Raw genomic sequence first — 216,127 nt, forward strand, 5'->3', positions numbered from 1 at the left:
AAGATGCATTTAAACTAAACTGTAGGTAAGGTGAAGTCAAAACCCCTTTCAGGACCTAATATCATTTCAAGAGGCTTATATTGTATATTTGTACTCCTACTACATAGTAATTATAACTATCTGGGAATATGGCCCTTTGTTTTAGGATTAAGGTTGACGCACTGATCCAATTGGAAGGAAAGGTGCGTGTTCATCAAATTGCCTATCATATTAAAATGAATTTTACAAAACACTTGTACGAGTATAACTATCCTATCCATTCTGTATTCACTATAATCTTTAGAGCATAAACTAGTTTCAACAATAGAACCGTATGGAAATGCGAGCTTTTAAAAGGTCCTGAGCTAGATTGCATTTCAACATCGATAGATTGATTAACACAACAAAAAATAAAAGCAAAATGACCAATCTTTTCAGTTTTACCTCATGTTATTATAACAGTTTATCTTAAATGGAATGTGCAGAATATGTTGGGACCGTGCTGGCTGTGCTAACATTTTGGAGAGTTTTGCCGCAGCCACATAACAGACCTAAAACTTAACAGACTGCAAAGATAAGCCGCTAAAAATGTTAAATAGGTAAAAAAGTTTAAACAAGTTAAGAAAATATTTCTGAAAATGCCATCTAAAATAACATGATTGTTTTGATAATTTCTACATATTTTTAAATAAAAAATATTTTAAAATATAGGTAATCCTAGCACTTGGCTGCCTTGTAACCTGTCTCGCCTAACTGACCCAGAAACGAGAAAACCATCGAAGAGAATGCCGGCTACAAAGCTACAAAAGAGCGGAAAAGCGGAGAAGCGCTCTTCCTGCCACACGAAGTTGGCTGAGACTCTTGATTCTGTCACGAAGTGCTTAACTTCGTCCTTGATTTCGTCAGCATCAGCAGCATCAGAATGCTGCCCTGCGACAATATGTTGGTCTTACTATACGGCCGCTTGACTGACTGGGCCCACAGATTCTTCTTCGGCGGCGGCGAAAGCCAAGGGAATCTGGCTGAAAGGACCTGCTCATGACATCAGCGATGGTCCGCTCTCCTTCGTCCTTCTGCCGCAGCGCTGCTCCGGCTGCTCTGCTCTGCTCGCTGCCAGTGGAATCGCAATCGGAATCCTGAGCCGCAGGTTCGCAGCATCGGTGCTTCAGTCTCGAAAAGCCTGCTGTGCGTGCAGGGGTTTTCAACGCGCGAAACACACGCGGCGTATACGCAACGCGGCCATCAAAGCTGTAGCCCAAAAAGACGAAATATTACGCGAACTACATAAAAAGGAGGCAAAAAAGAAACGAGGGTAGCTATATAGAGACGTGAGTGCCCGGTCTGTGTGAGTGTTTCGGCCCTTCCCCATTTTATCGTTTGCCGGCTACCGGTTTACCGTCTGCAATGAACCATGCCAAAGCCATTGAGCTGTGCCGGCCACTCCGTTGTTGTTGTGTACACTGAAAAAAAACGTCTTTAGTTCCTTCCACTTTAAGATGCTTTTATTCATAACGAAAAACATAAGCTATGTCCTTACGAAGGACTTCTTAAACACATCGGTATTCCTATGATATCCTACCTACAAATGGGTTGTATGGGTTTTTTTGTTTTTAAGATACACTTTTGTGCAGCTCTAAGAAAATTCATAGTTTTCTGTGTTTTAAATGGCTGAATTCCGCATTTTATGTGTAAAACGTTGGGTTCATTAAAAACAAAGTTTAAAGGTATTGTTTGTGGATCGGATTTTATTTAAAATCAATAAAGTAAAATTTATTTTAATTCCTTGGGTAAATTAAATTTTCTTTAAGGATCTCAGGTTTGGTTTCTTTCTTATAGCATTTTAATTTTCCTTCAACAATATTTATTCCCTGTGTTATTGCAATATAAAAGGGAAATCGAAATCGATGCCCATCAGAAAGTCCAAACAAGTGTAAAAGGTGGGGTAACTTAACCCTTGCCACTCGAGTTTGGTTTTTCCGAATGCTTCTGACACTTTTGGTCGACCCATTATATTTAATTTTTTTACTTTTTTTGGCAACCGTGTTCACTTGTCTTCTTGAGTGTCGGCAAATTAATTAACATGACAATAACGAAGGTGAATTGCGTGTTTTCAAAATGCTCCAATCAGCTCTCAACAGAACATTACCACCTTTTAAATGCGACAGCCTCTTTTTTCCAAAGTGTCGATGCCTGACAAGTCTCTCGGATTTTTCGAGGCGTTTACAAGTTTTTAATTAGACCCTTTGACAAATTACCGTTCGGAACACGGCACAATGGACGGTAATTAAATGTTTATTGTAGGCGATTTTTTGGGACGGAAGGGCGTGATTGAAGTGACTCGACGGGCGGTGTGTAATTGTCGGTTTTTATACAAGAGGACAAGTAAACCACTCAAAGGCGACTTAATCAGCAGCACGATGGGTATTGAACGACATGATTGGGGGAGATTTCAAAGGATAATGGGATGAGCCACTCAACTGCCTAAGTTATTTTTGCAAATATTTCATCTTTTATTAGTTAATCAAAACAAAAAGTAGTAAAATAGATAAAAACATTTATATTGAAATATTTCTTAAATAAGAATAAAATAAATTCTTGATCTATAATTTCAACAAAGAAGTTAGCTATAAAAATAAATAATCTGAAGGGTTTTAAAAACTATATTGGGTTCCTCATCTATTTTTTCCGTTTTATACAATTTAAAGAATTACATTCCCACGTTCCCAAAATTTAAGCTGTATGCCACCATTGTATTCACTTTTTTACTCGAACTTAAACACTGAGCTTCGTTCACAACAAAGCACAATTTTCTATATTATTTATGGAATAACGAAATCAATATCGCATTAAATTTTCATTTTATGGTTCGTTCCGCTTTGCACCGCCGTAGGACTTGCTTTAAACTGGAGTCCTGGCAACGTGTGGAAGTTCCTTGTCATGCTCTGCCCACTCTTCCCCAACCATTCAGAATTCAGAGTCCCCCATTTGCCCCACTCCCATTGATGCTTTCATATTTGTCTAGTATTAGGGGTGAGGACTTTCAACTGCTGCTTTTGCCGTTACTGCTGCTGATTCTCCTGGTTCAAGTATAGCCACTTAAACCCTTTTGACAATGTCAGCCATCAGGCTCAGATGATGATGATGGCGATGGTGATGATGGCGATGACGATGACAAAGTGGATGATGATGATGTGGCTCAATTCAAAACAGCCGTCGCACAAGTTCGCCAAAAAAGCAGCAAAAATACAAGCAGTTCCCATGCATGGCAGGAACATTAAAATAAAAAACAAGAAAGAAAAAACGACAGGTCCAATTTTATCCTGAAAATGAAAAGACACAAGCAAATGGATGAAATGTGGATGGATGGTTTCCACTCACTTTAGCTTCACTTGAGCCCCGTTGCCTTGGCTTTGAACAGATTTCCAAGCATTGGGCTAATTTATTTCGCCAGCCCTAAAACTCATTAACTCATACATTTTTAGGGCAAACAATGTCCGCGTTTTCAAGTGAAATGCACACACACAATGCCTCAAAATTCAAGTGGTGAAATGCTTAGGAAGTCTAAGCCGAGGTGGGGCAGAGTGTTTTGCAATAATAATTTATAAATGAACGAATAAAGGGCGCACAGCAGCGGCAGCGGCAGCCAAAGGCAAATAAAAATAAATAAATAAAAATGGCAATGCGGCATAAAATGTGCCGAGAAGCCGAGTTGAGCCACCATTCCATACCATTTTATTTTTCTCCGTTGGTTTTGGGTTTGAGCAGGCCGGAAATGTAACTGCGACGCGTTTATTTTATTGCGTATACGCGGCGCAGCAAAGTAGGCAACAATTTTTGCGGAGTGGGTTTTCGCATGCTTTGTATTTGCTCATGTGTGCGTTTGAGTATTACTGGCGCGCAAGTGTGCGTGTGTATCTGTATGTGTGTGTTATATGGCCGCCACAGCAGCGGCTTAACTTATTTTCCACAAAATTAAACCATCAAAAATTTGCCAACAACAATGTTGGGGTAATTTATTTGACTCATGTGCTGCTGTTAGCTCGCCTGTTGTTTGGGCATAGAAAGCCACAGCAACAGCAACAGCAGAATGTAAAAAAGCACACACACTTAGAAGCACTTGAAAAAACTAGGTGACTAAGTTTATTTAATTTAGTATTTATTTGTGAAGGATTAACGACGGATTACCTTACTTCGAATGCTTTGATAGAAAATAAATACATTTATATATATAACAATAGATTTAAAAATTGGTTATTACATTTTTTTTTTGGCCGACAAATTACAGTTTTAAATGTGAAGGTGTCACAAATATCCCTCTTTTACTTCAAATTGCTTCTAAAAGTGTATAAAACTATGCAGCATTATATTTCAAGCGCGGAAGTCCCAAATATTTTTACCGAAATACCACATTGCTTTTTTGTTGCTTACTATTAGACGCCTTTATAAATGATTTCTAATCTCTAGTGATATTAAAGTTTAATTTATTTATATAAAATGTTTAATTTTATTTATGAATCTTAAACACTTATTTTCTGAGAGTGTAATACTCACACCCAGTCCCATCCAAGCCCTTGGCGTTAGTTGTGGCTATGGTTATGTTGGTGACGCTGCCACAGCCGCAATGGCTAACACGTACACACACCAGCACATTTGGCAGGAGCATACATACACATATGCAGGAGACTCGGACCAACTCATTCACTTCGTCTTGTTCTTTGTTGGCTGGCGCACTTTTTTGTTGTCGAAATTAAATAAACAGAGCAGGCATCGCAGGCAGCTAAACTGCCACATTTCCCAGCCCCTTACCGCGCCCCCTGTGATGATGAATTGATGATAATGCCGCCGGGGATTTAGGCAAAATAATGCACAAAACTCGTCGCTGTTTTTGGGCCAACAACGTTTCCCGTATACTAACACACATACACTTTTTCTGGCTCTACGAACTTGGCTTTGAAAAGAGTTAAGCGTTTATTTATTTACATATACTCGTATTTTTGCGTTTTTTTTGGGGGACAGTGGTGCCCGGCGGGCTCAGTTTATTAAGTCTCAAGTGGAGAGACCCATTCTCCGAATGCTAGGCAAACTCCACTCACTCCAAGAAAATGATTCATGGCACTGAAGAAAAATACTTCAATATTTTCCGTATATTTCCCAAAGATATTTGTAAAAAATGAATAGTCATCCTTTAAATTTTTATTTAGTTGCCAACTGAAAATTATAAAATAACGCTAGGACTTCATTTAAGAATCAAACTTATCTTTTTAGTTTATTTCTGTTCAATTTAAAGTATTTTTAAAATTTATTTGCTATTATTGTAGCATTGCCAGATATATCTTTCTGTGCACTAGACTCGTTCCAAGTTCGCTTTGTTGCCATTGCCGTTGGCCTAAACACAGCCAATTTCATGCAAAGTTGGATGCGCCCCTTTCGCATCCTCCGGTGACCTGTTCCATGTCCTTGATGGATGACTTTTGACGCCAGGCATCGTTTGGCGGCCAATTTGATTTGGGCCGCATGGGGAACAGAAGATCCGGGTCCAAAGGCCCCTTGGCAGGACCTGCAGCTCACAACTGTCGATTTGTCAGACATTTGGCGTGGGACTCAAGGCGGCCAAAATGGCAGGGCGAGAAGCGAATGTGCCCAAGTAGCCGGCAGTGTATTACAGATTGAGTTTTGAATTGTTGGCATTCCAGTGTGCTGGAGGCACAAGATGGATGTGCTGGAAAACTTGCGGAGAACCAAGGGATAATATACCATCTGGGTTTACTTAAGGTCTTACGAAAGTCTGATAACCCAGCAGTATTTACTGTCAAGAGGGTAATAGCCATTTAAAAAGGAAAGTGTTATTTATAAAACAAATAAAATTCCTTTTGATTTCAAAATCTATTTAAAATATCAAGTTGACGGTATTTTTTGATCCCATATGTGTCGCCTATTTTCAAAGACTTTCTCTGGTCCCTTTAAGGCATATAAAATCATAGCCCAAAACAGAATAAAACAACACCCAGATTCACCCTTTCACATGCATTCGCTCACTTTTGTGGCCGCTCGCATGTCGCAAAGACAATCCGCATGACGTATACGCCACATGGGTCACGGGTATCTCGGCAACTGGGATCTGGGAACTGGTAAATGTAAGCTGGTAGGTGGGAGCCGGGATGGCAGTTTTCGCCTCCGCCACATACCAGGCCAACCTGCTCTGCATGTCTCGTCTCGCCTGTAAGCCAATGCTAAAACAGGCCAAAGCCAACGTCTGAAAGTCGTGCGACGAGACAGACGCCAAATTCCTAGAACGCAACAGTGTACAGAGATCAAAATAATTGTAGATTATAATTTGGAAATTGATATGGCAGGAACAGATTTTTTTAGGGTAGAGAACAAATAAGAATTCTGTATAAATTTTATACAGTAGTTGAATAAAAGATATTATTTTTTTTCTACACCATTTAAGGGACATTATCAAAATCTTAACCATATTACAATACCATTTCTTTCTATATTCCTTCTTGAAATCGAATTTATATCAATATTTTTTTCCGTGTAGCCACAAAGCCATAAAGACAACAACAAGAGCACTCACAGCAGAAACGTGGAGCCCAGGAACGATAAATCTTTAACGTGGATTTCATGCATGTAAGCCAGCCAAAGACTCTCAGTCACGATATGATGCATGAGCCAAAAGCGGGTTTAATATGTAAACTCCTTGAAAGCGCTGCATTTTCAGCAACCGAAGTGCAGCGGCGTTAATTTGCCCAATAAAAAGCAGCCAGCTACGAAGAGCAACTAGCGCAGCCATAAATATCATCAGCCACTGAGCGTTGCTCAGAAATGAAACGAGTTTTCCCCGCGAAGACAAAGGAAAAACCAAGTGGGGGGCGAAAATCAACAGGGAAAGCTCTGCGGGTGACGCGCCGCATTTAGAGGCAGTCAAACTGGCAGCCATCGGGCACAGTCCTTCCTGAGATCCTGGGATCCTAAGACTCCTTCTGGTGCTCCTGCCACCCGACTTCCTGCCAGCGCCTCCTTGAGCCGAGCACTTCCGCTTCTTATCGCGGCAATGTAAACGCGTTTCCGTTTAGGACTCAATCCCAGGCTCATTTCGCAGCATCGGGAGCGGCATTAAACTAGCAGCTCGGCGCTGGATTACAAGTAAATTGGAAAGGATTTGAAGATGAGCCTGCTGCGCCTGCTTGGTGCCCTGCTGCTGGCCACATTGAATGGTAAGTCCACTTGGAGAAAATGTTGTATTTACCAGACTCTTATGAGAAGATTTAAATGAAACAAATTCAGAAGGACTAAGGTATTTTATATAACATAAATTATTTGATTAACTGCCAAAGAAAGATTACAGAAATAGGTTGCATTTCATAACTATTTCAAATAACTAAAACCAAAATTATGAAATACATTAATTACAATATATTCAAATAATAATATGAAAATAAAATAAGACTTATTGGTAAAATTTAATATTACTGACATAAAGAGCTTATACTTTAACTTTTATGAATCAAAAAAACGTATAAAATATATTTATTATAATATATTCGAGTTCTACAAACATATTATTTCATGTTTAGGTAGTCTAAAGTTTAGACTTAATCTTAAGGATATATACCTTTTCTTTCCAACCTATGTCAAAAACCATTTTCCGAGTGCAGAATAAAGAGCTGTTCGAAATTTATGAACGTGATTAACGGTAAGCCCCGCCCCAGCCCAAAAGTGTCATAAACGCTCGGCTTTTGCCCGCTCGCCTCGATTTATTTGCGCTCACAATTTATTTGCACAACTATTTACGAGCGCTGGCATTGGCAATCATAATAATAGCAACACAGCACGAAAGCCATGGCAGCAACAATTCAATAAATGTTGCAATTTGCATCGACAACTACAATAAATTTATCTTAAATGAACAAACATTTTTCTTGCAGCTTTGCCGCCTGGCTGGCAAATAAAATGCGATATGCCAAAGGCTTATCGATGCCACAAAAGGCTGTGCCGGCAAAAAAAACCAAACACAACAATAAGTAATAACCAAAGCTGCACACAAATTACACTATGGGAAAACCCTCGACAGCACTCACAATGCATTTCAATTTGTTAAAACACTCACTCACATGCCCACTCCACAAGGCCGAGTGCATAAAGATCCCATGAAATCGGTTTGGACATTAAAAAAGGAAAGTCGAGCATATTTGTCAAAATAACAAACATATGTGTGCGCATTGAGGATTTCCCATTTCGACTGTGAAATGAGAAAATAGAAAAGGCTTAGATATCGAACTATTTTTTTGAAAAATTCAGATTAAATTGCAAGATAATCTGTAAGCTTGGCAATCTTGAATCAGATATCACAATGAATTTTCTTTTAGTTAGTTTTCCATTTTGAAAACGACAACTAATTGACAATTATTTTTGGGCTGTGATGACAAAAGGCTGTTAGTCATGATGAACACAAAAAAATGTGACACTATTAGATAGCGTAATAAATAATAATAAAAAGTAAAAATGTCATTGGAATATGAACTTAAAAGTCTTTTGACTAACAATTTAATATAACATTAAATAACAAAAAAGTGTAAATTAAAGAAAACAATTATTTTCTGAATTTAATTTTTCGTAATTTTATTCATTTTTTCAATGCATGAAGCATAAACGAACTTTAAATGGCTCAAAATAAACCAGATGCGAAGAGATTTTCTGGTTATTATAAAGCCAGCCAATATTAAAACATTTCCATGCCGAATAAAGTATTTTGATTTCTCTTGGCCATCCAAAAAGGCTCCGTAAAAATATGTCAAATGCAAATTATGCATATAAATAAGAATAAATATATGAATCAACAAATAAATATGTCGCATAAAGAGATATGTGTGCACCCGCATCTTTGTGTAAAAGTCAATTTGCTGTCGCCGCCCGAAAGTCGCGAGTGCCATAAACATGGCGAAATGTGCGTGAGACCGCAACGCCGCAGCAAACGCCATCTGTAAATAAATAAAAATGAAAATAAAAATCGAGCGCAAGAGCGGAAAATGCAAAATAATTGCATATTTATGTGCGCCCGGCCACTGAGCCAAAGGATCTGGAATCTGGAATCTGGTATCTGAAAAGGACGAAAGAGAGCTGCGAGCTGCAGCCATAAATCCCGAGAGGCTTGCCTGCTTTTAATACTACGAATCCCAATCCAATTCCCAGCCCGAAATGCGCAAATGTCTGACTGCTCGTAATATTCGCCATACGCCATCGAAATGTCCGTCCGGGGGCGTAAATTTATTTCAATTAAATAAATGTGCATATCCTGATTTTTTTTGCTGAAAAGAAAATCCTCCTCAAGGACGTATTAAATAGATCTTAGCTATTATGATTCTGGAAAAATTCTAATTTGAATTTTGCTGATTTTTAATGGGCTATAATAAATCAGATTTATTAAAATTCCTTTTATAAATACGTTTTAATTTGTCGTTCCTTAAAGCAATAATTTATTTTCTGTATTCAATTTATTAAACCTTTATTATGCTAAATTCCACTTGACAATTCTCCACAAATTTGTATAATTCATTAAATTTTTCCATGAAATTCAAATCATAAAGATGTATAAGAATGCGTTTAGAGCACTAAATTTTATACCCAATTGAAGACGCAGCAGGGGGAGTCTTAAGTCCCTTGAAAGGATTGCCATAATTAGTGGAAAATGACCAGGGGTTGATTGCGCAATAATCCCCCCTCATCAACCCCACTTTGCGAACACAAAGCCAATGAAATTAACTAAAAATCAGTCAAGAGCATGAATGGCAGCGTTTTATCTCGTCGCTTGTCTTTCGGCCATTATCTTTGCGTTTTGTGCGGCGGAAGAGGAAGCGCGTTTGATAATAATAATAATAATAGCGCCAACACTTGGCCATTGTTTTAGTGGAAGCCAAGCGAGAAAGCAGCAGCAGCAGCAGCAACAACAAGATGACACTTTAATAGCACAAATGCGGAACTAAACAAAAACCAAAATCAACGAAAAATGGGTGTGGAAAGCGACTCCCGCCAGCTGTCATAATGAAACTGTCAAGGACAATAGGGGGCCAACGGATATACAAAGTGTACGTGTGCCCCTGGAAAAGCCCCCCCCCCCCCCGCCTCTCTCTGCGCTCCTGAATTTTCCACCCATACCCCACGCCTTTCCCATCCGCCACTTTCCGGTTTCTGCGATAAAAGCGACAAACGAAAATTCTGTCTGACGGGCAGAGGCCATTTATAAGAGCATCAGTTACAATAACACTGCAGGGCGGCTGGGCGGTCTAAGGGGGCGTGGCCCTCACAAAAGCCGGGGCCATTGTCATAAATTAAAAATGAGGAAGTGTATGAAAATAAACAAAAAGCCAAACGGCCCAGCCAGCTAGCCGCAGCGGAAATACAAAAAGCGTTGATAAATAAATTTCTAACAAAACAAACAGCTACCAGAGAAAAGGCAGCCCAAAACCCAAAGCCGAACCCAAGAGCCCTAAGAAAAGATATGGTGGCAAACGTGTTGGCCAGGTCAAGATCTAATAACCTCAACTTATAGAAATTACGAATATAAAAGACATTGTACGAATTATTGAAGGGCTTTACAAACTTTTTTTTATAATTTTATAGGCTGTATTAAACACTGGGTTGTATTATTGTATTCTTTACCTCCGTTAAATGGTGGCTATAACTTAATTTCTATATTTTCATTAAGGTACAACATGTATTATAATTTAATTTAAAATATGGAAAGCAAAAACTAGAAATTTATTAATATTTTTATTTTTTTAAGTCCCATCTTGTTTTCAAATAATATACATTATTTATTATTTCCTTTACTGGCTACTTGACTAATTACTCTAAGAAACTAAGAGCAGTTTTATTTTAATCCCTATTTTGCCACATACGTTTCATTTAAGTAAACGAGCCTTATCTCATTATCAAACTTTAAGTTATTTTTGTCACCACCTTAAACTTCCAGTTCAGGGCGATACCGAAATTCAACGCGAGCCACAAATTTCACAGGACGCATTTTATGTGTCGTAGGACCCCCTGCCCCCCATTTCCCGGCCAATTCCTTTCGTGCCACTGCAACAGCACAGCAACGTTGGCCAAGAGACGCTGGGCGCTGTGGCCAACAGCTAGGTCCAAAGCCGCTGCGGCTTTGATGGAATTTGCGAAAATACTGCACGAGGAAGTCTGTGCAAAACAAATAAGCAAGTAACTTAAAGTCAAGATCGACTTTAAAATGCTCTAAGTAATATACCAAAATCGAAAAAGCAAAATTAGCTGAACATATTGGTACGATTCTATTAATATTTATTCGAAAATACTTTAACGAACTTGATCTTAAAGTAGATTATAATGTTTTATATCAAAAACTTAAACAGTAATGACAAGTTGGAAAATACTTCATTTTTAATACCTATACCCACCATTTCATACATTTTTTAAGAGGTTCCCATAAAAAATTCTCACACATTTCAAGTAACTCTTTACTATGCCAAGATACACAGCTTTAATATACTAAAGGTCTGATAAGCCGGGTTGCTTTTATAAAATCTGCTATAGGGTTGGTTCCTGCACATCCCCAACCATTCCGACGACAGTTTCCGTTCTGCTTCTAAAATCCTGACCGTTGACCATATCCACAACGTTTTACGCTATATTATAGTATATGCGATATTTATACCCGTTACTCGTAGAGTAAAAGGGTATACTAGATTCGTCGGAAAGTATGTAACAGGCAGAAGGAAGCGTTTCCGACCCCATAAAGTATATATATTCTTGATCAGGATCACTAGCCGAGTCGATCTAGCCATGTCCGTCTGTCCGTCTGTCCGTCTGTCCGTCTGTCCGTCTGTCCGTCTGTCCGTCTGTCTGTCCGGATGAACGCTGAGATCTTGGAAACTATGCGAGCTAGGCTATTGAGATTTGGCGAGCAGATTCCTGAGCTTCTTACGCAGCGCAAGTTTGTTTCAGTAGAGTGCCACGCCCACTCTAACGCCCACAAACCGCCCAAAACTGTGGGTTCTACAGTTTTGATGCTAGAGTAAAAATTTAAACTGAAATGAATTGTTCTTAGCAATACCTATCGATTGACCCAAAAAAAAGTTTGCCACGCCCACTTGGACGCCCACAAACCGCCCACAAACTTCAAAAAACCGTAAATATGAACGCGGATATCTCGGAAACTATCAAAGATAGAGTATTGGGATTTCAGATTTAGATTCCGTAGCTTTGTACGCAGCGCAGGTTTGTTATGCGAATATGCCACGCCCACTCTACCGCCCACAAACCGCCCAAGCCTGTGGCGCTCAAAATTTTTATGCTAGATAAAAAATTTTAACTGAAATGTATTGGTCTCGTCAATACCTATCGATTGATCCAAAAAAAAATCCACGCCTACCCTAACGCCTACAATGCTTAAATCTGTCTTCCGCCGGTAGGTGGCGCATTTAAATCTCGCTTTGCTGCTTGCATATCTCCATTTACCTTTCGTCCCTTTAGCTGAGTAACGGGTATCTGATAGTCGAGGTACTCGACTATAGCGTTCTTCCTTGTTTTGTTTCTATTTTATGCGGCTTATTTGGCTCGCACGACACGTCCAGTTTTTAGGTTTTTTGGCCCGACTGCAGATCCTCGAGGGGCTTTATTTTGGCTTTCGGCATTTGTTTAAATTAAAGATTATGCACAAGTGAAAAAGTAGCCATGCGAGTGCGGAGAAGGGGAAGCTATTTGAAATTTAAATATGCGAGCAGAGCTCGACCTTGGGCCACGTGGCGTATGATGGATTTGGGACCGCATGACGTCAATGGCAGAGAAATCTGTTGTTGCCACTTCTGTTCGGCGTCGTGTAAACAAGCAAATGGCTTTAAATTGCTGGCAAATGGCAAAAGTACAATAAGCACAATGGCTGTAATCGTAATAAGCCATTTAGCACTTCATCTCCCCGCCACCGAGCCTTTGCATATATTTATAATTCATATTCATATTGTTAATTCTCTGGGAGAGACCTTTTCCCTTCCTGCAAAACCCCTTTCTATCCGTCGCCGAGGGCAGCTGCCATAAAAGCATCATAAACATTTTACAGCAGTTGCAGTTGCTGCAGGAAACTGCCCCAGCAAGCGGAAACGGTGCCGCTCCTCTGTGCCACCCTCATAATTGCAGCCAGCCATTTTACATTTTGGCCTAGTCCCGGAAAAGGGCGAGGGGCGCCGGGAATTAGGATGGCTTTATCAGAGGGAATGCTATAAATTCGCATGTGTGTGTAAGGGATTTTTAAGCTCTTAAGCTGCCTGTTTTTCCTTTTTTTTAATTATATGCATTCCACGAAATACTAATCGTCATGACCTCTTCAAAATAAAACTTACTGCAACTAAGTTTATTTATAGAATGGTAACTACTGTTATATCCATACGAAAGTCTTAAGCTTGAAAGTAAAATGTTACCTCTTAAAGCATATAAAACCACTGTTATTAAAATTCTCAGATATGTAGATCTTCGGCATCTTTAAGTCTTTGTAAAATGTTACTATTTTGTTTCTTACATTTTCAGATATTTTCTCATTTAAAAATTATACGAAAAATAGTTTCGCTGTTTTATAACCCTTTTTTGTGCTTTGGAGTCCCTAGAGTTTTCTCCAAGTCATTATTGGACCCTTTGTTTTTTTTCAACCATATAAAATATTCCCGTCCTAATATAAAACTTTCCTCCCTGTTGTCGAGCACCTTTCTCATGTTGTTTTGCACAACTTGTGATTGGGCCAATTCCCCTGCTCGGAAACTTAAGTAACTGCCCTCGCGGCTCGCATTGTTCAACTTCTTGTTAGCCTCAGGTGTAAATTACAAATCTGAGCGGCGCATAATGAATGAAGGCGCACGGCCCGTGAAGCGGCAAAAGAGGCGACTAAATGAAATGAAATCGCAGTGAAAACGCTTTCATTAAACATGCCAGAATGCCAGAATGCCAGAATCCCAGAATGGGAGGTGCAAAACTTTTCCCCTCCGCCCCTCCAGCCCTTCTCCGGGGGGCGTGGCTGACAAAGGAGGCTGGAAAAGCTAGGGGCTGCGGGAAAAGCGCGACAAACTGCGGCCAAGTTGATTAGAAAGCCGAGCAGAAAGTCTCGCCTGGGACTGGCAGGCAGCCTAATGAAAAACTTGGAAATTTACGGTCAACGAGTTGTCAAAGCGGCACCAGTAAAGCCGGGCAAGTAGGGAAATGTGGGAAAATCAAGGGAAAACGGGGAGTGGGAGGCGGCTGCCCATAGTTTCAGAGACGCCAAGTCAAACAATTAAGCCCAGCCATGTTCGAATGGAAAGGGCGACAGGCGGTTTAAATAAATAATTGCCATCGAAATTAAGCAATGGGCTGGGCGGCAGTCTAGGGGACCTGCTGATGGCCACTGGGCACGGGAGTGCACTGGGAGAAATGATATAAAAAAAAGTCTTCCAAATGAAAAACTCCCCTTCTTTTTGTTAGTTATTCATTTGTCTTTAAAATAAGGCAATACTTTATTGTCATAGCAAAATAGTCCTAAATGTTTTTAGTTGACATTTTTAACATACCTATACTTTTGAAGGAAAATATATATGATCCTTTACAAAATAAATTCCTAAATGTTTTAGGAGAAAATTTAAATATACATTTTTCAGAATGTCATTTAACATCTCTTGTTATTTATGAACATTGACAAACTACATTTTATAAAATCCAGTTTTAACAAAACCAAGTGTTGGTGGCAGGTGGATGAATTTGTTTATATCCCGTGGGTGCCTAACATTTTTTCCATTGACTTCGGGATACCCTCTTTATTTTTTAATAGGCTTTTATTGTCAGTGTGGGGGCTGTAATCTCGCGGGCACAGGACAGTTGAGCGAAGGAGCCAGAGTGCGAGGACATCGAGGAAAGGCCAGAAGTACAGGACCGGACAGGATGACAAGGTAACGCGCGGACCCGGAAGCGCGGAGCCTGGGAGGCTGGGAAAAGGACGATAGCAGGAGTAATGACAGGAAGTCCCGATAAAGGAGACAAAGAAAACGCATGCATTAACACAGATAACGGGCCGTGGGAAAAAGCCGACACCCGGGGGCACAAAAGTGGGGTGGCGTTCGGCATATAGTTCATTAGCGCTGATCAAGAGGCTACGGCTACCGCTGCCCATTCGAAAATTCCGGATGCCAGAGAAATTTCAGCTGGACGATGGCCAAAAGAGCATCCCCATACGGCCCATAAACTGCTATGTAAATTTACCACTCATTAATAATGCCAACCCCCGCTTCCAGGAAATGGTTTGTGGCCGATTCGGCCAAATAGCAACTATTAAATTGCAATCAAATATTGCCCAAATTTTAATAGTAGCCACAAAAAACCTTTTAGTCCCCTAAAACCCCAAATGCCAATGGCAAAAGTTAATGCTAATGTGGCATATGTATGTAAAAGTAGAAATAGATAAGCCCAGCGTTTCTAGGGAGGAGAGCCCGATAGTATGATCATGGGGCTAGCAAAATTATGCATATATTGTATGTTCTGTTACCTAAAACAAAAATCCAAAATTAAATAGCAACGATAAGTTTCAAACAGAAAAACTTAGTTGTCAAATTTACTAAAACTAATTTAATGAAATATTTATTAGCTAGATTATATGCACTGGGTACTAGTCAGCAATAAAGTATTTCATTTTTTAATCTTCCTAATTAAATGTAACATTTTCCACAAGTTGAATCGAGTTTGAATGCCTAACAGGAAATCAATAGCTTTAACCTTTTTCGATTTCGCATACACCAACCTGGGGTCAAAGGCTAATTGCCAGACCCTCGCCGTAGTTTTCGTGACATTCCCACTGGTCACGTGCTCCTCGCTAGTTCGCACACACAGCGAAAAATGGGAGGTGGGTTTGGGACTGGGATGGTTTGCCCGGCATTTTGGCGACCCAATCTTGATGCTATCATCAATTGTCAAATAACCAACTGTGTGAGATTTGCGCACCAGCTGTGGCCAGAAGCGTTGAAGCATTCATGGCACTGCAAATCAACGAATGCGGGGTATGCACACACATGTTACACAGTTACGCAGATGCACAGGGGAAAAATGTAAGCATTTATAATATTTCTGTATTATATAATAAAAAATCTTAATCCCCTTTATATTTTTGAAACCTTTTTTTACTTACATTTTGCCTTATAGCACGTTTTTATTTAACACTTTACTATAATGTATTAAATATTTCCCTACTTAAGTCCAATGACTTAAGATAAGCATTAATCCTACAACAAAAATTAAAACATATTTAGCATTAAGAAAAATAATATTAGATGTAGGTAATATGTCAATAATATGACATTTCATATATATATTTATATATATATATATGACATGACATATTATTGATTTCAGTGAACTTCGCATATGGAAGCTCCCTCCGAACAACTCACTTTGTGGGTTATTTGTTTTGGTCATACGCTCATTTCGCTTTTGCTGGGAAAATCGAACGTAGGACCCCAAATAGCTCAGGAAAACAAAAACCGGAATAGGGAAAGTGTGGGGCAAAGGAAAGAGGGAAAAGGGCAAAGGGATAAGGCAAAAAGGTTCGACTAAACGATTCAAGGATTCAAGCACAAAAATCAAGAGCAGCAGCAGAGTAAGCAAACGAAAAGAGGAACCGCAAATGTACAACGGACAACAAGCTACCAAAACCGAATCATGACCAAAGGTTCTTCCATTCCCCGCCGGAAAATCCCAACTACTGGTGCTGTTTGAGTTGCCAGAAAAAAATGGAAAAAAAAAAGCCAAAACCCAACCCAATCTCAAACGACGAGCAACGAGCTGAGCAATCGTAAATCTTCTTATGTGCAGCAGCATTTTAACGATAATTTGCTTTATTGAAGCCGTTTAGATTTGGCCAGCAGAGCGGTCCGGTCTGCACCGAACCGGACCACAAGTCAAACGACAACTAGAGCGTACCCATGTGTCCAGACTGGGGCGCAATCTATACTTCTCCTCATCCTGAAGTACACTGGGGAAAGCTTGTTCTTAAAACGGGGAAATCACATCAATAATTATGAAATTACTAAAAATATTATATGGTTTCATTACAGTTTATAAGGGATGACAATATGAATCCCTAACATCGGATTAATATTTTACTTATAATTTGTATTTATTTATTAAACTATAAGTGTTCTTATAGTAGGGAACTGACATATCAATGCATTTTATAGTTCACCTAGTTCCACACTAGCATCAAAAATCATACAAATATATTTTTTTTGGTTCAAAATATTATATTACGAATTTACTATATAGATGATATTGGCGCAAATTAATATGTATCTATTACGAATTTACTATATAGATGATATTGGTTTAAAATAATATGTAACAACATCAATATCTTATTTAATTTACTTTCCATATGATGCGATTTTAAAGCAGAAAACTTAGTTGGACTGTAATGTAATTTTTTTTTAATAAACATTTTCGGTTTTTCTAGTGTTCTATTTGGCATCGGTTCCCCTTTGAATGTTTGAAACGCTTCCGTTTAAATGGTTTTTATAGCAAATTTATGTAGAGGAAAACACTTTTAAGGTTGACCAAAAGGACATACGCAGGAATCCATAAAAATAGCTCGCCAAACACATGCGACCCGGGCCAAATCGAATCGAATCGATGCCCCTTTTCCCCGGATTTGCAGAGGTGTGAACAAAGATTTGCCACTTTTGCCGCTCGTTTGACCGGGTGGTCTTGGTAGTAGTAACTGGATACTGGGTCTCCGGTTTCTGGACCAATATGTGCCATGAATAATGGCCGGGCAAATTGCTCAGCAGCTTTCCAGCTAACTGGATTGCAGCAAATTGCCCAGTTAGCTGCTACAGCCAGACATCCTGTTAATGTTTTGTCGAGATCACCAAACGCCGTCCCTCCCCCCAAGGAGCTGTAAAAATGTTACCACATCATTGGAAGTAATTACTGTGTCATTTGGCAATTGACTTTAGATTGGTATATGGCCGTCGTTGATTTGCTGGCCTGACAGTTTAAGTAATTACGGCTTAGCTGTGTTAAGTGTGTGTTAAATGTCAGAGGTCAACTGCAAGCCTTTTGATTGATCTCATAAGATTACCAGACGAGTTGGAGTCAAGAAATTAATCTTGAAATGCCTTCACCGGCTCTGCTGTAATGAATAACAAAATATTGCTTGGCCATATCTAAGTGTAATAACTCAATTCGTCAGTATTCGACTGCATTTAATTAAAATATTTTATTAATTTATATCGCCAGGCAGATGGCCATAAACTAGCTTCATGCCATGCATATACGCAGACACAGTAATTGTGAAAAATAACAACGATGCACAAGCAACATAAATTCAGGACAACAAGGACACTGGGCCATATAGGCAGATATATACGTACATTTCTTTACTCCTTACGCCAGACTCTTTCTCTTGGCCCGGCCATTATTTAAATTAATAAATATATTACAGTTTTACATTAAGCCAAAAGGAGAATGCCAAGTGCTTTTAAGTCGCATTACGCATACGCACAGTGCCACACTTGTTTAACTGCAAGGATTCTGTCAGTTTACCGCTGACATATAGAATGACATAATTTATGATTGAGTAGCATTTGCATTTCAGCTTTTTGGGGAAATATATTATTCTATATATTAATTTATTAAGCCGAATCAAGAAAAAAGGGTTTGGGTTTTAATGAATACAAGATTTTTACATGTTCTTAAATATTTTAAATATATTCTATTTATAGTTACATTTTATTTTATCGCTTAGAGGTAAATCTCCCTTCTTTGTAAAAAAATGTTATTTATTAATAAAAAAAGTTTACGTATTAACTTTAAATATTACAGACTTAACTGTAACTCTAAAAGCAGTCCTTGACTCTCTCCATCACTTTCCCGTATTGCCGAGGGGCTGCATTCATTGTAGTTCCTGTGCTTCTCTTTCTACCCTGGTGGGCTTTACTTTGCATTCACTGAGAAAAAACTAAAACTTTTTGGAAAAGTTATAAAAGAATATACAGGTCTAATATAAGTGACTAAGTACAAAATAGGAAAACTCCTATTAAAGTAAATTACTATTAATGGTATTAAATTGCTAACAGAAGTTAGTTTGCTACCAATTGCTACCAATCCATTTATAATCGGTAAATAAACATTGGATTCGCTCTCTGAATAAATATATGAACCCCTAAAATATATATTTTGTAGCCTAAATAAATTATATTATTATATTATATTTCATAAATTTGTATTCAAACCCTTTTTTTCTAAGTGTACCTTCTTGCTGCTTGGCGCTGAGGGGCGTGCCTGGCATGTGACATTCGCCGGCATAAATGTCAACAACTGTTTGTTTTTGTTGTTGGCCTGCTGGCGCTTGTGTGTTTGTGTTGTTGGTGTTGCATGGCTGTTGCTTCCACCGAGTATTTGTTGTTGCTTTTGTTGCTGTTGTTGTTGCTGTTGCTGCTGTGGCAAGTGTGACTGCGGCTTTGGCTGTCAACAATGGCTGATGCCAACAATGTGACCGTCATGCCGTGGGCACTTGGTAGCGCCAAGACTTTTCCTCTGAAAGCCACTCAAACTTCGCCCAACACCGACCCCGGCCGCCACACACACACGACACGTTGTTGCGTATACGCCGCGTGGTAATTGTAATTATTCCCGCTATTCAGCCAGATTTGTTAAGCCATTAGGCAACAGGTCGGCCAGCATCCATATTAATGCCATCGCACAGCTGAGCACAACGTATTCGACTTGGGATGGAATAATGTGCTCGGATGGGGAATTCCCCGAAATAATTAAATTCATTTATGCGAGACCCCAAGCTTAGCACAAACTTTGTCCATAAAAACCCGAAAATAACCATAATAATGATAATGATATCAATAACAATGGGGATTACTTGGCAATAGTTGAGCGCGCTTCATAAAAACCAGCTGTTCATATTTTTCCATTTCCACATCGATATGTAGTTAAGCACCGCAAACACAGCGCCAAAAAATACAAATCTAGGGGAAGGAAAAACGATAGATAGAATGGAAAAATGCTTTCTGTCTGTGGCAAATGTTAATGACCATATAAAAAATTTAACCCCTCGTTTAACGGAGCTTCTATGGCAAAGAGAATCATAAACAATTAGTTTATCGGTCTATTTCAAGTTGAGTCTTAAATGATGGTTAATAAACATGTGCATTTTGCCATTTCAGTTGAAAATACTTCAAGACTATTTATTGCACTCATATTTGTGTTGTCAAAATCTAAGGATATCAATCTCTTTAATTTGCTGTTCAATATTTGGTCTATGATGTCCATCTATTGAATGCAGTTCTCAAACGATTTATTCAACAGATTAAATTGTCGCCTTTCATTTCAAAGATTTGCGTATTACTCTTTATTAGTTTACCAAAAACAAATTAAATTCAATGAGAAACTTTATTTCCTCTTAAAGAGCTTCATCGATTAAATGCAAATCGTTTTCAACCGAATAATATTTATTTGTACTCGCCACTTTTCCTTTGTTAAATCATTGTAACACGGCTCCGCTTAAAGTTGATCCTTTCCATTTATCAATGGCAGCTCCTTGAACCACTCTAGCTGGGAAATATGATTTATGTGTCCCGCAGCGCTTGACTGCTCACTCCTCCTTCCCGGATTTTCCCCGAAATTTACCCACAATTTTCCCGACCAACCCCGCGGCCGTTTGAACTGTCGAAAGTTGTAAGTGTTGCCAAAGCAGCTTGCCGCTGTTGCTACTAAACGAAATCGAAATCGAATGCCATCGTAATGGCCTCTGGGCAGACAACGGGCATAATTTTACACGCAGACTTTCAGACGGAAGGACGAAAGGACTTGAAGGCCAACGGCTCGTTTGTCTGGCTCAACTTCTCAATCTAAACGGAGAAAAAAAAATCAATTTGTTATTGATTATAAATAAAATACAATATAGATAAAAATACACTTTTCTAACTGAGGAACATTTAAAATAAATTTTTAATTAAATGAAATATTCCCATTTATTTCGTTGCAAGTTACTGGTTTTTAAAAGAAAATGTATGATCTGATTAAGAAGGGATTATTATTTATATTGAATAAGGTCGGAAATAAACACAAAATAGTTTTAAAGTTCCTTAATAATAAAGGTTTTCCGACATGGTTAAAGATAATATCAAATATTAAAGTGTTTTGCACTTTTAAAATGGCTTTTAAGAATTCTTTTAAAGCATTTAGCCTCTTGAAAATAATATTTTTCCCCAAGTGCAATCCCTTATTAGCAGGCAGAATGAAAAATTTGAAATTATAATGCCATCCGGCAGGGAGGCAAAGTTCTTTTGACCAGCCAGCCGTCTGATGTCTTGGCGCCGACCCATAAATATAAATTTGATTTTTTATATCGCACTTTGATATGTGTGCAGCAGCACCAACACTTTGGCAAACTTTTCGCATCGGATCTCATCTCATTTCATCTCCGGAATCGGGATCCTGTTACAGCTGTCGGAAACTAACTGAAAAACACACGCACACAAGGCCAACATAAAGAAAATGCCAAAGGAAAAGCTTTAAATGCCGCTCAAGTTTCATTTGCATCATTTCGATTTGCATTAGTGGCCATAAAGTATGTCCAAACTTTGGCAGTAAAATCAAATGGTTTAATTTAAAAAGTCGTTAATTTTATTTACTTCCGTTTAATGGCAGCATATAAATGCAATTATTGTTTCGACGCTTCGATAAATTATCTCAACAAGTAGTTAACTATACTTTAATGTGGAAAGTAATTGATTCGAGGTATTGACTTGAAGTTAATTCAAATATTTTGATCAGATCATTTTTGTAAATGATTGTCTGCAATAAAAAGAACAATAAGATAGCTTTAAGCCATAAAGTATCTATCTGGTATATGCAATTTTAAAGTTTTAGATTTCGTTACCTCCTTTTTAGAAGTATCTTAAAAAATTTAACTTCAATTTTATCTTTTTGCTTGCAGACCAACTTTTTTATTTTAATCTATTTATTTTAAAAAAATTTAATTTCATCAGAGCCTTAGCAAGACCCCAGAACACATTTTAATAAAATTAAATGGACTAAATATAAGCCTATTATTAGTTAAAGTTAACAGCAGGTTACGAAACAAATTATCCCAGAATTCATAACAAAAGTGGTTCAGAAAGCAATTTCAAGTTTCTGCTAAGCGGCTTACCAATTTGAATCAATTATGTGCGGGGCAACCTGCCTTATACCCAATAATTAAGTTCATTGAATCTCTCAAAATTGCACGTGTGCTAAATTTTGTTTGGAATTTTTTTATCGGCATATTCTGGCCTTGGGCATAATGCATTGTGATTTGGAGAGCCACTCAAACAAGCCGTGAATTTTGGTTATTTGCCAAAGCTACGACTGCCATTGACAGTGATTTGCGTTTGCCAAAAACTTTTGCACCATTTTTCGCCGCAAGTCGGGAAAATGTCAGAAAAATACTCGGCCCATCCATATGCGTGTTGAGAAGATATCCAAGGTATGGGTATAAGTGGTAGCGAAGAGGGGGCGTTTCCAAAGGAGGGTGAAAAGCACGCAAAACTTTTTCATTACGCAATTTTTGCGCTACGCCAGCGTACATACGCACCTCGATGGTCCCGGCATAGTGAGGGACTTTTTTATCAAAATCACACTCATATATTCAGCTTTGCTTAAAAACTTTTCTAATTCCATTAACGTTACGCACATGCTCGGGCTCCCCATAGTCCTGCCGCCTTCCTTCCAGGACGTCCTATTGTGGCCGATGAAGTTTTGCACCCACGTGCATTGGGCTCTGGACAAAAGGACATCACTGGGGGAAATTGCTGCTCAAAAAGGTGCTCCTAACCAGATAAAAAAATGATAAATCTTAACAGTCCAACTAAATTGTAAAACATTTAACTAAATATTAATAGTTTAAAAATGGTTACTGATGAGATTTTAGCTCTTATGCTATAGATAAGATAGATATTCTCATACCTTTCGTAGAATTTAATAGATTTCTATTCGACAATTTGTTAAAAATTCTCTTTAAAAATATATATATAAAATGGCTTATATTACAAACCAACTAAATTAACTAAACATTTATCCGTACAAGAATACTAGAATTTTTCATAGTGCAGGGCACAGAAAACCCAGAGTAGATTTTCCATGACTTTACAAATTCTGGCAACATTTTTTGGCTCACTCCCCGCTTTAAAGTAAACAAACAGAACAGGACGACGTCTATAATGAGCCGTAGTTGCGAACAGATTTCCTCGGCCCGCCGAAAAGTCATTTTTTGCCGGGGGGATAAGTTTGGCTTTGTGGTCCGCTTTAATTCTGTTGGGAAAGTTAAACATTTTTTCCACGTCTCATTTCTCAGCTGGATTGCCATGGTGAGGAGCTGTGTTTTGGGTTCCGCTATAATTTGACTTAATTTTTGTTAATAATTATTTTCGCATTTTCGGCATTGCTTGTGGTCGATGGCAGCCCGCGTTGCCCGGACGAGGGATCAGAGTTAATTAGTTTGTAATTATTATAAATTGAGGATGAATGCTTGTGGCAAGTTTAATTGGATATTTGATGTTTTTAAATTACGTAAAAATGAGCGTGAAATATTAGCGCCAGCTATTTTCTTCTTTTTTTGCTGTAAGCTAGTCCTGGTCGGGGGTAAATTAATTTTTAATGCCTCGGCTTTGTCAGTGGGCCCTATATTTATGTGCTGAGCCAAAGCAGCTGCCTTATGCCCAAGCTGCATGCTTTTTGTGTCATCGACCGCGTTTGTGTCACACGTGCCACGCCCACTCTAGGTACAGTGAAGCTTCATAAAAATAAATGAAAGAAAAATCCATAATATGTATACAAAATGGAGGATAGTTTTATTTGAATATTTCTATATTATAGTGTTAAAAAATTGTTTAAAAAAATGCTTAAAATATCTATATATATATAACTATTCTTAAAATTTGAAGAATGAGTGCAGAGGCCAAACCATTAAAGATAAAACGTTAAAATATTTACTAAATAGTCTGACGAATATATTTATATTTGTTAAGAGCTGATTTCATCCCTAGTGCTTATATAATTTTAATACTTTTTTTAAATTTATAATTCGAATATATTTTAATTTAATCCGCTTTTTTAGGCAGTCCTAAATAAACGATAGCTAGTTACCAAGTTATAATTAAGCCTTTACCTTCTTATTTGTTGTTTCGGAAAGGGCTTAACCCTTTGATGCTTCACTGTAAATTCAAGTGGTTGGGGGCTGCTTCGTGTTCGGTTTGTAGAGAGGGCGCCGAACAATTAATCATAATCTCGTGTAGTTGCACAGCCAAGTGCCTGGGCCACGTTCGCAGCAGTTTTTCATAGTAGCGAACAATAAATTTTAGAGCCGCCGGCCGCGTCTTGAGCAGTCATAACTTTGAATCAAGAAAGCCACGTAGCCTTGTACACCATCACCATGCTCCTCCTACAACCCAAACTCCCAGCTGAGGGAGAAAATATGTTTAAATTTTACTTTAGTTTGCCCCAATCCTGTTATTGTATTATCATTTTCCCTATGTGCCACCGAGCCACGTACATTTGTAATAATTTACCATAAAATATGCTTCGGAGGGTGTGGGACAATGATAAAGTCGTTCGCTTTATTTATCCCCATTGCTAATTCAATAAGGTGGCAATTCCGTATGACTGCAAGCGTGCCAAACTATTTTCAGCAGTGAATAGTAGACTACTTCTTAATTTAAGAAAATAGCAAAACTATTGTTTGCTAAGAAATGTTATTAATTTTTAAAGAAAATTTATATATAACGCTTTTAAAATGGTTTCTTACTTATGAATTCAACAGCTTTAAGTGGCATTTCTATATTTTATATGGCTCTTTGCCCAAGTGTACTGTCACATTAAATATTCTTCGATTTCCAGTCCTGCACTTTTGTTAAAGTTTTCCTTTTTTTAAAAGCTTTTCCTGTCCCCCAGAGCCTGGAATACGTGTGGTGACCACACTGAGCCCCATAAGTACGCATCTGTATGCAAAAGTACACAAGTTCGGTTGAGAAACTTGAACCTTTGGTGTTTGTTTTATTGCCAATGATACACACAATTGTTTGTATGTCCTGCCAGTGAGACAAACTCCATTTTCCCGGTACTGTTTCCATTTCCATTTACATTCCCATTTTCATTTTCATTTCCATTCCCATTCCGGCAGTGCCACTGCCCCTTTGCCATCAGCATTACCCTGTTGTTTTCTTTGGATGCCCAAATTGATTCTATTGGCTTTGTTGTGATAAGGTCAGAAGTTAATGTAAATGTTGTGGCCCTGTGCATCGAGACAGTTTGCTGGGGGTCTCTGGCTCGGGCTCGGGCTCGGGTTTCCAAATTAAAACTTCCAACTTTACTATTCTTTTTGATGTGGCCGAAGGGTCTTTCCCTCTGATAAGCTCTGATCAAAGTAAACCGGCACCGGGGAGTCGATCTACGAGAGAGATATGCAACTCGGTAGGTAGCACATGGGATGGTGTCTGACCAAAAAACAAACAAATGTCTCTGAATGTTGCAAGTGTGACAGCTCACTTGGATTTCGGGTTCTTTATGCGAGACTTTTACATCCGCAAGAAGAAAAAAAATAAAGTTGTGGGCTTTAGATTTAAAAATTTAATTCTATTCTATTCGATTTTTTGCTTATAATTATTTTCTTTAGCTTCTTTATTGCTTATTATATAATCCTTATTTTTGCGAGATCCTGTTTGAAAAGCTATCTTTAAATGAAATTTCACATTTAAGTATACTCATAAAATATAAATTAATTTAAAAATGTCATTTAATTTTTATTGACAGGATAGGCATTATTTAATGAATTAGATTTGTACTATATGATTTATGGTTTTAATATGCATTTAATAATGGCAAATGTTTTAATATTTGTTGTTAAAAATAATTCTTTTTAAATTGCTCTAAAGAAACCTCTGAACCGGAGTTGAATTTAAAGAGTTAATTTCCACTTCGCTCATGCCAGACAACCACATACTATTGAAGCAGACTGTTGGTCGGTGGTTGGGGGAGTCAAACTGAGGCAGCTAACTGACAGCAATGCCGTGTCGATGTCGAAAGCATCCATTCTCCATTCAATCCGCCCGAAAAGCTCCATTCCGTTCCTGCGTCTTCCATCTCTCCCAACTGAACCATAAAAAGCAATGCCTGCTCCTCCTGCTGGATCTCGGGATCTCTGTCTCAGTGGTTGGCTGTGGCAAAGTTTTGTGCGTAACATGAAAAACTTCGATAAATTCACAGTTGAAACAATTACCATGAATTTTATCAAAAATGATACGCGCTGTTCGTATCCGACCATGCAGCAACAATATTTTTTAATGCACTTTGGGGGAAAATGAAACGCAAGAAGGATGCCGAGGCAGCTGCTCGGGATAAGGATCTGTGGGGTGGGGCTGGTGGCGGGGAAGCCCAGTGGAAGGCCAGGAAAAGCCAAGAGGAAAACCGAGGGAAATGCCTGACAGATAGACCAGGAGCCAGCGTGAAGTTGCCGGGATGCCGCTGCTGCTCCTCCGTAAAATGTAAGCGCAAAATTGCTTGAGAAAACTTTCTCAACTTTTCAGCTAATATTTGACTTTGGCAAAATAAGCAGACGATGTGGAAAAAACAACGCAGCGACATTGCATCGAATGGAAAAAATATATATTTTCTTAAACATTATGCGACGACATTTGCGCTGATGTGAAAGTATCTTAAGGATACCAAATTCCCCTTCATCACATTCCCTTACAGCATATGCAGGCCAACATTTCTTTTCGACATTTATGGCTGCTAAAAAAATTGAAAAAAAATAATCCTGAACCATATTTATGCCAGCAAAAAGTTTTTCGCCCTAAACGCTGCAATTGAAAATGAACATTAAAATTGATATTGGCCCGCAAGTCGGACAACTTTAATGGCTGTCAATTGCAGGCGAAAGTTTTCCCCTTCTCCGTTTTTATTTTATTTTATTTTTATTTTATTTTTATTTTATTTTTATTTTATTTTTATTTTATTTTTATTTTATTTTTATTTTATTTTTATTTTATTTGAATTTGTGTAAACTTAATATTTTGTTATTAGTTTTGCGAAAGTGTCCAATGGTTTTTGTTCCATTGCAAAAAGTCGCTGGCAGCGCAGGCAACTCAAATAGATTTTGAGTAGCTTTTCAGTTTGAGTCGACGTTAAATGAGAAAAGTTTCGCCGAGTGTTTGTTGCAGTTTTTCGTGTAAGTTGGCCGCTACTCCTTCGTGGCAGGTGAAGAGTCCTCTTCTCTGGCCTTGTTTTGCTTTTCCTCCTTGTCGTTTTGCCAGGCGTTAATGATCTTTAGGCCAACAGTTTAGCCTTTCTAGCCCTCCAAAAACCAGGCCTAAAGGAATTATAAACTAAATACAATAATCATAAAATAATTTTTAAATTTTGTAACATTTTTTAGATGATTTTTCGTAACTGGAGACCTCTCCCATTTTTCGTTTAGCAATTAGCACATGGTAAAAAATGTGAAGATTGAAATATGCCAGAGTGCTGGGCCATTCTTCAATTTCCACCCATAACTTCTCCAATTGGCACACTTTTCCTTGGGATCCATTTCACCATTTATAGGCCACCGCATCACACTCAGAACTCTCGGCACCGCCCAGTTTACTAATTTTAGTTTTGCAACTTGTTGTTGTCCAAAACGAACGGGCAAACATCCACATATATACACTCACACACCATAAATAAACCCCAGCGTCTGTGGAGACCGTAGAAACAACCAAAACTATGGGACGTGGGAAATCTACGGGTAGCAAAAACCAAGCCGAAAAAAAACCAAAAACAAGGGAAAACTCCGGGAAAAAATTTTTAAAAAATATAGAAAGAAATGGAGGAAAATTAAGAGCAAACAAAAAGGCAAGCGTCGCTCTGCCAGAGCCGAGCATATTGTATTGAGAGTTCGTTTTAATTAAAAGCAAAAGGAACGCCAAGAATGGCAGCGGCAGATTGCGGATTGAAAAAGGTTACTGCAGCGCTGAATTTATAAAAATGATTAAAAAAGTTGCAAAATGCAAAATGCGAAAGGCAGAACAAACAATCGCAAAAATTGCATAGAGCGGAAATAAATTTAAGCAGAAACCGAATTTGTCAGACAGCGCAAAATAGCAGCTCACAAAATGCTAAAAAAAAAAAGGAAAGTAAGGGTAAAAAATATAAGCGAAACAGGAGCATAAACAATGCATTGCGGAGTATTTGCATTGCGTATACGCCATGTAATAAATAAAAGAGGAAGTGGGAATGGAAATGGGATTGGGAATGGAAATGGACCAGGAGTGGCTGCTCCTTGAGCCCTTCTCGGCAACTTGGCACCGGCAAACAGTTTCCAACTGAATGGCTTTATATCCAACGACTAGGACTGCCTTTGCCACAGCTGCCAAGGATCTCTGGCCATCCTTGTGGAGTTGCCCTATGTTCCACCTCTCTAGAGTCACTTGATTCGCTTGTATCGGGTTGTATAAGCTGACAGGGGAATTTACATCTGTCTATGAAATCCTGTCTCTTCGCATCTTTAGCTGATGAGACAATACGTATTTTGTATTAGGGGTTTTTCCATTTTAATAACAGCCAAAAGTACTGCGATACTTAGCTTGTGTTTTGGTTTTACCATCCTGAAACATTGATTTCTTTTCTAAATCTTTTGGTTTTTGAGAAAGATTTAAATAATTTATTCATGTAATTTTAAGATATATTTATATTTTTATATTACCCCCGGTCTAGTTATATTTAAGCATTTATTTTTTTAAGGAAGTTACCCATTCGGTTCAGAAAAGTCTGCGCTTTTCTCCAGCTTCTCCATACCATCATCATCGTCATCTTCGTCTGCATTCAACTTGCAGCTCGTTTGTGCCAGTTTTGCTCGTTTACAGGCTTTTACCTGAAACTATTACCTACTTGCCGGCTAGCTCGGTCGATCCCGGCCACGCCCTCCTCTTTCCGCTGAACTTTCACCGCCCCTTTCCCTTTTTCCCTGACGAGTTTCCTTCTGCGCCTGCAATCAAGTGTCGACTCGCTGCATCTTATAGTTGCAAGTATGCAGTTTCTTTTTTTAGCTGCTGAGCATCTGCAGAAAAGTTGCTCATCTGATTACATATTTATTCGCAATTTATGCATAATGCTATAACAGTTCAGTTCACTCTGGACTGGCTTTAATCAGCGGGCAAGTAAGAGATAACCTTCCGGAATCGAAGGCATGCCAGAAAACAGGCGCCGGGCAATCCATCAAGTCGTATCATGCCCAAAAACTAAACCCCACCAATTCCCAAGTGTATAAAACTGTCAGGAACTAGCAAACACCGACTGCAGAGGGGAAAAAAATAACAAAATGAAACACTTTACCATCCGATACACCACGTTAAAGCCCCTGCTTTAAGACCCGCCAGCGAACTATCCGAGAAGCGCAAAAAAAGATGATGAATCTTTTGTTGTTCGCCCGCTCCGAAAGCCACTAAAAATGTTAACTAAAATACAGGGAGAATATATGGTTTCAGACGAACAAAAAAAAGGAAAAACCAAGGAAAGGGAAAGTAAATGTAACCAAGATGAAATGTGCAGAACTTCAGCAGCAGTAGCAATAACATGTTGAGCAAAAAATTATGATGGAAATGTTGGGCAGATGGAAATAGGACTCGGAAAAGTGGGGCAGACTTCGAGGGGCGGAGGTGGAGTTGCAGGGCATTGACAAGCACAAAATAGTCCTGGCAGTCCTGTGTGGCTCAGCATAAAACTAACAAGAAAATTTCGAGGCATGCATTCCATTCAGGGCGTAACGAATCATGTAACTGAGCTCTCGCTTCTCGTTTTCTTTAAAATTACGAAAACCAGAAGCAACTGTCGGAAACTAAATGAGAATTGGGAAGAGGAAATGCTTTTAGGCAAATGCTAATCAAACAAGATACTTTCTGAGAGACAGAAATTGTGGAGGCCCAAGGAAGTTTCGCATTACAAAATCTGTATTAAACCTGTACAAGGGTTTTTACCAATGTTCGACTAGCTTGCTTTTTACATGATGTTACATTTTTAAGATATTTTTAATAAAGCTTACTATTTTAAGGACTCGTAACCGATCCAGTTCGGCTTTACTACCGAACACTTACTGAATTAATGCATCATCAAAAAAGAAGACCGTACCACATGTCAATGTCAACGGCGATGACAGAGATAAATTCACCCAACACGGCGAGCAAGGAGATCTTTCACTTTGCCTGGCCGGTGAGGGCCATTAAAAATTTAAATTGGAAAATAGTCCCGAGCTTCTCTTTAAATTTCAAATTCTATTTATTTTTTTTTTGGGAATTTTATGTGCTGCTAGAGAGACTGAGCACAAATGGCGCCAAATTCCGTCCGACAATCAAGTAAATTCAAAGCAAATTGTCCGCACAATGGCCCAGCCCAAATGTTTGCCATGGAAGACCATCATGAATGTCCTCGAGGATACGGCAAGCCAACGGCCTAATGCTCATTATTTTGCGCTCGAGAAATTTCTGTCTCGTCACTAATTCATCATTGTTTCGGCACATTAAATCCTTGAACGTCAACGCATTCATTATCTCATCGCATGTGAGCCCAGTGCCCAGATCCCAGAGCCGAAAGCCGAATGCCGAAGGTTCTGAGCCAAATGCTCTGTTTTTGACCATCTCATCGCCGGGCTCACATGGTCCTTCTGTCCGACTGTCCTTATGTCGGTATGTCTGTCATCGAGGCTTCGTCGCCACGGCATGCTTGAGTGATATTAACTGACCGACAATCAGTCAAGGGCAACTGGAGCATCGGCGGCCAAAGCAAAGTTGGCCAAAAGAGGCTTAGGCCAGATTTTCGGCCATCGCGGGGACCGGATATGAGGTAAACCATTCAAGCGGCTGGCAAGTTAACCACGAATAGCCCAAGTCATTTTCACGGATATACAGATTTAACCCAGTGTTCACACACGTGGTTTAATTTTGGGTATAAGGGTCCATTAAGAAACATTTAAAAAGGCAGTGGACTTAAAAAAAAAATTAAGTAGACTAACAAAAATACAAATCTTAAGAATAATAGCATATTATAAACATTTTTTAGGGTCCAAAAATGATATTTAATTAATAAAACGAATATTTTAAAATATTATAATCAAAGGAACATAATTCAAAATATAAATGGCGTTGTCTTTTAAGTAGTAACTTCTTGAGTACAGTAAATTCTATACAAATAAATACACCACTTTTTTCTTACATTTTTCTATAAGGGGGTTAATAACCCCGTTCAAAGGATCTCTATGCGTCTCGCATGTTAATTGCTTCGCCAGGCTAATCGAATTTTTTGCCTGTCATTATGAGTAATGTGTTTGGGATGCGCACATAAAGCAATTTGTCGAGAAAATTGTGCCGAGTGGCAAATTGCTCTAAGCCCTCGGTAATTTAAACTATTCGGTTTATCCGACATACCGACATAAACAATAAAACCGTTTAAATGTAATCCACCGTTAAATCAGCCAAACCATATTAAAAAACGAAAATAATATGCCAACCCAACATAATCGCACATGTCATCTGGCCTTAATTTCGCATGCAAACAAAGCATGATTACAAATGGCCAACGAGCAACCAAAAAACATAAAACGAGATGGCAAAAAAAGGTTAAACGAAAGTATGCAAATATTTAAAATACCGCAAGTCAAATCACCTAGCGGTTTATTAAAATTGTGAACCCATTTCTATATTAATATTAGGAATTGTTCTTGGCATTTGGGAACCGCAAATAAAATGTATAGCAATGAAATATTAAAAATGCTTGTCAAGTAATGAAAATATTTTGAGTTGGTAAAAAAAAAATAATAAACAACAAATAATTCCGCGCAACATTAGCCAACTTTCACATTTTAATGCCAATGTCAAAATGCGTTTCGCAATGCTTTAATTTCATTATGTTGTTTGGAATGCAAACTGTGTCACGCAGATTAGTCATCGTTTCGCCTCCTTGGGGACCAAAATCATCACCATCCCGTAGTTGTCATGGCAATAAATTCAGGGTATCCGGCGGTGGCGCCAGAAAAAGTCATATTACATCGCTAATTTATGTAGCACATAAGTTAATTTCTGTTTGTCTGTTATTTGTTGTAATTAGCCGACGTTCAAGCCGTTGTCCCAGGGGCCATTAAAACTCCTCCCTGGCCGCCGGAAAAGCTCCAGGACATAAACAAACGAAAAACTGTTGCTTCCGCTGGCTGCGTGTGAAAAAATAGGAGAGAGATAGGTACTACTATATATATACGAACAGAGATGGCCGTAGTCCCGTAGTCCGGGCTAATTATTTTGTCGGTCAGCCAAAGTTCATAGTTCACATGCCACAAAAAGGCGGCAAAGGCACCGCCCACTCGTCGCTGGTCCGTTTGTATAATTTTTATTATCAGGCCAAGTAATATAAACTTAATTAATACCCACGTCGGCCGACGGGTCGGGCATTTGATTCATGGCCTGCATTTGCGGGGCCCGGCTTAAATGCAATAATGGATGTGGCGACGCGGAATAAAAATAAAAGTAAATGTATAAAAATGTACAAAGTACGACCGCAAAGTGTGAAGGCGTAAAGGTCGAGCCACGGGTCAGCTCCCAAAGTCGGGGCTTTAAGGACCCGTCGACCTTTTTGGCACCCCTGCCTTTGGAAAAGGGTTTTCTTCGCTACACTGTGAGGGTAAACTTTGTATGACAAATAATATGTTTCATTTATATATATATATTTAAAAAAAAATCACTTACATCTTTACTAAAAATATTAAAGGATATTTCCAACATATTTCACACTTTATACTACATTCACACCTCACCATTCGAGTAAAAAAACGATCAAAAAATCAATTTACAAACAATAAAATCCCCGCGGATAGCGAAACCAAATCTATTATTTTAAGTTTTTTCATGTGCAGGTCAATCTGCCCTTCCCCGAATCGAATCACCCATTTATCCGCCCGCGTGGCAAGCTCGCACTTATCAACAGCTTACCGAGTAATACCTATGGAATCGCTTCCCGCTCTGGATGCATTCAGTGATGGCAAAGAAGCTATATTCCAACTTTATTTTTTATAGAACTCCCATACCTTTCATAATGCATAATAAAAATATTTAATATTATTAGGACTTCTAAAAAGAAGTAATACTCTGTGTTATTGACAATAGTTTGTATAATATTATTATTATTATTATTATTATTATTATTATATATTATCTTTAAAATCGTATTGTTATATTCGTATTCTCAATGTTTAGGTTTTGGCACTATTTCTTACCATAACCATAAAGATAAGTTATGTATTTCTTGATACCCGATTTTATTTCCTTAATACTGAGTTGCACTGGTTGCCCTCTCGTTCCAGGAATGGCTCCCGTGCCCGCGGAGGGACTGCACCTGTCCAACCTCTCCGTTCCGCGCATTATCGACGTGGCCCAAAAGGCGAAGCTCTTCTGCAGCTACGCGATGGGCAATCGCACACTGAACTCCGTCAAATGGTATAAGGATGGCCTCGAGTTTTTCAGGTGAGCCAACCCCACAGCTGCGGCCGTAGAGCAAATAAAAACGATCCCTCCGTACCCCGAACTCCGAAACCCCAGCCCATAAAAATATTTTTCGGCATTCAGTTTGAAATAATAAAATGTCGCCAGGGAGCCCCGGAGATTGGGAGTTGCGAAATGTGCCGGCGCATTCATGCAGATTTTATGGCGCAAATTGAAAACGTCATGAAACTGCAACACTGTACGCAACAAAGTAAAGTCCCCCTGCCCAAAAAACAAAACAAAATAATGGGAAATAAAAACAAAATAATGGAAGTGGGCTGGGTCGCTTGAAAGTGTCGCAACTAATTTAAATGCTTAATTGAAATGGATTTTTATGGCCCGCCTGCAATTGCGGCCAGGTGACGCTGCCATATCGGGTCCAAATATGTGCGAAGAGGGCTTTTATTTAACTGGCTTAATTGTTGCACATTGCCGCATATACAACATATATCGCCGGAATGTGAGGAACCGGCGACCGTAGCCCAGATCCATGCTCTCCATCCGGGACTTAATCGAGCGTGAAATTTTTAACAAAGGTGTGTGTTTGGGCATTACAATTCTTTTTTAATGTTTTGGTTATTGATTTTTTAAAGCCAGCTACAAATATGGTGATGTCGGGCAGCGATAAAAAATTATTATTTATGCCAAATATCAGAACCATTTAACGGTTTATGGGCTTTGCCAAATGGTCGGGCACGCCCACTTTGGCAAAAACACTTGCATTTATAACACTCATAATCTGTTCCCGAAAAAAATGTAATTTTTATCTTTGTTTTTACTGAAATTTGTATTAAATGTTGGTTGCCTTTGTGTGAATACACTACTTGTTTTTATATTAAATATTATCAGGGAAAGGGAAATCCATAATATCCCCGATTATTTAACACTCAATAAATACAACAATTATACTAGATCAATGGTAATCCATAAAATTTACCACTTCTGTTTTTAAAGTTTAAAGAATCCCCCAATTTTACAGACATAAAAATTCGAAATTAAAATTGTAAATGTATTCCTAGAATTTTAATTTATTTCCTTATAGCTCAGTGCACTTTGCCAACCACGCCCACTGCAGCAAGGTTCAATGTAAATTTGAAGCATTTTGGCGACCACATTCGATTGGCATGCCCAGTTCCAAATTATTGTTTTTGACATATTCGCGAGGGGGCGTGGCAGTTCAGGCCAGTTGTAGCAGAAGGGGCGGATTCTGGGGATGGCTCCCCAGTAATTTACTGCCGTAGGCAGTTGGCTTTTATCAATTACGCTTTTGTGTGAACGTTTTGATTGTGCGGTCTGCACTCGGCTTCAATTATTCATGTGCATTTGACACTGCGGTTGCTTCCATCTGTAACAAAAAACGCCACAAAAGATACACGCATTTCGAGTGTAATTCTGAATTTGTTCGGCCGTGCTTTTCTATTTGTTAAATTAAGTGTTTACGGACAACAAATCGACATAACGACCCTTTTGGTATTTGCGCGCTCTAAGAAATCCTACAAAAGATAGCTCTTAATTGTGGTTTTTGTGATTAAATTTACAAAAACCACTTTTATTGAACTAGCATTCCCCTCCTCGACTTTGTCCGAGTATATGAAACTGTTTTTAGCAATGGTCGAAGAGATTTTAAACCACGTTTGTCTTCACAGAGTTATTTAAAAATGTACAAATATTAAAATAATTACATAGTTCTCATAAAATTCATTGGAAATACGAAAATTTCGAACATGAAAATAGGTTCAAAATTGGACCCTTGTTTAAAATAATAATATGAATGCAGATTATTAGACAATTGAAAAACAAATTCAATTAGGTATCAAGTTATGGAATCTAGAAGTGCAGTTTATGGTTTCCATTGGAAATACGGAAAAATCAAACATGAAAATCGGTTAAAATTTCGACCCCGGCCTAAAAGAATAATTTGAATGCAGAATTTAAGAAAATTTAACTACAAATTCAAAGAGGTATCCCACGTCAAAATCGGAAAAAAATTATTCAAGTTATGGAATCTAGAAGTGCAGTTTTGGGTTCCCATACCGAAAACCATTGGAAATACGGAAAAATCGATCATGAAAATGGGTTAAAATTTTGACCCTGGCCTATTAGTATAATTTGAATAAAGATTATTAGGGAATTCAACCACAAATTCAAAGAGGTATCCCACGTCGAAATCAGAATAAAATTACTCAAGTTATGGAGTCTAGAAGTGCAGTTTTGGGTTCCCATACTGAAAACCATTGGAAATACGGAAAAATCGAACATGAAAATGGGTTAAAATGTTGACCCTGGCTTAATAGAATAATTTGAATGCAGATTATAAGAAAATTCAACCACAAATTCAAAGAGGTATCCCACGTCGAGATTGGAATAAAATTACTCAAGTTATGGAATCTAGAAGTGCAATTTTTGGTTCCCATACTGAAAACCATTGGAAATACGGAAAAATCGAACATGAAAATCGGTTAAAATTTCGACCCCGGCCTAAAAGAATAATTTGAATGCAGATTATAAGAAAATTCAACCACAAATTTAAAGAGGTATCCCACGTCGAGATCGGAATAAAATTACTCAAGTTATTGAATCTAGAAGTGCAGTTTTTGGTTCCCATACTGAAAACCATTGGAAATACGGAAAAATCGAACATGAAAATCTGTTAAAATTTCGACCCCGGCCTAAAAGAATAATTTGAATGCAGAATTTAAGAAAATTTAACTACAAATTCAAAGAGGTATCCCACGTCAAAATCGGAAAAAAATTACTCAAGTTATGGAATCTAGAAGTGCAGTTTTTGGTTCCCATACTGAAAACCATTGGAAATACGGAAAAATCGAACATGAAAATCGGTTAAAATTTCGACCCCGGCCTAAAAGAATAATTTGAATGCAGATTATAAGAAAATTCAACCACAAATTTAAAGAGGTATCCCACGTCGAGATCGGAATAAAATTACTCAAGTTATGAAATCTAGAAGTGCAGTTTTGGGTTCCCATACCGAAAACCATTGGAAATACGGAAAAATCGAACATGAAAATGGGTTAAAATTTTGACCCTGGCCTATTAGTATAATTTGAATAAAGATTATTAGGGAATTCAACCACAAATTCAAAGAGGTATCCCACGTCGAAATCAGAATAAAATTACTCAAGTTATGGAATCTAGAAGTGCAGTTTTGGGTTCCCATACTGAAAACCATTGGAAATACGGACAAATCGAACATGAAAATGGGTTAAAATGTTGACCCTGGCTTAATAAAATAATTTGAATGCAGATTATAAGAAAATTCAACCACAAATTTAAAGAGGTATCCCACGTCGAGATCGGAACAAAATTACTCAAGTTATAAAATCTGAAAACCATTGGATATAAGGAAAAATCCAAAATGAAAATGGGTAAAACATTTGCCTGTCCCTTCAAAGAATTTTTAAAAATGAAAAATTTTTCAGAATACAACGACAAGCTCATAGAGGTTTCTTACTCTAAATACGAGTCCAATAACTCAAGTTATGGGATCTAGAAGTAAATGCACTTCAGCTTGCAGACAAAAAAAAATTGGCTTGTAAAATAATATTGCTGTTTAAATTTAACGAAACAATGCTCTTTTTGTCTATTGCTCAATACTAAAACACTTTAGTTTTAAATTTCCTTTAGATCATTTCTCAACACATTTCCGATTCGAAGCGATTCAAAACGATTTTCCCCAATCGCCACGCTAATTGCTGTAATCAAATGCAACATTCCCTGCATGCGTTCATACATATATGTATGAATGGAATTTGAATTCGTATTCGAATTTGAATTTTATTTGAGCTGTGAAGAGAATGCGGAGCCAAGTGGAACTGCATATTATTCATAATAAAATCGACAGCCCGGCCAAAAAGTGGATACAATTCGACGAGAGCTGCAGCTGTAGAAACTGAAATGGAAACCAAAAAATATTTCTTTTTTAGCATGATTCGCTCATCAATATTTCATGGTTTCGGTTTTGCGCAGCACTCGAACTCAAGCAGCAGTCTCTGTCTGCCGGTCTGTCTCTTTCTAACGCTGTGTTGCCTTCTCTTTCCTTGCAGATACTCGCCACTAACACCGCCGACAACAAATTGGTTCCCCGTTAAAGGTGTCACCATCGCCGACGGTTCGCCGCATTGCAATCAATTCATCTGCAACGTGGAGCTGGAGAAGCTCAGCGCCCACTCTTCGGGGCAATATAGGTGCGAGGTGTCCGGCGATGCGCCCGAGTTCAAGCTCATCGATCAGACGGCCAATATGACAGTCGGAGGTAGGTGCACAAACGACCCCCTACCCCCAAAAAGCGATCCAGAGCCCCTGGCTAGACACAGTAGGCAAGAACTCTTAAAGAGCCCAGTAGCCGTATTACCTATGCAGAACCTAGTTCCCACCTATAAGAGAGTTTTAGATACATTTAAAAATCGCAATGATATTTAAGAAACAAATTCCTATTTTAAACAACTGACCACATCCTAATTTTCTACCTAAAAGGACCCATAATTTTTCCAAAACACTCAAATCCTTTGAAACGAAATAATACAAGAATTATAAGTAAAGCAAAATCTTTAGAAGACGAATTTAATTTTTAAATATCCTACCGTAAAACAAAATGAAAGCTTAAAACTTATATTTAAGCTTTTCAATTAATTTAAGTTTAAATAAAAATCCGATTAAATAAGACCTTCCCTACAATATCTGATCAAAAACGAATACACAACACAACCCATTGTCCAATTCCCCTTTCTACCCACTGTGTAATTTTTGTAGCTGTCTTTGATTTATGTTTTGCAACAGAAAGACAACAAATTATGTGCAATTTCGCAAACACTTAATAAAATTATAAATGGTCCTTGCACGGCCACCAGATTTCGGGGTCGGGAGTTCGCCGCCTGAACTCCTTTCCATTTATCAATGCCACACCGGCGGAGTGTTTTCCGGGCGGATGGCGGAGGGAATCACACGGATTACCGGATACGGATAGATGGGTGGGGGGCAGTACGGTGCCGGAGGTTCTCGGGGTCGCGAACCTAGGGCAGTAGGCAGTTCAAAAGGGCGTAGCATAAACGCTGGAAAATTGTGACACGCGTCAGCCATTTGTATGAGTAATGATTGTTAATAAATCCCGACGTTCAGCCTGTGTACAGTGAACACCCCAACCGAAAGCCCCGCTGCGCCACCTGCCGTCCTAGCGAACAAATTCGACTCAATTGTGAGTTTTGTACGAATCAATTTATAATCTACAATGCGCGGTCGTTTGCCGTTGTCACGTGCTGGGCCTACCCAACAACAACCATGGCCAGAGGAATGGCGCAAAATACAACAAATATATCCCAGGACCAACTCGTTTGCGGCACTTGTAGTTGGGTTTGTTAACGTCATCGCCGCACCGCCGAACCACCGCTCCACCGAACCACCGAAAGCCGCTGGCAACGCATCGCCCACCATTTTGATTTCGCTTTGATTGGCAGCGTACATGACGATGATTCCGCCCAGCACCCAACACTCTGGGCTACACTGAAAAAATTACCAAATCTATAAGTTGTAAGACTGACTTTGATTATATCAAGACGTCATATATCAGATTATGAAGTTTTTGTTATTTGTATTTATTAGACCAAGCAAACAGCATACCAAAAGTGTGAACTAAAAATTAAACTTTACTTTTAAAACATATTTTAAAAAACTTCCTAACCATTTTAAGTTTTTCTTAAAATATTTTGAATTTATTAATCATTAAAGGTGTACCTAAAGTAATTTCACTTGAATTATTAATTTAAATCAGCTGTCGGAACTTTATGCAATGACATTTTGTCTTTCCGCTGTTGCACACTGTTTGTGTGGCGGCTTTCCGTTAGATAGTAAGCTGCCTACCGCTGATTTAAGTGGACTTGGTAATAGCCACTGGTTTAAAATATTTTAAAACATTCATTAGGGCTCAACAAAGTTTAAAATACTCTGTTTTTTTTGTAAATTTGAAAATTCAGCAACCTCTTATATATTTTCCAAGTGTAACAATGCCCCTTTTTGCCCCTTTTCTGCGGCTGATTGCGGCCAGGAGGAAGATCCGTCAGCCAGGCAGACAGTCAGTCAGAGTTTCGGTCGCTGGGCTGGCTCTACTTTGAAATTCAAATCAATTGATTTCGGTCCAAATGGAAATGGCCTGCTTATGTCTTTTGTTTCTAGTTTCTATGCGGCTCAAAATGATTTATTTGTCGCAATTTCGCCGCTCAGCGATTTGTCTCCTTTTTGGGGCAGGCAATACTTCTACATAGATGCTAACTGGATGATGGCCCGAGGCCTCGAGTGGGTTTTTGTATTTGCGTTCGGTTTTGTGGGCGTCTTATTTATTGACGTTACTTTAAGAGATATTGATTTGCATAATGCGCACTTAGGCATTTGTTTACGCGTAACAATCAAATTTGAATTCGCATTTTCGTATTTGTATTGCGTCTTTAATTGGATGTTTGGCAGAGGGCAGACTGTTTGTGTGCTCGCTATTTGCATGTCAATTTGACTTTTATCTATTCAGCGTACTTAAATAGACAAAGTAAGCCATGCTCAAGTGGTTGTACATGGAAATCCCAGTGGCTAGATTAAGTGCCAGTCTGCAGGACGGCTTACTGAAACGTGGATGGTTTTTCCCGCCGCCCCACGATTTTTCCCCTCACCTGATGGGTTTTCCCTTGCCGTTTGCCACAATACTGGATTCTCGATTATTAGTTGGCATTTATTTATGGCTTCCTGATTTTTAGTGATTGATTGGGAGTTGTGAAATGTTGAAATGAGTGCATCGGCAGAAGTGCACAGAATCAATTTATGGGCTTTTATGAAATGGAAATATTAATTGTTTTAAATTCCAAAAGGAATCTTTTATTATATATTACATTTTTTGTACCAATAAAATGTATCTACTAATTCATCACTTATTGGAAAAATAAAATTCTAAACATCTTTGTCAAACGTTATATATATACATATTAATAAATTTGCTTGTTTTAAAATATATGAATATTTTGGGTTCATGGTAACTTAATAATAATGATACATTTTTTAGTTGAGTTTATCTATAAGACTTTAAATGTAAGCTCCTTTAATGCCCTGAACTTTTCTGCTTCACAACATATGAAATTCAAATAAAACCTTTGCGAGATAATAAAAGGGAGAACAGACCATATAATCATAGTGGCTGCATTGTCCGACGAGCGATGAGTGCCTTTGGCATATGCCAGTGTCAGTGGCCAGTTGGTTTCGTCATTTTAATTTATATACATATAAACCCAGAGAATAAGCTGGACGACAAAAAAATATACAAAAATACAATGCCACCAGGGGCAAGAGCCAAAACAAAATAAAGCCAACCAGCCATGGCATCAAACTTCATCAACGAGATAGCGGCAAAGTTTAAAGTCCTCTTTGGGCGGAACAATGTGTCCGTGTGCGGGAAAAGCGGGAAAATGTGGGGAAAGTGTTCGGAAAAGTGTGGTTAAAGGGGGAATTGGATGCACGTAGTTTTAGCTGGTGTCGCCCGTTTTTTGTTTCAATGAAGGCGAAGCTGTTGACAGACCAACAATCGACTTGGGAATTTTGTCACTAAAGTGCCATCGCCATCGTAACCACCTTAAAAACTTTGTCACAACACCATCGGCCCGAGAGCTCTCGCTCGATTTTCAAACAGGACGCTTTGATGATGCCCAGAAACAGGACCAGGGTTACGGGGATACGGGGATCCACGGAAACACACGAGAACTGAGGAAAACAGGATCAAGCTCGGGGGTTCGAGGTTTGGTCTAAACTTTTGCCTGGCAAATATTTTGTCGCTTAGCTGCGTGCCGTGTGTCATCACACTGATTAACTTTGCCAAGTTTGCACAGCTCAGCAATGGGCCGGCAAATGCCAGGATACGCCGGGATACGCCCGGACATGCCAGGACATGCCGGTCCACACACTGACCATAAAACGGCAACTGAGCCGCACTTAATTACTTCGGAGATTTGCCGCATTTTTGGGTACAAGCTGATTACGTTTTTTTTTTACCTTTTCCACTGAAAGAAAGGACATTGATGAAAGTAAGGACACAGTTTCCATTTCTATGTATTTATTTATTAGAGAGTGGCTGAAATAAATGGCATACTTATCGCTTAAATAAATATTTAAAAGTAAAGTTGTCCATACTTGTTGAAACAAACTATTGAAAACAATGTCGTTTTTATGTTAAAAGCAATATCTAGTTATTATAAGCTATTTTAGAAAATATATATTCTGACATCGTTAGAACTTTTTAAATGCATAAAAGAATACCTTTTAAAACTATATTTTAAAGAACACAATTTATTTTAAAATATTTATTCTCTCTATATCGACCCACTTTTTGATGCTCCCCTCTGAGCTTTTGTTGTATTTTAATGCGGGGGCTTATCATTCGGGTTCAGTTTTCCCTTTAAACTAAACACACTCTGCAAAATGCTTACACCTGTCCAGACTGGAAATCCTCCACTTGTTTTTTTTTTGGCTCGTTTAGCTCCGTTTAGCATTCCAACAACACAATTTTTGCCCCCCAAAAACTGACTTTCCTTTGTTTTTTTTGGTTTTTGGCGGGGAGTTTCCCTCTCCACTGGGCGTGTGTATTTTTTCAATCTTGTTCCTGGTGGTTTACTAGTGCTTGGGTATACTACATTGCCATTTTTGGTTTATTTACCCTACTTGATTGCTTTGTTTTCGTTGAATTTTCATTTTTGCTGCTTTTGTTTCGCCCGCAATGCAAGTCACACAATTGGGGGCGGCAAAATGGGCAAATGGGCCAAGTGGGCGTGCCACCAGGCACAACATGGCCGCAATCATCAACTTCAACTCCGGATTCAGTTCGTCCGTCCGTCAGTCCCTCCCGCCCGTAAGTTGTACTTGAAACAGGTCAGAAACTTTCCACCAAAGTGGTTTGTATTAAGTCAATTAAAAAGTTTACAGTCCTGCTGACTGCCTGACTTCTGATGCCAAGCCCCTCTCCATCCCCCCTGATTTCCACCCCTCGCCGTCCATTGTCTCTCGAGGCCTTGGAGGTCCTTAGCATATTTCACAAATTTTCCACAACAGCATTCATTCGGATGCGGGATTTGTTGCCTTTGCGGTAATGGGGCGGCGGTGGGAAAACGGGGGACCTTCGCCATAAACTAAATTACGCTTGTTTTCATCAAAAAACTTTGTCCTAGGCAATTATTTGTTAAGATTAATTAACACTTCAAATAAATATTTGGTGTTGGCGTGTCGGTAATTGTCTAAGTGCCTTACTTTACCATATAGCAGCCATTTCTACGTAAACTAAGCTCGGATTTCGGTTCTAATTGGGATAAGTTTGGTGCCCAAATGGCATTATGCATTTGCCGACAGAGTTTTAAGCCAAAAATGTACTTTTACCAACGGGGAACTAAAATGAAACTTTATGCACTTTTGGCAAATGGCAAATCGGTGGCCTTTAATTCCTATTGGATTAAATAGAATAATGGTTTAAACTTTCATTGTTTAGCCTTTTAAAATAATTTTTGTTTTATTTATAATAAAAATGCTTCATTTCTTTTGAATTCATTTCAGTGCTACCCAAATTTGATCCCTTTATCTCAGGAGTGCGACATGCCTATAAATATCACGACTATCTGGTGGCCAACTGCAGCTCAGAAATGTCCAGTCCAATGGCCAAGTTAATGTGGTATATTAACAATAAAACGGTAAGGAAAGAAATATTAGGAAAAAAGTTCTTAAAACATAAAGGAAGTAATTATTATTTATAAATAATAAAGATAAATTTTCTCTTGACATTAACAATATCAATATATTTTGAAATCAATATCTATCTTATTATTATCGAAATTAAAAAATTCGAATACAAAATTGCCAACCAAAAATTCTCAAATCTGCTTAATATTCCGCAAGAGAATATATGTCTTTTGAATTATTTCGAGTGCATTAGTGCGACTTCATTCTCTATTTGAGCCGCATGTTAGCCAGTCAGTCAGTAAGCCCTTTCTGTTCATCGAACTTGTCCAAATGTTGACAAAGAACTGGGACAGAGGACCGGCTGAAAGTCACGCCCGCATGTGGTGCACAATTCGGCTTTTAAGCCCACCGCTCTCCGCTCTTCATTCCCATTTCCATTTCCATTTCCGTTTCCGTTTGCTTCCGGCCACAGGCACCTGGGCACAGTTTGCAGCCGCAAATCAACGAAGTCTCACGCAACGCCGACGGCTTTCACCTGTTCGCCAGCCACCTGCAGTTGCGCCTCCACCTGGACGACCCGCGGTTCATCAGCAAGAGCGAGATGCTGGAGCTCCGGTGCACGGCGGACATCATGGGACTGGCGGCGGTGCGGAGGGAGAGCCGGGTGAGGACCACCATCCTGGCGCTCAAGGATGCCGGCACCAAGCAGCGGCTCACCGAGAACGGATCCTGCATCACCGGCCAACCAGGTGAGTTGGACCTCGGTTATATTCATAAATAGCTGCAAGTTTCTCTATCGGTTCGGTGGTTTCTAAAATAAAATTTTAAAAAATAACATTAATATAACTTATTGAATTAAATCATTTTATTGCTTATTATGGACACGAGGTCGGTCCAAAATTATTTGCATGTTATTTATGACCTCTTCTCATAATATTCCAACGAAATCCAAATTTTTAGTATTTGTTTACTTTTATCAAACAAATTTTAGCTGAGAAAAACACTCTATTTTGTACGACCACCCCAATGCTTGGATAATGCCGTTAAATAAATATTTAAATAAATTTTTTATTTTTAATGTACTTTGCTGTAACGTATTTTTTTTATTCTTAGCTTCTTTGGCCGCTTGGCTCCTGAGCCTTGTCCACATTCTGCGCTGGCACGGCTCCCAGAGTTAGTGGCTGGCATTGACGGGCGCTCTATTTGTGGCCTAAGTTTCCAGGATCTAAGGACCCAAGTCTCCCAGTGCACACACTCTAAAATAAGCCAAATTAAAAATGAGACAGAAACGGGCACCAAATAAATTGGGTGATTCGCACCATTTCGAGCCAAATGAAAAGTTAACAAGCCAAGGCAGCAACAGTTGAATTTGTATATAGTGGAAATCGAATTAGTCTAGGTCCGCGCAGGAAGCCCAGCCATTTCCTACATAAGTGTAATGCAACCTTTGTTTTATGTGTGAACAAGCCATCGGAAATGCGAAACCGAGAAAATCAACAACACAGAAGGAAAACTATGAAATATAAATTAAAATATAGGTATCTAAACGTAAAATTTGCTACCAAATACGATTATATGTCAGAATTATTTCAATAGTGAAGGTAAATTCGAATATCAACAAATTTACACATGAATATTTGAGCACAGAAAAAGGAACACACACAATCAATGGCAAGTAAACTTAATTATTGTATGTGAATTGTTAATTGTATTAAAAGATGTATGGGAAATAAATAAATACGAATAAAAAAGACTACATGAAAAGGGTTTTTTTGAAGTTTCAATTGGGACCAAAAATATGTTACATTTGCAAATATTATTTTTGAGAAAAAAATTTGTATTGCTTACTCAAATAAAGTACATTTAAACTACGATTTATATATATTTATTGGGCTCCTGGCAACAGCTTTATAAAGTGGTTCCCTGGGCCTCGGAAATCGTTCCCTGTAACGCAGGCCCAAACTACCCAAGTGGATCTCAGATGGAAAGGCATCCCACACGGAATAGAAGTCGAAATAATCATTATTGTTTTTCATTTCCACAGCACATCTTTTGCAGCAGTTTTTACGTTCCTTAGGAAGAGTCCAGCAGCTCAAAAGGAAGGCAAACGCCATCGACAGACGAATAAGATTCAAATATTGGGGTAAATTAGAATTTTCTCTATAAGCTAATAACTTTTGTATTAGACAACTGGATGTGTCCCAAGCCACTGCGATCGAAAGATAAACCACAACTATATGAAGGATTATAATTCCTATTATATGTCTCATTGCGATATTATGCTGAATTCTGATCTTGCGAAGTGGTCCAACTTGAAGGAGATAATTGTGGATGGCAGCAGAAAATATTACTGAACTTGGGTCTGGATCCTGACAGCTCAAAGGCTGCCACAGAACTCGGCGAATATGAATCATTTCCAAAAATAAAAGTATACTAAAGCAAAATAACTTGCAAAATAAAGAACGCCATTGCATTTTAAATTATTGAAGACACTGGAAATTTGAACGATCGAAAATCAATTGTTTGAAAATGGGGAATGAAAAGAAAAAGCCAACTTAAATGGAAATGGAAATAAAGTATTCTGATCAGTTCCCTTTTCAATTGCAAGTAATTTTGGTAATTTTCAAAAATTAAATAAACTGCTTTAGAATTTATAGACCTGACAAGCTATGAGTATTTGCTGTCGGAGCTCTTTTTAACTTATTAAATTAGTATTCCTTAATCTTTAAAGTGTTCTCCGCTTCCTGGAAATCTACCGAAGGCCTTTCTCGGGCTGGGACAAAAAAAATCTCAACTCGAATACCTTACCTAATCTGAATTCCGCAAAACCCAATGGGGATTGCTGGAGAAAAAAACGCTTATGCCCCACATTTCCTTTCCTCAAGTCGTTTACCTAACTTATGGCAAACAGATACAAACAAACAAAAACACAGTAAAAATGAAAGGAAAATGCCAACAACGAAAAATTCGATTTAGCATCCCCCAGAAAATAAATATAAAACCAAACACTTTACAGGGCAGTGAAAAATATTCAACGCATTAGGGAAAATCCGGTCTAAAATATGCAATGGCCAATGGCCGCCGCAGGTAAAAATGTCAGCCGACAAAAAATCAGTAGCAAAAATAACAAGAACAAAAAAACTGTCAGGCATTGACCGAAAATTATGCATAAAATTGCCTTGGGCAACGGGAAAATAACCAAAAAAAAAATTGGAGCAAACAAAGATAAGTTCCGCCGTCTGTTGGCCTGGGCTCGACTTGAGTTTTAGCTCCGGACCCGGATACGGCTGTGAACCCCGCCACCCCTCCCACAATTTGCCGCGGGCCCATTAAATGACGGAAGTAAATAAGCTTGACAAATTTCCACTCATCATTTTTGCATTAATTCTGCCTCCTTTTTTGGCCAGACCGACAACCAAACAGCCAAGAGACACGGGCACTGCACAAAAAAATGTCCTTTGATTAATCAAAAAATTTACCACATCTAGTGGAATGGGATAAAACAACAACAGGGAAAGCAAAAGCAAAATAAAAAAAGAAAACCCAACAAATTGCCAAAGAGGCGCCGCCGGTGCTCGGAGGGATTTTTTGAGTCCAGGACGAGGCGCCAAAGCAAAAACCCTACTCATGGAAGGGAAACTCGAAGCAGTTGCTCGGCAAGCTGCACTCGAAAAAATTCCAAATGAATAAACTAAATTATAAAATTAATTCTAGGTACATGAATCTGTGCAATGGGTAGTATTTCTCGAAAAGCTATTAACAAATGCAAATTATTTTTAAATTCAATAATACAACATTCATCTAATTATATTTTGAAAATTGTTTTTTTTTTTTAATTTGATTTGGTTTTAGTAATAAACAAACTAATATTTGCTAATGAACTTCAACTAATGCGAACATAAAAAAGAAATAGGCTGTTCATATTCGTAATGCCACCTGAACATTGGTTAAAATTTCGTAAATTGTTAGATCACACAATTTCCTTATCAAATTAATATTAGTAATACAAAATTTTTTCGAGTGCTCAAGGTCTTCAGCTCCAGAATTCACAGATAGAGATGGCAACAAACGAAGATTTCACAGATTTTTGCACGCGATTTGTCAGCCCGACATTTCCGGCGACACCACCATCACCCTGGGAGGGAATTGGATTTGAGGTGTTTTTATATTTTCACTTCTTAGTCCTGTATTTCTCGGAAGCCGCAAAACGAGCGACAGTCCAAGTTGATTTAGTAAGTCACGTGGCCGCGTAACTGTAAATTGCCTCATCCGGAGTTTTCCGTTCAGGTGTGGGTTCCGTTTTTCAAGTCGTGTGCCACAAAGTGTCACCGTGGCTATGCTTCGTTTTTACTTTACTTGCTTTTCCCATCGTTTTCTTTCCCCAGTCAAATATATTTCCCCCGAATTTCAACAAAAAAGTACACAATTTTGACCGCAGGCTCTGCCAGAACACGTACAAACGGCACAAAATTGTATTTTGGGATGAGAGGAGATAAAAGTCATCCCAAAGAGCTCTCTTCTTAGTTTAATCCCTTTCATACTCAACCAAATATTTAAAAAAAATTCCATTTTTAACTCTATAACTAGAGGTCAGAAGAGTACTTAAACATTACTAGTAATTGCAAAATTTTGAGCGAATTATCGGTTAGAAGATTGAATAAATTTTTGGAAGCAGCTATTACCCAAAAAAAATATACAGACGAAATACGATGGGATTTTTGTATTTTGTATTTTGAAGGCAAATATAAACAACTGCGATAAGAACATTATACATACTTTTTTACTTAAAAGCTTCACGAAATTTGATTTAAGCAAGAACAACAAATGCTGAACGCTTATCTGTGTCATCCGAAGTCTTCATAATTTCAAGTATGTATAATGCTCTCCCAGGCAGTCAACTTTCCCAGTCTACTGTAAGCGATCCACCAACATGGTTCACAACCCGAAACAATTATTGCTGATAGCGATAGCGATTGTCTCTTTTTTAAATGGCCATTAGGGTGCAAATATTCTGGGTCTCTTTCCCAGTCTGAGTCCCTCGCATTTGATCATCCAAATGTCGGCGGCCAAAGTTCTGGCGGAGAAGGGTCATAATGTGACATGGTCACGGCACTTAAACCCGTGGTGACTCACAGTAACATAACCCTGATCCAGGTGCCACTTTCCCAGGAGGAAAAACAGGAAATGAGCGACACAATTGGAAAGATGTCACAGTCCGACAACAGCAACGTGGCTTTATCCCTACTCCGGATGTCGGATCAGATGGACTTTATGGCCCGGAAGAACGCAGAAACCCTTATGAACGATCGAGTTCAGGATCTGTACTTGAACAAAGACAATAAATTCGACCTGGTTCTCTCTGGATACTTTATGAACGAATTCCAGATTGGCTTCGCCAAGAAAGTCCCATCCAACCCAATGTCCCTGGTGGAGTAGAAATTGGAGCTATTCAAATTAAGGACAAACCGGATCCGCTACCACAAAATATTGAGGAGTTTCTGGGCAATGCCACCGACGGAGCAATTCTCCTCTCCCTGGGTTCCAATGTTCAGGGAAGCCACCTTAAACCAGATACGGTTGTCAAGATGTTCAACGTCCTCTCGAAACTGAAGCAAAGGGTCATCTGGAAGTGGGAGGATCTGGAGAAGTCACCAGGAAAGTCGGACAACATTCTCTACTCCAAGAGACGATATCCTGGCCCATCCGAAAATTAAGCTGTTCATCAATCACGCCGGAAAAGGTGGAATTACTGAAGCCCAGTACCATGGAAAGCCAATGCTTTCTCTGCCGGTATTTGCAGACCAGCCACGTAATGCAAATAGCATGGTTAAAAAGGGCCTTGGCCTCACTCTGAGCCTCCTTACTCTGGAGGAGCAGCCTTTCCGAGATGCAATCCTTGAGATATTGTCGAACCCTCAGTATGCCCAAAAGGTGGGCTCGTTCTCCTCCCTCTATCGGGATCGCCCCATGACTGTTTTAATGGACGGAATACGTCATCCGACACCATGGAGCTCCTCACCTGCTGAGTCCATTGGTGCACATGAGTTTCATAGCAGCCAATAATATCGATATCTATATCCTATTTTCTGTTACACTAGTTACTGTTATAGTTATTTTTAAGATGCTGATTCAATTAATTTACATAAAGTTTATCTCGAAGCCAAAATCGGAAAAAAAGGAGTGAAATAGTTAATAAGCTTCTAAACAATTTTTGTTCATACGATATAAAAATAACTTTTACTTCGTTGAAGATAAATAAAATTAGAAACAAACAAAAATAATGCTTAAGCATTAACCACTTTTTTTTTTCTTAGTGAAAATGTGGGTGAACTTCAGTATATTTAAATTTCACAATAAAGGTACACATTAATACAAACACGTCTAGATCAGTTCGACTATATAAATATATATATATATATATATATATATATATATATATATATATGTATAAATACAACATTTTGATAAAGAACTCAAAACCGTAGTCATAAAAAAATAGGGGTTTTATAAGTTGCAAAAATTTTGCGATACTGCTATCAGCCGAAATCAAACCATGATAATACTAGAAGCGAACGGTTCCCGTTTTAGAAGGCCCAAGATTACAATAATGTTTAGCGCGATAAGGAATACAAAAAAATTTCACGAAATATCTGAAATCGGTTGTGAAATGGTTTTGTTTGGTGCAACCTAGCACAACAATCGCAAGAAGTTCTACCGGCTTATCGTTAGCAAACTGAGCTGTCATCCGAAGTCAGCGTCTGTTTGATTTCAAATATAAGGCACTGCCAGTCAATGCACTTTATCAGTTTGCGTTAAACGATCCACCAACATGGTTCACAATCCGAGTAAGATTTTGCTCCTGGCCATAGCCATCGCTGCTTTTATGGGTGGCTCCCAAGGTGCAAACATCCTGGGTCTCTTCCCGAGCCTAAGTCCTTCGCACTTGATCATCCAAATGTCGGCAGCTAAGGTTCTGGCGGAGCAGGGACATAATGTGACTGTGGTCACAGCACTAAAGCCAGTGGTTACCCACAAGAATATAACCCTAATCCAGGTGCCCCTCACCAAGGAGGAGTCCCAGCTTATGAGCGATACAATTGGAGAGATGTCCAAGACAGACAATAGCAACATGGCTGTATCCCTCATCCGAATGATGGGACAGATGGAATTCATGTTCAGAAAGAATGCCGAAACCCTGATGGATGATCGAGTTAAGGAACTGTATTTAAACAAGGGCAATAAATTCGACCTAGTACTCTCTGGATTTTTTATGAATGATTTCCAACTTGGATTCGCAAGGAAAGTGAATGCTCCTGTCATCGTCGTGGCCACAATGGCACCCAATCAAATGTTGAACCCACTGATTGGTAATCCCCTGGAGATATCCTACGCGGGAAGCAACGACGTGGAGAAGGGTAAAGGTGCTACCTTCATGCAGCGATTGGCCAGCTACATTATAAGCTGTGTTTTCGGGATCTTTACTCTTTTTTCGGAAAAGCGTAATCGGAATTTGTATAAGTAAGTAGAACCCTGATACAAAATATGCACCCAAAAACATATTTTCGTTTACCATTTCTAGGGAGGTCTTCGGTGACGATCCCACCATGCCGGAGTACTCAGAAATGCTCAAGAACACATCGATGGTGTTCTTTGCCAGCCACGCGGCCAGCGAAGGACCCATCCGACCCAATGTTCCGGCATCCATAGAAATCGGTGGTATTCAAATTAAGGACAAGCCTGATCCCTTGCCGCAAAATATTGCTGATTTCCTGGGAAATGCCACTGATGGAGCGATTCTTCTTACTCTGGGCTCCAATGTTAAGGGAAGCCACATTAAGCCAGACACGGTTGTCAAGATGTTCAACGTCCTGTCGAAACTTAAGGAACGAGTAATCTGGAAGTGGGAGGATCTGGAGAAGACACCCGGAAAGTCTGACAACATTCTCTACTCCAAGTGGCTACCTCAGGACGATATCCTAGCCCATCCAAAAATTAAGCTGTTTATTAATCACGCTGGCAAAGGTGGCATAACTGAGTCTCAGTATCACGGAAAGCCAATGCTTTCATTACCCGTCTTCGGAGATCAGCCCGGAAATGCAGAGGATATGGTCAGGAGTGGTTTTGGCCTCACTGTAAGTCTACTAACTCTGGAGGAGCAGCCGTTTCAGGAGGCAATCCTAGAGATCCTGTCGAATCCTCAGTATGCCCAAAAGGTGGCCTCGTTCTCCTCCCTCTACCGAGATCGACCCATGACCGCTAAGGAGTCAGTGGTCTACTGGACGGAGTACGTCATCCGGCATCATGGAGCAGCCCATCTTCAAAGTCCTTTGGTCCACATGAACTTCATAGCCGCCAATAACATCGACATATACGTCCTGTTTGCTGTTATATTAGTAATTACTATACTGATTTTTAAGGCACTACTTAAATTTATTTACAGAAGAGTCACATCGAAGTCAAAAAAGGAGAAAATTCAATAAAAGGATTAAAGACTTAAGATAATGTGATGTTAGCATATTATGCAAATACTCTTTTTTTACTATAATTAAAAGTATAATACCGACATGTAGTCTAATAAATATATATCATATATATAAAAAAGCCATTTTATTATTAGTAAATGATTAAACCATTTTATATCAGCCAATCAGATTCTTTTATGGATAATGTAAATGAAAGTTTGAAAAATTGGCAAAAATTTATCTTTTGAATTTGTTTACGTTTACTCGATGCCTAAAGTAGTTCTATAAACAAAAGGGGGAATCTTAAGACTAATGGTAATAACACTCAATTTAAAGAAACCCTGATAGCCTGAGCCAATCTCGTTTTTTTGCTTTTTGTGTTGTTTAGGTTTATACCGCCTTTAAAGTATCTTATCGAACCATTTTGCACTGACATTTGTAAAATCGTACCTCTGTTACGGTAACGCCCATTAAGGTACAATAAATGACACCAAAAAACTTGATAGGCCTCTTCAACAAACGAGATAGACTGAAGTTATCAGGAATTCAACTAAATATATATTTACATTTGTTTTTATTTTATTTCGCTAGCTTAATGTCATATTTATTGACGAGTATTTCCACTAGTGGCTTGATGGCAAGCCTATTCAAAATATTCATTGCTTTTTCTCCTTCTCTTGTTTTGATGTGCACTTTCTGTAAATAAACTGCACCAGCGCCTTAATAAGCAATATTAAAGTAACTAAGATAGCTGCAAACAAAACATAGATATCAATGTTTTTGGCGGCTATGAAGTTCATGTGCACCAATGGACTCTGCAGGTGCTGAGCTCCATGGTGTCGAATGACGTACTCCGCCCAGTAGACCACTGACTCCCTGGCGGTCATGGGGCGATCTCGATAGAGGGAGGAGAACGAGGCCACCTTTTGGGCATACTGAGGATTTGACAGGATCTCTAGGATTGCCTCGCGGAATGGCTGCTCCTCCAGAGTGAGGAGGCTCACCTTGAGGCCGAAACCCTTCTTGACCATAGCATCCGCGTTAGCTGGCTGGTCTGCAAACACTGGCAGAGAAAGCATTGGCTTTCCATGGTACTGGGACTCAGTAATTCCACCTTTTCCGGCGTGATTGATGAACAGCTTAATTTTAGGATGGGCCAGGATATCGTCCTGAGGCAGCCACTTGGAGTAGAGAATGTTGTCCGACTTTCCGGGTGTCTTCTCCAGATCCTCCCACTTCCAGATGACCCTTTGCTTCAGTTTCGAGAGGACGTTAAACATCTTGACGACCGTTTCTGGTTTAAGGTGGCTTCCCTGAACATTGGAGCCCAGAGAGAGGAGAATCGCACCATCTGTGGCATTTCCCAGGAACTCCGCCATATTTTGGGGCAGGGGATCTGGCGTGTCCTTAACTTGAATACCACCAATCTCTATCGCTGCAGGAACATTGGGTCGAATGGGTCCTTCGCTGGCTGCGTGGGAAGCGAAGAACACCAAAGACGTGTTCTTCAGCAATTCCGAGTACTCTGGCAAGGTGGGATCGTCACCGAAAATATCTCTATAAACAGGAAATTCGAGATATAAATAAAATCACAGGGAGTGCGCACTAAAACCAGGATCTAACTTACTTGTACAAATTTCTATTACGTCTTTCGGAAAGGCAGCTAAAGATTTCGAAGAAGACGCTTGAAACATAGCCAGTCAAACGCTGCCGGAAGGTCAAAGCCTTGCCCTTTTCCACGGAGTCATTGATTGAGGGCACATAGGCGACCTCCAGAGGGTTTCCGATTAGGGGGTTCAACAGTTGATTGGGTGGCATTGAGGCCACGACGATGACAGGTGCCTTCACCTTCTTAGCAAAGCCAAGCTGGAAATCGTTCATAAAGTATCCAGATAGCACCAGGTCGAATTTATTGTCCCTATTCAGGTATAGATCACGAACACGATCGTTTTTGAGGGCTTCCGCCATCTTATTGTACATGAAGTCCATTTGCCCCGACATGCGAATCAGGGACAGAATCATATTGCTATTGTCGCTCTTGGACATCGCTCCGATTGTATCGCTCATTTGCTGGGACTCCTCCTTAGTTAGAGGAACTTGGATCACTTTGATATTCTTGTGGGTAACCACTGGCTTTAGCACTGTGACCACCGTCACATTGTGGCCCTTTTCCGCCAGAACCTTGGCCGCTGACATTTGGATGATCACGTGTGAGGGACTCAGGCTGGGAAATAGACCCAGAATGTTTGCTCCCTGGGTGCCACCTATAAAAGCAGCGAGGGCTATTGCCAGCACCAAAATCTGACCCGACTTGTTAACCATTTCGATGGGTCGCTAAACGTAGACTGACAAACTAAACTGGTGGGCATTACTTTATATTTCGATTTATTTTCTCGCTGACTTTGGATGACCGTTCAGTTTGCCACCGATAAGTGGGCATTGTTTGTGATAGGTTGCCATTTAAACAACATTTCACAACCAATTTCACCAATTACTTAAAACGTTTAAGTATACACGCATAGATAATGGGTCTCTTATCAGACCAAACGTTACGATAATCCTACTTATCTTATCAATGCGATAACATTCTCGCAAAAACACAATCTCCTCAAACTTTTTCTTATCGTTAACTATTTCGGAAGCTCCCTTTATAAAACGTGCAATATACCCCCGTGCAATTGTAATGACAATATTAAAGATAATTTAGGTATTATATTTATTTTGAAGATAAATGTTCTTTAAAATTGTGAATTGGAGATATTTGGATTCATATGGAACAATTTTTTTTTTCTCTAGACGCATAAGGTCTTAGATTAGTTTTCCCAGCCGTGTGCCTCCACGATAGTTTTTTTATCCAGTTAATTTTTTCAAGGAATAAACATATATTATTTGACAAATAAATGTCTATTATTATTATTTATTATAATTTATGACAGTACTTAACTATTCTAATGCCATAGTGACAGAGTGTTTTCGTTAATGGGCTTTTATTTTGCAAGCTTATCAAAAACTTTCAGTTCGATTTTTCCTTCTTCGGCTTTAATAATAACCTATTGTAAATAAATTTCACTAGCACTTTCAAAAGAAGTAAAAGAGTAACTAATATTACGACGAAAAATGAGTAAATATCAATATTATTGGCGGCTATGAAGTTCATGTGCACCAATGGACTCTGAAGATGGACTGCTCCATGGTGTCGAATGACGTACTCCGCCCAGTAGACCACCGATTCCCTAGCGGTCATGGGGCGATCTCGATAGAGGGAAGAGAACGAGGCCACCTTTTGAGCATACTGTGGGTTCGACAAGATCTCTAGGATTGCCTCACGAAACGGCTGCTCCTCCAGAGTAAGGAGGCTCACCTTAAGGCCAAAACCCTTTTTGACCATACCATCAGCGTTACCCGGCTGGTCTGCAAACACTGGCAGAGAAAGCATTGGCTTTCCATGGTACTGGGCCTCAGTAATACCACCTTTTCCCGCGTGATTTATGAACAGCTTAATTTTCGGATGGGCCAGGATATCGTCCTGAGGCAGCCACTTGGAGTATAGAATGTTGTCTGACTTTCCGGGGGTCTTCTCCACATCCTCCCACTTCCAGATGACCTTCTGCTTCAGTTTCGAGAGGACGTTGAACATCTTGACAACCGTGTCTGGTTTAATATGGCTTCCCTGAACATTTGAACCCAGAGACAGAAGAATAGCTCCCTCAGTTGCATTTCCAAGGAACTTTGCAATATTCTGGGGTAACGGATCCGGCTTGTCCTTAACTTGAATTCCACCAATTTCTATGGCACCAGGTACATTGGGTCTAATGGGTCCTTCGCTGGCCGCGTGGGATGCAAAGAACACCAACGACGTGTTTTTAAGGACTTCAGAATACTCTGGAATGGTAGGATCATCTCCAAAAATTTCCCTGTAAACAAAAATCCATATAAGCTCTCTTGGTTTGGAGATCACATTATGTAGCCCACTTACTTGAACAATTTCCGATTCCGCCTCTCCGTAAGGTACTGAAAAAGCGCAAAGGATACACTGGTAACGTAGCTAGTCAATCGCTGTCGGAAGGTCAAGCCCTTGCCCTTTTCCACGGAGTCATTGATTGAGGGCACATAGGCCACCTCCAGAGGATTTCCGATCAGTGGGTTCAACATTTGATTCGGTGGCATCGTGGCCAAAACGATGACAGGCGCCTTCACCTTCCTAGCAAATCCGAGCTGGAAATCGTTCATAAAGTATCCAGATAGAACCAGGTCGAATTTGTTATCTCTGTTCAGGTACAAGTCCTTCACTCGATCGTCCATCAGTGTTTCTGCATTCTTTCTGAACATGAACTCCATCTGCCCCATCATTCGGAGCAGGGATAAAGCCATGTTGCTGTTGTCGGACTGTGACATCTTTCCAATTGTGTCGCTCATTTGCTGTTTTTCCTCCTGGGAGAGTGGCACTTGGATCAGATTTATATTTTTATGGGTCACTACTGGTTTTAGTGACGTGACCACAGTCACATTGTGTCCTTTTTCCGCCAGAACCTTGGCCGCCGACATTTGGATGATCAAGTGCGAGGGACTCAGACTGGCGAAGAGACCCAGAATGTTTGCACCCTGAGAGCCACTTATTATTGCAATGGCTATTGCCAGCAGCAGAAATCGACTCGGCGTGCTAACCATTTTGTCGGATCGCAAACAGCAAACTGATAAAGAAAAATCGCCGGCAGTGCTTTATATTTAAAATTGTATAGATGTTGACTTCGGATAGCACCTTGGATCGTCACTGATGAGTAGGCCGCACTTGCCGGGTCTGTTGTGATAGGTTGGCAAAGAAATATTTCACAACCAATTTCAGCTTGTTCGAGAATCTTTTCAGTGTACTCTGTCACTATGACGTTGAAATAATTTATTACTGTCATAAATTAAAATAAATACATTTAATAAATAGTATTTTTATTAAATAAAAATGTTTTGCCTTTGAGAAATTAGTAGGGTAAAGAAAACGATGGGAAACGTAAAAATAGCACATAACTGACAAAACGGAACTGGCACCTACGTATACTAGATTAATATGTAAATATGTCCGTTATGAATTGTTTTATCTGTATCAAACTCACAGTTTTAAAGAACTTTTTAAGTGAAAACTTTAATTTAAAGATAAGTATTTGCAAATCGAGTTCAACTGCAAAAGTAGGCCTGTTTTTGGCCTTTCATTTAGTCATCGTGGAAACGAAAGCAAGTTCGTTTGAATATTAATCAGTTCAATATGTATATTGTCCCCCATTTTTTGGCCTTATTTTATTCGAATTTATTTTCTTGGTTTAAACTTAAGTCTATTCAGTTGTAATGTGCCTCCTTGGTGATTCCTAAGATGTCCATCTGATCATATATTTTAAAGCGTACGGTGGGTATTTAGAAGGCCTTTATGGCTGAGCTCAGCTCTAGATGCGCTTTGTAATTTCGGCAAAGAAAATGTTTTAAATTAAATGAAAACACGTAAATGGCTCCGCCATCCTCCGGAATCTCCGGGTGGCTCCCATGTAGTTTCAGGCAAATGAAACGAAAGCAAAAACAACCGTATAAGAGTCGCTTCTCAGGTGATAACATGTGGGTTCTGTTTATCTTCCACTTCCCTTACCATTCCTTGATTAATTTCTCCTTCCCAAAACTGGCTTTCCCTTCCTGCCATTTTTCAATTTAAAGCAAGGTTTTAATTTAATTTTGGCATGTTTTTTCCCGTTTGCATTTGCACTAGGACGGCTTGTGTTTTTATTTAACCAGTTTACAATTGGCCAGATTCGACTAATGGCCAGTGACACTGATTTTAATTAAATATTTGGACGAACCGGCTGTGTCACTCTGTCTGCACAGATTCAAATAAACATAAACTGGTTTTCACATCCTGGCTGCTGTTATCAATCCCTCTATTTTTTTGGGTTTTTTAGGATTTAATTTTAAACTAACTGGCTAAAACTAAATTGATTTTATAACCAACGGTGAATGACAGACAACGATTACCCTGTGACCGGAATTGATAGAATATAGTAGCTTTTAAAAAATTAATAAAAAAAATGGTTATAAAAACTATAAGTATTTATATATATACAATCAATAATAATAATATAAAAGTACGAATGGTAATGTTCATAATATATAATATTAATGAAAAATATATTTAATTAAGTAGGAAAGATTATTTTAATAGTAGCTACAATGATTAGTAAATTAATATAAATTAATGTATGGTTAAATTTTCAACATTGCTAGAGCTCAAAAGTCTAAGCCTCCCCACAAAAAGAATAATGAAATGCTGGAAATATTCTGAAAATCAGTCACTGGCGCAGCTTTGCAAAATCAGTCAAGTCAGTGTCATCGCTGAGAGTCCTTTTTTCGGGGAGGGATTTGATGTGTGAGCTGGTGTGAGCATTGATTTTACATTTTGAGAACGGGCTGTCAGTCAAAGCGCTGCGAGGTCATGATTTTTGGCCCATGACAAGGCTCTGAACCCGACATGCGTTCAGCGCGATGATGGCAATTTAAGCTGGTCCGGAATCCCTTATTCGGCGGCCCTTTCCTGGGCTTACTTTGGTATTTTTGGACTGCTAGATCTGCAGATGACCATGTAACACAGCACTTAAAAAAATGTATCTTACTTTAATTGAGTTTAAATAATCCAAGCACTTATCAACCAACAAAATTCGTACTAAAAAAGAAGTATTTAAAATATAATCTTATCTATTTTTAAGATTATTATTTGAATAAAAAAATTATCAACACAATATTTTTGTGTTTCTTGAAACTCTCAACTAGTATCGAAAATGTGGCACTTTTTGTGCCGCTATTATTTATTTTTGCTTGTAAACTTATTTTTCTAAGTGCATGTTTTGTTGTAATTAAATGGAAAGTCGTGGAAGGTGGGCAAGTTGTCAGATGTGCAGTCCCAAAGCCACTACCATTCCTTTTGTGATTCCTCAGAAAGAACTGCCAAGGGCAGCAGTCGTCTTGTCGAACGAATTTTGACTGCTGGCAGTTTTGGGGAAAATGTAGTGGAGGGGATGGAAAATTGGGTGTGGATGTGGGTGGCAGGCTGTTTTTCACACACAGCCTGCCGTATCATTGCCAAATTGCATTGACATATTGTTGCTATCGGCCATGTCGAGTGTTCTTGGGACCCTGCGACTGTCAAAATGTCGCGTCACGATTCCCGATCCGGCTAAAGGCAATCGAAATTCCCAATCCAAAGCCCCATCCCCTTGTGCTTTTGCCAGGAAATGTCGCCTATAAAGCCTTTGGCTTTACGCTTGGCATTAAGTGGACTTATAATTAAACGATTTGCTCATTTAATCGCGTCCGTTTGTCGTCCACTGGACGAGCATGGAAACGAATTTCCCTTCGCTGCAGGACATTTCGCAGGATGTCGTATGTCCTTTACTATGTCGCTGTTGTTGCAGTTAATGCTGGCCTTTCTGATTCACATTTGCCACTGACGCGAAGATAAGCCAAGTGGAAATATTTCAGAAATTAAATTCTAGCCTATGCACTACAATTACTGTTTAAACTTAAACACGCAGCACCATTAAAGATAGGTTGTATTTAATTTATAATGCAAATACAGTATTTTATATAGACTTTTAATTTATGTTCAAAAATCGTACAGTAAAATAGTGTAAAGTCACTCAAGTCACAGCTTAAAAACAACATGTACTACTCCAATATCAGACTTAGTTCCTTTTGACAAACTTTTACCAAAATAAATTGAGTGGAAAAAAATATTCTGATAATTTCCGTTTATCTTGTTTCAATTTAAATCAAAATTGGAACAACAACTTGCCAATTAACTTCCCAAAAATCCAGTAGAAAGGAAGAGGGAACTTTGAAATGTCAACTAGGATGACGACCTTCTAGCACGGGTAATATCCCACATGGGTACCATTTAAGCAATCTGTCATATGCCCGCCAAGATGCTTAACTTTTCCTCCACCTCGACTCGCAGCTTTTCCTGCTCCTTTTTTATGACAGGACACGACAAGCGAGCGACAATAACAACGATAACAAGAAGAGGAAAAATAAATGGGCAACCGAAGAGGCGTGCGAAAATGTTGGGAAACCTTATATCACACACTCAGAGAAAAATTCAAGCGATTGCTGATTAAATAAACAAACTTAATATATAACTTATACAAATTATGTTGAGGTTTTATACATTTTTTTAACATATACGGTTCTGGAATTTTTTAATGAACTATTTTGCATGAGTGCCTTTGGAGGCCTAAGAAATGCCCAGGGAAAGTGGATGAGACGCTGCCGTGTAGTTATAAAAATTGATATCTTAAAGCTTCTGTCAGCTAGCCGGCATTCCCCTCCAGGTTCTCCGGCTGTCTGCTGATGAAAACGAAGTTGACAATACGAATGAGTTTCTTATAACAACAGCCGGGAAAATAAAGGAAAAAGGAAAAGCGAGTGGAGGGGCGGATACAAAATGAAGCGACAGCAAAAAGTGCGAACGTGCCGCCAAAAAAAAAGAAATAGGTGGGGTGGTAGTCGAGTAAACTGGAGAATCGAAATGGAAACTTTTGGCTCTTGGCTCAGATTGAGCTCTTTGGTTTGGCCAAGACTCTAGGATAGTAAAACTCGCACACAAAAAAAAATGACAGCGAACGAAATGGCTTTTTGTCTGTATTTTATCTTCTCGCGGTGTTTTAGCCAGAGTTAAATAAATCAAAATTACTTTATTTTTCGTTTTTACTCACCATGTGTTTTTATAAGCTTTAAGCCTTGTTAACAGGCTAACGGCTTTAAAAAATACATTTGACATATATAAAAAAAACCATACAAAAATATTGAAACATTTTATTTATAACATTTTAATTGTAAAGAAAAATGTGTAAAATATTATTTATAACGAAAGAACCAGCAAGTGACTACAAGTATTAACTTTTAGTAACCTTAGGGTATAAAATATTTTTATACCCTTGCAGAGGGTATATTGATTTCAGTCAGAAGTTTGCAACGCAGTGAAGGAGACGTTTCCGACCCCATAAAGTATATATATTCTTGATCAGCATGACTAGACGAGTCGATCTAGCCATGTCCGTCTGTCCGTCTGTCCGTCTGTCCGTCCGTTTCTACGCAAACTAGTCTCTCAGTTTTAAAGCTATCGGGCTGAAACTTTCCCAAAAGTCTTATATCTTTTGCAGGTAGTATATAAGTCGGAACCAGCCGGATCAGACAACTATATCTTATAGCTTCCATAGGAATAATCGGACAAAAAAATGAAAAAAAATAATATCTTTGGTGTTTTTTAGCATATAAACTCCTAAGCTTGGAAATAACAATTTTTAAATAATTTTTAATTTTGAATTAAATTTTATCGAAATCGGACGACTATATCATATAGCTGCCATAGGAACGATCGGAAAATTTGTGGAAAAATAATATGAAAAAAATTATAGCTTCGGTGTTTTTCAACATATAACCTCCAACGCTTGGAAATAACATTTTTTAATTAGTTCTGAATTTCGAATTAAATTTTATCAAAATCGGACGACTATGTCATATAGCTGCCATAGGAACGATCGCAAAATTGGTAGGAAAATAATATGAAACAAATTATAGCTTCGGTGTTTTTTAACATATAACCTCCTACGCTTGGAAATAACATTTTTTAATTAGTTCTGAGTTTCGAATTTAATTTTATCAAAATCGGACGACTATATCATATAGCTGCCATAGGAACGATCGGAAAATTGGTAGCTTCGGTGTTTTTTGACATATTATCTTATACTATTGGGAATATCATTTTTTGTGTTTTTAAATTTAATAATTATAGCTGCAAGGGTATATAAGCTTCGGCTTGCCGAAGCTAACTTCCTTTCTTGTTTAATATCGCTTATACGTATGCAACCGGGTGATGTTGATAAAAATTGGAAGATCGAAAGTTGGCAGGATAACGCCAATTTTGTTTATGACAGTTATTACCCACGTTGATTGTCTGTGTCCCGAATGAAAGAAGCAGCAGCCAAAATCGTCCCACATCTCTCGCTTATCCCTCAAATGAAAACATATTGCTGGGACATTGTGGAGCTCTCATGGCGCTCTTTAAAACTCCAAACACTTATTAACGGATCTTGGGACTCTGTTGTTTTCCCCTTCAGGATGGTGGATACAAAAATTGAGCTTGGCCCAATTTAAAGGTTTTATATATATTAATGCTATTTGTTTGCCTGGGAAAAATGTTATACAGCAACAACCAATTCCTCCATTTGTAATTGATTTACTTCATTTGTAGCTATTGTTCCTCATTTATACTGAGTTTGGCTTTGCTTTTCATAATGCTCTTGAAATCGAATTATAGACATCAGAGTTTTACCACTTTGTCAGCATTCTTGATTACCAGTTACATAAAAATTATGAATTGGCTCAATCAACCAGAAATTAAAATCAATTGGCTACAAATAATTAAGTTATAATTGTTGAAAGCAAAAAATGCAATTATTCAGCATCTCTCCTTTTAAAGTATAATAAGCTTCCAACAATACATCAATCTTTGAGTTACCATTTTATTTCCAAGTCCCCGGTTCTTTTGTTTGGTTAGCCAGTCAAGATTGATTTTGTGGCGGATCTTCTTCATCGTGTAAGCCCAAAATAGCATCACGTTTTAAATTGCTGCTTATCAAAACATGTCCCGAACTGTAATCTGTTTTAGCACTCGCCCGCCCAACTGCCACCACCCAAAAACCAGCCAGCTTTGCACCACCCACCTGTCCGCCCCGCCACCTGGATGGCTAAGAATTTTTCCGGAGGAGGCCACGACCAAGATCAGGAAACGAGAAAAGCGGTAACCTCGAGTGAGCAGCGGCGGCGAAGCGTAAAATGAGTGAAAGCAAGTTGGAGGTAAAAACGCAACCGGCAACGCAAACTGACACATCATTTATATGTGGGAAATACACTTCCAGAAAATTTAAGTTCCAGAACGCGTAATACTTAAATTTAAATCTCATTTTAGGTGTCCAAAAGTATGCAGTTAATAAAGGATGACGGTCTTCCTAAATGACTTCATTGTACATCTCAGCTTAAAATATAGTGTTGCATACTTTTAGACACCTAAAATTACATTCGATCTACTTTTCATATCTGTAAATAAAAAATTCTACAAATTCAATTCGCCAATATTATGTATTTTTAAGTCTATTTTTCTGAAAACCATATAACATGATACAGAGTATCAAGTATGAAGTTTTTTCAAATGGCTTTTAAAGAAGTAGTGTGTTATATTTCTCCGTGTATTTTCGAAAAGGCGAGAGCATATGTAAATTGAAACGAAAGGACCGCGTTCCGAATGAGGCTGACTGTGAGATGGATTTGGATTTGGTGTGCGAGGCGGAAGCAGAGGCGACGGGCCCTCTTATCAGCGGTGGGCATAAAAAATGTACATTAGCACGAATGACTAAGCGAGATGGAGGAGGATCCAAGGATCCATATCGTTCAGGGTTAGTCAAGTGCTGGGCGTGCAGCAGACACACCCATGCAAATCCCAAAACCCGGGCAATCTCTGTTCATTCGCATCCAAAGCAATCTGTCATCCGTGCCTGAAATGTCGGCGGTTCCATAAATTCGTGACACTTTTTTAGCGAATTTATTACTCAAAATAAATCGCGAGCTGTCTGACGGTACACACGCTGATATGCTCATTTGGTATTCATTAGAGCCAAGCCCGGCGTTACCTTTTGGCCAAGTTAATTAATTGAGCGCAAAGATTGGTTGGCTTTGCCAGTGTCATTGCAACACGAGTACTCCTGAGCTCCAAATGAATTGGTTTTCCTTCCTTTTTTTTCCCTCTGCCCTGTACCCACTTCCTGTTTCCCTTTGGTTTTCCCTTCGAACTACTCGGGGTGGTGTTGATTTTTGAAATTGTTTGGCACTTGAGTGGCAAAGTGCTCCCGATTGGCTGCTGTGGCTGCCAATTCTACACCAAGGAATCCCAATGGGGCAGGCAAATGGCTGAAAGAGTAGACTAGCAGAGGTCAAGGGGCAAAGAGGCCACAACCGATGGAACGATTCACAGACAAAACATCCGGAATCATTCGAAAACTAGGTGATGGCGGAAAGTGTGCACTGCACTACTAAACAAAACTTTATTCGCTTGTTACACGTGATTGGCTTCTCCTCTACAGTGTTGCAATTGTGGCAGTAATGGGAATGTCTTTGAAATACCTCATCTAGCAATATATATATATAAAATTGGCCACACTGTAATAAATATGTTATTAAAATTAATATAAGGGAATATAGCCTTTTTTGGTATAAGAAAGATTTTATTACATTCTTGTTCTATAAAAAACACTATCACAAGGAACAGTAACGATCCCATTTTTAAAATATTTGAACACACCTTTGAACCATTAGATGTACCAAACGAAACAACAAATCTCCAAATACCTCCAACTTTTGCCACAATTGCCTTGAAATTAAAGTGCCAGCCGTCACAAATCCAATCTTTATGTCCAATAACTCCGACAAACACAAGCTGAGGCGATTCGCAGCGATTTTCTGCTCTTCCAGCAATGCTTTCCTTTTCTGCTTTTCGCTTCTTATGCGCATTACGTATACGCAGCGTGGCCGGACGAGTCATAAGTTAGGTCATCATTATGGATAAACGCAATGTATGTGGGTTTTATGTACTTAACACTTCAGCTCAGCACCCTGCGATGCGATGACACTGAGTCCAGGCATTTTAGGGGGCAATGGGGGGTGGGGGCATTAGAAATGGGAAATGGGGGCGGGGTCAGAGAAAGGCGACATCACATCACATCGCCGAGGTCGAGCAGATGAGCAATTTATCTCGCAGCTGTTTACTGTTTCACCCCCAACACGCTTGGCTAAAGCCACTTACGCCCATGCCAACAAATGCGGGTGTATGTGTGATTTATGTGTGTGTGCTGTAAATACATAAACACATGGAAAGCTCAAATAAAAACAAGGAAGAACGCTATAGTCGAGTACCTAGACTATCAGATACCCGTTACTCAGCTTAAGGGACCAAAGGGAAATGGAAAAATGCAAGCAGCAAAGCGAGATTTAAATACGCCACCTACCGGCGGTAGACAGATTTAAGCGTTCTGGGCGTTAGAGTGGGCGTGGCAAATTTGTTTTTGGATCAATCGATAGGTATTGACGAGATCAATACATTTCAGTTAAAATTTTTCATCTAGCATAACAATTGTGGACGCCACAGGTTTGGGCGGTTTGTGGGCGTTATAGTGGGCGTGGCATATTCGCGTGACAAAATTGCGCTGCGTACAAAGCTACAGAATCTAAATCTGAGATCCCGATTCTCTATCTTTGATAGTTTCCGAGATATCCACGTTCATACTTACGATTTTTTGAAGTTTGTGGGCGGTTTGTGGGCGTTAAAGTGGGCGTGGCAAACTTTTTTTGAGTCAATCGATAGGTATTGATGAGAACAATACATTTCAGTTAAAATTTTTATTCTAGCATCAAAACTGTAAGTGCCACAGTTTTGGGCGGTTTGTGGGCGTTAGAGTGGGCGTGGCACTCTACTGAAACAAACTTGCGCTGCGTAAGAAGCTCAGGAATCTGCACGCCAAATCTCAATAGCCTAGCTCTCATAGTTTCCAAGATCTCAGCGTTCATCCGGACGGACAGACAGACGGACAGACGGACAGACGGACAGGCGGACATGGCTAGATCGACTCGGCTAGTGATCCTGATCAAGAATATATATACTTTATGGGGTCGGAAACGCTTCCTTTTGCCTGTTACATACTTTTCGACGAATCTAGTATACCCTTTTACTCTACGAGTAACGGGTATAAAAAGGGAATAAGGGCTGATGTCCTGCGATTGGAACTACAGATACCCTAATATATATTCCGGGAAAAAGTATTATTCAGATTGCATTTTTTAAATTTTACAATAATTAACATCAAGTTGACAAATTGTATGTATTAAAACATTTTGTATCACCTTACATCCTAAGCTTATCATATTATATTTTAAATAATCCTAACATTAGGTAAATAGCTTAATATATCATTTTTGAAAAATCATAAGAATTAATTATTATAATTCCTTATACTAATACTTCCTCAACCTATACAATCAAGTTTTAGTTCATTAAATATACAAAATGAATCTTTATAAATACAAAAAGGTAACGTATTAAACATAAGCTACTCTGCAGATCTCGTTCTTAAATATCTTTTATAAACCCCACTCACTGCGTTGAAAAACTAAATTAAAATACCCCTTTAAAGCGCATTAAAAAAGGGGGCAAAACTGTGGGAGGACCAGTGCTGCGGAGTGTCCTTGTGGCTAACGCACGTATTAAATGAGCAAAAATGTGAGGGTTGCCGCCGGGGGGCGTTTCTGCCAGCGAAAGTGAAATTAAAAACTAAGTTCTCTTCGGGCAAAAAAGGAGGCGTGGCCGTCAATTGACAGGGGGACAGAAAGGATTGCATAGCGCCCTTCCATCCTCAACTGTTTGCATTTCATTTGCAAGGAAAAAAGCATAAAAAGGCAGTTGCGAGGGCTCATCTGACATTTTGGCGAGGTCATATATATATGAATTTATAATTATATAACAATATTTTAATCTGTAAAAGCCATGAAACTTACAAAATTAATTAAATCATGGCATCATTAACATAATAATTATGAATATGTTTTGATGAACTAATCGTTTTAAACACGAATAAATACAATAATCTAGGAATAAGAGATCGGAAACAGGTATAAATAAAATATCCAAAATGACCTGTGAAAATTGAATTAACTAGTTTTAAATAGGGAATTTCATCATGTTTGATTAGTATTTAAATATAAAACCATTTAAATTTCTTTACAACAATTTATTTTAGTATTTCAAATGGTTTTTCAATAGTTTTAAAGAAAGGATACTTTTAAGTAACTGAAGAATTGACCCTCGCTGTGACAGCCAGTTTTTGCAGTCACTGCTCATGTCCTTCGCAAACGCATGGCTTTGAATATGAGTGTGGGTGCTATCTTAAGCATGCTAAATGCAACCACCCCACCCACCAGCCACCGCCCACCGCCCCCTGCCACGCCCCCCGCCTTTCGATGGGGCCAACAGGCTTCTTTATGCGAATCGCACGCTCGTTGACGTCTGTGTGTTTGTTTGTTTGTTTGTTCGGCTGTTTGTTCTGTTGCCTGTTTTTAGCCATTGCTTTTATAAGCGCAAAGTGCTCTTCATTATGCGCATCAAGTGAAAGGATAAGTGCAGCGCACACACTCAGTGCCATAGAAATATTTATACATGTGTGCAGTATGGTTTTTATGAGCCTCAATTGCGAAGAAAAATTCCACTGAAAAATTACCCCAAAATTGCACAAAGAACATTTAATCGGTTATGAGAACTTGAGGGGGGGATGGCTTAAGCAAACAATTCCGATCAAAATATGAAATGTTGGCTTTTCATTTTGCAGAAACTAACGCAGGAGATGCCTTCGGGGCAAAATCATCTTTCTAATTGTTAAAGTTCGGCAGCTGCAACTGCATTTCAAGTAGTTTTCCAACTTAATTGGATTTGGTTGTACAAGTGTTCTGTTTTTATTGCGTGTTAAATGAAATTATCGACATGTTAATTTTTATTATTGTGCGGATGAAGATTAAATGGTATGCAAACATTATAGAGCCTTGGGCAATATGGTCTTAGTTTTGGATAAACCGCTGGAGCTATTACCCCTATGAGAAATTTGAAAACCGAACCGGATGACAATTCCTGTGCAATTTCGCTTTCTGTCAAGCACTCGGTTAACCGTCCCATCCCCTCGCACACAATATGAGATCTCCGACGACGTCCAACACCTTAATTAAGCCAAATTGCACTAACAAATCCATAAATAATGAGACCAGTACTCACACACACCTGAGGGGACGAAGGCCGCGGCGCAGTCTTCAATTACGATTAGTTTGCCGTGGGATGGGGTAAATTGCACAGGAGGAGCATAATTGAATCGCAGGACACTCGCAGCGCGCAGAGCTCAGCCTTGACTGAGTTATGGCCCCAGCTCATTCGATTAGAGGGCGGAGAACGTTTAATTGAAATTCAAGATACGGCCAGCAACGAAGACAATGCAAAATTGCTGCACTGCGGAAAAAAGAGTGGAAGTGCATTCCAAAATTTAGGAAATAAAATTAAATTACTTAAAACTTTTTTACTTTTAATGATTTATAATTTATTTATTCTTAAAGACATATCACATGCTTCTTTTGATAAATACAAAAAAAATTTGGAATTTGATTATATTATGGAAAGATTGTAGAATTTCTTATAAGTCTTATTACAATGTAAGCTTTGAATATTTATTAAAAAGAATTTATTTATTTTGGTTCATTACCTTTTCAGATTTATATAAAATAAAAAAGTATTTAAGTTAGTATTAAAATGTATCTATAATTATATTATATTCATATAAATTATAGTAGATATATATTACATAATATCTGAAATTATGCCAATTCTTTACAAGTCATATAACATTTATAGATATGTATTTTCATAGAAACTAAATGAAACAATTTTAATAGCATTATCAGTTGTATAAACTTAAAACAAATAAATATTCAAGTAATATTTAAAATTGTATATTATTACCCCAATATTTTTCGGAGTGTTGTAAATTTAATTTTTATGGCCTCCGTGTGCTTGAGCCCTTGTGGGCGTGTCAATAATCCGACTTAGGATCGCCGCCCATGCTCGAGACCCGATTACCACACATCGCTGTTGTAGCCGCATAAAATCGGCCAACAAAAGGGACGAGGACCGAGGACCGAGTTCCGAGGACCAAGTCAAGTGACAGGCTTGTAAAAGTCGTTGGGTTGCTGGCAAATCGATTGCTCGATTGCTCGTCAGGGTCAACTGGCAGGCCTGACAGCGCTTAGCTTATGGCCCCCAAATCGGCCGGCATTCCGGCACCGACTTGCTTCTCCTTTCTACGGCTTTAAATTATGTTAGACATGGCAGCGGGCCTAAAAAGGACTGCCAAATACAGCCATGGCAAAAGGGGAAGATATTTGAATTTTGCACACAATATTCTCGGCTGACAAAGTCTCGATGTCGTTGTCGTTTTTGGGGTTAACAAAGTCCTTTGCCTGGTTTTTTGGCACACTTTTGCCCGGTTGTCATTGACAGGCAGACAAAAGGCCTTTGACACCTTTTTGTGTATTCTCAACGAACGACTCTACATTTCCGTATCTGTGGGACTGGCAAATTATAATGCAAATGTCTGTCTATGTGAAGAATGCCCTTATAAATGCCTAAATCTAATAGGAAAACATAGGATGAAACTAAATAAATGGGAATTTGTTGTTTGGTTTTACTAAGCGGGTTTTGAAGTATTATTAAAAATAAAAAAATCTGTAAATAAATCAAGTTTAATAGAAATTAAAATATTTAAGAAATACATAAATATTTGAAATACCTAAAACATCTAAAAACTCGTCAAAATAAAGTTAACTTTCTTTGCTTTGGTACTTAAAAAAGTAGCCTTTCTTATAAAATAATTTAATATATAATGAACAATAGATCTAAAAACATTTTTAAAAATATTATTTTCTAACATTTCAAATACCCTATTTTCTGTGTTATTCAAATTGTGTTTAGCCAGTTCAAATACAATTTAATGAGAAAGATATCCCAGCGACTCGCCTTTGAATTTTATTGTGTTGTATCTGAAGGCCAATTAAATGCTAGAATAACGCAGAGCAATTTATGCGCATAAATATATTTTTTATGTTTTCATACCGCCAAACATGTGTATCTGTGTGAGTCTATGCGATGCGTATCTAACATGCGGATATGTAAATGTAACTCGTCTAAAAGAAAACAATCATTTCGCCATAATAAGCACTAAATATGCAGGACACACCCATCCACAGGAACCGCACAATTTCTCTTTACCTGGGAAAAATCGTTTGCCGCAACTCGTATTGATAAATATTAGTTAAAATATGAATAAATTTATAAGCGAATGTGCGCGTTTGTATAAACGTTTGGTAAACATAACGAGCTGAGTAAATTGATTGCATCACGCAATGAAGCGCGTCCTGTAAAACCACTTAAAACATGCCTCAGTACATGCCATAAACCCAAAGGCGAAAGAATCTTTCGCGAAGGATGTGGGTGCACACATCCCTTAACCCACGATGCCCCCCCCCCCCCCAGCCTTTTATTTAATGCCAAAGGAATCGCTACCCGTCGCCGTCGCCGTCGCCGCCGCAGCCGCCCAAATACACATGCAAAACCGGCAAACATTCAACCAGAGGCTATGAAATTCGATAAATATCGACAAAGTTTGGCGCTTATTGGCGCTCGGCAACCTCGAGGACGAGAACGAGGACGAGGACTCCAGTCGAGTCGCTCAGTCTTTCAGTCGGCAATGCGGCGAGAGTTTATTAGCAACAGGATGTGGGGTCTCACAAGAGCCCGGTTCTCGAGAAGACACCGCTGCACAGTGGAACCGATAATGTAAATCCGGAAGAAAAGCACAAACACAAGACGATCCGACCTGAATATGATTATTTCGACATTGATTTGGACTTAACAGTGTTTTTTCAATATTAGCAAGAATTTCTTTAAGTTAATTTACTTTACTTTAATAAAAATTTTTTTTGATAAATTAAAAAATTTTTTTTTTATTTCAAATATTCAGAGAGAATATTTACTTTTCCTTAAAGAAAATAAAAGCTTAAGATATAATTTAAATCCAAAAGAAGTTATTAAAGTATTTTCAATTTTTTAAACAGTTCTGTTTTTTTTGCGTTTTTAAATTATAAAATACAGATCTAAGCACCCACAGTAGATGCGACCATTTGAATGGAGTTTGCGAAAAAAGGAGCAACTTTGGCATAAATATGCATTTCCAGCTCCACATTCCCCCTTTCTCCATCCCATTTATCCCAGTTCCGAGTTCAATTACGCGCGTTTTCCACCTCCCCGAAATGTCGTGGCCCCGGGGGATTATCGCTTACATTTTCAGTCAAGTGTGTTCGTTTATTGTGCAAAAGTTGAGTTCGGCTCAGATCGATGCACTGTGAAAAATGTCGTACTAGAATTAGAAATCCTAATTAGAAATCGTAGAAAATATTATCAGAAAATAAAGTTTCATAGAAATTTAAACTTATTAAATAAGTCATTTTCAAATTACTATGGTTCCATTTACTTAATTTTACTTTTAAAAACACTCCTTGCCTAAAATTTTAAAATCTTTAAACTACCGTTTTATATGTAATTATAAACACAACATTTTAAGTATCTAAATCACATAGTCTTAAAATCTTACACAAATCAATATACCAAAACAAAAAATAAAAATAAGTGTTTTTCAGTGTATTAATTTGGTTCTCTTTCCTTTTACATATGACTACGTATATGGTGGATATTGTTTCGCGATTTTAGGGCGAGACTGAGGGCGGTGGGCGTGGCTAGGAAGCGGTGCGATTTTGAGGTGGAAGCTCTTGACTTTTATGATGTAAAAGTGAAAGGCAAGTTGTCGTCGCGACGTTCGTTTATTTGAAAATGTCATAGGCAGGAAATACATATATCTGCAAACACATATTTGCATGTACGGATTTGCTGAAGGGTTCCCGGATAAGTAGACTTATGAGTTATGCGAACAATGTTCGTGTTTTCAAAGAGCATAAATACGGGCATGTATATTTTCATATGTATGTAAATTGAAAAAAAATTGCATACTTGTATTTTGTTTATGTAATAGGAAATATAAGAAATAAGGCGAGTCCGTATTACATTTGTAATTTCTCCAAAAAAAAGAATCAATTTGCATTTCGTTTCTGTTCCGCCAAATTGTAACCATCAATTCAATGAACTCTCAATTGGGATTTAAATGGATGTGTGTGAAAGCCATATGTGTGGGGGGATACTTTTTCTATGGGTGTTAATTTGTTCAGAATTGGTAAATCGGTTTATGATTTTCATTGACAAGCTCTTCATAAGCTGTTCAACTTTGTTAGTAAAAATCAAATTATCTTCTAATTATCATATGTAACAGATATTTATGAAACAAGTATACATTTTTAGATTACTTTTACATTTAAGATGACGTTGAAGCAAACACATATATATTTCGGTTGTCCTGGAAATGTTGCTTTAATAATAATTAAGTTATAGCAACTTAAAGCGTTGTCATCCAAGCAATTCTAACAAAGCTTAAATTTATGGAAAAACGATATTTTATCAAGGGTATACATATACACTTCCTGTTTTTACATTTTTTTGTTTAACGCTTCCTTTGAAGGTCAATATTCAATTTTAATAGCCAAAGTTTGGTTCATGTCGTGTCAGAGATTTTTCATTTTCCGTTGTTCCTGATATGAATTTTTTTCGGCAATGTCAGAGGAGAGGCGTGACATTAGCAGCTGTCGTCACCGCGGGGTTTTCCTTTTCGGGCGACAGTGCAACATGAAACCCAGCCGAACCCCAATAACCCAACGAACTTTAGCCCATTGTCCCAACATTTTTTCAATCTCCTCCTGATGGATCACATGCAACTGCCATTGTTTTTTGTTTTTTTATCAGGGAACAGATTTTATTTTTTCCGCATTTTTGTTGTTGCTCTCGACAACAATTTGTTTTAAAGCACCAAGCAAACAGCGTAAACTTTTTAATTAATATCAAATATGAAACGTTGCCATATCCGCGAGCAACCCAAAAAATGGCCCAAAATCAAAAACCTACTGGGAACTCACACAAACGGAAGAGCCTGGCCGTGAGAAAGTGAAATGAGGCAAAGCTTGTTAAAAGTTTTAATTAAATTGATTGTCGCTTCTTTGTCTCCATTTTGGCATTATTTTCCAACGCCAAAACACTGCCAACGAGGCCTTAAATATGTCCCGAATAAAAATTAATTGCAATATGTGAAGTTTTCAAAGTACTAAGGAAGAATGTGTACAAAAGAAATGTATCTGTTAAAAATACTATAATAGGGCATATGTATAATGGCTTAACATTTTGTTAGACAATTTTTATAAATATTTAAGTGATCTTAAAATATTAAGCACATTTTGAATAATAATACTAAGCTTAGATATTGCATACCAAAAACTACAAAAGTTATGGGGATAGAATGAGAATATATTTTTTGGAGCACCCTAATGTAATATTCATATTCTATTTGTTAAAATATTATACTTTTAGCAAATTGTTTTTATTCTGATTTCAAATACTTAAAAATATATTTCGGTGTGTTGTTAGTTTGTTATTTTTAAACAGCTTGCATACACAGCACAACAATTTTATTAGTAATTTGAATTTTATATACATATACAAACATTCTTTATAGTATTTTATAGCGAAGATTTCCCCTTTTTCCATTCTATCTTCGGTATGAGATAGTCCTCTTAGTAAGGAATTCTCCTTTAAAATGTCGACTTCTTGACTTTTTATTAAATAGCGTGAAGCCCACTAGTCAAGTGGCCAATACTACATGCCTCCAAACAAGGACGCCGGCGACGCTGACATCCCGGCCATCTGCTGTCGCCCGCAGGCGAGGTTCCCAGGTGGGCGTGGTCTGCGGTCTATATGTATGACTCCACCAGACTTCCACCGACTGCCATCCCACTTAATGTAGTTGTAAATGCATAATGAGCCGCTCGGAGTCCCTTACCATCGATGAGCCGGTGATTTTTTAAAGCGGTTTAAAACGCGTGAAACGATTTTTTTTCAATATCAACCTCAATATATTCTTGATTTTACTTTAACGGCGTCATGGTGTTCGGACTTTTGTCTTGCCTTTTTTTATCGACTGCTTTTATATTATTATTTAAAAATTAATTATACGCCACGTTGGCTCGTTTGGGTTTTTTGCCGCATTACTTCGTCGCATTTTTACCGGTCGTTGCCATTTTTAATTTAAATATAAAATATTGACTTACCGCTACCCGACACCACCTGGACATATATTAAAAAATAGTTATCGCGTATTAATTTAAATTTACTTTGGCCGCTCTGAGTCCCTTCCCCACGTTCCCAACAATTTTCATGGCACATTGAAGGCTTAAAGCTGGGAAAGCCCTCTACTTCCGTCGACTATTGCCCCTTAACTTTTTGCTGGCATGTAAACAATAAGTTTCTTATACATTTTAGAAATTGTTTTTTGATTTATATATAATAAATAAATTATTGCGTAAAAAATGTAATTAAACATATATATGGCACTATCTTAATGAATAAAATATAGATTAATTTCTGTACAACAAATATTAAAATGTAGAAATGCATTCGTTTTATACATAAGTTGATTTAGAGTACTTCCTAGTCCGATAAATTTTTTTGTTTCGTTTGGCATTTCCGGCATGGAAGACCGGGTCCAAGTGAGATCGTGTACGCGAGACTCATAAAATTGTTGGCCATTTGAACGTTTTTTTGTGCTGGCCAAAGTCAAGGCATTGAAAAATAAAACGCAACCAGCAAAGGCTAATAGAAAGAGACAGATGGCGGTGCAGAGAAAGAGAGAGGGCACTAAAGGAGGGAATCGAAAATAGAAAATAGAGAAAAATCAAGCGGATGGCTGGAATTTCATACGGTTGGCATGGCCATCGTCCTTTGTACCGACCACGTCGATGTGTTGGCCCTTTTATTATATTTGCTCTCAGACATTTTTGCTCTATACCGAAAATGGGATTTTAGGATATAAAAATTATGATAGATTACCGTTGCACTCCCATGTAGTAACCACCACCCCCAGACTTATTTTTTTGCAATCCCCTGAATTCCACAATATTTGTCTACACTTTTACAATCTTCTTGAAATTCTGTTTATTTTATAAATTACTTTATATATAATTTATTTAATTCTAACCAAGCATGCCATTCTGACTAGTGAAGAGGTACATCAAAGAGTTTACGAATGATAATTAAAAAGCTTCAATAACAAATGGCATATCATTTTATTCCTTTATCATATGAATGCTATTTTAAAATAAAAAAAATTTTGAAATTTGTTTTTTAAAACTTAACATTTTTTCAGTGCTGTCCTCATCTCGTGCATCTTCGTGGAAATTGCGCCAGCTTAGCTGGGTAAAATCATTTGATGATAAAAGTGGCCCTCAATTGCTTTGCTGCTTGTTGCACGTCGTTGCTTTTCCCCTCATCTCGTTGTTATTAAATTGGAGACTGGCAAAAAGTGAAAAACTTGGTGGAGCAGAGGATGTGAAAGGACCTGGGAAAACAGCTGACACACATAACGGATCCATCTGAAATAACAATCATCTTTCATTATGTTGACTGGTTTATTATAATGTGGAATATATGGCGTTTTGATTCACTTTGCAATGGCAACGCAATAAAACAAAACACTTGTTTTTGGTTTCTTTTCATTTTAATTTGAAAAACAAATCAATGATTGATAATTCCAACTTAATCAGTAGCCTGATAGTATGCAATATTTTTAGTGGTACAGAAATCTCTTTAAGTGGAATTCTTCCGAACATCATAACAAGTTCCAACCCAAGAGATTTCTTTCACCTACGATTCTTTATGTTTCTTTTGAACTCACTAAGGTGCGTTTAGCTTGGAAATTTTGGGAACTACACCGCTGGCGCCACCTATTAGTATGTAATGTGAGTCAAGGGTGACAGTAAAAAGCTTTAAAAAGCTTTTTGACACAAAGATTAAACTCACCGTAAAAAATATTCTCATTTTTTAAATTGTTTAAATTTATTTAATGGGAAATGATTTTATAATCAACCCTTTAGGTTCAGTATTAAGTTTACAAATTGACAAATTAGTTAACGTAAATTGAAAACTACAGTGGTATGTATTTTAAAGACATATATAAAAACACAAAAAAATCGGGTAATTTTTAGACTGTTTGTTATATCTGAGTTTGTGGTTTTTTAAACAAAGGAACTTTATAAAGTAGTTCAAGTGAATGGAAAATTTTATAAACTTGAAGCGATCTGTGGTTTCCAAAATATGGTAAACTATTATAAGGTGGATTTAGTTAAATTAAAAAATAAGAAATCATATTATGTTAAAGCCGCAATGTGATTAAAAAACGAATTTATGTTACTTTTTGCAATTGTTTTGAACCAGATCTACTGACTTAATTGAAACTATGTACATTTGACCCTGATGACAACGTTTTATGTGAAAGTTTCGCAAAGTTACAAATAATAAACAATGCACACAAAAAGCACTCCCATAATAAATTTAGTATAACAAACTAAACACAGTAATTAATTTATATCATATTTGCACAAATTAACAAGATTTTTAAACATTCGTGCAATGTATATTCTGACATGCACAGACGAAAGTGTAATAAAACAAATCTTATTAAAATCTGGATGACAATTGAAGCAACGGTGAAATCATTTGCTGATAAAATCAGAGACGGCCAGTCAAAAAACCTAAAGGTTTGTTAAGCCGACTGCTCAATTTCCTACATTAATGTTTTACTCCGCTGATTTTCAAATGACCCGGAATCCATTGTATTTATTTATCAATTTTCTTCGTTTGCCAAGTGCAGCCGACTGGGACGCGATGGTCAGCCCTCGATTTTGATTTCTTCTATGGCTGAAATTATTATTTTTTAATTGGCAAGCAACAAATTGCTTCATGCATTTGTGTGAGCCACCCAGAGGTCGCCGCGATTAACCAACCGCTCAGGTTTTGTGCGACTCCAAATGAAGTCCAACTCAACACCAAAGCCTCTCTAAGGCTGCAACGATTAATCAAGTACGGTGAGACCTGAATATGTGATATGCAATATGAATTCAAGTAATAAAAGTTTCTTAGCTGGAAACTTACAAAAAATCATAATAATCATAATAATCGATTAAGCCAAACAATTCATTTTATTTAAATCTAACAAAGTATAACATCACAAATATTCGACAATATGAAAGATATGCATATAAGGAGTGTTATTAAAATTTAAAAATTAGGTTCATCCAGTCATAATCCATTATTAATATAGTTTACAACCTAAAGTGTTTGCTTAATGGTTACACTCATAAATATATTAAATATATCTTAGGATATATTTAAGAATGTATTTTATCATAAATATTTATAAAAGACAAGGGTTAAATGTTTCTTCTAGACTATTATATCTTTTTGAGAGATCCATACTTTCAGAGCTCAGCCTCTTCTTAGATATGGACTTTTATTTTGGTACCTATAGGTATATTAACAGTATATTTTTAGCCAGGTAACACCGTAGTCGTCTGGGGCCACCCGAAGTGACTCAACCAACTGCCGATCAAATGTCGCGTGCTGCCTGCCTGCGTGAGTGAGAGGGAGGGGGCGAGTGCCTCCATCCCGCTCGCACCTGCGGCGGACATTCTCCTTTGGGCCGCTCGCTAACAAGTGGCCCCGGTACTCGAAAAGCTGAGGTTCCAGCGCGAGTTTAGTTTTTGATTCAGTTTCAGGCGGTTCAGAGTTGCTTAGTCCAGCGCAATTGTTAAAAACGCTCTTTTAATTTCAGCTCTTAACGGCTTTGAATAATTTAGGCGAAATACCGTGTGAACGAAGGGTTTTACTGAGATATTCGCGTGTTAAAAGTTCTCGTTTGCTCTCAACCTCCAAGTGCTTTCCTTCTGCTCTAAAGAAATACTTTACTATATCCATTTTACAGAAGTTAATTAAACGAAAACAAAAAACCAAAAATGGGTAATTCCAGTTCCATTTGCGCCGAGCGCAATGCCATAAGGAATTTTGATGAAAATGGGTAAGGAATGAAGTGGAATAGTGCTCAAACTAAAACTGAGCAAAAGGCAACTTAAAACTAAAGAAGAGTAAAAATGCGAGAGTTGGTTGAAAAGTTCGTCTCTAACTAAATTTATTAGTTTGACAAACCCTTTTTGTAATAAAATACAAATAAATATTTTATATTAAATATACGGTCTTTGAAAATACAATATCTGAAAAATTTGCTGATAAATCACATACTGGAACTTAAATAAATCAACTAAAATGTGGCTTAAATCTCCAAAACCGAATATAATTTCCCTGTTTTCTGTTAATTAAAAATCCTCCATAAGAATCTTTCCTGAGCTTGTAGATTAACCCAGCAATGACCTGGCTTTTTTTAGTGCAAACCCTAAGCAAAGAACCGCCCATGATCACACCCCCTTCATAAATCCATTTATTGAGGTATCATTAGTGTTTAATGATGCGCTTTACTAGAATTTTATCAGCGACTCACCGACGCTTCGATTAAAAAAAGCAATTCATGGCACGCGCCATCCCACCCATCGATATGAAATCGGTACACCACATCTATAATTACCCATTTTCGAATTAAATACAGAGTAACAGCAGCGACAGGTGTGTTTTGCTCACGAAAGTCCTCGTCAAAATAAAGACTGAATTCGTTATAAGCACAGCTGAGGTAAATTGTTAGTATTTATGAAGGTTACTCGGACCCACAGATGTGTGAAGTATTCCAATTCATTCGCCTGTCGTGTTTTACTTTCAATTTTTGTGTAATAATTGAACGGAGCAGCCATCGAACCCACCGGGCGTATGAGTGACTCAAGTGCAAAGTGAGAGGGGCGGGGACTCACACGATTCGGGACACTGAAGGTTAAGGTTAAGGCTTCAATTCGGCCCGGCTCGTAATTAGGTTTTCACATTGAACCGTCTCTTTACATAATTTATACATATTAATAAATCACTAACTTGGCAGGAATCGTTGGGAAAAACAAAATTAACAGGTACTCTATTTGGTACATATGTACAATGTAAATTGTACCTACTATAAGCTAACAAGAATTGAGTTCAACAAACTAGTTTCTAACTAACTCAACCATTACGGAATTATACAAAAGTTAATAAGAAATCTTAAATGTAGTTTTGATAATTACTTAGTAATTAATTATAATGTATCAGTTTTTTATCTTTTTAATGTTAATATTTTAGTATTGGTATTTGTTTCAATTTTTTAATAGTATTTTTATAATATTTTTTGAGAAGTATACCGAATCTGATGTGCAGAGGCAATGTGATAATAATATTGCATATAGTTATGTATAAACTTATTTACTCATTAAAAAAGTGGTTAACTTTCAAAAATGTTTAATTCTAATAATATTATCACGCCCTCTGCTGTTGTCCCGGAATATTTTTCACATGTTTTTCACGCCGCATCGCAATGTTTTCCGAGTCCCAGACAAATGATAAGACTGGTAATTATTATTGTTATTATACGCCACAGGTTCATACTTTTAATAGTGTATGTACAGATAAGTGCTTGTACCGCCCTTATCAGTCAGCTGATTTCCCCCCGCCCACGAATAGAAACGATCCAACTAATCTGAGAGAGAAAGAGCACGGAAAGCAAACAGAGTTCGCAAAAGTGTAAAATGTAAAAGAGAAGAAGACTCGAAGGCAAAACAAATCGAACATTGTGGCTCAGTTTAGCACGAAAGCTGTAGCAACTCAGACAAACAGCATACAGCATATAGCGAGATAATCGCCGGGGAAATCAATATCAAAAGTTAGCGTAGGACAAGTAGAACATCACCAGTGCACGCCATGTACTCGATCCTCCAACGCTGTTCCGGAATCAGAAAAACCTTTGGACGGCTGTGAGTGAAAGACAAAAACAATCAAATAACAAGAATAATATTGTACCATAATCGTCTGGGCACAATGGGACCATGATGCAAGAGGGTGTGTTTCTGGATCCGCGATAATCAGTGTCACTTTGTCACTTTGATTATCGGCTCCCATCGCGAAGGCCTGTCTGCGGAGCATCACCTCATCGGGTTTACTGGGGCTTAAAACAGTGCCTGCATATGGTCATACATATGTATGTACATTGTACTGATGTATGCACTTTGCAAGGGCTCTAAAAGCTTGATAAGGAAATTGTAACGGAAAATACCCTTACAGATTCAGTTTCAACTAATTCTAACAATAATGTATAAAAAAATTAAGATTACCTTAGATTACTCAATCAAAGCCACCTTATTATATAATGTTATTAATGTATAATGACTTCTGAATTTTAATTGACAGCAAAAAAGATTGAAAATTTCCCATTTGTAAACAGTATACTTGAACTAATTCGTTTCTTATTTATAGATTTAAAAAAGTGTCAATTGTGAATCCCATTTTTGAAACAAACGATTATTACATTTTGAAAGATATACAAAGCTAAGCATTTAAACATTTTTTTATAATTAAAAATAAATAAATTATTATCATTATAATACATTTTTTTTTGAGAGGTAAACCATTGGAAAAACGATTGTACTTCAATATCGTATAGATACATATGTACTGTACAATATTGGCATTTGAATTCTAAAAAAAATCACGCATACGACATGTTGGACATCTGTAATATTACAGATGCCAGCTTACAACTCTTTAAAATGTATGATTTTCACAAACTTTTCGTAGCACACTTTTTAGTTAAATAGTATAGTTGGTGCTATAGAAAATCGAAATTTACCGTTTGAAAGAGTATCCCAAAGTCGCCGACAAAGTTGGCAATGCCGTCCCGCCCGCATTGACATTCATTCAGACTCGATGCGCTCAGTGTTTTTTTCTCTAATTGAATTACGGAGAATGACAGAGAAAATATCTCGCATTCGCATGCCGCCAGCACAATTCCGCTATTGTCCGCTCTCCCAATCTCCCACTCTCACTCCCACTCTCGCCACCCAACCACCCACTCACCCCCTGTCTTGTCTGCTCTCTCTCTCGCCCTTAGCACGCCGGTATACCCCACAGCCAACAATTCCCAGAGTCCTTCCAATGGCCAAATAACGCCACTGCACACACACCACAACCACGGGAAAGAGCGGGAGCACGGCTACTACAAGACCACAATTCCCGTTGGAAGCTCGCTCAGCGGCAGCACCAATAATGGCGAGAGCAGCAATGGCTGCTCTCACTGCCAAACCCGAACAGCTGATGTCCACCTCTCTCCCACCAACAATAACAACAACCACAACAAGAATGCACACACCCAACTCACGGAGAGCCAGAGCTGTGGTTGTAGTAGTCGTGTGTGTAAAAATCATACGACTACAACGACAACCACACTCGAATACGAACTTTCCAATTTCGCAAAACTAACGACACGAATCACAACGCAAAGTTCCGCCGAAGTCGCAACATCGACGGATACGGGAACGGATAGGGATACAAGCTCGAATCCGAATACTCATACGGATCAGGGTGATATAGCCACTGTCAGCGATTTGCCCAAGGGTCTGCCGTTATCCTCGCGACATCACTGGAACCAACTGCAGCGCAGCCTGCACGCCCTCCACCACCAACAACAACAACAACAACAGCAACTACGTTCTTACAGTAGCGATAGTCGTACAAATTTGGAAGACAACATGAGTAATCCCGTGACAAATCTGGATAAGTACGCCCAGCGCGATCGCCTGGGAATTTGGGGAACTGGCGACAACGAAGTCGTCGGCAGCATCTCCGGATTCGCACGACTTTTCGACAAGCGCTACTCAAAGGTAAGTTCTAAATTCTCGTTGGTTCCCAAGTTCTTTAGTTCTCCGGTTCCATACCATACTGCCATCCCCTTTGCCGCGGGGTTTTGGGTTTAGTGGAAAAGTACCAGGCAAAGGTATTGGGGTGGGTTCTCGGGTTCGGGTTCTCGGTTTTCGGTGTTGGGTGTCAAAAGGGCGAGAATTCTACTAAACGCGGGGAATTTTAATAGAACGCTGTGTTTAGGGAAATATTTAAAGGAGGACAAACCCGGAAATTTGTTTTACAAATCACCTGTTTTCGTTGGTGTAACAGAAAGTATATTTTTATAAGAATCTTGATTAGGAATACCTATTCTTTAAATTCAAAGGCCCTTCTTCTTTAAAATTGCGTCTACTTTTTGTAGGCCACCTGCTATTCTTAGCACATGTACGAGCATAAAAATTTCCAATTCATAATACATAAATAACTATTAAGCGGAAACGTCAGCTGATGAATTCAGAGCAAAAAAAGATACTTTTTGGCAGTGGCTTTTTTCGGCAAGTGGTGAGGGTGACCTTTAGATGACATAGGGAGCAAAAGAGATAGCAAATGGCACACGCGCCACTCTGGAAGACCAAAGCTCAATGTTTTTGTCATATGTATATTTTTTGGGTTTTTTATTTTTTTATGATGGCCGTCAAAGGCGGCGAAAATCGATAGCCAACTTTTATAATTGAGCCAATTAAACGTCTGTCGAATAGTGGAATTGTAGGGTGTGGAACGGTTAGTACGAATCAGTCACGCAGAATTCGTTTACAAATTTATCTCAGATTGCAATTTCAAGTTCAATGCTTGTGCATTTTTTCTGCTTGCATTGGATTTTACGCTATTTTCCCACAGAGACATGAATGAGCTAATGCACGAATTGTTGCAGGAAGTATTAGAGAGCACTTCTAAGAGCGAGGGCGCATGGGCTTTGGGTTTGTTTTTTGGGATGTTCCCACAGTAAAATAAAATTTGTTAAAATTAGGTTTTAGAAATAAGAATATTTACATAAAAATACATTTATTTGTTGATGTCAAGTGTATTTATTCAACAAATTGTAAAATCTATCAAATATACCCCACAACCCTTAAAAAAATTATAATTGAAGAAATATAGAAATTGAAAAATGTTGAAATCCGAATATTTAAAGGTGTAAAAAAAATAATTGGTCATATAACTTTAAATAGAAAAATGTGGAAAATTAATAAGCAAACGGGCAATGATTTTTTATTGTGCAACACCTAAATAAGCTATCTTAAAGGCGGAAAATCCATAACGTAAACAGCAGTTCTAGGAACAATGAAGAGGCTCTCCAAAATTTGGTTTCCCCATAGCAATATCAATAAAGATTTTGTCGACTTGCGTCAGGCCATAATGTCATGATTTTTTGCCAACACGAATATTAATAATTCAACCAGAAGTTATCTTGGCAAGTTTTCTTATCATGAGTGCACCACTTGAGTACCATGTACTACCGTTTGTTATTACTTCTTACACGCTCCCCCCAAGTGACACCTGTTTATCTCAAGGTTCTCCCCGAAAAGCAGAGGCTTGTTTTGGTTTCCCTAAGTTCCCCTATGGAAAGTTTTCGAGTTCTAATCTGTTCAAAACAAACAACGCAAAATCAAACCCAACAGCAAAAACTGACCTACATTCAGTAATAAATTTAACTTTGTTTCGAACAAAGAACTGAATGACGATAATCCCCATTCGGTATCAGCCATATATACATTTATATTATACATTTATCTGTGTGTTTGCCCACACCAAATACAGTTAGCGAATAGAAAATTATTTGCATTTATAGATTTTTGTTTGTCTCCTGCTTATACGCTCTTTTTGCCCTAGGTTTGTGCTTTGTAATTTATTGCTGGTCTGAGGAAATTAAAAATTTAAACAAATTCAAGCGGTCAATGTGCCGAAAGAGCAGAGAGCTCGAGACTTGTTGAAATAGTTGGATTATTTCATTGTTTACCCCATGATTTATCGGTATTGGTTGTTTATATTGGGCAAGCAGAGAAAGAACAATATATAGTGTACTTGTCAATGGCTAGGAATTGTAAAGGTGCTTTGAACAAATGATATTGGGGCGATTCGTGGAAATAGGTGCGATATTATGATTGGGATTTACACAGAGTGAAAATTAAGCCGAAATTTCTTCATCATATTATATTATTTAAACATGTTTTTCATATCTTCTACGTATCTATTAAATTTGGCATATTTTTATACGTTCTTATTTCTATCAAAAAATGTTAATGCCTAATTATTTGAATTTTCGTTTTTTCCCCTGTGACTCATTTCTTTCAATGCAAAGTAGCTCGTATGATCCGCTTCCGGCAGAGTTCCCATCATTTGTTGAAGAATAGCCTGTTTCACTGGCGCATCCTTCATCATTCCACACTGTCTGACCCACAAAAGACTGTAGTTTACCTGCTGAGAAACAAAAAAAGGTCTTTTCATCATCTCACCTTTGTGGAGGAAACAGTTCGCCTGAGATTGCCTGTTGTGTCTATTTCGACTTGTGCTGATTAAAGCGACGCTTTCGTCATTTGAATCGCATTCAAAGTTCAGAGACAGACTGCCGTTGGTAGCCGACTTAATGATAAGCTATAGGTATAATGGGGATCATGATTGCGATCATGATGATCGAACTGGTCGCGCCAGACTGTGAAAAAAAAATCAGCTGAGCGCGCGCTAATTCGTGTTTTGGTTCGTTTTTGGTTTTGCTCCGATTTTGTCTATTTTCGATGTTTTCTTTTCTTTTTGCAATATCATCATATCATGCGAAATGTGTATGCGTAATCTCGGAGTTGCCCATTACGTATACGCATGTCTAAATGCCATATACTATATAGGGAAGGAATATACCTCTATACTAACTAAATATGTTGGAAATTCATCGAATCAACATCAGATAAAAGATATTTCTGTTTAATATTGTGTTTTTAAGGGTTTGTCAATTAGTCTATACAAATTAAATCTTCATATTGTTGAAATTGATTGATTATATTTGAATTTTTTTTATTAGGTTCAATTGATGAACATATAATATATAATTTCTAATATCTTTCTGTAAAAAAAGATTTTATTATTTTAACTGCTAGCTTGAGTTTGGTGACTTTATGTACATATGATGCAAGCTCGGATGTTTGGAGCGGTATAAGTGGAATGGAGAGTGGGGAATACTTGTTGCCAGGCGGTTCGTGAACACTTTCGCACGCTTATCGACGGTCGTGTGTCGCTTTCAATGTCAACGGTGTCGTTCTCTCGATTTTTTATAGTATTTCACCAGCCCACCGATGACGTAGTACCATGATAATGGTTAATTCCTGGCTCTTGAATTATTTTTTATGGGGACCACTCGAGTGTTTATTGTCCGAACAGCAAATACAGAACTAATTGAATTTAATACGTACGAAACTTGACACACGGACTTCCCTCTAAACGATTATAAACCTTTATTAGTTTAAATTTCAGTTTTTATTCGAGGGATCTTATTTCTTTAACTTTATATTTACGCGCAACTGAGAATTCTCTTCTGAAATCGAAGGTTTTGTTTGCTACTGAGAATTCTCTTTTGAAATCGAAGGTTTTGTAAAAGTAATAAAAAGAAAAAGAAGTTTTCTGGATTACAAAGCTTATTTTTTTTTATAAACTCCATAAGATTTATGAGAGTGCAACTCTCACCATGAATATGCAGGAAAAGGACTCTTGTCATCAAAACTAAGCTAATTTGTGGTCAAAATAAGTATTTTCCCAAAAAGCCGACTCATGTTGAAGGTTAAGTTGTGGGTGCCATTATTTTATAGATTAAAAATGGTTTTCTTTGCCTGTCATCATGAATATGAAAAAAATCCCATGTCCCTACAACTAAGCTAAGTTGTGGTCAACTGATATATCTTCAAAAAGCTGATTCATGATGAGTTTGTTATATAACGTCCTACAAAAACATAAATGTCATAATGATACTAATAATCTAAAAAAAATATTTATTTAACTAAAATAATTTGAATTACCTAAAGTAAATAACGATAATAACAAACATTAAAATGTTGATAATTTAATACGTTGCGTGACAGAAATGAAAAAAAGTTAATTAAATTCAAAATGACTATAAATGATAGATGACTTAATAACTATAATTTTAAATAATTACTAAATTCGAGATAAAGAGAAAAATAACTAAGTTTACGTAATACCCCTTTTGAGAAAAAAATTTTTGTGTTGAACAACCAAAAAACTACTGTTTTACCTGCGATTTGGCTGAAACCGCATGATTGATGGTTTTAAAATTAAAATTTACATGTTAATCACTCAAGGTTAAAATTAAATGTACCAAGAAACTTGTAATAAACTTTGACATTATTCAAAGCCTTCGTATGGGCACGATTTGCAAACAGCTGCTACTTGCTGAATTACTTAAAGCACGAGTAATTATTTCCTAATGTGCATATTAGCAGGCACATCCGTAATCGTAATGCCACATAATGCAACGTAATTTGTGTTTGAATGCCAACGTGCAAGTATTTTGTATCCACCTATGTGACCCAGTGAAAAGTTTGAAATAACGCCCCCAACATAATCCCGGGTTGTTTTGTCCATTTCGATAATAACCGCAGCAATTACGGAGCAAAAAACTTTCAAAAAGTAGTCATAATAGTGCGTGTGAAACGAGGCCAACGCTGAGTCATTTCCCCTCAAAATACTGTGCTTACAGTAAAGTTCCCATTGCAAATCGTATTTCAGTTTAAATTCTACATCGACTTGTCGCTAGAACTTGACTTTGAACTTGAAACCCGACTCGTGCCTGGGCGGGAGATCTATCTCATCGGATCTGTGAAGGTCGGGTGATAACTCCTACCGTCTCGGTGGCCAGTTCCAGCCGGATTGTCTAGAATATATAGGGGCGCGTGCTCGGGAGTAAATGAGTCCACCTATGCAGATAAGCAGAGGCGAACTTTTCCACCATCCCACTTTTGTTTGTTTTGTTTTGTTCTACAATCATTTTATGGGGCGATCAGGCCATTCGAACTGAGTACAAGATTTAAACATTCAAAAGGGAAATATCAGAATGTATACATGGGTTTATTACTCGGGGTGCAAAGCAAGTAAACAAATGGTTTACATATTATATCAGTAAGTATTTTTACTTAAATGTTATAGAAATGTTCTCAGATTTCGCTAGTACCATCTAATATAATTTAGCTTTTTGAAGCAGATCATTATAGGACCTTCTAATCTTGGTGATTTTATTAATATAATTTAAAATTAATAATAAATAATAGTTCTAAAACTAATTTTGACATATTTATTAATTTCAGGGCCTGGCTTTCACGCACGAGGAACGCCAGCAGTTGGGCATCCATGGCCTGCTGCCCTACGTGGTGCGGGAGGCGAATGAGCAGGTAGAGCACTGCCGCGCCCTCCTGGATCGGCTGGACCAGGACCTGGACAAGTACATGTACCTGATCAACCTGTCCGAGAGGCACGAGAGGCTTTTCTACAAGGTCCTGAGCTCCGACATCGGCCACATGATGCCTTTGGTGTACACACCCACCGTGGGATTGGCCTGCCAGCGTTACAGCCTGATCTACCAGTCCGCCAAGGGCATGTTCATCTCCATCAAGGACAAGGGACACATCTACGATGTGCTGAAGAACTGGCCGGAAACGGATATCCGTGCGATTGTGGTCACGGATGGTGAGCGCATCCTGGGATTGGGAGATCTGGGCGCCAACGGAATGGGCATCCCCGTGGGCAAACTGTCCCTGTACACGGCTTTGGCCGGCATCAAGCCATCGCAGTGCCTGCCCATCACCTTGGATGTGGGCACCAATACCGAGACCCTGCTGGAGGATCCCCTTTACATTGGTCTGCGCGAGCGTAGGGTCACTGGAGCCGTCTACGATGAGTTCGTGGATGAGTTCATGCACGCCTGCGTGCGTCGCTTTGGCCAGAACTGCCTGATCCAGTTCGAGGACTTTGCCAATGCCAATGCCTTCAAGCTGCTGTCCAAGTACCGCGACTCCTTCTGCACCTTTAACGATGATATCCAGGGAACTGCTTCGGTGGCCGTAGCTGGACTGCTGGCCTCGCTGAAGATCAAGAAGACCCAGCTGAGCGATAACACCCTGTTGTTCTTGGGCGCCGGAGAGGCGGCTCTGGGTATTGCCAACCTGTGCCTGATGGCCATGAAGGCCGAGGGTCTGTCCGAGGAGGAGGCCAAGACCCGCATCTGGATGGTGGACAGGTAAATACACAGCTTATTTATATAAAATCTATACCTAAATACTAATGAATCTATTCTTTTTAGCCGTGGTGTCATCGTCCGCGATCGCCCAAAGGGTGGACTCACCGAGCACAAGCTGCACTTTGCCCAGCTGCACGAACCCATCGATACCTTGGCGGAGGCGGTGCGCAAGGTGCGTCCCAATGTTCTGATCGGAGCTGCTGCCCAGGGTGGGGCCTTCAACCAGGAGATCCTGGAGCTGATGGCCGACATCAATGAGACCCCTATCATCTTTGCCCTGTCCAATCCGACCAGCAAGGCGGAATGCACCGCCGAGGAGGCCTATACCCACACCAAGGGTCGCTGCATCTTCGCCAGTGGATCGCCTTTTGCCCCCGTGACGTACAACAACAAGAAGTATTACCCGGGTCAGGGCAACAACTCGTACATTTTCCCCGGAGTGGCATTGGGTGTCTTGTGCGCCGGCATGCTCACCATTCCCGAAGAGGTCTTCTTGGTTGCCGCGGAGCGTTTGGCCGAGATCGTCTCCAAGGATGACCTGGCCAAGGGCAGCTTGTATCCACCACTCAACTCCATTGTCAGCTGCTCGGTGGCCATCGCCGAAAAGATCGTTGAGTATGCCTATAAGAACGGATTGGCCACCATCCGTCCCGAGCCGGCCAATAAGCTGGCCTTCATCAAGGCCCAGATGTACGACCTGGACTATCAGCGCTCAGTGCCCGCCACCTATAAGATGTAGATCCAGATGGAGATCCATTCCGCCTACCCCGAAAACCAAAAGGAGTGGCCATCGCAGATATTCGGCACGGGCGGCGAGCAGCAACCATGTTATTTATTTTATATTGTCGCACATCTGTCGTCTAGCATATAGCTAAATTTGTATCGCGCCTAACCAACCACCCACTATCCACCAACCACTAGCCCCTGTTCGCAGCCCGATAGATTATTATGAAGAAAATGGAAAAAATGGAATGTCTATAACCCGCGGCGAAAAATTTTTTATGATGTTGAGTCTATGTAAATGGGATATTGATCTACTAGATATGTAAACAAATTTTATGTTATCTTGAAAAACACAAACTACTCTAAGAAACTACAAATAAAAGTATAATAATATACCTCAAATGTATGTTTTTTAATGGGAGGAGTAAGTAGCTTAATAATATAACGTTTATATTTTCAAATGGGAGAAACCTAATTGAAAACATTATTAACAAGCTTATCAAAATATATAAAACAACTCTTTATAAATTTTGTTAATTTATTACGTTTAAATATTTTGCTTAAAAGTTTATTGATTTAAAAAATCGATAATGAGAAGGTAATCGTCGATACTTGCCGCCGATAATAGGGATGGACTAAGTTACAACAAGCCTTTCGCAATTTTAATTTTTATGTCACTGAGTAGAGAATACACGAGAAACAAATATATTTGGCATTTATAATTAAAATAAAACTTGCGAAACAAAAGAACTTGTTCATTTTAAAAGATTGTTTTAGTTTTAAAGTTCTAGACATAGGACTTTTTGAAATGGGTGTTACACACTTTCTCAATCAAAATGTAGCTCGATAAAATTCGTACCAAATTTACAAAATTTAAAAAGATTTATATCTTTTGAAGTCTAAAAAAGCTAGATCTAGCTAAAAAGTATCTGCATTTGCCATACTGGATGGAATACCCTTTACCACCGCATGCTGGTGGTATTTTTGGTATTTTCAGTACATTTAGTGTTGAATAAATTAACAAGCCTTCTAAACAACAAAAGGTGGAACATGCAAGAGCTCAAGGTGCGTGGTGTAAATAGATTGGAAATAGTGTACATAATATAAACTATATATCATCTACATAATCATTACAGCAACGGTTTGAGCGACGCCAATGGGCGGATGAACTGAAGCAAAAACAGGTGAGTGCCGTGTTGAAAAGCAGAGGCTATAAATAAACCCCTTTAACTAATGCATAATGCATAACAAACCAGGTAATCCAAGACCACCTGCTGCACAAGATCCTGTACTCCAAGCGCCTGCTGGTGGACCATGTGGAGGCACTGGAGCAGTGCATGCAGGAGCTGCAGGCCTCTTCGAAACCCGGCCGGCAACTGGTGACCACAAGGAACGCCTGTCTGATACTGGGAGGCACTCTTTTGGAGCACCTGATAACCCCCAGGGGCATCCGGTACACCATGGTGCCATCCATTCTCCTGACGGGCACCTTTGCTGCCCTGTGCGCCGTTAAGAGTGTCTTTGTTTGCCGGAATAAAATCGTGGAACGCAAGTTGGAGCAGCTGGTCAAGACCATCGATGAATTCGGCAACTGCATTCGGCGGAACATGACCTACTTTCAGGAGATCATCATCATGAAACAGGCCGAGCTTATAGAGTAACCAAGGCGCCTATGATAGTTATATATGTATTGCTAACCATAACTCTCTACAGATCCCGTCAGATCGAGCGGGCCTGGGATTGCATAACGGCCGCCAAGGAGGTTACCGAGATTCTATATGATGCCACCCGCAAACTGGAAACGGATTATCCTTTGCCGGCGAAATACGGAACCTATTATGCGCCCATGGAGGAACTGCGGGAGTGCGAGTACTTCAAGAACAATGTCACGGACTACAGTCCCAAGCACATAAAGGTACGAATAGGTAGATAGTGGTGTGTATGTATGGTTTTAGTATCTTTCAACAGAAGCAAATTATTGAGACGGCGAAGTTCCAGCTCCTCTTTTAAATATTAGAATTAGTTTCATAGTTACTACAATTTTTATTTCAAAGTTTAATGTTATTTAAAAAACTAAACACCTGTAAACTATCAGTTTAATACTAAGCCTGATTATATCAAATGGTTTATAGACATTGATTACAAGCCAACTTTTATTATTCACAGTGCACATTGTAATCGTTAATGACACACTCAGCTGATAGCTGTAATCATATAACACTTGTTCAGTCATTAAAAGCAATTAGAGTTGAATTCGGTAATAGAAATAAATCCATATGCTAAATTGAGTGATATCTAAAAGTCAGCCGAATATCTTAAACAGTACTAACCTGCTGTTAAATATACTTTAAAAAATTAAAAAAATCATTTCTATATTTTCTCAGGATTTCCACAACATCTTTGCCTATGTGCAGTCTCAGTACCTGCTCCGGCTGGCCCTCACCATCACCACTCGACCCTCGATCTCCCAGCTGAGCGAGGATCTGGTGAAGATCGACTGCCTAGTGCGGCAGCTGGTCCAGGAGGAGGAGCAGCACTTCAGCAACCTTGCACTGGCCATGCAGAACAGGAAGCAGATGGAACTGGCTGAGTTGAATGCGACCAGAACGGAGCAGCAGCGTAGTGGACCAATCGCTGTGCTGCAGCATTCCTCACTGAAGCTGAGCGCCTGCATGGTGGCCGTGGCCGGAGAATGCCAGGCTCTGGACGTTACCCTGCAGCAACTGACGGCCACGGAGGCAGCGAAGAGGAACAACTCCAAGGAGCTGGTGGCTGTGGCCAATAACATGCATGGCATCGAAAATGCCTTGGCCGTTTGTTGTGATGATTTCCAGCGATTGATGCTGGTCTACAACAAATTCCTGCACAGTCAGCTGAATTTGGAGGGTGACTTGCCGAAACCCAAGCAGGATCAGGACGATGAGTTTCCCGAGAGCATTCTCAGGGTGGAATTCTCACAGAATGTCGATGGACCGCAGCAGAAGGATGACTTCTATGCCTACATGTACGATGAGAACGAGGAGCATCAGTTCGAGGACGAGCAAAATGCCCCGTTTCCTTCGCCCGAAAAGGAGCTGCTTAACTTCGAGAAGCGCATCACCAAAGGACGTTTTAAGCCTGTCCTTAAACAGCTCAAGGATCGCATCGATCCCATAAGACAGGTGATGCTGGAAAAGGAGCGCGAGGTCCTGACCTCCAAGGGCATCGATGTGGACGAGCTCTTTGGCAAAATGGAAAACATGGAGCAGCAGCAGGAGGACAACCGACTGGCTGATACCAAAGCCTCTCCCCTTTGCGATTCCTCATCCAACTCGGATTCTGATTCCGCCGACGAGGAGGCCTTCCAGCGACGCAGCAAACAGCACAAGGAGCGTGATAACTTCGCCGAAATGCGCCAGTTTCTGGCCCAGAAGCAGGCCATCAATCTGTTTAAGCTACCACCACCACCGGTGGCCGCCGCCGAGGAGGAGCTGCTCGAAAGCGAATGCTAGGCTGTTCGGTTCGTTGGTCACATGCCTACTATCTCCTTTGCTCTGGGTATTATCTGTTTAAGCTTTTATCAATTATTTAGCCAACTGTGGAGATAAACCGCGCGCCAAGCGACGCCTCTTGACCCTGAACTCCATATCCTGCCTTTCGGTTGTTTCTCAGTTTATGTTTCCTAGCCATTTTTAAACTCAATATTGCAAGCAAAAAATAAAAAGTGAGAATAATTTGTGAAAATCCATGGGCATGGCCACTCATCTTACATTAACTTTATTGACTTCTTGTCAAACATGAATTTTCTTTATTTTAACTCTTAAAAATACAGTTTTTGCTTGAAATATAAAAGTTAAGCTGAAATTTTAATTTAACAATTGTATAAACTACTTGTTCATAAACACAAAAAAATCTTTTCATTTATTATCTTAAAGAAATATAGATAAATAAAATACACACCTTATAGAGAACCATTTGCAAAGATATTAAAACTGAAATTGATTTAAAAAATGTTTTATTACACACTAATGTTCGGAACTTAAGTACAATACAAACATCGATGGCATCACTAAATACTAGGGGTTAGTTTTAAGGTCTGGGAATAGGATGCGGAGGATCAACTCCTTAGTGGGATTTAATACAGAGGACACCTACATATATACAGGATAGCACGCACAGGAAGTCTTTTTCGGTTGGGTTCGCAACACTGTCGTGGACATCTTTGGCTCGAAACTTGTGCAGCTAGCTCGGAATTGGAACCGATTTAGGATTGGAATACCGCGTTAGGCATTGGCAGCACCCGTGGTGGTTCCACTACTGCTCCCGGCATTGACATTATTGAATTTACTGGCCACCGAGGCGGGCTGCAATTGCGAGAACTGCGACAGATTACTGCCCCTCACGCTGGTGTACCGAATGGGCTGTACCCCATAATCGCTGCCCTTGAGCCGTCGACGAATGCAGACCACAACAAATCCGATGACCAGACCGATCACCAGGACAATACTGGCTATGATGGCGGTGAGTATTATATACCGACGTCTCAGGAACCGCGGTGGCTCCTCATCTACCTCGCGATATTTCTTTGGTATCACCATTTTGCAGATGCGTTCGGCTGTCAAATTTGAGATAGGTGATCCGGCCAGAAGATATGGAGTCTCACAACGGGCTTCGGTTCCATCTAGTTCCTTTTCTATGTGTGAGAGTCCAGTGAGCTCCAGGGTCTTGAAGAGTTCGCAACTGCAATACCAGGGATTACCGGAGATGCTCAAGCGGCGAAGACGTGGCCAGGGTTCAGGATTACTAGTGGTATTAGAAGAACCCGTATTGTTGAGAACCAAGGTGGTCAATGCATTTCTGGACAAATCCAACTGCGTTAAGTTGCGACTATTTATCAGATCAGCCAGTTCCAAGCGCTCTAATTTGGAATTCCTGGAGCAATGTAGCTCCTCCAAGGCAGGCAGATGCAGAGCTCCCTCCTCTAGACTACGCAAAGATGGCATACTGCTGATATTCAGGCGTTTTAGAGAAACCAAGCCCTGAAAGCTGTTTCCCTTTAGGCTAAGAAAGCTATTCCCAGCCAGATTTAGTTGAACCAACGACTTGCTTAGCTGTGCAAGACTGGCAGGCACCACGGAAAACTCATTCCCAGAGATATCCAGGACACGAAGGGCGGTCAACTTTGGAAACAGCTGCGCTGACAGGGACATCAAGCCATTGTGGGAGAGGTCCAATCGTTGCAGTGTAGTTACCGATCCAATGGATGCAGCGGTGGCTTCGTCCAGGGCACTCAGCTGGTTGTAGGCCAAGTTTAACTTGGTCAAATGCGGAGTATGCTCAAAGAGCCGGCGATCCAGTCGAGCTATACGATTGTGACTCAAGTCCAGATCTCGTAGGCCAATGGGCTCGTACCGAGAGCTGCCAAAAGGACCTCTGAAGAGATCCGGCACTAATGCATCGTCGGTTAACTCATTCCAGCTGAGGTAGAGGGCCTCCACATTGGGCACATCCATGAAGAGGGGTACCTGCAGATTCTGCAGACCACAATGCCGGCAGGAGAGGGTCAGGCTGGCATTTGTGGCCGGCAGCTGTTGGAGCAACTTGATCCGATTGCCCGAGTACGAGACCACAATCTCCGAAGAAGCCCCCGCCGCTATTGCCTGGCTTCCGAACTCCTCCGGCCAGCGGGCCAGGATGTGCTCGAAGTTCCTCACCGAGCAGTCCAGGTTGAAGTGCGTCCGATGGTCACTATCCTGGCTGCTCAGGCACAGGCACGTCTGGCAGATATTGGTCACCGGTTGGTACGGGATGTTCTCGTGCTGGGTCTGGACTCCATTAGCCAGGAGCAACGCCGTTCCCGCAAGGAGCTAAAAAAAATTATTTGTAGTTTTCAAATTTGTATGAGTATAAAAAAATGAAAAAATAATCTGTAGTTCTAGGGGCTTATCAAGAGCATATTTTAAATATACAAAACGTGTAAATTTTTTCTGATAAGGTTATATATTTATACCTTCTTATTAAAAGTAGCCTTTTTTATGTCCGATTGACATAGTTACTAGAAGTTGCAGAACTTTATTGATTTGAAATTTATAAAGACAGTCTACTATATCCACAATTTTATAGATTTGATTGGATTACCAGGCTTTTAACCTGTTCATTTTTAGAAATCAACTTTATATGTATCATTGGGACAGAAGTGAATAAAGAGTGTATTAAAATGACATTAGTGTGCCGATTTCTTCTAAGATTAAAATATTTCCCGGAAAACCAACCTGAGAAACTTGCACGTGTCTGTTTCTAAAAATATTTTTTCATTACTCTGACCATGGTCGGGCTATTGAATATCTGTCTCTGATTTTAAGGTGATTCTCAGATGTCACGATTACACCTAAGTACAGGTGTTGCGACAGACGAAAGTGCTTTTAAAGACCAGTAAGGTTGGCGCCATTTATATAATTGCATTGCTGAAAGTTGAGACGTGTGAAGAAATGCAATGATGTACTGCAACCAGACATTTATGGAATTTTTTACTAACAGATGTAATTGAATTTCCTTAAAGTGAATCTGCTACTGGAAAACGTTATCGCAAACCACTTTGCTAATTACCTTCACATTATAGATTGTATTTTATACTAAGAAAATACAAATGTATGACGGGGTTAAAGTAAACAATCTTATTTACTCAACCTACAAAAAGAGTGCTTATTTCAATAAAAACAAATCAACACAAAACAAAGAGCAAAGAAAAGACTCTATTGTCATCGGCAGAAAATAATAACAATATATTTCACTTTAAGGTATTTTGGAACAAATGAAATAAGGTAAGATATTTATTTTAGTTTTGGGGTCTTCAATTGATTGTTATGTGATATTTTCCACTTCAAGAATCTTGATCATCACTAAATCAAGTAAAACATCCTCGGCTTTGTCGATTAAAAATATGGAGAACACGACTTCGGCCATTTTTCTACAACGTTCTCCACTCTTTCTCATTTTCTTTAAAAATTTGCAATATGTGGCTATTGGTATCCGTGTTATTGTTTCTTTCATGTGTCTTGAAAAGGTGAAAGCAATTTTCGACAAAACATTTCCAACTGTAATCTATGAAGGAAAACTCAAAACCTTTCAGTTGAACTTTGGATTCTAACATGACTCATTTGATTGACTCATAGATCTTTGATAACCTCTGACATCCTATATTTTTCAGAGTTAAATTGGTTTTCCGGAAGGAGGTCATCATTGTGCTTAATAAAAAGGTCTCCCCATACTTCAACACTTTCAGGGAACAGCTCTATAGAAAATACTCTCTGATCCCGCTATCTGAACTAAAGTATGTGCGATAAGATAGGGATACTGTTTTGGAAAGGCTGAAATATTTACTCACCAACAGCAGAAATTTGTGCTTCATTATGGAATTGGTTTCGGTAATCCTCAGTTTAGGCGTAGAAAATTTCCAGTTTCGTAATAAACTTTATCTGTGCCTGTTGATTTTCTTTTAAATGCACTTTTTATATTTTATTTTTGTTGTTTTATTTTACCGCAGCACTGATCGTTCGGACTGCTTGCTTCGGAATATAGAACTAAATTAATGATTCAAGCCGCCGTGGACTGTTGGTATTATTTGTTTTGATTAGATATCGGCGGAGAGAGCCAGAGAGTCTCTTGGGTTCTCAGTGTCTCTCGGGTTCCCTCTCTCAATCATCTAAGTAAAAGTGAATACTAATTGAGTCATCGACGGGGTCTACTATTTTGGACTCTCCCACCCCCTTTCTTCCTCTCTATCTCTTTACCTCTCGACAAGGTCGTTAACGTAGCTTTTCTCGCTTTCTTCGCCAGTTCATTTCTTCAGAGCCGAACCCCATCTGACTAAAGTGCAGTCGCTCTCCAAACATACAAAATATACAGTCCAACATCCATAAACTGAAATTTTTGTAATCCTAACTTATTCCAGTAAAGTTTGATTATAAAAGAGAGTTTACAACATAAAATTTCAAGCAAATAACCTTTTTTGTGAAAACAAAACTGTTTTATTTTACTTTTATATTTAATAAATAAAGACTTTTTTCTCACTAATCACCACTGTTCTCAGCACTTTTCTGTACTTAATAGGGATTTCTTTCGCGATAATAATTAAGTAGTAATTAAGCAAAAGTCTTAAACGGAAATTGTTTTAAATTCCAATACCACTTTATTATCTGAACTGTTTCTAATAAGCTTCGTTCCTATTGTAATACAAGTGAAACATTTTTTTCACAATTGTTCTTTCTTATACCCAGTACTTCAATGGTTTTTCGAACTTTAGAAGTCAGACTGTATCTTTTAGCTTAGAGAGCTGATTGTTAAGATAAGATAAGACTTTGTCTCTCGATGTGGCAACAAATGCCGTTGGAGCCCGAAAAACAGACTGTTGTGCCCGTTGACTCAACTGTGGGTCTGATTCTCATTCTCGAAATGACTTTTGATTCACTTTCCGAGGAGCCAATTAGTTGCTATTGCAATTGCAAGTGTCACTTGGTTTCATTGAACTTGCTGACGGCTGAAATCGAGAATAAAGAATCAAGAATCGAGAATTGAGAGCAAAGAATGGAGAATTGAGCTGTTCGCAGCTGCCGTCGATGAGAAAGGCAAACAAGAAGTGTTTGTGGCTCTGGAATTGGTTGCATAAACAAAACACTGACGATGTAAACCGACCAGAGCACCAGACCAATGTTGCCCAGACACTTGTGACTCACGATTGTATTGGGGCAAGTACAGTGGATACAGCTCGAAAGGCGTTATGACTTATCATATTCATTCTAAAACAATTTATTTCTGAAACCAACCAACCCATTAAGTTGGTAAAAAAAACTGTTTTTTAAAAGTATTCAACCATTTTTTAAGGTTTTGGTTCTGGAAGTTTATTTTACAAGATCTATCCCAAAATCCCAAATTTAAGGATAGTATCGGTTTTTTAAATAATAAAAAACTTCAGAAAGAAATTATCATTAAGTTCTACTTTGTCACACTATGCCTTTTTTTACAAAATTAATGGGAAAACACGAAAAAAAGTTAAAGGTGATAAACACACTCCAATAAATAAATAGGAAATATTACTACTTAAAAAACCGAATGCCCTAAGTTTTTAGTACCTGAACAAATATCTAAGATTACTGTAAATACACATTGTTATTATGCATCTTTATAATTCTCACTTCTAACAATATAATAATCATATTTTTTAATCAGCATTCCTTTTTAAAAATATATGGCCATGCAAACAATATTTTTTGCAGTATTCCCTATGCGATATCCACTGTAAACATTCTCTCAAGAGATTTGATCTCTGTCGCCTCTCCTCCAATTGGTTTTCTTTCAAAAAGCCGCAGGGGCGGAGGACGTACATCCGTGGCAGAGTTCCATGTGCTTACTGGTCGTTAGTCTGTGTTTAATTTAATGATTAAGGCTGTTTGCATATTCCGTGAACTGCACGCGACCCAACCGCACACACAATAAAAATAAATGCCCGACGAGTGCGAATGAAACCCGTTTGTGTTGCTGCGGTTACTGATGATGTTGCTGGTGTAGCTGATGTTGCTGCTGTTGCACTTTTGCAGCTGCCTGGGGTACGATGATGCTCATCCTCGACTTGCAAGAAATACGCGCGAAGGCTGAAACCGAAAGCGGAAACCCCGTCGAAAAAGCAGAACCAGTGAACGATCTCTACCTGCCCGCCGCTCGAATCGAACTGAACAAAAAACCGAAACTGGAAATTTGCTGCTGGATCGAGATTCCCATTCCCATTCCCGTTCCCGTTCCCACAAAAATGGACACAGTGCGCCCCCCGAAAAGAAAACCGGTCGGGGGCTTAGTGGCCGAATTTGAAAGCGAGACTGTGGCACATTGTTTATGCCACACAGTGCTGCCTTTTTTTTGATGGGGGCAATATTAATGGCTGGCAGCTGCACTCCTCCAAATGTCAGGGCTCCAAATGGGAGCCAACCGGAAATGGGAACCAACCACAGTTCGTGAGGAAATCATTTCCTTGGCGGCAGTTTACAAAAGCACATCAGTAGGCCATTAGTTAGAAACAAATATTTATACGAAACAAGGTAACCGAGGAAACTGAGCTTATCTAGAATGCATGTAGTAGTCGATGGCCGTGGAGAAGGCGGCGAATCCCAGTCCGCCGATGACGCCCGCCTTGACGCCGGCCCGCAGGCCAATCAGTCCGCCGGTGATGCCTCCGGCGTAGGTGCCGTTCTTCCAGTCCGTGACTCCCCGATGCTGCAGGTATAAAGAGGGATATTATATTTTAGAAAGAGGTAATTTTTAAATGCCCTCGAACAGGTGGACTCACACTCTCGATGGTGCACTCCACGGCGGAGAACACACATCCGATCAGCGCGAAATTCTTCGCATAGGAATGGGTGGTGGCCCGCATTTCCCGGAATACCTCTCGAGCTGTCTGCTTTTTCTCATTCGCAAAAGGATCGGCCATGCTGGGATTAACGGAGGCACTGAACAATCCCAAGGCTGCACCCAAACCGTATCCTGTAAAGATAATACGATTTATTGTTAATTTACAACTTTAAATAGTATATTATACTCTCTTTAAACTTAACCAACATATAAATATTTATTTTATTGGAAATTTTACATTAAATCATTATTTTTATCATGAACATATATTTTTAGCGATAAAAAGAACTAATGAACTCTATAAAAAAAATAAACTTTTAACTGAAAAACGCAAAACAACATTACAGAATGGTATATAAAATACTCTCTAGTTAAACTAGAATATTATATTTATGTGTATTTTGTTTTTAAATATGGGATAGTTGTTCAAAACAGATTTAGTAAAACGGAGTCTATATAGTAAATATAATATTTATTTGGTCTCATCATTATCTAGCAGTTGTAAGTTTATCAAAAAGCTATTAATATTAGGAGAACACCAAGATATTGAGATGAAGAAATGGGGATATTCAAAATTAATTTTTGGGTATGATAATACTTTGAATGGGTTTTTAAAAGTAACAGTGATTAAAACCCACCCATCACACAGGCCATGGCGCACTTGAAGCCGCAGCTCTCCACCGCCGTCTCGATGTACTTCTCCTCGTTGGTCTTGATCTTCACCGGCCCATTGCTCTTGGGGATTACGATGTTCTCGCGGTAGTGGTGCATGTTTCCCACATACTGCATCGCCATCCGGTCCAGATCCGGATCCCCGAACATCCTGGGCGCCGTCACCGGCGATTCCTGTCTCCCGGCGTTGGGCAACACGGACATCTCTCTGCCAAATTGGTTCTATCTAGATTTCTATTCAGAAAAGACGATTTTGAAACGGATCGAACGTGTTGGGTAAAAAAAAACGAAATTATTATCACATCGCCGGAACAGCTGTTTGCCAGGGCTGCACTATAGCACCTTCAATATTCTATCGATAGGCATATCAATAAATAAATCGGTATCGATTGCCCTATGGAATACATCATCGGCGGGGAAGTCCCTTGGGGAAAATTTAATGAAACTAGAACTAGGTTAGGATTTTAGATAGTATATCTCTATTATTCCTTAGTTCAATTAAATATTTTCTTTTATTTGAAAACAAAAATGTAAATAAAATTACTAGTTCCCCTTAAAATCTATAAGATGCACTCAAATTTATTAGAGATGTTAGTGAAAATAGAAAACTACAAATTCAAAGCTATAAACTAAGATGGCGCACCGAAATACTGGACTCGTGCTTGGCATGTTCCACCGCATAAATGCGTTTGGTTAGGTCGAAGCAGGTCTTCTTCATGGCCTGGATATTGGAGCGTCGAGTCTCTATATCGAGCATGCACTTGTCGTAGTCGTACATCAGGCCCGTTTTGAAGAGGAGTCCGCCCTTGGCCTCCAGCTTGGCCCGCTTGGCCTTGAGCTTGGCGTGCTCCAACTGGAGTCTGGTCAGCTGCTTGCGCAGATTGTTCCGCCGCTCGAAACGCTCGGCATACTCGTTTTTGGCCTTCGACAGCATATAGGCGATCATGTCCCGCTTCTCCCGGATGCAGGTCTCCTCGATCATCGACTTCTTATAGTTCATCTGCATGACCGCCACATCCTTGCACTTTTCTGTGTTAATAAATTTTATTGTTAATTTATTATTTATTTATACATTTCTAATTTTAAATTTATTTTAACTTGCCCTCTAATTGTTTGCTTAGCTGTATTATGGATTCGTTGGCGCACATCATCTGAGAAATGGTCAGAGTCTCAGTGACCCTCTCAAATTTCATTACTTTCTGTGGAAGAAAAATAAATAAAGGCATATTTGTTAGGATAATATATAGTAAATTATTCAAAATAAACCTTTTTTCAACTTAATTATGTACTATGTAGATTAAAAGGTATCCAACATATTTTGTTTATAAAAAGTGTTAAAAAGCATTCATGTTTATTAAAGGATTAGAAAACCTAAAAACTTATTTTAATGGGCTTTTTCAACTAAGGATTTTGAGTGACTATATTTTAAACATTAACACATAAATACTGTGATGTGTATAAAAAATATTTTATTTATTAAACTGCAAAACCCACCTCATCCACAAAAGCCAGGTTGTGGAGGTTTAGATTGAGCTCGTAGCGCTTCTCGCTGATCTGGTTGCGCAGGTCCTGCATGCGCCGGAGATCGTTGTCCAGGGCGCGCTTGAGTCGATCCATGTCCTTGCGGACGAGGGTCTTGTGCATGAAGCCGCCAAGGCGCTGCTCCTCGTTGAAGGCGAGCAGGGACAGCGAGCTGAGCTCCATCAAGGCCCGGGAGGTGGTGTGTCCGTACTTCATCTTGATCATCTTCACCCGCTCCATGAGGTTGTCGACGACGTTGAGGGCATTCATATAGCGATTCAACTCGCCACGGACATCGTCCACCGGGAGTGCCTGAAAGTTGTTGAACTTGCGAATGCGCCGGAAGTAGTCACAGACCACGTTGTTCAGCAGAGAATTCTGGTACTTCTCCAGGTTGTACTCGTCCACCACGATCTGCAGTTGCACCATCATCTTGCGCTTGTCCAACAAGTGCTCCTTGTTGCGGTCGGCGTTCTCCACAGCAGCCACTACGGTGTTGATCAGATTGTTGAGGAAGTCGAAAGTGAGGCGAAACCAGAAGGGTTCCTCTACCGGAACTGAAAGTTCCTGCGCGGGTCCGATATCTGCATCCACGGCCACGGCGAACATGGCCATGGTGTCCACCTCCTCGCCGAAACCCACTTGCTTCTCCACCGGCGCCTGTTCCTCCGGCAGGTCGTCCATTATCACGGACTCCTCATCTTCTTCCGCCTCAGCCACTGTTATTGCCGCAGTGCTAGCATCCCGATCGGAGTTGGATTCCGACTCGCCCTCTCCCGAACCCTCTGTGCCTCCTTCCACAAAGTGACCAGTGTCCGGTAAGGTCAGGGATTTCTTCTCGGTAACTTCTGGTTCGGGTTCCGGCTCTTCCTCCGAAGTGAGCGATATGTCCGAGATGCTGGGCAGGCTGTCGAACTCGCGGATGAACTCACCCTTCAGGGACTTTCCCAATCTGGGCAGGGGCGTATCCTCGCTGATGACCGACTCCAAGTCGTCATCCTCAATAATGCTATCTCTTTCCTCCGGAGTTGCGACCTTTTGGTTAAGAATGGCCTTTAAGTCCTCATCATCAGCGAGTTCCTCATCGGACTCTTCGTCACCGGAGTGCAATTGCTGGTAGGTCTCAACGGATTCCCTTTGGTATTCCTCCTTGGTCTCGTCATCGTCAACACGATCCCAATCCTTATCTTGATCCCGAACCTTTTGAGGTTTTTCTGGTATCGGAACAGGAGCAGCCTGCAGGGCCTCTGCCTCCTCCGCCTTTCGCTGGGCGAGCATTTGTTTCACCTTCAAGAGCTTTTCGCGCTTTCGTTCTTCGGCGGTTATGAGGCCCTTTGGCTTTACCTGAGATCCCAGGTCTTCCTTCGGGATCTTATCCTCCTCGTTAGGCTCCTCCGTCTGCCCTTCTCCATCGGTTACTTCTTCAGCGGTTTTATCTGCCTGATCGCCGCCATCACCAGGGATTTCTGCCCCCTCCTCTTCAACGGTTGCAGTCACCAACGCAACAGGCTCCTCTACAGCTATTTCCTCCTCAGCAGGAGCTGCTGGCGGTGCAGGTGGTGCCTCCTCGGTGGGATTATCAGCCATCTTTGGGTACTTGCGATTATTGGAAAAATTCGAAAATATATATATTTATTCGTTAGGTTTCTTCTTTGTGAAGTCTGCTATGTCCGACTAAAAGGTATTGACTACCGCCTGATATTAAGGTCAAGGGCTGCTGGAATCGTCTTATAGAGTAAATTTTATTGCTATCACAAGTTAATCATACACATATACCGTAAGGGGAAACAAACGAAAATTGCAATTGTCTGTAATGGAGTTGAATGCAAGCTCTATCTTTGGCCAAGTCGGGACGGCAAGTCGCTAGTTGAAGGCGTAGAGCAGCAGCAAGATCACACAAAAGCCGATAACTGCTCCCAGGATCAGCGAGTCGCGTCGCTTTTTGATATTGATGCGCTGAATGAGACTGGAAATAACCGAAAAAGATGTATTATTATTAAAGTCGATGGTATATAAATTGTTTGAAGACCAAAGGTAACCAATAGCGAATAAGTTCTCGATTATTATACAAATTGAGTTACTTTTTAGGGACCAGCAACAATTAATACAGAAAATTGAATCTTTAGAAGTTACATAAGAAATATTTGGTTTTTCGGCAGGATAAGTGATTATTCTGGGAATCAGAAAGGATCCTATAAATAAATCACTTAATGCCCACCTGTTAATCAGTGGGAATCGATTGGAGATATCGTTGAAGCGGGTCTGCAGCCGCTTGAAGGCCTGTCGCTGGGCGTGCAGGTGGTCACGCGTCTCGATGGCGATGTTGATCTGGTCGTTGACCAGGTGACTGGCGCTGTTCAGGTGCCCGCTCTCCTTCAAGTACATCTCCCGCCGGCTCAGGCCGGAGATTGAGGGACTGCCAGAGCTGGTGGCCAGTCCAGAGCCACGGAGCAACTCCTCCCGCTCGATTCGCATTGTGTGGTTGGCGCATATCTTGTTGAACTCCTGCCGATAGCCCTGCAGGATTTCCCGATGCCTCTGCAGGGTGTGCATGGCGGCAGCTCCCGAGGCGGGCAGGTCCGACATGGATTCGTTGAGCGAGGATAACTGAAAATAGAATAAATGATGTAAGTGTGGTTTTATAAAACGAAATTCAGTAACACTCTTGGGATATATTCTGTTTTCGAATCACTTAATAATATTCTATCATTTCTGTTCTCTTTTTCTTTTGATATGTGGTTCCTTACCCATAAGACTCATATAATTACTTTCGGTTGCAAATACTTATTACTAAAGTTTTCTATTTATGTAAATTTGTCAAATGAATTTTAAAATTACAGACAATGTAAGTCTGATCAAAATGTTATGAATTCTGAATCAACATATAAAATATTCGATAAGAAAACGATAAAGCAAAGTATGGAGTGGTCTTTAGGAAAATTATATGATAAACGGGAATACTGTAAAGGTAAACAATACAATACATACTTGGTTATGATGTACACATTTTGAATATATAAAACAAAGGAAAGCTCCTAAAAGTTCGATAGTTGTTTATAAGCATTTAAAAAAAATAAATATTTATAACAAATATGTAGGTAATATCAAACACATTAATGATAGTAATTTCCCTATAAACAAAATTAACAATTATTAACAACAGTCAACGGATTTTGGTGTTTCCAGTAGCATAGACATGAATGTTAAATAGACTAATTTTGAAAACCGAACCATCTATGGCTTTTCAGTCTAATCCCCTCTGTGGGTTTAATCCCGGTACTACCCCTTGAAGTGGGCTATGACCCATTTCCCACCTTCTCCAGCATCTGCTCGATCTCCTCCGACAGCGAATCGAAGACGTGCTCGCCCAGGAGCGGCGATGTGTCAACGCCTCCCAATCCGCCACTTCCTCCTCCGCCGCTGCCTGCTCCGATTTTGCTGAATGCCACCAGCTTCAGGTCGATCTCGTTCTCCAGGCTCCTCGCCTGCTTCCGCAGAACTGTTTGGGGGATTGGTGGAAGGGAATGAGTTAGGGGTAATCCCACCAGGTAATCCTATATCTCACCATCGTAGCTCGATCCTCCCATTTGTCCAAAATAGTTTTCTTGTATTTGTTAGACTTTCGTGTGGCAATTAATATTAATACTACACTTCGGTCACATCGCTCTTTGGACAATAAGTTGGTATTATATCTCGGCTATGCCAGGGTCATACTGTCCGATATCTCAGACCAAAAATGCCATGCTTCCACTTTTCGATTTTTTAAATCTATCATGTGTTTCCATTGTTTATTGCAGCCGACTTTGCATCTAGTCAAATTTTCAAAATTAGAGAATGTGCGTCAAATTAGCGTCGCCCTGTTAGCAACGAAAACGGGAACGGTGGAATATGGAACATGGGGCTCTTTTTATTTTTAAATTTTCTCGCTATTTGGGGACCAAATCGAAAAATCTAAAATGCTAGATTGTTAAGAAAGAAAAGATCTATCGAGCTAGGTAGGTTTGGGACACATACGAGGACTATTAGTGTTTCAAAAATGCATTTGAAAAATCGTGTCCCCACAATTTTGTTAACTGCTCCCCTCACAGATGTTGTGCCAATATGCACGATAAGCCAAGCTATTGAGGGTTAATTCAAGCTCCTTGTCTGAAAGTTTGATCAAAATCAAACCCACAGTTTTCGAGGAAATAGCCTAACAGTGACGCAACCTCGGATTTTCCCCATACAAAAAAGGGGGCCAAAAATGAAATTACCTACGGCTCCACTCCTAGAGGTTGTGCCAACATGCACGGTATATGGGTAGATAGGGGATAATCTAAGGAGTGTTCTGTGAAAGTTTTATCAAAATCAAACCCACAGATTTTGAGAAAATTGCTTAACAGTTGGGGGTGTTAAAAAGGTTAATAAAAGGCCGTTTAATCCAGAAACGGAACCATTGGATACTAAGACATGAACCACAATGTAAATAGCTTAGCCATGACAATCATTCGACGCTAACTTTCTATAACTTTATACAACTCTCACAGAGGTTGTGCCAACTTGCACGGTATCGCATTCGAAGGGGCATCTTTCTTAACAATCTAGCATTTTAGATTTTTCGATTTGGTCCCCAAATAGCGAGAAAATTTAAAAATAAAAAGAGCCCCATGTTCCATATTCCACCGTTCCCGTTTTCGTTGCTAACAGGCCGACGCTAATTTGACGCACATAATTAAAGAGGTCTCCTGTACTATTTTGTTCTTAAATTATAGGAAATAAATAAAATTAAAAGAACATCGATGTTACCGATGACTTGAAACTATCGATAGCATAGAGGTTGCTATTGATGTTTTCCCACCTCTAGCACTGTTGCCGGCGATTTTGTAAAGTTTGTTAAGTTATTTTTGTCCGCTCTTTTTTAAGCAAAATGACGCAGGCAACAGGTGAAGCACGTGTGCCGGATGAGGAGAGCGATCTGCTGCAGATCAAGCCGCTGTAAGGAAAACTCAGTTTCCTGTAGATAATCAACCCAATATTAACCCGGGAAATGTGTTCCCATTTCAGAGGTGCTGGCCAGGAAGTGGGACGCTCCTGCATCATGCTGGAGTTCAAGGGCAAGAAGATCATGCTGGACTGCGGCATCCACCCAGGATTGTCTGGCATGGATGCGCTACCCTATGTGGATCTGATCGAGGCGGATGAAATCGATCTGCTGTTCATTTCACAGTGGGTACTCCTCGGATCCTTTGTTTACTTAGTTTTAATCATAATCTCTGGCAGCTTCCACCTGGACCACTGTGGCGCCCTGCCCTGGTTCCTGATGAAGACCAGCTTCAAGGGCCGCTGCTTCATGACCCATGCCACCAAAGCCATCTACCGCTGGATGTTGTCCGATTACATCAAGATCAGCAATATATCCACCGAGCAAATGCTCTACACGGAGGCCGATCTGGAGGCCTCCATGGAGAAGATCGAGACTATCAACTTCCACGAGGAGCGCGACGTGATGGGCGTTCGCTTCTGCGCCTATAATGCCGGTCATGTGCTGGGAGCTGCCATGTTTATGATCGAGATTGCTGGCATCAAGATTCTGTACACCGGTGACTTCTCCCGCCAGGAGGATCGGCATTTGATGGCCGCCGAGGTGCCGCCCATGAAGCCGGACGTCCTGATTACAGAATCCACCTACGGCACGCACGTCCACGAGAAGCGAGAGGATCGGGAAAATCGCTTCACCTCGCTGGTGCAGAAAATTGTCCAGCAAGGCGGCAGATGTCTGATTCCAGTGTTTGCCCTGGGTCGTGCCCAGGAATTGCTGCTTATTTTGGATGAGTTCTGGTCGCAGAACCCCGAGCTCCATGAGATACCCATCTACTATGCCTCCTCGCTGGCCAAAAAGTGCATGGCCGTCTACCAGACGTACATCAATGCCATGAACGATCGCATTCGCAGGCAGATTGCGGTGAACAACCCCTTTGTTTTTCGGCATATTTCCAACCTGAAGGGCATAGATCACTTCGAGGACATCGGTCCTTGTGTGATCATGGCCTCGCCCGGTATGATGCAGTCGGGTCTGTCGCGGGAGCTCTTCGAGAGCTGGTGCACAGATCCCAAGAACGGCGTGATCATTGCCGGTTACTGCGTGGAGGGAACTCTGGCCAAAACAATACTCTCCGAGCCGGAAGAGATCACAACTCTGTCGGGCCAGAAGCTGCCGCTCAACATGTCCGTGGACTACATCTCCTTTTCGGCCCACACGGACTACCAGCAGACCAGCGAGTTCATTCGCCTGCTGAAGCCCACACATGTGGTGCTCGTCCACGGCGAGCAGAACGAAATGTCGCGCCTAAAGTTGGCCCTGCAGCGGGAATACGAAGCGGACGCCAGCACGGACATTAAGTTCTACAACCCGCGCAATACACATGCTGTGGATCTGTATTTCCGAGGCGAAAAGACCGCAAAGGTGATGGGAAGCCTGGCTGCTAAGAACTCGGAGGTGGGCAGCAAACTCTCCGGCGTTTTGGTCAAACGAGACTTCAAATATCACCTGCTGGCTCCTTCTGATCTGGGCAGTAAGTACATAAACTATTAGGAATGGGGTTGGACTCATATAATACTAACTCTTGCAGAATACACGGACATGAGCATGTCGGTAGTGACCCAGCGACAGTCGATTCCCTGGGGCAGCTCGCTGACCACCCTTGAGCTCCTGCTGGATCGCATTGGAGCCGGTTGCGTGGAGGTGGTGGAAGCAGACCGTAAACTGCGGGTCTTCGGCTGCATCGAACTGACTGTGGAGCAGAAAATCATCGTGATGGAGTGGCAGGCGACGCATGTTAATGATGTGTACGCCGACGCCGTTCTCGCCTGCATAATGCAATCGGAGCTGGGAGGAACCAATCTCAAGGGGGCCACAAAGCAGACCAAGTCGGAGGACTCGCGGTTCCGGGAATGCCTCATCGAGACCCTGCAGGATACCTTCGGCGACAACTGCGTGCCCAAAATGTTCAAGGGGGATTTGTTGCCGGTAATGGTCAGCGGTAAACGGGCAGAAATCAACCTGGAAACTTTGGTGAGTAGATCATATTTAAGTATATCCCTCAAACACTTGTAAAACTTAAATCTCCACCTGCTTTCAGGCCGTCAACTGCGCCGAGGACGACATTCTGCGGCAGATGCTCAACACAACGGTGCAGAAATTGCACCAGACCCTAGTCTCCGCCCAATAAACATCAGAGCCATTCCGCAAAATAAATCTCCGTGTGTGAGAATGTTCTTTTTATTAATTGATTGGTGTTGAAAGTATTGAAATGGATATTGGAGGACAATGTAAAACGGAATTAACGCTGTGTGCTCTTGGCGATCTGCTCCTTGAGCATGAGAATGCTGGCCCTTTGCTCGGAGGGCAGCTGGGCGATCTGCTCGTCGGACAGCTGCAGCACCTGCATGATGAGCGCCGCTTTCTCCTGATCGGAGGCATCCGACGGCAGGACTCCGTGGGCGCCCAACCGGCTCTGAAGCTGCTGAGCGGCCGCCTGTTGCTGTTGCGTCGGCGGCGGCGCCTGGGGAATCCCCTGCGGCGGTGCCTGCTGGGGTCCTGGACCCGCCCTCAATCGAGGATCCATGGGACGCTGGCGCGGATCGCTGGGATAGGGAGCCGGTGGCGCCTGCGGGACACCCTGTTGCTGCTGGGCGGGCATCTGGGCTCGAGTGCGGGGATCCATCAGTGGCGGCGGCACCGGGTTGGGCAGAGCTCCCCGCAAGTCCTGATCCATGCCGCGGGCCATCATCCGCGGATCCATCGGCATGGGTCCGCCGGGCACCATGCGCAAATCGATATCGTTCGGGTGGACATTGGGCGGGAAACCCGGTCCCGGAACAGGCATCGGCGGCTGGGGAGCCTGCTGCTGTTGCTGCTGTTGGATTGGCCCCGGCTGCTGTTGCTGGGGTATCTGCCCCTGCTGGCCCATCATGGACGCAAGATTGCCAGGTCCCTGGTGCGGATTGCCACCGAGGACGGGCGGCATTTGGTTGGCCTTGAAGAGCATGCCTAGTGCCTGCTGTGGATCCACGATTCGCATGACCACCATGGCCTGGAGCAGGGCATACGCCAGCTGGGGATTGAGCATGAGCATCTGGCGCGCCTCCGACGGATTGCTCACGATGCAGAGCTTCATCTGCTTCATCAGCTCGTACATCTGCTCGGGCGGCAGGGAGGCCACCGTTTTGGTGATCAGCTCGGGCGCATCCTCCGGTTCGCAGGGCTCCCCGTAAGGATTCTCCACCTGGGGTCCCTGGAGCAGCTGCTGCATCTCCATGCGCGACTTCTCCGTACAGGCGTTGTCCACGCGCAGCGTTCTTCCGCCAATTTCGTAGCCATTCAGGTTCCGCATGGCGCTCAAAGCCGTCTCCTGGTCCTTGTACTCGCAGAAGCCGAATCCCTTGGGCTTGCCACTTTCCCGATCGAACACCAGCCTAAGGGGATTATAAAAAACAGGATTACCACCGGCTTTATCCAATTTCAACCAATTGAGACCCACTTGAGCGACAAAACCGGGCCGACTTCGCTGAAAATCTCCTTCAGCTTCTCCTCGGTGGCCTCGTAGGGTATGTTGCCCACAAAAACCGACCGCATGGACTTGTCCATGATGCTCTGCTCCTGCGCCTTATCTGCCATTTCGGTTGTTTGCTTTTATTTAGTGCAAAAATCTATTTAAATCCAAGCAAACGTTGACAAATTTGCCGAAAACTGAAAACACGAATTTCCCTGATTTGCGGCTTGCTGCTTCTTCTACCCTTTAAAAATGTCCCCTTCCAGGGCTGACAACAAAAGTACCAGCCCCACCAGTGCTAGTAAGTTCCAGCAGCCCGCATACGTTTTGCAGCACTCCAACGCCTGGTGTTGTAATTTTTCCAATCGCAAGGTGAAAACGATTTAAACGGTTTTTCGCAGTGAAAAGTGCAGCTAATTGCTCGAATTGCGCACCAAAGTGTAGATGAAAGTGGCGTTTATTCGTTTTCGACGCGGCAGTGGTGAAAAAACGGCCCAAAGTGCATGAAAAACGTGCTTGAAAATTTTACTTTGTGTGTAGCCACACGCACTTCAGCACACACACACACACACACTCGCACACACAGACAGAGGGAGATAAACGCAGCGATGGCCTCGCAGTCGCACTCGCACATATAAAAAGCTCGCTTGTATATTGGAGAAGGAGCGCACAAAGCAGAAGACGAGAGGAAAGATTTCTGTGTCATTGAACGAGAAAAAGAAGAAAGAGAAGAGAGCCGAGCCAGGTCCAGGAGCTCCTGTTCCTGTTCTTCCAGCGGCCGCAGGTGCAGCACCACACACTCTTTCCAGTTCCAAGGATACGATACCCAGCATAGGGGCCTCTCAGCCGCTCTCTCTCTGTCTCTCACTCTCTATCTGCCTCGATCGATACTGGTAATTAGCTGGCGTCCTCTCCTCTCTTTTTGGAAGTGTCATTTCATTCCATTCCATGGACGAAAACGAAATCGAAATCAAAATCGATGGCAAAATGAAATAGCTGGCGAACAAAAGCGGAAATATGTGCATTTTTAAATTGCGTGTGTCAGTAATTATGTGAATAATAAGCAGCAACAAAAAAAAAATGGTACAATAAGTGGCAAGATCAGCGACATTGACGCACACACACGCACACTCATGCAGGCGCACTGGAAAAAAGGTTCGCCGAGATTGTTGTTGCTGCTGCAAACTGGAATCGGGATGTTCTTCATAATGCATCCACGCACTTTTTGCTCCTCTTTTTTCGGCCTTTTGTGTGTGTGTGTGGGTGTTGTGTGTGCGTGGTGTGTGTAACCTTTGCAAAGGAAAAATCAATAGCAACAGACGTAGACATTTGTTTGCCGCTGTTTATGTGATATGTGTGCAGCCCTCGCATTGTCCTTCGCCCCCCAAAACAATGAGCAACCCTTGCAGAAGTACCCGAATCCCACAAAAAAGCCCTGCAAATATTGGTCTTCTCTATAGACTATAAATAAAAGCAAAAGTTATCGCAGCAGAATGAAAAAAAAATAAAAAGGCAGAGGAACGGCCAATAACTCGTCAGCGGGCTGGGTCGTTGCCTCTTTTTCCGATTCTGATTCCGTTTCTTCCTGCGACTCTGGTTCCCCCAGCGAAAAAAGCTGCTCCAGAAGTTGTCTCACATCTGCGGCCGGCATTCCAATTCGCCACTTCCACTGCTCGGTGCTCACACCTGGAAGTTAATAGCCTCTCTTCGCTTCCAAGCACGTCCTTATAGCATGACTCTGTGGTATCATCCAAATTTGTATGTGGGTCTTAAGTCTTAGTCCCTATAGCTGGAGGGCAAGGTTAATAACTTGACCATAAATATGACCATTGTTTTGAAAAATCAGTAAACTCGATTTTGAATCTAGTGACGAATGTAATTTAAGGTATCCCTTTTTATAAAACCCCCTTAGTCCTGAAGGGTCTTAAGGTTATTCTCTATAGTCAGGTGTTAATTAGCTCCTATTGTCTTTATTTCGAATTCACCACGATCATTAAACACTTTTATTATTCATTGAGTTAATAGGATTTTTGTGACCATATATTAGGATTACTTAATTGCTGTATATTGATTTTATAGGCAAGGTAAATGTAACACACATACTCAATAGTAGCTCTTAATATTTTTTGTTTAGTTTTATGAGGTATATTTTGATGGTTCTTCTTATCAATTCGCACTACAGAGCACATTCCAAAATAATCATTACTCTTAAAATTAGAGCACAACTTCCTTTGATAAAAAAATTTGAATTTTTTTTAAAAAGAAGTGGCTTTAAAAATTTTTAAAGAACTACATTTTAATAAATTTTAGACTGGCATTCACAAAAAAACAAGCTTTTATCTAAAACCAAAAAGGAAACTGTCAAATATTTGTACGTTTTCTACTTGCTTTTATCGACTAAATGGTGAATTACACAAAGTAACTATTTATTTTAAGATTTCTTTAGAAAGGTAGCTTACAATATCCTATTGTTTGAGTTACATTTTTATTAGAAAGCTTTCTTTTGTTGTTTAGTTAGGTATTTATCCTAAACCTCCCTCTCCCCATAAAGTTGAATTGGTTCGGATAAAACCACGTTTGTTGAGATTACGCTACACGCATTCCGCGGATAGCCGATCCATTGGATCGCCGGGCGTCGCATTCTTGGCATATATGGGGTATCGTCTTACCGAAGGCGACTGATATCGGAGCGCGGATTGAGACCAGGGCCTGGCACCGAGACTTCTGGCATTCTGGCACCAAAGTTTTAACATTCCTTCTCTCCATTTCAGCTCACCCGCGTGGAATCAGAGGATTGAGCAAGATGGACGCCAAGCCAAGGGGACACGTAGTTTTATGACTCTGAGGGGCAGCCAAGCCAGCCATCCGTCGCACTAGAAATCTAGAAACAGGAGCAGCCAGTGAGCAGGAGTAGGAGCAGGATCCACAGTAGCCAGGAGCCACAGATAGATAGAATCCAAAGCCCTCATCATGGTCGACAACAGTGTCCAGTGCCCCGTGTGCACATTGTACCTGCATGCGGGCATGAATCTCTCCGATCACTTGGAGACCCATCCCAAGGAACAGGTGATCAAGGCGCTGGTGCAGATGACGATCGTCGGGAGCGGTGGCAACAGCATGGGCAGTGTTCTGGCTGCCGCCATGCTGGCAGGTGGAACTGGAGGAGGTGGATCGAGTGGGGGCGATGCCAGTAGTGCGGTCGATGAGAAACCAGCCGACTTATCACCGCCTCCTGGTGGCGATGTCAAACCAGTTGTGGCCAATACCATATCAGCAGTAGCTTCGGCAGCAGCGTCCGTGGTGCCGCCAGCACCGCCACCGCTCTCCTCCTCCCTCGTGCCAGCCTGCTCCAACGGAGCCGCCTCCTCCACAGCCAGGTCCCCACCCAACACCTCCTCCTCCTCTCCCGCAAGCAGCAGCAACAGCAACAAACCGAGCAATCCACCGATGAAAGCACTGAAATGCGAACCGCCCACGACTGAGGCGCGAGCCAACACATCCGCACATCCCACCACGAGCAGCGTGTCCACTTTGTACCAGCCGTCGCAGGTCACTCCGGATTATCGCTTCAACCAGCAGCAGCAGCCGCAGCCGCAGACCACAAGCTTTGGCCGTGGTGTCACCGCCTCGCCGGCCACCCTGGTGATACCGCAGGTGCCCCAGCAGCACTTCCTCGCCAGCCATCAGCAGCAAGCCCACTTTACACATCAGCAGCAGCCGCCGCAACAACAACAGCATCAGCAGCAGCAGCAGCATGCCCTGAAGTTCAGCTATGCCACAGCTTTGCCCCCACCTCCGCCGTTGCAGGTGAGTTGGAAAGAAGGCAATTGATTTTAAGTCCCTTAAGAACTCGCCTTTTTTTGTAATCCGAGTCATAGTTCAAGTATCATATATTTTTTTTGTAATATTAGTCTATAACTCTTGCCAAAAGTATAAGCTAAATAACAAATTTCATTAGAATATTAATATGGACATCACCTCTTTCTTATATACATTGATTTTTCACATGGCTGATGGAAAATATTTAATACCTTTAAAATTATAACTTTGTGCACACTTTTTTGTTAAGATTGACTGTTGTATGCAAATATCTTATGTACTTGCTCACCTAATTATAGAAAATATTATAGATTCCCATAAAACATGAATGATTTTTGTACGTATGTACCCCTTTACGTATACACTTTTAAATGTTGGGCGTACACAAAATTGATAATTTAACATATAAGGTTCCTCTACATCACTTTTAATCGGCTGGGTTTAAGTTTAATTGATAAGCTCACACATGGATTGATTTATATATTTTAAAAGTTAGTAGCCCCAAAAATGTTTGCATCTTTGTTTTAAATGATTCCTTTCCTATACCTTACAGCTATTTACGCAGCAGCAGCAGCAACATCCGACCGCCGCTCCATCACAATCGCAGCAACAGTCGCACCAGAAACCACCTCCCGCCTACGGAGCCGCCATCAGTCAAATACGATCTCAGCACAACCAAAACAAGCAGCAGCCACAGCCTCAAAACGTGGCCATGCAGCACAACCTATCCCTGGCACCACCGACAACAGCACCGGCTTCGACCACACTCGCGACTGCAGGTGGCAAGCAGCCCAGTAAGCCACATACGGAAGTATTTCTGAATCCCCCACCACCGCCACCGACACAGCAGCAGCAGGCGCAGATCCACAGCATGGTGCAGCATCAGCAGAATCAGGGCCAGCTCCATCAACATCCCCACCAGCAGCAGCAGCAGCAGAGCCAGCAGATGGCCGCATCGTCCTCCGCTAGGATGCAGCAGCATCACCAGCAGCCACCGAGCTTGCAGAGTTACGGATCGGGTGTTAGCAGTAGCTGCAGTTCCTCCAACACGCCCTCCACATCGACATCAGGACTCCGGGTGAATCGTCAGACAAACTCTCCATTTGGAGCGCTGCTCAATGCTGCGGCGGCGGCGGCCTGCGCATCGCCAGCCTCGTCGAGTGCCTCGTCGGTGCTTCGTTTTGCGGAATCCCCGGTGGCCCACTACTTGGAGCGCGAGAATGGTGATTTCATTGTCCAGGAGACGCCCAAGCATATTGTGGAGTGTGTGGAGAAGGAGGATGGGGAGTTCTCCGTCATCGAGCGCATTTACCAATCCCCGCCGAGTGTCCTGCACATACACGATGACGATGAGGACGAAGAGGATGAGGAGGAGGAGGACGACCACGATGCTCCGCCGGAGGAGGAGGACGGCGACGATGAGCGGGAGGAGAACAGCCACAGCCGCAATGTGGGCAAAACAACGAAAAAGGCTCGCAAGACGAAGCCCAAGCGAAGCTCCAAGCGGGTTTCGGACGAGGAGTTCATGAGCCTAAGCAGCGGATGCGAAAGTGAGCTGGAAAGGGAGAGTAAGCAGGAGCAGCCAAATGCAGCGACACCTTTGCCGCCTCCACTGTGCACAGCTCCCTCCACGAGCACGGCTGGTGCTTTCGCTTCCTCCTCCAATCTGGCGGATAATCATTCCAATTCCGCTTCCAACTCCGCCTCCAATTCAAACTCCACCGCCACCAAGTCCAAAAAGAATCGTATCACCGTGCTCAGCGATGTACCGCTCAATATGAATGAGTATCTGGATTTGATGGGCAATATTGTGGCCTCCAGTCGAATTGGAGCAGGTCGTCCCTTTGCCGCTGTGGCTCCCATACCACTGGTTAAGGTAGAGAAGGAGGAACCTTTAGATGACTACGACAGCGCGGGAGGGGCAATGGCAGTGGCAGATCCTACTGATCTGGAGCAGAAGCCCAGCTTGGAGCACGGCACCACCAGCGTTATTCGCATGGCAAGCACGGCTGCCGCGGCGACGACTTCTGCGACGGCGACTGGCGTGTGTCCCGAGGATCTCACACAGCCGCCGCCGACCCTGAAAGTCGAGGTGGAGCCCACCACCACCCTGCTGCCGCAGCGCTTCTCCACTCCCGCCCAGCAACGCGGGCCCAAGAAATTAGTCATTAAACCAAAAGCAACAGCACCAGCGACAGCGACGACAACGAAAAAGACTGACACCCCATCTTCCTCCAGCAGCAACCCATCCATATCAAGAGATCTGGTGCAGGTGAAGAGTGAGACCCTGGAGGTTCCGGCGCCCAGCAGCAGTAGTAGCAGCAGCATTCTGGAGAAGCACCTGACCACCACCAGCCGCAAGCTATTGCACCACCACTCGGCGGTCAACGATGACGATGCCCGGGTGCTGTTGGAGTTTGCCAACTCGAAGCAGCCGCCACCACTGGCCGCTTCGAGCACCACGTTCGTGGTGAATGCTAGTACCGGCGGCTTTCCCTCGGCGGGATCCGTTTTCGCCAGCAGCAGTAGTGGCTGTTCCAAGTCACCGGCCAAGCCGGGCGATGAGTACATCCTGCCGGACAACAACATGGAAATAGATGAGATTGTGATATCCTCGTCGTCTTCCTACACCTCCTCAGCGGCCCAGGTGCAGGCCACGCTGCAGCCGCCGGACTTTAACTTTCTGTACCACCAGACCACAACCACGGCCACGACGGCCACCTACTTCAATCCCTTTTCCAGGCAGCAGAATCATCATCAGCAGCAGCACCACCAGCAGCACGGCGTCAGCGATGCCACTAATGCGGCCACGTTGGCTTCGTCGTCCAGTAACTCTTTGGATCACGACTCAATGAATGCAACATTCCGGGTGGCCAAGACGCATTCTCTGCAGTCATGGTACCAGCAGGAGCCGGAGCACGGTCCGCAGAACCCGGGCGGCGTGGAATCAGGAACCGCCACGCCCTCCAATCAGAGTCAGGATGTGGTCAGCCACCAGCCCACCAATTTTAACGCCGCTCTGGCGGCCGTCGATTGCTGCGGCGTTGCCCTGGATGAGGATGCCAAGTATCTGGACCTGGACGCCTGCAAGCGGGAGCAGCTGAGCAGCAGTAGCAACCTTCCCTCAGCCTCCGCATCCACCACGTCGTCCTCGTTCGCCGGCGCTGGCACGGAGAGCAGTTTGGTTGGTGGCCTGAACATCCGCACCGACGAGAAGATGCCCGCTAAGGGTGAAATCTCCGAGCAGGAGAGCAACTGCGACATCGAGAACTCCTGGAGTGAGTCGGTAAGTTGTATCTTAATTGTTTTTTTTCGTAAGCTGGCCTAACATTTTATTATTTACAGGTTTATGGGGATATTTCGCAGCGGTATTTCAGGAACCAGTTTTCTGGAGGCTACAATCCCGACTGGCGACAGGACTACTACCCGGCACAGGATCTCAGCGCCCAGCAGAGGGAGCAAAAACGGTATGTCTACCGTCTATAAATCTAAAGATCTAAGCAAGAGCCACCATTATTTGCATAAATCCCTTGAAATCTTACAGATTCGACTTCAATGCGGTGGATGACGAGGCTTCATCCAGCTCGAGAAAGAGTCAACTAACGGATGGCATCCCAACTGCGGCCACCTCCTCCGCTTCTACGTCATCGGCTTTGCTGGCGGGTCCACCAATAGCTTCGACATCGCGGGCCGCCGCAGAGGCGGCAGCGGAGGCGGCTGCTCTTGCCCAACGGAAGCCGCAGCGCCGCAAGCTCTACAAGTGTCCCCACTGCGAGGCGATCTTCGAGAAGCTCAAGGAGCGCAATGCGCACATGATAGGCGAGCACAACTACGTGCGACAGAACCGCCGGCTCATCTGCACCCAGCCGCAGGTCAGCGCCTCGATGCTGCCGCCGCAACAGCAGATGATCCTGCAGGCAGGCGATGGCGTACACGAGGATTCCAAGGATGGCATTGTCAAGATAAAACAAGAGCAGTGCCAGGAAAAGCAGGATGTGCATGAGCATATGCACACCCATTCCGAGTTGCTGGCGGATGTCAAGGACTCCGAGCTGCTGGGCATTGGTGGTGATGGCGACGGCGATGTGGATGGCGACATTAAGCCACCCAGCCAGTTGGATGAGAAGCCCACGCTGCCGCCGCTGGCCATGACAACGCCGGCTGCCAAATTGGCCGCTTTGTACCGCATGCTTATCGCCTACAACGAGTCCAAGCTCGGCCAGGAGCGCAACAACCTCAGCGAACTGGAGCAAAAGGCCATGGAGAAGTCCATCTTTCTGTGCTACGTCTGCCGAACGGACTTCCCGTCCGTAAAGCTCTACGACGCCCATCTCACCGAGCATCCGGCCGAGTGCTTCACCTGCGGCAAGAAGTTCTACCGCTGGAAGAACTTCTCATTGCACCTGAAGCGTCACTTGGGATGGAAGGAGTTCGGTTGTTACGTCTGCGACAAGAAGTTCGTGGTGCGCAGCGCCCTCGTGGAGCACATGCGGATGCACACGGGCCAAACGCCACTCAAGTGCAAGATATGCGGTGAGTATAAAACTATGTTACTGTTTTTTATTGGAGCGTTACCTAATACCTGGATACCCTTTATACCCTCGACAGGCAAAAAGTTTAAGCGCTACTCGAATCTGACGCAACACCGCAAGCGGCACACCAAGATGATGGTGCGCAAGAAGGAGTATGTGTGCCACTGCGGCGAGGTGCTGCCCTCGAAGGCGCGCTTCCTGTGGCACAAGGAGACGCACGACCTGAAGCCCAAATGCTGTCCGTACTGCTGCGATCGGTTCGTGCACGCCAACTCGCTGCGCCGCCACATCCGGCTGGCGCACTCCGACAAGTTCGACTATGCCGAACCGATGGAGTGCCCCATGTGCAAGCAGATCTTCGCCAAGACGTCCATCAAGGCGCACATGGCGACGCACTCGACGGAGCCGCAGTACGATTGCGCCATTTGCAGCAAGAGCTTCTCCACCAAATGGAATCTCAAGATCCACTCGTGGGTGCACGCCAACCGGACGGCCAAGCCCTTCAAGTGCGAGTACTGCCCAAAGGCGTTCGTGCGCGAGCTGGACTTCAAGAACCACATCAACGCGCACAAACAGATCAAGCCGTACACGTGCGAGTACTGCGGCTGCAAGTTCATCCGCAAGTACAACTACATGCGGCACCGGCGCGAGCATCACGGCACCAAGAAGTTCACCTGCGACCAGTGCGACAAGTCCTTCCATCGGCACTACTATCTGATCGAGCACCGGCGCATGCACACCGGCGAGCGGCCATTCACGTGCACCATCTGCGGCAAGAGCTCCACCACGAAGACCAACCATAACAAGCATCTGAAGATCCACCATTCGCGCGATCCCTTCACCGTGGAGGCCTAAGGGTGCTTGGGTGCTTCGCTGTCATCGGGCTTCGTAATCGAAAGAACTAAAGTTTAATATAATCATTACCTAGGTAGTTGTTCATGACTCTTCTCTGTGTGTACTGTGTGTGTCTGTGGTTAAAACAACAAAACAAAAGAAAAGAAAACAACAAATTAGTATTACTTATCGAACTATATATTTAGTTTACATATGCGATTGCCAACTCTTGTTGAATAAGCAAACAAGAAAACCAATTATCACAATAATTACATTTTACTAATCATACATTTTGGATGTGGTTTAAGAACGTAGCTAAATGTGAAAGTGTTCCCCCGTTCTCTTCCTCCCGATTCGAATCGCAATTCGCGTCAACCGCTTTAATCCCGTTTAGGTTTTAGTTTTAAACCCACTTTAGTGAAATGGCATACCTAGTTCAGTGCAATATACATCGATTAATTACTATATGCCGCGATACTTTTCATTTCTGTAGCTTAGTTCGCATTAAGTTTATTCATTTATCTACCTATGCATAGGGAAGCATACTAGTTAATTTAAGTTAGCCGAAATTGGTTTAAAAACTTTCAAGTTTTTTTCCATAACTTGAGCACATTCTACGCAAAGGACACATACACAGAATACGAAAACGAACACCCATCTAACAACTTGTTATATAATTTGTATTTTTCTAATTAAAGAGAAATCTCTCTGCCAGCAATCGAACGTAAGTGAACACAACTGTCATATTGGATAAACAATTTCGATGTACGTAGCATATTTTTGATTTTTAGTAGTTGCAACTTTTTTAGGCTATTTTAAAGGATTGTTTTAATGGTTTAATGCAGCAATTAGTTAAAATTTCTAGCATTAAGTGAACACAACATTAAGTATAAATGAAATTTCACAATACATGCATACATGCATCATAATAACGAAAACAAACAAATGAAAAAAAACAATTTTAAAATATTTACAACTTACAATACAAATTTCAATGAGAACTAATGGAAAGAATCCCATTCTATGGAGGAAATAAATTCAATTTATGGATAATTACAAAACAATTATTGACTTTTATTTTCTTGACAGGGCAATTATTCTGGTTCCGGTGATAAATATTCTTGAGGAGATGAGTGCAGTGTCGCACTATTTACTTACTGACGTTGATCAGACTGGGCGTGAATAATGTTTCGATGTTCTAGTAAATTGAAATCGTATTTCCGGTTTTTGTTATAGTAATGGCCTTTTATTAAAATACATTTTTTTAATGGTCATATGAACACTCGGTGGTATTTAACTATTGAGTAAATTAAAATATAAAGTAATACTGTGATACATATTCAGTTATGTAGTGTTTCTTTAGTTGAATTAATTCTGAGGGAGCATATTTGAAGCGCTTCAAAATGAAAATAAAAATATTTTAATATTACTGTTGGCTGTTTGCCACTTTATGTTTTCTTCAGAAACATCCAGTTTTCACACAGGGATTCGTACACCAGCTTCTTCTTGTGTCTATTCTCGAATAGCTCTACTTCGATAAGATCGGACTCGCCATCAGAACGATCGTTCTTGTTGGAATGGTAGTTGAGGGGGTAGTGGACGCGGGCATAAACCAGCGGATATTTGCAGAGGCAGGCCTGCAATGCCTGGCGCACTGACTTTTCACCAAAGTTCTTGTTTTTCTTCACGCCGTGCAATTTGACACGGAACGAGCGCAGTGGGAACATGAACAACTGATTGGGCATCACCTTCAGGTGGTTGTACGAAACTTTCTCGGTGTCATGGAAATCGATGTAGAAGACGGTGGCCTGAGGAGTGTTTGGAGGAGTGAATGTAGGAATCTCCTTGATGATGGCCCGGTACCACTGTTTGTCCTTCGAGTAGCGGGCCAGGCACAAGTCACCCAAACTGGGATTCTTCAGCGGTTCCGCATCCTTGATCAAAGCGCTTGTCTCTTGGACCAGGCTGATGTCGTACTTGGTGAATTCCGTGAGACATGGCGCGATCTGTAGCTCCGTGGCCGACAGGACGCTGTCCACGGTGCACTGGAACTGCTTTACTCCATTGGGCAGGTTCAGTGTCTTGAAACTGCCACTTGCATCATAGTAAGACCGAACTGTTGAAGTGTCCATAGGGGAAAAGCTGACATTGTCCTTCATTTCCTAAAAAGTAACAAGTTGATCAGATAATTATGGGAAACATAACTAATTTACCATGTTTACTTTTTGGCGCAGTTCAATGCGACGTTTCAACTGAGTTGCGGCCAAAGAATTCAGCGGCTCCATCTGGCTGTCCTCCGATTTCTCATCCATCTCCATCTCCTTACTTTCAGTGGAATTCGATAACATATCATCATCTGAACCATCAAGTCCCGATTCTTCTCCACTTTTACCGTCGTATTTATCAAAGTCGGGGAGAAAGAAACTATTGTTGAGATACATTTCCTCCGCGGCCTGCTGGCAATCGAAATCTTGATCACACTCAAAGGCATCAATTTCCTTGCTGTTTACCATGTACTTTTTCTTGGTTGGAGGTGGCGAAATGGTTTCGCCTTTGGTTTGGGTTTTGACCACTTCATCGTCTGATAATTCACCTTCCGCGGAAGCCAAATTCTCCAGTTCGTCGAATACCTTAAACTCCTCCAGAGCTTTTTGGGAGGGGATGAATACAGATTTCTGGTTGCACATTGGTTTTTCGGTTGGTACCGATATGCCGCTATGTATCATCATGGCTGCAATGTCCAGATTGCCCACCTTGATTTGGCATGTGGGTATCTTTTTGGAACCCACTCCCTTGGCGTCCACAATACGCACACTGCTAAGCTTCATGACCACAGCCTGGTGGACCGTGTCCATTTCCTTAATGGCATACTTTCCCTGCTTCGATCGCACTCCGTGTATCGTCACCAGGAAGCACATGGCGTTCAGTTCCGGGAACGGGGCATATGGCAGCATCTCATCCGCCTTGACCTGCTCAATGTTGCCGTAGTCCACATAGTAAACAGTGTACTCCTCGTGATTGTTTCGCAAGCGCTGCACTATTCCTCGGTAGATGAGGTTGTCCATGTGATAGGTGACCAGCACCGGTTGTCCCACCTCGTACGTATAGGATCTGGATCGCTCCTGCTGCTTATTCATTAGAGGTTTGTACTTCCGCACCAGCAGGTTGCGCATGTGCTCTAGGAAGGGCTTGTCGTTGGCAAAAGTCAAGTAGATGCAGCACTCGTAGCTCACATTGGTTGCGATAGCCGTGAAGATGGTCTTCTCACACTTACGCGGCGTTATCCAACCGGCAGGTGGTGATGTCTGACCAATCGTAGGCTTGGCCTTTCCTAAATCCTCGAGCAGTTCCAGCGGAGGCATGTCCTCATTGTGCTCGAAGCCTGATTTCACTTTTGGCAATTCTGAGTTCAATTCAATGTTCTTTGCCTTATCAATCTTATCAATTTTGTCCATATAAGATTGCCAGGCTTTAATGTCAATGGATTTCGCGGTTCCTGTGGAGCGAGCGCTTATATTTTCCAGCATCGACTGCTGATCATCGTTTTCGGAATTGAGATCCTTCTCAGCCATACCGGCCATTAAAAGAGTCTTGTTGATATTAACATACTTAGTTCGAGCAGGCGAAAAGGGTCCATTGACTAAGGTGTGGGAGCCCCAGAGAACCACGCTCAAAGAGTTCTCCGTATGCCCGTTGCCGGTAACATAGATTTCATCGTAGGCTTGCAACTGATCCATGAAGAATTCGATGGCATCTTCAGACCACCCATCACCGTTTGATCGAATTCCGTGTAGATGACAACGCTTGGCGCTGTTGGAGATGCGCATGTTGGTCTCGTCAATGCTGGTCAGGCTAGTGCTGCACACATCCTCGACCAGCTCACCCAAATCCCTCAACTGCACTTGGTAGCGGACTGATTCGGAATTGCTTCTAGGAGGGATGACCTTTATCACAACACCACGATGCCATAGCAGCTCTGAATCCGACTTCGATTTGACTCTTACATAGCACATCTCGCCCGCCTGCCAATTGGTCCTGGGCATCATATCCTGATACATGACTGCAGCTGCCTCCTGCACTGCCATCTGCAGATGCTCGATGGCTGGCTGGAAATGGGGCAGGGTCACATAGAACTCATCCGGTTGCCGGACGTGAAGAACAGTAACATTCACTCGCTTGTTTCGCTCAGTTTTATCGGCCTTCTGGTAAGGAGCCAGTTCCACGGGCTGTCCCTTCTGAAGTGCCAAAAACCGCCGAGTTTCCGAGTCGAGCCGTATGGTTCGGTTGGATTCGGGTGGGTTAATCATCTTACTGCTCTCCCCGCTCGAGGTGCAGTACCCCTGGGCAACCAGTTGGACTCCCACGCTTGTGGTCTCTGAACCGGAACGTATAAAATTTAACGCCACGTATACCACATCCTCCGTGGAACGTATCACCTCCATGTGAAGTTTGGGATTCGAGGTGAGCTGCTTAAAGAATGCTGTCGCCTCTGAAGTCCACATGTAGGCCAGCTCCGCACGGGTCTCCACATCCGCCAGGCAGCACTTGATGGCGAACTCTTGATTCCAGAAGTTCTGCGGCAGCACAAACAGTTGGTCCCAGAAAACCTTTTGGATGGGACCGTCGTCCACCAGGCGCACTAGGACATAACCTAAGGAGAGAATGTAATATTATTAGATGTACCTAAAGGTAGTGGAGTCTCGCACTCACCATCAGGAAGAATCTGCTCGATGCTAGCGCGTTTCCACTGTCCATCCGACTGTAGGACGCAACCAAGGTGCAGTCGACCGAAAAAAATGTTCTGCAACTGGCTAATGTTAATCCGATCCATGGATCCCTGGAGGCTGGATTGCAACAAGCAACGCTTCGCCTCGAAGTCGTGGCGCATAACATAGAACTCCTGCGGGTCCTCGACATGCAGCATCTGGATCATTAGTACGTCCCCGAACTGGAACGTCATCCTGGGCAGGCGCAACTTAGTTGGAGCAGGCTGCATCCATTGATGGCCAATGGCTTCTGCTCGGCCGCAACGGGAGCGAGCCAGGCCAGAGTATAAAAAAGAATCACGCACGGAGATATCAGTATTGTAGTTGCTGGTGATGAGGTCCACCTCGTGTAGCTCATGGGACAGAGCTTTCTTTACGATAACATGAACGGGATTGCTGTAGGAGATTGGAATACATTAGAATAATTATGAATCTAATGGTAACTAGATGTACATACTTCTGCACTATCTGCTTGAGGAAGGCACTGGCCCTAGTATCCCATTCGGAACCGCCGTGGTTGGGCATCAGCTCCCTTAGGCTGCAGTGGACTGCGGAGTACGGCAGGTGGGCCAGACGTTCCGGCACCTCTCGAAAGCTGCAGGGATTGACAATTTCAGTAAGAAATACAGCCTTCCATGAAGAAAACTTACTTGCTGCTGTGCACTTCCATGTAGAGGCCTATGTCCGGCAAAAAGACCTTGAAGGTATCCCGAGTGGCCAGCTTTTGGCTGACCATGGCGCGATAGAAGCGATCCTGTTCCTTGTGGTAGGTTACGTAGTGCTGGCCCACCACGATTGCCGGTGGAGTGGAGCGGCTTTCGGAGAGTGTCTGGGCGAAAGTGTCTAGCTCGACGCGCAATCGCTGGGCAGCATGGATGCCCTGAACATAGAAATCCTCGGGGGAGTTGACGGATCGCACCTTAACCAGTGCATCGGTTTTGAACCAATCCCCCTTGTCTTCTGCATTTGAAGTCGGTGTACAATTCGGTTTCGTAATGTCCAAGGCCGAGAAACTCTGTACGAAATCCGATTCCCTTGCCGGAAAGTCATCGGTAGTGGCAGTAGTCGAGTTTAGACTGGATTTGGCCTTATGAGCCTTTTTAGTCCATTTCTTTTGGTTTTGGGACATTGGCTTTGGTTTCGAGTTTTGGGTTGACATCACGTTGGGCTGGAGAATGTTCCCCAAGCCATTGCTGGAAGACTTGGAGAAGGTTAAGTCCTCCTTGGTCGACGTTGACAAGCTGCGACTCATCTCAAAATGGGTCTTAAAGTTAACTTTTATCTTGGGGTCCACGAACTCGCACTTGAATATGTTGGACATGTCTAGGAAACGACTAGAAGTCACGCTGAAATATTGAAAATAATAATATTAAAGACATTTTTTATGGACTCACATCATAATCATTGTTTTTCACATACCGGTAAGGATTTTTATCGATCTTGCTGACCTTCACAGTAGTGGGAATCTTCTCGATATGGTCGCCAATCAGCTCGATCAGCCACCTCAAGGATATATCATTGGGCACATCCATGTTGCCATCGGATCCACTTTGCAACCAATGTTTTAAGCGCTAATTTTCGAAAAGATCAATTTATTTAGGATTGGTACTAAAGCATTTATATATACTATCCACCTTGATCACAGTTTCGTAGCCACTCAGAGTGCCCATGGCTTCGTTGAGTTCCATTTGCGGTGGCAGACTGGACTCGCGCAGCTTCTCGATGACCTGCAGCTCGGCCACCTGGAGCAGGCCGTGCAGGTGGCAGAAACGCTTGGAGATGCTGGCCAGCGTTTCGGAGGCATAGTCGCTCAGTTTCATTTTGGCCGCTCGCACCACCTGTGAATGCAAAGAGGTAGACGGTAATACCGCTGGTTAGTGGATGAAGATAGCCATGCAGATTAATACGTTGCACATTCTAATGACTCCGCGCTGGAAGTGGTTGCCACCTAACCCGACCTCACCTATCCACCTCTCCATCTCACTTCCCAGGTGAATGGCGAGCGTCTCGGGGTTTAATTGTGCATTTCCCAATCGCAGGCAATCGGTGGCAACTTCTTCTCAGTGCTGCCATTTGGGATTGTTTGTTTTATAAGAAAACACTAATATAAAAGAAATTTACATAACAAAAATTTCATACACAGTGTCTATTTTATTCTTCTGTACTTTGATTTTTTTCTTATTTTATACTTGGCTAGAATTTATTAGGAATTGTGAATATATTAGTACTCATTTCAAAAAGAAAGGATTTTAAAATTGGTTTTAAATATCCTTGAGGTTTAATCACCACTCGAACTTAATGGGTTTATAAGTTTTCAGGATTTTCATAAGGGTTTCTCCCGGCAAACCTTTATTGGTTCTTTATTTCTTTCTATACAAAACGGGCAACACAGCTTCTTCTGTTGGGTCTTAATCACAATCATATTTGCCTCTCGTCGAGTGGCAATGATGATCATTATCAAAGATTGTTTGGCTGTTAGTTGGGTTTTTGAAAGTGATTGTAAAAATCACCGAAATAATGCTGGCTTGGATCGGATCGCTTTGGATCGGGCTTATGACAGCTGATTTGTAGCAGATGACAGGCAAGTTCGCGCCAACGGGCCGTTCTGCCATAAAAGGGCAACCATCGAGCGATCCAATCTCAAGAGTTGTCGTGTAAATGAAACCATGTAGGAGCCCGAATCTGGCACATCATTAAAACGAAACTCGGATCGTTTTGCCATTCCCGTCGCTTGGGGCAATGTGAAATCAATTCGGCTGACCTTGTCAAGGGTTTGGGTTCGAGTTTGAGAGCCTAATATCGACATAGACATTTCCATTGTTTACCTTGTCCATCAAAAGTCCCCAGCCCAATTTATATTTATATTGACATGCAGTCCAATTAGTTTCTAATGGCTAAATACTTTTTAATTATCTGCAACCCCAAATTAAAAAAAATATATGAAAGCCAAACCAAGAAACTATCTGTCTACGCATAAAAACTATCGGTATAAGTAAAGTATAATTCTAAAATTGGGTCAAGGCTAAATTTTGATATTAAAATAAACATAATTCTATATTCCTTTTACTTAATTTGTTTCTAAAATTAAGCCATTATCATTTGAGAGACTGAATTCCGCTTAAAATGTCCATAAGTTAATACAAATATTAAGAAAGCGGATGGTTAATCATCAATATAATAAGTTATGCACTTTATACAAAATTGTATTGCAATATAAATAAACATCAAAAGTAAGTATACCCCTTCTGGCAAGAATAACTAATATTTATTATTATAAAAATAATTAAGAAACATTAAATTCGCCTCGGGCTGATTAGTGTCTGATCATAAATCCACTGGCCAACCAAATATCAATCACTCTGTAATAGTTGCCACCATTTTATAGACTCTGCGATGGATAAATGCTGTCATAACTTGATCAACTCGGCTGTAGATATTGATTTAATATGCCTTTGGAGATTACATAACCTTGTCGGCCTTGTTTGATGGATCTTTCGGCAGTAGTTCTACATTGAATTCATGTAACACTTGGCAGAAACATTAAAACTATTAGTGGGCAATTAAAGCTACAACAAAAAAGTCTGCGAAAATGCGATTATTAAACGCAATTGAACATAAATTTTTGTTTAATAAACTTTGCGGTAAATAAGTTCGACTTCAGTCGATCGCAGACGGATGTCCAGACAGACAGTCGAGTTCATTTTGGCCAGTTTATCAATTACAGACAATCCGACTCTCCGCCGGACACGCAATTTGGTAGCATTTTGCGCCGCCTCGTTAGCCAGCTTTTCGTCTTTTTAACTTGGCTCAGCCTCAGTCGCAGATCGGCTGGCTGCGTAATGGTCAGTCGCGACTCTTTGGCTTTTGCCATTAATAATTGTTTCTCGTTTTATATAACACATAATTTGAGTACGCATTTCTTGTATTTATTTTTGCAATTAACCATGGGGGAAGCAAACAAACAGCGATTTCTGCACGCCTCAATCCGGTCGTTTGGGGGCCTAATGTGATTATGATTTATGTGGGAGGCCTTGAGGTGCTACCTCTACCTCTACATCACCCCAGATTGAACCAAACTGTCCGAGCCGACGGACTGACTGATGCCAGTTAACCCAGCCAGCAGCATTATGCGGCCAATTCGATCGGAACCATCTGGACAAGGCTAATTGCGAATGCTGGTCGGCGCATGGCACACGGCATCGGCATGGAGTAAATTATGGGAGCTGCCCCTTCCAAAGGTCCTCCTTTTGTGTCTCCATTTAGTTCATTAAAATGCGGGTCCAGGCCAAAAGCAGCAGTTTTAGCCAAAGAGGCCTGCTCCTCGGCCAAGAGACATTCTGTGGCAGCCAAAGACCCACAATACAAGGTCAACTGCAGAATGGTTTGCATTCAAGATGCTCTAGGCAAGAACACTGACTTAAATATATATTGGAAAAAAAAAATATTTTTAAAAAATATTATATTAAGTTTGAAAGAGATCCGACTGTCTCATACAAATCTTCGTGAGGAAGAATGGATTTCAAAAATCTTTAAGAAAAGGATAGTGAAATAGTTTTAGTATTATATCTTACTTAACACTTTCCTCTGTAGGTTAATTTAAATTGTGAAGTTCTAGTTTATCTACGCCACTAAACTTACAAAAATCAGAGTTTATCAAATATTTTGGTAATGAATATATTTTAAATGGGTTGTTCCAAAAATACATAATAACTAAAAATTCATTGATAGTATCATATAAAAATTAAAATATATTTTTTATAAAAACCAATAAAAATCTAGTTCATGCTAATTTTTCCCAGGCATTTTGTATGTAAATTTTCAAGTTGTAAAGTTTTTTTTAATGTGAGTTTAAATAAGAAACCAATTCTAATGCCTCCAAAAATATACAAAGCTACAGAAAACCTCCAAAAAATGAAAGGCCTCCAAACGGCAACAAAGTGTCATTCAGCAAAGGCTTTTCCGCTCTGGCCAAAACCAAACAAGTTAAAAATATGAAGAGAAAAACTTAATTACACTATTAATTAGAAGCTGCGGCCTTATCTCAGTCGCTAAGTTTTTGTTCTTTTGTGTCTAGTTTTTCCAGCGCGAAGGTTGCCCAAAATAGGGTTCGGGGCTCTCTAGACTGCGAACTTTTACGTGATTCATCGGGCAATTGGCCATTGCGTAAGATCAGAGCCGAGCTAGTTAGTACAATTAAAAGTGAGCCAGTCGAGTGCGCGCTCAAGTTAAACATATAAGATTTTTTTTTGTTTTGGAGGCACGACAAACGAGTTCAGGCGGCTCAAAAAACCCACTCAAAACTGAGTTGGAGTGGAGTGAGATCTTTTTCATTGGGAGTGGAGTGGTTTCTGGGTTTTCTGGGTAGACCGTCAAGTATTCGTACTCGCATTCAACAACAATTGCAGTCAGTTGAGGTTGAAGCGTCTGGTTGAACGGTTGTACTTGTCGATCAATAGTAGATCCCCAGAATCACAGACCATAATAATAAAAGTGAAACGAGAAGAGTGTGTCTTGTATTATTATTGTCCCCGGCCACATTTGTGTTGTGCCATATTCGTGTGCTCCATTGTCTGGGGGAAAAGCTAACCGAAAAAAAGAAAAACTGAGGCAATTGCAACTGTGCAACAACGTGGAGCTTTTACCCGCCCGCTATTTTGGCCGAATATTGGGCAATCTCCCAACAACATTCGACTTAACTGCTTTATAGGCCATGCAAATTTGAGGCAATCTCTGGCTTTGGTGTGGCTCGATTTTCCATTTTCCAACTAGGAAAAGTCAAGCATAGAAAAAAACAAACTAGTGCAACCGTTGCAGCAGCCGCAATTGCAAATGAAAACGAATTGATTGTAATTGTTTCTTAAAACGAAAACTAACGAGTCGTTAAATCGCTGTACGGCACGCGGTTTTTGTTGCCTTGTCGATCGGTTTTCAAGTGCATGAAAGTAAGTGCGAGTGCTTGGCTAACAAAAAAGCAAACAAACATTGCAAAAGGTCATAAAACAACACAACACACATATAAATCAAACTCAAGTAGTGGGAGTCGAAAAATAAAGAAAACAAAAAGGAATCGCAGCTTCCCGCCAAAAACAAAGAGCAAAAATAATATTTACAGGCAGCAGACACAGCAGCAACATGTTGCCGAGGATAACTTTTGTGTTCATCATCATTTGTGGATATTTATTATTTACTGGTAAGCTGTGAAGACAATCCCCCAGGCCATAAATCAAAAATTCCCACAATATTTATGTGGCTCGCATGCTAAGTGGAGAGGTTACTTACAACATGGACTGACTTTGTCGGATCTTACAATGCACTTAGCGTAAAGTTGCATTTGTCGTACTTTTATATTTAATTAAATCATTTTTAAATATTTTTTATCTTGCAACAGAACAAATAAACTAACTTTTAACTTGCAGCAATGCTTACTCATAACCGAAATCAATTTTCCAGCTTTGACTTTTGATTGTCGCAATTCAAAACTCATTTACCCATATATCATAAAAATGACAAATGCATATTAATCACTTGAAGGACTGACACATTCCCATAAGATATTTGATTAAATACTAAATTGATTAAAAATTTATCTATCCATCAATTTTGAACAAATAAAAGAATACAATCTTAAGTACAGGGTATTTAACAAAGCAGAAGGCTTGACCAGAACTATTTTTATGGTCACAGCAACAACAAGGCTGTCTTGGCACAAGTCGTTTTGGCATGGATTTAGTTAATCGAATTACACAAAAATGCCAGTTAAGCGCAATAAATTCTAGCAGATTACACGAAAACAACATCGCATTGATGTACATATACGTATTCTTTTATAGCTACAGTTGTAATGCATTAACGAATAACTCTTTTGCTGTTATTTTTCACGTGTTTCTTTAATAATCTAAAATCCTGATGAAGTATTGTTGAGTTTCAAAAATCTAAAATAAAAGAATTAAGCCACTTGACAATTAATTTTACATTTATCTTAAGGAAGTAATTGTTAAAGCCTAGCAAAAAATAAAAATGTTTATATACGTATCATTTTTATCATTGAAACTTGATATTGTAAAATGGTATTTCTTTATTTTCGTGGGATTTAATAAATAATTTTAAGAACACTTCTAACTCTTTACGTTCCTTACGATTGTTTTCAATTTATTGAAGGACTTTGGACTTTTTTACTCAATCAATGCGTTCCAAAATGTGTACAAAAAGGCCTATTTCTCCCACCAACTGACTAAAAAACGATCCAAAGTTTGGTTTCTTACACCTAGTTTATTGGGGTTCTACTGTACCTTGGAGGCGGGATGCAGCCGGCTTTGGTGCACACCGACCGCCTGCCTTGATGTGTCAAGCGCTGGCTGACAAAACCGCAAGCCAAAAACCGCGTTCCAAACGGCGTTGAATTTTATTTTTTTGGTGTGTCAGTCGGTCGAACTGCCTTGCCATCGGGTGGCAATCCATTTGGCCACTTGGCGCATGCGTAACTTATTTCGCTGGCGTTGGGAAGAGCTCAGCCCGAAAGTTGCCAAATCCACGGACCAACTCGACACCATCATGCGAAATACTCGCATGTTTTATTAGCCATACCCAGCCGACGCCAAAGTTCAGGTTATTTATGAGTCCGGTATATTGCGGCAATTGCATTTGAAGACGCTGCCGCCTGGGAATACTTTCCCACTTCTGGCCAGACGAGTCATGCTCATGGCAATCGACATTCGCCCAGACAGGAAAGTTCTACTATATTTGGCATTTGACATTTGCATGCTTTTGAAGGTTGCCAAAGTCCGCACCCCGAAAAAAAAACTAGCTAAATATACAACCAAATGTTGCACGACATTTTGTGTGGCAAATAATGCAAAGCAAAAAAAAATATGCACAGACAATAAAAAGCGAAATTAAGCGACCGAAGCGAAGGCTATGCGAACCAATCCGCCTTTTAGCCGTCCGACGTCTAACGTCTGCCTCCCGATATTTACCCATTTGCCATTTCAACGAGGTGCGATTTGTGCTCGCCTCTAATTAACAGTCACTCTCTGGCATTGTGTCGATTATTACTTGGATTTTTAATAAACTTTTCATGTCAAAAGCGGTTGCCTACACGGGCGAACATAGCTAAGAATAGGCAAATGTCAAAGTGTTGACAATGGTAAAAGCACCCTATAGAAACACTTAATAAATAATAAAGGTAGATATTGTTTCTACAAATTCCAAAATAAAATGTTTTAATCACCATCAATACAATGTTTATATTAGCTTTATTAATTAAGATATAAAAACGTATACATGTTGAGGACATCAACATACATATATGATATATTTACCTTAAAATACTTAAGTACTATTTTAAAAATAGGTGCTTTTTATCTTTATCTAAAATAAAATATTTTCAAATTATTTTTGATGAGGTATTATTTTTATTGTCGTATTTAACAACCTGCATATAAACTGTGATATAGTAGGTACCTAAATGCATTTGATTAAAATAATTGCGTTGCGTAATTACTAATGAATTCGCTTACCAAAAGTCAAAGACTTGCATATCACAACCTTTTTAGGGATTGTACAAATGTGGGTGTCTAAGTCTACCGATTCCTTCTAAAAACCACTCCAGTCTACCATCTAAATTTTGAAAGTTGCCTGTAATCGCGAAGGCTTCTCCCCCATGAATGGATGCAAGAATGCGCCCCAGGGCCCCTCGAGTGGAGCCCATCATCCCGATGAATGGCTTCCCACTCACATTAACAGAGCAAGCATCCGTCTGTTTGGCGTCCACACAAATCAGTCGCTTGAAGCCAGCCAGCCAGCGCGGCGTATACGTAATGCATGCAACTAACTGGCAAATAACCTTTCAGCTGCCGTTCGGCACATCCGCTTTGGGCAGATTGTCAGATGTTTTAGCCATAGCCAACCATTTGCCATTCGAATGCAAATGATTTTCAATTATTGCGAGAGGCAGGCAGATAAGTATTTATGTGTATGGGAAAATGAACATTATTTTTAATATCTATGGGAAATATTTGTATATAAAATATCCCATTTCTCACACTGCGTTGGTAGAAATAACAGAAAACAGGAACACCTTTTTAAATTGATTAAAAAAATTAATATATAATTCATTGCCTTTAGAGTATAACTTTTATATAACATATATATGATATAGATTCGTCTTATTGTTAATAAATAGTCAGACCAATTAAAGAAATCACATCTCTTTCCTTTTATCTATCCCATCACTATGTGTGCATAATTGACCAATCTGATAATTCTGAAATGTGGGCAAAAAATGCTGCCAAATAATTGCAAATTTGCCAGGTGGAGGAAATAACTTCGCCCCAGCATCGCGCACGCAATGCAGCAAACTTTTCGCATTTTCGTGTTCACATTAATTGATTTATATGCACGGATAGCAACAAATACAAATGCTCTTGCGGAAAACAAGACAAAAAATTTGACCCAATCCGGTGCACACACAAAAGATTTACCTGCGCAAACATTTTTGCGCGTAAGTCAAACATTTGGCACACATGAGAAAACAATTTATGCGGCTGTCAGCCAACACACATCGCATTCGGACCAGGCCAACAAACAACTGCAGACCGCCCAGCTGACACATGCAAATCGGCTGGCCAAGTCAATGGCCAACAAAGCGATAAGTTTGGCCGAAAAAAATGTGGAATGCCAAGCTCAAATCCGATTGACAATTTGTCACATATTTCCCCTTTATTATTTATGGGTGTTAGCTGACCCTTCAACTTCATTCTTATAATATCTTACTTCCCCATAATATATATTTTTCTAACCACATTGTTTCCAAGAACGTTCTTCCTAAAGTGTTAGAAAACACCATCATAAATGTCTTTCTAATTCTATTTAAATCTATCTACTCCTTATCTTATAGAAAATCATTCCAAGAGTCTAGAACATTTTATAACTCCCTCCCCGTAGAAACCCATTGAGAATCATCCATAAATTCACAAACTACAACATCGTCATCATCGAAATCCCCAACAGAATGGCATTAAATCGCAGCTCATGTTAATGCTCTGGCATAATTTTCAATTAAAATGAAATTTGTTTTGTGTGCGACAAATTGCGGAAAAATTCAGTCATTTATATTTATGAGATATGCGACATGAAAAACTGCCCAGGCCGCGAAAAGCGACCTCCTGCTGCCGCCTCACCTTTGGCCAGGATGTGAAAAATCTGAGCGGCAGGTTGGAGAAACTGTGGGAATCAGTCGTGGATTTTCAATGCAATTAACGTGCAAAAGTGCATAATTACATATAAAAGCTTATTAAACTGATTTTGTAGCAGACAACCATGATCAGCTCGTTTTTGAGTGTGAGTTGTGGGTACTTGATGCATGGGAAATGGGTATTTGATGGCAAGGAAATTATTAATGGGGGAATAATAATCATTACATTGACTTAAAGAGAGATCTAAAGTCTTTTGGATAATGTAGAAAAGTTTATAAATTACAAAAAAAGTTATATTCTACAAACTAGTTCTCATTTGATGTATTGCTCAATCATTTGCTTGCCTATTAAAATCGATCGAACCAAGCGTGCTAGGCAACCCTAACTCAAAAACTGTAAGCTTTATGATTCGAAAAAAGATTGATCGTATAACTTGCAGAAAATGAAACCCTTCCTCGAGCGAAATACCGAAATATCGACGCCCACACCCGAATGTAAATTTATAGTTGTAATGAGCTGGCACAGCAGCCAAACAAGCCGAAAACTTATGTAAGAAGTTTGCAAATTAATCGCATCGAGGAGCTGAAACGGTTTTGTATATTTGCGCTACAATCTGACCACCTTCCATGGAATCCTAGCCCCCAGCGACTATCGGCATGGTTAATTTTGTACACCGAAATAAATTGAAACGAAGTCTGAAAATACATAGAATTTTAATATATTTCCAAGCTAGTACCGAAAGCTCTCAGCAACAGTCTTTTCTATAACTAGAGTATTGAGACGAAAAATTGGTAGCTTTAGAATTTTGAATACTGCGTAGATTCATTTAATTAAAATAAAATTTAAATTTATATACATAGAAGATAAATAGATATATTCGAAAATAATTGTAGATATATTTTATAATTTACTAAGAAATCTTTATGTATTATTTCTGTATTACTATTAATTTTCTCCGGTGCAGTCTGCAGTTACCTGGAATTGGTGGGTGTCTTATGGCCAAGCGATAAAGATCGGGAGACAACGAGAGCGGTTCTAACTGCATTTCGTATTAAATTTTATTTGGCAATTCGAATTCAGCTAAAAGTTCTTTGGCCTAAAACGAAACTAGTTGGGGTTTGGGGATTTGGAGTTTTTGGGCATAGCTAACAAATAGATTTTGGCTGCGTTCATAATTTAACCATGCAACACAGGGAGTGGGTATACGGTATACGTATATCGGGTGGGATCTGAAGAGGCAGGAGGGTGGATTTTATGCTGGCTAGACAAAGCGCCTTTGAGCTATTTGCGGCCATTGAAAGCGGTGCTGCACGAAAACTGCCGGCAAACTGAACTCGTTCGTTTTGGTGGCATTGTTTTAGGTCTTTGCTCAGAGGTTTGGCCAACCGACCGACTGAAAGACCAACCGACCGACGTTTTATGCAATGCATTTAGTCAATAGATTAAGGAGGCCTGCGACTACACACGTATAAATATATACATCTAGATTTATATATCCCCCCGCGAGTGTGAGTAAAAAATCGTGACTGCATGAGGTTGCCGTTAAAATATACTGCCCCGCACAACTGGCGATCGAGCGAAATGAAAAACAATTTTAGTTCAGTTCAGAGCTTATTGTCCCCAATTTTTAAGGTGGAGCCCGCGACAATTTTTTCGGTGGCTTTCAAGTTGCAACTTGCAAGTTGCATTGATTGTGAGGACAGTAATCTGTACAAACGATGGGATAAACAAAGAGATTTCAATATCATATAGTAGAGGGTATTATGTTTATGAAGCTTATTTGTTAACAATAAAGATACAAAATAATATAATCTTTGAATAGCTTTTCTAAAAAAACCTGTTTTTGGATATATTACTTTGGGAATATCTTTTTTTTCCCCAAAATTAAAGAATATTAAAGGCGATTTCTGGAGATATACCCGTATTTATGAATAATTTTTAAGTCCAACCATGCTTAATTTGACTGCGGCACCACCTGGCAGATTTATGGAAATGTCGCTGGCCAGCGCAACACCGCATCGGCACATGCAACAGGAAATTCATTTACATAATTTTTGCGTTTGGCCATTTCGCATCCTTTGCGCTTGACTGGGCGTTATCCTTTTAATAAGCGAGTGGACTGGGAGGTGGGTGGATGGATATGTATATCCAGGCGGCAGGCACATGGCAAGCCGTGTGGATAATCAGCCTATCAAGGATTCAATTATATAATGAGCTTAATTTATTTTGCGCCGCTTTACGCGCTTGCAACACACAGCAAGGACATGGGTCCCATGGACGATGTTCATCATGCCTGAACTGAATTATCCTCGTTAATGTTGCTGTTTTTGCTGTCCAGGGATGTTGTTTTTCCTCCTGTCGCTGCCAGTTCTCTGTGACATGGAAGGATATGCCATGGCATCGTCTTTTGCCTTTTTTTCCAATGATTTATTTTCACATAATTGTTGCTTCACAAGGTCCGGGGCATACAACTTCGCACTTCCTGGCTTGGCTTTTTTAACCCTTTAACCGATTACGGCCAAGAAGAATGGGAATCGCTAATGGGCCTGATGACTCTTTATGGTTGACATTAAGATGAAGTAAGCCGACAATTTATTTAAGAAAATGCTATTTGTTTGGATTGCATTTTGAACATAAATGAGTTAAGGCCCTTAACTTAAGAAACAGTTTATTGTTTAGAGAACAAAATTTGGTTTATGACATTAACAAAATGTACTAGCAAGGAATCGTTAAAAAAATATAAGGCGTGGAACAAGAAGAAACTCTTTAACTTAATCTAATAAATTTTAAAATGGTGATTAGACAAATGATTATTATACTTAATAAATCAAACTCCTTTTCAGACTTTAATTGTAAACGAAGAGAAAGTTCGAACTTTTAACTTTATGCCTAATTTAGATGCGAAAACAATTTCCGCCACTTAGGCAATTGAGTTCCTTATAACCACAGCTTCACCTTCCACACCTTCCTAATAAACGAGAAAACATTAATAATACCATTTAGAGGCGGATAGCTGATAAAACCAAAAGCCACAAAACAGTTTAATTTATGTGCAACAGGAACAAACTTCAGCAGCAGTACAAGTCCTATTCCCTGGGTCTAATCATCCAAAGCAAAGACAAAGCCTAGAAAAAGCAACAGGCCCGGCCAAAAAGAGATGTGCCTACGACGATAAAACTTTTGTGGCAATTTGATTTATGTGGAGGATTTTTATCAACCGGCGGATTGGATTGGATTGCATTGGGGGTGCTTGTTGGTGCGGTGAAAAAGGTGCCAAATTCAACGGCTAGGCTCTGAAAACCAAACAACAATTACAATTGTGAAATGCGTTTCTGTTTGCTATTTAATTTTCCCCCAGCTGCTGACTCAATTTCGCGCACAAACGAAAGGCAATTACTTTAATTATGCGAATGCAGCATACAAAAACAGAAACAAAACCGAAACCCAATCACAGTGGCGACGACAAGCCACTAACCCGAGCCAAACCAAACCAACCAAACCAAACCGAAGCAAATCCAAACCCACCAATGCGAACCAAATCATCAGATTGGATGGAGCAACACATGAAGGATGCGAGATTTGGGTGCAAGGGGCTGGAGGAGTGGTAGGCTCCGCCGGAGGAGAATGGTGGCAACAACGTCCGTTCGGTTCGGTTTAGTTTGGGTTACCTAACCGGCAGACAACCAGCTAGCCAGCACAACGCCTGACGTGGCAAAGGGGTGTGCCCCATGACGACGCACTCCCATCCGTTGGCCCAAAACAAAAAAAATTAAATCTTTTTATGGCTACTTTATACCCTTGCAGAGGGCATTCCAATTTTCCGCAAAATTCGTTTTCCAAATACCATTTGAGTGGGTTTGCAGCACATAAAAACAGTCACCTGATAGGAATGGTACTTAAAAAGATAGGTTCCATTACTTATTACAATCTCAAATGGCTAGTATAGATCGTATAACCAATATTTATTTTAAGAGCGTAAGTCACTATATTTGGTATACTCTTGAAATTTTAAGAGTGTTATTGGAGTATACTAAAGTGTATTATACATCTATTTTTTAGGTCCTAAAACCAACTATAAAGGGTGCCTTAAATTAGTGAATTCTGTGGAATTTGTCGATTTTAATAATATTTTCCAAGTAGTTTATGAATAATAAGATTTTAAATAATCTCAAATATCAAAGGGTATCCCACCATTCGCTTACAAATAATAATATTTATTTTTTCTCTCACGCACAAAACTTTTTGACATAAGGCCCCTAACAAATGCGTGGCTAATGGACTTGGCTACAGATATAGATATCGAGATTTATATTCGGACGTGGACGTGGACAAACGAATGTGTGAATAACCGAGCAGTTTTTACAATTTGTCGCCGCAATTGCAGTTGGCCTCTCAGCAAGAGACTCACCTCAACGGGCGCCTAATTACAATTTGATTGTTTTTCTTTTTCGCAGTAATTATTTCAATTGTAATAAATTTTGTTGCCATTTTTGCGAAATATAATTTTGCAATTTGTCGGCCATGGCTCGTTGTTATGCATGTATGTGCATTTATGCGAACACCTAATAATTTAATTTTTAATTGTATGTTTTCTGCCTTGTGTGGGAGGCGGTTGGATTTTGGATAATTGGTTTCTGCTCTTTGAGGCGTGTGCTCTGCGTTTTGCAGTTAATTTGTTGGGGTTAAATAATTAGCTAACCTGTGGCTAACTAATGGCTGCCTACTTTGATCTGAATGTGGATTAGACCACCGATTTCTGGGTATTCATTTAGGAGGTAATTGGAACATATTCGGGAAGTTTTCAGATTCGATGGATAAGAAAATCCGAAACTTTCGGTTAACTAAAGGTTACTGCTTCGGCTTACGGCTAAACTACAACCCAATATAACAATTTAATGTTTAAAAACTCGTTATCGGAAGTTTCAATTAAACTCATAGTAGGATCGTTGGATTGATTACTCATCGATCAGCACAGCTGCACTGAGTTTGCCTTCCCATGTCGATAGTCTAACGACTAAGCCCACACTCGATTAGATGAAAGGCCCATGTTCGATGCAATACCAGATCATTGGCCAGGCAAACTTTATCGCCAGGGGCTCCACAGCAAACATTCAACTCAATTACACAACCAAAAACGCTGGGGAACAGACTGAGAACTGCAAAAAATAAAAGCAGACAACTGCGGAACAAGGTTAAGGTCAATTACAACAGGCAAAAGCTGCCACAATAACGACAGCGACAACTGCCAGCGATGTTAATAAATTGCGCGTGAAATGTAGAATATCAAATGAAGAACAAGTTTTTGCTCGCTTCCAGTTGCAGCAATAAAATACGAAGGTATACGAAATTAAATAAATAAATTGGATCCATCCAAAAATTGGAGTCTTCAAGTAAAGTTCTATAAACGGTCTTTCAATCTGTTACTAAAAATTGGTACTTTTGGAATACCGCATTTGAGAATATATAATTTTGTTTACATAAACAACAAATCAAGCTAATAAGCCCCAAAACCAAGTTAATTCTAAAGCTGAAAAAATGAGGGAAACAAAAACATATTTATATTGAGCAATTACCACAAAGTTCTGCAGTCAGAGTCAGATATTTTCCCACTGCGAAAGAAGCTGCAAGGTCAGCCACAAAAAACGAAAACCGCAGTAAACTTGTCATCAGAAGCAGCCACGGAAAAATCTACACAATCAACTGCATAATAAACAACATCATACACCTAAAATATAGATCGCTATCGCATGTCTAGATTATTATATTAAAATTATGGAAAGTGTAGATATTTTATAAGCTTTAGAAAATGTGTCGAACTAAAAAATACATTTAGATTTGCTTCTAAATTAAATTACAATTTTATCACAATTTCATAGTCTTATAATTATAACATTTAACACTTTTTTTTTGGTAGTGTAAGAGAACAATTGTTGCTCAATTGTTAGCAGCGCCAAAAGCGAGTATTAAACCTTAAAAGCGGGTCAGAGACATCTGAGGTTAAAGTTAACGCGACGGCTACTGACTCATTAACCGGCTGAGGGAGTGGTTTGCGGGGCAAATCAAATTTGTATCTTGACATTCAAGCCAATGATTGGCATCTCCGCAAGCCGTAGTGGTACAAATAGACTTTAATGTTTATCCCCCCCGACGAAACCTTGACCTTTGCAGATTTGAGGAGTGGTTCTTTCGACTAATTTGTGTATTATTTACTTGCAGATTGCCGTGAAACGGTTCGCTCCAAGCGTGCCAAACGCCCACGAGCTCCAGAACCGGTCAATTTCGAGCCGGAGCCCCAGCAGGATCTGGAAAATGATGAAAGTGGCAGCCAGGAGAAGGACCTGCCGGAGATACCGGACAACTTCCTTAGTCCATCGGTGCGCGAGTATCTCGAGCTGGGCAAATCCATTCCCGGTGAGTTTTAAAATCCTTAATGTCTACGTATCAAATTAAAAGGATCGAACCCATTGACAAAATTCCTTCATCAAGCATGCCACAACCTCGAAAAACAATGGATAAGGGTCCTTTGGCAGAGGGTACAATATTTTTTGAACTTTTTTTTCGGGTAGTCGAAAAATTGGAACCGAAGATGAGGCAGTGAAATGCATTTCGGGCCATCAGCGACAGGCCAGAAAAAGTGCACGATTTTAAATTATTTCCCGCCGAGCGGAATGGATATTTGGCACAGAAGTGCATCTACTCGTAAATTCATTTATTAGCGCCAGAGAGGCGGCTGAAACCGGTACGGGGATTTGTTTATGTCGTATGTTTATTTTTGTTTTTTTTTTTTGAAAGGGGGCATTCATTTTTTTGGTGACCCCGGGGCAGCAGCGCCTGCAGTTGACACTTCTGGGAGGTAGGAGTGCGTTTTTTCTGCAGGTTTCTTTCAAGTAAGGTTGGATGAAGTGAAATTGATTGGAAACCGCCGACTGCGTGACATGCAGTTTGTTTTGTTTACGGTTTATTGGTTTATTTGCTTCTGTAGAGAGCGCCTCACTAATTGCAATAACAAAATCATTTGCAGGTCGTCCCGGCGTTGACTATCCCATTCTGTCGGCGGTGCCGTATACGAACTTTTACTGCGACGAGCAGGAGTATCCTGGATTCTTTGCCGACATGGAGACAAGGTGTCAGGGTGAGTGCCTCTTAAAACAGGGAAAACATTTATGAGTGTACTAAAAGAATATTTTCTTGGAATTGACAAATAATTTGTTTAAAAAGGATTTTTTGAAGATTTAAAGAACTTGTAATATTTGACTGCTTAAAATATGTATTATAAAAATCTATTGTCACAATAAAATTATTGATATGTTTTAGTAATGTATAAACATTGTTAATGAATTAAGTATCATTTTATACTGAAACAAAATGAATCAAGTTAGAGCTTTTTAAAATTAATCTTCACCTCAATAACATTAATAATAATATATTGTATCCCCGCAGGTTGGCACTACTGCGACATCGATGGACGCCAGGCCACGTTCCTCTGCCCAAATGGCACCCAGTTCTCACAGGCGGTCTTCGTCTGCGACTGGTGGTTCAATGTGCGCTGCGATCTCTCACCCCGGCTATATGCCATTAACGCCCGACTCTATCAGCGCCCCAAGGTGAATCCCACTCGGCCACATCGCATCATTACCAAACAACTGGTCGAGGACATCTTCACCTGAGCCCCGCGGGATCCTCCTTTTCATGTAGCTTAAGTTTGCCGATGCCTATTAGTTAATAGATTAGTTCTGATATCATGTGCTCTCATTAAGGTGGAAATTCTAACTTAAATTAAAAGTTATGTTTCATATTTAACTTTTACAGAAATAATTCTTTTAAGACTTCAATCTATGTATTTCCAGTGGCTTCTCTCAAAATAGACTTCTCTTATTTTATATTTCAACACTCAATATTTCTGTAACCTGTAAATAAGATATTTTTTAAATATCAGCTCTTAAAACCACTTTCCTTAATACTAGGAAAAACCATTTGTATTTAGTGCTACCGACAATTACAGTAACTAAAAACTTAATGTTAAAAAAAAATTAAAAGAATTTTCTTTAATTGATTTTATAATTAAATTAAATTTTTGCAGGCATTCCATTAGTAAGTTGCATTTTTCTTACCATAATAACAGCTTAGAAAATGTAAAATAACTTTTAAGATCTGTATATATTTTAAAACTTTATTATCAAATTATAAAATAAAATTATTATTCTTAAGAAACAAAAAACCTTTTTATTAAAAGATTAAAGAGATGGGGTGCCATTTTTGAATATAAAGATTTTTGGTTCGTTTGAAAAAATTTGGTCGTACGATGACAGCACTAGATCTTATCTAGATCATTGCAGATCCGGTGGACATTTTACTAGTCTCTTAAGGAGATTTTGGTGGTTTGATCAAAACTTAATGCTAGTGTATAAAAGCAATATATTTTCCATAGCTCGGTTATGGGCGCAGAGTAAAAAGTATAATCAACCGATAAAATGTTGCATACTTTTTCTCCGCTTGTAGCGGTTGCAGGCAGCCAAAAATAGGGCAAAACAAAAGCTGGGGCCAATTCAAGTTGGCCAAAACACGTCACTCGCAGCAGCATCAACGTCAGCAAAAGCAAGAGCAACGGCAAAGGCAATGGAACGCCTCAAAAGCCCCAAAAAGCAGCGGCTAAAATCGTGCGATGGCCCGTTGCTCGCCATGCGGCTCAATGGTCTAGGGGTATGATTCTCGCTTTGGGTGCGAGAGGTCCCGGGTTCAAATCCCGGTTGAGCCCGGCTCACAAATATTTTTATCTAACCAACTATCGACTCGGGTGGGCAACATTTTTATGGCCACGGCCCAAAGTTAATTAAATAAACAAAAGAAAAGCGAGAAGGCAAAATGAGCGATGTGAAAATGCAGATTGCACCGGCATTTTCGGCCAGGCCAACAAATGAACGAACGTTGCACAGATGGCAACGCGTTGATTGGATGCCAAATAAAATGAAGTAGCAGTAGCGGCTAGCTTGCGATCAGTGATGCCAATTATCCTACAAGTTGTACCTGTTGTTAAATCTTTTGTCTGCACAGTAGGTACTTTTTTTTTACAGCTGGGTAATTTAATAAGAATTTATTTCGATTTTGTTAGTATAAATATATTGTTATACTCATATTATATTAGTATATTATATTTAAATGTATATAGAGACTTGAACTAAAGGCCGATTTCAATATTATATAGAATTTAAAACCTAACTATCGGTAGCATTTGAATTAATATTAGTTTTGCTCGGTTTTAGTAAATTTAATTGAATTTTATTTAAAAATGTAATTGCAAATGTAAGGATCTATAATATTCAAAATTTGCGGTTAATTTCACTTTGATCAAAAGCTGATCCATTAAATATGAAGCTATACCAAAGAGTTGTTAAAAAAAAAGAAAAATGTTTGAATATTAATTTTTTATTATAGTACTTAGGTAAAAACAGGTGGCGCCCAGACCATCGCTAGTTGTAATGAAAGGCAGGCCAAGCAGATAACTTTTCGGCTGGGTAATACTCGTGTTTCCACCAACTCTGAGTCAAGCACATGCAACTACTTGTTTGGGGCATTTACGATTGACTTGGCCGATAAGTCTTTGTGTGTTTTATCGCCGACAATTGGAAAATTGAACAATGAGTGTCGCTCTGGGCCCAAAATGAAAAATTTCAAACTCCACGCGAACTGAAAGTGTGAAAGACTAAAAGCGGCTGCCGAAAACTCGAACTAGTCGTGCTTATGATGTAAGCCCCCAAATCCAATTTCTTACGGATCATTTCTCTATATTTGTTTTCGAGGGGGAAACCCGACGACAAAGCCATCTGCCGGCCATAAATTTGTTTGCGATTAAAGAATAGAGCTATCATATTTTGTAATGGCCTTACATGGCTGTCGTAGCGAATTATTACAAAATCCAAAGCCAGCCGAATGCAGCTCCGAAATAAAAATATGAAAACTACTTTCACAAGCCGGATCGGAGATCGGAATTAATATCACCCCAGCACTATGCAAGTTTTTTGATCCACGTTCGCCTGATCTGACAAAAGTGCGGAGACTGGCGATGGCCTTCGCATCGGGACGAGATGATCGGATCTGCAGCTGGCTGGGACAAGACAAGTTGGCAACAAGTGCGGGTCAGTTAGAGCCACATGACCAGCGCAACTTAGCCAACTTGGCTAACCGAATTTAGTGCTTAAATATTTGCTTTTTGCAGGTAAGACACCATTCAAAAAAACCAGCAGCATGTCTTCTGGAGATGAGTGCGATAGTTAATTAAGTTAATTGATATATTTTATAATTTTTAGAAAAGTGTTTAGAAGTATTTGAAGTAAAAAAGGGTGTTAAAAAAAATGTCATAAATGTATGTAAATGTATCACATTAATGTGATGGCCATAATTTGTTTTTTTAATAAATCATCACGTCTACTTATGAAAATCCCAATAATAAGCTTAGCTCAAACTGGGAATGGACACACTTTTCATTTGTTTTACAATGTGGAATACTCTATTGGTTTTAATTATTTATATTATAGGTGTGTCTTTAACGATAAAAAATCTTCTGGCAATTACTTTTCAAATTCCTTTACCATAAATATTTTTGAACCAAGTTTTTTCTTGGCTAAGGCACGATGCCAGCACTATTCAACATTCTTGCATGCCCTGGCGATTTTCCAAAGTAACGACAACGGAGAAATATGACAAACGGCGATGGAATAAATCGGAATTCTTGCCACAGCATCGGCGACGGGCATCGGTGGCGTATGTGTAATATATTTCGTGTACTTTTTAGCAACCGGCGCACGAACCGAAATCAATCCCAAATGCAGTCGAACAAATCACGAGCTGCTTCTCAAACTGCTGTCAAAAGAAGTCTTAACCAGATCGACGACTAATGATTCGGTTAGAGACCGATTGCAAGACAGGTGGGGTGCGGTTCCCATAACTGTTAATGACTTTCGGTGGCGGCCTCAAAAGTGCAATGGAAACACATTTAATGAGTACCACTGCCTGAACACAACTCTGCGGGCATCTGGCTGCTGATCAATTGGCTGTTGCTGTTGGCCAGGTGAATGTCATTGGCTACTGAAAGTGAATGTTCGTTGCCCCCCTGGTGAAAGGATCACTCTTTTGGGATGGGGATGCCCGCTAATGAGGCGCAGGCAGTGAGTGGGATGGGCATTCTCACCATCGTTCATCTGCCAACAATGCTGCAACGTATGCACTGGCAAAGAAAAATGTATAAATTAATTTCTAACCAAAAGATATGAAAAATATTAAGATTTAAAAGCATATCTGACTTTAAACTTTTAACTAGAGGTTGTGTTCTGGTTAAGTGAAAAATCAACAAACCAAATTTCACAGTGAATCCTTAATAACATTATTATCACATTGAGAAAACATATTTGTCTTTCCGAAGAATTTAACTTTATGTTAACTTTATTTGACAAATATCAAAATAGAAGGCAAACATGATATTGAGAAACCAGAGCTAAAGGAATTCTTAGTCTAGTCTATTTTAAGCTTTCCTAAGTCTATCATTAGTTTTATGAATCCCTTTCATTTTTCCCCAACTGCTTGGCTAAATTATACTAATTTTCCCTTCGTGTACTCCATGAGTTACAATTGTGCAAGCGGCCCATAAAGACAGGCAGCGCTTAATTTGCCTATCAATGCTTCTTTTCAATTTACGTGATGGATTGCGGCATCTCTGGGCTCTGAAATATGAGAACCCACCGCTCCAAGTCACGCAATTCAAGTGTAAAATTACATTTTCTTCATTCATAAAATGCAACATGTTGCTGCTGCTGCCGAAGTTGGCAGAGAAAAGCGTGAGCATTTCCCCCTTGTAATGAGGCAACCGCAATGCTGTTGCGGGTGCTGCGGAATGTGGTGGACGGTCTTATGGACTGGGAAGGATGGATGGAAGGTATGGGAGGTATGGTAACCACGGCTGTGGCCATAGATGTAATACCAGGAGGCGTGAAAAGTCGGTCATTTGGTCAGTAGTGGGCAACAGCAGACAACACAACAATCAACGGACCAACACCCACAGACATATCCAAATTGAACAATCAAATAGTTATGTCTTGAAACCACGCATTTACTTAAACGGAGAGGCTTTAAATACAATGTTAAAGATTTAAATATAAAATATCCCATTAGGTGTAGTCAATATCAATTACAGAATACATTTTTAAAACTTTATAAAATTTCAAAAACAGTTATCATCCTAAACCCATTGTTTCTTAGCATAATGGAAAGCCCCGACAACCTAAAGATTACGATTGCATCCAGAGCAGCTGCAGTTCATTTATTTATTGTATTTATTCTAGGATATATGAACACCTAAATGCAGCTTTCTTGGCTCACAACCAGTAAAGGCAAACGGAAATAAGATTTTAGCCAGCAGCAACAAATCATGAGCAACCAAGAAACCAAGATGATGTATTTTGTGTTAGGGATTTTGCTGTGACAAATGCTGTTAGCTGGAGTTCAGGGATGTATTTATGTGGCTAACAAACCATTACACGCATTGCCAAATTAAGTGTAAATAACTCGGTTGTATCAACAAATAAATCATGCCACTCAACAGAAAAACTCTGGTCGCAGTCACTCAACTGAAGAGCAGAAAACAACAGGCAGTTAAATCGAACACAAACCGGGTGAGAGGGTAAAGTGCATTTGCATAATGACAATGCAATTTCAAATAAACGCAGGACACATGTCAACGAATAAATTAATTTACTCTAAAATTATTTATGCAGCAAACAAAGTGAGAGTAGCCCTGAGAAGCACTGGGAAAAATCACGTGGTAAGTTTTTGGGTTAGTATAGTTAAGTACTGTAAATTAAATGTTTAAATGATTATTTAGTCCTTTTAAAACCGACTTTTCAATGTCATGTTAAGACTCTGTCGTATAAATGAGTTTTGAGAAATATTTGAAAAGGCAAATTGATTTTCTCAATGCCACGTTAATTTGTCGAACGACAAAACTTAAGAGATTCTGCTTACAAGTTTAGTTTTGACGACTGACAAGTTTAACTACAACTTTGCTTCCAGCTAGAAGTTTTAAGTAAGAAAAAACCTAACATGATAATAAGAAACTACATTTTTAGGAAACAAAATTTTATCTCAAGGACAAAAGTTAACATGACATTGAGAAATCGGCCTTTAATTCTCTATTTCAAATTTGTGTTCAGCTTTTTTAATTTAAACCAAAATGCCATTTAGAAAGGAAAAATAATGAATGTCTAATTAAATAGAATTTTCCTGCTAGATATCACAAATAATATGAATTTATCATTATTTTTATGGACAGTGCATGAGCCGATCCGTAACGACACGCACACGACATCCAAGCACACAATGGACCCCAGACTGGGGCAGATTGGTCGGTCGGTTGGTTGGTTGGTTGGTTCGCTGCTCCCAAATGAGGATTGGGAATTGGGGAGTGGGAAATGGGCTCCGGGGGAAGCCTAATGAAGGAAGCATTTGGTGTCTGCCGTTGCCTGAGCACACAGCTGTGGACATGTTCCCCGGCACTTGCAATTGCACCTGCACACCTGTGCCAATGGACGCCTACATGGATTCAATCTGGTTTCGTCTCGTCTCGGCATCGTCATCTGCATTAATTGTATGGCTATATGGGCTATGGCTCTATTTGCCTAAACGGCCGGGATACCGAAACTTAAATAGCCCACAAAGTTTGCCCAGATTTCTAGTGGAGTGTGCGGGGCATGTGGAATGGACCTTTCAATGGTTATGTCGGCGGCCACTTTTCAATTATAACAAAAACTCTCAAACCCTCAAAACGAATGGCAAACGCAGTGCGCGCAAAGCTCAAAGGCGTGCAATTTGAAATGCCAATTGATTTTGCCCCGGAATAAAAAATATGTACATTTCTGCCGGCAATCCCGGCGACTTGTTAGTTTGCTGGCAACACCAGCCAGTCGGCAGTAGCACAGCAAAAAGTGCTGCAATTGAAACACAAAATAAACTGAAAGTGGCGACTGGAGATGGGTCAACTGTCAGAGTGGACGAATTGGAAATACCCTTAGGGAGAAGCAGCCCAACTATATTTTACCTTATATTTAGTACATTTACTATACAATCATGCTGCTTTAAATGTGAGTTTGAGACGGAATTTACTTTTAAGTATAGGCCACAAAACAAAGAATTTGTATATGAGAAAATAATTGGCAAACTGCAATTTAAATTGTATTTAAAAATATATTGTTGTGCTGTAGGTTTTATAAATGTATATATTATTCAGTGTTATTTTAAGGCATCTTAACTGACATTTATATATATATTTTATTATATTATAAAGTTTTAAAGTAATATCCAAACCTTTTAACTAACCAATGTAACAATAAGGGCATTGCATTCTCTAAATCGGAGCACATCAAGACCAAAACAGAACCCTGACCCAAAAGAACCATCCTCCAGCCAATGCAAACCGAAAGTCAGACGAGGAACGATCCCTACTACTTTTCGCCCCTTTCCAATGAGGAGTTCCATTCAATTGCTCTTTGTACGATTCATGGCGCGTGATTTTTGCAACTTGTGTTCGCGGCTTTTTGCCAGGCACTATTTTTAACCAACATCGCAGCATCCGCCTCCTACTCCTCCCACTCCTCTTGACCAACCGCAAACATTTTAGCCAGAAGCCGCAGCTACAATGTTGACAACGTCAACCCGTGTCCGTGGTGTCCACGTCTCCGCCGCCTTCGTGTTTCCATGTCGCCAATGTTTGTCCACAATTCAAAATCATTTAAGCGCGTTTTCTGCTCCTGCTAACTGAAAAAGAAAAGAAAAAATCCCCCTTTTGTATGATTCCTTCCTCGTAGTTTTTCCTTCTTTTTCCCCACTGCTTTTCTTTTTATGGATTATTTTCACGCCTTTGGCACTTTGCATTTTGCCTTTTTGCGGTCTGTGGGAGTGTAAAAAAAAACTGAAAAAGCCATGCCGCATTGACTAGCATATTTCTTTGGCCTGTGCTTTATAATTGAAAATCCCACAAAGGTGTTGTCGTTGCTTTGTGACTAAATTGAATTTAGTAATCGCTTTTTTATCGACCATTTCAAACTAAAAGTGCCTGTGTCTATAACATAATTTTTTTTCGTTCGATTAAATGGCTTTGGGCACTTTCTAAACCATGTTTTGGCACGTGCACTGCTATGTCCAGTTTTTGGAGCACTCCCCTTAACTCCATGTCCGCTAAATTGGCGGAGTTTCCCTTTATGACTGCCCTGGGGTGACGACGTTCAGCCAATTGGACAGAAAATAACCAGGATTGTACTCTTATGTAAAGGGTCATTACAAAAAAAAATTCAATATGTTTTATCAAGGAATATGAATTTAAAATACACTTCTAGGACCTTTATTTTACATTCATTAATCTATTAATGACATTGTAAGTTTATTTTAAAATACTATATAACACAAAAATGAAAATTGATCTTACTTTTCTCAATAATTGAACTTAAAAATGTAGGTTGCTCAAGGATCTTTACAATTTTTTGGAAGAGATCACTAGTCGTGGTAAGAGTATTACCCCTATAACTTAAAGTGATAAAAGCAACACATCCGCTTAGACACTCCTCTCTTCCATGTAATTCGACCTCAAACACTTATCACGCTTTTTAATGATTGCACTTTCGTTTGATTGGTTGGTGGAGTTCATTAAATATTTATGGGTGAACAGACGAATTATATTTTCTCCTTTTTTCCATTTATTCAACAATTAAACTTAAAATCAATTCGCCTGCATTTCTCTGAACTTGAAAAACTGGAGAATTATGTAAATGCTGGGAAAGGAGCGTTACACAGTAATAAAAAATAGAAAAGGGGACCAAATCTTTTGACTCATAGATGCGGGTGAGTTGTTGCAGCCAAGTCAATGGGCCAATGAGCAATGCGTGTATCGCTGTAACATTTCACCGGGTAATTTATAACTTTACTTTTTAATTAATTTGTTCAGTAGCTGAACAATGGGAGTGTTCGCCAATTTATAAAAGTTCAGCATGATCATAATTTTCGGAAGAAATATGAGGGGAAAAAAGAGATGAATTACGGATTGTAGACACTCTATACTTTAGGAGAGCACGTTTTACCCACATTACATCAAATAAATAAATAAAACAAAATTACAAAAAACTTAAAGTAATAATTTAATAAAAAAAAATTTAAAATCCTAAATATTTTTGACCAGAAGACAAAGCTTAAAAACTTTTTGAGCTAGTAAAGTTTGCACACTCAATTCAAGATCGCGTGGCTTGTCGAAATTGAAATAACAATTTCGCAAATAATTATGTGGGATGAGCTGATCATATTTTGTGGTTAATTTCCTAGCCAGGGAAAGTGCAAAGGTGAAAGGACGGGCCACCGGTGAAAGGAATAATAAATAGAGGAAACCAAATAGAACCAGTACAAGCCCCTGGGCTGAATCAATTTAAACATAATAAGATGGTCACCCTGGTAATTGTCTGCTAATGGCTTCATTACAAGCCGCAAGACAGCGAACACGGTAGTTAAAGGCAAGTCTGAAAAATAGTATAAACAAAGCAGCAGACTTGAGACCTGACCTAAGGCAATATAATCAGTCGAAACCCCCCTTGAAAAATCCCTCCATCATCGTGAGTCACAAGCACGCGACTTGTGGTCGCCAAAAACCTCTGAGAAATACACAAAAGAGTTAACAATGTCTCGAAAAAGAGTAATATGGCTTAAACAAAAAGAGAAACCCCGGTCGAAACCAAGCAGTGCAAGCAGTTCGGCGCCAGCGATCAAATAAACAAACGCGCAGCCGCCAAACCACATTCAGTTTCAATTTGAACGCTGCGCATGCTCCGTGTATAAAAAATTCGCGCACTCCGCTGTCTTAGCACCGTTTTTTATAACCGTTTTTCGGTTCGTTTGTTACAAATCATTAAAATCAAATCTTTGTTTTTCATTTTAACCACAAAACAACCAATCGTTAAAATTATGAACTGTCAATATTAGTTATCATTATAAACCCGTTGGGTATTTGATAAATATTTCGGCATGTGAAAGTTTGCTAAAAACCCGAAATTTTAATTCTTATACAAAATTTGCATATGGTGTAAAATGACACAAAATAAATTGTGAAATTTATGAAAAGTGAAGTAGAACAAGTTGAAAAAAGCTTTATTGTGACAAAACAAATGACCCTCTCGAATGTATCTAGATGTGTGCCCCAATTTCTTTGAAAAAGTGAAAGAAAAAGTTTAAAACCATTTATTGAAAATGAGATAAACGAGAGATCTGCATAGGCTGTAGAAAATATTGCACACTAAAAAAAAGATTTCTGTGTTTATAGGGGCTTAGCTGAAATCTTTCAAGATTTCACTCTAAAATAAAAGAAAACCTTTCCTAAACACTTTCGTAGACAGGTTTCCCCAAACCTCTTATGACGTACAATAAAAAGAAATAAAATATGTTTTCAAAACAAAAAGCATTCTTTGGTCTGTCACCGTTATAAACCAGACTAATTTATGCATAAGATAAGAAGACAACGCCCCTATCTTAGAACATTATACTTAAAATATTTTCTATGCAAATCTTTTGTTTTTCGTCGTCGTTGTTAAATCAAGTCAATTAATTAAATGTTGTTTGGCGTCTGTGAAATACTTTCAGTTGTTTAACAAATATGCTTCACTAGGCCATTAAGCAAACTGGAATACAAAACAGAAGTAAAATAATTGAAAGTGTGTGAGAATCAAAGGAATAAAATGCGGATCCCCAAGGGAAGATTGAGCGACTGGCTTCTGCCATTGGCATTTGGTAAGTGGATATCTTTAAATTACTCAGTCTTACCATTAAGTAAACTTAGTTAGAATTGATAGAAAAACCAGTTTTTCGGTTCCATTTCGCTTTTTTTCTTTAGTTTGGGTGATTGAACGAGAGCAAGGTCGTTTGTGTTGCACTAAAAACAAAAATGTCGTTTTATGTTAGCCTGCCAAAAAAAAAAAATTGATACAGCTTATGCAATTCCTGTATCCACCACCAACAACTCCCCCTCAAAATGCAGTGAGCCTAAAATGCATTGCTTTACGAAATGCCAACCATTGCACTACGGGGCTTTGACCATCAATTGCCTGTTGACAATATGAAAATGAAGTTTAAATACCTTACGATGCGACACCGTCCGGCATTCGAAAATCCCAAATCCCAAATACGTGCACAAAGTTGCGTTTTATGTATATTTGTGTATCGCAGCGAAAGTACGCGAAGCGATCCATCGCGGATTCGTCCACGTCTGTCAGGCTCTGCGGATAATCCGCACAGTGGATGCCAACATTTAACATTCACGTTTATGACATTGATTACATTAAATCGAACTTTATTGTAAATATGGATTTTTACAATGATTGGAGATTTGCTCTACCAATTTAATGGCAATAAATATTAACTGGGTGGTGCAAACAAAATATTGATCATTACAAATTTGTATTGAAAAATAATATTACATAAATTCAATTGAAATGTTATATTATAAATATCATTTTGTAATGCACTGGCAGTAAACAAACATCTGATAATAATAATAAACTTGTGCGCCATGGTCAATTAAAAAGCTATCCTTTCATATTACTGATTTAAATCAATTAATAAGGCCATTACAATGGCAGTTCCACTGTTAAAACGATAGAGTAATCCATGGAAAGCCTTGTGTATTGATGGAATGGCATACAAATTATTATCGCCATCAACATTGACGGCATTCGGTGACGGTGCATTACAGCGCCAAGTGGATATCTAAACTGGACGCCAGTAAAACCTGGGGATGGAAAATGGGTGTAGGGAGTGCGGGGAGTTCGGCACAAGGGATCCAAAGTTCGAAGCCATGGGGCATAGTTGAGGTAAACGTGCTCCACATCGAGTGCGCGGCATTTGCAGTGGAAAATGCAATTTTCCATCGGTGGAGCAAGGAATGTGTGCATTTGTCTGGCACTGACTTCGTGGGAGATTAGGCAGATGTTTCGGAATTTGCATCCATGTAAATAAAAATACCTGGAGCGGGCAAAGTTCGTCCGAAATATTCCCAACTGCATAACACCATGGAGGATGAGAAACAAATTTACCATCCCTAAAATAAAACACACACTTCCCGTAGCAATTACGTTAATAACTTCCTAAAAATGAGCAACTTGGCTTACCTAATGGCCAACAACCAATTACAGTCATCACCGTCATTCATTTAACACCCAAAAAAATCCAAAATTCAGACCAAGTTCACTAATAGCCAACAGCAGTCAGTTTTGCATTTTACATAATTTGCAAGTTTTGTCAACTTTCTGCGGTGCTTAATAGTTGCAGGCCCACAATTTGAAGGTCCATAAATTTGCTTTGGGGCAACAGACAACCAGCTGCGGATATATGTACGTATGTATATGCTCGGGAAAACAAGATTTTTCACTTCCACATGGAGAGGATGAAAAAAAAAAAAAAACAAAAGAGGGGGAGTTTGGGGCGTGAAAAGAAAAAGTAAAATGTTTGCCGAAAAAAAAAGAAACGGAAAACCAAATGTAACCACAAGTTGGCGGACACTGTCTGTGTCAATGACTCTGAAATGGATTTAACGCGAATTTCTCGTTTCGCTTCTCATTTGGCCGTTTACATTTCACTGATCGCCGATCCACAACTTGCGGGTCAGCAGCGTACGTGGACTTTATTAGCAATTGGATAATTGACATAATAAGATGTTCAAATGGATAGAAAGCAGTCGGTGCTCCGAGCCGAGCCTGATCTGTTTGAGCCACTTTCGAGAGCCGAATGGAGTGAAGCTACTGGCATGCTTAACCCTCGTTAGTTAAAGCCAAGTGACGTATAAGCAAAAACAATAAAACTTCTAAATAACAAAAATCATTTAAATACTTTTATATAACCAGAAACAAAGGGGAATATAAAAAGTTCGTACCTATTGTCAATGGCAACCAGATGCTTTGGCAATGTTTTTTTTTTAGATAACCAAAGTTATTTAATAAGGTATTTATATGTTTTTCACAGCAAAAGTTATACTCTTTTGTACAACACTTTAATTTTTGTTCTACGTATACACTTTGTGACGAACATATCAATCAATTAAATACCTTTTTATAATGCAATCCCTTATATCTCAGTTTTAAGCTTATAATCGTGAATATGAATATTTCCAAGAATATTTAGCAAGTCAGAGAGCTTTTGCTTATCTTACATCTCAATTGCGGGCTATAAAAATATCAGATCTGTGCTACGCTACACCACAATAAGCTGGTTTTAACCCGCAATTCATTTTGTTAGCAATTAAAAAATGTTAAACAAAATAAATAACTACAAAGACTTCTTAACACCCATGTGACCTTTTAACATTCAACAATGTATATACATAATATTTCGATTTTAATAGAGTTCAAAACTATTTCAAAGGTTCATTAAGACTTGTCGTAAATTATTTATTTTAATTAAATACTTAAATACAAGCCAAACCCAACTCTTTCTTGAAGAAGAATTTATAATGTGGTTTATCTTATTAATGGTTATATTATATCCAGAAAATCTCCTTTCTTTCGAAAACATTTAAAAATCACAAAGTTTTTTATATCCATTGGGGGTCAAATGACCCTAGACCATTTCAAGCAGGTTAAAATGAGAATTGTGGGCGTGAATTGTATAAATATTCACAGCACTGGTTCTCTAAGCCTCAGTTTCGATTCTATAATCAGCGAATGAGATGCACGGAAGTAGCAAACTGGGATTGACCTTGGCTTCGGCCTTCGTGTTATTTTACTTGGGAGGCATCAAAGCCCAAGGCCAGAGTGACCTCTTCCGGTGCAATGTGCAGTACAAATGCTCGGATGAGAAGGAGTTGGTTTGGGCCATGGCCGACGAACGTTGCCACGTGTTTCACAACAGGTGTCTGCTGAAGGTGGAGCAGTGTGCCAGAAAAAATAGTAATAAATCGGAGCTGGTCGAAACCACCCAGGAAATTTGCAAGCCGCATTGCACCAAGGTCTGTGCGGATGTCTATGATCCCGTGTGTGCGCAAATCTTCCAGGAGGAGTATATAACCTTTAGCAATGAATGCGAAATGCGCAACCATATTTGCACTAACGAAAGACGTAAGTGACATATAAGGCACTATGAAAAGATGGTTCACTGATTGATTTTATTTTCTGATTTAGCATACTCCTTTTTTGCGATTGGCGAATGCGTTGAGCGACCAGTTGGTTAAGGAATTGTAAGGTCCCTTTTATTGTATTATTACTTATCGTGACTGTAAAATAACAAACTGAGAAAAAAATGTTTTTAAATAAATGTAATATTTGCAAATTAAGGAATGATCTGACCTAAAAAGGTTGTGTCCCTTATAATCGAATTGAAATAAACAGAATTCAATCAACTATCTGACAAAATTCAAAAATAGGTACACAAAAGTTAAAAATAAAACTGTTTTAATTTTAATAAGACCACTGGTTTTAACCCAACAACTGAAACCAAGTTTTTCTTAAACCGGACATAACATGAACTATTGGTTCCCTAAATGCAATTTAACCCACTTATTTTGGAGCGCCTTGACGAAAAACAGGATTTGCTGTGCAACCACCAACATAAAAAAAAGAAATAAAATAAATGAAAATAAAAGCAAAGCTGTCTCACAGATGTGTTGCAATCATGTCTTTAATGTTTTTTACTAGCCAACAACAAGTTGCACAACTTTTACGCAGCCACTTTGGCCAGCGATTCAAGTTCAATGTTGTCTGGCTTTTCCAGCGACCACGCTTCCACCAATCGTTTCCTGATTGGCCGCGATTGATCGGATTTAATTAAGGAAAAATTTTGCATTTGCAATATGCAAAAACTCATTTGAGCAGCCAGCCGGCCACAAAGAAACTCCGCAGCGCCAATGTCCTCGGGGCAATTTCGCAATTACGCGATGTCCGAGCGAGCTGGTTGCAACATTTTCCTCAGAGTCCCCATCGAAATCTGTCCAGGTTGCAGTTCCAGCCCACAGATTTGCTTTCATTTGAACTACCCAGGTTACTGTTTATTATACCCTAGCAGAGGGTATCATTCGTTTTCTAGCAAAATAGGTAATTAAAATATTTAAAGGCTGTTTAGTGAAAAATTCGACTAGTTAGGCCGGTTTCTCGAGTCCCTGTCAAAGTCCCCGATAGCTATCTGTTCGAAATAGTTAAGAATCAGTGTTTTATACTTGTCTTTAACTTACCTAATCGAGAAATAGATTGCAAGTCCTTGTTAAAATAAGCTCTTATATTGGCGCTCGAGAAAACCAATTTTTTTTAACAGGAACTTAATCTATCCCAGAAATGTTAATCGGCACTCGAGAAAAATAAAGTTTTATATAAATAATTTATTTTTAAATAAGACAATTGGTTCTTAAGTATCAATAAAAAAAAAATCCTTTTTACTTTCAGATAAGGATTACATTGTAAAAGTTTCATCACAGCAATAAATCTCTACCAAGGGTATTCGGAATTTTATTCCCTAAAGCCTCCGCCTCCTCCTTTCTTGTTTCCATTTTCATGTAGATTTGCATTTCTTGTAAAGTTTCTCGCTCTCAAAGTCTCTCATCCACTTTTCACCCAATGAATTTGATTGTTTTATGGCCGTTGGCAAGTTTACACAATCCCATGCCGAACCGAATAGTTATCAACTTGTCCGAGGAGCGAACTGCAAGTCAAGTGCCTTTTCACAGGCGGAAGACATGCATACTATTACTATACTAAGCCAACGAATGCAGATTTTCCACAGCCGAAACAAGCTCAACGCCTTGTTCGACGCCTTCGATAATAACTTAATTGATTTATAGATCTCCCTCTAACCAATATTTCGACGGTCCCGTTTTTGGCCTTTTCCACTGTGCGGGGGTAACAAACCGGTGTCAAGAATTTGTTTTCAATTTTGCTTTGATGTCTTGAGGTCATTAAGTCTTGATTGTCTCATCTCGACTAATGACAAAATTTGAAAGTCAAGCAGAGCATATTCAAAAACTCATTTGTTTCGCTCTCTAATTAACAAACAAAAAAGGTTCACGTGTTACACTTACGTTCACAGTAAATTCGCAAATGAAAATTGCATAAGAAAATCCAAAACAAATAAAATACTTCAGGGGAAAATTAAGCGCTTGGCTGATTTAAATTCAAAGAAAATTGGAGTGTAACAAAAATTATGCACAACATATTTTGTGGAATATTTCGAGGATTAACATATCAAATGGCATTGGCTTTTAATTTAAACATGTAATTAAAAGGCTACTAAATTAATAAATATGTGAAAAAAATGGTATTATTTTAATCGGAAACACAATAGTGTTTTGAATTTTGCTAACTATCTGCAAATAGATTTAATATCTTAAAAGCGATTTCATTAACTAAAATCATAATTTTACTAATGTACCATTGACCATAACAAGATATTTATTTATATATTCAAAGAAACTCATAACGACAAAACCGTTCTAAATGGAAGTTTTGCCATAAAAATCGATTTTGAAAGCAGTTTCAACCACATTTGTCTATATTTGGTGCTATGAAATTGACTATCAATTTTTATGAATCTGTTGAAGTGTTATAATTATTTTTAATTCTCTGCCCAATTTATTTTAACAACTATTTCAGTTTGAATCGCTGAGATGTGGCACATTGAATAATAACCAAAACATTGAATGGGCATACCTGCTGTGATTCCAAGCCAAGTCCTAAATTACCTCACACGACCGTAAAAACTGGGCTAAAAGCAAAAGCCACAAAATATAAGAAGCGAAAAAATTGCATGAGCAGATGCCTTGAATAAAGCCAGCATGGAGTAGAGAGAAAAAACCAGAGCTTAGGTGTAAACTGTGTGAATATTTTTCGGTTATTACACGCATTTTGTTATTATTATTTACCCCCATCCTCGTGTTTTTTTGGCAACTACACGAAGCCTTTTGGCCAAATAAAGTCTTAAATGAAAAATGTCAACACATGAGACGATGTTTTTCGTGATTATTAAAACGAGTAAGTGAAGTGGAGTAAGGTGGGGTGGCCGTAGATGATGTGTAATGCCAACAAAATGCCGCATTTGGTAAGAGACATTCCATTGTTATTGTTAGTTGACGTTGTAACTGTAACTGAGCCTAGAGCCAACTCAGAAATTGCTGATGTACTTAGTGCAGTGATGACGGGCTCGTGCGTAACTGGAATGGGAAACCAAGTTGATTTTGGCAAAACGAAGTAAATGATACTCTGGCAGATGGTAAACAATATTGAATAGTATAAAAATTTCATAGAATTGAATTCTTCCTAATTCCTATCGATACTACGCACCTAGTTGACTTCAGGAAACACTAAAGGCCATATGACACTTGCATAATTTTTGACTGACAGGATTTATTTTAAGAGGTGATGCTAATCTAGAGAAAGAAGAGCTTAAAAACATTTTATAATTTTTTTAAATATTAAATTATGTTTAGGTTGCCAAAACTTTATAAAATAAATTTGTTTTATGTGTATGTTTTTGAAAGTGTATCACAATCAACCCACCCAGCGTCTTAAGATGCTTATATATGTACATTTTTCATTCACCTGATGACAGTTGACAGCATGACATAATTGGGCCTTGTTGTTAAAGTTTCGGTTCAGTTTAGTAAAATTGTGCACCACCCAGCTCTTTTTTGGGCCAAGAAGTGTTGGCATTCGGGCCTTAATTAGTGGTCTAATTACCAAGCAAGTGATATATGAACTAGTTGGCCCACCACAGTGAAAGTTTCAACAGCTCCCTGTAACAAATATTTGTGGGCCAAGTGGCGCGTGTTAAATTAAAGCCGCATGACTTTAAAAACCATACCACCTGCATAGATGAAATTACTTGGCTTAGAGACAAGCAGAAATCGGAGGGTTGACAAATATGGCTAAAAGCAACTGAACCCGTCTCGATAGCCAAGTGCACTTGTTGCGTCCGATTGCACAAAATAGCTGAATAACTGAAATCGTTTGCCTTATTGCTAATAAATTATATACAATAAGCACATCATTCGGGATGCGACTCGGGGATGGAACAGGCTCAATCGAACGTGGAATTTCCTTTCATTCGTCGGATAAGCGATTGTACTCTTCCTCGGTGAAAAAGTGAACGTAATTTAAAAATGCCTAAAGCTTAGTTTTATAGGCTCACAAAATACAGAATGTCTCAGTTACTGGTCTGCAAATTACTCATGGGGTTTAGTAATTAGTAATATAAACTGCTTTTCAAAGTAATCTTAAAATTAGAGTTGCCAGGTGATGCCAGTTAAAAATACGTACTGTATAGGATCTGATATTTCTTCCCTGCTTTACAACCTTTTAATTAAGATAATAAAAACCTCTGTGATACTAAACACATTTTTAAACCGTCAATTGACTTCGTCACTAGAAAAACGCTGTATAATATGCATGTTTCTTCAAAGAACGCCTTTTATAAATTTTTAAATTGATTTAAACATAAATGTTAATTGGATTAAGCCATAATTAACAATTTAAAATTCAAAAAAGGTGAGTTTTAATCAGAAATATTTTTAAATATTCAAGGAAATATAAAACAAACAAAAAATGTCTTAAACGTGGAATGGAAAAAAATAACTTTTATGATTCACAACTGAAAAAATTAAGAATTTATTTGATGATGACTGATACATTGAGTCATCACATTACCAACACAAAATTCAAAGTCTTAAACTGAAGCAGGAAAATCAAATCAAGGTGTTGTGGCAATTTTCAATTACATTTTCCGTTGCATTGCACATGACGAATTGGACACGCCAACTGCTATATGGGAATATAGACCAAAGTTGTATCTTTAAAGAAATCCAATTTAGCTGCAGGATTGACTAATATTTCATTTTCGATTTCAAACTGTCAGAAAATAAAAACCAAAGCCAAAGTAGAACAAATGTGATACTGATCTAGTTTAACCTAATAGTTTCGGTGTTTCAGTTTTGTGACTCTGATATTATTTACTCGACTTGGATTTATAAGGTGGTAATAAATCTCCTAAAGTCACTAATTTGTGGATGTTACTCATTTGTCTACGGCGATAGTCAAGGTTAATCTTGTGGTTTGCGGGTGAATATTTATAGACACTTTTACTGTTCGGCTTCTTTCAGCGGGTTATAAATTAACCCAATTAGGCCCAAATCAAAACTCAACTGACCTCTTTCACTGACCTCAGGATAAATCAGTGTATTTCCCTGGAAGAAACGCTACCATGTAATTAATAAAATGAGTTTGAAATGGGGTGATTTCGTGCTGTAAAGTTACCAACATTTATATTAATAAGCTACAATTAAAACTGGCCAGTGGCCAATGCATATTTATCAACTAATTGATGAAGTTGAAGGTCGCTGATTGGATAAGCTAATTATTATGTACGGATTATTGGATTAGCCAAGCAGTTTTTGCTCTCGCCTTTTGGATTTCTGGGTGACTGGCCACCCATTCAAGTTCTAAAATAGCCGAAAAAATGTTTTGGTTGTTTGGCAATAAACCAGCATGCAAACACGATTGTTAACACCTTAGAAAAAAATCAGACTGCCAGCCAGGCTAAGCTTCCAAATTAAGCCAATTAATTTGGCTAGTTGAGACAACAATCGCTTGGCATGAGCCATAGTTTAGGAGGAAAACTAAAAAAAAAATAACAGCAGCAACGATTCCGATATTTGGCTAACCAAAGAACGCAAAAACCTACCAAAAATGGGTAGGTTTCAAATGTTATATAAACTGCACCTGAATGCAAGAGCAATTAATTAAAGTGTTTCACATAGACCGCTAAAAAATGTTGTCAAATTTTTTGTAACTACTATTTATGGACTGTCTATGAGTCAGTTGAAATTCCATACTTCTCCATTGTCTGCGGGAGATTTTCACGTTTTTCACAGGGCAAACTCGGGCGAAAAGTGCACAGGGTCAGTATTTTTTTCGTGCGGTCATTTCGTGTTGGTCATTGGCATTCGCCTTGGCCGTTTTGGGTCATGGGTCACAGAGCACTTGTGGTTCTTTAATTCGCTTACGCACAACCCAAAAACACTTTAAAATTTTATTGCCAAGGGAATCCCCGAGATAAATAGTATTAATAGCTTCCCGCTTTAACCCTGACTACGTAGAAATTCGGCTGCTTAATCGCTTGTCTATTTTTTTAGATGAGTATGATAAATACGTTTTAAGCTATGCGAATTTCAAGAAATACATTGTGACTGGTTTTGTTTTGTTTTTGACTTTATTTTTGGAAAAAAACTTAATGGCGATTAAAAGCATATTTAGGTAATATACATGATATTAGAAATTAATTAATGATTAATAAAAAAGTATACTTGGTTACTCGAAGACTAATTTTAAGAAAAATTTCATTTTATTAATTATTTAGTTTGTATATGTACCTTAACTATCCAACGAAACCCAAATGATTTGTTTTTCTTGTTAAACTATAGTTCCTTTTTCTGTTGGTATTAATCACCCATCAATGTTTACCTTTTGTTTAAGCACGCTTGTTGCAAGTTCGTGCTACAGATTATGACATTCAATGCCTTCCGAGTGGAACCATATTAGTTATAGATATTCATTGGTCAGCCCAACCCAGCGGGGCCTCCAAAAGAAACCCACAAACGTGACTAGCGACGGTCTAATTAACAAGATTTACTTTTTTAAGTTTCTTTGTTTTTTTTCCTGTCCCATTTGCACTGGTTTCGATCAACACAAAACAACGAACCACAAAGGCAACTAATTCTAGTAGTTACCGATTAATTCTGTCTGTGGGTCGGGATTAATTGCCATTTAGTAATGGTTGTGGCGGCGGCCTCGTCATGTTCTCAATGCTTTTGATTTCAACAACCTAACCTCAGCACCCAATTTCCGCCTTCTATAAGATACTATTTGACCGTGTTCTATGAGAACAAACAAGCAGACACAAATCATCAAACCATTAATAATTAAAACCGCAATTTTGTATTAACTTGCTGGGGGTAGTATAGTTCTGATAGGATGTGTGTCAAGTTGCAAATCAAATATATCTGGAAAACTTCTAATGAAAAATACAACTTTTTGAACGCTGTTTTTGTATTCTTTGTAATTCTCATGGTGCAGATGAAAAATTCTGGGGAATCGCTGGCGGATCTATTATAGAACTGCGAGTGGCGAACCACATTTAGCAGCCATCGGCAGCTGGGCGACCTTGCCGAGCAGATCGATTTCTAACCATAGATCGATCGCTCGATTTCTGTAGCACCGCAAATCGATCGGAACCGTAGCCATAAAACATTAAATTGAAGTTGTGCAGTTTGTTGTTCAATTTATGCAATGTTACCGTTTTTCCGTTTCTGGCTTTTATGAGTTTTGTTCGCGGCTTTTGTTGGTTGTAAGTGAATTATATTTAAATTTGTTTTGCCTGGCTTGGCTGAGCTTCGAGCTCCGAGTGATAACAATCAGCTTCGAGCCATTTGCCGTGGCTTTTACTTTTTTTGCATGCACAAATAAATTACATTTAATTTGCGTAATCACTTTTCAATGGCAAACATTGAATGTATATTTCTGCATTGTTTTATAGAATTTCATTACACAATTATCGCAATGAGGCCAGAACCCCTTAACTATTGCGATTGTTTTCGAGAAAGCCTTCATAAATAATTTCGGATCTGTGGCGATTGTCGCCGGGTCAAGCCAAACGCCCCTCGAAACGTGATCCAAACGCCCCGCAGACCACAGTGGGATGTGGGTCTTTTTTCTAAGCAGACTAGCTTGACCCTCTCAAGAGCTGGGGTCACCGAATAAACGGAGGCAATGTGATTGTCTGGAGAATGTGTGAGAGACAAATTTATTGCTTCCATTTTGGGCAGCCTTGGGGCTATACATTTAGATAATTGCATATTAGGCAAAAAGAATTAGCCAATAATATAAAATATTTAATAAATAAGTTTCAAAGTTTTTTTTTTTTAATTATATTTTTATAGTTTCGACTCTATTTTATAAAAATGTTAAGTTCATAACAGACAATATTAACAGTCCATCGTTTGTTTAAAAAAACCAACATAAATAATCGTAAAACTTTATATCTTTAACCGGATACTAGTAAATTGTTCAACACACTTCACAGACTCGTAAATTGACAATGAAAATCTTTATCTAAAATGTTCTTATTTATGTTAATTGGGGTATGAAAAAAACACAATAAATTCACCCACCTGTTGGTCATTTATTCCGAACCTTTGCTTTGATTTTTCAAATCGAACGATTAATCAATAAAAGTAAATTAAGACCAAACTGTAAATGGCAAGGCACTAAAATTAATGCCGGCAAAAGGAAAAAACCAATTACATTTCCAATTCCCATTTGAGGAAACACTTTTGTATATGAGGAAGCACTTTGCAGAGTTATTTCTGTTGCCAACCTGGCCGTGAAATGTAAATCCTATAATGAGATGCAACTGACCGTTGGAGGAGGTGGAGTGAGTTTGCGAATTTTTTTGTTTACTAAATGCAGGCAGAAAGTGTAACAATCATTTTCCATTTCCATACAATTAACGGTCGGCCAATGATAACAATTACTTTGCAAAACATTTCCATGGATCGCTGGACGCCTGAAACTGAAGTGAAGGTGAACGTGGAGGAGTTTAAAACACGACATGGATATAAATTGCCAACAGTTGGAGTTTAGCCCAATGCATTTCGACTATCTCTCCTTGTTTTTAATTTATTCAAGAGGTTAAAATTCGAAAGGATTTATATTACTCTGTCATTGATTCTAGTTTTAATAAATTAAAGGAGGCTAGAAAACTGATTAGCTTTTACGATAAGTTTAACTGGGGCTTAACGTTTTCGAACAGAAGCTAACAAAGACTTTGACAGGATCTCGAAAATCCGGCCCTTTTCAATACTTGCGTTATTATCCTTAAACTTAAGTAGTTGATTTTAAATTGTATGCCATTTTTGGATGTAAATTTAAAAAAAGGAACTGAATCTTTGGCTAGATGGTATGGTTTCAACCGTAACTGGTGGACTTGGTGATTGGCAAACCAATTCGGCAGTCCTCCTGTTAACAACGCAATCGACGGTTTTGACTTTGATGAACGCAGTTTGATTTGATGCACAAAGAGGGGAGTGTTTTTCCATGTTTATTCACTGGGCGGTTTATTTTTTTTTTTTTGTTTTCTGTGCTGTCCGTTAAACGTCAACAAACAGTTCAACTCCTTATAATGGGTGCCAGTGCCAGATTGCGACATTTGCAAACGTACCGCGATAGCCGATTTGGAGGAATGGTAGGAAAACCCATTCACTTTTCTGTTTCTGTCGCAATTGTCGTCACCGACGAGCGGAAAACGTGGCAAATAACAATATAAGCTCAACAAAAAAGTCTAAATTTCTGTATTATTTAATACAAATTTGTAAGTCAAAGTCCGCTGATCAAGATACAGCTTCGCCCCAAGCGGATGTTTGTTCTAACTGAAAGTTAATTCGATCGGCTCTGAGCATTTGATATATGGATTAGACAAGTTCTCAGCGTATTTACCGGAATGCCGATTAAAGGTCGTGCATAAAAAGAAACAATTGGTTATAAATAATACCAATCGACATTAGCCATTGTGGGCAGTTTCTGAGACTGCATTTGGGGTGTGAACGGCTGCAAATGGCGAATTACCCACAATTGGTGTGGCTAGAACGAAGTTAACATTTCACTTAGATCCTATTAGTGTGAACCAAAATAAATTAGGTTTTTAATCGATTAGACGTGGGAAAAAAATGTAACGAAACTATTATACAACAAACCCCAGGACTCTTTCTTGACTAAAATAATATTTTTACTTAAATCTTGTTGCGCTCTGGCAAATTTAAAATCTATCTTTCCAACACTACAGGTATGTTTTACTTCCTACTAAACTCCAACAAATTTGATAGGTAATTAAATTTTTTGTACTATTTACCAATGGGAAGGAGATCGTTCAAAAGCCTAGTCACATAAAAAACAGAAGTAGCAATTTGGTTCGCACTTTAGTTGGCTAATATTTGGACCACCCGAAACTATGTGATTGGCTTATTGCATTTTACGGCCTCTATAATTTGTCTTCTGGCCAAAAATGTAAGTGAAGGCAAATCGGAGGCCGTGTGCCTTTTTTTTCCCCGGACAGCCAGCAATTTGAGCTTGACTTCTTGGACCCGTGGCTCGTGTAATGCCCGCTTTACAGATGTGGGGTTTATGGCTAAAGTTTATGGCTTACATGGGCGACTTTACAATTTGGACCATAAATGGCCAAAGGCGCGAGTGGTATCGTTTTCGGCCATTATAATTTGGAGTCGCGGGCCGCGAGTGGCACAATAATCGGACCAGGGGGATCCGAACCCAAATCCAAACTCAAATCCAAATCAGTCAAATCAGTTAGCGTCGTGCAAAATTCGCTAACCTCAGGCAGCTGATGATGATGATGATGTTGATGATGCGATGGCCACAAGCATTTCAAAACAACCGGCGAAAAATTAGAAATGGGTGGCCAAACGGTAAATGGAAATGGTCGTCGAGCCGATGACAAAATTAAAATTCATTCACGCTCAAGTAAATATTTACGCAATAAATTTGCATTTAATTGCATTTGAGCGACGCACAGCACAACGCACATTCCAGGGGCCGGCCACAAAACACTGGCCGAAATCAAATCAAATCAAATTAGAAAACAATCCACCAGCGGACAGAGGATAGAACAGCACTCCAAAAACGTTCCCCACTTCCTCCAAAAACCGAGTGACCAAAACAATTCGCTTGTCGTATCGAAATCTAATCAAATTATGCGCCAGAAATGTCAAAAAAGCGTGAAATGTTTGGCTCCGGGGCGAGTGAATTAACCCAATCGCAGGTGAGTACTCCATGTCTGGTCCACCTGTATCCCCTGTATCCCCACCATTATCTCACCCACCAGAAATCGCATCAAAATTGCACAAAATAAGAAGCGCTCAACAAATCATTTGCAAATTTTATGCAAAATACATGCAAAAGTGCTTGGCAAATATGGCCTGATCAGTATCAGTATCCGTATCTGTATCTGTACCTGGTATACACCGTCTCTCTGATTTCGACCACAAACATTTTTGGAGCGCTTCTCTTGAAATGAACTAGAATTTCGGTGGGTGAGGGGTGTCCGAAAACAGCGACTGTGACTGCGGCTAAAATGTTTTTATGCGGTTCGCTTAATGTGTTTTGGCCATAAACCAACTGACAACTGGGCAAAACAGCTAAAAACCCACGGGTTCAAATGTGCGAATTTCGGTAGAGTGGCATCCGCAAATGACAACGATAACAAGTCGAATCCCCTAAGGGGTCGCTCGGTGGGAAATCTCCTGACCATTCTTCTCCTTCCATCAGAAATCATTCTCAAACTTTTGTTGCCTGCGTTTATTTGTTTTCGCGGCTGCCTAATTGCATTTTCAACATTCTGCCGCCGCACTCCCCTATATTTATTTTGTAATTGAAAAAGCATTGAGGGTGTGCCATTGGCCATGACAAGTTTATTTAGGATAGGCACTTCCTCCTTCTACTTTGGCTCACATTGCGTGATTTTTTTGACGGCTAAAAAAGCCATTGAAGAAACAAAACAATTATATTAGCCGGCCTGGGAAACTTTTTTGCATTGAGTAATTTTCAGATGAAAAAAAGACTTCGATTGTAGACCGTCGGGCAAGCAAAAAAAAGCAGTCACATAAGTCTGGTTTTTGTAATGACTTCGAGTCGGTCTGTAATTATATTAACACGCGAAAGCCTCCGCTTGAGAAATATAACTTAATGTTAAGAATATGTTCTTAAAGAACATCAAAATTATTAAGACAGAATATTAGAAAATATAAATTAAAAATTATATTATGAAATGTTTTTTCTCAAAAAGTTAAGAATATTTTGAAGTGTTTATTATTTTTTCCCAAGTAATCATTAAATTCATATATTAAGGGTGCATTCGAAGACATCAACTTTCGTTCCATTGTTAAGTAGGTTTCTGAAAACAAACCATACTGAATCGACAATTAATCTTAATTTTAGACCAATTCTTCCCCTCAGTGTGCGATTGACAATTCCATTTGTGACTTGATTCCATCGCAAATCCCAAAGCCTAGTCCAAGAAAATTATTAGCAATATGCGAGAGTCAAATACAACATTTTTCAAAGGATTTATACCCAGCAACAGGAAGTTGAAAGGCAGATCTAATAAGCCCCAGCATCGAAGAGGAGGGACAAAGACAACTGCCGGGGACAACAGCATAAATCTGACACGTTGCCCCAAAATTAATTCCATACGAGCCACTTGGGAGCGACTCCTGGCTGGAAATTGGCCACAGCCAGATGGCAGATGAGCCATCGCAAAACATTTTAGTGCCCCGCAGGCGGGATGCAAGCACACAGACAACCTATATTAATTAATGCAAAATTGCATTACGCATACGCACAGGTGTGCGGAGTGGAGACTATACCTGGCAAACACATGAAAAGAGTCGTAAAATGAAAACTCTTTTAGACAATAAAGAAAACAACAAACTGGCAAACGAACCGGGCTATGACATACTGAGAGATCAAATAACGATGGAGTTTTTGTTTAAACTAGGGATGGGAATCGACACAGTTTAGTCCAGGAAAGGTACAAAATAAAAGTAGAAAATAATTTAATATTACATTTTAAGTTATTTACAACACTTCTCATTATATAATATTTTTCAAGTGTGAATATAAAAATATATACGATAAAAGAAAGTAAAACCCACATTTTAGACTATTTATTCAAAGCGAAACCCTGTGCAATTACCAAGATAATTCCCATCAATGCTGAGGGTGGCAACACTGAACAGTGGGTACACACTCTGCTCCCCATTTCTGGTGTCACACATGCAACAACAAGACCTTTCTTGCATCTAAGTTGCCACTTAAGCCCGACCCGCTCTCCAATGCAAATTATCTGCCCCACAGCTCTGATTTGGCTCGAACTTTCGGACACTTATTGTGCGACTGTCGTGGGGGGGTTCGACTCCCAAAGTCTGCAGATTGCTGGTCGGCATGGCAACTTGCAACACATGCCGCACAGGACACGAATATGCGAGGCCAGGCCAGGCCAAGCCAAACCAATCCAATCCAAACAGGCCGGGAATGGCGAAACGAGCAAATCACACAATTACTTATGTTCCACAGTGATTGGTCACATGGCACGGCTTAAACAAGACTAACCCAAAATTAATTCCCCCAAATTATAACACATTTTGATGGCTTTAAGGCTAGTCCTTTCTAAAAACAATTCTTTGACATAATTAATCTGACACGAATTCATGGTTGATCATGCCCAATTTTGGGATCTACTGCAAAATAATTATTTTAAATGTGACTACAGAATTTATTATCACACAGATTATAACATATTTTGCTAAATGAAGTTACCTTATTTAACTTGCTTAAAGCTATTCATTAGCTATTTAAATAATCTTCAAAGCAACTCATTTGTGATTTACTATCGAAGACATAAAAACACACTTTAAAAGGCAACAACCATAAAACAACCACCTCAAATAAATACTAAAATGTATTATTTTGGAACTAGTTGAAAGTAGATTGCAACTTTAGAGCGGTGTTTTTGACTAGAAAATTTACATTTTATGCGCCTTCTACATTATATATTAAAAATATTTTTAGTTTGTACTTTCTTCTACCTCCAGTGGTCTTAGTTTACTATTTGTTTTAATCCAGTCTCCGAATCTTATCCATTGCCCTATCTAAAAATCAGCGGCGCATCACTGGCGTCTTTCTTCTTACTGTCATCTGGGGCTGTGGGTCTCCTCTCATCGGGGCTTTTTGTGCCTCTGCCGACTGCCACGGCTCACTAAACACGGCCAACAGAAGCGGAGAGTGTGGCCAACAAGGCACACGATAAACAAACTGCTGTTGCCCATATGCAGTGGGGAAAGAAGCAAGAAAAATTTGTTTGAAAATTTACCTAATGCTATTTTATAATAGTTTTTTTTCTTTTACGGTTATGACAGCGCCGCTTGGTTTCTGTGGTTTGGCTTCGTTGGGTCTGGGTTTCTGCTGCAGCCAATTCGTTTAATTGTAAGGTTTGCATCGATTGCACAATATTGAATGGATTTAATACAGTTAATGTCTAAAAGAAATTTTCGTATATGAGTGAAAACAAATTTAACTAGACAGCTAGGAATCAGTTAAAATATTTTTAAACAACTTGCCTAACTAAATCATTTAGTTAATTGAAAGCAATTATATCCAAAAACAGATTGCCATTTGGTTTTTATTAATACCATACAAAATTAAAATGTGGGATATGCGTTCCAGATAGTGATGGATATCTCTATCTAGAAAATACCAGTGAATTTCTGTGATACCATCGTAATTTACACCTTTCTGTGAAATCAACGCCCGCACTGAGGATTAGACTGCCGATGATCGGTGGTTCCTGTGGCTCTATGACGTAGGCAACGGAACCACTTAGAATTACAGTCTTCAGACCAATACATTTTAGGGAGTGGAGGGCTGAGAGTCCTCGGCGGATCGCAGCCAGGCGCAGTTGAGGATCTCGCGCAGATTCCAGCGGGCATGGGCCTCCGGCTCCAAAAGCACCGAAACAGTGGCCTTGGCCTGGGCCGAGATCAATTCCTGCAGCTTCCGGCGGAAGGCAAACTTGCGATTGCGCTGATCCTCCAGCAATTTGGTTAAGTTGCTGTCATCGAACGGCATCTTGGCATTCATCATGATGAACAGAATGACACCCAAGGACCAGGCATCCGCCAGTTTCGGGTCATAGGGTCGTCCACAAACGACCTCAGGTGCGGCATAGGCTGCCGATCCGCAATACGTCTCCGATTTCAACTCCCGGCCATTATCGTCGCGGCAATAGCGAGCGAATCCAAAGTCGGCCAGCTTGATGTTGAGCCGCTTGGAAAGCAGAATATTCTCGCACTTGAGATCCCGATGCGCAATGTCCAGATTGTGCAGATACTTCAATGCCTTGGACATCTGTAAGAACCAGATCTTCGACTGCTTCTCATCGATGGGACCCGTCTTCTTGATGTGCGACAGCAAATCTCCATTCTCCGCATAGCGCATAAAGATGAATATCTTCGGACCGCGCTGCAGGATGCTATGGATCTGAATGATGTTGGAATGATCGATCTTGGTGAGGATCTCCAGTTCGCGCGGAAAGAACTTATTGACGAAGTCGGTGGGGGCCTTTGCCTTGTCGATGATCTTGCAAGCCAAATGGACTCCGTGTCCGGTGTCATCGGCATAGCCGGCTGTTATAACCGTGGCATAGGATCCCTCGCCGATCTTGTGACCCACATTGTAGCCCCGCTGAGCCAGTGCATCCACGTCCGAGTTGCGTGTACTCAACTGGCGACTCCCAGAGCTGGAGGTATATTTGGACATGGCTATGGAGTCCCCGGCGTGCGTGTAGTGTAATTTTTCAAGTTTTACCAACTAGGCGGTTTGGTGTATTGGCTTTAATAAATGGTTTTACTTTAGATTGCGGAGATACTTACCCTTAAGTTGGTTAATTTCACAAACTATAATTTATTGCCACTTTGTGTATTTAAGTTTCTAAATTCAAGTCCAGAAATTTTGACAAAACCTACAAACCTTATGAAGAGTGAAAGAAATATAAAAAGAGTGTAGCTTAGATACGTGTGAAAATTTACTTTGACCGAACAAGCACATGCTACTGAGGGCTGTAAAATATAATAATGAAATTTCAAACATTTCAGGGGTGACCAGAAATCTTTGAAAAAAAAAATGGTTACTAGAATTAGAGCAAATTTACACTGGAATCTGTTTTTTTTTGTTGATGTTTTGTGTATATTATAAACAAAGCTAAAACTCAAGAAAAAAAATTTGTTTAAGGAAAAATAAAAATCTTTTTTCTTATGTCTGCACCTTTTTTTTACGTTTGTATACAAAACTCATAAAGTAATTCAACACGTTTATAAACTTAAGTTCCATTATCAAATACAAAAGTAAATAGTTAATAAATTAAGCTAAAATCTTTATTTTTTCAGAACTAACATACCTAAAACCAAATATTTCTATATTACAGTTGCCAGCCTGTTTCCCTTTCTCCAAGCCACTGGCACAGTTCCTGAAACCCCTCAAATCAATGGAAATCTCCGAGGCAGCCAGAACAACAGTGGCATTGGCGACTCTGATCTGAGTGCCTCGGAGCGGACTCGACGACTGATACCCTATATGGCCTTCTATCTGCCCGCCCCCGAGTTGCCCATCAATCAGCAGTATGCAACGAAGCACTCGTCATCGGCTGGCGGGGCACAGCTGCAGGCACCACCGCCAGGACCAGGAAGGATACCAGTGCCGGTGGCCTACATGCCGCAGCACAAGCACCATCCTCACCATCACCAGGGACCCCCTCATCCGCCACCACTGCCGCACTATCAGTCGGGAGCAGGCGAGGTGTACCACTCACTGGCCATTGGGGGCCACCAGCATCAGCATCCCCATGCGCCCCCACATCCGCCACCTGGTCATGTCAAGGAGCAGACGGCAATAACCGATTCGGGTGCCACTTTTATTGCCTATAAGCCGTTGAACCCGACGCACAAGGCAAGTATTTGAATAGCAGTACCCTTATTAGGGGTATATCGTTTTGGGGAGTCATTTGGCATTAAGAAATATATACAAAATTGTATACAAACAATGGGTTTTAAATATTTTTATACAAATTTAGCTATGCTATTTTTTAATAATTAGAAACTATCGTTGTATAATTTCGAACCCTTCTTGAGTTATAAAATTATACATTTTTAAGGGAAACAATTTAGGAAATATAATACAATATATTACTTTTGTTCTTTAATTTTCCAAATTATTTAATAATAAATAGCTAACAATCGTGTTAAGATAGAAAGCGAAGTGAACACTTAAACCAATTGAAACGAAAATGTCAAATGAATCTTTGCCTTACAAAACTTCATAACCCATAAAACCATCTTCGAGGGTATTCAAAATGCACTTCGATCTTCTTCCATCCTTCTTCATTACAATTGATTTCATGGGTCATAAATAAGCATAAATAATCACGTAATTCATAATTTACACGCACGCAGCACAAGACGGTGCAGCATTTTCCGCCGCTGCCGCCGTCACCCAAGGAGCAACTGCAGCATCCACAGCATCCTCAGCAGCAGCAGCACCTCCTCTTGCACCACCAGCAGCAACAGCAACAACCACAACAATTTGAGATACTATCACCGGGATTGGTGGCATCATCCCAGTCGCAGCGCCAGCGAGGCAAACAATCAAAAATCAATTTAACGCCATTTACAGCGCAGAACACATTGCCGGGACAGTTTATACCCATTATTTATACGCCAGTGAGCAGCGGCAGCAAGCCGGGCTCCACCAATACCATCAATTACAACCTGAAGCAGCCAGAAATTGTCTATAAAAATTCCCATCAAACACAAATCGTTACGGATTATGCAGCCGGAGCTGTTGCCTCAGCGGGGCAGCCTTCATCATCATCTGATGAGGAGTTGGGAAAAGAAGAGAAGGTGGAGGAGCAGCAGGAGGATCATGGCGCCGAAGAGGAGGAGGCGGTGGAGGAGCAACAGCACCAGCAAGTGCAAAACAATCCAAGGTAAGATTGGATGTCACATGTGAAACTTAGACCCAAAAAAAAATCAACACTCTGTTCCGAAAGCTCAAATGTAAGTCAAGCTCTGATCTCATGGCATACCCAAATCATTCGCTTGATTAGCAGTTCTCACAACACGCCCACTTACATATCGTGAGGTGTTCCACTAGCAAATGCAATATCGCATGTAGAATACAAATTAAAAATGTTGCCACTGTAGCTGCCTCTAAAAAAGATTCATGTCATCGGTACCTTGGAAAAAACATTACTTGAGCCACCGAAACAATTATCCCACCATGCCCTTTACAGCATTTCATACATTCTATTTGACTAATCTTAACAGACCTTTCAAAACAATGTGTTTGGATAAATTTTTCATCGAATCTAAACTAAGGGATGAAATTAGTAAACATAGAGTACAAGACATTGAGCCCCACATATGAGTTTTTAAATATCTAAATGTAAAACCATAAATATAGTAAGAAATCAAAAAAATACTTCATAGATGTAACAACAAAACAAAGCCCATTTATTTGCTCCAATTTAAAACTCGAACATTTATCCATGCAAAACGCAACGGAAACTTTAAAATATATCGGTTTAAACTGCATATATTGAACTGAATCTGGGATTCCGTCGTCTGAAACGGATACTGTTGCATGCAATTGGCCTTGGGCAGAAAAATCAATTGCATTTAATGCACCGGACCCAATCCATTCCAATCTCCGACTCCGTCCGCTCTTCTCCAACTCCAACTCCGAATCCGGTCTTCCACTTCGTCGGCATCTCTGCCACTGCAGTGGTGACGTAAGATCCATGACGACAACGAGATTGCGTCTCCAATTGCCGTTCAATGTTCGATGTTCGGCAGGAGGCACTGCCAATGGGCAAACGTGGGCTGAGAATCGACCTGGCCAGTGTCTCGTGTATCTCTCCACATGCTCTTGTAGTAATTGTCAAATTGCAAATTCATGTCATAAATAGCCAGCGGGCTCAGGTCAAAAATCTGTCGTACAACATTGTTATAATATGAGGGATGGGAAATGGAAAAACAGCCAATCAGCGAAGATTTTTACAACCACCATGCCATACGTTCACACTTGCTTTTGAATTTAAAATATTTAAGCAAACACTATTTAACGCGGGCTTTGACTTAAACCTGGTTTCTTAATGTTCAGACTTATTTTTAGGAATTTTGAAACGATACTCATCCTCGATTCTAAAAATAATGCACATTAGGCAGTTACAAGATTCTTTTTGGCTTTAGAAATATGTGTTTCATGAAAAAGATCAAATTTAAGGGCTTTAGAGTAAAACAATTATTGCCGTATTGGTTTATTCCGTCAGAACTTTCTTATACAAGTTAAAACCTTTTTCATTCTCATACAAAAATATATATAATCTTAAAAAATGCGAAATAAATTGAAATCGATGCTCAGTACCCTCATGGCATTTTTGGTTAGAACCGAATCCCTAACTGCTTTGCATGATGACACTCCTCCCACAGCATTGGCTACGCTTCCGTCTCGGTGGCCGATTCGAGCGCAGCAGCTCCCGCCACACCATCCACTAAAAACGCATTGATAATACATCAAAAATCGCCGACATTTGGGCATGTAAGTAAGTACGAAAGTTACTTCAACATGGCCCCGCCCACGACTAGTGTTGGTGGCCATCATCCGCATCCTCATCAGCAGCATCCGCATATGACGCCGCAGGAGAAATATGTGCTTTACTTACAACAGCGCATGAAACAGCAAAAACATCAGCAACATCAGCATCTGCAGCAGCAGCAGCAGCATTACGACTTTTCACATCCGGTGGTGCCGGCACAAAGCAATACACTGGCCGGCAGCCACCAGCCACAACAACAACACACCCATCTGCATCCCCATCATCCCCAGACCAAGACCCATCACCCGAACAAGTACGATGCCCTCTACGTAAGACCGGATGCGACTGCTGGCCAACAGGTGCTGCACATCCCGCTGCGCGCCCTCATGGCCCACGTCCAAGAGCAGTCGCATTCCCAGTCGCAATATCAGTCCGAGTCGCAGGCACAGCCGCCGCGACTTGAGTTTGCAAAGGATGAGCCGCTTGGGTAAGTTATCCACTTGGGGAGAGGAGCAGGAGTAAGGCAGTTTACATGTTACTATATGCAATGATCAATCTTATTTAAGGATGATATATAAAGAAATATGCGTCATACCATTATTTTTAATTATTTTTTTTATATTAAGTGGCCACGGGTACACCAAATGCTTTGAATATTAAATGTATTAATAGGAATAGATTAGGTTAGTATGGAACGGGTTTTCTGACGCACTAAGAACTATAATTGTTTGTTGTGATACAGTATGTTCTCATGGGAGTCCCCTTTCCCCGATACAACAGGTTTAGCATAAATTATAATATTTCTCTATACATTTTTATGTTTTACTAATTACCTTAAAATTCTTAGGCCTTTCATTTTGAATTTAAAGCCAATTAGTTTGTGGCATTATTTTGATTTGGGTAGACCCTTAAAATATTAGGACTGAATATGATAAAAGAATATAGTTATTTTATTAAATTTGCCAATTTGAATAAATTGATTAAAAAGAAGTAATTAAGCGATTGAAAAATTAAATAAAATGGTATACTAGTACCAGTACTCAGGAAAATATAAACAATAGTTGATATGAAAAGAAAGCAATAATTACATTCCTCATTCAAAAACCATTAATCGCTTTGAAATACAGTTACCATTAAAACCTATCGACCGCAATAACTTTTACTTTTCAGTAATGAAGTGCCCCATAAGAACCCCCTTTAAATATCATAATCTTTTTAGTTCCCCATCACCGCCGCAGTTTATTGACTATCTGATAGATGGACCCAGGCAATCGTTGGATGAGGAGCAGCAGCAGCATTCCCAGCATGAGCGTCCCTCGGCCCATCAGCCACCGCAGCATGCTTACATCCTGGTGACCACAACAGCTCCACATATCGAGCATCAACCGGCGCCACAAATGCATCCTGAAATTTCCACATCGCGTCCTCCGATTCTCTATAACCATCAGCCCACACTGCGTTTGCAGCCAGTGCATAATTACAAGGCCACCAGGCGTCCCATTTATGTGACCACGCCCTCGCCAGCGGGGCCGCCCACTCCAAGTCACACGGTAGAGATTACGCCGAAATATGTCTATGTTTCCGGAAAGCCTCCCAGTGCCCAGCACCCAGAGTTACCACATAGGGAACCCTCTACGGTAACGCCCATTAAACTAAAACCCGTTTTTAAATACGCCCACGAGCGACCTCCATTAACGCCGGCATTTAGACCAGAGGATGAGGATCAGCTACCAGATATCCGCACCTCATCGCTGGCCGAAATTCTTCATAAGCTTCAGGCCAGCAATCATCTGCCACAAACTTTAACACCCGATAATATCGACAATTCCATCAAAACATTGATTCGCATACTCCAGAACCTAAAGCAAACCCAAACCATTGTGGCCAATCCTCCGCAGCATCACGAGGAGCACAAGCCCAGTTCCCAGGACTACGATTACAATACGGGTAGCGAAGAGGAGCATCATTCTCAATCCGAAGAGGACAAAGAGGCGGTTGCCAAGGCCAAGGGACCAAGTAAGTAGCTTTTTATTGAATAAGATTTAATATTTAATTTTCAAAATCTTATAGATAAGCATCCTGGACCAAGTACAGGAAGACCTGGCATCGATTATCCCAACTATGCGGAGATTCCTCAAACAAGTTTTGAGTGCACCAAGCAACGATACAAGGGATTCTTTGGCGATCCAGAGACCAATTGCCAAGTCTGGCACTATTGCGATCTCAACGGCGGAAAGGCATCTTTTCTTTGTCCCAATGGAACTATATTCAGCCAGGTAAACTGTAGAAAATACCATGCTTTAATGCTCTATACTTAAATAATATCTTTTAAAGATTGCCTTGACCTGCGACTGGTGGTTCAATGTCAAATGCTCGACGACCGCGCAGCTTTATGTTCTAAACGAGCGACTTTACAAGTACATACTGCCTTTCAATCCGAAGTTTCCCGAGGATTACAACGGACCCATTGTGGATAAGTAAGACAATTACAAAGATCTCCAATAGTTATCATTATTTAATCGGCGGTATTTTAAAGGTACCTGGCCATGAAGTTCCAGGAAATGGAGGAAAAGATGCGTCAGGAGAAGCAACGCAAAGCCACTGAACAAGCGGAGAAACCCGTTGAAGCTCCATCCACGCCTGCGCTGCCCAAAAATCATAAACCTGAACCCAAACATGGTAGTGGAATTAATGCCCAGGTGTATGAGCAAAGCTCCGAGAGAAATCTACTGATCGACGATGAAATAGATGATATATCGGAGCGTGGAACCTATGATACGTACGATCAAGCAGCACCCACAACAATAATGGCTCCTACAAGCACCCAGGACACACAATCCTATGTTCTCAAACCCATCGTAGTGTCCTCCACTCCACAACCGCATCAGGAAATTGATTTCGAAGCAGAACCAACGGCCCTGGAAAGCAGCGAAGAGGAGGATAAACTACAGAGCTTAAGGGAAACAAAGGAAGCAGAGAAACAGAGTCGGGAAACCACAAAAGTAAGCGTAGAAAAGCTGGAAGTGATTGAGATCAAAACCGATGGAAACACCGGACAACTGATGCCCATCAAGAATAGTAGCAAATGAGCATTCTGATGAATTTATGAAGAGCTTGCCATATTTGTAATGAGAAATTCGTCTGCGAGTTGGTTGTATAATCCCTAAATTATTCTTAGCGAGCAAGTACTGTAAATAGCTAGCTGTAAATGCAACTGTATACATACCTATAGCTATAGTGAAATAAAATCTGACTAGTAAGTAACAAATGTCGTATCACTTACCTCCTGGCCATTTTGGATGTTAAGTAGAGCGGAATTCAATGAATTCAAAGTCGTCGGGATCTCAGAAGCATAACGTTGATTCTATAGGGAAAATCAAATTCATTTAGTTGGGATAAAATAATATGATTTAGTCGATGTAACCGACATCAGTGTCTATATATTTCTATATATTTAGTAATTTCATCAGACGAATTTATGGCTAATAATGATAATATTCCTTTTTTTAATAGTATTTTAAGATCAATTAGTTCATACAGACAGAGTTACAAAATAATGACCAGGTGGTATATACCGGTATGCTTTTTCAGTTACGTCATTCTTATAATAAATATACTTACAGAGACAATGTTATTACATTAACTGAACATCTTAAGGTCTTTCTTTTACAAAATTTCCAAACTAACTCAATCGACTAAAGAAGAATAGTATTATGTGTAGGTAGAGATCATGGTGTCACTCACTGATACTATATTTCCTATTTTACTAACCATATCCAAGAGCGATTTAGTGCGGTGCCCGCGATGAAGAACGGAGATGCAAGCCGGGCAGTTGGTCCGCTTGCAGTTCAGGCAGAATATGTTCTTCAGCATGCGGTGCTGATGGCATTCATTCTTGGTGGGCAGTGTAAAGAACTGTTTGCCCACCCGTAATCCCTTTCGGGAGTGGGACTCCTGTGTGATTTGGAAGACGTGCGACTTCAAGACGCGACTGTGGTTGTGGACCGCCTCGAAACAACGTCGGCAATAGGAGGCGTTACACTGCCTACATTCCCCGTTGGCAATCGCATTTCCACATTCGCTGCATTTGGTGGCCTGGACAACCTCTTCGCTGATGGAGCTGAGGGTCAGGGATTTATTCGTCGTTTCCGAGGCGAATCGGCGAAAATAACTAAGGCTGCTGGTTTCCCCCAGCACATGGTAGTTTAGTTCGTAGTAGTCCCGCACATTGGCGGAGGATTTCTTTGCCGGATCCTTGGACTTGATCGTTGGGGAAGCCGGGGTTTGGCACACGGCGCACTTCAGATCCTGGTGATTGCTCCACACGCAGCTCTCGCAGAGATTATGGCCACAAGGCAGCAGAAAGGGACGATAACTCTCTGGTAAATTGAGGGAAAATATGTATTTAAATATTCAAATTTTTCACAAAATTTCTAAACCTTGTGTTGTCTTGTTTTTAAAAATGTAATTTAAGTTTAAGCAAAAAAATTTGGTTGCACTCAAATTATTTTTTTCCTTCCAAAAAAAAATTAAAAGATCGTTTTTCCCTTCCGATGGCATTTTTCAAAGTTTTTTTTTACAATGCTTAATGTTTAGAAAAACACACCAAAGAGAACTGAAAAAATGCATGGAGTAACGTGAAACCCTTAATAACGGATTAGAGATGACAATTTGGCATTTTTCGCTTTGGAAAACATTGATGTTATATTAAATGCAAAGAAACTCAGTTTAAAAGGCATTTAATCAAAAACTTAATATGATACATAATTCAGTTATTTAGTTCCAGTAAGAACTAAACATTTATTTCTTAGGTTCTAATTGGATTTTTCTTGAATACTTTTGTTCAGATTTCAAGCTGGCAACACTGTTCATAGACGCCTCATTCACAAACACACACAATATAAAAAAAATTGCGCCCAAGAAGTCTCGAATGTTTAAGAACTGTGAAGCCAATAGAAACCCACAAATTCCTTGCTTTATCATTAAACTATTTATCTTACCATCTCCTTGATTTTTACTATATGAGTAAGTATAACATTTTGAGCATTTTGGACAGCGTAGAAGGTTCTGCAGATTGGACGCCACAAACTTGCGATCAAAATGCTTCACACCACTGTCGTCGGCAATCATTTTGATTAAAGGTTAACACAAATCGACATCAAACACTATATTTTTTTTTTCCTTTGTTTTTTTTAAGGATATTTGAAAGAAACCAAGTATTTAAACGCGAAACTTTTTAGCAAGCACGCCGGCGAAGAAAAGAGAAAGAGATGGGGGTGGTAAATCATCGATGTTAATATCGATGGAGTATATCGGGTAGCAATCGATATTTCATACGATATTTTCAAAGAGTCATCTTGAAAGAATGGGAAAAGATTTAAATTGCTTTAGGTTTCAACAAAGTCCATATTTTGTCATATAAAGCATATATACTTACTTTCATCAAATAAATAAATAGATCAACCTTTTGCCCATTAAATATTAAATTTACCCAAAACGCCTTTATTCATCATAAACAATAAATTTTTTCCCAAGCCGGTTTAAGAAAATGTTTTTTTAAATCCTTCAACCAAAACAACGATTTATCCGAACATGGAATCCAAAATGGTGTTCTCGCGCTGCCTTCGGTTGGCCTCATCCTGCTTAAACCTTCGAAGCTCCTCGTACACAGGATCATCTGTTTCCAATTCATATCGACAAAGGGGACAGGAATTGGTCTGGGTATTTAAAGATAAAAGGTGAGGCGTTTTAGATTGTGATACTTTTTATATTAAAATATATATTTTATTTTTCCATAGCATTACCTTCTTCAGCCAAAGCAAGATGCACTCCTCGTGAAACTCGTGCTTACAGGGAAGGATCTTGTACTTCTCTCCCTCCTGAGCAGGCTCCTTGCAAACGGAGCACTCCAAATCTCCGCCCACTTCCGATGCGAGAATTTCATGGACCGGAAGCTCTGCTATCGCTCGCTTGGACGCCTCTGGCACCTCGATCTCCATGTCGATGCCATTCATTATGGCCAACACCTGGAGACGTCGAAAATTTCTGGCCAAATCATTGGCTCCCTCCGGTCCAGTGGGTTCATGTCCCAGTTCCTCGAAGTAGTCCGACATGGCTGCAATTGTCGTAGCAGAAATCGTAGTTGATAGCTTGATAGTAAAGGCCCCACATCCCAGATTTCTTGAAAGCTACTAAAAGAAACATATTCCGAAACCTTGTGATCTTTAAAATATATTTTTAGTCTGTTTTTAATTTGGCAATATAATTTAGGAATATCTAAAAATCTTTTTATTTCGGTTTTAAGCATTTTTTTTTAAAATAATTTTAAAATAAGAAAAACACAAAATTTAAATAAATTCATTAATTTTGAAAAATGTTTCCACAAAATTCCAATATATCTTAAGACAACACACGGATTATTAGGAGCCAAATGTTATTTTTATTTCAAACTCGAGTTTCTCGTATACATTTGATAACAGTCAATCCGGGCTAAAACTCCATTAGATTAACTTTGTTACACCAACATTATTGCTAAATGTCTAAGAGGTCTTTGCATTTAAAACGCATGCAAGTAATATGTTTTTTTATGCCTAGAATTATTTCTTTAGTGGCTGGCAGTCCAGCAATGCATTTTAAAAAGTCTAAAATTACAGGCAAACACTGGCTTCTTTTTTACGTGAGCATAGGTAGGAGACCACCAGGTCGATGGTTTACTGTATTAATGAGGAAGAGCTAAAATTTACATCCCAAGAATGCTGTTTCGTTTTCAAGCTGTAAGGATTTTTTTTGTCTGTTTCTTTTGAGCTTCATAAAGATGAAAAGTTCCAAAATAGCTTAATTCTTAAAAAATTGAATTATTAGAGTAGTGAACTAGCGACCGATGTTAATGAATAAGTTTATTTTGCTCTTACTCTTAACAATACTAGAAAATATAAGGGACAAAAATGAAGAAATTTTAAATTAAAGGCTATAAACTAACGTTTCACTTTCCTTATTTTTTTCCCCAACTCACATTTTAAAATCTAAACTCCATTTTCAACATAAATAAAGGCCAATAAAAACACAAAATGTAATTCTCTTTTCGTTTCTTTTTTTTTTGTGATTTTCTTTCTTTAACTATATGATGTTTAATAATATTCATTTTTAAAGTAATTGATTTACGATTTACTTCAAGGTAGTTACAGAGCTTGAATTATAATTTCTACTCTCCTGTTCTCTCTCGGTATCTTCCTCTGGCCTCACTTAAAGATTACATCCTTTTGCGATCTTATCAAAAACTCATACAGTGGGTAACAGAGTAGAGTGATAAATTATAAGTTAAAATATAAAATAATAAGAGTAAAACAAAAACAAGACTTATCCGCTAGGCTTTAAAAATTAGTAGTTTAGATTGCTAGAGAATAAATTAGAGGCGCCTGGCGGGGGAGCGATCGGTAATCGGTAAATGATATTTAAAGGCAGGACTACATCAGGATCTACTGATTTCAGTGGGCTAATTAAAAACAAGAGCTATATATAGATATATATGTGTGGTGTATGTACAGAGCTACTTAAAGACGAACGAAACGAAAACGAATAAGTACACGATTCTTCAATTACTTTAGCTACTTTAGCGGGGCCAAAACAAGTGGGCGATTGCGGGTCCAGGGGCGGGGCACATGGATTAATTACAATGCGCAAAGGATTTTTATAGTAGGTAAGGCATATATAAAACTTCGGGGTGGGCCGATTTGCTGGTTGAATAAATATGGAAATATTTCAACTGATTGGTAAGTGTATCGAGCACCTATATTTCCTGACCCATAGTTTTTAAAATAATATTATACCAATAGCTTCAAACATCTAATTTCCCCCACGTTATCGGTATCAACCAAAATCGACCCATCCTTTTAAACATATATATGTTTGTATAGATAGTTTCTCTATATAGTAAACGATCAGCTCGCGTTAAGATCTATCACTAGCATATACAGTTAGTTCTAGTCTAGTGCTAAAAGCAGCAAACGGCAGCGGCTCTCCAGTTGGGGAATCCCGAATCCAGATCCCGAACCCTCCTGGCCTTACGTATCATCAGACTGGCTTGGTTTTAATCGGGGATGGTGGTGCTGTAGTGGTGTTTGGGATGCTCTTGTGATGGGTTAGGGTTGACTGTGATCCATGCTCCAGGGCAGATCACTAGTCCGTGATGGAGATCTGCGCGTAGCCAACAAGTGATCGTTCGTCGGGCACCTCACCCGGCTGCACGCCGGAGCTCAATTGGAAAGTAATCGTTTTCATCGTGGCACTGGCCGCTATCAGTTGGTCCAGATGCTGGGCCATGGGGTGAGTGTCCAGGGCATCAACGAGACCCGCATCCACTAGTTCCGTGGCGATGCCTTCGGCCGTATCCTTGCCCACCACGAACTCGAACCGAATGTCGTGGAGTTCGCGACGCAAGTTGCGCATGCGCAGGACAAGATTGACTGGTGGCGCCTCACCGGCGGAATCGCTGGGTAATGGTAATTGAGCCAGGCCAGCTGTTAGCTCTTGGGTGGCGGCAGCAGCTGCTGCGGGAGCTCCAGGCGTCACTGTGGCTGAGGAAACACTATGCGTTATTTCGGGCGACGGTTCTTCACGGTCGCTGTCCGAGGAGTCGGCTCTTTCCAGCCGATTTATGGGCCTATCCTCGGAGTCCGAGTCCGAAGAGGGGTGTTTTCGGCCACCTCCAGATCCCGAGCCCGAGACAGAGCCGCCATTGTCCTCCTCTTCGCTGGACCACACCCATTCACCCGTCACCGTGCGATGCAAACGACCCGATGCACCCGGCTGTCGTTTCGCCGCCTTGTGAACCCTGGTCTCCATGCTGGGTCCGGATTGCAGTAACGTCTGGGTGAGATACTTGCGATCCTTGGCCTTCTTGAAGAAGGCGTGCTTCAGCAACTCACTAGCTGTGGGCCTTTTCGATGGTTCCTTTTGCAAACACTCGACGATCATCTTGCGGAATGTCTTGCCATAGGCCTTGTACTGATCCTTATCATCGGCACCCGTGTCCAGGGTAGGCGGATCATTCTGCAGGGTCAGCATAAGCACCTTCATGGGCGGGTATTTGTGATATGGTGCCGTGCCCGTGGCCATTTCGATCGCTGTGATGCCAAAGGACCAGATGTCCGCCTTGAAATCGTAGCCATGATCCTGCTCCATCACCTCGGGGGCCATCCAACAGGGTGTACCCACAAAGGTGTGGCGCACCTTCTGCCTGGACAAATCCCGGCCAGTGGCCAGCCAAGCGCTCACGCCAAAGTCAGCGATTTGGATGGTGCCATCATCACCTATCAGGATGTTGCCCGCCTTGATATCTCGGTGAATTTGCCCGTTGGAGTGGAAGTACTCCAGTCCCTTGAGAACCTCCTTGAGTACCGTGGCTATGGTGGCCTCGTCAAAGACGCCCTGTTTGCAATTCGCCGTCCTCATCTTGTGCTTGATGATGTCCAGCAGAGAACCACCTTCCAGGAGTCGGAGGACCAGCCAGAGCTCTTCCCTCACCACAAACGAGGTGTGATAGGTCACAACGTTCTCGTGAAAACAAGAGGACATGGCCTGAATCTCCTTGAGCAGCTCGTCCATCGACGTGTTCCACTTCTCGAGGTTGATGCGCTTAATGGCGCACTTCTCGTTCCTGGGGATACAGTACGCGCCATGGACGACGGCTGTGGCGCCCACACCAATGACATCCCTCAGCTCGTAATCGTCCTTGGAGTTGGGCCAGGGCTGTTTCTCTGGCGGCACGGCAGCTCCTGGCAGGGTTGCTGCTCCAGCCACATTATTGCTTGACAGATTGGCGGGTATGGAGGTCATGCTCCTGCTTCCGGTTCCGTTTCCAGCGGCGGTTGTGTGTGGTGGCGGGGTTCCTGGACGTCGTCGGTTGTTTATAGCAGGCTGACTCTGCGATCTCGTGGTATTTCGTGGACGTGGTTGCTTCGATATTGGTGGGGTTTTACGGGGCTCTTCCTTTTTTATTGGATGAAACTCCTCCTCCTGTGTTTGTATCGGATGGAACTCCTCGTCTTGCTGCCGGTAAACGGATGGATGCTCGTTTTCCGATTCCCTCTGCTGTTCCTGCTCCTTTTTCTGCACTTTATAGCTGCCCGAGTTGGAACTTTCTTTGTGCTCTTCCGAGTGTTCCTTTTTTGAATTGTGCTGATGCTGATCTTCCTTCTTGGCAAAGCAACCAAAGATTCCTGTATCCTTCGGATCTCTTTCGTGGGATTCTTTGCTTGGGTTCTGGTTGTTGTTGTTGTTGGCGATGTGTGCCACCTCTGCAAGAGGAGAAAAAATCAGAATGGGGTAAAGTAGGGGCCTTGCCTTGGTATATCTTTTAAAAAGCAACAGAACTACAGGCGAGATGATCAACGAGCTGCTCGAGGAAAAATCAGGGAGTCTAGTTGTGATAATCAGAAAGATAACGAGAAAACCAGGAGCCAAGGGCAAGATGTGGAAATGATAAAGAGACGACCTAAATGCATTTTTAAAATATTCGGTAGTTTTCAGTGAGAAATTAGTTAGTAATAACTTTTTATGGATTATTCATTTAAAGATTTCAGTTAGTTTTATATTAAAATAAATATTTTTTTTTACCATCTAAGCAATAAAGAGTAAGTTTTACAATTCAAAGAACACTATCTAAATAAAATATAATCTCGACCAGTTCTGAGAATGAAATACATTTTTTCTCAGAACGTACATTCATATTATTCAAAATTTTTTCCTGATAAAAATGGGTCATATCTACAAAGAATAATTTAAGAATATAACAATAAACCCAAAAAATTCTTTATTGTTGTCAGGGGAATTACCCCGACACGTTTTGAAAAAAAAAAAAACAAACGTTTAACGCCTGACACATGCCGTACTCGGGAATTGTATTGTACCGCTCACCACCCCGTCGCTTTATGCTAAATTTTTCCACGTTTTTGCTGATAAGATTTTGCTTCATGAATATAATGTGCGAAGTGTTCACAATTTTTCAGGCCATTACTGTCAAGCGAACGTTCAACTTTGGACGCCCTCGACTGTATAAGTGAGATCTGCTCTCTTAAAATCTTCTCCTCTCTTCTCGTCAAGCAGCATAAGTTCAATCGCATGGAATGGAATGAACGAAAGAGGGAGAGGGAAGAGACAGAGAGAGAGAGGAGTGTGCGAGCGGGACCAATGACCGCATTGAGCTATTTATAGCAAAAAAAAATAAAAACAACAACCAAAATAACTGAGCTACAACAAAGATAATGTGTGTGGAAATTGTAATTAAGTTTTCAAGCTAAAATGTTTACAATTCCTGCTTTTGCTTTTCCCCTCTCTTCATTTTTGATTACATCAAAAAAAAAAACACGATAAGCTTGCGGTTAAAAACGGTAAAAGAATAACCGCAATTCGATAACTCTGACAGCAGCGATAAAGAAACGCGATTCCAGTTATCGGACGTGTCATGTGCCAGTTAATTAAACCAACTAACTTTTTGGGCCAACAAAATACGCAGCGAATTTCGCAATTTAACACTTAGGCCAAGTCAAATAAAGAATAACGCGACAGGAAAACAAAAACTAAATGTTTACACAACAAACAAAATGCAAAGAGAGAGGGAGACAGGAAACGGCCTCTAAAAAAAAACACTTGGCAACCAAAAAGAAAACTAAGAAAGCTAATTTAAGCAGACAACTATTTTTTAAATGTACAAAACAGAAATAAATATTTTATTATAAAAAAGCTAACACAAAACAAAACAAAAATTTTTAGGGGATAAGATAACTGGATAACTGGTTTAATTTTCTATTTATAGTCAAAAGAACGATTTATGCATCATATATTTTGTAATGTTTTGAACCGAAAAACAAACTATGACAAATCTTTGTTAAACTGGAAATTGTGTTCAAATTGTTCTTATTTTATGCAGACAAATTTCATAATAAATCAATATCAAAAGAGAGAGGGAGAGCGCGAGAGAGAGACTCGATCATGTGCAACTGATAAGCATTGTCACACGACTTCACACACACGCACACACTTGACAGTTCAATAAATTTTCATTTGAGCTTTATTGATTTCACGCTGAAGAAATCAAAACAATTTACGCAAAATGCAGAAGAATTAATTACACGATTTATGATGCTGCTCCTGCTACTTTTTTCCTGCTCCACGCACGCGCGCCTTCCAGATTCGAAATATTCCGTTCCCTTGCCGTGATCTCTCGTTCTCTCGTCTGGGGAAGCGAATCGATCGTTTCAAAAGCCGCGCAACGAATGAGCGCGCAAAAGCAGAGCAGCAAACGCAACGGCAAAGCCAACACCAAGGCAGCGCAGTCGACGCCGACGTCGTAACAAGTGCGCCAACAAGAGTAAGAGAAAAACAAAGAAGGGTCGAGTTATCCGACTTTCAGATACCCTAGCCGCTGCTCAATTGCCTGATAAGAAAAAATCTGAGTACATGTTAGTTTACCAAGTTTTACATTTATGCTCTACGACGGATCTACTACAAAGTCAAAAGAAAAACTTTTTAGATTTAAAAAAAAACACCTCATAACTTTTACAAGTAAAGGGTATTAAATGTGTTCAAAAAACCGAAACTAGAAAAGTACTAAAATAAATGTATTGAGCAAATATCAACAGCGTGAAAGAGGGAGGTAGGGTGGTGGTGGTGGTGAGGCGCCGGTCTGCTGTTGCACGAAGAAGAGAGTGAGGAAGAAGAGAGGCAAAGAGCGCCAGAGCGGGTTAAGCTGTCGCACAGTGGACCTTATAGATCAAAACAAGCATTCATTTTAAAATTTAAAAAAATGTATTTTATTTTAAAAAAATGTTACGAAAAAAATTTAATAAACAATAAATAATTTTTATTACAAACTATATATTATAAAATAAATTTAAAACCCTTAAAAAATTATTTAGCATTCGAGAATTTGTAAATAATATCCAATAAATTGTTGTAAAATAGTATTTGCATGTGAAATGGTCAATGCTGCACCATGGCCACTATTACCATTTGTAAGGTTTTCCTCTTGTCTGCCCCCACATACTTTCCCTCCACCTTGTGTACTCGGATTTTATCAGCTCTGACGCGCACGATAAGTTAAAAACGTTTCCAGCGGCAATAATAACAACAAGCGAAAACAATTAGCAACAATAAAGACTGAAAGTCCCAAAAAGGGGAGCATAGATACAACAGACGTATGTGCTTTCCATACCGCACCCAGATACAAAAGTGGAATCCGTATCTCACTCTCTTTCTCTGCCTTTTCCATTTCGCTATCTCAATGGGTAAGATAACTGGGTTAACTGAATGGAAAGGGGGTTAATTTGTGGGGGGTTGGGGACCCCGAGGCCCATACAGTCATCATGGAAAATTCGTAGATTGCATCCACAAAAGCCCAGGCAGACATATAGATACAAATGTATCTTTGTATCTATAGGTGGATTATGGGATCGGCAGTTTGCATTGGCCATAGCGTGAAATTCTTTTCTGCTCTGCATAAAAATGCGCCATCGTCAAAGGCCGAAGACTGAAGACTTATAAAAATAAGATATTCGCACACACACCATACTGATTTTTGCGTGGTCTGTTTATTTTTAGATCGTCTCCGTCTCGTTTTTCTATTTGCATATAATTTCCAATGCAGTTCGGCCATGGCAAAATGTCTCGAGGGGCGGAAAAAGGGGGGAGGCTTTTGGTGCTGGCAAACGAAAAAGGTGATCGTCATCTCCGCAGTGCGTATAAATCCAAATGGATTGGAAAATGGAGGAGCAGTCGAATAATGGATACTTTTCATATCTTATTAGGACTATTTTTATGATATAAGGAAATATATTTCTGGGCTACTGTGTTTTTTGATGGGCTTGGTACCATTTTCAACATTTCTTTTATAAGTTTGAATGTTTTATTAATTTATTTAAAACAATAAAAGAGCTGGTTTGATTAAAAACTGGAAAAAATAGTAGACTTTTTTTATTTATGGCTAGTTATTACTACCTTGAGGTTTTTTGTAATTATACACATTTCAATTTTATGATATTTCCATTCCAGTCAATTAAGAAGAAATTTTCCACCCGGATAATTACGACCTCAAAACCAGATTCAGTTGCCTAATTACCTCGCAATCCAGCTAATGTATCCCCATTAAGTCAGGTAAACGGATATATTTAAATATCTCATTCGGTTAACACATTTTGCGTTTATTGCTCTCTGCGTTTACAAATATGCGACTGCCTTAATATAGAAAAATCAAATAAATTACGAAAATGCTCGTGTGTATTTATAAATCTTCAATGTTGCAATAAATTTAACATAATTTCAATATTGACACATTAACGAGTTGCTTGAACTTTGAATGCAGTTTACAAAACCGTTTCGCATTAATTGTTGACACAGTTCGCATTGCAATCGCGCGTTAAGAATGAAATACTCTTTGCAAATGACTCGATAATATGGCTATACTACATAACCGATGAGTACGGAACATGGCCAAGTGCCCAAGTGACTGTTTGTTTAGATTAGATCTTTAATTTGGCCGCTGGTTGCGACTTTTCAGCACGTCATGTGGAAGAGTAATTGATTCCTTGTTTTTGCATTTAGTTGCTGTTGCGATTTCAGAAATATACTTTTTGCACTGGCATTGATAAATTCATCTAGCGTACTCATTGAGATCTTTTCGTGTTCCGATTTTTGCTGTTGGTTCCAAACGATCAATCAGCGTAATCGGAAAATATTTGAATATTTTTCATAGGGGAAAACATTTAGTTAAAAAAATTAATCTACATATCTACATTTCTTTTATATATAACACTTGTTTAATAAGTCACTTAAATTTAAATCAAGTCACCACTCTTAAGTAAATTATAAATCTCCTTTTGACATATTTCAAAGCCTGTTTGTGGCAGTTATTTTTTAATTTAATTATCCCGAAACCGACTAGAAATAAATCACAAACAGAATTCGGGAAATTCCCTGTCCGAAATCAGTTTTAAGTTGGTAAGCCAATGGAGCACACACAAAAATTAAAATTCACCCTCCTATCTATCAAGCTGGTATAATTTATTTAGATATTTGCATTAGGCCATATACATGCATTATTTTTGGATTATAAAATGACAAATGCGGGGCATATGAGAAATAACTTTCAGCGATAACACAAAAATTGAAATTAGTTCGGTAACCCAAAAGGGGGAATGCGCTTGTGAAACTCGTTGAAATGTTGAGTGTTGGGAATTTAACTCGATAAATTGATGAATGTTTCAACCCACTTTGCTTGAGGCACACCAAGTTTAGTAACTGCATTTTGACTGTTTGTCACTTATTTGAGAACTGGAATTTTTCAGTTTTAATGTTTTTCAGCTGGGGTTTTCACTGCGGATGTACTTTCGATCACACACGACACTTGAGAATGACTGAGTTGAGTTATCAACGGAACTGCGATTGGGATTCGATCCGATTGCAGTTCTAAATCGCATTGCTCGCGATCGCTGAGTGGGCCGCTCCTCCAGCGCGAAAATCACAAATTCGACTGAACTTCACAAATCGTTGTAATCAAACATTTAAAATGAACCTTTTTTTCCGTTTAGCAATAAACAACAATAAAAATTAAATAAGCTCTACAAATGGCGGAACACGACGACAGACAGCAGCGGAGCAATAACAATGATACTATAGAAAAACGCCGTCGCCGATCGACGAAATAAATGTGCGAAATTTTGCCGCCTCCATCAACGCGTCGGCGTTAGTTAGTAGTAGTTAGTAGTTCAGTATCCGCCTTTGTATCTATATCTGTATCTGTAACTGTATTTGTATCTGTATCTATATCGGCTGACTTTAGCTCGGACTTGACGGGCTTTATGGCCAAAGCCCAGCTGGTAAGTAATTTGCATGAGTGATTGCCCCTGGCCACAACTTAAAATACCTTTGGCAGGGGATTTTCCTAGAAATTTCAGTTTCTATTTACGTTCTCGTTCTATTAGGTTCGTCAGTGATTTTTAAATAACAACCACAAATTTGCTATTTTAAATGCTTTCTTGGTATATACATATTTTACAAAGAGTTATTATAAATATATTATCATTAGTATTGAAAAATTTATTTTTAAGAAGTATGTTTTTATTAGGAAAATAAATCCTAGCCCTTATAAACCTTTACCTACGTTTTTCTATCCTGTTTACCTGGTTTTTAGCATCAGTATACCCAAGTAATTTTTCTTTAACAAAAAGACATGCGCAAGTTTGATGTTATTATTATTTTAGCAATTTGCATACGGCTTATAGGATCTGTATTTTTAAATTCTTGTTTGCAGTCAAAATGCTCTTCTTTCTCCCCTTTTTTCGGGGGTTATATTATTTTTAACAAGGGAATTTGTTGTATCTAAGCCAACAAACGTTGAAAGTCGAAATGTGTGAAATTTGTCAGGCTGTGCAAATCGTAAATATATCTATATCTGTACTCGTGGCTTACTTTTTATGCGCACCGGCAATACGAGTCAAGTGATCGAACGCCCTCAAAAAATACACAAAGAGCGCAAAAAAGAAGCCGAAAACCCGCGATTTAATTAGCGCCCAATGGTATATGACACGTGTGTGGGCGGGCTAAAGGTTGATCGCTCCTGAACCCGTACACTTTAGTTCCTATATGTACTACATACCATGTGCAAGGCGTTGGTCAATAACTTTTGTGAAATGTTCTCTTGCGTGACGTCGGTGACATCAAAATGAGGGAAAACTCATGAATGACCACAACAAGTTGGGGGCCAGCTATAATGAATGAACCAAAGCGAACCTAATTCGTATAGTAAAAACTATAGTAGATATATGTATATAGGCGACTATGGCACTAGATGACATTTATAGCCAAGTGTTTGGTCTATAAAATACCGCCTACTAAATAGATATAGCTTTTCTATTAGAAATTCTTTTAAATTACACTTTTTGAGATCTATTGGATGGGGTTTACTTGTAAATTTTGAATTCATCTTCATATATTTCTTTTATTCACTGGGCTTTAATAAAACTTCCCACTGCTTCTTCCGGAGAATCGAACTACTACGCCAACCTATTGAAAATATACTTTTAAATATATATATCTCTTGGCTACCAATTGACGCGATGGTGCTCGTGAAACTTTATACATTTTTATAAACAAATGTGTATATATTTCTTAAAACAATTCAAAAAATTTGCCATGTGCCATCTCCCATCAGCTAAATCAAAGCTCACATGTTCAGTTCAATTTGCTGGTCAACATCTCATGTGATTTCTCTCGCATTCGGTCGATTTCTCAAGGCAAGGACGTTTGGGACTTTTGCACTCGACAAAAAACACTTTTCGCACAGTAAATTAAAAACATAGCCGTAAATAAATCAATATTCTTGGACGCAAATGGTTTTGAGCGATCGAGGGTATTTCAGTTCAATGAGTTCAAAAAGCTGCGCAAATTGCAGGAAGTAAATGATTGGGAAAGAGATATGACAAAAATTATAATAGGTTTCAAAACACAAAATTATTATTCAAAATGAAAATTAAATTATTTTCATTAATTGCCATTTCTTCTTATTGACAAAGAAATCAAGGTTTTGTTCAATTGAAAACCTCGACTAAAAATCATTTTTCATGTGAAAAGTTGAAAAGTTTTAAAACAAATATTTTAGATTGTTTTGTTTATAACGAATTAAAGTTTCTTGTTTAACAACCAAATAACAATTGGTTTTAATAACAATTGGGCTTCAGTTAATTGAGGTTTCTGGTTACAAAATCAATTTATAAAAATGGAAAAAGAACTGGCTGTTTGCTGTTTATCATCGCTTTTAAAGGAAGACGAGTATGGGGCTCTCACTCAAAGTGAATTTGTTATACAATGCAGGTTAACCTTGCCGCAAGCCACACAATCGAGAGATTTAATGTTGCCCCCTCAATATGCAAAAATAAAAAAAGGAAAAAAAGAAAGAAATCGTTAAGCCGAGACGGCGAGATGACAATGCCTAAAAATAGCAATCGCAATTGAAATGTCGTTCCACATTAAGCCCGAAGCCCAGTTATAGTTTCTGTCTTTCTCTTGCCATTGTGGCTAAATTTAATCGCTGAACGTCACGTTGAGTGGGTAGGAAATGCTGTACAGATCGTTCAGATACTATATACTATAGTAAGGGGGAAGCTCTGTCGATCCCTCAGTGCAGAAATTGTAAATTAAAGGCGGGCAGAGCACAGAACGAGGCAAGTTCAAAGTCAAAATAGCAATTGAACGAGCGGCAGAGAAGCAAGTCCGCCTGTCAGTCAGTTCAGCATGATCATCATCATCATTATAATCATCATCATGTTGCCGTTGATCGTACAAGATCATTATGCCAATTTGTTGTTGTTTTTCCGCTCGACCGAGCATGCAAACAAATTAAGACTGAGGGCGCCGTGCCCCGACTAGCGAAATTTAATTAGCATTGCCTCACTGTGCTCGTTTTTTCACAGCACTGCAAGGAAAAATAGGTTGAAAGATCGGATATATTATCATAGTTTCAGGACTCATCAGCCAGAGAGTCAAATTCAAAATATTATAACAAGTTCTGTTAAAGATCTTGTCATATCATAACATTTTAGGCACCCCACAACATTTTTCAAAAGAAATATTAACTATAGTTAAATTTTCTAAAGACCTTATAAAATATATAATATTAATTATATTAAGAAATATATTGATACATTTTTTGAAGTTTGTTTTAGTTTTTTTTTAACAGTGTGTGACTGTCACCGGTTTTCGCGAGTGAAACGGTTTCGCATGCCCTCCCACACATTTCCGCGTGCTAGCAGTGAGGCAAATTGAGCGATTAGCGCCGAGCAGAACGTGACCCACCGGAAAGGTTCCCCACCCCCTCAGAAACCCACTGTACCTTTTACCTATCACGATTTAATTTCGATTTTAGATCACCATTTAGATTTGAGTTTCGACGATTGCACTTCGGCTTAATGCGTTTCGTCTGCTCATAAGCTATACTTCAATAGAATTGTGCTTCCCCAATGACTTTTATATAAATTCCCAATTTCGATGACTAATTTGTCTATTGAATTACACAACTAAATCAAACTAATTTTTCTCTCCTATTTCTTTGACTTTGAACAAATGACTTTCAAAAACAAATTCCTAAAAACCTTTTCTAGCCTCTAAACTTTCTGTAAAAATAATTTTGATATCCTTTTCTATGAAGCTTTATTTTAAACCTACTAATCTTGGTATTTTGCAATTCATTTAAAGGAATTGAATTTTTAACTAAGAAGCCAGTTAATGCTTGCATTTTTAGACTACATCTATTGCTCTATTTAAATTCAAGCCTAGCTCTTGTTATTACTTACCAGATCGCCTCTTGAAATCTGTAAAAATCAAGATAATAAAACGAATTAGTAAATAGTGTCAATTAAAAAAGCATTTGCATAAATATTTGTAAGGCTAAATAAAATATAAAATACGATAAAAGCAACTTAAATAAAATCCCATTTATTTAATCTACATTTATAAATCGCAAGCAATCATGAAATTTAAATGAAAATCATGTAAGAAATCGGAAAAGCGAAGCGAAAATATTTTTTAAGAGGGGGCGAATAAATAATAAATAATTAGAGCACATAAATTTTGATTTGTAAATGTGCGAATAATTTATGATACGTTTTCACTGGCGGTGGGGCATGGAGCAACTAAAAATAAATGAGTCTCGAATGTGGCCACAAAAGTTATCTTCATGCCAATAAATATAAACTTATCCCGCATGCAAATAAATTATGAGCAGCCGATGGCCACCAGTACAGCATCGAGATGCCACCAATTTCTGTGCCAAAAGTGGTCATAATACCGAAGCCGAACGTGGGGTTCTTTTTTGTTGAAGAAGGGGGCAGGTGTATCACCTGTTGCCACCAATTAAGAGAATGGCGTTTATAAATAATGAAATGGCAAAATAGATCAGAAAATTTTTATCTAGCTGCAGCCAAAAAAATACAATGTGATCGTCGCCAAAATAAATAGATAGTAATTAATTGCGCAAGTTTTCATAGATTTTGTTATTTTCTAAGAATTTTTTTTTATGGTTTCGCCTGCGAATTTAACCTGAAATCATATTTATTGACGTCTTTGCCACTTATCGGTATTCAAAAAATCAATATTATTTTAGTCCATAAAGATGACTGTTTATCTTTTTATTTATCTTTACTATCCAAAATTCATATCACAAAGGGTGTAAAAAAGGTTTTAACAAAGAAAAATATACACAAATCCTAGGAAATCTTTTATGCAGTACTCAGAAAAAATAAAAGCATATAAGATAAATTATTAGTCCATTTATCATATCACAGTGCTAAATTCTTTATAATCTGTGATATGGCTTTTGCATAGACAAGACAGCTGCGTACTTTAATAACTTGCAATAAATTATAAACAAAGGTTATGCTGCGTATTTCCCACATTCAAAAACAATCACGAAAACAGACGGCACGTGCTGTAAAACCCATTAAAAACATTTTCCGGCCGCATGAAACGACAACAAAATAGAAAATTGTGAGCGTATTAAATACGAAATCTTTGTGGACAACAAAATGACATGCAAGACAAACAAATTGCGCTTAAATTTATGGCAGATGCTTGGATTTTAGTTGTCCTCTCGACAAACAACAAATGCATGATGTTAAATGTGGTCAGAGCAAAAAAACTCAGTAAATTATTAAAGTGTTTTATGGAAATCAAGGGGTCAGGGAGTTAGTGAAAGCAGAGTTATTTGAAGTTGAACATTTTTTTGAAAATTTAATTGCTATCCAAACAAAGCATTTATTATTAATATTTAATTATGATATTTAAAATTGCTTGTACCGATTTCTTACTGTAAACACTCAGTGCCTTGCATTGGGATTAATCTTATCGCCTCTGATTGCTTGCACATACTAATTTATATATAGCCTCTTCAACTAATCGGACTTCAAGTGTGACTATTTTTAGGAGCAACTGTCACAGCTCGACCTCAAAAAGGGTCTTGCCTGGAATGTGTTCCTTGGTATTGCATAAGAAAAATATATATCTGGACATTATAAAGATTATTATTGTGATATCCAAAGAACCCTTCAATTTTGATACGAAACATGTAGCTTACAGTCACAAATTAAAAAATATTTCGAAAATCCCTGATAATTTATTCCGAGTGTAAAGAGTAATAGAATACAATTGGTGCAAGTGTGACTTTAGTAAATGGCAATTAGAAAGGGCGACAATTTCACGTGGTTCGCACGATGTCACATGGGCAATGGACGGTACAATAGACGACTTATCTAAGCAATCATCGATGATGGGCAAGCACATCGAGCATAAATTGCCGACACGGGATGCAACTAATTAGAAACGCAAATTGGCAATCGGCAAGTGGCACTTGAGCGGAGAACAGGTGTAAATGCACGATTATGGCATTGTGTTTCTGCGCCTTAAAAGCCCGTTGATCAATCGAATTAGCAGCGGTTTCCAAATCCCATTATTATCGCTTTTAAATGGATTTTTATTTGCCATAGCCACGCGACTGTGGCATGCAGCTAACTTGTGAAATTCTTCGGTTATTAGACAAAAGGTGTTTTAGGCCATGGGCCAAATGGAAAATACCATTTAAAAACTCATCTAAACTTTAAAGGGTGAAAGTAAAAATCTTAACAATCTCTAAAACGACTCAAAAATTTTAAACTAAACTAAAAACTGTGAAATTACTAATAATATTTAAAATTGGGTTAAAAACTGTGGACAACAGTTTTGTATTTTTTAACTTGTCATAAGCAACGTTTATTAAGTTTTAAGTACTTAGAAATTAAGAATGACATTAGAAAAAATAAGGGGTAGGTGCTATAAGTGCGGATTTATATAGCTATTTGTTCCTAAATCCCGATTAGCAATTTCACAATAATATTTTAGCTTTCATTGTTTTTAGCAGTTTGTTTTTGTTAACTTGTGCAATCATTACCCGACAATTAACTTGTTGATGTAAAAGAGTAAGGTGGTGGTGTATACTAGAAAGCATTTAATAAATTGTAAGACAACTGATACATTTTGATATTATCTAAAAAATAATGGCCCACACATCAAAATTGTAAGTAAGATTCAAATCAAAATGAGTTTACGGAAGATTTTAAAAATCAATTTTAAAGTCTAATGATAAGATAAATCCGATACCAACTTCCGCATGAGTACTAAATTGAATTTACCCCTTAACTGAAATTATGGTTAACCTTCAGGAATTAGTGTGTGAAAATTAACCCCAGTGATGTGTACCGACCAAAACTAGTTGCAATAACAACCGGCTGCAATAAAAGATGATAACACGCTAAATGAATGCATATTGCATAATCTTTCGCTATCTGTCCGTCCCTTTCGCTGAATGCAATTGAAAATGCAAATTGCGCGGGAATTTGAAAGAACAGCTGCTGCACCCACAACTGCGAAAATTTCCGAGTGAAATGGGAAAGCAGAAAAAAATAATCGCCACTAATTGAGGACCCGTCCATTTGAAGTTCGTATCAATTAAGAGAAATGCAAGCAATTCAATCAAGTCGGGGCACCGGCACAATAATGCTGGACGCGAGTGTGACCGAGGTACAACGCGTGTGTTCCAATTCCAGTTGTATGTACAGCAGGGGTCATAATTATGTAATTGTATATTTTGTATTATTTTGAACAGTATTTTAGTTTTTTTTTTTTAAAGATAATAGACTAAACAGAAATAAAACAAAATATTATTTAACAAATCTTTTAGATACCACGTTAATTTTTGAAAGTTTAAGAAATGCATCCCAAACCCAAGAAAAAACAAATTTGTTTCATTACAGCAAAAATTATTTTCTTTCTAATTATTTTTTTTTTTACTTAAAATTTTAAAAAATAAATATTTAACTGCCCTTGCACTAATATTTTGGCCGCTACTGTGTGACACGCATAACCTCACACAACTACAAGCGCAGTTACTGAGTCACCCTCGCTCGCGCTCTCCCCACCATTTCTCTCTCTCTCTCGCTCTCTTGACACAGATGACAACAAGCCGGTATTTTCAGACAAATTTCCGCAACGAATGAAATGCTTAAAGGCAGAAGGCCAAAACGAACTCAAACACAGAAAAGCACACAAAAACAATACAGAATAAGCAGCGGTAGTTTGCTAGAACCAGTTGCAAAACAACAAAAATCACAAGAAATGTGATTTTGGGGGTGGGGTGAAAAAGAGAGAGAAAACCAACCTGTTTTTCCTCTGCAAAATCGATGAAAAACCAATCGCCGAAAAAGCAATTTCACACGAGAACTTATCTTGCACCGAATTCGTATTATTCACTAATTGATTTTCTGATTTTTTCGCCTCCTCCTTGGCTCTGCAACTTTTAATTGTATTTGTTGCGAAAAAATTCCACTGCTCTCTCAGCGTGACGAAACGTTTTTTTCAATGTTGTTTTTGCTTTTGGCTGCTTTGCTGGCGAATTCACCGATTCACTGGAATAAATTCGCCATCCGGATTATCGACAATGTCTTCAGGTGGTGTTTCTGAGCTGATTTCGGTCTCCTTTCGAGTTTAATTCACACGAAAAAGTCGAAAAGTCAGCAAGACGAAGCGATTCAACGGCACGGCAAAAACAAATGTAATATCGATGGTCCCGATGACCGCTATCGATATTTTTCAATCTATGCGATAGTACTATCCCATCACTTGGACGAACTCCTCCCATTCCAGTTTGTTTACCATCTGTATACAAAAAGCTTGACGTCTGTTACGTTTGGCGCGCGATTTAAATTTGTGAATTGGGAGAGATTTCTTCTAATGTAACGCATTTAAATATTAGATGATCTGATAAAGAAGACACTTTTTAAAGTGTTGGAAACTGTAATTATATTTTCAATTGCAATGAAAATTTAAGGATCGTCGATGGCCAAAATTACTAGAGGTCATAAAAGTAGGTATGGTGCTAAATCTCGTCCTACCCAAAATTTTATGAAAGAGAAATATGTAGCACGACCGATCTTTTTTAAATTTAAAATTGCCACCAATTTTATAATGATATTTTAATGTAATACATATAATAATTGTAAAAGAAAAGTATGATTAAATTTCAGGAATGTGCCTTAATATTTTATTCGATATATGTAGAAATATAGATTTTAAAAAATTATAATACTTTTTTTCCCAGCTGCTAAGAACTAAATCATTTGATAAGGACTGGCTGCCATATGAAACAGTGCTGTTCTCCAATCTTTGATTTGATGTAAATATAAGAAAATGGGTACGAAAACTATTGTAGTAACATTTGTTAAAAGGAAATTAATATCGTAATTGAAAAAGCTTTGGTTTGCATCATCCCACTCGCTCAACTTTTAGAGCGTTTTTAAATAGTAAGCTTGAGTGCTGTAAGTTCCCAGCAGAATGTTACGGTCATGTTACACCACCACCCACCGCCTCTTATCCAGTTATATGTACCTATGTAAGCCGGGAAATGGGTCAAGGTCACAGGGGCCGGCAAACACCCTTGAGAAGTCGATTAGCTTCCGAACCAAGATTTATGTGCTCCAGATTATTACATGAATAATGGTTTAGGGCATAGTAGCTGGGAACTTTAAGTTGAAGTTCCGGGGATGATAAAGGAAGTTCTGGTAATCATAATCACTGTCTATCCGATAGGTGGGGGTGAGGTCTTCGGCAAATGACCAAAATCCAATCAGTCAACGCTTTGCGACGACGTCTCTGACAAAAACCAATCAACTAAGTGTCCACGCGCCACGAATTAGCATAAGAAAGAAAGTCCGGCCGAGACTGCAGGGATAATTCCGACGGAGAAAAGTAAGAAGTATGGGTTTTGGTCCGATGACCACTGGGTTTGTGCCACCGCCATGAAAACCGTTTAGTTCGTAATGAAATTTTACAACCGAAGGGCGCTCGTAAAACGGCCACGTCAGCTGTTTAATGGCTGTTTAGTTGCCTGTGATTGCACTATGAGAAAATGCTTTTATAACTTGAAAATCAACAACTTTTTAACGAAAAGTGCATTCAAGTCATTAGAAGCGACAGATTTCAGTAGAATGACCTCTTCAAAATGGTGTAAGAAATGAAACAAATAAGATCTATAAATATAAGCTTGTAGATTTGTAAGAAATTTAAAATCACGTATACGACATGTTTTAAAATGATCCCAACCTGGCTGAATTTTAAAATGGTTTTTGTTTTTAATACATTTTTTTAATTATTAATTCTTTTAATATTATATTTATTTCCAAAATCATACAGAATTTTAAAAACACTTCCAAAAGTAAAGCAAACTTTTCTTAAGTACGTATTCTTTGGGTTCCCTTCCTGATTCTATTTTAAAAATTCAAAATATCCTTAAAACTGTTTTAAGGTTAAGGAAACATTTTCAGCGGTGCAGGTTCCTTGGGTTCCCTTCCTGGTTCTATTTCACCGCAACTCTAGTAGGCGAACCAATCCCTCCGTCTACCTAGAATCGGAGGTCTCCAACTCCATCCACTTGCCACTTCCACACGGCACTTGTCTGGCAAGTTTGACTTAAGTGCAGTTTTAACGCTGCTTTGTCCATTTGGCAGGGGGCACGAACTACGGCTAGGGATACAGCTAGGGATTCGGAAGGGGGTATGGGTCTATAAGGGTTAAGGGGGATATGGTAACGGATCTGTTTGCCCGCTCTGTAAGCACTGCGAACGTGTTAACTGCAGGTGTTTGGCATTTGAGTTACGTGCGCACGCAACAAATGTGGAAAGTATTTCGATGGGGTAAATGGGGTTATGGGTTGGTAATTTTGGATGGGGTTTGTGGGCCGAAGGATAATCCGACACAACAACGCATATAATTAATTGTCAGCTGCTGGGTGCAGTGGTATGTACTTTCATCCCCAAAGTAATGGCAATTCCGTGTGCGTCATAATCCATCATAACAGGGAATTACATTAATGAAGGGAGTAAACAATTGGATGGGATAAAAGATTTAGGGAAATCATTGGGAAGGGGTCAATACATATAATAGTCATATTATAAAATTATGTATTATTATTTATCTCAGACAAAGTAATATATTAAAAAACATTTTTAATTCTTATAACAGGGTAGAAAAATAAGTTGACTAAGGAGTAATATTAGTAATAGTAGTATTTCCTTACTTACCTTTATAAAATTGCCCAAAAATACTTAGTTTTATTTTTACTTTAAGTCGATAAAGAATGGTTGACTAAAATACTTTCAAAGTAATAACATTTTGGCTTGGCTTCGATTCAACTCAGAGCCACTATTCCAAATTGTCCGACATTAATTACGATTCATTGCCGGTCATCAGGAGTTGTTTTAGGGCAAGGCCCTCCTTCGTTAGACCCCAAAAGCTGGACCCCAAAAACTGGACCCCAGCCAATGGCATGGAGGGGAGGACCAGTTCATCCACATAATTGCCACAAGACAAGCCCTTCAATGGGGAGTGGCGAGTGGCAAGTGGCATGTAGCACTCACTTCTGGCGCCCCACCAAGTGTCATCCGGCCGACAGGGAAACACCAATTAAGGCGGAGGGATCATTGTTGTGCAACAATTAAAACCGCGAGAGAATGGGGCAGAGTGATGGATTTGACCAGCAAACAAGGCGGGTTGAGGGTGGAGGGGTCTTCGTTATGTGGAACGTGCCGCTGCAACGCGTGGCTCTCATAATGCTGTGGACCATGCAACTACCCACTGGATTCAGTGATGTCCCACTGAACGTAACGAAGGCTCAATCAAGCCCTGAAAATGGCCAAGGACAAAATAATGTATTAGCAATAGCCCCAAAATTTAATTTTAAATTGTTTTGTCGTCTTCAAATAAATCTAAATACTTATGCCATCCTTAAAATAGTTTACATATGGGAGGATTAAAGAAAATATATTTATTTGAATCTATATAAAGGTAATTTACATTGGGACATTTATATTTGAATATTTAAAGTGCCAACAAATGGTTGCTAGCTGCATTATTTTTAATAAATTGAGTAGTTCTTATCTGAAAAAATATCCAAGTTCCTCTGGGAACAAACCCTCTTGGCAGCACTGATGGAGGAAGCAAGATCCAATTGCAACGGCTCTGGACCCTACTAAATGCAATCAGTTTGAGTGCTTTGATATATTGGCCAATGCCGCAAATGAAAGCGTGACTCGCACTGCTGAGGGAGCTTTTGGAATCTACAGTGGTGCCATGTGCCACTTGAATTTGCCTCATTTGGCAGCCGCACACGTCCTCGCACCACCGCCTCTCCCATTTTCATCCGATCTTCTCAAGGAATTTAATTTCAAGTCGGGGCCAGTTAAGAAATAACCCGACAAATGTCATCAGCATCAGCGTACACAAAAGTAAAAAGTATAAATAGATTTTTTTAATAAAAAAAATATATATAAATCCCAAAATCTTTGAAATATATTAAAAATGTTTTTAAAAGTATGCTTCGGTTTGTTTTCAGTCAGCTTCTGGTATGTAACATTTTCGTTGCATACTTTTGTACACCTTTATAAGAGGCTTTAGGAGGTTTCCGTTTTAGCTACTTTAACTTAATGACATGTAAACAATTCGGATTCTAGTCGTAGTAATAACTTAAAAAGTATTAGAAGTTTAAGTAATAGGTTAAGGTGATTCTCCCACCCTTTTAGGCTCGAACATTTGAGAAACATTTTTTTCCCCGTGTACGTTAAGCAGACCAGAAGCGAAAGGACTTAAAGTTGGCCAACACCTGAGGTGCACTTATGGCAGTCTCATTGGCATTGAAATTGGTAGTGGCATTAGCATTCCTTACAGCCAACCAGCCGGCAGATAACAAAAACATGCACAACAATTGCCCCGAGACGGGAATGATGATGCCGATTCCGAATGTCGATGGGTGGGTGTTCGAGTACACCTATAGGTATATGGTGTTAAGATTGCGCCCCCACCGCCGTCGACATATGGCAGCTTGTTTGCGTCGTCGTGGATGGATTCAGCGATTTTATGGCAGGCACTTGCTGCCTGAATGTGCGGATATGCGGATGTGTGTGCCGGCAAATAAACACATTTTCAAGCTCAATGCCATTCGGGCCAAAGGCGAAAGGCAGCAGCAGCAGCAGCAACAACAGATCGTCGAGAACAAAGCCAAACAGAAACGGCAACAGAAGCCGGCACAGAAATAGAAATGGAAAAGAACTGGCCGATTCTGGGTGAGCGGAGGCGGAGGGCACGAGCTACTCCTGGCACTGCGAGAAATCGGATGGATTTTGCATTCCAATATTTGTTACATCACTTTTTACACCTTGAATTTGCGAGGAAAATTCTAAATGAGGTATACACATTATTTATTTTAATATTTAAGTTTATACATTTGTTTTTTTCCTTTTTATTTAAAGGTATAAAGGTAAAGTTATAAATAACATTGGTTTTTATTATTTTCTTATGCTCGAATTTATATTTATGATTTATGTTTTTCAATATTATATTAAAATGTTATATAACCGATGTTATAATTATTTAAAACCCAATTTACAATACTTTTTTGAATTATACTTTACTCTTTTAAGTCTTGTTACTGTTAAGATTATTACATATATTTCTTCTTTTTCTGCATAGCTTGATAAACCTAAAAACTAAACTTACATTTTACATGCCTATTAATACATTTTTTCACAGTGTAGAACGATTGCTCCTGCCTGCCAACGGGCATATAATGAAGTTTCGCAATCTCGCTGCAGCCGTCTGGGTGTGAGTGAGTTTCCCAGCGTGCGTGTGTGTGTGTGTGGATGCGACTGAGTTTTCCCCGTTGAGAGTGTGTTTGTGTGGCTGGGCGAGGAGCTCAAGTGTGATTACATGGGCCATGTTCGTTGGCATCGAGTGTTTGTGGCATAATATTATTGTTTTTGTGCTCGCGTGTGAAATCAAACTCGATGCAAGGCAATGCGATGCATTGGCAAAAGGATTAAAAGGATACGCCAGGAATAGGAAGGAGCAGAGGCGTGGAGACAGGAGGACCAAAGGACAAGAGCAGTGCACGTGCATGACGTTCGAGGATTGTTCGACCTCCATCGTGGCACAGGCACCCACCTTTCCTCTCCCGCTTTTCCATTTTCCCACTGCAGTCGAGTTCATAGCTATCTGCAGTTCGAACCGACAGCTTGTAAGTGTAAACAGATACGTAGAACCTTGGGTTATTAACGCCAAAGATAATTCGACTATCGAAATTCACTGCAGGATATCGTTAAGCTCTTTTAAAAATTGCATCTTTATTTTTGGGTTATTTTAATTGGAATTTAGTTGCCAGATATTTAAGAGACACACAATTATAACATTCAAAATATGGTATTCATAGTTTAAGAGTCTATAAAGACTACTTACTTTTAAGAAAATTCTTTAGGAGAATAATGATATTGATAATATAATAAAATATAACAAAAAAAATAGTTTATAAACGAACTCATTTTCTCATTGCGCATTAAATTATAGTTATTTTGAGTGTTCCTAAGTTTTGAATTGACCAGTACTTCATTGAAAAGGGTATTTATTCTTCTTATAATCTCCTAGTCCCACACGTTAAGGATAATTTAGAGCTCACACTTCCTGAAGGTGCTCTGCCAACGAAACCGAAACCATAACGACTCTCATCACTGGCGGTTGTCGGTGGCTTCCTTTCAGCTTCCCAAAGGGCGGATCCAGCCACAAGGATACTACGATACTATATCTATCCATGGGTGTGAGGATAGCTCCTGCAGACCCACTCGATGGCATCTGTTTTCAGCAGTTGCCGCCACAACACCCTGGAACAATAACAAAAACAATAACAAACCGAAAGAGCAACAAGGCTAACTTCAAGGAACCGTACTACAGTTATTTGACTTTTAACTTTTATTGCTTTATGTAGTTTAGATAAACGTTTGCGGCATGCCATAAATATGCAGCATGTTGGGCCACAGCGAAGAAAACAGAAAACAGCGCCACAACATCGAGCAAAAACTGGAAATGCCGAAGGGATCCCGGTCAAAGGAAAAACAACTATGGTCAGGGGGAAAAAAACACCTAAGTAGATAATACCCTTTCGTATTATTACTTTTAAAAAATGTACTAGCAGACTATTTCATTATTAATCTCTGGATCTTAAAAAGGTGTCTTTAACAAGATTAGGATTTATAAAAAAAAATTTTTTTTTTCAGAAACTTGTTCTTATGTGTGCCAAATTCCGATTGAGTGTTCCGATTTGGGAACTCAAAATAATTGTTATCTTAAATAGAGTACATATAGAGCACTGAGTCCTACTCCTTTTCAAATTGTGACGTTTTATTGCAGCCGATAATCATAATACCCTCCAAAAAGTGTAAAGACAACTTAACCGGAAAAAATATTGGTAAGTGGGGGATGTTGAAACCGAAGTCGACGCTTGTCTGCTGATGGCCTTCGATGATAGACAATCGGCAGACAGACAGATGGACAAATGGGGGCAGACGGTCTAAACTATTTCTGATTTATGCTGTAAGTTACAATCGGCAAGTTGCAACAGGGAACTTATGTACTTGCCACTTTTGCACTTGACTTTGTGGCCCGTCATTGTCTTGCGGCAATTTGTCGGTGCTTCCCAAACTCCGCTCCATATGTGGGTTCAAGTTGATGGTTACTTTCTTTCTCTGGTGGAAACTTTAAGCATCGAAAGTTTTAATTAATTTCACACGCCCGAACTTAACTTGCGCATCTAATTACATGAGCAAGGTGTAAATAAGGGGGTGGTTGGATGGGTGGCTAAATGGTTGGGGATAATGTGTCTGTGGCCAACCATCATTATCGCGAGTATCATAAAATGCTGAAAGCAAAAGGCAAACAAACAGCAGCTGCATCCACAAAGTATGCAACACGTTCTCATCCGATAAAAGTGGGTTTGCGGTGGAATGTTGGGGGTGGTTGGGGTTTAGATGGTGGAAGTATCCAGCAAAAAGCAAACAAATATCGGTTGTAACATTTGATGCGGGCCTCAAATTACGCAGCTTAAATATTACAAGATTTTAGCAAAATCAAATAAACTTTACAGCAATTTCATTTCGAATTTTTAACATCTCGTTAAAGACATTTTTTAATATATTTGAAATAAATTTGATAATTTACTTAACTGGTTGTTTCATGGATTTTGTATTATTTTATGTGTACTTTCTAAGGAAGTTTGCTCAAGGTTCTTCAAATGTATTAAATATATTAAATTTAGCCTTCTGGCTATGCATATCAATTTGCAATTCAATCCGCAACGTTTCAATCATGATTTCCATGCCATTACTGTCACTTCACAATCACCATCATTATTGAAATCCTTGCGGATGTCCTGGGTTATAAGCCTCGGTCCACAAAGTATCTGGTCCATTTGCACATTTCGGATGCATTTGAAAATCCGCTTAAATGGCAACCGAAACGAAACGAATCGAGCCAAACCAAACCACGTACACCTCAAATCGACAAAGGCTTTCCCTCTCCTTCGATTCAGAAAAACACCTCCGACATGGAGTCAAACACCTGCGAAATTGAATGAGAAATATCCATTCCGTGTGCGTTGGGTGTGTGTATTTTCCGGTTGTGCCAGTGAGTTGTTGTTACGCTTTCAAACTTACTCCCCAACTCTCCCGATTATTTTCAAACCCCGAACATAGTTGGCAAAAAACAATTTTATTTCATCGAAAGAATTTTAAGCAACACAAAAGGATTTTCAATGCATGAACTGCAACTGGTTTCCTTATTTTTTTGTCTTTCAAAAAATGTTCAATTCAGTTGGCTTCGTAGGTAATTTTTGGCCACACGTCTAAATTATTTTAAGCCACCAAAAATCAAAAAGCTTCAATTTTTAAAGCATGAATGGGCAAAAAATTAATGAATGATTATTGTAATGTAATGTAAGCCCCAAAAAAAACCCAACTATGTGGGAATTTATTTAACTGCTTGCTGAAATATTTTTTCAGCATCTTTAGTGAAAAACCCCAAAAAAAATCACATGCATCTACTTTTCTGCGGCGAAATTTTAAATTAAAAGCAAACTTTGCTCATCAGTCTGGAGGAGTGTGTGTTGTTGTGATTTGGCATATATCTATTTTTGTGCTGGTTGTTTTTGGTTTTTACTCCATCATAAAGCATCAAATGTCAGGAGCAGTCAACAACAACGCACAATTTCAAAGTTTGAATTGAGTTGCGTCTGGACGCCGCGCTCTACTTGGAGTTCTATATACATATATGTTTGTCTACCAGTTTTGTTTGCGATTGTCGAGGTTAGTCCCCAGGTTCGCTTCTAGAGACCCTCGGGATCGTCATCAGCGGAATGAGACAAAGAAAACAATAATGCGATGGGAATTCTGCGCCCTTGCATGATTCATTCAAGCTCGTGCTTATCTTCAGCATGTGGATCATTAACATAGTACACATAAATGCACTAGAAAATTAAAGTGTTTATTTAAATCAATTTATTATCTAGTTTTAAGGTTTTTACATGAATGAAAAAAAGCTTTATATATATTATATTTTATATATGTATATATATGGGTATAAATATTTACATTTTATACAAGAGATAAACGAGACGTCGGTTTTAGCAAGAAACAAAAAAGAACTCTGATAAAAACTCAAGTGGCATCAAGTAATAATGTATGAATTTGCACTCAAAAAGAACCAATTCTACACATCAAAAAATTATTCAAGTACAATTGCTTAAATGAAATAAAAATATGTTATTTTATTTTAAGTACCGAAATTATCCTTGCATATTTACAAAATATTATTTAGTAAATTTTTTAATTTAATGTCCAAATTTAAAAATAGATATTAAATTTTAAATATATTTATAAAAACTTTTTTAATCTTTAACTAAGTTAAAAATGTTCTAACAATGAACACAACATTTTACTTAATTTTACTTTATAATATCAAAAAGTCTTTAAATATTTTTTCTTCCTGTAATTGAGATAAATATATCGCCGTTTAAGCACAAAAAGCACACATATTTGGGCTCATATTTAGTTTTGATTCTTCTCTCGTTCATTGAGCGTCGTTTCTAAAATGGATTGGTCAACGATTCTCGAACTTCTAAAGAAGACAGAAGTCAATCTCTTCGTGCTGATACCCTTTGGAGTAATGATTTCGGTGGCGTTCGTGTGCTTTTCTTATCACTGTCATCAGTGTATTCGCGATCGTCGAAGAGCTCGGATCGAAGAGCAAAAAGTTCTACTGGATCAGCCTCTGAGTCGACTGTCGATCACTCCCGGATGCTCGATAGTCGCCAGCACCAAGTTAACCCACAGCCGCAATAGCGCAGACAACTATTAAAAACTCTTTCTTTTGTAAGCTAATCAAATTAAATACTCGTAATTATAAAATAACACATTTTATAACCGTGATGAGCAAGTGCAATTTTGAAGTATAATTTTTTAATATTTTAGGCAGTGCCCTACCATGACTGATGGTCAAATTCATTTGTCCTACTTTATCTGCGGACCAGTCTTTATACTAATGGTATTTATATATTTCTACTACTGGTATTTAAATGTCCGCGAGTGTCGAAGATCCCTTGGACGTGAGCCCCCGCCTTCTGCGCTTGACGATATTTCTCAGGAACGAGTGCAAGTCTATTGACAAAGTACTTGCACTCGAGTTTACTTAAAGTGACTCACTGCACAGACAAAAATAATAACTTAATAAGTAGATTTAACCATTTCAACAGTAAATAAATGTTAAGAATGGAGTTTGTAGTGAAGTGTTATCACCATTAAACATATATAAACAAATGTTCGTATTATTTTTGCATCAGATAGCGGAATTTATCACTCAAAGCGTACTCATTTGTTGTTTCCATAAAGAGCGCTTTAAATTGTCGGTTATTGTTTTCATTATTCAACAAAGCTTCTGAAAATGTATGTAAAGTTTAACTGGCTTAAAAATAATTAAAACATGAAAAATACCCAAAAAAAAGTGTTTTAAAATTGTATTACTAGAATATGATTATGTTTAGTAGATGAAGATAAATGTAATAAACATTGTTTTATTAAAAAGTCAAGAAGTTAATACATTTTTTATTTTAATTGAAAATATGGAAAAATTGAACATGAAAATGACTTAGAGTATTCAACCACAAACCCATGTCCAAATCGGAATCGTATTACTCAAGTTATGGAATCTAGAAGAGAAGTTTTGGGTTCCCATACTAAAAACCATTGGAAATACGGAAAAAATCGAACATAAAAATGGGTTAAAATTTTGACCCTCGTGTAATAGAGAAATTTTAATGTAGAATGTTAGGGAATTAAGTCACGAACTTGTAGAGGTATCCCACTAGGGGAACATGTTGAGTACAAATTTTTTTTCTATCATATATCTCGAGATTCTTGAGGAATTAAGTTTGATGGTGAAAACACTAGTCAGTGGAATAATGTCGCCTTGTTTACAAAATCTGTTATGAATCATTTATTCTGCATCCCAGTGCCAGTGTTTTTATTTGTCTCCATTTGGATGGGTTCCATAAAATGTGTTGCCTGTTATGCATCGCATGGCCCAGTAGTAAAATGTTTGATAAGTTCAATGGCAAGCAGGAAGTACCTTTAAGTACGACTTAAGGTGGGAACGTGATGTCTGTGGGTGTATTTTTGGTAAGGAGTTTTCGGGTGTTGTTGGTTGCTTACGACGGGTCATAAATTTAGCCAAAAACTTGGCTATGCATCTTCGCTGACGTTTCCTTTCACGACCTGCAAAATTTAGAGCTGCACGGCGGTTTTGATGGCCCTCAGTGGCAGGACGGGATGCGCTAATAAATGACATTTTCATTCGCATCCAGGCAACGAAGTTGTCCCAGGTAATAGGGAAAATTAAATCAACTAAATGAAGTTATAAAAAGGTGTAAGATTAAGCTGAAGATTAAAGTAGTTACAGCGAATTGGTTGACAGTTTTATAAATTAATGTTTTGCCAAAACAGTTCTCTATAATTTAGGCATGTTTATATTGCCAACCGATTTTTTTCAATGCAGTCCATAAGTGAAAATATTAAAAAAAATTTCAGCATTGAATGAAAAAAAATAGCTTAGCAAAAAAAAAATATTTTGTTGAGCTTGCGAATTCGATTAAGATGTCAATGCGGAGGAGTAGTGGATACAGTCAACTCAGCAATTAAATGTGGTACATTTTTGCTGCCGTAAAAATACGGCTATAACAGATTTGTGTAGTACAATAATTTTTATAATAATAATAATATAATTTTTATAAATTATGAAGATCTACCATTTTAAAAAAAACTCATTAATAACTGTAGAGCTAAAATAATGTTTTATTTAATTTCTTCTTAAGGGTACCTTTCCATTTATATTCTTTAATTTGGATTGTCATTGGTATATTGTTAGATTAGCCTTAACTTCAGCTAAAATAAGTTAGCAGAACAATGTTCGAGCAACTTATTTAGCACAAATTCCCCCGAAACGGGGTAACCAAATGCAAATCCAATTGAATTAGTCAACTTTATTTGCTCATCATTTTGGGTAACTTTTAAGCAATGTATACATAGATGGCAATGCATATATATTGGGGACACATTCAGCCAATGACTGCTGCTCCTGCTGCTGCTGGTGTCTCCCTTCTAGCCAAATTGAAACGCTAAAATAATTTACGGCTCAACTGACCAGCTTCGGCTGCTCCTTCGGATCCTGCAGCAGTGTCCTGCCAGCTTCTTGATGGCTGGCACGTTAAATGCCATCGAAATGCTCCCAGTTGGAAAATTAGTTTAAAAATACGTTCGTTCGGCAAAGGATGCCTTGGATCCTGTGGCTGCTGCTCATCTTTATACACTAGCTGAGGGTAATATAATATTTTGAATTTTTAAAAATCACAAATAAACAAAATCAATTCATTAAATATTACTTGAAAGTAAATATTAAATAGGGGTTATGTCAAAGTTGCAGTCCGTATAACAAAAAAAATTTATATGCTGAGTAAGTTGGTTAAATAATTGTTTTTAATAGTACGTATTACTTTGGATAATTTATCTGTAAAGTTCCTTAATATTAGTTTATATAGTAATTTAGTGTTAATAGTGTTAATAGAAACAGAGTATTCCAAATTTGTCATACATTCCATTCCTTTCTATATTTTTCTTGTGGAGCAGCACGCGACTTGCGTTCATGGTGGCGTAAAAATTCACTTAGTTAAACTTCCCGCCCACCCCTTTTATTTTAGCCAAGTTACCCGGAGGAAAAGCGACATGAAAAAAAAGCAAGGACTGCGAAAATTCGGAAGACGGTTGCCCAATAAAATGCTCATGTTTTACAATTTTATTAGGTGACGCGAGCTCATCAAATATTTAAATAAAACGATACAGTTGGCGCTCCTCTTTCATTGTTCGCCTTCGTTTAAGTAATTGCGTTTTAGTGAACACATGTTTTACATTGAGAAATTTAGAGGGGGTCCTTAAATCATTTCCTGTTTATCTGGCGACCATAAATAAAGGCATTAGCCGTCGTCCTTCCTTCGAATTGCATCGAACTGTTTGCATTGCGACCGTGGCACTTGGCCGTGCAGCTGCTGCCGCCAAATGTGGGATTTACACTGCGGCCGGGTTAACCGCAATCGAAGTCGTCCCCTTAAAGAGATAGAGGCCCCATACCAGTTATCCACCCCCAATCAGGATCATTAATTGCCCAGAAGAAGTGTGCATATGCCCAATGTTTAGGAGGGAATAGTCAGATTTCAATGCAGGCACAAAAAAGGGTGTTTCAAAAAGATTTTTATTTTTCAATCCTGTTTAATTTTAAAGCAAGTGGGAAAAGGTGGAATAAAAAATGCTATACAGAAAAACGGACACAATTTTTTTTAGTTACAAGTTTAGAATAGCTTTAAACGTTTATAAAAACAAATATTTTTCATAATTGTCAAGTTCATAAATTAGGCAATTCCTGTGATAAAAATGAAAATTGTCTGAAAATAAAAATTATATAATATAAAAGAAATGATTATGCAAATAGAGATAAAAATTTAGAATTCGTTTAAATTTGAAATTAAATTCAAAATGCTGTATGCTTCAACTGTTTATATAAGCTAACCATTAATACAAAAAATAATTTAAAAAAATTAAATTTTTATAAATACAAAAATTATTTAAAAAAATTAAATTTAAAAAAATAATTTAATTTTATAAACATTTGTTTCTCCGAGTGTTTTTAAAAATATTTTTCTCCCAGTGCACCTTTACTGGCATTGTTTGATTTAGTCGCCGAACGCAGCACTTTGGCACTTGGAACTTTTGAGGATTGGCCCAATCGACGAGGCGGCGGATGGAGACACTCCTCGGGAAAATGTTTTGGCTGGCCAAAGAAACGGTTCTCGTCCTGGAAACCACCTCCTTCCCCTTGCCCCAAATATCTTGCCGCACTTTGTTTGCTAATGAGCCAATTTAGTTGCATTGAACGCAATTGCATCGGGCGTGTGTATGTGTTTGTGTCTTTGAGTGTGTGTGCCTTTGGTCTGGCCTGCGATACTTGAAACTTGGCCAATACGTTTAGGCCACATGCCGCTTCGAGTATGATGCTGAGGTGCCTTGCTTTGAAATGGTAAGTAGGTAGAAGACCATCGGAAAATGGCAGCTTTAGATGGGTTGAAAAGTACATTTCGAGGCAATTATAGCCTGAAACAAAGTTAGTATTACAAAAGTAGGCTTACAAATTACTTTCTAAAAAGTATGGCAATTAAAGTTAATTTTTTAACCTATATAACCTTATATATTGATGTTCTCTTATAAAAAAGAATATCACAGAATATAGTTCCTTTTTATTTGTATTTGGCCATTACATCATTTTGGTAAGTTCCATTAAATATTAAATAATATTTTATAGTATACTATTTTTTCTCACTTTTAGAAAGAACTATAAACCACTTGCTAGTAAAATAGTAGCGGACTTTTTAGATATTTTTATTAAGTTGACAACTTAACGTCTTATAGATATTGTTACAGCAAACCGCTACTTTAAAGGTAAATAATCTGAAGTTAAGACTTCTTATGCATAATGCTCATCAGATATTTCCGACAGGCGTCCATCGAATGGCGATTCAGGTAGCATATCTGGCTAAAATACTTGCCGCACTGGCCGCACTGATGTTCCCACTCGTGGTGGCCCATTGTGCGCTGATGCGAACGCAGATTGGAACTGGAAATTACAAGAATTTATAAATATTAGCATCACAAATCAAAAAAATTAATTGAATTTAGGTAAGGCTGTAAAATGGTTTTGATGTACAAAAACTAATTTATTTCTTTTTCCGAATTTATTTCTAGCAGGACTTGTACTAATTATACCCACCGATCGGCGAAGGACTTCTGGCAACTTTGTTCAGGACACACGAAGGGTCTTTCACCGGTGTGGGTCCTCATATGGGCTATCAGCATCCAGCAATGATCGAATTTCTTTACACAATCACTACATTCGAATTGCTCGCCCTGCCGTTTGAAACGCCTTTTTTCCGCCTGTTTTTTGGGCTGAGGAGGAGGTGATTGCACAACACTTTGTGGCTCTGGCACTTTGGTCAAAAGTTGACTTTTCCGCATTAGCTTTGAGCGAGTCCTTGTGGTTTCGGCCACCACCGTAATGATGCGTACATGAATACCTTTTTTGGTTTTCGGTATTAGTTCTAGACTTTGGTCCGGAATTTTCAGTTCCCAGATAATATGACTGACCAAGGAGTTTTTGGAAGCCGGTTGAATGTTCATCAACTGGATGCCATGGTCCTCCTCCATTTTCCTTCGGTCCACAATGGATACATCATCGCCCTGACGCCAATCACTGCTGGGTTCCCTACTACCATACAAGTAGGTAAACTTCAGGTTAGTCTTTGGTTCAGGTCTTGCTACTAGGTTCCTTGTATTGTTATTAGGTTTTGGTCTGGGCATTGGTGGCATGTTGGGTATGGCTCGGAAAAAGGCTGGGAGTAGGTATGATATCATTATAAATATGTTGTATTGCATGAAATCCTTACCATCGTAACGTTCGTAGAACCGTTCTTGTTTGCCATTGTAGCGATCCGATAGAAAGCTGCGAAAAATGTTGGGCATGATTGCTAAATACACCTCACAACTGAGCTCCCCTTAAATTTGCTCGATTTTACAGGCTCTGAAAAGTCAGTCAGCTATAGACCAGCCTGCTCTGATTTCATTTGATGGTGTCTACTCGATTGGAAATTACACTTAAAGACTTAAGTTCAAGGAGGCATTAACTTGTGCACTGAGACTATTTTATTATTTCAAGATGTTTTGGGGGAAAAAAGCATTCAAGCTTTATTCCTTTTTATATAAAGTTACCCTAAATATATTTAAAAAATGATTTTATTATTATTATTATTTTTATTCTACTCAGGATAAAATATTTCTAAGCCCCCATTGGTATTTAATATTTTATTGTTTTAAAACATGTGTAATTGTTCCTAAAGTATAAGCTACTTGAGAGAAATTCTAAATGTTATTTTTAAGTGCAGATCGACTTTAATTTATTTATAAAAAGTACTTTAATCCAGAGGTAGTGTCCACCGAAAACGAAGTAATCAGGCAGCTTTAAGAAACATGGCCACCAGTCAATGCCTTTATTGGGAATCTCAAGACGGAGAGCACTTAAACAATTTTCTTGTTAAAATTTTTGCACACGAATCCGGAACTCCTCTTCAAAGAAAGAGAGAGAGAGAGTTAGAGAGGGTGTGAAAGAGAGGGGGCTAGTAGCCGGGCAATAAACAAGGCACGAATGTGTTGAGCAATAAAATTAGTTGGCTTGGCTGTGAACCTTGGCCAATGTGTGTTTGTGTGTTTGCTTAAGACATGCAAAGACGTTTTGCAATTTGCCTGTAATCCTGTTGTGCCAAAAGCACCCGAATGCCACCCACTGGAACACCCAAAAACACCCAACCACCCACAGCCTTGGACTCGCTTTAAGGACTATTCCGTTGCAGCTCCTTCAGTAAGCACTTAAGTCCCAACTCTATTGTGCGGGAACTTTTCAATTGTTCGACAGTTCGCTGCGTTTATTTATTTGCATTTTTTATTTGCCGTTTTTGAGTGTGTTTTGTAATAAAAGCCGGAAGAGAAAACATTTATGGCACCCCATATCCCCCAACCCCACCTCCAATTCCGATTTCGACAACGACTTGTTCCAAACAGCTTTATTGCATTTATTTGGCACTTTATTACCGCCAGCTCGTTGTTCGGCTGTTAAATGGCCAAAAAGACCACAAAATATTGGGCCAGCAATTTACTTGGGTCATTTCGAAGTGCTTCAATCTCGACGACAGTGCGTTTCACAGCTGAAGACTTAATTAAATAAATTATCTTAACTAAACGTGGCTGCTTTTAAATAACAAATTAAGGGATTTTCAGCTTAAAATTAACTAGTATCTATATTTTTCTTGCCTTTAGAAAATTTATAATCAATTAATTATGCAGCTTAAATTTACATTTATTATATATTAATTCGTCATAAATCCCTCAATTGAACTCAAACTAATTTTGCCATTTTTATTGCCACTTTTTCAATAGCTTTTGAAACGCACTGCATCAATCAACAAAAATAAGGGAGACAACAATCAAAGGAAAATTGTTTTCAGCTAAACATTAATTCGTTTCGACAACAGCAAATTTGCTGTTCATTTCTCTGTCCTCATAAATAGTTCATATCTGTGGACCAAACAAATGACATTTTTCATAAACTTATATTTGCAGTGGGCAATGTGTATATGTATCATCGTGTTTTGCTCCAACGACAAAATCGCATAAATGCTTTCGACTGCCAAACAAAAGACTGGCATAAAGCAGGACTCCAATGCCATTCAGAAAGGAGTTGCAGCCCCTCCCCTCTGTTTATTTGTGTATGTCAGTCGGACTATTAAAAATCTATTTCAAGTACACAAGCATCGAAATTGCGTTCGTCTGCCGAGCTCTTTATGGCAGTTGGATGGCATTTTATTGCATACTCTTGGGCGGCCACTAAAGCTAGTAATACCCCAGTACTAGAGACTATAGTCGACTCTCGAATTAAATATGCACGTACGACAAATGAGGTTTCCGGTTTTTTTTTTTCCACTCACGCCTTGTTTTCTCCCGCGTTGCTCAACTTTAATTTGCTTCTGTTGCAAAGGAAATTGTCAACAATGCTACGTAAATTAGAATTTGATTAGCCTTATTATGTTTTTAGGAAATGCGCGTATTCTAAGCATTTTTTATAGCCTTGAGGAGGGTTCTGTAGTTTTTCTCATTTAAGTTCACAAGTGTAAAAACATTCTTGGTCTGAAATGAATGTTACAGTTATAGCAGCTTTAGCATCTTATGCTCAGACTTATTCGTCCAGAATAAAAAAAAAACCGCAAATGTTTTGTAAATCCTTTAAATTTCTATTATAATAAAATAATTTAATAAATTGTATATTAATATCTCTCTGCACATTAGCGTAAAAGCTTTTACAATACAACTTGCTATATAAATTACATTTTGATACTGTGATAAAAATTCCAACTTTAATATTTCAATTGTTTGAATTTAGAAGTTTTCTATTAAATAATGAGCTCTTCAAATTTAGTTTTGGGCCTTTGGACACTACCTTTATCATATTTACTAGCCATACAGCTCTTCCTCGGCTTCAGTGTCGCAGCCACGTCGAAATCATCAATATTAGAATTGGTTCTTTAACTTTAATCCGAGGCACGTAAAAGTGCCTTGCCAGCTACTTTTATTGGTGGTCTCCCAGAAGGCCGACGCCTTAGATTGCATTGCAAATTTTGTCATCAACATATAAATGAAGCGTCATAACTGACTGCCAATCCTCAGATTCCGGAAAAGCCGAAAAACTAGTCACGGCAGGATTTGCACTCCTTTGTGTAAGGACACGGAATCAAACGAATCACATTTCACAATTTTCCTCAATTTAAAATGTAATTATTTTTGTTTTGCCTTTTTGCTGGCACCTGGATAAGAATATGGATTTTCGTTGCCATTTGCATTCCGCATTTGCCATTGAGTTTTTCCTTGAGAAAAGCTGTCATAAATAAATAGTGTGGTGAATTTACTAAAACAAAAAAGAATAATTTCTGTCATCATCTAATATGCAACAAATCCCGAGCAAATAAAAATTCATAATTTAATCAAATACTAGCATGTATTTCCTAGATGCGACAATCGCCTTCAGGCGTTTGGCAATTAAATTTGCATGCCGCAAAGTGTGTGTGAGTGAAGCTGAAAAAGTGTCAAATCCCCTTCCACTGGTCCAGTTATTTACTAAAGAAAAACACAATTGTTTGTAGCATTTGCGGTGTGACCAGTGCCACATCAGCAGCACCATCCATTTCAGCCTCGCCATCCTTTCTATTTTATTCTATTCCCTGGCCCACCTAAGGCTACAGCATAAACAAACTGCGACATAGGCAAATAGGACTTTATTTCCGTGAGCTGGGGAAAATT

General features: G+C 39.6%; 23 protein-coding genes, 1 non-coding gene and 1 pseudogene across 37 annotated transcripts; 13 read left to right on the plus strand and 12 right to left on the minus strand.

Annotated features, from left to right (window-relative positions):
- Positions 1 to 1,150: 1,150 nt before the first annotated feature.
- Positions 1,151 to 45,013, plus strand: LOC119552935. 3 transcript variants are annotated; one of them, XM_037862889.1, is made up of 7 exons: positions 1,151 to 1,307; positions 6,524 to 7,199; positions 33,383 to 33,542; positions 37,625 to 37,833; positions 43,146 to 43,279; positions 43,741 to 44,017; positions 44,382 to 45,013. In XM_037862889.1, exons 2-7 carry the CDS (start codon positions 7,151 to 7,153, stop codon positions 44,444 to 44,446), a joined length of 894 nt encoding a protein of 297 aa, XP_037718817.1. In that variant the 5' UTR covers positions 1,151 to 1,307; positions 6,524 to 7,150; the 3' UTR covers positions 44,447 to 45,013. The 3 variants fall into 3 exon arrangements, with proteins under 3 accessions (XP_037718817.1, XP_037718827.1, XP_037718837.1); XM_037862899.1 differs by having other exon boundaries at positions 1,152 to 1,324; XM_037862909.1 differs by having other exon boundaries at positions 1,167 to 1,291.
- A 3,185-nt stretch (positions 45,014 to 48,198) lies between these two features.
- LOC119552119 lies at positions 48,199 to 49,452 on the plus strand (annotated as a pseudogene).
- A 636-nt stretch (positions 49,453 to 50,088) lies between these two features.
- Positions 50,089 to 51,826, plus strand: LOC119563012 (UDP-glucosyltransferase 2-like). The gene is made up of 2 exons (XM_037876203.1): positions 50,089 to 50,786; positions 50,848 to 51,826. Exons 1-2 carry the CDS (start codon positions 50,098 to 50,100, stop codon positions 51,746 to 51,748), a joined length of 1,590 nt encoding a protein of 529 aa, XP_037732131.1. The 5' UTR covers positions 50,089 to 50,097; the 3' UTR covers positions 51,749 to 51,826.
- A 465-nt stretch (positions 51,827 to 52,291) lies between these two features.
- Positions 52,292 to 54,065, minus strand: LOC119563011 (UDP-glucosyltransferase 2-like). Its single transcript, XM_037876202.1, has 2 exons — positions 53,358 to 54,065; positions 52,292 to 53,287 (listed from the first exon to the last, which is right to left on the minus strand). Exons 1-2 carry the CDS (start codon positions 54,050 to 54,052, stop codon positions 52,387 to 52,389), a joined length of 1,596 nt encoding a protein of 531 aa, XP_037732130.1. The 5' UTR covers positions 54,053 to 54,065; the 3' UTR covers positions 52,292 to 52,386.
- A 654-nt stretch (positions 54,066 to 54,719) lies between these two features.
- LOC119552157 (UDP-glucosyltransferase 2-like) lies at positions 54,720 to 56,398 on the minus strand. The gene is made up of 2 exons (XM_037861976.1): positions 55,707 to 56,398; positions 54,720 to 55,644 (listed from the first exon to the last, which is right to left on the minus strand). Exons 1-2 carry the CDS (start codon positions 56,396 to 56,398, stop codon positions 54,744 to 54,746), a joined length of 1,593 nt encoding a protein of 530 aa, XP_037717904.1. The 3' UTR covers positions 54,720 to 54,743.
- A 20,976-nt stretch (positions 56,399 to 77,374) lies between these two features.
- LOC119548559 (NADP-dependent malic enzyme) lies at positions 77,375 to 88,588 on the plus strand. The gene is made up of 4 exons (XM_037855864.1): positions 77,375 to 77,451; positions 80,446 to 81,214; positions 86,540 to 87,468; positions 87,532 to 88,588. Exons 1-4 carry the CDS (start codon positions 77,390 to 77,392, stop codon positions 88,205 to 88,207), a joined length of 2,436 nt encoding a protein of 811 aa, XP_037711792.1. The 5' UTR covers positions 77,375 to 77,389; the 3' UTR covers positions 88,208 to 88,588.
- A 486-nt stretch (positions 88,589 to 89,074) lies between these two features.
- LOC119548968 lies at positions 89,075 to 92,133 on the plus strand. Its single transcript, XM_037856562.1, has 5 exons — positions 89,075 to 89,256; positions 89,328 to 89,375; positions 89,448 to 89,848; positions 89,905 to 90,106; positions 90,576 to 92,133. The coding sequence occupies exons 1-5, from the start codon at positions 89,161 to 89,163 to the stop codon at positions 91,680 to 91,682; spliced, it is 1,854 nt and encodes a 617-aa protein (XP_037712490.1). The 5' UTR covers positions 89,075 to 89,160; the 3' UTR covers positions 91,683 to 92,133.
- Positions 92,134 to 92,168: 35 nt separating this feature from the next.
- LOC119548977 (insulin-like growth factor-binding protein complex acid labile subunit) lies at positions 92,169 to 97,900 on the minus strand. Of its 2 annotated transcripts, XM_037856583.1 has the most exons (3): positions 97,578 to 97,900; positions 95,555 to 95,735; positions 92,169 to 94,037 (listed from the first exon to the last, which is right to left on the minus strand). In XM_037856583.1, the coding sequence occupies exons 2-3, from the start codon at positions 95,576 to 95,578 to the stop codon at positions 92,454 to 92,456; spliced, it is 1,608 nt and encodes a 535-aa protein (XP_037712511.1). In that variant the 5' UTR covers positions 95,579 to 95,735; positions 97,578 to 97,900; the 3' UTR covers positions 92,169 to 92,453. The 2 variants fall into 2 exon arrangements, with proteins under 2 accessions (XP_037712511.1, XP_037712503.1); XM_037856575.1 differs by lacking the exon at positions 97,578 to 97,900 and having other exon boundaries at positions 95,555 to 96,188.
- Positions 94,143 to 95,385, minus strand: LOC119548996. Its single transcript, XM_037856605.1, has one exon. It carries the CDS (start codon positions 95,218 to 95,220, stop codon positions 95,032 to 95,034), a length of 189 nt encoding a protein of 62 aa, XP_037712533.1. The 5' UTR covers positions 95,221 to 95,385; the 3' UTR covers positions 94,143 to 95,031.
- A 326-nt stretch (positions 97,901 to 98,226) lies between the features above and the next one.
- On the minus strand, positions 98,227 to 99,562 carry LOC119548991 (mitochondrial import inner membrane translocase subunit Tim22). Its single transcript, XM_037856596.1, has 3 exons — positions 99,207 to 99,562; positions 98,507 to 98,700; positions 98,227 to 98,433 (listed from the first exon to the last, which is right to left on the minus strand). The coding sequence occupies exons 1-3, from the start codon at positions 99,442 to 99,444 to the stop codon at positions 98,278 to 98,280; spliced, it is 588 nt and encodes a 195-aa protein (XP_037712524.1). The 5' UTR covers positions 99,445 to 99,562; the 3' UTR covers positions 98,227 to 98,277.
- Positions 99,563 to 99,801: 239 nt separating this feature from the next.
- Positions 99,802 to 102,450, minus strand: LOC119563348. The gene is made up of 3 exons (XM_037876694.1): positions 100,735 to 102,450; positions 100,343 to 100,439; positions 99,802 to 100,269 (listed from the first exon to the last, which is right to left on the minus strand). The coding sequence occupies exons 1-3, from the start codon at positions 102,346 to 102,348 to the stop codon at positions 99,863 to 99,865; spliced, it is 2,118 nt and encodes a 705-aa protein (XP_037732622.1). The 5' UTR covers positions 102,349 to 102,450; the 3' UTR covers positions 99,802 to 99,862.
- Positions 102,451 to 102,484: 34 nt separating this feature from the next.
- On the minus strand, positions 102,485 to 104,452 carry LOC119563349 (Golgi SNAP receptor complex member 1). Of its 2 annotated transcripts, XM_037876695.1 has the most exons (4): positions 104,327 to 104,452; positions 104,076 to 104,260; positions 102,980 to 103,368; positions 102,485 to 102,727 (listed from the first exon to the last, which is right to left on the minus strand). In XM_037876695.1, the coding sequence occupies exons 1-4, from the start codon at positions 104,346 to 104,348 to the stop codon at positions 102,625 to 102,627; spliced, it is 699 nt and encodes a 232-aa protein (XP_037732623.1). In that variant the 5' UTR covers positions 104,349 to 104,452; the 3' UTR covers positions 102,485 to 102,624. The 2 variants fall into 2 exon arrangements, with proteins under 2 accessions (XP_037732623.1, XP_037732624.1); XM_037876696.1 differs by lacking the exons at positions 104,076 to 104,260; positions 104,327 to 104,452 and adding an exon at positions 103,509 to 103,588.
- A 1,149-nt stretch (positions 104,453 to 105,601) lies between these two features.
- On the plus strand, positions 105,602 to 108,026 carry LOC119563514 (cleavage and polyadenylation specificity factor 73). Its single transcript, XM_037876962.1, has 5 exons — positions 105,602 to 105,735; positions 105,805 to 105,966; positions 106,021 to 107,312; positions 107,370 to 107,812; positions 107,880 to 108,026. The coding sequence occupies exons 1-5, from the start codon at positions 105,668 to 105,670 to the stop codon at positions 107,967 to 107,969; spliced, it is 2,055 nt and encodes a 684-aa protein (XP_037732890.1). The 5' UTR covers positions 105,602 to 105,667; the 3' UTR covers positions 107,970 to 108,026.
- LOC119563515 (cleavage stimulation factor subunit 2) lies at positions 107,994 to 109,538 on the minus strand. Its single transcript, XM_037876963.1, has 2 exons — positions 109,281 to 109,538; positions 107,994 to 109,215 (listed from the first exon to the last, which is right to left on the minus strand). The coding sequence occupies exons 1-2, from the start codon at positions 109,415 to 109,417 to the stop codon at positions 108,081 to 108,083; spliced, it is 1,272 nt and encodes a 423-aa protein (XP_037732891.1). The 5' UTR covers positions 109,418 to 109,538; the 3' UTR covers positions 107,994 to 108,080.
- A 76-nt stretch (positions 109,539 to 109,614) lies between these two features.
- LOC119563513 lies at positions 109,615 to 119,538 on the plus strand. 2 transcript variants are annotated; one of them, XM_037876960.1, is made up of 6 exons: positions 109,615 to 110,185; positions 112,064 to 113,099; positions 113,665 to 116,397; positions 116,457 to 116,578; positions 116,656 to 117,644; positions 117,720 to 119,538. In XM_037876960.1, the coding sequence occupies exons 2-6, from the start codon at positions 112,263 to 112,265 to the stop codon at positions 118,496 to 118,498; spliced, it is 5,460 nt and encodes a 1,819-aa protein (XP_037732888.1). In that variant the 5' UTR covers positions 109,615 to 110,185; positions 112,064 to 112,262; the 3' UTR covers positions 118,499 to 119,538. The 2 variants fall into 2 exon arrangements, with proteins under 2 accessions (XP_037732888.1, XP_037732889.1); XM_037876961.1 differs by having other exon boundaries at positions 109,618 to 109,664.
- Positions 119,539 to 119,717: 179 nt separating this feature from the next.
- Positions 119,718 to 178,946, minus strand: LOC119563294. Of its 2 annotated transcripts, none has more exons than XM_037876626.1 (10): positions 178,691 to 178,946; positions 177,462 to 178,069; positions 176,974 to 177,054; positions 124,878 to 125,081; positions 124,663 to 124,814; positions 123,894 to 124,589; positions 123,701 to 123,838; positions 123,188 to 123,639; positions 120,691 to 123,128; positions 119,718 to 120,639 (listed from the first exon to the last, which is right to left on the minus strand). In XM_037876626.1, the coding sequence occupies exons 1-10, from the start codon at positions 178,818 to 178,820 to the stop codon at positions 119,926 to 119,928; spliced, it is 5,613 nt and encodes a 1,870-aa protein (XP_037732554.1). In that variant the 5' UTR covers positions 178,821 to 178,946; the 3' UTR covers positions 119,718 to 119,925. The 2 variants fall into 2 exon arrangements, with proteins under 2 accessions (XP_037732554.1, XP_037732562.1); XM_037876634.1 differs by having other exon boundaries at positions 119,926 to 120,639; positions 120,700 to 123,128; positions 178,691 to 178,820.
- Positions 128,667 to 141,466, plus strand: LOC119563336. The gene is made up of 4 exons (XM_037876687.1): positions 128,667 to 129,433; positions 139,653 to 139,847; positions 140,458 to 140,568; positions 140,877 to 141,466. The coding sequence occupies exons 1-4, from the start codon at positions 129,376 to 129,378 to the stop codon at positions 141,101 to 141,103; spliced, it is 591 nt and encodes a 196-aa protein (XP_037732615.1). The 5' UTR covers positions 128,667 to 129,375; the 3' UTR covers positions 141,104 to 141,466.
- On the plus strand, positions 142,120 to 142,191 carry Trnap-ugg. Its single transcript has one exon. It is a non-coding gene; the product is annotated as a tRNA-Pro (tRNA).
- On the plus strand, positions 150,267 to 176,938 carry LOC119563309. Of its 2 annotated transcripts, XM_037876646.1 has the most exons (9): positions 150,267 to 150,347; positions 151,095 to 151,241; positions 170,523 to 171,043; positions 171,547 to 172,079; positions 173,584 to 174,177; positions 174,910 to 175,706; positions 175,761 to 175,966; positions 176,025 to 176,167; positions 176,227 to 176,938. In XM_037876646.1, exons 2-9 carry the CDS (start codon positions 151,190 to 151,192, stop codon positions 176,777 to 176,779), a joined length of 3,399 nt encoding a protein of 1,132 aa, XP_037732574.1. In that variant the 5' UTR covers positions 150,267 to 150,347; positions 151,095 to 151,189; the 3' UTR covers positions 176,780 to 176,938. The 2 variants fall into 2 exon arrangements, with proteins under 2 accessions (XP_037732574.1, XP_037732581.1); XM_037876653.1 differs by lacking the exon at positions 173,584 to 174,177.
- On the plus strand, positions 154,149 to 154,927 carry LOC119563347. Its single transcript, XM_037876697.1, has 2 exons — positions 154,149 to 154,558; positions 154,622 to 154,927. The coding sequence occupies exons 1-2, from the start codon at positions 154,171 to 154,173 to the stop codon at positions 154,669 to 154,671; spliced, it is 438 nt and encodes a 145-aa protein (XP_037732625.1). The 5' UTR covers positions 154,149 to 154,170; the 3' UTR covers positions 154,672 to 154,927.
- LOC119563324 (testis-specific serine/threonine-protein kinase 1) lies at positions 168,697 to 170,145 on the minus strand. Of its 2 annotated transcripts, XM_037876675.1 has the most exons (3): positions 170,128 to 170,145; positions 169,972 to 170,068; positions 168,697 to 169,909 (listed from the first exon to the last, which is right to left on the minus strand). In XM_037876675.1, the coding sequence occupies exon 3, from the start codon at positions 169,856 to 169,858 to the stop codon at positions 168,950 to 168,952; it is 909 nt and encodes a 302-aa protein (XP_037732603.1). In that variant the 5' UTR covers positions 169,859 to 169,909; positions 169,972 to 170,068; positions 170,128 to 170,145; the 3' UTR covers positions 168,697 to 168,949. The 2 variants fall into 2 exon arrangements, with proteins under 2 accessions (XP_037732603.1, XP_037732594.1); XM_037876666.1 differs by having other exon boundaries at positions 169,972 to 170,140.
- A 218-nt stretch (positions 178,947 to 179,164) lies between the features above and the next one.
- LOC119548912 (E3 ubiquitin-protein ligase RNF181 homolog) lies at positions 179,165 to 197,325 on the minus strand. Of its 6 annotated transcripts, XM_037856560.1 has the most exons (4): positions 196,924 to 197,319; positions 193,031 to 193,048; positions 179,495 to 179,805; positions 179,165 to 179,407 (listed from the first exon to the last, which is right to left on the minus strand). In XM_037856560.1, the coding sequence occupies exons 3-4, from the start codon at positions 179,801 to 179,803 to the stop codon at positions 179,273 to 179,275; spliced, it is 444 nt and encodes a 147-aa protein (XP_037712488.1). In that variant the 5' UTR covers positions 179,804 to 179,805; positions 193,031 to 193,048; positions 196,924 to 197,319; the 3' UTR covers positions 179,165 to 179,272. The 6 variants fall into 6 exon arrangements, 4 of the variants coding, with proteins under 4 accessions (XP_037712488.1, XP_037712487.1, XP_037712486.1 ...); XM_037856559.1 differs by lacking the exons at positions 193,031 to 193,048; positions 196,924 to 197,319 and adding an exon at positions 188,954 to 189,202; XR_005219371.1 differs by lacking the exons at positions 179,165 to 179,407; positions 179,495 to 179,805 and adding an exon at positions 183,848 to 183,985 and having other exon boundaries at positions 196,924 to 197,325.
- Positions 197,326 to 206,715: 9,390 nt separating this feature from the next.
- On the plus strand, positions 206,716 to 206,999 carry LOC119558257 (hemotin). The gene has a single exon (XM_037871593.1). It carries the CDS (start codon positions 206,724 to 206,726, stop codon positions 206,988 to 206,990), a length of 267 nt encoding a protein of 88 aa, XP_037727521.1. The 5' UTR covers positions 206,716 to 206,723; the 3' UTR covers positions 206,991 to 206,999.
- A 110-nt stretch (positions 207,000 to 207,109) lies between these two features.
- LOC119558259 lies at positions 207,110 to 207,625 on the plus strand. Its single transcript, XM_037871607.1, has one exon. The coding sequence runs from the start codon at positions 207,117 to 207,119 to the stop codon at positions 207,294 to 207,296; it is 180 nt and encodes a 59-aa protein (XP_037727535.1). The 5' UTR covers positions 207,110 to 207,116; the 3' UTR covers positions 207,297 to 207,625.
- A 4,059-nt stretch (positions 207,626 to 211,684) lies between these two features.
- On the minus strand, positions 211,685 to 212,841 carry LOC119552175 (zinc finger protein 583). The gene is made up of 3 exons (XM_037862010.1): positions 212,671 to 212,841; positions 211,998 to 212,616; positions 211,685 to 211,844 (listed from the first exon to the last, which is right to left on the minus strand). Exons 1-3 carry the CDS (start codon positions 212,744 to 212,746, stop codon positions 211,685 to 211,687), a joined length of 855 nt encoding a protein of 284 aa, XP_037717938.1. The 5' UTR covers positions 212,747 to 212,841.
- Positions 212,842 to 216,127: the final 3,286 nt, after the last annotated feature.

The sequence above is a fragment of the Drosophila subpulchrella genome, chromosome 3R (genome assembly GCF_014743375.2).
Source record: "Drosophila subpulchrella strain 33 F10 #4 breed RU33 chromosome 3R, RU_Dsub_v1.1 Primary Assembly, whole genome shotgun sequence".
NCBI lineage: Eukaryota > Metazoa > Arthropoda > Insecta > Diptera > Drosophilidae > Drosophila > Drosophila subpulchrella.

Coding starts and splice junctions, on each gene's coding strand:
- LOC119552935 (XM_037862889.1), top strand. CDS start 7,151: ATGAGCCTGCTGCGCCTGCTTGGTGCCCTGCTGCTGGCCACATTGAAT. Junction 7,200..33,382: donor GCTGCTGGCCACATTGAATG/GTAAGTCCACTT, acceptor CTCTCGTTCCAG/GAATGGCTCCCGTGCCCGCG. Junction 37,834..43,145: donor GGCCAATATGACAGTCGGAG/GTAGGTGCACAA, acceptor AATTCATTTCAG/TGCTACCCAAATTTGATCCC.
- LOC119563012 (XM_037876203.1), top strand. CDS start 50,098: ATGGTTCACAATCCGAGTAAGATTTTGCTCCTGGCCATAGCCATCGCT. Junction 50,787..50,847: donor CGTAATCGGAATTTGTATAA/GTAAGTAGAACC, acceptor TACCATTTCTAG/GGAGGTCTTCGGTGACGATC.
- LOC119563011 (XM_037876202.1), bottom strand. CDS start 54,052: ATGGTTAACAAGTCGGGTCAGATTTTGGTGCTGGCAATAGCCCTCGCT. Junction 53,288..53,357: donor CGTAATAGAAATTTGTACAA/GTAAGTTAGATC, acceptor TCCTGTTTATAG/AGATATTTTCGGTGACGATC.
- LOC119552157 (XM_037861976.1), bottom strand. CDS start 56,398: ATGGTTAGCACGCCGAGTCGATTTCTGCTGCTGGCAATAGCCATTGCA. Junction 55,645..55,706: donor CGGAATCGGAAATTGTTCAA/GTAAGTGGGCTA, acceptor TTTTGTTTACAG/GGAAATTTTTGGAGATGATC.
- LOC119548559 (XM_037855864.1), top strand. CDS start 77,390: ATGGGTAATTCCAGTTCCATTTGCGCCGAGCGCAATGCCATAAGGAAT. Junction 77,452..80,445: donor AGGAATTTTGATGAAAATGG/GTAAGGAATGAA, acceptor TCTCGCCCTTAG/CACGCCGGTATACCCCACAG. Junction 87,469..87,531: donor CGCATCTGGATGGTGGACAG/GTAAATACACAG, acceptor TATTCTTTTTAG/CCGTGGTGTCATCGTCCGCG.
- LOC119548968 (XM_037856562.1), top strand. CDS start 89,161: ATGCTGGTGGTATTTTTGGTATTTTCAGTACATTTAGTGTTGAATAAA. Junction 89,849..89,904: donor AAACAGGCCGAGCTTATAGA/GTAACCAAGGCG, acceptor AACTCTCTACAG/ATCCCGTCAGATCGAGCGGG. Junction 90,107..90,575: donor ACAGTCCCAAGCACATAAAG/GTACGAATAGGT, acceptor ATATTTTCTCAG/GATTTCCACAACATCTTTGC.
- LOC119548996 (XM_037856605.1), bottom strand. CDS start 95,220: ATGAAAGAAACAATAACACGGATACCAATAGCCACATATTGCAAATTT.
- LOC119548977 (XM_037856583.1), bottom strand. CDS start 95,578: ATGAAGCACAAATTTCTGCTGTTG. Junction 94,038..95,554: donor AGCACAAATTTCTGCTGTTG/GTGAGTAAATAT, acceptor AATTTTTTTTAG/CTCCTTGCGGGAACGGCGTT.
- LOC119548991 (XM_037856596.1), bottom strand. CDS start 99,444: ATGTCCGTGTTGCCCAACGCCGGGAGACAGGAATCGCCGGTGACGGCG. Junction 98,701..99,206: donor CGCCATGGCCTGTGTGATGG/GTGGGTTTTAAT, acceptor TTATCTTTACAG/GATACGGTTTGGGTGCAGCC. Junction 98,434..98,506: donor TGGAGTGCACCATCGAGAGT/GTGAGTCCACCT, acceptor TTATACCTGCAG/CATCGGGGAGTCACGGACTG.
- LOC119563348 (XM_037876694.1), bottom strand. CDS start 102,348: ATGGCTGATAATCCCACCGAGGAGGCACCACCTGCACCGCCAGCAGCT. Junction 100,440..100,734: donor ACCTGGCTTTTGTGGATGAG/GTGGGTTTTGCA, acceptor TTTCTTCCACAG/AAAGTAATGAAATTTGAGAG. Junction 100,270..100,342: donor GCTAAGCAAACAATTAGAGG/GCAAGTTAAAAT, acceptor TTATTAACACAG/AAAAGTGCAAGGATGTGGCG.
- LOC119563349 (XM_037876695.1), bottom strand. CDS start 104,348: ATGGGAGGATCGAGCTACGATG. Junction 103,369..104,075: donor TCGAGCAGATGCTGGAGAAG/GTGGGAAATGGG, acceptor TTCTATTTTCAG/TTATCCTCGCTCAACGAATC. Junction 102,728..102,979: donor CGATTCCCACTGATTAACAG/GTGGGCATTAAG, acceptor GGTTATTTCCAG/TCTCATTCAGCGCATCAATA.
- LOC119563514 (XM_037876962.1), top strand. CDS start 105,668: ATGACGCAGGCAACAGGTGAAGCACGTGTGCCGGATGAGGAGAGCGAT. Junction 105,736..105,804: donor CTGCTGCAGATCAAGCCGCT/GTAAGGAAAACT, acceptor TTCCCATTTCAG/AGGTGCTGGCCAGGAAGTGG. Junction 105,967..106,020: donor GATCTGCTGTTCATTTCACA/GTGGGTACTCCT, acceptor AATCTCTGGCAG/CTTCCACCTGGACCACTGTG.
- LOC119563515 (XM_037876963.1), bottom strand. CDS start 109,417: ATGGCAGATAAGGCGCAGGAGCAGAGCATCATGGACAAGTCCATGCGG. Junction 109,216..109,280: donor GGCCCGGTTTTGTCGCTCAA/GTGGGTCTCAAT, acceptor TAATCCCCTTAG/GCTGGTGTTCGATCGGGAAA.
- LOC119563513 (XM_037876960.1), top strand. CDS start 112,263: ATGGTCGACAACAGTGTCCAGTGCCCCGTGTGCACATTGTACCTGCAT. Junction 116,398..116,456: donor AGAACTCCTGGAGTGAGTCG/GTAAGTTGTATC, acceptor TATTATTTACAG/GTTTATGGGGATATTTCGCA. Junction 117,645..117,719: donor ACTCAAGTGCAAGATATGCG/GTGAGTATAAAA, acceptor TACCCTCGACAG/GCAAAAAGTTTAAGCGCTAC.
- LOC119563336 (XM_037876687.1), top strand. CDS start 129,376: ATGTTGCCGAGGATAACTTTTGTGTTCATCATCATTTGTGGATATTTA. Junction 129,434..139,652: donor TGGATATTTATTATTTACTG/GTAAGCTGTGAA, acceptor ATTTACTTGCAG/ATTGCCGTGAAACGGTTCGC. Junction 139,848..140,457: donor GCTGGGCAAATCCATTCCCG/GTGAGTTTTAAA, acceptor AATCATTTGCAG/GTCGTCCCGGCGTTGACTAT.
- LOC119563309 (XM_037876646.1), top strand. CDS start 151,190: ATGCGGATCCCCAAGGGAAGATTGAGCGACTGGCTTCTGCCATTGGCA. Junction 174,178..174,909: donor GCAAAGGATGAGCCGCTTGG/GTAAGTTATCCA, acceptor TAATCTTTTTAG/TTCCCCATCACCGCCGCAGT. Junction 176,168..176,226: donor AACGGACCCATTGTGGATAA/GTAAGACAATTA, acceptor GGTATTTTAAAG/GTACCTGGCCATGAAGTTCC.
- LOC119563347 (XM_037876697.1), top strand. CDS start 154,171: ATGCACGGAAGTAGCAAACTGGGATTGACCTTGGCTTCGGCCTTCGTG. Junction 154,559..154,621: donor TATTTGCACTAACGAAAGAC/GTAAGTGACATA, acceptor TTTCTGATTTAG/CATACTCCTTTTTTGCGATT.
- LOC119563324 (XM_037876675.1), bottom strand. CDS start 169,858: ATGTCCAAATATACCTCCAGCTCTGGGAGTCGCCAGTTGAGTACACGC.
- LOC119563294 (XM_037876626.1), bottom strand. CDS start 178,820: ATGATTGCCGACGACAGTGGTGTGAAGCATTTTGATCGCAAGTTTGTG. Junction 124,815..124,877: donor GCTACGAAACTGTGATCAAG/GTGGATAGTATA, acceptor TTCGAAAATTAG/CGCTTAAAACATTGGTTGCA. Junction 123,129..123,187: donor CGAGCAGATTCTTCCTGATG/GTGAGTGCGAGA, acceptor TTCTCTCCTTAG/GTTATGTCCTAGTGCGCCTG.
- LOC119548912 (XM_037856557.1), bottom strand. CDS start 188,987: ATGCAGTTACTAAACTTGGTGTGCCTCAAGCAAA. Junction 183,986..188,953: donor CTTGGTGTGCCTCAAGCAAA/GTGGGTTGAAAC, acceptor CTCCTCTTGCAG/AGGTGGCACACATCGCCAAC.
- LOC119558257 (XM_037871593.1), top strand. CDS start 206,724: ATGGATTGGTCAACGATTCTCGAACTTCTAAAGAAGACAGAAGTCAAT.
- LOC119558259 (XM_037871607.1), top strand. CDS start 207,117: ATGACTGATGGTCAAATTCATTTGTCCTACTTTATCTGCGGACCAGTC.
- LOC119552175 (XM_037862010.1), bottom strand. CDS start 212,746: ATGCCCAACATTTTTCGCAGCTTTCTATCGGATCGCTACAATGGCAAA. Junction 212,617..212,670: donor GTTCTACGAACGTTACGATG/GTAAGGATTTCA, acceptor ACCTACTCCCAG/CCTTTTTCCGAGCCATACCC. Junction 211,845..211,997: donor CAGAAGTCCTTCGCCGATCG/GTGGGTATAATT, acceptor TGTAATTTCCAG/TTCCAATCTGCGTTCGCATC.